The sequence below is a fragment of the Bos javanicus genome, chromosome 25 (genome assembly GCF_032452875.1).
Source record: "Bos javanicus breed banteng chromosome 25, ARS-OSU_banteng_1.0, whole genome shotgun sequence".
Taxonomy (NCBI): Eukaryota; Metazoa; Chordata; class Mammalia; order Artiodactyla; family Bovidae; genus Bos; species Bos javanicus.
Window position 1 is genome coordinate 3,375,902 of NC_083892.1, and position 250,049 is coordinate 3,625,950.

Consider the following 250,049-nt stretch of genomic DNA (forward strand, 5'->3'; position numbering starts at 1 on the left):
AGAGTCTGCCTGCAGTGTGGGAGACCTGAGTTCGATCCCTGGGTCAGAAAGATCCCCTGGAGAAGAAAATGGCAACCCACTCCAGTATTCTTGCCTGGAAAATCCCGTGGACGGAGGAGGAGCCTGGTGGGCTACAGTCCATAGTGTCACAAAGAGTCGGACACAACTGAGCAACTTTACTTTCACTTTTACTTACAGTTTACGAGGCACTGTCATGTTCATTGTTTCATCTGACCCTCCCAGGAGCCCTAGGAAGTGGGTGGGGTAAAGATTATTATCTCTACATTTTTTCTTTAGTCACTAAGTACTTTTTCTCTTACCTTGGAGGTGGGGTATCTCTTCATGGCTGCTCCAGCAAAGCACAGCTGCTGCTCCTTACCTTGGACAAGGGGTATCTCCTCAGGGCCGCCCCTCCTGACCTTGAACGTGGAGTAGCTCCTCTTGGCCCTCCTGCGCCCGCGCAACCACCACTCCTTGGACGTGGGGTTGCTCCTCTCAGCCACCGTCCAAGGTAAGAGAAACCCAAGTAAGACGGTAGGTGTTGCGAGAGGCATCAGAGGGCAGACACACTAAAACCATAATCACAGAAAACTAGTCAATCTAATCACACAGACCACAGCCTTGAGTTAGACCACAGTCTAACTCAATGAAACTAAGCCATGCCATGTGGGGCCACCCAAGATTGGCAGGTCATGGTGGAGAGGTCTGACAGAATGTGGTCCACTGGAGAAGGGAATGGCAAACCACTTCAGTATTCTTGCCTTGAGAACCCCATGAACAGTATGAAAAGGCAAAATGATAGGATACTGAAAGAGGAACTCCCCAGGTCAGTAGGTGCCCAATATGCTACTAGAGATCAGTGGAGAAATAACTCCAGAAAGAATTAAGGGATGGAGCCAAAGCAAAAACAATACCCAGGTGTGGATGTGACTGGTGATAGAAGCAAGGTCCGATGCTGTAAAGAGCAATATTGCATAGGAACCTGGAATGTTAGGTCCATGAATCAAGGCAAATTGGAAGTGGTCAAACAGAAGATGGCAAGAGTGAATGTCGACATTCTAGGAATCAGCGAACTAAAATGGACTGGAATGGGTGAATTTAACTCAGATGACCATTATATCTACTACTGTGGGCAGGAATCCCTTAGAAGAAATGGAGTAGCCATCATGGTCAACAAGAATCCGAAATGCAGTACTTGGATGCAATCTCAAAAATGACAGAATGATCTCTGTTCATTTCCAATGCAAACCATTCAAAATTATAGTAATCCAAGTCTATGCCCCAACCAGTAATGCTGAAGAAGCTGAACAGTTCTATGAAGACCTACAAGACCTTTTAGAACACCCAAAAAAGATGTCTTTTTCATTATAGGGGACTGGAATGCAAAACTAGGAAGTCAAGAAACACCTGGGGTAACAGGCAAATTTGGCCTTGGAGTACGGAATGAAGCGGGGCAAAGGCTAATAGAGTTTTGCCAAGAGAACACACTGGTCATAGCAAACACCCTCTTCCAACAACACAAGAGAAGACTCTATACATGGACATCACCAGATGGTCAACACCGAAATCAGATTATGTTCTTTACAGCCAAAGATGGAGAAGCTCTATACAGTCAGCATAAACAAGACCGGGAGCTAACTGTGGTCATGAACTCGTTATTGCCAAATTTAGACTTAAATTGAAGAAAGTAGGGAAAACCACTAGACCATTCAGGTATGACCTAAATCAAATCCCTAATGATTATACAGTGGAAGTAAGAAATAGATTTAAGGGACTAGATCTAATAGATAGAGTGCCTGATGAACTATGGACGGAGGTTCATGACATTGTACAGGAGACAGGGATCAAGACCATCCCCATGGAAAAGAAATGCAAAAAAGCAAAATGGCTGTCTGGGCAGGCCTTACAAATAGCTGTGAAAAGAAGAGAAGTGAAAAGCATAGGAGAAAAGGAAAGATATAAGCATCTGAATGCAGAGTTCCAAAGAATAGCAAGAGGAGATAAGAAAGCCTTCCTCAGCGATCAATGCAAAGAAATAGAGGAAAACAACATAATGGGAAAGACTAGAGATCTCTTCAAGAAAATTAGAGATACCAAGGGAACATTTCATGTAAAGATGGGCTCAATAAAGGACAGAAATGGTATGGACCTAACAGAAGCAGAAGATATTAAGAAGAGGTGGCAAGAATACACAGAAGTGAAGTGAAAGTCACTCAGTCATGTCCGACTCACTGCGATCCCATGGACTATACAGTCCATGGAATTCTCTAGGCCAGAATCCTAGAGTGGGTACTGTTCCCCAATACACAGAAGAACTGTACAAAGAAGATGTTCATGACCAAGATAATCACGATGGTGTGATCACTCACCTAGAGCCAGACATCCTGGAATGTGAAGTCAAGTGGGCCTTAGGAGCAGCACTACAAACAAAGCTAGTGGAAGTGATGGAATTCCAGTTGAGCTATTTCAAATCCTGAAAGATGATGCTGTGAAAGTGCTGCCCTCAATATGCCAGCAAATTTGGAAAACTCAGCAGTGGCCACAGGACTGGAAAAGGTCAAAGAAAGAAAGGCAATGCCAAAGAATGCTCAAACTACTGCACAATTGCACTCATCTCACACACTAGTAAACTAATGCTCAAAATTCTCCAAGCCAGGCTTCAGCAATATGTGAACCATGAACTTTCAGATGTGCAAGCTGGTTTTAGAAAAGGCAGAGGGGAGGCTGGTGAGAAGGGAGCCTGGGATGTGCAGAAGACAGACCCCACCATGGACCCTGCCCTGCCAGCCACACCCTTATCCTCAGCTATAAGAGCCACCCACCAAAAAAAAAAAGAGCCACCCACCACCTGCTAGCTGCCACCATACATGACTCCTGCAGCTTTTCTCACAGGAGAAGTCACCAGCCCAGCCTCTAAAGATGGCCTTTGTCCCTGCACCAGGCTACCAGCCCACCTACAACCCGACACTACCCTACCACAACCCCATCCCAGGAGGTCTCAGAGTTGGAATGTCCATTTACATGCAAGGAGTGGCTAGCGAGCACATGAAGAGGTTCTTCGTGAACTTCGAGGTGGGGCAGGGCCAAGGGGCAGACGTCGCTTTCCACTTCAATCCCCGCTTTGATGGCTGGGATAAGGTGGTCTTGAACTCGAAGCAGAACGGCTCGTGGGGCAACGAGGAGAGGAAAATGAGCATGCCCTTCCGCAAGGGTGCAGCCTTCGAGCTGGTGTTCATGGTCATGATGGAGCACTTCAAGGTGGTGGTGAATGGGACTCCCTTCCATGAGTTTAAGCACCGGATCCCGCTGCAGATGGTCACCCACCTGCATGTGGATGGCGACCTGATGCTTCAATGAATTAACTTCATTGGAGGCCAGCCCCCCTCAAACCAGATGCCCATGCCTCCTAAGGCGTACCCAAGTCCCGGACAGTACTATCAACAACAAAGCAGACTGCCTACCATGGAGGGACCCCCAGCCTTCAACCCACCCGTGCCATTTAATGGGAGACTGCAAGGGGGGGCTCATAGCTCGAAGAACCATCATTATCAAGGGCTACATACCCCCCACAGCCAAGAGCTTTGTCATCAACTTCAAGGTGGGATCCTCTGGGGACGTGGCTCTGCACATTAACCCCCGCATGACCGAGGGCGCTGTGGTTCGGAACAGCTTTCTGAATGGCTCTTGGGGATCTGAGGAGAGGAAGGTCCCCTACAACCCATTCGGTCCTGGACAGTTCTTTGATCTGTCCGTTCGTTGTGGTGCAGATTGCTTCAAGGTGTATGCCAATGGCCAGCACCTCTTCGACTTCTCCCATAGCCTCTCAGCCTTCCAGAGGGTGGACTTGGTGGAGATCCACGGTGATGTCACCTTGTCCTACGTCCAGATCTGATCTATTCCTGGGGCCATAACCCTTGGGAACACAGAGGAAGATCCTGTAGGACCCTTTCTAAGCCCCTAATAAAATGTCTGAGGGTGTCTCATGAATGAAAAAAAAAAGAAAAGGCAGAGGAACCAGAGATCAAATTGCCAACATCTGCTGGATAATCAAAAAAGCAAGAGAGTTCCAGAAAAATCATCTATTTCTGCTTTATTGACTATGCCAAAGCCTTTGGCTGTGTGGATCACAATGAACTATGGAAAATTCTGAAAGAGATGGGAATACCAGACCACCTGACTTGCCTCTTAAGAAACCTATATGCAGGTCAGGAAGCAACAGTTAGAACTGGACATGGAACAACAGACTGATTCCAAATAGGAAAAGGAATACGTCAAGGCTGTATACTGTCACCCTGCTTATTTAACTTATATGCAGAGTACATTATGAGAAATGCTGGGCTGGAAGAAGCACAAGTTGGAATCAAGATTGCCAGGAGAAATATCAATAACCTCAGATATGCAGATGACACCACCCTTATGGCAGAAAGTGAAGAGGAACTAAAAAGCCTCTTGATGAAAGTGAAAGAGGAGAGTGAAAAAGTTGGCTTAAAGCTCAACATTCAGAAAACGAAGATCATGGCATCCAGTCCCATCACTTCATGGGAAATAGATGGAGAAACAGTGGAAACAGTGTCAGACATTATTTTTGGAGGCTCCAAAATCAGTGCAGATGGTGATTGCAGCCATGAAATTAAAAGACGCTTACTCCTTGGAAGGAAAGTTACGACCAACCTAGATAGCATATTCAAAAGCAGAGACATTACTTTGCCAACAAAGGTCCATCTAGTCAAGGCTATGGTTTTTCCAATGGTCATGTATGGATGTGAGAGTTGCACTGTGAATAAAGCTGAGCACCAAAGAATTGATGCTTTTGAACTGTGGTGTTGGAGAAAGACTCTTGAGAGTCCCTTGGACTGCAAGGAGATCCAACCAGTCCATCCTACAGGAGATCAGTCCTGGGTGTTCTTTGGAAGGACTGATGCTAAAGCTGAAACTCCAGTACTTTGGCCACCTCATGCGAAGAGTTGACTCATTGGAAAAGACCCTGATGCCTGGGGGGATTGGGGGCAGGAGGAGAAGGGGACGACAGAGGATGAGATGGCTGGATGGCATCACCGACTCCATGGACATGAGTTTGAGTGAACTCCAGGAGTTGGTGATGGACAGGGAGACCTGGCGTGATGCAATTCATGGGATGGCAAAGAGTCGGACACGACTGAGCGACTGAACTGAACTGAAGTCCTTTTTCAACCCCATTGACTGTAGCCCACCAGACTCCTTTGTTCATGGGGTTTTTCAGGCAAGAGTACTGCAGTGGGTTACCATTTCTTTCTCCAGGGGATCTTCCCGACCCAGGGATTGAACCTGTGTCTCCTGCATTGCAGGTGGATTCTTTACCAACAAACCATCTCCACTTCACAGATGAGGAAACCAAGGCCCCAAGAGTTGAGGTGATTCACCCAAGGTCACCTAGTTTAGAAGCCAAAAATCCATGTTTCTTCCCTTTCTACCATCTTGTCTCTAGTCTTTGGGCCTAAATGGGAACTCAAAGGGAGACTAGCTGAGCTCTTCTCAGCTGGCCTTAGTGGCTGCTCTTTTGAGAATTTTGTTATTGAAAGAATGAAAGAAAAGTAAGGATCAAGAGTAAGAGGAAGATACAAGGATGCCTGATAGTCCAGTAACTATCAAAACTCTCCAAAACTTGAGAGCTTTCAAGGAACTCACATATTTCTTACCTCATTTGGTTCAAAGAACAATCCCATTAGGTTAATAAAGCAAGTATAATGGTGGCTCAGACGGTAAAGAATCCTCAGACACGACTGAGCGACGAACACACTGATTGATTGTAAAAAGGCTGGCTCAGAATCAACCCCTAACTCTTCTGATTCTCAAACTCTTTCCATAACCTAAGCGAGGGCATTCTTAGCACACATACCCTACTTCTGTCCCTTTGGTCTTGAGAGTCAGGACCAAGAGACAATTGGACACCCTTCTCTTGTGTGTCCATACAAGTCCAACTTATAGTGACCTTTATTTTTTATTTGTATTTTTGGCTATGCCACATGGCTTGCAGGATCTTAGTTCCAAATCAAGGACTAAGTGGAAGCATCGCATCCTAACCACTGGGACACCTTTCATTTCACTGTTCCTCTGCCGGAAGTTGCCCCAGAAGCAGGCACCTCCCCCTTCTGGTTTTAGGATTGTTGCTATTGTTCAGCCGCTAAGACAGGCCCGACTCTGCGACCCCATGGACTGCAGCATGCCAGGCTTCCCTGTCCTTCACTTATCTCCTTTGGTTTTAGGATTACTTTTACACAACTGATTTTATATAACTGATAAACCAGGGAGAATATTATCTGTCAAGCTGCTGTTTGTCCATTTAACAGCTGTTTCTGAACAGGGCTTCACTCTAGACTAGTCCCTGATGTTAAAGAAATGAACCAGACATATTCCCTGCTAACGAGATGCTCACAGTCTAGTGGAACTGAAGAAAACACAAATACCTGACAAGATACATGACATTCATGAATGCATAACAAGATGGAATAAATGTCACAACAGAGTTATAAGCAAAGGGCTATGGAGAATCAGGGACAATTCCGACTGGTGGAAGAAAAGTGTATTCCTAAAAAGAAAGCAGCCTTTGGGCTGGACCTTGACGGGTGAGTGGAGAATCTGGACTCACAGTGGAGAAGCAGGCGGGTGTGGGTCACTGACTGGTGACAGAGTGCCACTCCACTGTGTTTATTGATAGACATCCCAACCAGCAGTATGTTGTAGCTACTAGTGACCAAGGTGGGATATTGAGTATCTGGGATGTTAGACAAGTACAATGCCCATGTCTCTACTGAAGGCTCAGGAAGCTGAGATATGGGAAGTCCATCTTCACCCATCCAACTCAGATCATCTATTTACTTGGCCTGAAGATGGATCCCTCTAACACTGGAATGACTCCACAGACGTACCTGAGAAATCATCAAGTCCTTCACTGCAGAAGAAACAGCACTTTCCTGCTTGCAGCATTAGTAACCAAGCTAATGTTCACCAGTCTCTTATAAGTTCCTGGCTCAGCTCTGATCCTGCCAAAGATGGCACTTCAATCACAAGCTTGCTTTTCAACAGGGCTTTGTCTGTGAACAGTTTGGATGTTTTAGGTCCTTGTTTTGTTTGTGGAACTGATGCAGAAGCAATTTATGTTACTAGACTACTTTTAAGACTTTTTTTTTTGGCTATGCTGGGTCTTTGTTGCCGCACTCCAGCTTTCTCTAGTTGCTGCGAGTAGGGGTTACTCTTCATTGTGGTGCTCAGGCTGTAGGCGAGTGGGCTTCAGTAGTTGTGGCGCAGGAGGCTTAACTGCTCTGCAGCATGTGCACTCGGGATCGAACTGGTGTCCTTTGCATTGCAAGACAGATTCTTAACCACTGGACCACCAGGAAAGCCCACTAGGCAACTTTTTTCCACGAAGATACTAAAGATTTCAGGTAAGACATAGTTATAGCAGAAAGAGAGTGAACATTTGGGAAACAGGGATGGAGCCCCATGCGAGAACAGTGTGAAGTCTGCTCAGCCCCCATGTCACCCTGAGGCTAGGGGCTATCCAGCTCAGTCAGGCCTCCAGCTAGATCTGGGCTGGATCTTGCCCCAGCTTGAGGGAAGCCAAGAGACCCAGACCACCTGCTCCTCCTCAGGTCCTAAGGTGTCTGTGTCATGTCCCACCTGATCTTAACTGCCCTCTTAACCACTCAACTTTTCTGTTCTCTATGTCTGGTTTGCTTTCCCAGCTAGATTAAAACACCAGTCTCCTGATTCCTTGTGAACATGGCCACGGGGTGTCTGTATCCTATCCCTGCCATCATGAAGCTGGGCACAGAGCAAGTAGGTACTCAAAATCTCTGTGTGGATATCTTGCTGTTTAGTTGCTCAGTCGTGTCCTCTTTTGTGACCACATAGACTGTAGCCTACCAGGCTCCTCTGTCCATGGGATTTCCCAGGCAAGAATACTGGAGTGGGTTACTGTTTCCTTCTCCAGGGGCTCTTCCTGACCCAGGGATCAAACCTGTTTTTCCTGCATTGGCAGGTGACTTCTTTACCATCTGAGCCACCAGGGAAGCCCCTGCTGAAGTCTACAGGCCCGAGAATCACAGGATGACAGTTTCAAAGATGAGGACAGCATCCCTCATCTGGGACAACAGTGAAGGGATTAAGAGTAGACATGTACTTCTGGTTTTAGGTTTGCCTTTTATAGAACTGAGCTATATTTAAATCAAGGGGCTTGGATCATTCTGTGGGACAGCCCTGCATTTCCAGTTTTTCACCTTCTGCTCTCTCAGACCAAGGTCCCAAGTTTCCCCTAATCTGTTTTTCCAGTTCCTGCTTGTCAACATCTTCCAAGGAGACATGGGGTCTTCTCCTTCCTCTTGGGAAGAGTAACGGGAAGGATGGTAGGGTTGCCACTGCCAGTCTAGGGGCCCCAGGGTTCGAGGCCAGAGAGGAGAGCTGAATCGGGGCCCAGTGGGGGTGGGGGTGGAAAGGACCCCAAAGCAGAATACAGCTTTCTATAAGGTGGTCTCCTCCGAAGTGCTGGGTAGACAAGAATGACAAACAGGGACATCAGATAGGGTCAAAATTCAAACAAGTCCCCCTGACGGGGAGAAGGATCATGAGCTACTCCATCCTCCCAGGGAGATGGTCCATCTATGAGACCAAATAGGAACAGAGTGGGGTGCAAAAGGGGCAAGAGAGACCAAAGTCCTGGGTGGTTTAGGGATTATTTAGTCTGACCCCCTTCTCTGATCCCACAGTTGAGGTCCTCAAAAATTCCTTCCTGTCAGAGAAGAAGCCACTTCCACTCAGCATCAATCTTCATCTTTGATGCTTCCAATCCATCCTCCAAGTTGTGGTCTTTCTGCAACAGTCCATTCAAGTTGCTCCCCAACCTTCAGGTTAGAGTCCAAAATCCATATGGCCTAAAACGGCCCCTCTCTGTTAAACACGGGTAATGCTAAGTCGCTTCAGTTGTGTTCGACTCTTTGCAACCCCATGAACTGTAGCCCACCAGGCTCCTCTGTCCATGGGATTCTCCAGGCAAGAATACTGGAGTGGGTTGCCATGCCCTCCTCCAGGAGATCTTCCTGACCCAGGTAGACCTTCACATACAATATTCTGTCTTTACTCTACGCCTTTCCACATCCCACTGACCTCATTCCACTGACAACACACTGCACAACATTCTCCAAAGACGCAATAACTGTGGCGGATTCATTTTGATATTTGGCAAAACTAATACAATTATGTAAAGTTTAAAAATAAAATAAAATTGGAATAATAAAAAAAAAAAAAAAATAAGAAAAAAAAAAACAAAAAAAAACAAAGACGCAATAAATTTACTCCCATCTGCCAGGAGAATTGAAATGTCAAGGTCCAGCCCAGGTGCTACCTCCTCAGTTAAATCCCCCCTCACTTTTCCAAGGAAGGATGAGTTAGTTGATCTTCTATGTTCCAAAAATACCTCTGCAGACTTCCCTGGTTGTCCAATGGTTAAGAATCCATTTGCCAATGCAGGGGACACAGATTCGACCCCTGGTCTGGGGAGATCCCACATGCAGCAGGGCAACTAAGCCTATGCACCACAACTACGAGCCCATGTTTTAGAGCCCTGGAACCACAACTACTGAAGCCCACGTACCCTATAATTCATGCCCCACAATAAGAGAAGACACCACAATAAGAAGCTCTCATATCACAACTAGAGAAAGCTTGCATGCAGCAATGAAGACCCAGCGCAGCCATAATTAATTAATTTAAAAAATAAAGTTGGGAAAAACATATATATATATATATGCTTCTGCATAGCCTTTCTGACCCTGATTTGTACTGATTTATGGAGACTCAGACCATAGGGGTGGGGATGGGTTTTGACTTCTCACAGCCCTGGTTGCTAGCACACCAGTTGCTAGCCAGCATCCTACTAACACTCCTGTTTTTCCCCCTAGTTCCGTCATCCTACTGAGTTTTGCATGGTTCTATATATTCTTTTCCGCTGAATAGGTACTCCTGTCTGGTCTCAGCTGGTGTTCTGCATGCACTTCCGTGTCTGAAGGTGTATTCCTGATGTATCTGTAGTAAATGATCAAAAAAAGTGTTCATTTATAAAGAATGAACCCCTTTCCTTTATAAACACACAGTGAGCTCCTGGCAGAACCCAGTTAAAAATCTAGATTGTCGGATATCCAGATCAGGGGTCTCCTCCTAGGCTGCCTCTTCCATTTTCCATGCCCATCCAGTTGGATGCTCCTCACTGATCTGGACTTAGAAACTCTGGGGCAGCAACAGACATTGGCAGAAGCAGGAACGCAAGCTGCCATCTGTAAGGACAGCCTCCGTGCCCATCCTGGGGAACTGTCGTGCTGCTGAGGGGCTCTGAATCGAGCTGGAGGAGGTGGTAGAGCAGGCGAGTCATGGCAGCCCACGCTCGTTCTCTGCTCAAGGGCCCCAGCATCTGCCTGTCTTTGGTGATACAGGAAATGGGTGCTCTGAGCCGACTCTGAACCAAGGACGGACGGCTGCCATTGTGGCCAAGGTCCCCCAACCCCTGGTGATGAAAGCAGGAGTGATGGCCTCTACCCAAAGGAGCCAACCTATAGGGACTCAGGGAATGCCGGGGATGGGCTCAGAAAAGCTGCAGCCCCTGATGAAGGTCAAGGGACACAGATCATCATCCATCTGGAGAGACAGATGTGGACGGCCTTTCACCTAAGCAGCCTGTTCTCCACTGCCTGCCCTCATTGGTGTGTCTTCATTTCCCCAAATTAATTCAAAGCTTCCCTAAGGGACTTCCCTGGCAGTCTAATGGTTAAGAATCTGCATTTATACAGCTTCCCTTGTGGCTCAACTGGTAAAGAATCCACCTGCAATGTCGGAGACCTGGGTTCGATCCCTGGGTTGGGCAGATCCCCTGGAGAAGGGAAAGGCTACCCACTCCAGTATTCTGGCCTGAAGAATTCCATGGACTGTATAGTCTATGAGGTCGCAAAGAGTCAGACATGACTGAGCAACTTTCAGTTTGCGTAACTTACACTGCACAGGGCACGGGTTCGATCCCTGGTTGGAGAATTAAGATCCTTGAGAAAAACATCCTCCACCACTCATCCCTCAAATGCAACCAGGATGTTTGTTTTACAGCTGAATCTTGTTTTGAGCAAAGTGAGCATGTAAAGTTGAGAGATGAAGCTTCACTTAACTCTTTTCACCACAAAAAGCTCCCCAGATGTGGACTTCCCTGGCAGTCCAGTGGTTAAGACTCTGTGCTTCCAATGCAGGGGGTTTGGGTTGAAGAACTAAGATTTCACATGCCCCGCATGGCCAAAATTTTTTTTTAATTTTTTAAAGGAGGAAAAAGAGCTCCCCAGATGCACTCATTCACTGCTGGCTTACTGCATATAAGGTCCTCTATTAGGAACTGAAAATTCAAATCCTACTGCAATATAATCCGTCCCCAGCAAAGAAAGTAAGTTGCATCTTCACATTCATGCACAGACAGGAGTAATGTGATGTCTTCCAGGGGAGGCTCACCAAGGTGAGTTTGGGAATCTGGAGGTGAGTTTGAAAGGAGTGGTGCCTGAGCTGGGCTCTAGAGAACAGGGAACTTGCCACTCAGAAGTTGGAATGCCCTCCACATGGAAGAGACATCAGCAGCACAGGACTAGGGGAGGATCCATGGACCATGCATACATGTGAGCTAAGTCGCTTCAGTTGTGTCTGACTCTTTGCAACTTTGTGGACTGTAGCTCCCAAGTTCCTCTGCCTTAACAGCTGTATGGTCTTACTGTGTATGTGTGCGTAATCAGCCGCTTCAGCTGTGTCTTTTTGTGACAGCCCCGCCCGCCCCCCCGCCCATGGACTGTAGCCTGCCAGGATCCTCTGTCCATGGGGATTCTCCAGGCAAGGATACTGGAGTGGGTTGCTGTGCCCTCCTCCAGGGCATCCTCCCCACTTAAAGATCGAACCAGCACCTATGTTCCTGCATTGGCAGGTGAGTTCTTAACCACTAGCGCCACCTGGGAAACCCCCTCCTATGTATTATTGTTCAGTCCCTAAGTCGTGTCTGACTCTTTGCAACCTCAGGGACTGCAGCACGCCAGGCTTCCCTGTCCTTCACTATCTCCCAGAGTTTGCTCAAATTCATGTCCTTTGAGTCAGTGATGCCATCCAATCATCTCATCCTCTGTCACCCACTTCTCCTCTTGCCCTCAATCTTTCCCAGCATCAGGGTCTTTTGTATAACTAATGAGAACCTATTGTATAGCACATGGGGTGAGAAAAAAGAAGGTATAACATGCTTGTAGAACATACTAAGTTAACCTTTAAAATGTATTCCAATATACAGTAGATGCAGACAACTACTGCTTATTTCACTTGTACAAGATACATTGAATAGTCAAATTCAGAGTCAGAAAGTACACTGGTAGATGCCATGCCCAGGGGCGGCAGTGGGGGATGGAGAGTTAGTGTTTAATGGGGACAGAGTTTCAGTTTAGGAAGGTGAAAACTTCGGGAGAGGGCTGATGGTAAGAGCTGCACAACAATGTGAATATACTTATGTCATTGAATTGTACAGTTAAATATGGTTAAAACAGTGTTTTATGTGACTTTTACCACGATAAAAAAAATTTAAAAAAGAGCTGTGTGATCTTGAACACGTTACCTAACTAGAATCTTGCTTTTCTGCAAGGTCCCTCCCTGGTACTTTCTACTGAGTGGATCACTAAGAAATGAAATGCGATCGTGGCTAGGAGCATCTGGCAGCATCAGGCACATGGCACGTGATCACTGAATGTCAGGTTCCATCTCCACGTCTGAGGTGCTGGGACGATGAACAACAAATGAAAGACTTTGGGGGACCCTTGAGGAAGGAAGAGGCCAATAAAAGAGGATTCTGAAGTGGGTGGTGGTGGTGGTGAAGGAAGAGGTGCCTGGAGGAAAGAACCCAAAGCTTCTGAGTTGAGGTTCTGCTCCACGGCAGGCCACTTTATGGGTGCTGGAAAAATACTCCCCATCACATTGGTCTTTGGTTTGTCCCCCAACAACACTGTGTTCCAGGAGTGGCACAGCGATGCAATTAGCAGAATCGAGCTTGTGGGTGGAGTGTAGGAGTTAAGCAGGGATGAGAGGCAGCACCTGGGCTCCTGCCCAGACTGTGGGGGGAACCAGAAATCAGGGGACAGGGAAAGATGGCTGCAGAAAGAGAAATGCTTTTAACTCCAACACTATCCTCTACAGGAAAGGCAAAATGTACAAGGTTTTTTTGTTTTTTCAGATCTATATACCTACTCTTTTAACCTGAATAATCTGGCTTATCACCAAGCGGCAGGAGAGACACTGACAGGCATCCCCCTGTACTGCAGAAACGAGGCACAGTTATGGATCTCCAGGGCAATTCTCCAAAGAATCTGGCTTCTTATATGCTCCTCTTTCATTCTTTCACCCCACAAACATCCACAGAGGAACTATCATACACAAGATCCCAGAGAGGCAAACGTCAGCTCAGTTGTCCATACCTCCATTCCTCTTGCTGATTCACTAGTCAGTTTCCTTATCTGTCAGATGGAGAAAATGGGCTCACAGGATGATGCAATGAGATAGTGAACAGACTTGGCATAGAATAAGTGCTCCAGAAATGCAAACTATTGTTATACTGATAAAAGCAGGATTGCATGTTATGCTGGCTATCTTTCATTTGCCCCTCCCACCTCCCAGATACACTCTACACCCTTTTCCACTCTGTGCAGTGCCCTAGAATGGACTAGTCAAGACTCTCTTGCCCCTTGACTTCTCACTGGGTTTGGTCCACGGGGAGCGAGATTAAGGGAGGGAGAAATTGAAGACAAGGCTTTTATTTCCCCAGGTCCCTTCCTGAGCCCCTTGACACAAAGTCTCAGCTCTAGGAAAATGACCTTCCACACAGCCTCCTTACCTCTGGGCGCAGAAGTGGTTACAATCCCACTGTGACTAGCCCCAGAATATTTCACACTCCATAGCTGTTTCCCTATACCTTGTGTCAAATTACCCAGCTGATATGTGCCATCTGTTTTCGGGGACCCCTGACATCCAAGGTGCAGAACATAGGAACAGGCCTGGGGATCAAGAGACCTCGATTTGAGTCTCATGTCTCCTCCTCGCTGGCTCTGTGACCCTGAGCCAGGCTCTCCTTTCCAAGGTCTTAGCTTCTACATCTGTAAAAAGAACAGCTCTTTTGTCCTACAACCCCACCCCACCACACACACACATACAAACTCACACAGGGGGTTCTGTAACTTAAGCCTAGGACAGGGATGCATACAAAGGAGAGCTGCCTCAATCAGAGGGCAGGTGAGGTTGCCAGGCCTACACCATCGCATCCTTCCCCAGGAATTGCCTCACTCCTTTTAAGGACGTTCTGTGTCCTTGTTCTCTCAGGCCACCAGATTACCAGATGCCCAGAGGATCTCCCCCACCGCCAAAGCAATTGCCAAGAAAACTCAGGGAATTAAAATAAATTCCCTTATCTTTCAATAGCCAGCAACCAACCCTGCTTTAGCCACCAAGGCCCCTTCCCAAGTTCTAACGGCCTAGGGATCCAAGCAGGAAAGCCTGGTCAGTTGATGCCCCACTCCCTGGGGCTGCAGCAGGGTAGGGGGGCATCTTACAGTTGGCATCTAAGACAGAGGAATCTAAACCATCACCCTGTTGGGAGACCCCTGTGGCAGGTCACGTTTCAAGTAGAAGCTAAGGACCACTTAGGTGCTTATTACAGAGTCTCTGAAGTCCTTTTAGCTCCTAAAATTAGTGACCCAGAGGAATCTACGAGGCACAAGAAATATGTTCTAATAATTTCACTTTCCATGCCTATCCCCACAACTCCCCCTCCCCGCCCGCCGCCCCGAATCTGAAGTTTCATTTGTTCTAAGTGCTTTCCCACCCACGGTCATCCAGGAGGGTAAAGTGAGCCAGATAAGGCTGGTTTCTGTCCTAAAGACAAGAGGAGAGGGCAGCGTGGACTCCAGCTTTTCTGAGTTTCTGGAGGGGTGAGGGAGGTGCGACAAACTCCTAAAATTATCAGTTCCTGTTTTACCTGAGGACTGACCGCAGGTGAAAAACCACAACACAGTAGCTGCCAGCACCAATTTGTCTCTGACGTTCTTCACGTTCCCCAAATGCCTCCAGAAAGCTGTGGCTTCACCCCACAACTCTGAGCAAGTTCAAGACCTTTCCCCGCCCCAAATGAAAAACTTCCGAGCTCCTCAGGGCTTCCAACGATCGGGCAGCGCACGGAGCCGGCTGAGGCGGCGAGCTTGCACCGTAGCCCGGCCCCGGGGCGGCCTCAACTTTGGGGGCGGCGAGGGCCGAGAAGTGAAGCTCTTCGGCTTCGCGGGGAGGGAACCCCGCTGCCCTCCTCGCCTCAGGCGCTGAGTCACCGCCGCCCGGGTTCCGCCGAGCCCGAGTTCCCAGGAAGCGCCGCCGCGCGCCTGCGCATGCGCGGTCCCGGGCGCGTGTCTCGGGAGCGCGCGGCCCCGCAGGAGGCGGGGCAGGGCCGCGGGCACGAGCGGAGGCGCTTTGCGAGGGTTGGGATCTCACAGGCGAGGCTCTGACGGGTCCCGGTGCCGCGGCCGCCCTCCCTACCCCTCAGAGTCGGGGTGACGAGCCTCTCGGGGATAGTCATTTACGCGTTAGGAGCCGGGCTTGAGGGACCAGACCAAGTTCCACCAGGCACCCGTTCCCCTATCCTCATGACCCCGGTCCAGAATTGCTCTGCCCAGGCGCTGGTTTCACCTGCAAGGTGGCGGGGAGCGGGGGAGGCTGGGGAAAGGGAACGGGGGAATGAACCGGCCAAGGCTGAGGCCCTCCAGTCGTGACGCTGACCTCGGACCGCACCTGACCGGTGTGAGGATTCGGGCCTCAGACCCTGAGGTCCCCAGACGCGCAGGTCGCTGGTCCGGGAGACCCGTTTCCGCACCAAAAGTGGCCCCCGACCCCACCAGGAGCCCACCTCACTGGATGATCTGAGACCCCGGGGCCAGTAGCACCTCATGTCCTCGTCCTGCCCCGTCACACAGGCCTTCCTGTCCTCTTGTCCGCTGGCCCTGGTCAACTGGGCTGGAGTAACCAAAACGTCACAGGGGGCCAGAGAAGGGACACAGATTTGGGTGTAGGCACTAGTAGGGGTACAGGGCCCCACGGGGGTTCCTGAGTAGGGCAGGACTGGTGGGGTGAGCCTCTTCCTGCGGCCTCCTTAACCAGGCTCCAGCACCTGGTTCTCAGCTCCTAGGAGTGGGGCAGGGACAGGGAGGACAGAGACCCAGTATCCCCTACCCATCAGGCCATGAGTCACTGGAGGAAAGGGGCATTGCCCAAGGGATACTGAGTAGCCAAAGCAGGCTCCTGGATGCTAAGTGCTCACCTCTCCAGGCGGTGCCCATTTGCTGCCTGCAGGAAGCAACTTCCTTCTTCTTCATGGCCTTCAATATTCAGAAATGGAGTGACCTCAAACCCTGGTTCCTTGGGCTTCCATTTAATTGCCTTGTTGTTGTTGATAAGTGAAGGCCAACTCTGGGACCCCATGGACTGCAGCACACCAGGCTTCCCTGTCCTTCACTATCTCCCAGAGTTTGCTCAAACTCATGTCCATAGAGTCGGTGATGCTGTCTAGCCACGTCATCCTCTGTAGCCCCCGTTCTTGTCCTGCCCTTCATCTTTCCCAGCATCATGGTCTTTTCCAATGAGTCAGCTCTTCGCATCAGGTGGCCAAAGTATTGGAGCTTCAGCTTCCGCATCAGTCCTTCCAATGAATATTCAAGGTTGATTTCCTTTAGGATTTGTTTTGATCTCCTTGCTGTCCAAGGGACTCTCAAGAATCTTCTCCAGCACCACAATTTGAAAGTATCAGTTCTTCAGCGCTCAGCCAACTCTCATATCCGCACATGAGTACTGAAAAACCGTCACTTTGACTATACGGACCTTAGTCAGCCAAGTGCTGGTTTCCCCTAAATCGCCTCATCTCACCTTGATTCCTCACTGGACACACAGATGTCTTCCTTTCTGAGTCTGGGCCTTTGATCTCCCAGCAGGATCCAACCTCCTGGTCTCTGACCTTCCAATCCCACCCATCCCTCAACATGTACCTAGAATTCCCTTCCCAAGCTCGATAACCCCCTGGCTGTCTCAGTATTCTCAGGAGTCCTGATATGATGTAAACAGATTCTCAACAAAGGGAATCTATTCAATGCTGAAATAAATTTCACAGTCAATATGCATTGGTCAGACTTTTCAAATGATTACATTTTCAAATGGAAAAAAAAAATCCTCTGCCAGACCATGTGTCCCCATGATTTAGAAAATGTGGTCACTTCATCCCAGAGGACTTCTGTGGTCACTCAGGTTCCATGACTCTTTCCCTAATTGGCTGTTGGCTCCCCCAGGGGAAAGAATATGCCTGAATAAATATGTGAGAATTCCAAGGCTTTTGAAGTTGTGGTGGGAGAAAAATCCAGAAGTTTGGAGAAAATGGAAATAGAACCAACAAAATTTTTTTTTTTTTTTTTTGCAGTCTTCACAAATACAAAATCACTCTTCATTGTATCAGAAAAATGTACTATCACAATTTGGCCTAGGCTCCAGATTAGCACAAGTCAGTATGATAGCATATAGTCGAAAGAATAGCGGGATGGATAGAAAATTGCCTTTTAGTTTGGTTTGTCAGGTTTTAATGGGGTGAATTTGGACCTAACTTCTCTGGATATGCAGTTTCCCCAGGCTGGATTTGAATTTAAGGTCAGTAAATATACCTACCCAATCTATTAATACTTTACAAGATGATCATGGTAGAGATCCAACTGAAATGGAATTAAGGGTATGATTTTTTTTCTTATGATATTTTGCTGTTGTTCAGGAAATAATCCTCAATAATCTTTCTAATGATAGGTTTTGTTACTTACAAGCTTCAAGGTACTGACCAAACATTTTAGACAGTTTATGAAGAGGAGGGAGAGGGATTAGAAAGAACAATGTCACCAAATGTGACCCCTGGGCAAGTAACCTAGCATGAGCTGTAGGGTGAATCAGACTTCAGAAGAATTCCAGCCCTCCCAAATACACATGCCATCATCCCAATCACTCTGACCATCAGTCTCCTCCTCAGTAAAGTATGATTAATAATAGTAATAACATGTACTGAATACTTTCTGTGGGCTCTGTACTATTTCAAGCATGTTACATTAAGTCATTTAATCCTCTCAACAACCCCATGAGAGAAGAACTATTAACATCTCCATTTTATGGGTAAGGAAACTGAAGCACAGATTTAAGACATTTGCCACCAGGTGCTCAGTTAGTACGTGGTGGAGCCCAGGATGGATCCCAAGCGCTGACACCAGAAGCTGTGCTCTTGTCTGTGCCGGATGGCTCCTTCCCTGTGGGGTTATTTTGAAGATTACATGAAATGAAGCAGGGATTTCCCTGGTGGTCCAGTGCTTAGGACTCAGTGCTTTTACTGCTATAAAAGCAGTAAAAGTTGGGTTGGGGAACCAAGATCCCTCAAGCCACACAATGCAGCCCCCCCCCAAAAAAAAAGAAAAGGGGAAAAAAGGAAAAGAAATAAAGCACATAAAGCACTCAATGTGGCATGGCACACAGCTGTTAAAATTAAGGCATGATCTTAAGGTAACCTTAAGAGTGGTAATGTCTGTAGGTCTATAGCCCGGTTCCTGGCACAACGAGTGTTCTAGAAGTTGCTTCTCTTCCCCACTGACATTACGGTAAACCAGAGAAAGTCTCCACAGTGTAGGCAGACACAGAATATGTTCATTTATGTGTGTCATTTTTGTATGCTTCAGATAAGAAGTTGGCGCAAGGGATTCCTTCAGAACCTGTTCAATCCTCCTTTGCTGCATTGCTCTACTCTCGTTTTTCTGTTTCTCTTAGGCCTCTTTTTTATTGCTTTTATGGTCTTCTAAAGAAAAATTCAAGTTTCTCTGGATTAGGAGAGCTTGAGCTTATGTCACAGAAAGAGGAATTGGCTTTAAAAAGAAAGAGAGAGGGAAAGAGAAGTTCGCTTGAAATGTTGTCTCGAGGCTCAGACTTTGGGATACACATGTAAAGCTTGAAGACAGTTGCGATGTCCTCCTTGGGCCAGATCTTCCTGGTTCTCCACCCTGGGTTGGGCACCCAGTTCACCCCCCACACACATCTGCCTGCACACATGCTCCCGTGATCTGAATCCTCACACTGTTCATATAATTACTTCACCACCCCAGACCCACACGTGCATCTGCTGAGCCGCTACACCCACACAAAGACTACACACAAGTGTTTGCGTGTCTCTTATACATACAGCTACCTGCAACCCCCAAATATTCAGGGGAGGCACACACACAGCTGTAGACACCCCCTCCATTCACAGTGTCCCTCATGTCATCAGGCTGTGTTTAGAATGATCCTTGATTTTGCTTTCTGTATTTCACCCTTCTGATTTCCCTATCATCCTGACTGCAGACTTAAAGACGGTCTTAGCTCCACCTTGGATATCAGTACAGTTCCATGGTTACTCCAAATTTATTCAGTACTTTTTCCTAAACGTGACCATGAAGTTGCTCTGGCTAATCCTTATAAAAGGGACTTCAGTGCCCATTTGCTTGCCCCCTAAGCAGATTCAGAGCTGGGTGACTATGATGTGTCAATGAGGATGGTCAGCTGTACCAAATGTACTGTCGAGGGGGGCGTAGATAATGGGCAAGCCTTGTGGGGAGGGGGCATGTGGGAAACCTCTGCCTTCCTCTCAGTTTTGCTATGAACCAAAAAATGCTCTTAAAAAAGATTTGTCTTCCTTAAAATCAGTATGTGCATGCATGCTTGCAAAGTTGCTTCTGTCGTGTCCCACTCTGCAACCCCATGGACTGTAGCCCACCAGACTCCTCCATCCATGGGGATTCTCCAGGCAAGAATACTGGAGTGGATTGCCGTGCCCTTCTCCAAGGGATCTTCCTGACCCTGAGATCCAGCCCAGTTCCCTTATGTCTCCTGCATTGGCAGGCAGCTTCTTTACCACTAGGCCACCTGGGAATCCCTTCTACTGGATAAAAGGAAGAAAGAGTTTACACTGGGGATGGACCAGTGGTTAAGAGTTTGCCTTCCAATGCAGAGGGTGTGCATTTGATCCCTAATCAGGGAACTAATAACTCACATGCCACAGGGTAGAGCCAAAATTCTTTAAAAATTTTTAAAAAGAGAGAGATTACACAGGTTGGAGGCATCGAGACAGTACGAGGTGTTAAAGAGAGATGGGAACTTTATTGAGAGTTTCTCCCTGATGAACTCTGAACAGAAAGAGCATTGGAAAGATTCTGCTTTGGAGAGAAACAGCAACTGTTCAGGCACAAACGTTCACAGATACTCCTCCTAGGGGATTCCTGACTCCCCACCCAGTTCCCCACGATCCCCCACCCCCACCCAAAGAGTCAGAATTCTGCTTGAAATCCACCTCCACAGAGCAGGGCACCAAATAGCGCTCAAAGCCCTGGCTGGTAGACAAGCCTGTGGGAAGTTAGACAGAAGGAAAGTCAAAGGGTGAACAGAGGAACAGAGTAAGAAAAGGAAGCCGAATGGAGAAAAGGGGGGCAAGATCACTGATGATGTCACACGCACCCCCAGAAATATAAATACCGTATGAATGTCTTCATCTCATTCCTGCTGCTGCTCCCAAAGCAGTGCTGACCTCGGCAGCTACGACAATGCCCAGTTCTGCACTTTTTCTTCCCCTTCTGTGCTGGGAAAACAGAAATGCCCAAAGTAGCTGAGGGGACGAAGGAGCATTAAGGAGCAAGGTGGGAGAGCAGCCCCTTGAAAGCGTAAAGGATGGAGAGATGAGGCCAGGGCTAGTTTTGAACGAGAAGGAAGCAGCTCCCCGGGTGCTGGTCACCAGGTTCCTCGGATGCCCCTGCAGACTTGTCTTCTCTGGTTGACTCTGTCCTTAGAAACATGTCCTGGAGGTGGTGGGGCCTCTGGTCTTCTTGTGGGAGGTTCTAGATCCTTCAAAGGAGCCAGAAGAAGCAGCCTCTGAGGCAGCACGTGCCAGACTGCTGATAATTCCAAGAAACTCAAGGAATTCCAGACTGCAGATCTCTGTGTGAGCCTAACATGGCCACCAGTGTGCCCGTTTGCCTCCTCTGCCTGACCCTCAGGCCACTTCTCCCTCTGCCTTTGTCTTGGCTTTCCCTTGGGTCTGGGGGACTCTCTGGTGCTGGCGGGGCCTCTTGGAGAAGTCCCCCAAGACAGCTCACTCCCAGGACAGGCAGAAGGAGGCTCCGGGTTGGGGGGGAAGGGGCAGCCAGGCCGGGTCCCCTAGACTTAGACTCATCACCCACCCATCCTCCATCAAAAGGCTTGTCCCCTCCATGCCCCATCCCTCCGTCTGCTCCTGCCCTCTGAGGGGGCGCGCCAGGCAGGCAGGACTCTCACCGCTCACTCCCCCTCTGTGCCCTCGGGCATCTGTCATCTCCCTAATCTCTCTTGGACAACATAACACACACACATTCACACTCTTTGGTACTGGAAGGCCAGGCGCCCCTGCTATGCGCTCGGTGGGCATCAGCATCAAGTTCAGGTGGAAACTGACAGTCAGGCCTGGGTTGCCAGTGGCACCGAGTGGCTGGTACTGCTTCTGACTCCCCAGGAATTACGCCGAGATTCGAGTGTTGTCGCATCAGGGAATGGAGAAGCGAAAGGAAAAGCTGTGTGATGAGAACCAGGAAGGAACAACTCCTGTGCCAAGTGTCTCCACGGAGAAGCTGTGGCAACAGCAGGAGCAAGCTCTCCACTGTCCCCTCTGAAACCCAAAGCCTTTGGGGTCTGAGTTTTCCAAGACATGCAATAGACAAAGACACACTGCAAACCAATTAACCCTCTGAGCCCTGCCGGGACTCTCACTGAAGTCACTTCCAACAAGGAAATGACCGGAACACATGGAATAGTCACCCTCCTCCTGGGGCCGAGAAAGGGACCAAGCTTCCGGCTGGCTTAGAAGGTGCCAGAGAACTGGCCTGGGGAGCGCTTGTTCTCGCTCAGTGTCCTGGTATCCCAAACCGTTCCCTGCCCCTTGCAGAAACAAGGGAGAGGGCCCAGGGGTAGGCTCAACACCCAGGTTGATTCAGACAATTGTCTCCTGTGAAGCCAACCCAAGCTCAGGAGGCAGACAAGGGCTGGGGACAGACAGAAGACTGTGTGGAAGGCAGCTGCGTGCACGGAGCAGACAGCCCTGCAGAACTCAAGTCTCCTCTAGCCTCTCAGCTGATCCGGGAAAAAGGAACTTCAGCTGCTTTTAGCCTGTGTGACGCTTATTAATTCAGTTTACACTAGAGTTTAGCTGCTCTCTGCACCCCCTCCACCCCACTGCAGAGAGGGGACCCAGGAAAAGCAGGTATGGCCTGACATGTCTCAGTCAGGCCCCTACTTGAAGCAACAAGACAAGCAGGCCCTAATTCACAGTTTCCACTCCCCCCCTCAACCCACCCCTTCCCCCACCACTGGCCTCAATTAACTCCCGTCTCCAATGCACAACGGTTCCTGCCAGTGTGGCTCAAAGGGTTAATAAACCAGGACTTCTCGGACAGTCAGGACACAAGCTCATTCACCGACGACGACGGGAGCCCGAGAATGGCAACGCGGCCACCTAGGGTTTCTTATAACGGTTCTTTGGGGTCTCGCCACACCCTGTCTTGTCACAGTTGAGAGCACCTGGGTTCTTCCCCAGCCCGAGGCTGCCCAGGAGGCTGGGGAGCTCCTGGGTGATGGCCCGCTCGATCTTATCCAGAAAACAGCCTCCCATGTAGGAGCACTGCTGGGACAGGAGCTTGAAACTGGAGATGGGGTTGATCCCAAAGAAGTCCTTGTAGGCCTCGCGGTGGGGAAGGTCAAACTTGCTGACGTTGGTCTTGGCCAGGATGGTCTTGAAGATGTAGAATTTATCAGGGTCTTCCACGATGTCCTTAAAGACCAGCTCCCCGTCACTGAAGAAGGTCATCTTCTCCTTGTACGTCTGCAGGTAGCGGTCCACCAGGAGGGCGTGAATGCGGACCCGGATGGCGTGCTGGCGGATGAAGGCGATCTTGTTCTCCAGCCTGTTCTCGATCACCTGGTTCAGGTCCTCCAGGAGGGAGATCTCTTCCCTGAGAAACAGGTCCCGGTGGGTGTCGGGCTTGTAGTCGTAGGGCCAGAAGGAGCTGACGTACACCCGCGGAGGTTCTGTGACGTTGATGAGTGGGGCCAGGCTCCAGAAGAGGGCCCCATAGACCCTCATGAGCATCTGCGTGGCCAGGTTGTCAGCCTTGTTCAGGATGATCCTTATCTGGGACTCGCGCCCCTTCAACTGGCGGAAGAGCATCTCCAGCTCCAGACCCACGTCCAGCTTGGTGGGGTCGAAGACGACGAAGATGAGGTCCGCTCTGTCAATGAACCACTGGCACACATCGTTGAAGGGGTAGCCTTGGGGAGAGGGTATGAGAAGTCAGGCTGGGAAGACCTCATCCACCCCCAGGCTCCCTGCCCCTCCTTCTGGAACCAGACCATTCTGTGGCTTTGAAGGGACTGAGAACGTCAGGGATTTTCTGGATTTCTGAAGACTTAAAGAATTCATTACACGTCTCCTGCTCCTTGTCAACCCTCAGTCAAGAATAGCCTGGGGAAATGTCCTAGCGGTCCAGTGGTTAGGACTCCACAATTTCACTGCTGAGGCCTCAGGTTCAATCCCTGATTGGGGAACTAAGATCCTGCAAGCTGCATGGTACGGCCAAAAAAGAAAACGGCCTGATCCTTGTTTTAATCCACAGTGGAATTCAAGGCTCCAGGAAAACAAAACATTTCTGCCAAATGGAGATTTTCCCACTGCTTGAAAAGATCTGGGGCAGTGGCAAAAATGTTAAAGGAAATAAGTCAGGGAATTAGAAGGAATAAAAGAGAGGGTGCATCACTTAGGGGAAATAAATGTGGACCTACCATTGAGACCCGGACTAGAATTTGGGCTCCATCACTGACCAACTGAAAATTATATGCTTCTAAGCCTTACCATTTTCGTTGAAAAATGACAAGAAGAACAATACCGCCTAAAGTGATATAAAGATCATGATGTTGCTAGAAACACAGGAAAGCACTGAACTAAAACTGCTATCCAGTCACAGGGTAGGTGCTCAATACATCCTAATTCCTTTATTTCCAAAATGGGAAGAGTAGGGATACCTGTCTTGAAATGTTTCTACAATGATCAACCAATAACACATGGAAATTATCCAGTGCGTTAGAAGAGTGCAATAAAGGTTAGTTTATTACTGTAATTATTAGCAATAATATTATTATTAGCTATAAAACAGGATTTGGTTATAACAAAATGAGAGTTATAACCATAAACTGAGATTCACCATCTGTTCATATATTCTGACAAATGCCCCGTTATGACTCATCTCTGCAGATGGTGCTGCGTCATGGTGACACTCAATGGCACTCCCCTGCCACCTGAAGGCAAGCAGGGCTTTGGAAAGTCTAAGACAGGATTGTGTTGAAGCAGGTCTGGCAAAGCAGATATTGGGACCAGGACGAGTTGAAGGTCAAGTTTAACCCAGACCCATGTTAAGCCAGAGGTCAAGTGCAGGGGATCCAACCAGTCCAGGCCCTTGATCACCTGGACAGCTTGTGCATCCCAAAGACACAGCAGGGACCTCAAGGAGCTCCTGGCAAGAAGGCCAGCCCTCCCCCTGGGAAGATGCTGATGGCCTCCAAACCAGACCATTCCTCAGGGAAGTAAAAGGATGAGGTACTCACACCTAGGAGGCACCACAGTGATGACAAAGAAAGGGCTGGAAGCAAAGAATGCATCCCAAAGTCTTGGACAATGCTGGTCTCCTCCTCTGCCTTAAACAGTTTCCTAAGACAGTGCTCATGCTGTTCAGAAATGAGTGTTGAATTACCTCTTTCTTGCTGCTTGCGGTTCTCAATGATGCCTGGTGTATCCACAAATGTGACCCGCTCCAGAAGTTTGTGGGGAACCTCAATGCCGATCAGCTTCTCCAGGAAATTCTGGCCAAACTTCTCGAGGGGCGAGAAGGACCGGGCGCTGTCAGCAGCCATGACAATACCCTCGATGGTCTTCAGCTTGGGCCCGTGCATGAGGACCGTGAACTCTGAGGTGGTGGGCTCGGCACCTGCACACACAGGTTAGAAAGAACACAGTCATGTCACATCACAGCAATACAAAAGGAGGCACAGGAGAGATTACTGGGAGTGGAGAGTGGAGGAATGGAAGTTAGTGTTTATTTATTTTTACTTTTTGGCCATGGCACCTGGCTTTCAGGATCTTAGTTCCCCAGCAGGAAAAGTGCTGAGTCCTAACCACTTGACCACCAGGGAATTCCCTCTCCTGCACTTTCTGTCTCTATGAATTTGATGACTCTAGGGACCTCATATAAGTGAAATCATATGATATTTGTCATTTTATGTCTAGCTTATTTCACTTAGCATAATGTCTTCAAGATTCAGCCATGTTGTGGCATGTATCAGAAATTAATTCCTTTTCAAGGCTGAATAATACTCCCTTGTACAGATGAAATTAACACATGTCTTTTATCCATCATCAATTGATGGACATTTGGGTTGTTTCTACCTCTCAGCCGTAGCAAATAATGCTGCTGTGAACATGGGTATAACTGCTGGTTTCCTGCACATAATTTTTATTACTATATTGAAGATGTATATGAATATTTTCATTTTCTTTTTTAATCTGTCAGATTCTAATTTTTAAATTGAAGTATAAATGATTTACAACATCATGTAGATTCAGGTATACAACAGTGTGATTCAATATTTTCGTACATTAAGAAATGATCTCTACAGTAAGTCCAGTTACCATCTGTCACCATCCAAAGTTACTAGTGTTGTTTTCTATACTTCCTGTGCCATACACTGGGCTTCTCTGATAGCTCAGTTGGTAAAGAATCTGCCTGCAATGCAGGAGACCCCGGTTCAATTCCTGGGTTGGGAAGATCTGCTGGAGAGGGAATAGGCTACCCACTCCAGTATTCTTGGGCTTCCCTGTGGCTCAGCTGGTAAAGAATTTGCCTGCAATGCGGGAGACCTGGGTTCAATTTCCGGGTTGGGAAGATCCCCTGGAGAAGGGAGGGGCTGCCCACTGCATTATTCTGGCCTGGAGAATTCCATGGACTGTTTAGTCCATGGCGTCACAAAGAGTCAGATACAACTGAGTTTCACTTTCACTTACGCCATACATTTGTTGCTGTTCAGTCACTAAGTCATGTCCAACTCTGCAACCCCATGGACTGTAGCTGACCAGGATCCTCTGTCCATGGGGTTCTCCAGGCAAGAAAACTGGAGTGGCTTGCCGTTTCCTTCTCCAAAGGCTTTTTCTGGACCAGGGATTGAACCTGAATCTCCTGCATTGGCAGGCAGATTCTTTACCACTGAGCCACCAGGGAAACCCTATATTAATGCTATACCATAATTAAAAAAAAATAAAATTTCCTGTGTAGTCAAATACCCTTTTAACTTACTTCTGATTTTACATATATATATATATATTTTTTAAACAAATGTAACCCCTTTAAATCTTTGTATATTGAATCATAGATACCTCATTATCTCCAAGTTTTTCCCCATGGCATTACAGCTTAAGTTTGGTGGGTACAGGATCTCTTTCCTGGCACTTTGTGCCATACACTACAGCCCCTAAATGTTTCATTTTTTTCACAATGCTTTTTACATGTGACATTGAAACACCAACAGGCACACAAGAAAGTCATGCTGTTACCTGTGTAGAGCTGGTAGCGAGTGTTTTCCAGGCCAAGGAGGTAGTTGATCATGGTGGATTTGCCAACGCTCCATGGTCCCAGGAACAAGACCATTGGCTTGGACGTGATCTCCCCATCTGTGGGCAGCAGGGACAAGACATGGACATGAACTCAAAGCTCCTCACTGTGGAGGGACAGGGTTCTTCACGTTGTGCCCCAGACAGTTGATCAGGAGCTGTGGGTTTCTACCCTGGACCTCAGAGCATGGTATGGTCTGGAGCACGCCTTGTTCTGTGTTAGTGTGATGACCCAGTTAGCGCCCACGAGGAGATAGCATTTGGACTGTGGCACACCAGCATTTGGACCATGCACAGACCCACAGCACACCAGCCCCCGAGAGGGAGGGATCCACTGAGGTCAACAAACAGTGACCCAGAGCTCACACTGGGGGAGACCTCCAGGCTCAGATCTGGGAGCACACCATTCATAAGAGGGGCAGGAGAGAGCCGCCACCGAGGAGAGGCTAAAATGCTGCTACCTGGATTGGTTACAGAAAAACAGTCATGGAAGAGGTTTATACACCCTGGGATGGTCTGGACCAGGCACTGCCGGCCCCCTGCCTCCCTCTGCTTAGCTGCACCTCCCAACACCCCTCCTCAGGCTCAGCCTAAGCCGGTCCACAGGGCCAGTCTCAAATGTCAGCCTCCAAAGTCCAAGACACGTTTGCCAGTGTCCACCAAGCACTGACTCGGCAATTCTCGGGTTCTTGTCTCATGTTGGGAAGAACACCCTGCCTGGGCCTCTCCAGTGCAGGTCCCTGAGAAGAAAACACAGAATTTTCCAGTGCTTTCAAAACCCAGGGATGGGGAGGGGACAGTGAGAGGCTTTCCGCGTGGGAGATTCACAATCTCCTGTTGCAGACTTCCAGCCCTTAGGGCACATAGAGTCGGCCATGCACAGCTTTTTTTTTTTTTTTTTTTTTGTCCCTGCAGCAAGGCATGTGGGATCTTAGTTTCCAGATCAGGGCTCAAACCCACACCTGCTGCATTGGAATCATGGAGTCTTAACCACTGGACCACCAGGCAAGTCCCCAGCCCTGCACAGCTTAGTACCTAAAGTTGTCCAGACATCTTAGCCCTGCTGAGCCTGGCAGGCAAGGCCTCAACACAGGAGGCACTGTGGTGGGTTGTTTTTTTTTTTCCTTTTTTCTCTCTCTTTCAGTTATTTTTAAAATTTTTAATTGATTTCATTTATTGATTCAAAAATCAGAAGTATAAAAAGGTATACAGAGAAAAGTCTCCCCTCCATGTCCTCAAGCTGCTTAGGCTATGCATCCTTTCCAATATTTGAATGCGTGTGTGAGACCACGTCTGGGATTCCCATCTCTTTAAGAATTTCCCAAAGTTCGTTGTGAGATCAAACCAGTCAATCCTAAAGGAAATCAATGATGAATATTCACTGGAAGAACTGATGTTGAAGCTGAAGGTCCCTCCAGTACTCTGGCCACCTGAGGCAAAGAGCCGACTCATTGGAAAAGGGCCTGATGCTGGGAAAGACTGAGGGCAGGAGGAGACGGGATGGGTGAGGATAAGATGGTTGGGTGGCATCACCAACTCAATGGACATGAGTTTGAGCAAACTCTGGGAGATGGTGAAGGACAAGGAAGCCTGGCGTGCAGCAGTCCATGGAGTCAAAAAGAGTCAGACATGATTTAATGACTGAACAACCCCTGGCTGGGGAGCAGGAAGGAACAGGAGGGTGGGGGTGGGGTGGCAGCAATCCCCAGTCACAGCCACAGAGATCCTACAAGGAGCCTCTTCTTCCCTGGACCAGGCCCCACTAAGGGTAACCTGGCCTTCCAGCTCCCCTGCGAGACCACCTTTCCAGTTTTCCCAGCTGCTGTTTCCGCTCCCTGCAGCAGGGGGCGGCACTGGCACACGCAGGAGGCTACAGGTGTGGCACCCAGGAGGGAGGTCACAGGAGGATGACCCTGGGCTCGGAGGAGCCCAGACACTGGCAAGAGAAGAGAGGAGAGGAGGGGCGCCTGGACAGAGAGATCAGGCCCCGGGGACGCCCTCTCTGCTGAGTGCCATGCCCACGGGCCACCTGCCTGGCGTGCACATTCTGAGAAGCCTGCAAGGGAATGGTGAAACAAGGAGGAGACAAGAAGCTACCGCTCCTAATTCCAGCCATGTGGCCTGGGCAGCCCAGCATCTCTCTGAGCCTCTGGTCCGCCTTCTGTAAAGCAGAAATGAGGGAGGCCCTACAATACCCATTCCCTGCACAGCCATCAGAACAACACAGGAGACATGCAGAAACAGCCAACTAACACAGGAAGGGACGTGCAATTTCACTCCCCGTTCAAACGCAAATTAGATTCCCGCCTCAGGCTGGGTCGTATTGGGAGACTGAGATTGGCATATACACTGTTGAAGTGCGCGTGTGTGCATGTATGCACAGTTCCTCAGTCCTGTCCAACTCTGTGACCCCATGGACTAGCCCACCAGGCTCCTCTGTCCATGGGATTCTCCAGGCAAGAGTACTGGAATGGGCTACCATTTTCTCCTCCAGGGAATCTTTCTGACCCAGGAATCAAACCCATGTCTCCTGCATCCCCTACATAGGCAGGCGGATTCTTTACCACTGTGCCACCTGGGAAGCCTGTGAACTATTTTAAAATAGATAACTAATGAGAACCTACTGCATAGTATAGAGACCTCTACTCAGTGCTCTGTGGTGACCTAAATGGGAAAGCAATCCAAAAAAGAGGGAATCTATGTATACATAGAGCTGATTCACTTTGCCGTACAATAGAAACTAACACAGCATTGTAAAGCAACTATACTCCAATAAAACATTTTAAATTGAATTTTTAAAAAAGAAAGGTGACCAAAGGTGAAGGAGGAATTTTTCTGCTGCCCCTTTAAGAAACAACAACTAGAACAATAATAGCAATTAGATGTCATTGTCAACAGGTTTCCAAGACAAGCCACACTTTAAAACGGCCTTGCTGTGAGGCAACAAGAACTTTTTCCTGTTGCTGTGGTACACAGAGGACAACCTAAGGCAACTGGGCGACAACTATCAAAATGCTGAATTCCAGCATTTTTTAAAAAAAAACATATCCTACAAATGAACTTGTGTGAAATATGGAACAACTATAGTAGTGTCTGTAACACTAAAAAGGGAACGAGGCAAACGCCCAGTGGTTCATCAACAGGGTACGCTATCTAAGGTGGTGGATTCACAAAGACCAGAAAGAGCAATTGTGTGCTGTGATCCCATCTTTGTCAAACAAAAGGAGGACACCCTTGAGCATGGAAGCAGAGTGCTGTCTGGAAGCCCTGATGAGAAACCTTAGCCACGTGCGTCTCTGAGGGTGGAGTCAGAGAGCCTGGAAATCAAGACAGGGATTTTTTTTTTTTCAACTTGCACAGAAATTTTTTTGGTTGCCAGTTTATCTTATTTTTTAAAAATTATTTTGAAAATCAATTTTTAAAAGAATCCAAACCCATGGGAAGTGGACAGGAGACAGAAGACGCGATCTGTAAGTGAATGAAGAGCCCCGTGGGGGCTGGAGCACAGCAGTCAGGGAAGTTGGCATCTTTTGGAAACCCAAACTGCACTCATGGATCTCACAGAGGAAACGTAAATCCCTGTGTAGATCAAGGGGCACACCTGCAGCGAAAGGCTGGCCCTGGTCACTGAGGTCTCCGCCCCTCCCCGCCTCGAGGGCTCAGGGGAGAGATGTGGCCGGTACCTGTGATCTCGTGCTGCCGAAGCTCGTTGTATTTGTAAGACTGCTCCAGGGGCTTGATGGACGAGTGGTAGATCTTTCGAAGCCGCTGCAGCACCACTGGGGGCAGAGAAGGGTGAAGGGTTAAGGGTCAGGCAGGGGCTTAGCAGCTGTGGCACTGTCTAGAAGGCATTCCCCCTACACACACCCCTGAAAGTCACCACAGCATTTTTGTTTTTTAACTTAGCCCTCTGGTCCTTCCCCTCAACAGTTCACAGCACCACCTCGGCCTGCAGCTACCTCGAGGTGCTGGAAACTCCAGCTCCTTCTCTCTGCCCCCTACCGCTACCTGCCTTAGGATCAGAGGCAAGCAGGCATGGCCACCCCAGCCCTGCACCCTCCACTGCATCCCTGGTGCCCCTGGGAGGATTCAGACATCCCAAGTGTCTTCTTGGGAAGAATGTGGCTCCAGGGAGAAGCGGCTCCCGGGGTGAAGTGCAGAGAGGGACAAACTCGGAGCACGAGGGTCAGGCTCTCCAGCTGCCGGTCAGTGGCCCATCTCCTGCTGTTGCCAGAGCAGACCCCAGCCTCACCCTGAGCTCTCACTGGCTTATCGATTAGGAGACAGAAAGCCCTGCCGACAGCCTTGGGTTATTATGAGGGTGAAATGGAATACCAAACACGAAAGGGCTTTATAAACTGTAAAAATTGAAGCCAGTGTGATGAACAACCTTCCCCCGGCCACGACTCGGATGCTGTCAAAATGACCCTGATGCTGGGAAAGAGTGAGGGCAGGAGGAGAAGGGGGTGACAGAGGGTGATATGGTTGGATGGCATCGCCGACTCAATCAACACGAGCTTGAGCAAACTCCAGAAGTCAGTGAGGGACAGGGGACCCTGGCATGCTGCAGTCCATGGGGTCCCCAAGAGTGGGACATGACTGAGCAATTGAACAACAACAGTCCCCAGGTCGCAGCTCTGCCATGTACTTCCCCAATCAGCCCCTCTGTTCGGATTGCCTTTCCTCCTCCCCGCCAACCCAGAGCCCTCCAGCTCACAAAGCCTCCTCCATGAAGAGAAAGTGCTCCTCTCCCTTCAACTCCAGGGCTCTCCTCCTCCCCTGGCGTGTCTGCCAGCGTCAGCTACAGACTCAGAGGCTCTGCCTGGCCACTGGTCCTGGGGTTCTCCCAGCCCCACCCGGCCCCACCCAGCTCCTGCCTCTGGTTACCAGAGAAGTCATCAGCTGGCTTGTCCTCATTCAGCATCAGAGTTTTCTCGATGTGGGAGCGATCCCTCAGCGGGGCTTCCTCACTCACATCTTCCGCCTCTTCTGGGGAAAGACGCAGAAATCGGGGGTTAGGGTAGAGCGAGGAGCCATTGGCTCTGGGGTCCCTCCAGTCAGGCAAGCTGGGGAGTGGGCAGAGTGGGGCAGGATCACAAGCAAGTGCTGACTGGAGCCGGTCCAGGTTCAACTGCACGGAGTTCTGTCTCTAGGAGGGACTTTGAAAATCCAAACTCAACATCTGTGAAGCTCCACGATCCATTCTAGGTGTTCAGCAAATGTTGACTGAGCACCTACTATACACGCGCCAAGCATGGAGCATTGCACTGTGAATGCTGTGGTGCCCCAAACCGACCCAGCTCTGCCCACGTGGAGTTTTCCACAGTCTGCAGGGAGAGGGGGAGAAGTAACCTGAAAAGCAATACAATTACAGGCATCGATGTGGCTTTGGGAGGAAAGAGTCCAAAAGCTGGGAGGGCCTAAGACGTGTGCCTATGACATCTTAGGGAAAGTTGGAAAATTTCCTGAGGGGTGCCTGTGAGCTGAGATCCAGGACAGGAGAAGGAGTAGTTTATAGGAGACTGCCTTTCAGTTTCTAGGTGGACCACTGGCTTGGTCAAGTGAGCATTTCATCAGGAAGAGCCGCTACAGGCAGTCTTGGGGAGCGGAGGGGGAGGGGGAGTAGGGAGAGGGGGGAGGGAGTGGGGGTACACTGTTGCTTCTGACCCAGCCAGAGGTGCCCGTGACCACCTGAGGCTCCCAGGGAGGGGTGCTCACATTCCCAGGCCTCTTAACATCACAGCCATTTTTTTTTTTAATCCTGGGCTAATTGCACAAAGAATTTTAGGTGATGGAAGGAGGATGGACCTGGCCTGTGGGAACAAGGGGAGACCAGTTCCAGGAGGGATGGGCGCAGAGAATAATCAATGTGTCTTGACAGGGTGATCCTTTCTGCCATCAGACCCAGATCTGGGAGCTAAGGGGAAGGGTCCCCCATTGCAAATACCCTACCAGTGTGGAAATGAAGTTCTTGCAAGGAAACCTGCATTGGAAACTGAAGACTGACTCCAGTGCCTCCATCCTACAAGCCAATTCCGGGTCCAGGTCAGCGTACTCAGTGGATGAGGCCAGTGCTGGACACGCCTCTAATGCTGCCCAATAGCTTAGGTCCTGCCCACTTCCATCCCCTCACCCTGTCCCCTAGCCCGGAGAGTGGCTGCTGCAGCCACTCATCTGCCGGACAGACATCTGCTGGACGTTAGTGTCTCAGCCAGCCCAGTGTTTAAGGATCCTGACACGACCTAGTCTTCAAGTGGAGGTCCCAGGAGCTAGCCGACCAACGTGGTCCCCCAATGCCCCTCACACTCACCAGCCCGCCTTCGGCCTCAAATCCTGCCCGTGTCCCTTGTCCTTGGGGTTTAAGCACTGGTCTGTGTTAAAGGAGGGACTCTAACGGATAAGTTTCTGATGGCCTAACTCAGATGTAACCAGGTTCCTCTGGGCCCTCCAAGGTGCAGGCTCTCAGTGAATCTCTCTGAAGTGGGGATAAGTGATTAAGGAACAGCCTGGAGGCACCCAGAGGGCCGGGAACCCCCATGGGGCCTATGCCCCACGACCCCCGCGGTTGGCTAGAGGCTCTCCCGCCCGCCCTGCGGGTCCCTGTCTGCCTCTATATACAAAACCTCCGGGAGGACTGCAGCCGCCAAAATGCCCGAAGCAGCCCCCACCGTCGAGGTGCCGGGCGGGGGGAGGTGGGCAGCCTCGGGACGCCCCCCTACCCTGTGGCCCCTCCTCCTTGGGCTCCTGCGCGTCGGCACCCTCGGGCGATTCCTCCAGGGACTCCTCCTCCCCGGGGCTCGCGTTTCCCGCTGCCGCGTGGGCTCCTTCCCCAGCTTCTTTCTCGGCTTCCTCCTCCTCCGAGGCGCCCCCGGCTTCTTCCGAACTAGCCCCGTCGCCGCTGTCCTCTTCGTCGCCACTCTCCTCTTCGGATTCTTCACCCCCCTCTTCTTCAGAGGAGGCCTCGTTCGGGTGCTCCCGGGAGCCCCCCTCCTCTTCGCGAGCGGCAGCGTCTTCCGCGGCCGCGGCCGAGATGGAGCTGGGTTCCGCCTGGTCCTCCGTCCTCTGCGCGGCTTCTGCGTCCACATCCGCGGCTCCATCAGTCACTTCTGGCTCCAGACCGGGCCCTGGGCTGCCCTCCCCTCCTGTCTCGACCTCCTGGCTGGGAGAGTCCTCTGAGTTCTCAGGCTCTGGGGACCCCGCCGCTGCTTCCCCTAGCGCCTCCGCGGCTTCCTCGGGGACCTCGCCGCTCCCAGCCGGTCCCTCCGCCTCCTGTCCTGGGCCCTCTCCGGAGCTGAGCTCCCGCGCCCCTTCCTCCTCCCCGGGCTCCCCCTCCCTTCCTGGGGGAAGGGCGCTCGCTGCTCCCGGCGGGCCCGCATCTTCCGCCCCGGGCCCCGCAGGTTCCCCGGGGGCAGCAGACTCGGAGGCCGAGGCGTTGGAGAGGCTGGCTTCGGGATCGGGATCGGGATCGGAGCTCAGGCCGTCGGCCGCTGTCTTCTCCGAGCTCCCATCCTCCCCGCCTTCTGGGGGGTGAAGGAGCGGGCGCGTCTCTCCAGGGGCCGCCTCTGCCCGAAGCGCCCTTTCTTTCTCCTCTAGACTTGCGTCTCCGGCAGAGAAATGATTCTCCAACAAATTGCCAACATCTTCCGTGCCACCCGAAGCGGAAACTTGCAGTTCTAGATGATCAGAACACGAGGGGTCAGTGTCAAGGGGTTGGCACGCGCTTTGCTTCTCACAACTCTAAAAACTCAGCCTGTCTCCCAGAGGCAGAGCGGTGCGGACCTGCGGGGACGGTGGGGCTCCTCCCTCCCTCGTCTTCGGAACCGCCCCGAGTGGCCGGCAGAGCGGGCGTGCCCCCTCCTGACCCGAGCCTGGGCTCTGAGCGAGCAGCTGACCCGCCCCAGCCCCGCCCCGGCATCCCGGGGGGATGGAAGCTGGGCGCCGCCCTTCCAGTCCTTCCTCAACCGTGCGGGCGGGCACGTGCAGCCTGGCTCGCCCGGCAGATCTTTCCAAGACAGGGCCGATGGGAACTGCCACCCCTGGTCAGTTCCTAGAGTCATTAAGCAGCGTGCTTTTTATACTGCTATCGGCAAAGGAGTGAAAACAGGTGCCTGCGGGCCAGGTCCTCTTGGGTTACGGGGCACAGCACTCGGGGGATTACTTATGGCTCCCAACCTTATTAAGTCACACATCCAACTCTGTCCTCTTAAGGGCAAGCATCTTCTGGCCTCTCTACCTTAGATTAGAGGGGACGTGTGGCAGGAGGAGATACCCATGGGGGCAGGCCTGGGCTTCTCGATGGCCTTCACCAACCCCTTCCGAGGGGATCCCCTTCTAAGGGCCGAGGGCTTTAAGGGGAGAGCCAGGGGCACTAGGAGGGCAAAGCAGAGGGCAGGTAGGGTCCCAGAATGTGCCAGGAGCCTCTGTCAAGGGATGAGTGTGATGCATTTGGACAGTGGGGTCAGAACAGAGGGTGGGGTCTAGTACTTCCGAGCCCTCCCACCCAGGTGGGGACGTGTTTAAGGAGGAGCCCTGCAGAGCCGGACATTGCAGGCACATGGGGATGAGGGCAAAGTGGGGGCCCTGCCTCAGGGTCGCTGAGATGCTCCTGGGTCTCCCTCGTTTCACAGGACTCTTTCTGAGGAAGGAGCATCCTGCCTCAGTGCCAGCTCAGCTCTGCCTCCCACAAAGAAAAGCCACTTCTTGGGAGTACCCACCCCCTTGTTCCCTGAAAGTTGGGGAAGCCTCTTAAGGGCCAGGCACAAATAGTTTCTCATTAATCCCCACAGACACAATCTGCTATCAAATTCAGAAGGATGGGAAGTTTGAAGGAGCCCATATGTTGATGTAATACTCCCTCCACTCACGTTTGTGACCCCTTTCACCTCCGTTATTACTATCAACCAGATTTCAGAGCTGAAGGTCTAGAGAGAGTGTTTGATTTGCCCAAAACACCAGGTGGCTAGTGGGCAAGTGGAACCTAGAACTGCCCACTCCTTGTCCAGGCCTTCCATGCCATGCTATGTTGAGGGGAGCACATGGGAGTCCCTTCTGACTGGTACCTCTGCCCTCCCTGGATGCACCCGCTCTGGCTCCTGGATTGTAGGCTGAGAACCTGCCTGACCCACCCCCCACCCCAACCCCACAAAGTGCTGTGAAGAGGTCCATGGGGAGATTTGGGTACATTCAGAATTCCTGGTCCCTTAGTTGGGGAGCTAATGCATTAAAATTTTCTTTCATTACCACCTGAATACCTGTAAGTCCTCATTCTTCTGCCTGAATCTCTATCTGCCCTGCCCCCAACCTCTGGGGAAATAAAAATCTATGGCAGGAATTTGGTTTAACCCAAGAGATTGACATGGAGAAGGCAATGGCAACCCATTCCAATACTCTTGCCTGGAGGATCCCAGAGGACAGAGGACAGAGGAGCCTGGTGGGCTTCAGTCCATGGGGTCACAAAGGGTCCGACACGACTGAGTGACTTCACTCTCACTTTTCACTTTCATGCATTGGAGAAGGAAATGGCAACCCACTCCAGTGTTCTTGCCTGGAGAATCCCAGGGATGGGGGAGCCTGGTGGGCTGCCGTCTATGGGGTTGCAGAGAGTCGGACACGACTGAAGCGACTTAGCATCAAGAGATAGACAGGCCTTTGAGCAGCAAGATAGATATATAGATATCATATGAGATACATTTGGACAATTATTCAGGGTGCCAGGCAGTGCTTGAGCACTGGATGTATAAAACATGAACTTGATCTTACTCTATTTGCTTGCTTCTGTGAAACAAGTCTTACTCACCCCTATTTTACAGATGAGAGGACTGGAATCAGAGGCACTGAATGTCTTGCCCCCAACATCACACAGCTAGCAACTGGCTGAGGCCATTTAACTTCGGAACTGCAAAGGAGATTCTCTGATCCTGCAGCGGGGGGTTCTCCCCCGCCCCCTACCCCACCCCGCACCCCTCCCAACACTCCTCAGCCTGGTCCAGGCACCTGCAGCATCAGCAGGTGGGAGAATCAGTAGAGATGCCAACTCTCAGGCCCCAGCCCAGAACCACTGACTCAGGATTACTAGTCAACCTGAGCCTATAAAACTGCCTCTAAACCCGTGGTTCTCGCCACTGTCTGTATGTGGAAACACCTGGTTCTTGATCCCACTCCTCTCCCCCTCCTTGAAGGTTCTCATTGAATTAATTAGTCCAGGGTGTAGCCCCAGCATCAGGACTGTAACCCCCTCCAAAAAATTAGCGGGGGTGATTCTACTCAGGGGCTTCCCTCATAACTCAGTTGGTAAAGAATCTGCCTGCAATGCAGGAGACGCTGGTTCAATTCCTGGGTCGGGAAGATTGGCTGGAGAATGGATAGGCTACCCACTCCAGTATTCTTGGGCTTCCCTTGTGGCTCAGCTGGTAAAGAATCTGCCTGCAATGTGGGAGACCTGAGTTTGATCCCTGGGTTGGAAAGATCCTCTGCAGAAGGGAAATGCTACCCAGCCAAATAACCCTGACCCCAAGGCTTCTGCTCCTGGCCTCTCTCCACTCATGTGCCCACTGGAGGCTTCCAAATTAGATGGGTCACCAGGGCTTAGCAAATGACCTTGGAATAGCAGTGATCGGGGCTTCTCCTCTGGGGAGTCCACCCTCTTTCAACAGGCCCTGTCACCCTCTGCTGTTAATGCTGTTGATGCTGGTGGTGATGATAATGAAGATGGTGATGATGGCGATGTTGCTAGTAATGGTGATGCTGGTGGTGATGATGATAATGGTGATGGGGATGGTCATGATGGTGGTGGTACTGAGGATGATAATGGTGACTGTTGTCATTCAGTTGCTAAGTCGTGCCTGACTCTTTGTGACCCCATGGACTGCAGCATGCCAGGCTTCCCTGTCCTTCACTGTCTTCCTGAGTTTGCTCAAATTCATGTCCATCGAGTCGGTGATGGCATCCATCCATCTCCTCCTCTGTCATCCCCTTCTCCTCCTGCCCTCAGTCTTCCCCAGCATCAGGGTCTTTTCCATTGAGTCTGCTCTTCTCATCAAGTGGCCAAAGTAATGGTGACAGTGATAGTGATGGTGATGTGATAGTGTTGATGGTGGTGATGATACCAGGCTGAAGGGACTCTGGGTCTGACTACCTGCAGCACTTCTGCTATTCTCAGAACATCCTCTGGCCCAGTGGAGGTGGGAGGGCTGTGTCATCTGAAGGGAGATAAGGAGCCCAGACTCTCGGGATACACGTGACCTTTGCACTGCTGTGTATTTCCACACCTGGGCCCTAGACAGGAACTCAGGTGTGTGCATGTGTGTTTACTTATTTACATCCATACTCTTCCCTGGTTTTTATGACTTAGGGCCAAGCTTCGCCTGCCCTTCCAGTGACAAAGAGCGAGGGTGATGACTTCATCCCCATGATCTTCCTTCCCAGGCTAAAAATAACTTCTCTGAGAGAAAGTCTCTCAATGAAACAAGCTGTGCCATTGGGTCTCTAGAGCTCAAAGCCCAGGAAGCAGCTGTGCCATTGGGTCCAATCTCTCCTCCTGGAAGCAGCTCAGAGGCTTAAAGAGCCTCTGGTTAAACTTAGTTCAATTCTGTGACATCAAACCACCCACCCTGACTTCCTCAAATTCTTGTGGAAGCCCCCCAGTGGCCCCGGAGGAGCGGTGGGGGGCGCAGAGGACCCAGGACACCCCGGCCGGGTTGAGAGCCTGGTAAGATGGGTCTCAGGCTCTCCCAGAACATGCAGTACCACACTGTATGTGCTGCTGCCAAGGTAGCCACCCAGGCCCCAGGCAAGCCTGGGTGCTAACGTCAGCGTATGCAAATAGCAAGCCCCTGGCTCAACCCTGGAGATCAAGGAAGGCCCCTGAGCCCGACAGGTGCCCCGGGGCAGGGCACAGCATAAACTGGCTCCGTTTTCTCTCCTGACACCCTCTTTGTCATCAGCCTTTCTCTGCAGGAGTCAGCTGCTCAGCTGCTCCCCTGCCCATAGCCTCAGTGGGGGCCCCAGGCTCAGTTCCTCTCTCCACTGCCAAACACCAGATTTTTTTTCCAGCTCCTAACTGTTCCCAAATGCTTTCACAGGGACTCAGATTACTGTGGAATTGCCCAGGGCCTTGGTGAGTCCATTACAGAGGAGGAAGCTCTGGCCGGGGAGGTTTAGAGACTTGCTCAAGGTGAGGGGTAGGGTTGGGACAGAGCCCAAGGTCATGGCCCTCAGTCTAGAGTTCTTTCTGATCCCACAGACCATGTCCCATGGGGTGCTAGGGTTCCATGGAAGGGTTTAGGGGGTGAGGGGAGATGAAGGAGCTAGGGTTCAGCCACCCCCTTGGTACTTCCTGCCCAGCCAGCTCTCCTTGGGTCTGTCTGCCCTACTGCCTAAGGAGGGTGTGACAACCACTATTCTGCCTCCGCTGCCTTTTTCCTGAGAATTCCTCCTCTTGCTCATTTCCTCTAACAGCCCAAGAAGCCTCCCCAACAGCATCTTTTCACTTTGCTGATCAACATGCGCCCAGCAGGGAGCTAGAGGCCATCTGACCTTCACGCTGAATTTCAGGCTTCCCCTCAAATAGCTCTGTGTTCTTCTTCACCCCCCAGTGGTCCTCTGAAGCAGGGAAAGCAAGGATTATTAACTGATTATTCACTTCTCTGGAAAGGAGGAAGCAGACACAGGAAAGTCCAGCGTGGGCTTGACAGGCCATCCAGGGATGGGCTAGCATTCTCACCAAGAAACAACACCCGAGATCTCTTGCCTGTGGCAAGTGGCACCCAAGCCCTGCAGGGCTTTCCTGACAAAGATGCCCCGTGTCCAGGGTTGGGTCAGTGTGAATCCGGGTGTTTCACAAGGTGATTCTAACGAACACCTGCATGTGAGAAGCTCTGCTCCGGGCCACCCCCAAGTGTCAGACAATCTGTCCTGAGGTTGGGACTGGACCTCAGGAGAAAAGAGATCATCACAGGTAAGATATACCATTACTCATACACCAGAATGCACATGTGGTAAAAAAAAAAAAAAAAAAGTCCCCGGGGGCACAATTCCTTTCCACTTCTACCTCCAGACACGTCTGCCCCCGGGAGCCAAGAATACTGGTCAGGGTGCCCAGGGAGTCCCCTGTCTTTCACTAGGCTTTCCTCTGCCCAGACACTTGGGTGTCTCACCGGCGGTGCCTCAGGTACAGCAGAGAGCACTTCGGAGTTCACGTTCACGACGGCAGGCTGACACTTCTGCGTCCCTGCACGCTCCTGGACTGAGCAGATGGCAGCGGCCCCTCTGGCATCACATTTTTTCTCGACCTTATTTTACGGAGTAAATATTCGCCACTCAAGGCCCCTTGTTCCTTCGCTTCACAAATGAGACTTCAGATGGTTTACAGATGCTGATACTGGAAAGGAACTTAGGAGGGAAGTGCCTACTTCCCCCCGGGGACCCTAAAGCCCTCTCCCTCGCCATTCGGTGGACACCCTCCTCAAGGGGCCCCGGCAGGCAGCCGTTCTCAGAAGGTTCTTTGGCTTCCTGGCCAAGCTCCTAAAGTCAAGGCTAATCCCACCAGGACAGCTTGTCCCAGGCTGGACTCTAGCCCCAAAATGATTCACCCAGGGCATGGGGCAGGATGACAAGGGCAGCGGCCAGTGGGAACCATGGGATAGGGGGTCAGAGGGGACCTCCGCACAGACCAACTGGTTTGATTTCACTGGTCAGGATCCTAGAACTCTGATAAATGATTATCCCAAGACCACAGGACTAGTTAGGCTAGTCAGCAGCGGGCTGGTTCTGGGACCCATCTCTGTACCAACTCCAAGTCTCATGCGCTGTTCCTGTGCCTGGTTGCTCTCCACCAACCTCGGAATGAGAGGGGGTGAGTCAACCTCAGAAGGACAGCAACTTCTCAGCCTGCCCTCTTCTTCCTTGCTTTGAAAACCATGCTCAAGACTTTAACACAATTGTTCTTAACCCATAAAGTCCGGAGACTGACAGAATAACTCCATCCCCATTCCCCACCCCTAATTCCCAGGAATTCTCAGTTCAGGAGGTACACTGGGAAATTTGCCCAGGATTCCACAGCTGTGGTGTATACACTGATGCCCAGAGGATTCATGGATAAGGGTAAGCACTCACTTTCAAAAGGCAAGTACCTTTGGAAGAAGTAGGACATTAAGCCTTAAGCCCTGGGGGAGTGACTGGACACTCCATGGAGCACACGGCTTTCCCTGCCTCAAGGGAGCACAGATCCTCGAAGGAATCGTTGGCAATGCTTCCTCCGTTCAGAGGGGCCTAGCTGGGTGGGGGGGAAAGGCAGGGAGTAGGGACACAGGCTGCATTCTGAGATGGGCTGAGGTAGGCAGGTAGCCTCCCCCACCTCCACCTCCCCACCCAAAGAAACAACCTTCCTGGGAGCGTGAGGACCACCTCTGGGAGGACTGATGGTCTAACTCTGGGGCACCGGACAAGGGGCGACCCGCTGGGGGCTAGAGGAGAGTGGCTCCCGGAGGCCCCTGTCAGATGGACGCCTTGGGTTCAGCTCAGAGCCGTCGTCGTGGGCTTGGCAGGTTGAGGAGCAAGGGCACAGACCCACCTCCTCCCCAGGCCGGGGAAGTAGGGGGAAGTCAGCTTGGTTCTTGAGCTAAGGAACTTGATCTGACACCTTCCTGGGCCATGCCCTCATCTCAGGGCTTTCCTTTGTCACGAGACCCAGAGCCAGACTGATCCTTCTGGACTCAGTCAGAAGCCAGGAGAGCTGGGCTCTGCTCCTTGACATCTTCCTCACCGCCCATGCGGTTAGTATATAGGCTGCCCCTCACTGACTTGCACCCAGCTCCTTCCCCCCATAAAATGCAGCAGGGAACGATACCTGCTCTGCCAACCTCTTCGGAGTATTTTAAACATCAGGTGATGTTTAAAACACTCTACGGGGAATTCTTCAGCAGCCCAGTGGTTAGGACTTGGCACTTTCACTGCCGTGGGCCCAGGTTCAGGGAATTAAAAGCCCGAAAGTTGGTACAGAACCAAAAAAAAAAAAAAGCATTCTACAAATGTCAAGTATAATAATAATAATTTCCTAGACGAGCAAAGATGCCAGGTTGAATCCCAAGTTCACTGGATAGGGCAAAACAGAACTGGCTTCAGATGAGAGCCACCCTGGCTCACTTGCACCCTACTCCTCTCAACCTCGTTTCTAAGTGGTCCATCCATGGGCCAGGTGAGGTCTTTCTGCCCCGGGTCCTTCTCCCCCTTTTCCAGCCGGAAGCAGCTCAGAGAGGAGCTGTGGGTGTCCCTGCTCTCTGCGGTTCCCGCTGGCCTGGGACAGGAACAAGGCTGAGCTACTGGCACGCCTGTGCCTGGACTTTATCCTGCCGAGCCCCAGGCTAACTCCTGCGGTCACTGACTCCCACTTCCACGCAGCCCCGACTCACTCAGAAACTTCCACGACCATGCACAGCTCCCCCTCTGTCCTCTGCCTCCCAGGCCCCTCCTGTCACTCCGAGGTGGCCCTGCATTTCACCCCAACGCAAAGGTGCGTGAGGGGTCACATCAGCATGAGGACAGGTGAAGGCCTTTCCCCGCTCTGGGAAATGGCAGCACAGTGGGAGACAGGCCACTTGGGGGGCCCAAGCAGCCTCGACACCACCCCTCTGACCAGTGAGCACAGGGAGCATCAAGCCCTTCAGGAGCAACTCGGGCCTCGAGACACAGCTCTGGCTGCACCTGAGCTGATTGAGGGCGGCTCCAGCTCCCGCTCAGCGGCACTTGGCAGCTCGGGGCAGGTGCCTCGTACACTGCTCTGCCCGGCCCAACCACGGCCAGCCGGCCCTTGGCCTGGGCGCCGCCAGCAGCCCCGCCCCCTCAGCAGCCCCAGGCCCACTCCCGCCTGCTCGGGAGTGAGGCATCATCCTTAGCAGATCCCACCCTCAGGGGCCCCCCAGCCCTAGGTCCACTCAGAGGAGACTGCAGAGGAAGGTCAAGCCAATAGGAGAAGCTGGGGCAGCAGCAACACAGGGGATACTCCACCCTGTGGACCCTTCCAGCAGAGCCGCTGCCCACAGCCATGATGCCAGATCCTCTGCCTTCTCTCCCAAAGGGCTTCCCCAAATTCGAGACTGGCCGGTTCTACCTCTGAATCTTTAGGTTCATGGCCCCCGAGCTCGTCTCGTTGTTCAGCCTTAGGGTGGTTTTCCTATTACAGCCTTGTTGAACTAAAAGGAAACTTAGGAATTCTCTAACCCAGCTTTCTCATTTCACAGATGAGGAGACTGAAGCCCAGAGACCGAAAAGAACCTGCCCGTATGTTGCCAAGCCCCTTGGGGCAAAGCCAGATGTAAAGGGATGGCTCCTAGGCTTCTAGCTCTGGCCTTTCAGGGAGGCTCCAAATGGTAATGGTGTCCCTGTCAACCTGATATTTCCAACCCCTTACACCCAAGAATCACCCCATCCCTGGGGCCCGGTGTTCCTGGGATCACCCATCCATTCCCCTATAAAGTGCAGCCTCCCAGAAAGGGCCAGGGGAGGGCGCTGATATCAGGCTGGGCCCCTGAGCACAAATCTGGACACATACTTGGAGAAGACCTGGGGTCACAGAGGAAGGGCAGAAGACCACCTCCCACCCGCTGCTCCTTGAACTGCACCAACCCCCAAAGCCTCCAGAGCATTGATCAACTGGTAATGGATGGTTATCAGAGCAGGCAACCATCTGTTACCCTCAGTCATAGCTCCAGAGCTTGGACTCCATAGACAAAGATGTCTGGAACACCCAGGCTGCTCTCTGGTGGAACGGTCTGGAAATCCACATCTCCTCTGGAAGTAGACTCGTTTCCCGTTTGTAGCCTCGGACACGTGGGCCACACTTTCCCAGGAAGCCAGGGTCTGGCTCCCTCTCAGGACCTCCCCACTCCGGGGAGGAATCATGAAGGCAGTTAAACCTGAGAGCAGCTTCCTTCTCATGTGAACCCAGTGTCACCGAGGACCCAGGTACTCCTCGTCTCTTCAAACACTAAAACTCCAGACGGGGCTCTGATCGTGCAGGAACGTCTTCTTCCTCTGGTACCTGGTGGCCATGCAGAGGGCCAGGGCCAGTCACCGATTCCTTAGTTCTCGGGTCTCCCCTGGGGAGGGGAAGGTTAAGGCCAAGGGCAGGACAGAGGGCGGGGCAAGAGCGAGTGGACATTCCGCACACACTGTCCCCAGGGTGACCCTTCCTGGTCATTGCTGCCAGCCAGACTCCACCAGACTGCACTTGAGGCTCCAGCAGGCCACCTGCCCAGGGGGCCGCCCACCCCCGCCGGACAAGACTCCCAAGTCCCTGCACAAAACCTGAACCTGGTCTTGTATTCCTTTCCTGAAGCTACTGTAACAAAGTCCTGCAACCTGGTGGCTTAAAGGAACAGAAACGTATCCCCTCATGGTTCTGGGGCCAGAAGTCCAATATCAAGGGGCCCTGTTTCCCCAAGGTTCTAGGAGTGGTGCCTTCCTGCCCTCCAGCTTGGACGGCTCTCAACAGCCCTTGGCTCATCAATGGGCATCTCCAGTCTCGCCCACCTTGCCCTGTGTCAATCATGGCCTGTTCCCCCTGCCTCCATTCTTTGTCTCTCCTCCTCTTCCTCTCAGGACACCAGTCACACGAGCTTACTACATCTGCAACAAGCCTATTTCCAAAAGTGGCCGCCCTCTGAGATGCTGAGGTTAGGATTTCGGCATATCTTTTTGGGAGACACGACCTAACCTGTGATGGGTCTGCTGACAGCCAGGCTACCGCGCACCCAGAACACTTTCTGCTTCCCACAGATCTGGCTGCAGGATTTCGGGTCAGCCTCCCCAACACCAGTCGGTTCCTCTCTCCCCGCTCCCCAGTGTTGCCTGGCTAATTCCAGCTCCCGTTTCAGACCTCAGCTTCGAGGCCGAACCCCTGGGACACATCCCTAGACTTGGTACTGAGGGGCTTCTGCTCTGTGTCCCCACAGCGCCTGTCAGCCAATGTGACAGCCTTTTTTTTTTTTTTTGACTACACCAGGTGTTAACTGCAGCATAAGGGATCTTTTGTTGCAGCATGTGAATCCTTAGTGGTGGCTTGCGGAATCTAGTTCCCTGACCAGGGATCAAACCAACACACCCTGCATAGCAAGAGTGAAGTCTCGACAACGGGACTAGCAGTGAAGTCCAGAGTCTGCTTTTTTAACGAGCACCCAGGTGATTCTCACACATGCTAGAATCTGAGAACCACTGTCCTTGGGCCTTGACCTTGGCAGTCAACCTATACCCATCTTCCCAGGAACCTACTGGGTGCAAAGTGTGGACCAGGCCTGCCCCTTGTTCTGCTCCCAGCCAACAGCCCTTCTAAAATGACGCTGATGGTTGCCCATTTCTGTGAATACACTAAAAACTATTGAATTGTGCACTTAATTGGGCAAATTGTATTACACGTGAATTATTATATCTCAAGAAAGCTGTTTAAAAAATAAAGCATCTACAATTCTTTTCTTTATCCAAAACTTTAGTTGAACCTGTGGTCTACCTTCAAAATCTCTCAATCTAACTGTTTCCCTCCCACCAGCCCTGACCCCCCTGCCCCACCCACCCAGCAGCACTGCCAGCCCAGGACCCAGGCAGGCAGGCACTGTCATCTCTCACCTGGATTATGGAACAGCCCCTCCCTGAGCCCCATGCCCTCCTCTGCACACACCCTCCGAGCCCTGTTCCCCATCACCCATTTCTGTCTCTTTGTTTTGCTCTTCTGGGAGTGCCAGGCCCCCCCTTGCCTCCCTATGCTGTGTTTTCAGCTGGGGAACGCTCCCCTCACTGCCTGGCTATCTCCCATCCTCCCCTGAGTCCTGGCTCCTTGTCACCTTCTCCGTGAGGTCTCCCTGGCCACCCTGCTGAGGCTGCCTCCCAACCCTCGGTCCCCTCTTTCCATCCTAGTCTCTCTTTCTCCACTGTACCTATAAATGTCTAAGAGACTAGATAACTTGCTTATCTGACTGCCTGTCTATCAGAGATTGTATATCCTGGCATCTAGAACAGCCACTGGATGGATGGATGGATGGACAGACAGATGAATGGATGGATGCATGCATGCATGGATGGGTGGATGGGAGGAGAGGATAGGTGAATGGTGACAAAATGTAAGGCCTTTCCACAAATCAGAAAGTTCAAAGTTCCAGAAGAGAGGAATTCAGAACCAGGATTCAGAACCAGAGAAGCACCCATGGGCGGAGGCACTTAACTGGCCTATTATTTTGTGATCAAAGGGTCCTAGGAGTGGCTGCCAATGTGGATTCCTGAATATAAAGATCCTCTCCTCAAAGACAGAGCAGGTAATTGGAGGGAGTGGCAGGCAGGGAGAGAGAAATTTCGTCCTGGTAGCGGAGTCTCAGCACCAGACAGGGATGTGGACCCCAGGAGCTCATTGCAAATGAGCTACCCCTGGGGTAGGGGTAGGGCATTTGGGTATAAACTGGATTCACTGGTGAGCATTTCTGGAAAGGGGAGGGGACCCTGGAGACTTGCCCCCCACCTCTTCATCCCTCCAGACCCAGGACAAACCACAGAGCTACAGCCACCAGCTTCCAGAGCTGGCTGACACCCCAGTCTCTGGGTTGGGGACCCCTAACTCCACCCTGAGGAGCCCCAGATACATTGCAGCTGGGGGCTCTTTCCGGCGAGGGGAGCATAGGAGGCTGAGAAGTGACCCCCTCACAGATGGCAGTGGAGGGTCACCCAGACGTTCCTTCTGCATGTGATGTCTGCTGAGTATTAGGAGGGCCCCCCATCCTGCTCCTCTCTGGCCACTCCCCCGCAGGAGACAGTGCAGAGCTGGGTGCAGGCACTCCCGGGGGAGTTTGCTGGTTCTCAGTTCTCGCTGCCTCTCTCCATCACACGACGGGCCACCAGGAACCAGACCCCTGCCCTCCAGATGTGCCAATTCCAACTCACTCTGTACCTGGGCACACGTGACCGACCACAGGGAGCTGGAAAATCTTCCCCACGATCCTCCCCAGGACCACCACTAGGCGAGACACTAAAATTCCTAAAATTCCCTATCCCCGGCCAGCTGTCCATCCATTCATTCGACACACTCACCCTGGGAGTGTTCGCAGAGCTCCATATTAGCCTTTGGGGACAACTGTGTGGGCCGTGGGGCCGGAGAGGGGACCAAGGAAACAGGTGTGACAACCTGGGAGACAGACGAGAACTGCTCAGAGCCAGCAACGAGGGAACGTCTGGTGGTCCAGTGGGTAAGACTCTGTGCTCCCAATGCAAGAGGGCCTGGGTTCAATCCCTGGTCAGGAAACAAGAAGATCCTGAATGATGCAATTAAGAGTTCCCATGCCCCAATCAAAGATCCTGAGTGCTGCAGTGAAGACTGAAGACCCTGTGTGACCCAGTAAGACCTGGTGCAGCTACTAATAAATAAATAAATATCAAAAAGACAGAGTGTTCCATCTAGAATCTCAGGATATGACATTATTTGGAAATAAGGTCTATGAAGAGGTGATTAATCAAGATAAGTTCATATGGGATTAGAGTGGACCCTGAGTCCAAGACTTCTGTCCTTATAAGACGGGGAGGAGACACACAAAGAAGAGATCATGTGAGGACACAGGCAGAGATCAGAGAGACGCACCCAGTAGCCAAGGAAGGCCTAGGCCTGCTGGACCCGCCAGAAGCTGGAAGAGGCAGGAAGGAATCTCACCTGGAGCCTCTGGGGGAGCGCGTCCTGCCCACCCCTCGACTTTGGACTTCCAGCCTGCTGACTGGGAGAAAATGAATTTCTGTTTTTTGATGTACACTACTATGTGTGGAGGGGCTTCTCCGGTAGCAGCAGTAAAGGATCCACCTGCAATGCAGGAGACGCAGGAGACGTGGGTTCGATCCCTGGGCCGGGAAGATCCCCTAGAGGAGGGCATGGCAACCCATTCCAGTATTCTTGCCTGGAGAATCTCATGGACAGAGGAGCCTGGCGGGCTACAGTCCATAGGGTCACAAAGAGTTGGACACGACTGAAGCAACTTAGCGCACACATGCACATATGCACATGTGTGAAATGGATAGCCGGTGGGAATTTGTAGTATGACTCAGGAAACTCTAACCGGGACTCTGTCGCAACCTGGAGGGCTGGGATGACGTGGGAGGTGGGAGGGAGGCTCAGGAGGGAGGGGGCATATGGGTACCTGTGGCTGATTCATGTTGATGTATGGCAGAAACCAGCACAGTACTGCAAAACAATTATCCTTCAATTAAAACAAATTCTCTCTTGTTTGAAGTCACTTAGTTTGAGGTCATTTGTTACAGCAGCCCAGGAAAATAATACAGGAACCAACACCTGAGCCGGCCCTACGAAAGCCTCCCAGCCCCTCTGAGGCTATGCTGGTCGTGTTCCCCAGCACTGGGGCCCCGTCCCTGCTCCCACTTACTCTGCAAGCTCTGGCCATTTATTTTTAGCCCCGATTACACCTGCCTTATATGGCTCCCTGCTCCTATCACCAACAGGGACAGCCTGCCCTCCCGGTCTGTAAGCTCCTTGAGGACAGAATCCGAGGATATCTGCAGCGCCGAGAAGGGGCAGCTGTGCTGATGATGAGATCTTCAGAGTTGCTCGCGTTTCACGATATTCGAGGAAACCAGAGGCTCAAACTACAGGAATACTGTCCGCAGTGAGAGCCTGTAATCGCTGTCACAGCCCTTCTAACCTTAAAAAGTATCTGAGATCGAAAACCATCCTAAGCATCCGATAGCCACTTTCTTATTTTAGTCGCAAAACAACCCCATGCTGTAAATAGGGCGAGTATTATTCCACTCTACAGGCAGAGCCAACAGGTGCCGAGGTGGTAAGGGGCTCGCTGGTGAACTGTGATGATGGCAAGGCTTGCTCTGTCCTCGAGTCTCAGAGTGCATGCTGCCCCCGCCCCCGGGTACCCTCATGGGCAGCCTCAGGGGAGGGAGGTCTGGGTGGAGAGGACACCGGCCTAACTACCTACTCCAAAACAAAACTGAGGCAGGAAGAAACAGGAGAAAGAGGTGGATTCGCCGCCGGCCTTCTGTTCCTGGGACCCCTGGGACCCAGGCTTCATATTCTGGGAGCCTGAGGCCGGGTTGGGCTCCCCCAGGCCACTGCGAGAGCTGTGACCCCTCCCTGATGTTTCCAGACCCCTTCCTAGGTCCCAGGGAATGTTCCTGGTGTCTTCAACCTCCTGGGATAAGCTAGAGAAATAAATGGTCTTCTATTGCCTGACCCTTGATTAATAAAGCATAGGAGGAAGTTCGGGGAAAAGCAAATAACCAGCAATGGCTGGAAGTGTCTCTGGGGGGTGCGGTGCGGGTATACAGGGCGGGCACCCATAGAATCAGAGGCACTTTGGGGACCTAGAGATCAAGGCAATGGCTTTGTGTTAACCTGTTGCCATCTAGGGAAAACTCTATGGGAGGCAACTGCGCTGGCCGAGGTCCTAACTGAATGGCCACTTGGAGGAGAACCAGGGGCCGCAGGTTTGCCAGTGGCCTGGAGCAGGGAAGGAGGGAGGGCAGGGGCTCCAACACCCCAGGGCTCCCCCTGGCCTGGTTCTGGGCAGGGCTCCTGGTGCAACCCACTTCCCACAGGCCCCAAACTCCAGGCCAGACTTTGCCTGCACCTGTTGGAGCTCAGAATGCAGTCCCTGCTCTAGAAGGATCCAAAAATATGAGAGAGGGAAGGGAAGGGGAGGAGCTTACTGGAAGGGGAGGGGCTAGAGCATGCTGAGGGCTTAGGGAGACAGCGGCTTGGCTCAGCATTCAAGGCCCTTTCCAGTGGGCTCCAGCCCATCAGGGTGGTCTGGTCTCCCTCAACGGGAGCCCCACGTTCGAGCCAGAGCTTTTCTCATCCCGTTTCTGCCAGCACCACGGTCCGAGCTTTCCCGCTCCCGCCTCTGATCCCCAGCTCCAGATGCTCCCCCACCCTGCCCCGTCTCTGCCTACAAGAGTCACCTTTCATCATTCATCAGACATTGCTAAACACCTCCAGTGAGCCAAGCGCTGTGCTACGCATCGGCGATGGAGCGGTGAGCAAGTTAAACAAATGCTCAGCCCCGTCCTCTTGGAGCTGACCCAGTGCAAAACCCTGCCCTTCCGTGAGGCCAGACCTCCAGCCCTCCTCTGAACTCCAAACAGAGCTGCCCAGAGTGTTAGTTACATCTTTTTTTCAGTGCGTGTCATTTCCCCAAATAGAAGGCAGCACCTCAGGGCAGGGGCATAACCGGTTCCTGCCAGCACAGTGCGGCCAGCCCGGACGTCACAGTGGGCATGGCTTGGCCTCAGGGCTAGAGAGCTGGGCCTTTTGGAGAGGGACCCTGATTGCCTAATCGGTCGTGCCTCGCTCCTTGAGAACCCACCCTGTGTGATTACCCAGCCCCGCCCTTCCTTCCCTCTTCCTGCTGTACCCTGCTTCCACATTGTACCCTCATGCCTCTTGATAATCACATACTGCCCATCACCCCGAGTCACGTGTCCATCCTGATTCCCGAGGCAGGGCTGCATTGCCTGTTTCTTTAGGGAGCTGTGCTGAACCCTCCTCCCCAGGGTTGGCCACACAGTCTGCACTCGTCCTTTGCCCTTGGGCACTCTGGCTGACAGAGGACTAGAGGTCAAGGGCCCTCAAGGTTGTGGAAAACAAGGACCCTAAGGGCCAGAGGAGAAAAGCCTCTTCTCATCACTTAACATGCCATGAACATGGGGAGCCTGCCCCACTGGGCCAATGTCCCACCCGAAATCCTTCTGGGTCGCGGCTTGGGAACTGGACAGAGCAACAGCGACTGTGCCTTCCTATGGTCCTGACGATGTGGTCCCAGGAAGCACAGGCTCCTGGGATGGCACCAGGCAGGAGCTGCCCGCCAGCCCCACGGTCTCATGGGCTTCAGAACTGGGCACACCCACCACCAGCCTCAGGCTTCCCAGGCAGCTCAGCAGTAAAGAATCTGCTGGCCAGTGCAGGAGACCCAGGAGACATGGGTTCAATCCCTGAGTCTGGAAGATCTCCTAGAGGAGGAAATGGCAACTCACTCCAGTACGCTTGCCTGGGAGATCCCAAGGACAGAGGAACCGGACAGAGGAGACTGGTAGGCCACAGTCCCTGGGGTTGCAAAGAGTTGGACACGACTCAGCGACTAAACAATGATACCAGCCTTCCCTGCACACCAGCAGGGAAGAGCAGGAGGGTGGAAGAGGCAGATGCTCTAGGCCCTGCCAGGGGTGTGAACGGCGGACCTGAGAGCTCAGGCATTTTAAGAGCAGACTCCACCGCCCCAGCCCCTCACCCTGAGGACTGGCGGCTCAGGAAAGGCTGACCTGGAGGTCTCTGAGGGGACAAGGAAGTGACAGGGGCAGGCATCTGCCCACACCAGAGGGGTGCCTGGGACCTTGACCCTGAACAAATCCGTCTTCGTGGCTGGAGAGGGATGAGGCTGAAACCAAATGGGATGGGATGTCCCTGAGCCCCGAGAAAGATACATCCCAGGTAACACAGACCAGGAAACGAATGTCTCCAGAAACTCAGTGCAGATGAAAACTGACCCATCCCATTGCCGAATTACGCCACCCCCTTTACCTCCTGCTGACGACAGCAAGGCTGGGGGTGAGCAGCGGGTGAGTTTTTTAACCACAGAGCAAGTCCCACAGCTGTGGCCACCGTGGCTCCAGTCCACTGCCTGTCTCCTTCCTTCAGGGTCAGGTAGAGGAAGCCCTGCTCTACAGCTCAGGATTGGGGACTATCTATTGCCTCAACACCGTGACTAGGGACTTAGGGTAAGACCTTGCCCACCAAAGCAATGAGAAATTCCATGTTAGAGATGCATTTGTTGAGCTAAAATCTTCTGACTCCTTTCAAACAAAAAGTGACTTGGGAAAGTGACAGTTTAAGTGTTGAGCCATTAGCCCTTGCTGGAATGAGTTTCAGGGCACGTCTCATGGGGACAAAGCAAGGCCAGTGTCTGGGGAGAGAAGGGAACCTCCAAGGAGAGAAGGAAACAGACAGGGCAGAGGCAGGCGCCTGAAGCCATGTGTCTGAGTCTAGAAGGCCCTTGCGAAGGCAGGTGAGGAAGGTGCGGGGGTTTCTGAGGGCCCTGGCCACCCGGAGCAGATCCTAAATTCCCTCAGCCTGAAATGAGTCTTGCCAATGGGCCAGGGAGCTGCGGAGGGAGGCCTTGCAGCCACCTGGAAAACACCCAGAGGAAACCTGAGCCTGGTTACCTCTGGGCCCTGTGCCCTGCACCATGCCCTGCGCCAGCTTCCACCAAAGTAATGGTCCCTGCAGAGCCGAACACAGCGCTTCCTGGGAGCAGGTCGGTGCATGTCTGCGGAATGAACACCTTGGGACAGAGCTTGGGGTCGGGTTTTGCCCCCTTCTCTGCAGCATCTGAAGGCTCGAGAAGGCTGGTTCACCAACAGCGAGAGACCAGCGTTTGCTATGATGAAAATGCTGATTCACTGGTCACCTCCTGGCCTCATCTCAGCTGGACTGGAGACCAGGTTCTGGTCTGGACCCTGCTGTTCGATCCCACGCATCTCAGGACAACCGGCCTCCTTTTCTACCTCAAGGGGTTCTTGGTCAGCTCTGGCTGGTTCTTCCCCTCCATGGCCTTCTCCCCGCTCTGTAGCAATCCTGTTGTAGACCAGGATCCTCACTTCCTCGTTGAGCTCCCTGGTGGGCACAGACACTGCTCAGTGAACTCGAGTGTACAGGGGATCCCTCTGAGATCCCCCCTCAAACCCCCTCGGACCTGTCCACCTCGCTCTCAAACTCTGACATCCACCCTATGCCCCACGATCATCAGCCCTTCCTGCTCCTCTGCATCCTCCCTGTCGGCCCAGGAACACACTGCCTTCTCTGCAGACTCAGCCACCCTACCTCCTCTCACCGTCCTCTAGCTCTCGTAGACTTAATGTTGAAAGTCTCTCCCGGTGAACATGCCTCCGCATCCTCACTGAGTGACCCGTCCGCAGCCTCCTGGTGTCCAAGCCAAGGCCTCACCTTCCCTGGCCTCTCCGCAGGACTCACAGCCTCTTCAGGAAGCACCCTGTCCTCTGCTGCCAGGTCATGCCTCTGCCTGGATCTCATCCCATCTTCCTGAAATCCATTTATCTTCTTCCTCTTCCTACTCCCCAGGGACTGGTCCTGGACTCTCTTCTTTTTCTCTCTCTGCAGCAGTGTCCTCAGGGATCTCACAGCCTCGCCCTCATCTTTACCCAAACGAGCCTCATTTCTGGATCCCCAGACCCGACCTTCCTCCTAAGTTAACCATCTGCGTCCAGGCGTTCCCCCAGGATCCAGAATTCATGATGATTTCAGATGACCTTTTAAAATCAGTTCTTTTACGATCCTAGTCTTTTCTTATTTTTCTGGCAAGATGCTGCCTGCTGTGGCCTACACGAAACCCTTGGGGGCTCCTTCCTGCCCAGCTCGCTGGGCCAAGGAGTCCCGCAGATTATTCCCCAGCATCTGTGGGGCCTGCCCTCCAGTCCATCTCTCTCCCTTGCCAGAGTACACATCATCCCAGCTCGGTCTACTCCTCCCTACAAACAACTGCCAGACGCACTTTTCCAAACCACCCCCCCCCACCCCGTGGTTACCTGCCACCCACAGAGCAAAGCCCCCTCCTCAGCCCAGCACCCCTCACACTCTGGCCCCAACCCAGCCTCCCAGACTCCCCACAAACCCCACCTCACCCTTCCTCCCCATGACCCTCCTGGGTCTCGCCTGAGCCCCACCTTCCCTGCTGCATGAATGTGCTCATCCCTGCTTTTCCTCAGCATTCTCTTCTGAACCCTGTGCTTCTCAAGGCCCATCTCAGACACTCCCTCACCTGGAAGACGTTTCCTGATCCACTCAGATCCACTTCCGTCCATCCCACCTCATTTACCTGGACCTCCCTGAGGACACGCGTGTCTTCTTTGTGTGTGCACAGCCACAAGGGGGACGCCCTATCTCCCCCAGCCCCAGACTGTAAGCGTGCCAAGGACAGAATGCCTATCTGCGTTCCCTTGGCCCCACACCTGAGAACCAGCAGGTACACACTAGATCCGGGATGAATTAAGGAAGGTGTCTGAGTGAAAGCGCTTTGCATCCTCGAGCAGTATTTAAACGAAAGGGATGGTGAGTCTGGCTTTAGATTGGATTTGGAGTAGAGGGGTGCACCCCATAGTGGCAGACCCCATCCACGCGCCCCTCTTCCAGCCACATCCCTCCTTCCAGGCCAGAAGGCATTGTATCTATGCCCTATCTTGATCCCTCAGGCCATATCAACGGAGGAACGGTCGTCTTCCTCCTGAGTCCACAGGGATCAGGCTCCTTCCTGGCCACCATACCTGAGCGAGCGCCCAAAGGCCAGGTGGATGCAACCAGCCTCACCGGACCCCTCTCTGGTCCAGGATTCCAGCTCTGGCCTTTGAGCTAGCTGTGTGAGCTTCACTGCCACACCCACATGGGAGGCAAAGCCCGCATTTCCCAAACCTCGGATCCACAGGCCAGCAGGCTCAGTGCCCACATCTGGGGGCTGCATCCACTGAGCAGAACCAGACTAGCACCTCATGCGCCCGATGTGGGAAGTGGACCACCTGCTCCTCATGGCTCATCTGGCAGCACCAAGCCAGGAGCTGGGGACCTCGCTGGGGACACAGCTTGCAGTGGAGGGGGGACATGCTGGAAAGGCTTCTGGGGTCTACTCCCTCCCCAGGATCCTCCAGCTCATGACCTTCTCTCCGAGCCCTCCGCCACAGTTGGATCATGGCACCTGGGCTACCCTGCTGAGGGGCTGTGAAAACTACTTCCTTCTGAGTGGGAGAGGAAATGTCACGAAGGGGTTCCTAAGAGACCCCCATTACTCTTGGAGGGCCTTGGGAGCCCCAGCACGCACCAACCTCTTGCCATTGGGATGGCAGAGTAAGGCCAGAGCAGACGGGGTGAGTTTGCAAACCAGGGCTGGGCTGGAGGAAGCAGAGGAACAGACTCAGACCCCCTGTTGTCCCTCAATCTTTGCCTCAAACAGGTAACAGGAGGCAAGGCTGTCCTGAATTCAGCCTAACAAACACCAGCCATTTAAGCCCAAAGAAATGTTTTCCCAGCACCCCCATTCCAACATGCTCTCTGGTGAGTCAAAATTCAAAGGCATTGGTCTTGCCCTATATCCCAAGGCAGCCATGCGTGGCCCCACACCCACAGGCAGAGAAACTGGGGTGTCCAAGGAGGACTGGGGTGTCCAAGAAGGGCTGCAGAGAGAAGGGCCAAAGGAGGCCAGGAACTCCCGGGTGGGCTGAGACCGGCCCTGGCCCGGCGTGCCTGCCACGGACGCGCTGTCTGACCTTGGCCACGGTTCTTTCCTCTGGAGTTTGCTCCCTCACCTGGACCATGAGCAGACGAGTAAACCCTGTTGGGGCTGTTTTCCTCTGTCCTCGAGCAGGCTTGACCCCAGGCCAGGTCCCCAAGACAAAGAGGAGGACGCTGGTAGTTACAAAGGACTGGGGCGGACTGGTGGTCAGGGAGGCTGTGGAGCCCATCACCCTGGTGCAGAGGACCACGGGAGCAAGGACGGCAAACAAGAAGGAAGGGTGGCTCTGCAGGGTCCCCCCAGGGACGGGTGAGCAACACGCGGCTGGAAATGAGGATTCGGCACAGAGGTGGGAAGTTCAGGAGCAAAGCTGTGTCTGTGGGCATGGCGGCATTTACTAGTAGCATATTCTACAGGCAAGTCAACGGGTAGAAAGGATTGTCACTATGGGGTGGGGGAAGCCATTCATGGAATCCCCTACCCCGGATCATAGGAGGAAGCCATCTGGGGTTTACAATCTGCAATTGGGGGTTAGGTAGCCCACCACTGTGAAGAACACACAGCACAAACCATGAGCAGTGGGGAGGAGGGCGGGGACCCCACACACGAGTGGCCAGGCCGGGACCGGTGGGGGTGCTCACTGCAGAGTCCAGGAAGGAAAGGACTGCAAAGAAAGGATCTTTGCAGAAAGCACTTGCCTGCCTCCTTTCCCAATGGCAAGGTCCCCCAACAGGGCCTGTGGGACATTCCAGATGTCCAGTTCCCTTGGTGGGAGGAAAGATAAAGGATGTCCCTAAAAGGCTAAAAGTTCCTGGGGCGCCGGCGTGGAAGCTGCGGAGCTGGCAGCTGGGGCTGGGCGGTGCAGGGGAGAGGTCGGCAGTGGCTCCCGGGCTCGGGCTCCGATTACACGGCTGTTTCCATACTTAGCCGCCTGACAGCCGCTTGGAATCCTTGCCACCCCAGCCACTGCAGCCCCACGGAGCCCAAATTAAACTCAAGGGCAGACAAGGGCAGGGCCCAGTGGCACACACGAGACCGGAGCCCCCCGCCTCGGTCTCCAGCCCTCGAGGGACTGGCTTCTGCTCCTGCCTGCCACGGGCTCCCCAGTCTGGGTCTAAGAGCTCAAGAAAGAGAACCCCCAGGGCCCCACGGTCCCCAGAGCAAATGAAGCCTACAGTCGTCATGAAAAGGCAAAGCGGGACTCCTGGACTCCTGGGGGGTCCCCAGGGCACCCCTAAAGCAACTTGGAGGGGCATTCAGCCCCAAGAGTCTTGGGAACAGAGGTGGCAAAATGCTCTGGTACCCCCTCCACACCTATAAATAACCCCCATGCTGTAACCGGAGCCACCGCCTCTGCCACACAAAGTGCTGAGATGTCACACGAAAACCACGGCACGCAGGCCCCAGCCCCCTTCCAGTGAAGCCCCCGGCCAAGCCAGCTCCACTCCAGACTGGGTCCCGGCCCTCCTCTGAACTGCCCAATTTGGTTTCCAGCTCTTTGCTCCAATCCCGCCCCAAACTGAGCCCCTCTCTGTCCCATCGTTTCCAAGCCGTGCCCCCCTACCCGCCCTCACCCATGCAAAGCCAGGCACCCCTCCATCTCCACCAGGTGGGAGGATCAACTCAGTGACCTCCAGGGGTTCCCTCCACCTCCAAGACCAGGGTCCTCTGTCCGCCTAGGAGCCTCTAGTCTTGACTCTTGGGGTCTTCTTCCCCTACCATCTACCGGCCGGCCCTTCTCCCCAGCCCCCTGCTCAGGCCTTGCACCTGCCTGCACCTCTCAGGTCACGGCTTCCGCTACCTGGCCTCCTCCCCACGAGCCCCCTGACTGCTCTCAGGTCTCCGCACTCAGTGCGTTCTCAGTGAGACCAGCCGGGAGCCAAAGGGCTGCCATCAGCCTCCAGGAGTCACGGAGGCCTCGTCCTCCGTCCACCGCCCGAGCCTCCCACCCCACAGTAAACAGAAAACCTCGGGGGCGTGTGGGGTCACAGGCTGGTCCGGCCAACCGGCTGGGGGTCGTACCTGCTTGTCCTGGGAGCAGGAGTGAGGCCACAAAGCAGCAGAGCAGGACCAGCACCCTCATGGTGACTGCCAAGAGAGCCCAGCTGCTCCGGGCCTCTATTTATAGGGCGGGCGGCGGCGGGGGCGGGTGGCAGGGTCACACAGTCACCAGGGCAACTGGGCGGACGTGATGGGCCAGCGGCACGGACCCCGGAGGCCGCGGAGGCTGCTCTGCGCCTGCAGCACCAGCTGCCACGGGGAAGGCAGGGCCCGGCTGACTCCTCTCCCACGACAGCCCCAGGGTCATGTGACAGGGGTCGCAGGGTGGGCAGGGGTGAGGGGTGTACAGCAGAGAAAAAGTGGGGTGTCCTTTTGGGTCTGGTCTGGGAGTCAGGGATCGAGTCTTCTCAGCACCTGCAGTCATGTGAGCTGAAGTCCGTGTGAGCAGTGCCTTTCACACGCCTTGGCTTTGTGGACCAAGGGCCTATTAGACGACAGCCACTGACACACATCTGAGCCCCTCTCCAAAGGTCAGGAGGGTAGAGCCTTGATGGTCAGTTGAGGAAAGCCCGCGACATCTGACCTTTGAGGTCGATGATGAGGAGCCTTGGCTTCCCTCTCCCCTGGAAGAGACAGAATGCTGATGGGAGGGAAAAGGTACATCGGATGCTGTGCGGTCGGGCAGAGCCTGGACGGACCGGTCCCTGTCCAGCAGCACTTCCGCAACATGCTACTTGATGCACTCTTCCTGGGGGCACGTGACAGCCCCCTGAAAGCCAGCTCTAGAAGGGGTGGTGTCGGCTGGCCCTGCTGGGGACGGCGTCCCTGTGGGGGTGGCCGTTGGCCATGGGGGACAGGACAAAAGTCTGGTTGGCATCTTTCACACACTTTCCATTTAAAACGGTTTTATGAGACACAGTGGCCACATGCAAACAACGTATTCAAAGTGTACAATTTGATATATCTTCACACACGTACACAACCACAATCAAAATGACAAATGGATTCCCCATGCTCGAACTGTCCTCATGTTCATTACAGTCCCTCCCTCTTACCCTCTCCTACCCCTTCCCAGGGCTTCCCAGGTGACGCTGGCGGTAAAGAACACGCCTGCCAGTGCAGGAGACGTAAGGGACACAGTTTCAATCCCTGGGTCGGGAAGATCCCCTGGAGGAGGGCACAGCAACCCACGCCAGTATTCTTGCCTGAAGAATCCTACAGGACAGAGGATCCTAGCGGGCTACAGTCCACTGGGTCGCAAAGAGTCGGACGTGAATGAAGCGACTTAGCATGCATGCATGCCTACCCCTTCCCAGGCAACCACTGGTCTGCTTCCTGCCACTATACATTAGTTTGCATTTCCTAGATTTTGATATAAATGGAATCATCCCATCTGCGTTCTTTTTTATCTGGCTTCTTTCACATAGTATAATGATACTGAGACATTTTCACATTGTAGCACATATGAATAGTTGACTCCTTTTGATTCTGAGCTGTATTTCATGGCCTGGATAGATCCCAATTTGTTATCCATCACCTGTTGAGAGACTTTAGGTTTTTAAAGCTGCTATAAACATCTATATACAATTCATTACGACATACACTTTCATTTCTCTTGGGTAAATACCTAGGAGTTGGGCTTTGCTGGCAGTCCAGTGGTTAAGACTCTAGGCTTCTACCTCAGGGGTCACGGGTTCAATCCCCAGTCAGGGAGCTAAGATCCCACATGCTGCACAGCATGGCAAAAAAAAATTTTTTTTATTCTTTTCCATTATATGTTATTACAAGATATTGAGCACAGTTCTCTGTGCTGTACAGTAGGTCCTTGGTGGTTATCTATTTTATATATAGTAGTGTGTATATATTCATCTCAAACTCTTAATTCACTCCTCTTAGCCTTAACTTTTTTCTAAGATGACCATACCATTTTATAATCCCAACACCAGTTACTCCACATCCTTACCAACATTTAGTATGGCCTGTTTTTCAAATTTTAGTGATTCTTACAGGTGTGTAGTGATATCACATTGTAGTTCTAATTTGCACCTTCCTAACAACTAATGATATTAAGCATGTTCCTGTGTATGTATCTGTCATCTACTTCTTTGGTGCATCTTTGATAAAGTGCCTATTCAAATATTTCCCCATTTTTTATGTCTTCTGGAGACAATCCTGTATCAGATATACCATTAGTAAATATTCCCTATCCAGTCTGCGGCTTATCTTCTCATTTATATGTGTATTTCAAAGAGCGGAAATGCTTAATTTTTATAAAGTCCAATTGATCAATGTATTATTTTAAGAATTATACCTTTGGTGTCATACTTAAGAACTCTTTGCCTAACCCAAGGCCATAAAGATTTTTTCCTGTTTTCTCCAGAAGTAGTTTCAGATTTTACATTTAGATCTATAATCTATTTTCTGTGTTTTTTTTTTAAAATATGTTGCAAGACTGAACCAAATTTTAGATTTTAACAAATGGATATCCAGTTGTTCCAGCATTGTTTGTTAAAAGGACTCTCCTGAAGTGTGAAAGTGTTAGTGCTTACTCGTGTCCAACTCTTTGCAACCTCATGGACTGTAGCCCACCAAGCTCCTCTGTCCATGGGATTCTCCAGGCAAGAATGGGAGTAGGTTGGCATTCACTTCTCCAGGGAATCTTCCCAACCCAGGGATCAAACTCAGGTCTCCCATACTGCAGGCAGATTCTTTACTGTCTTATCGATCCTGAATTGCCTTTGCATCTTTTTTAAAAAATCAACTGACTATATATGTGGACACCTTGGTGGCCCAGTAGTTAGAACTCTACACTTTCATTTCTTTTTTTCCCCCACACTTCCATTTCGAGGGGCACAAGTTCTATCGCTGGTAAGGGAACTAGGATCTCATATGCCAAACAACTTAATTGACCATATATGTGAGAATCTATTTCCGGACTATGTCCTGTTCCATTCCATATGTCACATGTATCACATTCCGTATGTGTCTGTCCCTTCACTAATCAAGATTACCAGGAGAAATATCAATAACCTCAGATATGCAGATGACACCACTCTTATGGCAGAAAGTGAAGAGGAACTAAATAGCCTCTTGATGAAAGTGATAGAGGAGAGTGAAAAAGTTGGCTTGAAGCTCAACATTCAGAAAACTAAGATCGTGGCATCTGGTCCCATCACTTCATGGGAAATAGATGGGGAAACAGTGGAAACAGAGTCAGACTTTATTTCTTGGGGCTCCAAAATCAGTGCAGATGGTGATTGCAGCCATGAAATTAAAAGACGCTTACTCCTTGGAAGGAAAGTTATGACCAACCTAGATAGCATATTGAAAAGCAGAGATATTACTTTGCCAACAAAGGTCCGTCTAGTCAAGGCTATGGTTTTTCCAGTGGTCATGTATGGATGTGAGAGTTGGACTGTGAAGAAAGCTGAGCACCAAAGAATTGATGCTTTTGAACTGTGGTATTGGAGAAGACTCTTGAGAGTCCCTTGCACTCCAAGGAGATCCAACCAGTCCATCCTAAAGGAGATCAGCTCTGGGATTTCTTTGGAAGGGATGATGCTGAAGCTGAAACTCTAATACTTTGGCCACCTAATGTGAAGAGCTGACTCATTGGAAAAGACACTGATGCTGGGAGGGATTGGGGGCAGGAGGAGAAGGGGACGACAGAGGATGAGATGGTTGGATGGCATCAGCGACTCGATGGACAGGAGTTGGTGATAGACAGGGAAGCCTGGCGTGCTGTGATTCATGGGGTCACAGGGAGTTGGACACGACTGAGCGATTGAACTGAACTGAACTGAATATCTCACTATTTTGATCACCGTGGCTTCCTAATAAATCTTGAAAATAGGTAGTATGAATCTTCCAACTTTGATATTCTTTTTTAAAGTCATTTTAACTGTTCTACATGAATTTGGGGATCAGCCTATCAATTGTTTTTTAAAAGTCTTCTTGGAGTTTAATTGAATTATGATGAATCTGTAGATCAGTTTGAAGAGAACTGATGAGGTATCAGTTGCAACAGGTTATTTTGTGTGTCAACCTGACTGGGTCATGACACCCAGTTGCTGGTCAAACAACAGTGTAAATATTGCTGTGCAAGTGTTTTTCAGATACGCTTAACATTTGGACTTCCCACTTCCCTGGTGGTCCAATGGTTAAGAATCCGCCTGTCAAGGCAGGGGACATGGGTTCAATCCCCAGTCTGGGGAACATTCCACATGCCAAGGGGCAACTAAGCCCCTGCCCCACAGCTACTGAGCCTGCATGCCCTAGAGCCTGTGTTCCGCAACTAGAGAAGCCACTTCAATGAGAAGCCCGCTCACTGCAACTAGAGAGTTTCCCCCACTCACTGCAACTAGAGAAAGCCTGCACACAGCAATGAACACCCAACACAGCCAAAAATAAATAAATAATTTAAAAATAATTACACCCCAGCCTGAGTCAAGCAGATCACCCTCTCTAATGTGGGTGGGTCTAACCCAATCAGTTGATGGCTTTAAGCGGCAAGACTGAGGTCCTGCGATGGGGAGGGAGTTCTGCCTCCAGACTGTGATGTCCACATACCTGACTTCCAGCTGCTGTCTCCCCCTTGGATTTCTGATTTTCTGGCCCCCTCTGTAAACACAGATCCCATTGGCTGTTTCTCAGGAGACCCCAACTGACACATCAACATTAAGTCTTCCAACCCGTATTCATGGCTGGGGAGCTGGGGGATGGTGCTCCTTGTGAGGGAGGGGGCCTCATTCAGTCACGGGAGAGAAAAGGACATCTGAACCAAGGAGGCGCCCACTCCACCAGGGTCTTCGAAGGATGGGAGGCGAACGTCACCACCTCACAGAGGAGCCCAAGGCTCTGGGCTGAAGGGACTTGTTCAGGGTCACCTACTAGGAACAGAGCTGCTGGGCTTGAGCCCAGATCTGCCCGCCTCACAAACCTGGTGCTTCTCCCATCAACCAAGTGAACAGCATCCATGGTGGGGGGAAAGGAGTTAGCACGTCAGGGAAGGGGGTGGAGGGCAGGGCGAGGATGTGGGAAACAGACAGAGGGTCAGAGAAACCACAGGAACCCAAGCCAGGAAGACAGGGAGGGTGAGCCCAGCTCCATTTAAAGGGTTGACTGCATCTGATTTAAAGATGTCCTGTTTGCGGTCAAACAGGTCCTTGAACACCCAGCCAATGACTCACCACAGCCAAAAGGTGAAAAAAGCCCAAGTATCCATCAGCAGATGAATGAATAAACTGAATGTGGTCCAGCTATACAATGGGATATTATTCAGTCATTTAAAAAAAAAGAAAAAACACTAAGGTATGCTACAACAAGTGGCTAAACCTTGAAAATGCTATGCAAAGTGAAACAAAAGTCACAAAGGACAGCATGTTACTTTGCTAGGATTGCCGTAACAAAATAGCACAGACTGGGGGCTTAAACGACAGTTTATTTTCTCACGGTTCTGGTGGCTGGAAGTCCAAGATCAAGGTGTCAGCAGATTTCATTTCTTCTAGAGTAGCCCTCATCAAGAGGACCTTCCCATTTACCTCAGGAGTTAGAGACTGTCTTCCTTGGAAGGACCCAAATTCCCACCATCCTCCCTCCAATAACCCTCACAGAGACCCCTGCTTGAATACCTCCAGTGTCAGAGAGCACTACCACAGAGTACTGACTCTGCTGTTCTGCATGCCAGGTGAGGCCCACAGCCAGCCACGTGCTTCAGACCTCCTCCCCACTGCCATCCCCCCTCCTCGCAGGAAGCCAGGGACACGCACCATGAGGTCCCCCGGAGAATGGAGACCGCCGCTCCCCTGATCTCAAACAAGCAGACCCCACTAATTCTCAGTGCCTGTCCACTCCAGACAATTCCTTCTCCCTACAAGGGAACAGGCTGCTGTCAATTCTCTTTCCCTGTTTTCAGAGCATCCTCTCTATCTGCCTCAGATAGGCGAGAGGCGACGTGAGAGGGACGACTAATCTCTGGAATGTGTGCAGCACTCGCACGCAGGCTTCTCCAATCGCTGTGCGGTTTCCTCTTGAACTTGATCCTGAGGCTGCCATGGAGACAGGCCGCACCCGCGGGAACCTGTGACCTGGGCCCCCTAATTCAGGAAACCCTGCAGCTGTCACTCCTAGCTTCTTTTCAACACCAGGGGTGTGGTGAGGGGGACAGCCGGTTCGGGGAGCTCATTCCTTCCTACGGCTGCCGGATTCAGGGCCCATCCTGCCCCCAGCCCCCAGTCTTACCCTCCTGCTCTCAGCCAGCACGCGCTCGCGTCAATCAACACCAAAACCTGCAACTCAGCAGGACAAGAGGAGAGAGGGGACCAAAGCAGGGGACGCCACTGACCCCACGCCCCAGCCCAGGACTTGCAGGGCAAGGGAGGGTATGCGGAACTCCAGATGGAGGGGAAAAGACAAAGGCGACAAGGATGGCAGCCTGCAGGAGAGCAGAGAGGCAGCTGGATGAAGAAGGGATTGTGGAATGGGTCCAGGAGGGGCAGGGGCAGGCAGGGGAGAGCCAGAGACAAACCTGGGGTAAGGACAACTTGGCCGGCCAGCCCCAAGAGGTGGCTGGAGGATTTGCACGGGCTTTACGTACTGGTCTGAGGCCAGTTAACCAGCCGCTAAGGAGGCCAAGGTCACAGGGAGTCCCCTCCCTCTTTCTGCTAGATAGCCCTTCAACATCTCACAGAACTAGGGGGGGCAAATGTTCTGCTGCCAGACACCCCCAAATCAGGGCACAAGCAGCGTTTATCATAACCCACCCTGTGCCAGAAAAGCATACAAATGGCTCCCAAATATCCATAAAGTACACCAAGAAAACAAGAATGGGAAGTAACAGGAGATGAAAACCACACAAAGACAGGCACACGAAACGGAGCCATGTGTAAGGCTGATACAAAAGCAAGCGGCAGTGCATACGTAAACCCTCACGTGTGTGTAACTTGATCACTTGCCAATTCAGTATCCTTAAAATAAGAACAAACCAACTGTTCCGGAGAAGTGAAATTATTTCTGCTGCTGAGACTCGACAGGAATTTCTTCTGAGGATCTTCACAAAGAGGACATGGTGCAGTGTCACGATCCTTGAGATCAGAGCAGACATACATTTCCCAGAAGATTTAATCCCTAACGAAGACCTTAAAATAGGGTGGGGGAGGCCAGTAGGAACCAAGAATGCCTAGTCCCCTCCCAAAGAAACCACCACAAAAGAGGGTCCATGGCACAGGTTTACGATGCCTCTTCACCGTCACTCTGGTGACAGAATCCATAGGCTGGCACAATCTATTTGGGGGACAGTCTCTACTAGAATATATTCACAATGGTCGTAAATTAGAAACACCCTAAGTGTCCATTGTTAAATGCCTGGCTAAACAAATTGTGGTATATTCATACAATGCAGTATTCTTAGAAATAAAAAAGAACAAACTGCTAATATACACAAAATCAAACATGAATCTCAGAGAATTATATTGAGAAGCCAGACAAAAAGAGTATATATACTGTACGATTTGTATGACAATATAAAATACGCAAAACTAGGGACTTCCCTGACGGTCTAGTGATTAAGAATCCATGCTTCCCCTGCAAGGGGCAAGGGATCGATCCCTGGTCAAGGAGCTAAGATGCCACATGCCCCAAGATGTGGCCAAAAATATAAAAAATAGAACTGCAGTGAGATTCTACTCTACACCTACCAAGTTGGTTGGAAAAAAACCCTGAAAAATATAGTGATCTGACAATATAATATCAAGTACTGGTGAGGATGCAGAGCAACTCCAGTTCTCAAAATCGCTGTTGCAAAATGGTACAGAGCAACTGTACACACACGTATGTAAGTGAACCCATGCAAAACTGTAAACTCTGAATAAGTCCTGTGGCCTGCACCAACAACACTCACCTGGTTTCCATGGGGTACATTAGGTAGACAAGATGTTAGCACTGGGGGAGGCACGGTGCAGGTGGCCTCCTGTACATTTCTGTAACTACTTCCAACAATTTTTTGTTTGTTTAAGAAACAAACCACTTGAAGGCTTGGTAAGATGATGGCTATATGGGTGTACATTTAGTCTGTGAAAATTCACGGAGCTAAACGCTTCATTACAAGCCCTCTAAGTGTACGTAATATAGTACTTCAATACAAAAGTTTATAAGAAAGGTTTTGTTGAACTTCGCATTGGTCATGTCTCTCCTAGACTCCTTCCCTTCACAAAAAATACAGTCCAAGCTTCTTTTTTTTTTTTCCCAAGCTTCTTCTTTTCAGGTCAAGTAGCATGACCTGAAAGTCCTCTACAATCTGGTTCCTACATTATCTCCACTTCTTCCTCCTCCCAGGCCAGTGTCTGCTGTGCCCTTTGGACACCATGCCCTTTCTGAACCCTAGGCCTGGCTCCCGAGTGCCCGGATCCACGGCCTTCCCCACAAATGTGTGGCCAGAGCAAGATGCACACAGTTCAGTTCAGTTCAGTTCAGTTGCTCAGTCGTGTCCAACTCTTCACAACCCCATGGACTGCAGCATGCCAGGCCTCCCTGTCCATCAACTCCCAGAATTTACTCAAATTCATGTCCGTTGAGTCAGTGATGCCATCCAACCATCTCACCCTCTGTCGTCCCCTTCAATCTTTCCCAGCATCAGGGTCTTTTCAAATGAGTCAGTTCTTCACATTAGGTGGCCAAAGTATTGCACACAGGGCTCCCAGATTCAGCAGGAAGAATAAGCTATTTCATGTGTAGTTTGTAAACAAGAGTGAAGAGGGTAGGGCACAACCTTTGAAAGAATGATGAAACCCAAGGACATGAGGTAAACTGATTAGAACCAAATGGGTCCAAGATGGCAGACAGGTCAACTTCAACTAGACCTTCATCCTCAGTAACAGCTCAGCAAGCTAAGTGACGCACCAGAGGCTCCAAGACAGTTCCAAGAACATCAAAGACCAAAAAGTGGGTGGTGGTCCAATTCCTGGAAATCTCCACCTCTTTCCCAAAATCGTTGGAATAACTGTCTCACTCATTAGCCTATGAATTACCCAGTCCTTAAGAGCTAACTACCACATTTCGAGGCTGCACTTGGGTTCTTCCATGGTCCACTCTGTGGCATGAGTTTGTCCTGAAACTGCTCCTTCCTTCTGAAATGGCCCACATACTGTGGAGCGTTTCTCTAAATAAATCTACTTCTTACCTACCACTCTGTCTCTCACTGAATTCTTTCTGTGATGAGACATCAAGAGCTTGAGCTTCATTCGGTCCTGAAACCAGATGTATTATCTCCCAAGACAGTGAGTTTTGGCCACCTTCGAGTCCCAGCCATTTGGGTTTAAGTTCCAAGCTGGGCTTTGGCAGGGTCCAAGTTTCCGCACACGGGTTCAAGTCCCAATTTGAGGTGAATGGTTTCAGTTTCTTACATTCACTACCTGTGAGGAAATAACATCTCAAACATTGTGGGTTAAAAGGAAACAAGTTATTAACACTAAGGTCATTTGTTCCTTTTCTGACTGCGACATCGTTAAGTCACTGGAACGGCGGGGGCTCCAAACTTCTGCAGCGAAGGAGCCACCACACGCCCCTGCGGGCACAGCAGAAAGCCTGCGAGCGCCTCCGTGCGGAGGACACGCGGGAAACGCACGTTTGCCGCGTCTGCGTGCGGAGCGTGCGTGGGAGGGCGCGGGGCGGGGTCGGGCCAGAGCCAGAGAAGCGTGCTATCGGGAGCGCGCGAGAGGGCCTGAGGCACCAAGGAGCATGCGCACCGAGGGGCGGGGCGGGGCGGGGCGCGGCGAGTCCGGGAAGGGGCGGGGCCGCGGCCGCGCCCCCGATTCCCGCCGCCTGCTGGTGAGACCGCCTACGGTCGCTGGGTTCCCAAGGACAGGTCTTGGGTATTCCCTTGACTCCGCCCCCGAGCCCCGCCTCTGGCCTATAGGAACTGAGTAGTCCCGCAGACACCGGAAGGAGGCGGAGCCTCTGCCCTTGCTTGCCAGACATCCTGGTTCCACAGTGCCCTCTATTGACCCTTTTAGGCGCTGCCTGCAACCCGTAGGACGCGTCTTGCACCTGGCTAAAAGGGGTCGCTCTGCTGGTCTTGGGAAGCGGTGTTCCCGCCCAGATCCTAACTAAGCCCCTTCCCTCAAACACGCGTTTAATTTATGTAAATACACCTAGATACACCCCCCAAAAGAGAGAAACCTACAGTGATAATGCTAAGTGAAAGAATCCAGATTCAAAAAGCTAAATTTGTAATGTCATATACTATAAATGAATATATTTATAGTATGACATTTTAGATAAGACAAAACTACATAGGAATCATAGGAAAGAGCCTTGGTTGCCAGGAGCTGGGTGGATCACAAAAGGACAGGGGGAAAAAAAAAAGGACAGGGGGAAACATGGGGATGAAGAAACTAATTTCTATTTTGATTATGGTGATGGTAACTATATACATTTGTCAAAACTCCCACAACCAAAATCAAAAAAGTGAATTTTTACCTAAGATAAATTACACTTTAATTTCTTTAAATACTAAAAAACAAAAAGTAGATTGGTGGTTGTCAGGGGATCAGAGAAGAGAGGAATGGGGAGAGATTGATTAATGGATCATTTTAAAACGAAAAATGTTTTGGAACTAGATAGAGGTGATGAGTGCACAGAATAGTAATGTAGTAAATGCTGACTCACTGAAAAGACCCTAATGCTGGGAAAGATTGATGGCAGAAGGAGAAGAGGGTAACAGAGGATGGGATGGTTGGATGGTCTCACTGACTCAATGGACATGAGCTGGAGCAAACTCCAGGAGACAGTGAAGGACAGTGAGGCCTGGAGTGCTGCAGTTCATGGGATCGCAAGGAGGCAGACATGACTTAGTGTCTGAACGACAACAAAATGTCATTGAACTGTTCACTTTTAAATGCTTAATTTTAAATTCTGTTAATTTCACTTAAAAAAAAAAAGTATTAAAAGTTAAAAAAAAAATACAGGCCCCTGCCCTCCTTTCTATCCAACAAATTCACGTCTAGAAGCATTCAATGTGGGGTGAGGTGTGAATCTGCTATTCTGCTCTGACCTCAGTCCCCACGTACCTGTCACATACCTGAGGAAAAGCAGGTCAAGAGCGAGATGTTATTAAGCCATCTCTGGTCATACAAGATTAAGAAATTTAACCTTGAGCCCTTATGATTCCCAACTTTCAGAAGAGAAAACTGAGTCTCAAAGATCAAGAGATGTGGCCGAGGTGAAACTGATCAACACCAGACCGACTCCAGGACCTGAGCTTTTAAACACTGCACCTTATTGCAGTGCTCCCTTCCCTTCTGTAGATGAGGATCCTGTGGTTCAGAGACGTTACACAAGCCAGGGAAGTGGCAGTCAATTGGGAGCCCTGAACATCCTGTGTCCTTTCTCTAGCAGATAGGAACTATTGGCTTAGCTGTTCATTCTCTCCTGTCTCCCACCCAGGAGAAATTGGGAACTGCTCACCTCAATCCCAACACCATCTCCCATCTTTGCAGAATCCCCAGAGTAAAGCCAGGGAATCTCAGGACCCTGATTTCTCATCATAACACCACAATTATAAGTTGGGGGAGTAATCACGCTCATCCACATCCAGTCCCCTTCCAGCAGGCCCAAACAGTACCCCCAGGGAGCTTTCACCAGCCCCTCAGGACAGCACACACCCAGGAGACAGAGAATCTAAAAAACAAAGTACAAACTTTATTTTGTTTCTTTATAAAGGCACAGTGGCCTCTTGGTTTTTTCCCCCCCACTTTTTTAACAAAATATAATAGTTTCTCCTTGAACACAAAGACCTCAAAATTGTAAAAAAAAAAAAAAAACCAAAACCAAAAAAGAACCAACAACAAACAAAACAAAGAGAGAGACAAAGACTTTTTTGGGGTGCAAGATGGGAAACCTGGAGGGAGAGGTGGGGAGCCGGGTAGTGAGGGAGGGGAAGGGAGAAGGGCAGCAGCAAACCCCAACCGAGAAGCAATGGAGACCCCCGGACCCCCAGAGCCCCGACCCAGCCAGACCCCCAACCCATGTAAGTGCTTAAAGGAGAAAGAACACCAAAAAAAGAGGAGGGAAGGGGTAATTAAAAACTGACGGTCTCGGGCTGGCTCCGGAGAGGGCAAAAATACCTTGGGGTTTTGTTTGATTTTCTTCCCTGTTCTTAAAAACATGTTTCATTGAAAAAATGCTTTTTGGCGGAGAGAGGCCAGTCACCTCCACGTCTGCTTCCCCAGCCTCCGGGGCCGAGGCCCAGCCCCAGGTGCCCGGGTGCTGCCAGGCGCTCCTGCCGCCCCAGCCCCGGACTTCGGGTAGGGCGGCTTCACTCAAAGGACGATTTACAGTATTGAAAAAAGAGGTCATAAAAGAGACCCAAATGACGCCGTAAATTTTGTAAAAATTTCTCACTCATTCACCCTCGTCTCTCTCCCAGTTGCTGCCCCGCCCCCTCCAGCCCCCAGAAGGGAGAGGAGGGCTGGGGGGCTGGTCAGGGAAGCCCCCCGTTCCCTGCCAGCTCCTCCCGGCCCTGGTCCATGGCGTCGCTGTCTGAGGCCTCCGAATCGGAGGCGGTGTCCGAGGCGTGGGCCTCGGGGCAGCCGCGGACCGGCTTCACGATGACGGCTCGCCGCTGCTCCTCCTCCTGGCCCTGGGTGCCCTCGATGTGCTGGATCGCCTGGGTTTGAGTGGGGGAGGCTGCTGTGAGGATGCGGGGGCCGTGTGGACCGCCAGCATCTCCAGCAGTGTCTACCCTACCACCCACACCCCCCCCAGAAAGGACCAGAAGGAAGCCTGGCAAAAGGGGCAGCCCATTCAGAGTCAGGGGGAAAACAAACTTTAGAAGCTCTCTCCTGAGCTGAATCTGGCTTGGAAGAGGGACAGTGCAAGCCTGCCTGAAGTCATAAGCCTCTCTCCCTCATTTATGTATTTCAAAAGCCTGCCTGTTGGCTTTACCAAAGGTCTCTGTTATTAATTTTATTATTCAGTTTGCCGGGTGCAACTCAAGTTCCTGGGACTTCAATGAACTTTTTTTTTGCGTTTGGGCCTTTGGGTTGTTTCTTTCTTTGTAATATTATTGGGCCTCCCAAAGGGGATCTCTGCATGAGGCTGGGCATAGCAGGGACTTCAGGCTCAACCTTCAGAGTTGAGCACCTTGTTTCTTCCTCCTCCACCTCCACCCTCATCCCAAAACCCGATAGACAGATGCAAGAACTCTGAAAGCAGGAGGCTCCAGGAACAAAGGACAGCCCAAGCAAACCCCCACGAGGGAAGGAATGGGGTCTTCCCGGCCATCCGGTCCCTCCCTCTCTGCCCCTCACCCAGGATGCAGAGATGGAGACCCATCTGGCTTCCAGACCTCCTCCCCCTACTCAATGCTCAATATCCCTGTCTCTATCCCCTCCACTCCCCCACTTTCTAATCTCCGCCCAAAGGGCCTGTTCCCAGGGGGCAGCCCCCAAGTACTGCCCTCTCCCCAGGGCCAGGTACCTGCACAATGGTGTCCAGATTTTGCCGGGATGTTGAAACAGAGTTGATGACCGAGGAGGGGCCCATTGTGACGACGTTGATGTGGTGGGAGGGAGGGGGTGCCGGCGCCGGCACTATCACCGTGGGGTGGTGGGTGGGGGCCGGAGTGGGCAGGAGCTGCGAGACAAGGGGCCCTCAGTCTCTCTGCAAAGATTCTAGGAGAAGCCCCTTCCCTTCCGTCCATCACAGAGGGTGCGGGACAGTCCTCCAAACCATCTCCCTCCGCCCACCACCTGGGGAGCCTCCACCAAACACCCCAGCAGCCCATCAACCTCCTTCACTCACAGCTCGGGGATGCCCAAATCATGACCCCTCCCACCCCTCTTATTTTAAGAAATGAAGGCAAGGTGGCCTGGAGAGGGACTTCTGACCATCTGAGACTGCACGGGCCTTCCCTCTCCAGAGCCATGCCAGCAATTCACATTTAATAAATACAGTGGTGGTTGGGAGTTCAGACTGAATCTAGATGGCCAGGGTTCAAATCCCGGCCCCACTTCACTGAGAAATCTTGGGTGTGTTAGTGAACCTTTCTGTGCCTCCAGTTCATCATCAGTAAAACAGGAGTAATAACAGCTCAGGCCTCAAAGCGCTGCTATAAGGAGTCAACGTAATCATGTATGCAAGACACCTGGGAGCCAGGAATGTCTACACTACTTCGACTGAGGCCCTGGGTCAGCCCTGCTGGACGCCCGGTGGCACTGACGTTGGGTCTGAGAGCCCTGGCCCAGGTGTGGGTGGCCCCTGCAGGCCCCTCCCGCTCACCTGGGTCCGCAGGTGCTGCTGTTCCCGCTCCAGCTTCTCCTGGTGCAGCAGCCGGACCTGCTCCTGCTGCTGCTGCAGCTGCACCTGCTGTGCAATCACCTTGAGCTTTTCCGGGTACATGTGGGCCTCCAGGGAGCGGACCTGGGGGTGGAGCAGTAGGGCTCAGGGGTGGGGCCCTTCGAAACATATTCAGGATGGAGACCAAAGTCCTGCACCATAGCCGCAGGGCCCAAGCTGACTCCTCTCCCTCCCTCAGGCTGTGCTCCCTCCCTGCCTACCTCCAGCCCCAGGCCTTTGCCCATGTAGTTCCCTCTGCCTGGAGCACCTTCTCCCCTCTCTGCTCCTCCCACCCTCACAAGGAAACTGTGGGGTGGAACCAGCCCAGATCCCCCCTCGCTGATGCCCACTGATCCACTGTGGCCTTTACCACGGATGCGTGTTTACAGTGTGAGTGCCTCTGACTCATCTCCCCAGGCGCTGACAGGGACCACCCCCCCGCAGGGCAGGAACCTGTCTGGTTTGCTCCCCACTGATCACCCCACCAGACACCCAACTCCCAGCCCTGGCAGGCACAAAGCAGGAGCTCCGAGCCAACAGCATAGCCTCGTCTGCCTCACCCCGCCCGCCTCACCTGCTCCTCCAGCATCATGCGCACTGAGCGCTCCTTGTCCAGTTGCTGCCGCAGCTCGATCATCTCCCGCCGCAGATCCTCTGCCTTCTCGTCCTCCCAGATGTCCGGCGAGCCAATGCCCTCGTCTTTGTCCTCCGCCCGCCGCCGCTTGGGGGACGAGCCGCTCAGCTCCTGAGGAACCCCCAGAGGCTGATGAGTGTGCGGTGACACTGCATACATCACCACCACCACCACCAGGGCAGTGCGGAGCTCCATCGCAGCCCCCCAAAGCTGTCAAACCCAGGTGGACATGCACGAGGGAGCCCTCCTGTGCAAATCCACCAAGCGAAGGCTGGAAAGGGAGGCAGAAGGGACCTGCTTTCCCAAAGTCACTCGGTTGCTTCTAGAGCCCGCCCCACTGCACTGCACTTGCCCATGGCTAAGTCAGGACCCTGGGCAGGAAGGCAAGTGCCAGAAGTAGGCAGGTCAGTAGGAAATAAGGGACCCACAGCCACATCACAGTCCCAAGCCAGTGGTTGGGCCCGGACATGCCCACGCCAGGGAGAGGGCACCTAGAGGAGGGCAGAGTGCTACCTGGATAAAGCGCTTGAGTTGTGTGTTCTGCTGCAGGAGCCGGGTCTTCTCCTGCTCCAGGGAGAAGATGTACTCTGCCGTCTGCTGGAGAATGGCTGCCTGAGGGCAGGAGGGACGAGTCAGGGACCCCAACTATTGGTATCTCCCGAGTCTCCCCCTCCAGCCCTCCTCCTCCTCCAGGAAGTCCTCCTGGCACTCGCTCACCTTGCTGAGCTTCTCTCCATCTGTGTGGGGGATGAGGGTCTTGAGGGACTGGAAGCCCGCGTTGATGCTTTGCATGCGCCTCCGCTCGTTGCTGTTGGCGATCTCCCGCCGAATCCGCCGCTCCTGGTCCCGCTGAGTCTCAGGGGTCAGTGGAATGTTGGCCAGGCTACGGGAGAACAGGGACGGGCTCAGGCTGGGTGCCCTCCATGCCTGGTTCCCAGTGGGACCCTGTCTTCATCTCCAGAGGGCCCAAGTGTAACAGGCAAGCTGCCCCTACAGAATATACCGGCTCTGTCTCATGCCTACACCCCCCAGCAGACCAGGGAGCTGATGGAGTAGCATGTTCTGGCTGTCAACGTCAGTGTGTGGACCCCAAGTCTTGACCCCATTGTCTGGCCCACAGGCCTCTGTGGGACCGGGAAACCCACATGGCTAAGAATCCCTGTGATTGGATGTGGGTGGCCTCAGGTGATAATCAGAGACACCTGCTCTTGGGACACCTCTGAGCTCCTTGCTGTGCCCCCAGGGCCCCCTCCTTCAGGGTCGCAGGCTTGACGATGGAGGAAGATGTCCCTCCTCCCTTCCCATCTCCACAGCCACATACGCTGCTACGTAAGACCCCAGCCCAGCCCAAGACACTGTGCTAAGACTGCCAAGACAAGCCGAGTACCAGTCGCTCCAGGAAGAGGACCCAGCCAGCACCTGCTACCGACAGTTTGTCCCCAAGCCCACCCACCCTGAAAGGCAGGCCCACCCTGGGCCAGAGAAGCGAGACTCCCAGCACACAGCAAGCGATGTTATTGCGTAGTATGTGATCGCACCTCGCAGGAGAGGCAGCCAGTGGAAGGGGACGAGGCTGCAGGCTGAGAGGCGTTGGCGGGAGACAGAGCCAGCAGCGGGGCTGTGGGCCCAACGCCACTGCTCCCGAGGGGTGGGCCTGTGTGTGGCCTGGAAGAGGGAGGCTCCCCTCCCTGGCCCTCTCCTGCAACTCCCCCACCCCGGCCTGATGGCTTCCAGATGCCAGACTCCCAGAAGAGGCCACCGGCCCCACCCAAAGCCACAGCCCCAGCTTCCTCCTGAGGGGCCCTCCTGGGGTGACCTGGTCCAGGCCCGGGCCAAGACAGCTCACACCCCCAGATCTGGGGAAACGCGGGGAGACGGTTCTGAGCAGCTTTGTTCCGTCGATGGCGGAGCAGCCTGCGCTCAGAGGCAGGTGCCCTGGCCCCTCTGACCACCCCCAGGAAAAAAGGAGTTTGTTGGGAAACCGAGGAGGGGAGCGCATCTCCCGCAGCTGGAGACTAAGGTCTTCCTGGCCCCCACCCACCCCACCTGTCTCTCCTCATTCCCCTGAGCGACCCCCTGAACTTGCCCTTGCCCCTTCCTGGGTCTCTGCCTCCTGTTGCCACGTGAGGGTGGTCGGCTAGGGGTGAGCTGGGAGCAAGCTTCACATCAGCTGCTGCCAGGGGTCCATAGACCAGCCCTGTCCTCCACCAGCAGCCCCAGCGTCTCCCTGGGAGCCCCCCAACCCCACCGCCAAGATACAGTTCCCTCACAGCACTGGAAAAGGGGGCCCATGACCCCCCATTTACAAATGAGACTGAGGGCTCAGAATGGGAGGGATGTGGTTTCCTGGTTAGCCGGGCACCTGGCTCCCCCATTTCCGGGCCAGGGGCACCTCACTTCTCTCAGTTTCCCTGACCTGACAGTGGGAAGCTTCCCGGGTGGTGCTAGTGGTAAAGAACCCACCTGCCAATGCAGGAGACATAAGAGACGGGGGTTCGATCCCTGGGTGGGGAAGATCCCCTGCAGAAGGAAATGGCAACCCACTCCAGGATTCTTGCCTGGAGAATCCCATGGACAGAGGAGCCTGCCGGACTATATAGTCCATAGGGTTGCAAAGAGTAGGACATGACTGAAGTGACTTAGCATGCACCCACACAGTGGGGGTGATGGAGAAAAAGAGAAAATGAAGGTCAGAGACCTGATGCACAGTGGCTTGCCTGCCCTTTGCCGGTGGGGGGAGAAGGGAGATCAGAGCTCAGTCTGGGCCCCAGGCCTGCCAGCGCCCTGCATACCCTCTGCAGCAGGTGGATTAAAGAGATGGGGAGAGATGTCCAGGAAGCCAATGAACCTGGTGACTGACATCCATCTGGGAGTTTCCTATTCCCCCACCCGGAGAGATACAGGGAGAGACGCCCCCACTTACCCATTCCCTGGGTTCCCTCCTGGTGATGCCCAAAGACCAGAGCTGACCAGAGCATTATAGGGTCAAAAAGGAGCCCCACCTGCACCCCTGGGCCACTCTGAGTGCTGGCCCTTCCAGAAGGCCCACCTGTAGAGCCTAGCCACAGAGTTACTGTTTTCTTTAAAGTCTTGAGAATTAGGACTGGTGCTTTCACTGCTGGGGGCCCGGGTTTAACCCACCCCTGGTTGGGGAACTAAGATCCTGCAAGCCACTTGGTGTGGCCAAAAAAATTAAAAAAGTAAAAAGTCTTTTTTTTTTTTTCTTTAAAGTAAAAAGTCTTAAGTTCTTAACATAATGTGCTAAAGACTCACTTCGCTGCAATTATCTCACTGAACCATCTCAATCATCCTCTGAGTCAAGTGGCCTGATGAGATGAAGACACTGAGGCTTGGGAAGGGAACAGCTTTGGTGCATGCTGAAGCTGGGACTTGAACCCCGATCCCAGCGCCACAGATGCCCTGACAGACAGGTGATGGTCACCGCGTAGAGAGGCTGCGCACAGGTGTGCACTGTCAACGGGTCAGCTCTTACTGCCATTCACAGGACTTTTTTGTATTTTTCCTTGACCCCCATGGACACCTAGTGGCTGAGCTGCAATGAGGAATCCAGGGTTCTGGGAGGGGAACTGGTATGCCCAACCAAGGTCCGGCAGCCACAGCAGGATACAACAGGCACTTGCAGGAGCCAAAATGCATGCTCTCCTCCCCTGCCTGAGGGCAGCACCCTTTACTGAGGGCTCACATACAGCCCTGTAGCCCCCCTGCCTCCCAGCCGAGACTCACCAACTCTCCAGCCTGAAGCCAGAACCCAACAACCCACCCCCTACCCCGCCTGCACCCCACCAGCCCACTCATCTGCTCAGGAAACCTCAGCCCTGGGGAGCCAACCTCTGGCCCCTCCCTTCTCCCCAGGATGCCCACAAGGTGGGGTGACACCAAAGGAGACCACAGGACCCCAGGCCTGAAAGCCCCAAACCTCCCCAGAGGGAAGGGGGCCTGGCTCTTCCGAATGGTCCATGCTGTCCCCTTCAGCACCAAGTCCCTCAGCCCTGCCTCCTGGTTCAGGAACCAGCTGCTGGTTAAGCTCGTGCAGACTTAAGCTCAGAAAACAGACTTCACCCCAAAGCCACAGTTCCTCATAGGGATTTGGGCTGCCACCAAGACCAACTCACCTAAATAGTCCTGGAAGTTTCTTTAATAGAATGCAGACTAACCCAAAGTTCTGATGAGTGGAATCACGACTAACCAGGGGTTCTGACTGCTGGCCTGCCAGGGGTTCCTATAAAGGATGGCTAATTAGCATTTCCAGCTGCTACTGTACTAGATAAAGTGGGTTTTTCTGCAAATGCCTGGAAGTTCCTTACATATCTTTCTGAGTTTTGCAGAAGTACACCGGATTTATAGTAATTGTAAGGTCCTTCCACTCTTTCACATCAACTTCAGAATCCCCAGGTCAGCGGTGAGGCCTGGTCCACAGACACTCTCTCTCTCTCCTCTCCCTCCTTGACAGCCCTCAACCAGCCGGTCTCCTGGGGTTGGGCAGCTGGTGGCAGAGGCTCCAGTGCCAAGACCAGAGCTGCCGCTCCCACTCTCAGGGTACCCCCACAACAACCCCTCCCTCCCTCCCCACCGAATAACCCTGGCATCCCAACCAGAGGCTCAAGGGCAGGAAGCAGGCTCTTCAAGTCTAGATCCCAACCTATACCCTTCCCTTCTGCCCAGCCCAAGTGCAAATGGGTATCCCATTCCCCACACCCACCCCCCAATACCCACCCAGCTCCAGCCTCAAATTAGCCATTGAGAGCTCTCGTTTCACGCTGCCCCAAAGTCATTCACAAACCTACCACTCAATGTCTACACAGTCAGAGGTGGGAAAGCCCACTTGGAGTTTTTCCTATACCCCAAAAAGGAGGACAGGAGGAAGATGACCCTCTCACCAAGGATGCCCAAGGCCCCATCCTTCTCCTGCGGCAGCTACTGAAGCAGCCTGAGGCCCTGGCCCATGCCCGTTGCTTCCATCCATACACCCTGCCTACGGTTCCAGAACAAACCATGTCCGGACTGTCCCCATCAGAAACACCCCCTCCCCCCAGTTCCTTCAGCCTGTCAGAGGGAGGCCTGTATTGGGTTCTAGTGGAAACTCCAGTCCTGCCACTTACTAGCTGTGGAATCCCAAGCTTAGGCACTTTGTCTCTTGAAGCCTCAGTTTCCCCATTCAAAAAATGGGCACATACTGCCTCACTTCACAGGGTCATAGTGAAGTTTAAAAGAGATGGAGGAGGAGGACTTCTCTGGTGGTCCAGTGGCTAAGACTCTGAGCTCCCAGTGCAGGCGGGCCTGGGTTTGATCCCTGGTCAGGGAACTAGATTCCACATGCTGCAGCTCAATGTTCTCATGCCACAACTACAGATCCCTCATGCTGCAATGAAGATCGAAGATCCTGCATGCCACAACTAAGACCCAGCGCAGACAGGTAAACAGAAAAGTAAATAAATAAGAGAGAGATCGGGGGTATCGAGATGCTTTGCTTTTCCAGAGTCTGTACCCCAGACTCCAGAATTCATGCATCTAAGGAAACTGACAAGACTCTGTAGCACCATGAGACTTCCATCTCTTAGGAGAGGGGCAAGTTCTAGTTCATTGAGGTGTCTTCAATCCCAGCACATGGTGTGTGTATGCTTAGTCACTCAGCCATGTCCGACTCTTTGCGACCCCATGGACTGTAGCCCACCAGGCTCCTCTGTCCATGGGATTCTCCAGGCAAGGATACTAGAGTGGGTTGCCATGCCTCCTCCATGGGATCTTCCCCACCCAGGGATTGAACCTGTGTCTCTTGTGTCTCCTGCACTGGCAGGTGGAGCCTTTACCACTAGCACCACCTGGGAAGCCCCAGCACAAAGTAAGTGTCTCGTAAATACCAGACCAGGGACCCAACACACACTCCAAAGCCCCTAATTGTTCTGTAGCTCCCTCTGAGGGGAGCTGGCCTCTTTCTCCCTGGCAGCGGGCAGCTAAACTCTTTAAGACCACCACGCTCCTGATTCTAAGAATCCGAGCGCCACTTAATAGCTACCAGGCACTTTCCACACGCATAGCCAAGCTTCACAGGTGCTTCATTTTACAGACGCTGAGAGCAGTTAGGCAACGGGTCCAAAACCACACAGTGTGTGAGGGTGCCGCTGTCAGGTACGCCCATTCCATCCCACCCCCACCCCCGCCCACGGTCCAGTACGGTTCACTCCAGCAGGCAGGTCTGGGAGAAGGAGAAGAGAAGCAGGGAGCCCTGCTAGTCAACGAGGGATGGAGCAAAGTCCACCAGCCTGAGAAGCCAGTATATCCGGCCAGAAGGTCCTGCCCAACCCACACTCAATCCTACCTCATCCGGCAGCTCCGTCTGAAAATGAATAAACCCAGAGGCCCCAACTCCACACCCAGCACATAGGCTGACAACTGCCTCACAGCTGGGCAAGCCAAGCAGTCCCCGTGCCCAAGCCTGGAGCACTTGGTCCCTAAGGAACTGCTGGATTTCTCCGAAGTGGGGCTTGGAACAGAAACAGGTCAAGCTGGAGTCCTAGGGGGCCCAGAGAGGACTCAGCCAAGGCTCAGGCTTTGTGGCCAGAGGGTCCTATGTTGCCACGCCTGCCTGAGGTCGGGCCCAGGATGTCCGCTCCAGCATCTGGGGCAGCTCAACCCACCTCCTCACTACCCAGCCTTCCCTTCCCAGAGCAATCAGCAGTTCAGGGTAAGAGCAGGGATCAGAGTTCAAGTCCCAGCCCCACCACTTGCCCTACCTGTTCCTTCCCAAACCTGTGTCCTCCACCCACACAGAAATCATAAAGCCACTTAACTAACAGAGGAAGATTGTTAACAGTTTGATTAGAGAAGTCTTGCAAAACGACACCCTACAACGTATTACAAGCTCCAGAATTGTTTTCTTTTTCTTTTCGCTTATTACAGCTAAGTCCTCCAGGTGGACGGACCTTGGGGAAGGGCCAACACTCAGGACTGCTGACTGCCTACCACCTTGAACTTGAGAGTAGTTAAGGCAGGAGCCCTGTGAGGGGAGAAGGGGCGGAAACGATGTATACGTGTGCAGCAACCTCCCCCTAGCCTGGTTTCTGCAGCCCGCGGTGTCCACCAGCCTTGGCCACACCGCCTGCGACTCCTCCTCCCTCAATCCCCGCCTTGCCTGCCCGGGGCGGCAGAGCACGTGGCCCCAGCCCTGGGGAGCCATTTCTCTCCGAAAGCCGCACGGGAGGAAAGGAGCCACAGGTCCCAAACTTGGACCCGCAGAGAACAACCCACGCGGTATCGCCGTCCCGCAGTGTTCAGTATGCTGATACACAGGCCCTTCTAGCGATCGGAATTGCGGGCGTGTGCATTTTAACAAGTGTCCAGGGCGATTCCCCTAACCCATTACTCTTCTGCAAAGGATAGATCCCGGAGCAACCCGGGCCAAATTTAGGGAGCAGGTCCTGGGGACGCCTACGGATCTTGGACCACCCACCCACCCAGCCGGCTGGGCAACTGGATGCTTTCGGTTTATGACTGGGGGGAGGGGCGTGAGACACGAAAGTTTGCAGCCGAGGCCTACATGCGGCGGGCAGAGATCCGGCGAGACTAGGGGTGGCCTACGGTGCCCACTCCCCAAAAAGCCCCCTACCCGGCCTGCCTCGCCCATCCCGCCCGCGGGGGCCGAGCTTTGTGCGGGTAAAGCATGGCCTGGGCGCGCCTACAACTCCCACAATGCCGCACCGACGCGGCACGGAGAACTACAGCTCCCGCAAGGCTGCGCGCGGAGGTCCGCCTACTCCAAGAGGGCTGCAGAGTCACGTCCAGGCCTCGCTAGTAAACAGCGCCCGGGCGCGGGCGGCGAGCTAGCAAGCGGCCGCCAACGTGCCCGGGTCCGCGGCGCTCCCGGCGGGCCGCGCTGGCCTCCCGGGTCCCGCCCACTCCCTCACCCCCTCTCCAGCACCCCCCCCCGACCCCGCTGCAGCCCCGGTCCCAGCAAACACTCACAACCACCCGGCTCCCCGCACCCCCCTCCCCGCGCCCGGAGCCGCGGCATGGCTGCATTGTAGCCCCTGGCCCCTTGGCCCCACGCGCGACACGGGCCCCCCAGTCTCCCTTGGAGTGGGGGGGCCCAGAGAGAGCGATGAAGGAGGGAGAGGAAGGAAGCCGCCGCGGGAGGGGGGAGGAGGAAGCGCGGGGGGGAAGCCACCAGCACCAAGCATGGCCGGGACTGCTGCAGAACCACGTGGGTCTGTTTGCAATTTACAAACGTCGCGACTCGCCCGCCTGCAGCGGACAAAAGTGACCGGAGCCGCTCGGGGCCCCCACGTTCCGAGGGAGGAAGGTCCCCAGACGGCCCAAGCCTGGCGCGCGGGGCTGCAGCCGCCTCGGCGGATAAGAAAGGCGAGAGGGTCCGCGGCGCGGGCCATGCGTACGCACACGCGCGCCCGCCCGGGCGGACTGGCCGGGGGCTGCAATCGTGGGAAGGGGGTGAGGGGGAGGAGGAGTACACACCTACAGAGCCCTCCTATCACTTCTTTCTCTGTTTTCCTGAAATGTTGCAAAGAGGGCACCTTCTGAGTGGGCATCATGAAATACTCCATAGCGATCGGCCCCCCTCCTTTGCACGAGCCAGGTCCCGCGGTCCGCCGGAGAATGCAAGATGGAAATCCGAATCAAAGGGCAGCGCCGGACGGAGGTGCAGAATCGGCCGGTCCCAGATGCTGGCTGCGGCGGCGGCGAGGGGAGGGAGGCGGGCGGGAGGGGCGGGAGGGAGGTCTCTCCGGCCTGCCTCCCCGGGCGTGTGTATGTGTGTGTGTGTGTGTGTGTCTGTGTGTGTGTGTGTGTTTGCAGCTGATCAGATGTCTGTTTCAAGGCGGGAAACAGCTGGTGAAAACTCAGCACTCCCCCGGCCTCCTTCCGCGGAGTAAGGAATTGCATGTAAACAAAGGACTATTTGCAGCGCCCCCCGGGCGGCGCGAGGCCGGGGCGAGAGGGGCGCGGGCCCCCGGGGGCGGGTGGTGGCCCCGGTCTGCGGGCCACCCCCCACTCCAGCTCCGGGTGCGGGGGCCGCGGGCGGCCTTGGGGGCGCGGCGTGAATGGAGCGAGCTGCGGCCGAGCTACATGCGCCACTATGGGTGATGAGGTCCATCAGCTGACAGGTTGGCAAGCGTAGCAAAAAAAAAAAAAAGAAACGGCCAGCCACAGCTAGGGAGCCCAGCTTGTGCGCCCGGGGTCCGACGGGGACTGCCCGGTACAGGGTCTGCGCCCTCGAAGACCCTCGCGGGGCGGGAGCGCGCTGCTGGGCCCGGCGAAGCCGAAGGCGGCCTGGGTGCTGCTCGGGGCTTTTTTGTTTTTTTTCTTTTTTACGGTTGCAACTGCTCCAAGAGGAGCCGCTCTGGCGCTCTCCCTCCAAGCCCAGGGCCCCCTGGAAACTTGCGTCACAGCCACCGCTTCCCACATGTAACTTGGGGCCGACTTCAGAGGCCGAACGGCTCCCTCCCTCACTCCTTCCCTGCCCAGCTGCCCGCTGCTGGCCGCTCGGCCTGGGCGCCGGAACCTGGGAATCCCGGAGCTGGAGAGGGGAGGGCAAAGGGGTGGGGGTGGGGGAGCGCCGGGCGCCTCAGATCCTGGGGCTGCCTTAGGCAGCAGGGGCCCGGGCTGGGAGGGAAGGGTGGAGGCGGGCCAGCACAGCAGCAGACCCGGAGGCCGGCTGCCGGCGCGGCCCGAAGGTCCGGTGGCTGCTGCGGGTCGCCTCCTGTCCGCTTCTCTTTAGCCCTCCGCTGGGAGGCTGGACAGCGAGAGGCCCGCCGAAGCTTGGCCTGGGCAGGCGGAAGGCTGCAGCTGCCCATTCGTGGCGAAGCTAGGGCGAGACTCGCTCCCCCGGCAGGGTGCGCTCTCTACCAAGGGTGAAGGCCTGGGACTGAGGAGGAAAGGACTCCTGGCCGGCGAGCTTCCGTCCCCCGCTTCCCGCGTCCCCTCCCCCGGCTCCTGGAGGTTGGCCCCTGGCTCAGGAAGACCGCGCCTGCCTTGGAATGTCCTTTCTCCTGCCCACCGCCTTTCCCAATCCCATCCGCCTTCCAGGTTCCCGCCCAGATCGCGCCTCCCAATTGAAACCCTCGTAATAACAAGGATTACTGTTATGATTAGGAAATGTTGTTGTTTTTAGATATTCGGAGCCCCTTATAGAGGCCTGGCAGTTTTGCCTGAATGTTTTGCAATCCTTCAAGTCAGCTGTTAGGTAACATCGGGGGTCCCTGGGACGCTTCATTGCGGGAGCAGGAAGGATGACATCGGAGACAGTAGAGGATACAGGGCCACTTAACTGTGTACACTGCGCAGCGTCCACAATGCCTGGTGAATGAATGAAGGAGAGCTGGGGGAAGTGCGTCCACCCCTTGCTCTGTCTTCTTCAGAAATCCCTTGACCCAGCCGGAGCCTGGTTCCCTGGGCACACTGTCACTCCAACTGGCCTCCCCATTTCTGCCAAAGGCACCTTCTCTTCTAGGGCCCTGTCTTGTCTCCAATGCACAAAACCACACCCCCTGGCACAAACCCACACCCCTGGCTCAGCTGGACCAACACCTGAAATACCACTGCCCTCACCACCCACCCAACTCTTTTCCCGTCACCTCCTTCATGATAGTAGCATGAGAAGTCCCCAAACTCCGGGCTGGTTTTTTTCTTTTTGGGTGTGTTGGGTCTTTGTCGCAGCCAGTGGGCTTCTCTAGTTGTGGTACCTCGGCTTAGTTGCCTAACCAAGGGTCAAACCTGTATCCCTCGCATTGAAAGGCGAATTCTTTACCACTGGGCCACCAAAGAAGTTCCTCCAGGCTATTTTTCATTCCCAGGAGGCTCTGTAGACCCCCTACCTCTGACCCTTTCTTACTTCCTTCCCGACTCCTAAATTCGGGCCACTGTGCCCTCTGGAGTTCTCAGAGGCTGTTCCGCAAAATCACTTTGATCCTTGGACCTTCCCCCTCCCCTTCTTACTCTAAATTAGGCATCAGCAAACTTTCTTTAAAGGGAATGTAAAAGTTATTTGCACGTGGAATCTAAAATATGACACAAATGACCATATCTAAGAAACAGAAACACAGACAGACAGAGAGAACAGACTCACGGTTGCCAAAGAGGGAGGAGGAATGGAGTGGGAGTTCGGGATTAACAGATGAAAACTATTATATATAGGACGGATAAACAACAAGGTTCTAGTGTATAGCACAGTATTCAATATCCTGCGATAAACCATAATGGAAAAGAATATATATATATTAAAAACTCAATCACTTCGCTGTACAGCAAAAATTAATACAACGCTGTAAATCAACTACACTTCAACAAAAAAAATTTTTTTTTAATATTTGTATAAGCTTCCTATTGCTACTATAACAAATTACCACAAACTTAGTGACTTAAAACAGCACAAGGGAATTACCTGCTGGTCCAGTGGTTAGAATCTGCACATTCATGGCCATGGCCCAAGTTCAATCCCGGGTTCCTGGTCAGGGGAACTGAGATCCCACAAGCTACATGGTGCAGCCAATTAAAAAAAAAAAATTATATATATATATATACACACACATATACATACACTTTCTGGAGGTCAGACGTCCAAATGGGTTGTATTTGGCTAAAACCAAGGTGTCAGCAGGGCTGCATTCCTTCTGAAGGCTCTAGGGTAGGAAGGGGAATCCATTTCCTTACTTTTCCAGCTTCTCGCGGTTGCCCACCCCTTCTTGGCTCCCAGCCCCTTCTATCTTCAGAATGCATCACTCCAACTTCTTCAGTCATCACATCTCCTTATGCAACTCTGACTGCCCCCCCCACCACTCCCTTATTGATGACCTTGGGCCCAAGCAGATAATCAGGAATAATTTCCCCATCTCAAGATCCTTAACTTAATTATATCTTCAAAGTCCCTTTTGCCATAGAAGGTAACTTATTCACAGGTTCCACAGATTAGGACATGAACATCTTGGGGAGGTCATTTTTCCGTCTACTGTACAATCTCAGTTCATACAAAACCTGGCAGAGGTTACAGTATGCTCCATCAATTTCACTCCTAGTTACACATCCCCCAAAAAATGAAACCAGGGACTCAAACACATGATCATATACCAGTATTCACAGAAGCATTATTCACAACAGCCAAAAGGTGAAAACCATCAATGGATCAATGGATAAACAAACTGATCTATTCAAACAACTGCATATTATTCAGCCTTAAAAAGGAATGAAGTTCTGATATATGCTACAGCCTGGCTGAACCTTGAAAACACGATGCTAAGTCAGATACAAAAAGTCACACATCGTAGGACTCCACTTCTATGAATGATCTACAATAGGCAAACACACTGAGACGGAAAGTAGATTAGAGGTTACCAAGGGCGGGGGAGGGGGAGGGGAGATGAGGGGGTATTGCTTAATAATGGGTATGGAGTTTCTGTTCCGGGTGATGGAAACTTTTGGAAATAGTGGTGGTGTTTGCGCAATATCATAAATGTAATTAATGGGACTGAATCGTGCACTTTAAAACAGCAAAGTTACCATTCAGGTGAACACACAAAAATTTTAAAATGGTAAATTTTATGTTATATGCATTTTACCACAGTGTTTTAAAAAGTTAACCAAAAAAAATTAAAAAGGTCAGTGGTCTGGATTTGACTAGTGGGCTATAGTTTGCTTGACTCCATAGGTGAGGGGAGGGGGCTACCGCAAGCCCCTTGTTTTCTCCCTTTGCTCCTTCTCCAGTTTAGGTTTCACAGCCCAGCAATCTAATCATCTTGCATGCATGCTCGCTTCTGAGTCCAGCCCTCCACCTGTCCTGCCCCTGCCCCCAACCCTGGATCTGAACAGCGCTGGGAAAAGGAAATCTCACCATCTTACTTTTAAATGCTGGACCAAGATGCTCAAGTGGCTCCTTTGCATAGCTGGCCATCCCCTCGTATGGCCCTGGTCCCTCCTCCCTCCCTTCCTAAGGCTTCTCTGCCTCCCCCCTGGTACCTGAAATCTGCTAACCAGCCAGCACCTAGATGTGGGTCCATGTTCTGTTGGTGCCTGGAGAACCCCTCCAACGTGTATTCTCTCCAGCAACTGTCCCCCACTCCTGCATCCTTCCCTCCTGCCTGCTACTGGCTCATTCCCATGTGGAGAACAAACCATTTTTATTCCCATTTAAAAACGGCGGAGTCCATGGTGGTCCAGTGGTTAAGACTCCATGCTTTCACTGCCATGGGGCTGGGTTCAATCCCTGATCAGGGAACTAAGATCCCATCAGCCCCATAACTTGGCCAAAAAGGAAAAAAAAAAAATGAGACAATCATACATCCCCTTCCAGCTACACTCTTGACTGCAAAGCTCCCCAAAGTGGCTGTCTATGCCCACTTTCTCATCCTGCTCACTCCATCCGAAGCCAGGACTCCATGAAAACTGCTCTCACTGGTGACTCCAAGGAGCTCTGTTTCCTGTCTTCACTGTATCTGACTTTTTTTTTTTCAGTTCCTGTTCAGGGATCGAACCCGGGCCCCCTGCAATGGAAGCAAGGAATGCTAACTATTGAACCACCAGGGAAGTCCCTAAATGACCTTCTTGAAGCTCTTTTCTGCTTAGCATCTGAGATATCCCGGGGCCATAGTCTTCAGACCTCATCTCTGTCTACACACACTCCTCACTCTTTGGACCACAGGGTTTCCAGAAAGCACTTGAGGCCATGCAGTGTGACTCAGAATCCAGGAGGTTCTGCCCCAACCCCAGCTCCTGGTGTTATCAGGGTGACCGCAGTCAAGTTCCTTAACCTGAATCAGCTTCCTGGTCTGTAAAACAGAAGCCCTATAGTACCTAGCTTGCAGGCTGACTGTCACAAGAAGTCACTGGCACACCTGGCTTGTCATAGCATTAATAAGCGGTATTTCCTGGTATCACTGGGTTGCCATGGGTGACAGTGGCCAGAGGTAGCTGGCCAGGGAGAACAGGGGAGGGACAGAGGAGGGGCCCAGCTTTCCCCTTCCCCTGCTCCAACTTGTCATGGTAATGAGACTTCCCTGGCAGTTCAGTGGTTAAAACTCTGCACTTTCAATGCAGGGGGTACGGACTCAATCCCTGATTGGGGAACTAAGACCCCATATGCTTTGTGGCACAGCCAAAAAAAAAAAAAACTTGTCACAGTGAAAGGAAGCAAGCATGTTGCAAGTTTCTTTTCTGTTGATCATGGTGCTCACCCGCTTTATAGTAAAGACACTCACAGGTAGGATCTGATGTGAAAACTGGCCTGCAGACAGTTTGCCCTTTAAAAGGGAAGTCCCTGTGAAGACTGTCATCAAATAACTGCCAGTGGACAATTGGTGTTAGAAATGCAGAAGATCAGAAATGCAGATTACAGAGCTGACAGACAGCCGGCCCACCTGCAGCAGGGCTCTGGGGCTGGAGACCCTGGGGCAGACAATGCTTTGGAGAACAGGAGAGGGGACCGGACTGACTCAGCCTAGGGGAAAGAACCAGGGGCCACAGTGTGGCCTAGGACACCGCAGAACCCCTGCCCTCCTTCCTCTATGTTGTCAAACCCAAGCCCAATCAGCCCACATCCCCCCATTCCCCTTTGCTGCCTATCCCCCAGCCCCACTCCCAGATTCCAGGTAGGAAGAGTGATGAGCAACAGGCTCTTTTGATGACTGGATACAGAAGCCATGGTCTATTCACCCAGTGAAGAATTGCTCAGCATGTAAAGGGATGAAGTACTGATACATGGCACAAGGTGGATGAACTTTGACAACGTGACGACCAGTGAGAGAAGCCAGACATAAAAGGCTGCATATCGTAGGATTTCATTTCTATGAAGTGTCCGGAATAGGCAAATCCACAGAGGTAGAAAGTGGATTAGTGGTTGCCAGGGAATGAGGCAGAGACATTACTTTGTCAACAAAGGTCTATATAGTCAAGGCTATGGTTTTTCCAGTGGTCATGTATGGATGTGAGAGTTGGACTATAAAGAAAGCTGAGTGCCAAAGAATTGATGCTTTTGAACTGTGGTGTTGGGAAAGACTCTTGAGAGTCCCTTGGACTGCAAGGAGATCCAACCAGTCCATCCTAAAGGAAATCAGTCCTGAATATCCATAGGAAAGACTGATGTTGAAGCTGAAACTCCAAAACTTTGGCCACCTGATGTGAAGAACTGACTCATTTGAAAAGACCCTGATGCTGGGAAAGATTGAAGGCAGGAGGAGAAGGGTATGACAGAGGATGAGATGGTTGGATGTCATCGCCGACTCAAACATGAATTTGAGTTAACCCTGGGAGTTGGTGATGGACAGGGAGGCCTGGCGTGCTGCAGTCCATGGGGTCGAAAAGAGTCAGACACGACTGAGCAACTGAAGTGAACTGAACTGAACTGAACTGAAGGGAATGAGGGGGAGTCAGGGGGAAATGGAGGGTGGGTGCTAGGGTACAGAGTTTCTTTGGGGGGAGTGATAAAATCTTCTCAATCGATTGTGGTGATGGTTACAAAACTGGTTGTATTAAAAAAAACCCACTTAATTTTACACTTTAGATGGGTGAATTATATATAATAAAGCTATTAAATTAAACAGCTGTATTTCTTTAAAAAAATAGCTTTGTTGACCCTGAAGATTTCCAGAAGTCCCAGGAGCCCCAGAAACCTCAGGGATCTCCTAAAGCAAAGGGTTCCAGAGCATCTTTCTTCAGCCACAGTGGGATGTGACTGCCCTCAAGGTGCCATCAGTGCTACCCTTTCCAGAACACACTTGCCCTCCTCTGAGGCTGGTTGTAAGCTCAGGCAAGAGACGTGAGCCCTAAGACCATGGATTTAAACTGCAGCCAGGAGGGCAGGAGGGGGGACCATCAGCACAGAGGCTGTGGCAGGTTTCCACTTTACAGAGCGCCCGAGGAGCAGGGGATGGGTTTTTCTCAGTTTTAAACTTTTATCCTACATTTGCATCTAGAATACTGTTCTCCTCTTTGGAACGATGATGGACTTATTCCCTGTTGCCACATAAGATTTCCATCAATGTATTGGCTTGAAATGGAGAAGGCGATGGTACCCCACTCCAGTACTCTTGCCTGGAAAATCCCATGGATGGAGGAGCCTGGTAGGCTGCAGTCCATGGGGCCACGAAGAGTCTGACATGACTGAGCAACTTCACTTTCACTTTTCGCTTTCATGCATTGGAGAAGGAAATGGCAACCCACTCCAGTGTTCTCGCCTGGAGAATCCCAGGGACGGAGGAGCCTGGTGGGCTGCCGTCTACGGGGTCACAGAGTTGGACACGAACAGTACCATTTATCATTGCCAGACGTGGCATGGCTGGGCTCTCAGCTCAAAGTCCTGCCGAGTGAAACTGAGGCATTGGCAGGGCTACAATCTCATCAGGGCCTTGGATGGTTTTCCAAACTCACTGGTTGTCAGCAGGATTCAGTTCCTGCGGCTGTAGGACTGAGGTCCCGTCGTCGTGGGCTGTCGGCTCCTGTAGACCATCCTCAAGCCCTTATCCTGTGGTCCCTCCATCTGAGGAACAGAGAGGGTCCCACACATCAATTCCCTCTCTGGCTTTGAATCTCTCTAATCTCCTCCTCCACAAGCAGCTGGAGAAAATCTTTTTTTTTTTTTAAATGGCTTTGAGTGATTAGGTCAGGCCCACTTGGATAACCTATCTCTTAGGCAACTTATAACCTAATCACGGGAGTGATGCCAGGGTCACAGGTTCCACCCACACCCAATGTAGGGAGTTCACGAGAACAAAAGTCATTGGGGGGGTCATAGAAGAATTCTGCTGCCACAGAGGGGAGACCATGAAGGAGGTACAGAGAAAGTTAAGGAACTTCCCTCAGGAAGTACAGAGAATTGGAGATGGAGCCTGAAGCAGAAACGGGGGTCCCAACCCTAATCTGAAGCTTTATCCTCTACACAAACGTGAGAGAAGCAGCAGGTGGATGGACAAGATGGCCTTTCGGGCTCTGGCTGATGTTTCAGGCCCCAGCATGCTCACGTGCACACGGGGAATCCCGGCCTTCTTTGGGTTGAGGGGTGTAGATACCAGCTATGGGAGCAGGGATGAGACCCCATAGAAGCATAAAGCCCTTGCCTGGGAGATGATCCTAAATGCTCCCAGGAAGGCAGAATGGGGGTCAGACGCCTCTGTTGGGGTTTGGAGCAAACCGCAATACCCGCCAATGCCTTTTCCTACCCTAACCACAGGGAGAGTCCTGGGCCAACAAGACGGGGGTCCCCCAACCACTAGGGGGCGACCAGCACACACAATGTTTTTTGTCCAGGCTCACCCTGAGTACATCTGGGAAACCCAACTACACATACCAGGGTGGAAGCTCTGACCACCCAGCTTCCCACACCCCCAGGGCCTCAAACCCCCGGCCACCAGACCCCGATCTCCAGATGCCCGCTTCCTTCTAACAGGCTGATCTGATTCACTTTGCTCACAAGTGAGCCCTTGACAAGGGGGCTGGAGCCCACCTGTGACATGTCCCCTGTCCCCTCTCTCTGGTCCCACCCTCGCACTCCGTGTTTCCAGGCCCGACACTGCAGCCCATGGTGGGGAGCCTCCTGGCTTCTCTTCTCTTCCTCCAGCAGCTCGCCCTGTCCAGGCTCCCCCACTCCCCAACCCTGGGAAATGTTTCTCTGCTGCTTTGCAACATGTCGACTAGGAGGAGCCAGGTTGTCTGCTTCGATTGGGTGCATCCCCATTATAAAAACTCAGTGAATGGCCATCCTGGCTGGACTTTCCATTTTAGACAGCAATGGTTGGCTGACCACTTCCTCAGTTGGTTGTAAGCCGTCAGGGCAGTTACAACAATCCCACCAGGAGCCTGGGTCTCAGCACAGCAGTAAAGGGGACCAGGGGTGCAGGCGGAGGGGAGGACAGGGCCTCTGGGCCTCCGGTCAATATAAAGGAGGCTAAGTCGGTCAAGGCACCAAGGGAACTGTGGCCGGAGGGGACAAAGGGTCAGCAGAGGCGCCACAGGAAACCGGGAGGGAGCATTTGGGGTTCAAAAGGAAAGCAGGAAGCAGGAGAATCAGGGAGGAGGGCTAGAGGGGTGCTGCTGAGCTCAAGAGGCTGTCCAGTCTCCCTCTGGGCTGCAGGCTTTCCTCTGAAGGAGACAGGGATGGGGAGAGAAGGCAGGACGTCCAGCCCCATCTGAGGATGGGACGGGACGGGCCAGGGGAGGGACGGATGCCTGCTCTGATGAGAAAGCAGACCTGGGTGGGCTTCGAGGGGAAGCTGATGGGAAACGGGAGGAGCTCTCCCTGGGAAGGGGGGCTCAGCCTGCCAGGAGGCCCCTGTGTATATGGGCACGAGAAGTCTGGGCCGCACGTGTGCCTGACACCTGCTGCTCTGGCGGCTTTACCTGCATCCCCCATTTCATCCTCACTATGGACCCCCAATCCTGTTATTCCCCGGGGACTTGCCAGGGTCACCTGGCCAGTCTGTACCAGTGCCTGGCTCCCTTCAGGCTCCTCTCAGAGACCTGGCTGTGATCGTCTCCAGAATAGCCATCAGGCTGAGAACTCACTCACCTGGTCCCAGGGGTCCAGCCCTGCCCAGGTAAGGCCAGGTGCAAGAGGGCAGCTGAAGGATGTGTAGGGCGAGAACCCCATCTGCTGAAACAAGGCCCGGTTCATGGTGATATAGAACCCACGTGCTGTGGATGAGAGTCAGGGCCAGACAGCCAAGGGAAGGAGCAACTCAAAGGGTCAGGGAGGGCTTTGGCTTCAAGTCTGGGCGGACAGGGAGAAAGAGGGCGAGCAAGCTCCCTGGAGGGGAAGCTGGCTGGAGTGAAGGAAGGTTTCCCGGTGGCGGTCTCCTCCCTCAGCCTCTCCGGACCATGCGCCCACGTGCAGCCGCACTGCTCCCACCAGCACACTGGGGGTTAACGTCTGTCTGGTGCAGTGACCACAGCGGCAGGCTGTGATGCCAGTAATGCAGAAGCTGAAATTTGAGAAGCAGAGGGGAGAGGGGCAGGGCTGGGAAAGGCTTGGCAGCAGAGAGGAGAGAGGGTTTCCCTGGCAGGAGCTGCAGCTCCGCTCCAGCGGCCAGAAAAGACCCTCCCTCCGCCCCCATCCCCTCTCTTCATCACCGCCCCTCTGCCTTAGGCTGTGGGCTGTGGCACCCACTCAAGGTGGTCCACGGTGGGCCAGCGTCCGAGCCCTTGGGCCACGGGGCTGCAGATCCGGGCTGCGGATCTGGGGAAGGCTGGAGGGCGTGCCCAGGCGGCCAGCGGAGAATGCGTGAGGCCCTGCCCGGCACTGCCGGAAGCGCTGGGTGGGGAGCAGGCCGAGGGCAGAGTAGGGAGGAGGAGGACAGGAGGTCCCCAGGCGCCCGACCTCAGAGGCCTGGCCTTGACTCCCCACTCCTCGAACAGGACTGAGTCATGGGAGACACATGAAGCTCCCTGCCCCCTCCCCGGCCCACTGCCAGCCTGCCTCTGCCCTGAGGACCGACCTCGAGTTCTTCCCAGGCCTGTGTGAGGTGCTGGGGACAGCGCGAGCTGCTCATCTCCCTGCCCTTAGTCAGTCCCACAGAGTTTCGGCGGGTCTATTATTGTGACCCCCATCACAGATGAGCAGATGGAAGCTCAGAGAAGCTCAGGAACGTGCCCGAAGCCACACAGCCAGAGTGGCAAAGCTGACTCAAACCTGGGATATCTGACAGCAGTTACCCACCATGCCACGCTCCTGGGAAGGAGAAAGGAACAAAGCCCACCAGAAGGTGACCCAGGGCTGCATGCCAAATCCAAGAAAGCAAGAGATGTAAGGCAGCCCGGGAACCCCAAGAAAGAGGCTGCAGGTGAATGAAAAGGGCAGCAATGTTTGGGGCTTGTACTCCCCGAGGTGGTGCAAATGGCATCTGGAGGGAGCAGGGCCGGGTCTGGTCCAGCCTGGATCCATGGATGATGATGCTATGGCCACAGGGACCTCTTGTAACCCCCTAACGCACATCCCTTGGAGCCGCTGGATCACCACTGAGCAGGTGACCCACTCACCTTGACAGATCACAGAGGACTTCTGGGACTTCAGGTGTGCATGGTCCTTGTTTGAAGAGTCAGCAACATCTACTGTGCAGTAACAGTGGGCAAAGCTCTGCTAAATACAGGCAGAAACACCGGGGTCTGTTGACCAGGAGGCAGGAGGGTCCTGGCTCCATGGCTTCCAGCCGTGACGTGACCTTGGCTCACCTCTCTGAGCCTCAGCTTCCTCACCTGCCGGAGGGGGATCGTGTCAGCACTGAAACAGGGCTGCTTTGAGGATTAAATGAGGTGTTTGTCAAAAAAACACTTAGACTGGAAAAACCTCATCTTTACAAAAATGTGTACATGCATGTTCCTAGCAGCATTATTCACGAAAAGTGGAAACAACCTGAATGTCCTCTGATGGACAGATGGATAAACCGATGCTGATCCATTCAGACAGTGGAATATTATTCACCCATAAAAAAGGAATGAGGTGGATGAACCTTGAAAACACGGTGCTCAGTGAAAGAAGCTAGATACAAAGGACCACATATTATAGGACTCTGCTTATATGAAATGTCCAAAACAGGCAAATCTGTAGAGTCAGAAAGCAGACTAATGATTGCCAGTGGTTGGGGGTGGGGAAGGAGAGGAATGGGGAGTGACTGCTAATGCATTCAGGGTTCTGTTTTGTTTTAAATCAATGTAGGGGCGGGTTGTGCCATGCAGCTAGCAGGATTTTAGTTCCCAAACCAGAGACCGACCCCAGGCTCTGTGCAGTGAAAGCACAGAGCCCCAATCACTGGACCACCAGAAAATTCCCAAAATCAATAAAAAAAAAAAAACAAACAAACCAAAAAACTAGTTTTGAGTTCACAGCAGTATTGAGCAAAGATTCAGAGACTTTCCACTTACTCCCTGCCCCAACACGTGCAAAGCCTCCCCCATGATCAATCCCCACACGAATGGTACACATCTTACAGTTGATGAATCTGCTGGGCTTCCTTTGGGGGGATGATAAAAATGTTCTGGAATTAGATGCTGGAGACGGATGCACAACTCTGTGAATACATTAAAATCCACTGGATCGTAAATTTTATTTTTTATGTGTACAAACTGCTTTATTCATTTATTTCAGCTGTGCTGGGTTTTGTTGCTGTGCAGGCTTTTCTGTAGTTGCAGGGGGTGGGCTACTCTCTAATTGCAGCGTGCGGGCTTCTCATCACAGTGGCTTCTCTTATTGCGGAGCACAGGCTCTAGGTACACACGGGTTCAGTAGCTGCAACTTGCTGGCTCTTAGGGAACGAGGGCTTCAGTAGTTGCGGCCCAGTTGCTCCATGGCATGTGGAATCTTCCTGGACCAGGGATCGAATCTGTGTCCCCTGCATTAGCAGGTGGATTCTTTATCCACCGTGCCACCAGGGAAGTCCTGGATTGTCCATCTTAAAGGGGTGACTTTTAAGGTATGTGAATTATACCTCAGTTTTTAAAAAGCACTTAGTAAGAGCTCAGAAAACGTAGCTTTCGTTACTATGTCCTTCAACCTCAGAGAGTCTGTCGTCTAATGAAAGAGACAGACGAACATGTTGAAAAATCTTAGAGAAGAGAGCCAGGCAGCGTGGTCCCAACAGTCTGGGATGCCTGTCCTAGAGTCAGGCTCAGGGCACGTAGGATGTGGACAAGGGATGGATGCAGGAGCCCCTCATCGCCGAGGGGGCTGATGTGGTGATAAGCTCCACACAGGAGTACCAAGCCCACCATGTCCAGAGGAGAATAACCGTGAGTGCGGGAGGCTGGCAGGGATCTGAAGAGGTAGCATTTGGACTCAAGTCCTTAAGTCGGAGGATGTGGGTGGTTTGGTGGGGATGAGCAGACGCCCAGATGTGTTGCGTCCCAGAGGGATGCTGGGAGGCAGGGCTGGCAGGAGTGGAGGGTGCTGAACCCAGGGTGGGGTGGGGTGGGGGCACGCTCCGTGGAGCACGTCCTGTGCCCCAGCAGATTCTGGGAGGGGCTGCACTTCACAAATAGCTGCAAAAAGCTTACAGGAGGCCGGCCCTCCACCCTCCCAGAACCTCCAGGTTTCTCTTTAAGCCTCCAAGAGGTTCCGACCACTCTGGGCACCGGGTTTCCTCTTCTGAGGAGCCCCGGGCCTGGGTTCCCCTTCTGAGTCACCCCCTCCCCCAGGTCCCCGGGTTCCAGGAGAGACAGGATAGGAGACGGGTGAGCCTGGGTCCCTCCCTTCACACACACACACACACACACACACACACACACCCCACCCGGGTCAAATGACCAGGCAGGCTTATGCTGCACAGGGAGGGACAGACCGTCATTCCCAGGAGTGATCCTGGGCCCCTCCTCCAGCCCTGGTGGAGCTGAGGGCACAGGGAAGAGACTCCCAGGGGCAGGCCTGAGCCTGCAGGCCTGCAGGTGATGCCCACCCACTTTTCCCCCCAGCCCTTTCCTGTCCCTCCTGCCTCCACCCTCTGCCTGCTGTAGTCCCTAACCCAGGGAGAAGCCAGACAGTACAAAATTCCTTGGAGAACAGAAAGGAGCCTGCATGCTCACTCCCACATACACACACACATGCACACACCATTCTTTCAGCCCACAGGGCAGATCACAGAGCACCTAGATTCAGGACAGAGAAAGGCACCAAGGTCACTTAGCTCTGTGTCTTCTCCGGGCCAGACAGGTGCCAGAGGATCTGCAGGTATGGTCTCAGTCAATCCCAAAAAGAATCCCATGAGATTTCATAGATGAAGAAAATGAGCTTTTGAGAGCTTAGGGAATCTAGCCAGTGGGACACCCCAGTAGGTGAGGGTCATAAGGCCGAGTGCATTGCCTGGCAGAAGTGCCAGATGCCAGTCCTGTGGAGGCAGCTCACAGAGTGGCTTCTGCCCATCCTCTGGCACTGGCTCCTTTGGGGGACCACCCCCAAATCCCACCTTCTTTGTGTGGCTCTCGGGGTGTCAGCCATGCACTGGAGTGAGCTCCTGACCCGGACCTGTCCCATCCAAGTGTCCAACATGAGCTGGGCCCAGCTGAGCCAACGAGGGGCAAGCCGAGGGTCTCGCTGGAGCCCCAGGGAGAGGCAAGCTGGGAGTTCGCAGGCCTTGGGGAGCGACAGCCTGAGTGAAGCCACACCAGACACTGGGCCGGGAGATGCAAGCCCGTGTCCCAAGGCCACTGACAGCAGGGACGAGCTAGGCCCTCAGCCTTTGCAGTTACATCAGCTCTTAAGCAACTGGTCTTTGAAGGAGGGCCCCAGGCTGTCCTGCCCCCTTAGGGGCTCTGGTGGCTGAAGGGCTGGGACAAGGCTGGGGACGGGGCCTCACCTCTCTCCCAGAATCCTGGGTGGGGAAGCGTGGGACCCTGGCAGCCTCTTCCTCCTTGGCTCCCTTGCTCACTTTGACCTTCAAAGCTGACATCTGCCTGCAAGACTCCATCTCTCCTCCTGGAATCCAGCCTCCAGATGTCGGATCCGAGTCGGTGGCGGCGGTCGGCGGCAGCAGTGGCTGCCTGCCTCCCCCCAGAGTGAATCAGCCACATTCCAAAGGTGCGAACACAGACGCCGCGCCCTCGGCAGCCTAGGGCTGCAGACTTCCTCCCCAGGCCCGCCCGGCCCCTGCTCCCCTCCCTGCCCGCCTCTTCCCAGCCAAACCGGGCTTTGGGCTTCCTTTCCAGAGACATTCTCCTGGAACTGGAACAGAGAAAAAGCAAGCCACTGGGGCTGGGCGGCACCCCGACCCGCCCTGCTGGCTCTCTCCCCTGCAGGGAGTGTGGACCCCAGCCCGGCGCCCCGGCTGTTATCAGTACTTGCTGTTCATGCACGCAGCAGGAATTTACTGAGCACCTACTATGGGGCAAGCAAGAAGCAAGCCCCTGACTGGCCGGAACCAGACCCAGCAAGAGTCAGAATCAGCTCCACAGACAGACAACAATTCCAAGTGCAGGAAGAACTCTTAAAGAAAGAAAGAAGAGGCTGAGACAGAGGACGAGTAACAAAGGGAGGGTCTCTCTCGGGAGTCACGTGTAAGCTGAGGTCTGAAGGATAAACGGAAACCTTATCTACAGTCACTTCTCTGTGTCCCGAGAACTACAGCAAAGCAACCCCAAAGAATGTCTCTCGATTCCTCAGAAAGTTTTTGAGTTCTTGTGTTCGTGCCTTCTGTCAGCATTGATGCAGGGAAGTCTGGCTAATTATTCTGATTTCTTTTTGACCATGTTGTGTGGCATGTGGGATCTTAGTTTCCCAACCAGGGAGCAAACTTGAGTCTCTGGCACTGGAAACGCAGTGTTAACCACTGTCCCCCCAGCGAAGGCTCCTGGCTAGTATTTTTTTTTTTTTAATAAAAGCTTTATTGCAATATAAGTCACATAGTATATAACTTACCATTTTAATGTATACAATTCAGTGATTCTTCAGTATTTCAGTGTGGTACAACCCTCACCACAATCCATTTTAGAATATTTTCATCACCCTCAAAGAAACCCTGCCCTGCTTACCACTTACCCATGCCACCCTAGCCCCTGCCCCAAGCCTCTGGCAACCACTCACCTATTAACTATCTATGGATTGGCCTATTCTGAACATTTCAGAGCAAAGGAATCATACAGTATGTGGTCTTTTGTGTCTGGCTTCTTTTGCTGAAAGAAGTGATATCATTCATCCACATGGTAGCCTGTGTCAGTACTTTAGTCTTTTTCCTGGCTGAGTAATATTCCAGTTGGTTTATCCATTCATTCACTGATGGACCTTTGGGCTGTTTCTACCTTTTGACTGTTGTGAATAACGCTGCTGTGAACATCTGTGTACAGGTTTTTCGTGGACATGTGTTTTCTCTTGGGGGCACACCTGGGAGTGAAGTCGCCAGGTCAAATGTGACTCTATCCTGAGGAACTGCCAGTGGCCGCACCACCTGATACGCCCAACGTGCCCACTAGCAGTGGGAGAACATTCCAATTCCTCCCTCTCTTCCTCACCACTTGCTGTTGCCCCTCCTTTTTTGTGACCGCCATCTGCTGGGTGAAGTGGTACCTCACTGGGGTACCGAGCTGCATCCCCATTCGTGACTGCGCTGTCCCACTCCCTGAAGATTCCAGTGTTTCCAAGCCCTACAACAGGTCCTGCTGTGATCCACCTCCTCCTTCACAAGGGTCAAACCCTAATCCAGTCCAGCGCCTACAGACCTTCAGGTATGAGGAGCAGTGGAGAGGAGAGACAGGCATCCTGGTCTGTGCCTCCAAGGAAGCGAGTGTGCAAGAGGAGCCTGGGCAATTGCCTCCAGGAGTTCCTGCAGGAACTGAGGCCTTCCTCTCTGCACAGAGTGGGGTTTCACCTGTTCCTTCACGCCACAGCCCTGGATAGTAGGCACACCATAAATAACTGCTGAATGGGTGAATGAATGAACAGAAGGTGAAGAAAGAGAACCCAGAGTCAGGATTGGCGGTTAGAAGCTAAGGCTCTGGGGTGAACTGGTTTCCACTGAAGCCCACCTCTGCTGCTTTACAGCTGCGTGCTCAACTTCCTGGCTTCTTTGAGCCTCCCTCGCCATCTACAAATTGGGCCTGACAGTGACTTTCTACCTGACAGCATTTTTTTTAAGATTTATTTTTTTATTTTTGGTTGCATGGGGCTTTGCTGCAGCACAGGCTTGGCTACTCTCCAGCTGCCGCGTGTGGGTGTCTCACTGCGGCGGCTTCTCTCATTGCGGAGCACAGGTTCCAGGTGCACTCGGGCTCAGCAGTTGTGGCGCATGGGCTTAGTTGCCCTGCAGCACGTGGGATCTTCCCAGACCAAGGATTAAACCTGAGTCTCCTGCATTGGCAGGCAGACTGTTAACCACTGGACTAGCAACGAAGTCTCTGACAGCATGGTTTTGAAGATTAAATGCACCAAGCAGTGTTTAAATTAAATTAAATGTGCCAAGGAATTCTAGACACCAGGTCACATATCATCAACCCTCACAAGTGCTTTGTGAGATAAGACTGTTGTTATTAATACCTGCTTTGCCATTATAGACAAGGAAATGGGGATTTGGGGGGCTCAAGAAATCTGTCCAGGCTAAAGGCCAGGAAGGGCAAAGCCAGGATCTGAACGAAGACCCCGACTCCAGGCAGGGGCACTGACTCAGTGCCACGTGGCCCCTGACACAGATGGGGAAAAGCCAGGGAGCCTCCAAGTAGTCCAGTTCAGCTGACACCCCTGGGCTGAGTCAAGCTCTCAGAAAGTGAGGGGGCCACTGGGGAGTTCAAAGGCCCCTAACTGCAGTGGCCAGATGAAGGGACTTAAGAGATGTGTGATGGGGGTCGGGGGGCGGGAATAAAAGAAAAGGTATTAATACAAAGAGACCCCTAGCCTGGGACACCAGGACAGACACCCGTGTGGTGGGTGGAGGTGTGTGTGCACTCAGGGGTCTGGAAGGTGAGAGGGCACTATGACTTTTAACAGGGAAAGCAGAAATAAGTCAGAAGTTTCCAGCAGGAAGCCTGGCTACTGGGATGGGCACTCTTTCCTGTCAGGGGTACAGCTTGGAAGGAGGATCGAGGAATCCACGGTGGGTGGACCCCCCTCAGAGTGACAGGTGTGGCCAGACTCCCCTCAAGTCAGAGCCTGTATCGAAGAGCTCCATGGGGTTAGCCGAGGGGAGATATCAAGCTCGCCCCTGAAAACGTTGGGCTGATATACCTCAGAAGCTGGGTAGTATTGGGGGGACTCTCCTGAATAGAGATGGGGTTCCTCTCTCACTTTAAGAAAAATCCATTTATTTATTTGGCTGCGCTGGGTCTTAGTTGCAGCAAGAGAAATCTTCCTTAGGGCATATAGGATCCTTTAGTCACAGCACATGGGACCTAGTTCCCCAACCAGGGACTGAACCCCTTTAACTGGGAGCACAGAGTCTTAGCCACTGAACAGCCAGGGAAATCCCTCCCTCACTTTTGCCTCTTTACCTGAGGAAAGGCATCAGACAGAAAAGGACCAAGGAGGGAATCCTAGGGAATACCCAGTTTTAGGGGCCCACAGGCAGGCAGGCAGTGCAGACCCCGGAGGGCTTAGGGAAGGACAGCTGGGAGGAGGTCTGCCCAGGGGGAAGGCTCAGGACAGCCCGGCGGTAAGCGGCTCAGCGGTAATCGGGTGATGGGGTAGCCTGCTCTTTGGGGGAAACGGCCGGGGATGGATCAAAGCAGAGCTATCACTTGAGACGCCATCATTTATTTTATACAGGGAAGAAGCTCAGCTGATGACAGCACCCCCAACGGAGAGTGGAATGCACTTAAATCCAGTCGTGGAAAACATTAACACACACAGCAGGCTCTGGATCTGCTAGAAGGCTCCAGAAGGGGTTTCTCACGGCTGCCTGGCTGGGAGGTCCAGGACAGTGGTTTTCCAGGTTTCAGAGGACCACATGCATCTTAACTGCTTGGGAGCTTGTTAGAAATGTGTATCCCTGGGCCCCGCCCTCAGTAAGTCTCTCAGTTTGAGAACCACTGGGGCTGTAAGGCTCAGAAGCTCTCCAGCTCAGTAGGCGACAGACAACACAGAGACTGATCTGAGGGGACCACCTCTCAGCTCGTTCGGGCATTCTCTCCAGGTTCATCCCTGTGACTTGCAGGACTCAAATGTGACACCTCAGACCTCTCCCCCTCCACCCGGACATTCCCACACTCTCAGCCTACCTGGTCAGCGGCCAGAGCTCCAGCCGCCCCCTCAGTTCAAGGCCAGGGTGTACGGAAGGTTCCAGGAGCCCAGGTAGGATGAGTCATTCTCCTGGGGAAGCCCTCTGCCTGGCGGGTGCCCCCAGGGTGCCTCTGGCCCCACCTGCAGCACTCCCACCCTGAGAAGGGACTGACCTATCTGACTGTGTGGCTGAGAAGAAAGAAGAGCAGCAAGTGTCTCCATCCCCTTTGGTCATTGTCCCCTCTGCCATCCCTACAACTCCACAGAGTATATGTGGGGGGGGGCAGGCGGCGGGGGTGGGAGGGTGTCTCCAGGCCAAACACGAAATATATCTCCTCTACAGGGTGAATCAGCTCCCTGAGGGGCAGGGCTCTGGAGTCAAATGATTTGGACTAGGATCCCACCTCTGGTCCTTTAAAAAAACAAAATTATTTGGCTACATTGGGTCTTAGTTGGGGTACACGGGACCTTCAATCTTCGTTGCAGCATGCGAGATCTTTGGTTGTGGTATTTGAACTCTTAGTTGCAGCATGTGGCATCTAGTTCCCTGACCAGGATCAAACCTGGGGCCCTGGACTGGGAGCCAGGAGTCTTGGCCACTAGACCACTAAGGAAGTCCCCTCTGCTCCTTGACAGCTGTGCACGCTCAGGCCAACCACTTAACCTCTCTGAGCATCTACCAAATGGGCCTGATGGTAAGTTCCACTGTGGTCCTGCACCACCAGGACTGTGCTCCTGCACCACCAGGACTGTGCTCCAACACACAGGAATGGGGCACATGCCGAATCCTCCCAGTGCCACATTTCACACCATGGCCCAGAGGCCGAGGCTGGAGTCTGTGCCAGGCTAGAGGAGGGGCAAAGCTGAAGACTCACCCCCCTTGCCCTGTTAGAAACTCAGGATCAGAGGCATAAGCAAATCTTCACAGGAGATTGCCCCTTCCCACAGCAGAGAGCGGTCAGCGTGGCTAGCCAAGCCCAGATAGGAAGCACTGAGGCCCTTTCCCTCTGGTCTGCTGCTGCTGCTGCTAAGTCGCGTAAGTCGTGTCCGACTTTGTGCGATCCCACAGACGGCAGCCCACCAGGCTCCGCCATCCCTGGGATTCTCCAGGTAAGAACACTGGAGTGGGTTGCCATTTCCTTCTCCAATGCATGAAAGTGAAAAGTGAAAGCTAAGTCGCTCAGACGTGTCCGACCTTCAGCGACCCCATGGACTGCAGCCTTCTAGGCTCCTCCGTCCATGGGATTTTCCAAGCAAGAGTACTGGAGTGGGATGCCATTGCCTTCTCCGCCCTATGGTCTGAGCAGTGGCCAAAGAATGTGCTGCAGGTGCAGACATGGGTGGGTTTCGTTGTGTGCGTGTGTGTGTGTTAACCTCTCCAGGCTCGCAGGGATGTTTGGGGGATTCTGCTTGTTCTGCACTTGCTGGTTGCATGCACACAGAGCCTGCCTGTCTGGTTGACTCCGCCTTTGTTACTGCTCTGGAGCACTGAGGCTCACAGGGCTCTCCCCTGCCTCCCCCTGCCTCCAAGCAGCCTCTTCCAGCCTCTGGGCCTTCTGTCCTCCCTTCCCAAGCCCACTTGTACCTGCTCCAGAGCCTGGAGGGATGACAAATGCCTCCCAGGCAATAAAAGCCTCTCCTGGGTAGGCGGACATCCTCGAAGACTCCTGCTACATCCTCCTTCTGTGTAGATTTCAGGCTGGATTTCAGGGCTGGGCATGAATTACAGCAGACTGGCTTTGGGGAAGATTGTTAGCTAAAGGGCCCTGCCTGCCCGTCCTTCCCTTTGGGGAGTCAGTCACACCCTCTCCCTCCAGCACTTTGGGAGGAAATTGAGGTACAGCACAAGAACCTGACTGGGTCAAGGTCACCCTATTCTGGGTCTCCTGGGTGTATCGGGCAATGACGCCAGTCTCCTTGGGCTCCAATGCTGTGTGACCTTGGGCAAGTTATTTAGCCTGCCTGAGACTGATTTCCTCTCAGATAATGCTAGCGCCCAGGGCCGGGCTGTCCTGAGGCTTAAAAAAAATAATATACATAGAGCACCTAACACTTTGCAGGACACCTGCTCAACACTGAGCCATTATTATCATGATTCCATCCTTTCCTTCTGCCTGTCTCCATTCCAGCCACACCAGCCTCAATGGCCGGCTGCCCCCGACACCCCCAGGCACCGGCCTGTTTCCTCGCTTCCTCCGGGTCTTCGCTCAAAAGTCACCTTCTCCAGGGCCCCCCCAGCGGCCTGGGTGGTGCCCATCCCGTGCTTTGTTCTCACCCTGACACTCATCCGACATACTGGACGTTCTACTGATGCACCCGCCGGCCTCTCTCGCTCTGGAGCACAAGCCCCGTGAGGTGCAGGGCTTTTGCAGCCTTCTGTACCCGGGGAGCCCGCGCTGGAGTGAATGGGTTCCTGTCGCGCCTCCCGGGTTGCGGGCGCGACTGCGAGCCTGACTCAGGGACCAGATCGCGCCCTGGGGGCCGCCAGGCCGGGTCTGAGCTAGAGGAGCAGCGAGCACTGGGGCCTCGGGCCGGGCGGGTGGTGGAAACCCAGGCCCCGGGGGCCGGCGCCGGAGACAAAAGGCGACCCTACCTGCGCTAGGGGCGCGGGTACCTCCCCCAGGGCGGCTCCGGCGCGCGCCCCCGCGAGGTCACGTCCGGGGCGCGCCGGCCGGAAGCAGGCCCCGCGCGCTGGGCGGGAGGGGCGGGGCGTCTGCGGCAAGACCACGCCCCTCCGGCCGCGGGCCCGCGGCGAAGGCGGGGCCAGCAGGGACAGGGCTGCCTCGCACTTCCGCTCTCCTCCGCCGGCTCGTTTATATTCATGAGGCGAGGGGCGGGTCCCGGGTCCCCCATCCCCACCCCGCGGCGCCCCGCCCCGCCCCGCCTCCAGGCCGCGGATCCCGCCTCGGCGGAGGCTCCGGCCCCATTGGGGCGCCCCCGGCTTCCGCCTCTGGGAGGGAGTTTCCACTTGGTCACGACTCAAAAATGTGTCGCTCCCGCTCCTCCGCCCCCTCGTCCCTACCACGGTGGGGTCTCCTCCCTCGGAAGACAGCGGGGCGGGGTCGGGGGAGGGGCGGCTCCTCCTTCCCGGGGCAGGTCCGTAGGGATGGGGCTGACCCTACCCTCCCTCCCTCCCTCTCTCCAAGTTAGCGCCTGTAAGAATCCTCCTTTTTAAAAACGGTATTGATAATAGTTCTAATGGGTTGAACGCTTACTCCACCAAGCACTGTGTGTTATATGAACTACCTCTTTAATCCTCCCAGTAGTCCAACTCAGCTAAATAAAACACTGTCTCAATAATCAGAAGATCAGAAAGTTGAGTGATTTACCCACCACCACACAGCCGCACTCCTTAGGCTTTTTTCCGGAAAGGTTGGTACCGTTAGGCTGAAGTGGCAGGTGCTCACCCCCGCCCCTTTCAAGAAATGGGCTTATTACTTAAGGCACTCCAGGCTGGCTGGGCGTGGCTGAGGAGTGGATCTGAAAACCTCCTTCACTTGGGGAAGACTGGGGGAAAAAACAAAGCAGGGGGGCAGGACAGGCTGCACAATGGACCCGATCCAGTGCAAAAATGAAAATGCACTGGGTCTGTTCAAAATTATTAATAATCCCAAGATGGTGAAGGCAGAACATTCAGTGCAGTATGGTGGTGGTTTAGTCGCCAAGTCGTGTCTGACTCTTGCGACCCCATGGACTGTAACCTGCAAGATTCTTCTGTCCCTAGGATTTTCCAGGCAAGCATACTGGAGCGGGTTGCCATTTCCTTCTCCAGGGGATCTTCCCGACCCAGGTATTGAACCTGGAGTCTCCTGCAGCGCAGGCAGATTCTTTACCAACTAAGCTACCAGGGAAGCCCCAAATCACCCTTGGTGGTGGATGAGCCCTGATGTGTCAGGTTTGTGCGACTGAACAGGTGAATGTCCATAGAGCCCTGATGAAGGAGCTGGGGGCACTTACAGGGGCGGAAAAGCCAGCATGGACACCCCCACCTCCAGTGTCTGTCTCTCCCTGCCCAGGAACCTCACTCCAGGCTGACGTCTAGAGCTCAGCCTCCAAAACTCCAAAAGCTGAGTGCTTCAGGCCCTCTAGGGGTCAGGTGTGTCTCCAGTGGGAGAGTGTGTGTCAAACCCAAAAGACCCTGCTGGTCCGGGGGCTGTGCCTCCCGGGTGTTCTCAGTCAGGGGCCCTGCTGGCAGGTGGGCTGGGTCATACATGCTGGGCCCAGCAGGGCCCTCAGTTCTGACTCAAAGCCCTTCTTTCTCTCTGGAGCTGAAAGTGAGGAACAGTCAGGGCTGATTCCCAGAATAAACACCCCACCCATAGTTAGCCCCAGCCTTGCAGCCATGGCAAGCCAGCAGCAACGGGGAGAGAGCTCTCCAGGCTGACTGCTGAAGGTTAATAAGTCACCCTGATCTCACTTCTTGCCACAGCTCCATCCTTGTGCCTGGGCCCCACTCACAGTGGGTTGCAGGCTTCATTAATAATAATAGCGCAGCTACTATTTGCTGCGCTGTTTCTCCCTTCCAGCCCTTTGTGTTCCCTCTTAGTAGAGCCTCATATAGCCCCATAGCAGGCATGAGGATCATGGTTTCCCAGAGAGGGAAATTAGGAGAGAGTTGATGACTTGGCTGAGGTTTAGGGCTAGAGTTTGGGGTTTGATAGGTACCATTCATCTATCCTGGTTCCTATTACCTCTCCTACATCTGAAACATTCAGGCTCACATGTTGTCTTGTATTATTCAATTCCAGTCCCTTGAATAGATTAAAGGCTCTGGAAAGAGAAGAACCATATTTATACAGCTGAGTTTCTGCTGGACTGAAACTCATCATGTGTTAACCAAAGAGCCATGTACTAAGTGGGCAGGTACATGTGTGTGAATGAGTGAGCCATGTCCCCTCTGGGTACTGGGTAAGGAGCCCACCCTAGACTGAGCAATCCCCTTGGAAACCTGGATGAGTTTGCTAGCCCAGCAAGCAGCATACCCTCAATAAATGTTGTTGAATGAACATGTGATAACAGTTTAATAGGCATCTGTTGAATGAACGGGAACCTAGGAGATGTTCAATAAATGTTATTGGGAATTCCCTGGTGGTCCAGTGGTTAGGGCCTGGTGATTTCACTGCCGGGGCGGAGGTCGGGGTGGGGCGGCTTCGGTTTGATTCCTGGTTGGGGAACTAAGATCTTGCAAGCCACGCAGCATGGGGGAAAAAAATGTTCATTGATGAAGGATAAGGGACAATATTCAGCCCCCAAATATATTCAGCGATTATCTTAGTTCCAGTGGTTATAACAAAATACACAGGCTGGGTGGCTTAACCAACCATTATTTCTCACACTTCTGAAGGCTGGAAGTCCATGATCAAAGTGCTCACAGACTCAGTTCCTGGTGAGGGCTCGTATCCTTGCTTGTAGACAGCCACCTTCTTGCTGTGTCCTCACATGAGAGGAAGAAAGGGAGGGAAAGAGAGAGCTCCAACTTTCTTCCTCTTCTTATAAGGGCACCGATCACATCATGGGGACTGCATGAACTTATTTAAACCTAATTACCTTCTAAGGGCCCCATGTGCAAATATTATCACCTCAGGGTTGGGGGTAGGGCTTCAGTATATGAATACAGAGGAGGACACAAACCTTCAGTCTCTAACAGCAATGTTTATGATGATGCCAGGCCCTGGGCAGGACCCTGTAGGGGGGGGGTGACAAAGCAGATACTGTCCCCTCTTCTACTTCCTGGGGAATTTATGCTCTAACAGAAGAGACAGTACATAACACATGGGAGGGAAGCAGGTGGCAAAGGATGGGTACTCAGAGTAAGGGCTCCTGGAAGGAGGAAATCTAGTGTCTTACTAGGGAAAGAAGACATCCCTGTTCACCCGTCTTGCACTTAGAAGGAAGAAGCCACACTTGGCCTGACTACCATAACAAATGCTGCCTCCTAGAAAAGCATACCATGAAAAACCCTCTCTGAGACTGGCCCTCTGATATGTCCCACACTCCATCCCACCACTTAGCTGATGCCCCAGGGAGGCAGCAATTATAACAAATGCTTTGGACTCAGATTGATTGAGACCACAACTTGGTCTATGCCTCTTTCTATCTTCTAAGACCTTGGCCATGTCACTTAATCTCTGCCTCAGTTTCTTTCTCTGCAAAATGGGAATAATCATAGGACCCACCCTCAGGGTTATTGTGAATATAATGAAAGTAAAGCATCTCATTCAGAGAAAGAACTGGTCTGGCTGAGAATTGAGGGTTTCTGGTTGGGTCGACTCCACCAAAATTATATATAGAGTTCCTCATTCTTGTTGGGTTTGCAGGTGCCAAATTTAAGGGTTTGTTTGCAGCTAAGGGGACACCAACTGGGTCCTGGAATTGAAAAGCAGTGGGTCAGGCTTAATGCTACCTGCTGTGGGTGTACATATGTGCCAAGTTGCTTCGGTCGTGTCTGACTTCTGTGACCCTATAGATTGTAGCCTGCCAGGGCTCTGTCCATGGGATTCTCCAGGCATGAATACTGGAGTGGGTTGCTGTTCCCTCACCCTCTCCTCCCACGGATCTTCCTGACCCAGGGATCAAACCTGTGTCTCTTATGTCTCCTGCATTGGTAGGCAAGTCCTTTACCACTAATACCATCTGGGAAGCCTCTTGATTCCTAGTAGTGATTGCTAATGTGTATTGAGAATATACCTCATTTAATTTCCATAACAACCTCAGAAAGGAGATACTATTATTTACCATCCAAATGTGGGAATCCTAAGTCAGAGTTCTCACTGGGAGCAACGTGCTTGTCCATGAAAACACAGGGGAGCAGAAAAACAAATGAGAAAGTCCTCACGGGTTTAGGTTTCTTGTGGTCAGGTCCCCTCATAGTGTGGAGACCTGTGGATTTCACTTGAATCAGTTGCAGCTGAACTGTGAGACCTCGAAGGGCAAGGATGGCTGGGATTGTTCACTATCTGTCCCCACTGTCGCTGGCATCCTGTAAGCATTCCATAAGCAGTTTTAAGATTTAAAACTAGCCCCTTGTGTACCTTTTATTACCATCCACCTGCATTCCCTCGCAGCTGGAGCCTGCAGGGCCAATTGGAACGAAGTGAGGCCCCAGGCTGCAGGGCCCCCGAGGGCCAAATCCGGGAGGCCGGAAGGGGGCGCTCTGCGGCCCTCGGCCCCTGCCCCTCCCCACGCCCTGGCTGGTCAGCGGACCCAGAACCCAGAGCGTCGGCCCTTAACAGCCCCCTCCTAGGAGGTGCTAGGTCCCGAAGCTGGCCTTCCCTCGGGACCATCTGCCGGCTAATGTTTAACCCGGCCTCACTCCACATTATTCACACAGGGAAACTGGGGTGGGGTGGGGACAGGGGAGGTCACCTCCAAATGGTGCGGGCCTACTGGCCTTTCATGTATCACCCAACAGCCTCTTGTCTGTTCATGCAACAGTCATGAGTACCTATTACTTGTCCATTTATGCAACCTATTATGTATCCGTTTGCTGGAAATGTAATGAGCATTTACTACCTGCCCACATAACAGCTCACAGCACCAATTATGTGCCCATTCACCCAACAGTCGTGAGCACTACTATACCTACCTGACCACTTAAGATGGAATGAGCAACTGCTCTGTGTCCATCCGAGAAACATATCTATGTGCGGGAGCATGGGGCCAGGCACTGAGGTCGCTGAGTGATGAAGACCTGCTCCTCTCAGGTTCTGGCCGGGCACCAAGAGCAAGAATGAAGGCAAAATTACACCCAGAATCAAGACGCCTCGCTTAGAGTGCATGGTTTTCCTCTCCCGGACTCCTCAAGGCCAACTGGCAGCGCAGGCCAACACCAGGAGGGTTTGTTTTTGAACCAAGATTTGCCACCAGACAGCAAGAAGATAATTGGGCGGGGTCTCCGGGTTGACCCAAACAAAACACACTTAAAGAATTCGAGTCTGGGTTTCAATCTCAGGAGGTGGAAATCAGCTTAGCCTGCTGCAGCTGATTTCTCACTCCTTGCACTTCCTAATCGCCCGCATCGCGCTGGGCGCTGAGGGTCCAGGCGCGATCAACGACCCTCGCAGGCGCTCGCGCTGACGATGTAGGTTGTCCCCAACTGCTGGCACCAAGACCGCGGTGGGAACTCCTCCCTATTCCACCGAGAGGGAAACTGAGGCCGAGGACAAGGCGAGGACCAGCAGCCCGACGTCGGACGGGAAGGAGGGGCTGAGACCAGCCTCGAACCCTCGCTTGCGCCGCCCCAAATCCGGAGCTCGAGCCGCTGCCCGCGCGTTCCTGGAACTGGGCTGGGCGGAGAAATCAGGGCCCGCGGAGAGGCACTGCCGCCGCCCTCCCCGCAGCCCCGGGCCGCTGGGGGCCTGGCCAAGGTGACCCCGCGGGAGGCAGACGAGGGGCCCCCGCCCCCTCGGCCGCCGCGACCTCCTCCATCTTCCCGGTCTTCGGGTCTTTTCCTCTGGGCCCACACGCCCTCCCGCCGGTCCTCCTCCGCGCGCCGCCCCCTCTCCGGGCTTCCCCGAGGGCGGGACGTCCCTCCCCGCCAACCACCCCGCCCGCCCGCCCCCCCGGCCCCCCGGCCCCCCCCCCCGCCCAGGCCACCTCCCAGGCCGTGTCCTAGCGCTGCCCTCGGGCCGGGGGCGGGGCCGCGGGGGGGACCCGAGGATGGGGCAGAAGAGGACGCGCGCGCGGCCCTGCCGCGGCCCGGCGCCCCCTCCCTCCCGGTTCCCGCTCCCCGGGGCCGCGCCACCCTCCCTTCTTCCCCTCCGCCCCTCCCCCGGCTCAGCGCCGGCTCCCGGCCGCCCCCTCCCCCCGACGCGCACGCCCCGCCTGGCAGCTGGCGCCCCGGGCCTGGGGCCGCGGCGGCGAGAGGGGTTTGCTGGGAGGGAAGCAGCGGGGGAGGGAGGCGGGGGGGAGGCCGCCCCCCGCGCCCCTCCTCCTCCCCCTCCTCCGCGGCCCGCCGGTCCCTCCTCCCGGCTCCCTCCTCCCTCCCTCTCTAAGACATCCCCGCACGGCCCGGCCGCCGCGGCCACCTTCCCTGCCGGAGCTGCAGATGTGGCGGAGCGGCCGGGCGCCGGGCGGCCGTGCCAGGGGAGCCCGCGCCCCGTGAGCCTCGCGCCCCGGCCCCCGCCCGCCCGGCCCCCTCCCCCGCTCGCTCCCCCGCCGCCCCCGACCGCCGGAGCCCGCAGCCGGGAGCCCGACCGCCCCCCGCCGCCGAGGTAAGAAGCGCCCCCCCCCCGCCCCCCCGGGCATCGCGCCGTGGGGAAGGGGACCGGCGGGAGGGGCCGGCCTGTCGGCGGGGGCTGCGGGACCCGGGGGTCGCCTCCCCTGCGAGTCCGCGCCTCGCCCCGGGCCATTGTGAGCCCTAGCCGGGGCCCCAGCGCTCGCTCCCTCGCTCGCTGGCTCGCGCGCTCCCTCCCTCGCCGGCTCCCCCGGCCGCGTCCCTCTGTTGCTCTCTCCTCCCTCCTTACCTCCGTCCGTCCGGAGGCTGGGCAGAGCCGCGGCCGGGCCCCAGGAGGGAGCAAACTTCGGCAGGGAAGTTGGGCCGCCGCGACGGGGGGCGCGCTGCGGGGTGAGAGGGCCCCCCCACCCCAAGGCCGGGCACGAAGTTGTCTGGGGCAGCCGGGCAGCCGCCCCTTCCCACGGCGGGGCTGTTCCTAGGACGGGAGTTGAGAGGTGTCTCCTCCCGGGTCCAGGGAAGCCTCCCCCTGCTGCCCCTGACTCGCCCCGGCCTCCCTCGGGCCGGGGGTCAGGACTGGGAGCTGGCGTCCTGTCCAGCACTTGTTCCCCCTGCTGTCCGCGTGCTCGCAGGAGGGCCGGGCTGAGTAGGGAGGGCAGGGGTTTCCAGCCCACCTGAGGGAGGGTCCGGAGGGGGCGGGAGGAGGGGGCGAGGCAGGTGCATCCCGAAGGAGGGAGATGCCTGCGCCCTGCTTCCCCGCAGGCCCCCTGGGATGGGGCTGGAATCCAGGCTGGCACCTGGAGGCCTTGGCACACTGCCCTGCCCAGCCGGGTACTCAGGCCACAGCAGGGCAGCTTGCCGCCCGTAGGCCTGTCCAGGAGGGCCTGCCTGGCTGGCCACCCTGGGCAGGGATGGTTGCAGGGAGCTGCCCAGCCCTACCCTGGGGCCTGGGAAGCGGGAAGGGATCCTGGGAGGAGCCCTGGGCCCCCAGCCATCACAGCCCAGGATCTTGGCTCTGGAGGGAGCGCTTGACACTGAGGGGGCAGCCAGGCCAGCTGGGGACCTGGCCAAGGCCTGGGCTCCCATGGTTCTTGGTCTAGGCCAGGGAGAGGGCCTGAGCTGTGGTCCTTGGAGGCGGCCATGTGAAGATCCAGCATGCCTGGTTCTGGCATCCAGGAGGGAGAGTGGGGCTTCACGGGCAGCTTTGGAAGAAGCTCGGGGAAGGGGATTCAGTGTGTCCCGCCACATCTGTTCCAGCCCCACTCACACATCCTCTCCACGACCTCTGAGCCTCCCCTTTGCTCCTTCTCCCCTCTGGGCCCAGGCTGGGCCTCCCAGCTGGCTCTGGCCTGCACTGGGGGAAGGGCTGCACCTGGGGACCCCCCTCCTGGGGACATCCCTTTCTGAGCTCCAGCCCAGCTTGGCTTGGCCCCTTGTGCAGTCATCTGAGCTGGAGACAGTGCCAGGGGCTTGGGCACCGTTTATGGGAGTTGAGGACCCCTTGGGAGCAGCCCTGTTTTCCTTAGCTACTTCCCCTCCCCCTTCTTTCCGGAGCTGCCATTAGCGCTGACCCTCTGACCCCTATGCCTGCCCGCCCTTCCCTGTCTGTAACCTTTGACCTTTGATGTTAAATCCCTCCAGCTGGGGCTCTTTGGCCCCTAAGTGACCCTGGTGTAGGACCTCTGGGGGGGCCGTCCTCTTCCTGCTCCTGGCTCTCTACACAGGGACACCTGCCAGTCTCTCCCTCACTGGTGGGGAGGTGGTGCCCCAGGAAGCCAGACAGTGAGTCACCCCAGTTCCAGGCACCACTGCTTTTGGGGTCAGTGGCTTTGGGGGATTTCTGGAACTGGGCCACAGCCTGGAGAGTGATTGGGAAAAGCCCCTGGCCTGGGCGTCTGACATCCTGGATTTGACTTCTGGCTGCGCCACCCAACTCCCAAGGGTCCTTGGCCAAGCCAGGCTCTTCCCCTTTATGGGTCTCAGTTTCCTCATCTGTAAAACCAAAGGGTTGTACAAGGTGATCTTCCAGAACTGCAGAGTCCACGAGAAGACCTGGGGGTAGGGGGGGCTGAGAGGGGGGCTAAGGCCAACAAAAGCCAACTCTCAATTATCTGTGGGTGGAGCCAGGATGAATAACTGAATGCCACAGACATCCAGAAACCTCATTTTAAACAATCGTGTGAACTGAGTCCCGCCCCCCCCCCCGCCCCCCCAAGGCTTTTGTTGTTTCTGAAAAGCCCAACTGCAAATGGGTAGCCACAGAGATGTCTTCTCTTGCCTGGGCTCCCCGCCTTGCTGGGAGCACCCGCCCACGGAGGGTGACAGGACGACACGGTGCACCCTGGCCTGGGGAAGACAGAGCTCTGCCAGGGCCCCTCCCTGGGGCATGTCAGAGGGCCTGGACCCCTCTCAGCCCCACCCTGTGGATCCCTCTTCCCTCCTTTCCTGGCCTGGCCTTGGCCCAGGCGGTGGGAGTGTCATCGACCACCTAATCCTCCCAGGGTCTGAGCTGTGGTACAGAAGGAAGAATGTGTTTTTCCTGACAACATTTTCCCATGTGCGTTTCCATCTACCCCGGCTCGGCTCGCCAGGCATCCGAGTTTCCCACTTGGGCGAGAGGGCGGGGACGGGTGCCAGGCAGAGTTTGGGGCAATCCCAAGATGGGCGAGGGTGGCGACAGCTGTGGCCGGGGGACCAGATGTGGGACTGGGGCGTGCAGCTGAGCTCCCTGGGAGGCGTTTAGGTGGGCCCCCGCACCCCGGCGCTGAGAGGCACGCTGGTGATGGGGGCTGTCTCCAGTGCCCTACGCCTCCCCAGGTTCCATGTCCCAGGCGGTGCTGAGGAGGCCCCTTACCCAAGTGGGAAATTCGGATTGCAGTGGAGAGGCCCTGAGCTGGGCGCAATGGGGCTGGGTCTCCTTCTGTTGGGGTTATTGTTATTTTACATTTCACAGTGAGGCCAGAGGGGTGACCCCTGGAAGATGCTGGCTGGTTCTCCCTTCATCTCGATAAGCACCCTTTTCAGAGGTGGGAGGTTTCCATGGCTGGTGAGGGGGATCTCTGGGGCCAGCCAAAAGATGCTGATCTCCCCCAGCCCAAATTGCCTCCCCTCTCTGGGCTTGTGAAAGGGTCCTAGAGATGGGCCACAGCCCAGACATGAGTCTGGGGGCTGAGCTCTCTGAGAATGCCAGGGCCAGCCCTGGGTGGGAGAGATCACAGCTTTTGCAAGGACCTTCAGACACAGCTGCCCCCGAGGTTTCCCAGGTGGCTGCCTCAGCCCCTCTCTGGGGGCAGGGACCTGCACTTTCAACCAGGACACTCGTGCTTTGCTCATCAGCCACGGTTGGGGTGACCCTGACACCTGGACAGGAAAGGACTTACTTGGGTCGGGGGGTGTCTTATGTAATGGCACAGTCTGATATAGACCCAGATTTGTCTCCAGGCTCCAACTTGGCCCTACAAACCCCTGCTGTCTCTCCAACTAGTAAAAATGCCAGGGTAAGGTCCTGGGGGGGTGGGGTGAGGTGAGGGTGGGGAGGTGAAGTGGGTCAGAGGATCGAGCAGCAGTTGGGGGACGCCTCTGACAGCTCCTGAGAAAATCCGCAGGATGGCTGCCGGTGGCCATCGCAGGCGTTGACACCCATCACCTGAAGTTGCTACGTGAGCTTCTTGAGAGAGACCCACTGAGCCCTATTTGGTGGAAACAGAGGCACAGGATGGAGGAGGGCTGATGGGCATCTGGGCCTGAGTTCCTGGGTCTGCCATGGCTCTGGAGGGTGGCGGTGGGGTCTGGTGGCCACTTTCCCAGCCTGGCACAAGAGAGGAGCCCGAGCTGGCCCTAGCAGCTGTGTGCACCGGGCCCCACGCCTCCATCCTTTCCCTGGCACTGATCCTCCTGGCCTCAGCTCCAGACTTCTCCATGGGGGAGCCGAGGCCCAGCCCAGGGCTGCAGGGGACCCTGGTCCTCTTTCCCATTCCAGCTCTGGGGCTGTGGGACCCCTCCCAGGGAGCTCTGGGCAGCCCCCCTCCCTGGGGTCTGACCTACCTTCTGCCTGGGACATGTCTCTTCAAGTTTCCTCAGGCTGGGCCGAGTAGAGGCCCTGGCTCTGGGCACCTTGAGGGGCAGGGAGCTCTGGCTCTCTGCCCCCCCCCCCCCCCCACCCCCGATGCATGGAGGGTCTGGTTAACTGGTAGCCAGGCGGGGAGGGGCCTCCCGGGTACAGAGATGGGAGGTGATTCCAATGGGGGAGGGCTTCCATCTGCTCCACGTGCCCCTAGTGGGGGATGGGCGGCGGGAGCTGAGACTCTTCCAGGGACATTAACTGTTGGTGGTTGGCTGGAGCTTCCCAAGGTCCTTTGTCTTCCTGCTAGACAGCCAGGTAGTCCCCTGCACAGGGCGGGCCTGGCGTGTGACCTGCCTGTGTCCACGGAACTCCAGTCCCAGCAGATGGCTGTCTGCAGAAGGGCTCAGGCCCAGCCCCTGGCCCCCGGCCCCCGGCCCCCCTCCTCCAGTCTCGGCCAAGGGCGGGTGGGAACCTGCGGAGGCCCCAGGAGACTGCTGAGCTGCCTGACTCAGCCCTGGGAGCCTCCAGGAAGACGTTCCTGCCTGGCTGACTGAGGGTCACAGGCTAGCATTCCACTGGGACTCTGGCAGCAAGGAGGTGGGAGGCAGACACTGAGGCTTCGAGATTTGAGGGCCTGGCCCAAGGTCACTTGGGGTCGGGGAGGGCCAGAGGGGAGCCAGAGCCTTGGACTGCGTGGCTCTGGCCCCTGAAATGGCAGTTCAGTCCAGAGCCCCTCCTGCTTCTCTGCTGCCCCCCCGTCCCCTGCACAGTGTGGGGGCAGCTGTGTCCAGAGGAAGCCTCTCTCCCTTCCCCCCACAGTCCACCTGGGTCTGCCTGGCAAGTCCCAGCCTGCCTGAGCCATTTCTCCCCAGGGCCACTCCTTCCTGTGTCCAGGACCCCCCACCCCTGACCCAACCCCTATCACCACACTCCTAAGCTGACTGACCCAGAGCTGTGATGTCCCTCTTGTCACAAGGCTGTGGGGCCCCTCATTGTCCGGCCTGCTCCAAAGTGCTCCCCACTCCAGTGCTGCTGGCTATCTCCTCCTCCAGGCCGAGCCGCTAAATCCCCAGTTCAGGACACCTAGTGGATACCCTGAGTGATTCTGTGGGCCCTGGGCCCCAAGAGCCTGAAACAGGCCAGGCCTGGTACGGCCCCACCCAGTGGGTGTTTCCTTTGGGTTTAGAGACAGCCCCTGGCTTCTGGACTTGCTTTCCTGCCCAGAGTGGGAGCAGGGGCGGGGCAGGGTGGCTGGGAAGAGGGCGCAGGGGGTGGAGTCCAGAGTTCATGCTGGAGCCCCTGCTGGGCCTGGTCTAAGCCAGCTGTTCTGGGGAGGCTCTGTGCCAAGGCTAGGGGGATAGGGGGGCGGTGGCAGGAGATGAAGCTGGGGAACTGGACCCTTCTGGTCATCTTAACCCACCAGGGTTACGCCTTACCCTCACCACCCAGATCTGCTCCTGGGTCCCTCGCCCCAAACCTCTGTGGGTAAGCCACTTCCCTCTTTGGGCCTTAAGCCCTTCCACACCTCACCCGGCTGGTAGGTGCCACCAATGGATTCATCCCCTCAGCAAACTCTCAGTACCAGGTGTTCGAGAAAAGTGAAGGGCAGATATGATGGTGCCCTTAGAGGGATGGTTTGGAAGTTCAAGCTCTGGTCCTACTCTCGGCCAGCCCCCACCTTTCATTGATGGGGGAACAGGAGCCCAGAGCCCTGTCCACGTCAAATTAGGAGCAGGCCTGGTTCTCTGGGTCTGAGTCCCCAGCAGCACTTCAACTGCTGCCCAGCTCCCTCTGGTTGAAGGAGTGGCGTTAGTGAGGACTTGGACCAGGGCACCTGTGCCAGGCATCACAAGGCACTGCAGGCCAGGGAGGCTACCCTCAGCATTGTGGGGACAGAGGCAGGCTCCTTGCTTAACTCTGAGGCACCTGGAAGAACAGCCCACGTGTGGCTGCAGAAGGCAAAGATCAGAGAGGGTGAATCTGGGGAGACTTTCTGGAGGTCAGAGGAGGGTAACAGCTGGAGGAGGAATACGGAAGTGTGGAAGGTTGTGGGGTAGGAGCTAGCACCCGAGGGGGGAGCATCAGGCTGGCAAGAGGCAGGGAATCCTGAGAAAGGAGGTGCTGAAGGGGAGAGTCTGGGGACAGAAGATGGGCTGGAAAGGAAGACAGCAGTCTTCTGTATAGAGTACTCTGTGGCTCCCCTGTGCCCTCCAGGTCACTGCCCACTGGCCTGGCCTTTCTCTTGGGCTTCCTCCTTTGCTGAATGACAGGGAGACTTGCTGTGGGTCAGTTGGGGCCACACCTCCAGGCCTCTGCTGTGTTGGGTGCAGACTGTGGGCTTTGGAGCCTGGAGGTAAATCCCAGTTGTACTATTGATAAGCTCTGTGATTTTGGCAGATAGTGGAACCACTCTGAGCCTTGGTCTCCCCATCTGGAAAGTGGAGAGGACAGCACCTAACTCCCAGGGTCCCGAGGATGGACAAAGATGGCGCACAGGAGGCACGCTGGCCATTCCTGGCCTGCCGCATGCCTGAGGCCCCCAGCCTGTCCCCCCCTGTCCATGTGGCCGACGTGGATCTTAGCAGCCCACTCCTGACACTGTTCGCATCTGTGCAGGCTGGGTGACCTTCATTCTCATTCATTTGTGGGCCCCCAGGACCGAGTGGAGGGCCTGGTGTTGGAATGCATAACTGAGTAGTTGGTAAATGAGGCGCAGGGAAGGGCCGAAGTCCAGAACCTGCTGACTGCCTCCTGCCCTGTGAGTTGGCGGGTGCTGTTCCCAGTGGGCCTGATCCCTATCCTGGGGCTGTTGGGGGGGGAGGGTGGGCCTTCCCAGGACGCGGGAGGCACTCCTGGGCTCGTCCTGCAGCCAGGGTCGGTGTGGGAAGCACAGTGTTTCCTCCTCAGTGGGGACTGGACCTCACCCCTGCTCCCACCCACAAGCCCCAGAGTCCTGGGTCCAGGACCCTGACGCTGGTTACCTGCTGTGTCCCGCGTGCACAGGTGTGACACATATGCGTGTGCCTCTATGTCTGGGGGTGCCCATCCATGTCCTGTGGGATGCTGGCCAACGCCTCTACAGGCCCTCGAGAGCACTGGCCAAGCGCCCAGCGCTGCCTGCCTACTGTGAGCGGTGCTGCCTGGCAGGGTCCAGGGCCGTGCCTGAGCCTTGCCTCCGGGTGTGTGTCTCCGTCTGGCTCCCCTGCTGCTGGCCCCTCCCTGGGATCTGGGCGGTCCAGGGCCCAGCCCTTCCCTCTCCACCCGCCCCCGCCCCTCCTCCCCGGCCCCAGCCCTGGGCGTAGGGGCTGCTTGGCGGGCTCCCCTCTGGCCCAGGCCCAGGTGCGGGCAGTGCTCACAGCCCCACGCACCACCTCCCCCCAAGCTGGGCAGACAGGAAAATACCAGACATAGTTGTGCAAAGGTGGCTGCAGGCGGGCAGGCAGCAGGGGGCGGGGGCCCGCCTTGATGGGTCTGGAGCCACCGGGCAGGGGAGGCCTCTGTGCCAGGCTGGGCCCTGCAGCTGGACGGGTGTGTGTGTCTGAGCTGCACCCCCCACCCCATCCTGGAGTCACCCTGCTGGCGCTGGGGAGGGAAGTGTGGATCCTAGGGAGCTGGAGCTGGGGGGACGTGGGTGAGCCAGCTGCTGGCCTTCCAGCAGCTGTGCTGCCTGACCCATCGGGGTGACCCTGGAGTGACTGTGTGGCCCCCCCCCCAGCCCGGGGTTGGGAACAAGAATCCTCAGGGCTACCAGTTGCTGGCACCGCCTGTGTGCCAGGTGCCAGGCAAGCTTGCCCCGTGAGCTGGCACCTTATCCATGGCGCCTGTGTTCCTGATGAGGAAACCAAGTTGCAGAGGGGTGGCTGGGAGACTGGGACCTGATATCCAGACTCTGGGTCCCTAGGGTCCATAAGCCACTAGCAAGAACCACAGGGGCATGCAAGGGTGTGTGTGTGTCTGACTCTGGGACCCCATGGACAGTAACCTGCCAGGCTCCTCTGTCCATGGAATCCTCCAGGTAGGAATACTGGAGTGGGTTGCTGTGCCCTGCTCCAGCTGACTCTGGGTACGCTCCCAAGTTGGGGCTGCCAGCCTGCACCCTTGCTCAGGTGCTGCCCAGCTGGGAGCTTTCCCGTTTATGGCTGAGCAGAGAGCTTGGCCCTGGCTGTGTCACCTGGGGGCCGTTGGTTCCCACCTGGGCAGGGTCTAGCCTCCAGGGGACCTGGAGAAGCTGTCCCCCCTCCAATCTGTGTGCTGGCTGAGCGCCCATCTTGGGGTGAGGGCAGGGTCTGCTTTCCCATCTGGAGGTTCCCGGGAAAGGCGAAACCCCACACTTCCAGGAAGTAATGTCCGCCCCACACTGGGCCCTCTCCTGGGACCTGCACGGGCAAGCCCTCAGGATAAGCCCCTCCCTGGGTCCTGGGAGGAGGCCCGTTTCTTCCAGGCTGCTCAGAGACTGTCCGGGACCTCCCAGCGCTCTCTCTTTGATGCAGTCAGGTTCTGGAAGCAGTCTGGGGCCAGCTGGGGCCACCCTGTGGGACAGCAGGGCCTGCAGCCCTCCCTCTCCAGGGCGCAAGCTTGTTTGGTTGTGTCCTCAGCTGAAGCAGGGGTGGTCCCAGGTGAGGTCGAGGCTCTAGGTCTGTGGGTACAGCAGGAGGGCCGGCCCCCTCTGTCCTCACAGCCCCCCAACTGGCCAAAGACTTGGGGGACTCAAGTGCCGGTGACACTTTATTTACAAGTTTAATTACACACCTACTATGCACCCGGCACTGTTCTAGGTGCTGAACACTATATAACAGGGGGAAACACTAGAGTAATCATTGGATGGGCATCATCATATTGATTTCTCCCCAAAATCCAAAGGAGGGGGGCATCTTACACTATTGTGTGTGTGTTTAGTCGCTCAGTCATGTTCGACTCTTTGCAACCCCCATGGACTGTATGTAGCACACAAGGCTCCTCTGTCCATGGGATTTCCCAGGCAGGAACACTGGAGTGGGGTGCCATTCCCTGCAGTATTATCATCATCTTAATTTAGAGATAAGGACAATGAGACCCAGACTGGGAGGTGACTTGCCCTGACTCATGTGGGCAGGACGTGGCAGAGCCAAATTGGAGACTGGGTGGTCTGACCCATACTGGAGCCCTGCTCTGCAGCCTGCTCAGGAAGCGGGTCGGAGGAGATGAGGCCTGCGCCTGTCTCTGGCTCCCGCCGCTGGGCGCCTGAGGAGGGCGGAGCCCTTGGCTGGAGCAGGGTGCAGCAGCGGTTCCCAGGAATGCGGGGCTGTGCGGCCCTTTGCTTTGGCAGCACGTCTGCCCTCAGCTCTCCAAGCCTCCCTGTGGGCCCCCCAACAGTCGGCCCCTCCAGCGCCCACTCACTGCCTGCTGCCCCTCTGGGGTTTGGCACGCAGCTCCCACAAACCCCTGGGCAGGGCAGGGGTGGGAAGCCAGAGCCCCTTTGCCTGCCCCTTCCCACATCCAGGGGCCCCAGGGGTACCGATGGGTGAACATGGCTTCTGGGTTCACCTGGGCTTGAAACTCAGCTCTGCCAGAGACGAGCTGTGTGACCTGGGACAGTTCACTTCGTTTCCCTGAGCTTCAGTTTTTGCATCTGTAAAATGGGGATGAAACAGCACCTGACTTAAACAGGTGCTGGTACATTGCCCGACTATCAACAGCTGGTGGATGGTGGTGATATTTGTCCTCGGCTTCCAGTCCCAGGCTTGCCACCCACTGTGCAATGTGGGCGAGCGGTGTCCCTTCCCGGCCCTCAGCTTCCCCCCATAGGACCCGTGTACTGATGGTTTTGGTCCCTGTGCCAGACGCAAGGGGCATCCTCTGAGCAGGTGGGAGCTGATGGGCACAGGGGAAGCCAGGGACTTGCTTCTGCTTTCATGTCATAGCAAGAAAGCCACGTGGACTTTTGAGAAGTGCCTCCTGGGCCCTTGTCCCCAAGTCCTAGGCTGGACAGGTCATGGCTGACCAAAGGGCAGAGTCAGGACTACGCCCCCACACCTTACACCCCCATCACCTGGGAATAAGGGGTGTGCCTTTTGTTGCCTGACAACACTGCTATCTTGGCTTCCACTCACCTGGCTCCTCGCAGCTGTGGGGTGGGTGGGACGGTGGGGGGCCATCTTACAGTGGGCCCTGTCCTCTATTTTTGCCAAGGAGACCCCGAGTGCCTCTCAGTGAGGTGTACCGAGCTCGACGCCTCCATCCACACCCGCACTTCTCCCGGCTCAGGGCCAGCCAGCGGGCCTCTCCCCAACAGTGACGAGGGGCTTTCTCCAGGACAGATTCCTGCCAGCGCCTCCTATTAGCCTGGTGACCTTGAGCCTCAGTTTCCTCATCTGTGCTCAGCAGAAGCGGCTTTAGAGGGTTCGGGGCGCACAGATGGCTCCCGGCACATGGTGGGAACGTGGTACATAAAGACACCGCCCACCGACCCCCTTTAGGGTCCGCGCTCCGCCCCTCGCCGCGAGACCTGGCGGAGGCGGGGCCTCCTCCGGGTCTCAGTTTCCCAGGGGGCCGGCCCCGCCGCGCGCTCGCCCCGCCCCTCCGCCGGGGGCCGGCAGAGCCGCCAGGTAGGGCCGGCCGGCCGCTGCGGGAGCTGCAGCTGGGGGCCGTCTGCGCGCGGCGGGCGGGCGCACAATAGCGGCCATTGTCTGCGCCAGGCGGGCGGGCGCGGTGGGGCGGGGGCCGGCCCCCTGAGGGCCAGCGCGGCCCACCCTCGGGGTGACCCCGCCCCGCCCCCGCCTCCCCGGTGGTCCCCGCGCGCTCCCGATCCCTCCGCCCTAATTAGTTCCTTTCGCAGCTGGAGCAGCGGCGCCCGGCCGCGCGGCCACCTCGGCGCCGCCTCCCTAACCGCCCCCTCCTGCGATCGGGGAATCGCACAACCCCGCGGTAGCAGGGCGCTCGTGGGGTCACCTCGCGACTAGCGGGAAACTGGGCCGGGGCTTCTGCAGCCAGGCTCCGCCCGGCACCCGCTGGGCACCGGCCCTCTCTGGGCTCCGCGCTGCCTAAGAAACTTGCCTCTGCTCTCGGCGAGGCGGGTCCCTGTCCTTATCCCGAAAACAAACACCGAATGTCCACCCGCCCACCCCCGAAAATCAATCCAGTGATGGCTGGCTAGCCGGCCTCCAGGGGGGTGATTGCCGCGCCAGTCCCGGGGTTCTGGCGCGGGTGCTCCGGCTCAGGGCCTCTGAGGCCCCAGAGAAGTGACACTGGCTCTCGCCTGCCCCTCTTCATCCAACCCGGGAACAAAGAGCAGAGCCCGAGCCCAGAACTGGCCACCTCCCTGCCTGTGGGGAGTGAAAGGGGACACTTCCAGGTTGACCACAGTCAAAGCAGGAAGGAGGGTCACAGGCGTCTTACCCTTGGATGGATGGGGACAGCCTGGGGTGGGGGAGTGCTGGGAGCTGTGGGTTTTGGTGGCTGATCCTTCCTTCTTTTCTAGGAGTGACCAGTTTTGGTCTCCTGGCTTTACTCTGGCTCCATCAGAATGAACCCGTGTTCCCAGGGCAGGACCAGTGGCAGGAAGTAGGGGGCTTAGGGTGGGGTCTCTGGGGACTGGGTCTGCTGATTGAGGAGGTGCTGGAGTCCCAGCTTCACCCTGGGAGACTAGCTCCTTTTGGGGTCCTTCCTCTTTCTGAGCTGAGGCAGTGTCTCCTGCAAGTCTCCAAACCAGGTGACCCATGGTTCCTCCCTGATTCCCCTCTGGCGGGGACCTGGGGTGGGGTGGGGTGCAGTAGGCAGGTGCCAAAGGACGTTACTTGAGCAGTGTTGCTGTTAAGTCAATGTCAGTCTGAATTCCCAGTTCCCAAACCATCCTGCCCTTGTGGTCTCCTCCAAGAGATCGGGTAGGGGGCGGGGGACAGGCTGTGGGGAGGCCTGTGGCCCTAGGCCAGCTGAAGGACCAGGCCACCAGCCCTTCCTGGCTCCTGAATTCTTAATCAGCATAAATATTTACTTCCTTCCTCCCCTTCCAGGCTCCCAGCACAGAGGAGCTTCAGGGAGGTTGGACTGGGCCTGTGTCTAAAAATAAACAGGTGGAGGGACAGGCAGACACACAGACAGACAGACATCACTGGGGGGTGGGTCAGGCAGAGGGCAGCTCCCTGCCCAGACAGAGGGAGAGTGGAGGGGGCCCAGGTCCATTTATCACTCTCACCCACCCACCTGCCTGTCTAGGGCTGGAGCTCCTAAAGGGACAAGGTGGCAGTGTGGTCCCAGCCCCTGGCGTCACTGAGAACTCCCGACCTATGCATGCCCTGCGTGCGGGTTCATCCAGACGGATCTGCCAGCTCCCACCTGATGTAGGAACAAGTCAAGTCACAGATTTCGGTCCCATGGCCAAGTGCAACCACCAGTACCATGATAATGCAGCCCCCTCCCCAGGCTCAGAGACTCCAGCGTCATTTTGCCATGTACTGGGGTCTTGGGATGTGTCCTCAGAAGCAGAGGGCCCTAAGTGAGGACTTTGTGACCTGTGTGCACTCAGGGTCTTATCTGGGAGATGGATGAGAGGAGACTTGGAGCTGGGGCAAGGCGGCTTGTCCTGGAGAAGATGACTGGGAACATGGGTCCCCACCCTCCATGGAAAGCTCCAGGCAGCTCAGCAAGCACACACACTAGTGAAATATACAAAGTCTTTTTACCACGTGGTGGTCTTGGGGATGTTCTGTATAAAATTGTGAAGAGCTGGAGTCGGTGAACGGCAGGGATTATCTTCTTTGGCAGATAGATTGTCAGAATGCAATCATCTCAATGAACAAACACAAGGAAACAGCGTTTCCCAGCATGTGAAGTTTGCTGCCGTGAAAAATGATGTTTGAATTTGGAATGAATAGTTGATCTTGCTCTTGGGTTTTTTTACATGTGAAGAATGTTATGCCGTTGAGAAATTCTAAGGAAGTGGTGAAAATGTACCACTCAAAATAAGAGTATCATCACTATTTAAAAAATTATGTATGTATGTGTTTTAACTAACCACTAGACAGCTGATCACTTTCCCCTACGCTGGTCTTGGCTGGGCCGTAGTCCCCAGCTGCCCCCTGGTGGTGGCCCAGAGCCTCTGGCTCCCCAGCCGGTGGGGCCCTCCGTCCTGGAACGCAAGGCCACCCGTCTCTCCGCCCAACCCTTGGAAGCAGGCCGTGCTTTGCAAGGCTTGCCTGGGACAGGCTCTGGGCCTCATTCGCTTGGAGTTTTGGGGGCTGCCTAGAGGGGTTGGCTCATTGGTCAGTAGCTAGGCCCTTTGAGGGCTATCTGGGAAGACACTCATTGCCCTTCTGGCCTGGTTCTGGGTCTTCTGGCTCAAATCAGGCATGTGTCCCAGGCATGACCTCCCACCCAGTCAGAAATGACCTTTGGGACTTGCCTGGCCAGTTCCAGGGAGAAGATCTGGCCTTGGATCTGAAGGCTGTGCTACTGCCTAGCTCTGCAGCTTGAGGCCGTCGCTAAGGCTCGGTTTGTGGCAGGCTTGGACCCTGTGAGCTTTGCTTCCCAGAAAGCCTTGCGGGAGATGAATGCGTTAGATCCGGGTCAGTGGTTGGCTCTCTCTGATATACCTGCTGTCTGGGGCCACCGAGAGGGTCTCTGTGCCCAGGAGACAGCCTTCACACTGCCCTGCACACACTGCCTCTCTGCTCCTTTGGGCTTTAGTGGGGGCAGCCTGAGGATGAGTCTGGGGTCCCAGTGTCACAGCACAGCTCCTGCTTGCTCTCAGGTTCCTGCCTGAATACCAGCTCCGGAGCCCTTCGCTGCCTGCCGCTGCCGCCGCCCCCCCCCCCCGGCCCCCACCACCATGCACTCCTTGGACGAGCCGCTCGACCTGAAGCTGAGCATCACCAAGCTCCGGGCGGCGAGAGAGAAGCGGGAGAGGACGCTGAGCGCAGCCCGGCACCGAGCCCTGCACAGGGAGCTTGGTCTTGCGGACGACAGCCCCACGCCCGGCTCCCCGGGCTCCCCACCGTCAGGTACTGCATGCCTGGGGCAGAGCAGCGATCTCGGAGCCCTGGCGATAGGAAAAACGTCCCCCGATGGGCTCACCTGGACGCAGTCGCAGCCCCTCACAGCCTCACTTAGGGTGCCCCGCCCCTGACACTGTCTACCCACCCTCGCAGCAGTTCATCTCTGCATGTTCATCACTGTCCCTGGGAGGAGACGACTGACCAGCCCAGCTCCTGAAGCTGGCTCGGCAGAGCTAGTATTCAGACTGAGGCCTCTGGCTGGATTTGGGGGAGCTTTAAGGGGCAGCAGGGAATGCACAGGTAGTAACAGAAGGCCTTGTGGCCCTGTGTCTGCGCTCTGAGGCAGTGTGATCGGCCAGCCAGGCAGACGGGGGATCAAGCCCAGCAGGTGCTTCTCTGGGTGGCGGGGGTTACTTGAGGCCCAGGTCTTCTGCTCCATTTCTGAATGTGGACCCTGAAAACTGGATCTACCATATCTGAGCTGGGCCACCCAGCCCAAACCTTTCATGTTACAGAAGTGGGCACTGAAGCAGAAAGGGACTTGGGGGGAAAGTGAGTAAAGTCCTTAACCTGACATTGTGACGGGAGCCACGGGCCCTGGATTCAAGTTCCTGTTCAGTTACTTACCCTGTGTGCCAGCCCACCCCCATCTGAAGAATGAGTACTTCCTGTCTTAACCAATGGCCAGGCTCCCACCTTGGCAGACGCCACACCTGTTGGCTGTGGAGGCTTCAATTCCTGGGTTCCGGGGTGGCCGGGGATGGGGGCGCCATGGCTAGCGTCTGCTCCGAGTCACAGCGGAGGAGTCATGGGCGGGAGGGCCTGGCCCGCCGGGACTCCTGGCTCCAGTACCCCCAAATCCTGCCTTTGCCCTAGGCTTCCTGCTGAACCCCAAGTTCCCCGAGAAGGTGGAGGGACGCTTTTCGGCAGCCCCCCTGGTGGACCTCAGCTTGTCGCCACCGTCTGGGCTGGATTCCCCCAACGGCAGCAGCTCGCTGTCCCCGGAGCGCCAGGGCAACGGGGACCTGCCCACAGCGCCCGCCGGCCCGGTAAGGGGGAGACACGCGTTCTCTAGATGGTGCACTTACCTCCTGGGACCACTGTTACAAAGGACGACAAACTGTGTGGTTTAAAGTGGCAGAAGTGTATTCTGGAACCTGAAGTCCAGAATCACCGTGCTGATGGGGCTGTGTGCCCTCTCGAGGCTCTGGAGGGCTCTTTCCTGGCCGCTTCTGGCCCCTTGCCTTGTGGCCACGTCACTCCAGTCTCTCTGCCTGTCATCACATGGCCTCCTCCCCTCTGTGTGTGTCTCCAAATCTCCCTCTTTCTCTTGTGGAGACACTGTTCACTGGGTTTAGGGTCCCCAGGCAGCCTGACCTTCTCTAAACTTACATCTGCATGGACTCTCCACAGAGGTCCTGTGCACAGGTACCAGAAGTTGGGGTTGGGACATGTCCTGTGTGGGGCACCGCTCAGCTCCTGGACAGAGGGAGATGGGCCAGATGGGCAGCTGCTGACCCACTCTGCCCCCTGCTTCCCCCAGGACCTCCAGCCTCTGCGCTACCTGGACGGTGTCCCCAGCTCCTTCCAGTTCTTCCTGCCGCTGGGCTCTGGGGGGGCCCTGCATCTGCCTGCTTCCTCCTTCCTCACCCCTCCCAAGGACAAGTGCCTCTCGCCAGAGCTGCCCCTGCCCAAGCAGCTGGTGTGTCGCTGGGCCAAGGTGAGCGGGGAGCCGGGCGGGGCAGGGTCTGGGGCGGGCGGCCCCCTCGCGGGCTCAGCACGCTCCTGGCCTCGCAGTGTAACCAGCCCTTCGAGCTCCTCCAAGACCTGGTAGACCACGTCAACGACTACCACGTGAAGCCTGAGAAGGACGCGGGCTACTGCTGCCACTGGGAGGGCTGCGCCCGCCACGGCCGCGGCTTCAACGCCAGGTGAGGGGGGGCGAGGGGGCGCGAAGGGGGGCCTGAGTGTCCAGCGGCTGAGCCGTGCTCCCCACCCCCCTTCCCCCCTGCCTCCCCCCTCGGAGCAGGTACAAGATGCTTATCCACATTCGCACTCACACCAACGAGAAGCCACACCGCTGCCCCACCTGCAGCAAGAGCTTCTCCCGCCTGGAGAACCTGAAGATCCACAACCGGTCACACACAGGTGAGGACCCCCGGCAGCCAGGGGATGGGCGCGCACCCCACTGTGTGGCCATCCCTTCCTGAGCACCACATGCTGTGGGGGGTGGGCCTGTCCTGTGGGGGGGAGACCCGCCCCACCTGCTCTCGGGGCACAGACGTGTCTTCCTGTGTCGCGCTCAGCACTGTGTTCGTGTGATTGTCGACTCGTTCCCCCTCTGACTGTGGCTGGTCCGCTCACCCCTCATGGACCCTGGCGTGCACAGTAGGGCCAGCACTGGCCAGCAGAGCCACATGCCTAATTTTAAATTTCCTAATCACCCTCACTGCAAAAAAAAAAAAAAAGTACAAAGAAATACATGGTGAGATGAGTTATTAATACAATGATACATTTTCTTGAGCCCAGTATATTCAAAATGCAATCATTTTAATATTAAAACATCAACGGGACACTGAAATTCTTCTTTTCCCACAAAGTCTGCGGACTCCAGGATGTGTTTTATTTATTTATTTGACTATCTCGGGTCTTAGTTACATCGTGAGAGATCGTTCGTTGCCGGCGCACAGACTTTGTAGCCATGGCACGCAGGCTTAGTTGCTCTGAGACATGTGGGAATCTTAGTTCCCCAACCAGGGATCGAAACCATGTCCCCTGCATTGCAAGGTTGGTTCTTAACCACTGGACCACCAGGGAAGTCCCTCTGGTGTATATTTCATACTCGAGGCACTTTTAAAAGCTCACAGCCTTGTGGGGTTCTGGCCAGCCCTGGTCGGCGGGGACAGCCCTTTAGTAAATCTGGAGCCACTGGTTAAAATGAAGTGAAAGTGTTAGTCACTCAGTCGTGGCCAACTCTGGGACCCCCATGGGGACTGTGGGACTGTAGCCCACCAGCCTCCTCTGTCCATGGGATTTTCCAGACAAGAATACTGGAGTGGGTTGCCATGCCCTTCACTGAGGGATCTTCCTCACCCAGGGATTGAACCCCCAGTCTCCTGCATTGCAGGCGGATTCTTTTCTGTCTGAGCCACCAGGGAAGCCCTGGTGTAAGCCTGGAGCCACTGCTAAGTCAGGGTCAAGGGCACCCCTGTGCGCTCACTGTGAGCTAGGCACCAGCAGGGTCTGTGTGTCATTACTTGTGAAAGGGGTCGCTGTCATCACAGCCTGAAGCATAGGCCCAAGGCCGAGGGTACATACAGCCAGGCCACTGGAGTCAGAGCTCGTGTAGGTGCTGGGGACACGGCCGCCCCAAATCAAACAGGTCTCTGTCGGAGTTGAGTGGGTGGGCGGGGCTGGCCTGGGCCGGCGGAAGCCCCTCACGCAGGCCCCGCCCCGCCCCGCCCCGCAGGCGAGAAGCCGTACGTGTGCCCCTACGAGGGCTGCAACAAGCGCTACTCCAACTCCAGCGACCGCTTCAAGCACACGCGCACCCACTACGTGGACAAACCCTACTACTGCAAGATGCCCGGCTGCCACAAGCGCTACACGGACCCCAGCTCGCTGCGCAAGCACATCAAGGCCCACGGCCACTTTGTGTCCCACGAGCAGCACGAGCTCCTGCAGCTCCGCCCGCCCCCCAAGCCCCCGCTGCCCGCCCCCGACGGCAGCCCCTACGTCAGCGGGGCGCAGATCATCATCCCCAACCCCGCCGCCCTCTTTGGCGGCCCTGGCTTGCCCGGTCTGCCCCTGCCCCTGGCCCCCGGCCCCCTGGACCTCAGCGCCCTGGCCTGTGGCAACGGCGGGGGCGCCGGGGGTGCGGGGGGCATGGGCCCTGGGCTGCCCGGCCCCGTCTTGCCCCTCAACCTGGCCAAGAACCCGCTGCTGCCCTCGCCCTTTGGGGCCGGCGGACTGGGCCTGCCCGTGGTCTCCCTCCTCGCTGGCTCCGCTGGCGGCAAGGCTGAGGGGGAGAAGGGGCGTGGGGCCATGCCGGCCAGGGCCCTGAGCTCAGAAGGCCGCAAGACCCCCCTCGAGAGGACTGAGGGCAGCCGCTCCCGGCCGAGCCCCGACGGCCTGCCCTTGCTGCCGGGCACCGTGCTGGACCTGTCCACGGGTGTCAACTCTGCCGCCAGCAGCCCAGAGGCGCTCGCCCCTGGCTGGGTGGTCATCCCGCCAGGCTCCGTACTGCTCAAACCAGCCGTGGTGAACTGAACCCGCTCGGTGGACGCTGACCACCTGCAGCCCAGCCGGCAGCTCCCAGCTCTGCCTGCCTGCCTGCCTGCCTGCCCCTGACGACGAACGGAAACTCTTCTGCGAAATAGCAATAATGTCCTCCTGCCCCGGGGACGCCCCTGGGCAGCAAGGATGGTGCTAGAAGGGCATGGCGGGCGCCCGGGCTCCTGAACGGGGTAACCGGGTCTGCCGGCTGGGGGAGAGCATGCCCCTGGGAGCTGAGGCCTGGCTCACCTCCAGCCCACGCCTGCCCGGCCCCCACCCACTCTGGTTGTCTCCCTCATCCCGTGGCCAGCTGGGCAGGTCACCCTTTCTCCCTTGCCCACTTGCCAGCCCTCACCCAGCAGTGGGGGTGGGGCTGGGGGTGACTTCGGCCCTCCCATCCCCTTCAGTGGTGAGCTGGGAGGAGCCCCTTGGGATCGAGGTCCCACCCCATCCTGCTTACTCATCGGGCCCCTGCTCTGGAGGCTCCTGACCCCTCTCCCTCTGGTCCACCCTCCAGAGGGAGAGCAAGACAGACGCAGGCCGCGGCTAAGCCACAGCAAGAAGCCACCTCCCCCCATGACAAGGTGCCTCCCGGCTGAGGGAGGGAGGCCCGCTCGACCAGCTGCCCCCCACTGCCTGCCGTCTGCGGTGGCCAGCACGCTGCCCGAGGTGGAGGTCCCTGCTCTGGGCTGGCTGGCCACTCGTCTGCCCCCGCGTCCCTCTGCTTTCAGGGAGCCCTGAGTCGGGAGAGGTGCCCAGCTCAGGGAACATACGGGGCTGGGCCTGGCCTGGGACCCTGCACCCGGGGATGGGGGAGGCCTGCAGGGCAGTTAGAGCGTGGAGGCTGGCTAGGGACAACCCCAGGCCGAGACACAGCTTCTGTTCTTTGGGCGCCAAGGCAGAGCTGGTGCAGGGGAGGGGGCTCTAGGCCGGTGCTGGGCATGGGAGCGTCCCAGTGGCCCCGGACAGATGGATGAAGGACCTGGGCTTGACAAGGGATGAGGGGCAGCGAGGCAGCCACGGAGGCCGTGGGGGCAGGGGAAGCCAGAGGGGAGAGCTGGCCCTGTGGCCGGCTTCCTTTGGCTTCTCTGAACTGAGCTCCTGCCCTCCAGGGACCAGGGGACCTCAGGGTGCAGGGTCTCCACATGCCCCTGCAGCCCATGCTGCTGACCAGCCCAGGGGCCGGGCTCTCCCTACCAGGCCCTGAAGGGGCAGCAGCTCGTCTCGTGCCCCACCCTGGGCCCTCATGCTCCCTCCTGTCAGGGGCCCAGCTTCAGTCTGGGGGGTCCTGGCCTTGGCCTTGCCCTGGGCTGCACCCTCCACATCCCAGCTGCAGGACAGGGGAGCTGTGGGACTGCAGGGGGACCCTTGGCCCCCGTGCAGTTCTGGGGTCTCCCTGCTGCTTCTCTGCTCACCCGCCCTTTCCTGGACCGCCCTTCTATCCCAGAGGGGTTACCCTGACCCGGCCCGCTGACGGGCCCGCAGCGCTGGCTCTACCCCTTGAAGGGGCCACAAGCAGAGCAGGAGGGAGCTGGTCTCCTTCCCTCGCGCCCCACCCCGGACCCAGGCCCCTCACCCCTACAAGGGCCCCAGGCCTTAAGTCCCCTTTGGGGCGAGGGGTTGGACTCAAGCCCCAGGAGCAGAGGAACAGGGCATAGGAAGGCGACATTAGCTCAGCATGTGACTCGGTGATAGACCAGGCCCGAGGGGGCCGGTGTACGTGTCGTTGTTGTCGGTCTGTTGTTGCACATTCCAGGATATCAGTATTCTAACAGGTTCTAAGTGCCTTTCTATCGTAGCTTGTTTTTCCTCCTCTTGGCTCCATTGCTGTTAGCATAGAGTTTAAAAAAAGAAAAGAGAGATAAGCTAATGACTATAACAATATATTCCTCCATGTGAGAGGAAGTTTATAAAGAAATGAAATAAAAGTGCGTTACAAACATGCTTTGTCTTAGATGTGCCAGGAGCTGGCCATGCACAGGAGACCACCTCTGGCCGCCCATGCCTGGCTCTGGGGTCCCCCACCCAGGCCAAGGCCCTGTTCCGGGGCTTCCTCCCAACCCTGTGGGCGCCACAAGCTCTCCGTCTGCTGCTGGGAGCTGGATGGGACACGCGGTGCTGAGATGGAAGGTTCTGGACCACACGTCGTGGGTTCAGCTGCACCTGCCACGAGCACCTTGGCTCTGGGAGGGGCCGGGCTCCCTGGCCTCCTCGGGGCTGTCAGGCTGGAAAGGTTCCTCTTCTTCCACTGTATCCTGGAGCTGACTCCCCACATTACTGAGGGGCTACCGCCCAACCCAGCTCAGCAAAGGGAGGCCTGTGGCAGAGCCGGGGCCCCGTCCACAGAGGGGCGGGCAGGGCTGACCTGAGGGCGGCGCGGGAGTGGCTCGTCTGTCTGGTGCGTGACGGCACGACCAGCAACCCTTGCCTGCCTTGGCCCCGCTGGGTGTCAGAGGCCAGACCATGGGCGGGTGAACACCACCGCCTCCCCTCCGTGCACAGCCCCACAGCTGGCAGGAAGAGCGGCCTGCCTCTGGAATCTGGACATGCATACTCAAGAAATGCGGAAAAGACATTTATTACTGAGCTATAAATTAGAGGCGGGCGGGTGGGCGGGAGGAACCAAGCGGTCACGTTTTGGGCGGCTGCTGTCTCTCCCTGTCCTCCTGGGCCTGGATTCTGAGTTCCTCCTCAAGACGCTCCTTCGCTCGGACCACCTGGGGAGGGGATCACAAACAGTTAGGCTGGGCGCCCCCTCCCTTCCCAGGTCCTGCTTTGGCTTCCTGGAGGGCTGTGGGCAGGTCAGGGAGCTGGTTCCAGCACCCCGCCAGCTAGCAGTCCGGGCTCTTCGAGGCCATGGCTGCTGGGGGCCACCATCCAGGGTGACACAGGGCCCAGGCAGTTCAGGGGGCCCCCTGAGCCCTGGGCACCCTTCTCCTGCCAAGCTCTGAACCGCCCAGGAGTGAGGGATGCCCCGGCCCACCCTGCCCGCGCTCACCTTTGACTGCAGGTAGAAGGAGCCACCCACGGATTTATCGTTCACCTTGAATAGGTGTTCGTAGTTCTGCAGAGGAGGGGAGACGGTGAGTCCCTGGTTACAGAAGCGGGGGAAGCTAGGAGATGACAAAGAAGGAAAGCGAAAGGGCTCGCCCCTCAGAGCGCTCCAACGCTGGGAGCCACTAAGGGGCGGAGAAGCGGACAGGCGCCCATGAGACAAGGCCTGTGCCTCCGCCTCTGCGGCCTGCACACCGACAAACGACGGCGGCCTCCTCGAGTCCCAGCCGGCCATGCTCAGGGCCCCAACTCCTGCCCCCTCCCCTCCCCCGACCAGCTGGCAGCCTGCCACCCTCTCCCCATTTATGGGCGGCTTATCTCCGAGCCGGCCTGGGGGGGGGGGGGCTTACCTTCTGGATCTCCTCGGGGCTCAGCTTGGAGACGTTGAGAATCTGCTGTGCCTCCTGGAGGCTGAGGCCTGAGAGGTTGGAGGCGGCCGCAGACTGGTGTCCTGCGCGTCCCCGGGCGTCCGCCGCTGCTCGGCTGGCTGTGTGAATACGTGGGTGAGTGCCCAGCTCCCAGCGGCCCAGGGCTGCCCTGGGGAGCAGCTCATCCCCGCCAGGGGGTGCGGGAGATGAGCAGGGCCAGGGGGCATGTCCTCCAGGAGGGGATTTTGGGGGGCCAGGGGTGGGTAGGCAAGTGAGGACAGGTTTTCCCCACCAGAGGACGGGGCAGGGGCTGGTCAAACCCAGCATCAGGTCTCCAGCCTAGACCAGGAGATGACCCTGTCCCTCGTCTTCCCCACCCTCTCACCCCGGGCACGCAGCAAGTCGGGGAGCTTAGGCTGCTAGGGGAGCAGAGTGAGGCTGCGGGCAGGGGTGGCAGCCCAGATGAGACCCGGCTGCCCTGTGGTCACCGAGGCCACTGAAGCAGGCTGCCTTGGGTGACCTCTCGATTCAGGAGCCAGTACACTTTTCCTTAAAGCATCAGTGAATATGTTTTAGATTCTGCAGGTCAATTAGTCTGTGTTGCAATTACTGGATGCTGGCTGACTGTTCCAATAAAACTTTGTTTGCAAAAACAGGCAGGCAGGCCGGCCAGTGTGCCCACTTCTGGCCGGATGATCGTGTCAATCAGGTCTCCCTTCTCTGGGAATGTCCCAAGATCAAGCACTGCCCCCGAGAAGAAGTGTCCCAGGCTACCCAAGCTGCCAGAACCCAGCCCACAAGGGGTCCCTGCATTCACAGGTGGCCTAGCGTGAGGAAGGGGCCCACAGCTACAGGGAAAATCTGACCCAAGCAGGATCTCCCAGCACAGGGAGAAGGAACCCAAGCTTACCTGCAAACTCCTGCCGCAGGGCCCGGGCAAAGGCCCTGCCCACCACCTGCGCGCCCATCACAATGATCTGGGCCAGGTACTTGGCCTGTGGGCAAAGAAGGCACCTGGTAAGTGGACTGCATTCTCAGGGCCCTGGAGATGAGTCCTGGAGGTGCTGGCCAAGTGGCAAGGCTGTTGGAAGGCTGAGGCGAGGGACCCCAGCGCGGCGGCCACAGGCCACTTCCTCCCAGCGCCTGATATAAGATTCTGCTCTGGGAGGCATCGGAGGCTCACAGGAGAGCAGTCTTGAGTTTTGGGGGGCAGGTACCCGAAAGAGTCCCCCAGAGGGAGATGGGGCTCTCTCTCAGCCTTCAGACAAGGCGGACAGGAGTGAAGGCAATGTGGCCTGGGAGCCAGAACTTGGGGTTGGTCCCGGACTCACCGCCAGCTCTGCATCTGAGCTTGGCGGGTCCAGCCTTCATCTGCTGGTGGTGAGATGCAGGGCCATTCTGATTCTCCCCACGTTATTCAAGTCCATTCCATTCAACACAAGAGAGCAAAATGCCCTCCACCCTAGGCCCCCGTTCCTCCACTGGCTCACCGCTTCACTCAAACCCCGCCTGAGTCAGCACCAGGGCATCAGACACACAGGACCCAGCCCTGCGGGAATCCCCCCACTGCCTCCGTGGGGCATCAAGCAGGACCAGACGTGTACATGGTCAACGGAGGGAGGGGAGCCCTCAGGAAGGACGTGGGGACTCTGGGGGGTGAGGGCACTTCTCCCGGGCAAGTAGGATCATGATGGTTACACGGGGGCTTTTTCAGGCAGAGGGACCGGGGGAAGCCCAGACTAAGAGAGTATAAGGGATGACTGGGAGCAGCCAAGAGCCTGGGGGACTTGGGAGGCGAGACGAGTACGGTGGCTGAGACGGGAAACCTACAGACCTTACTATGACTAGGGATAACAGACAGCATGTGTGTGAAATGGTACACACATGTGCATGAAGGATTCTGGCGAATGCTTGCTGCAGGTCACCACAGATCACGTGGCACCTCCAAGTGTTGGTGTCCAACAAGAACTTAGCCAGGGTGTCGAGCGCTGTGACGGACACATTTTATTGTGCCATCTGATCCCGACAGCTTGAGACACGCAAACACAGAGTTTAGTGACCAACCTGAGGACATATAGCTGGCACCCAGGAGAAGATGGGCAGAAAACCCACAGCCTGTGCTCTCAGCTGTGGTGTTCCCAGGCTGCCCACTTCACGTAGGGTCGGCAGGGAGCGCAACCGAACAAAAGGGCAGGACCCAACTCAGAGGCTCAAGACGGGCTTGTCAGATTCCAACGGAACCCGGATTCCAGAATTGGCCTTGCTGGGCCTCCCTGATGGGCGAGGTGGGTGTGGTTCCGGGCCAAAGGAGAGGTGAGTTTGGATTTCACAAGCCCCATATTTCACACCAGAAGGCAAAGCTCTGTGAAGACTCGCCAGTGGTCAGAGTGGGGGGCGAGGCTGCAAGTGCTGAGGTGAAAAGGCCCAGGAGGATGCGCTTCCGGTGGGAGAGTCTCACCTGGCTTCCCCCCACTCCGGCTTGCCTGAAGCCTCTCCCACGTGGGGCAGGAGGCTCTGAGATGGACAGCTGGTCCTGCCTGAGGGACAGAGAGGCTAACAGGCCTGCCAGTGGTTCCGAGGGTTCCCTTGGCCAGGAACTCCCATCAGGCCTCGGACCTCCCCTCCTGCTGCCACACTTGAGAGCCTGCATCACCACACGCCTGCACTGCCCTGTCTGGGGAACAACACAGCCCAATGTGGGACCAGAGCCCTGCAGCTGGCAAAGGACCGCAGGTGGCGTTGGGGGTGGGGGAGCACTTGGGAACATGCTTTGTCCCACGTCAAGTGCATCAAGAAGGGAACCTGGACCCGGACAGACTGATGTGCAAAGCTCCCTTCACGGCACAGTTCCTTGGGCTGGTGAGCCGAGCCAGCATGGACCCACCCTCTTGTCAAGGACACACCGGGATAGAAAGGAGGCTGTCTTTGCCCAGGGCGCCTGCAAACAGCTGCGGGCATCACAACCAGGCAGGAGGAGGTCAGGACCAAGACCATCACATCTTCCAGGGCACATCCAGGGTCTGGGCTATGGTGGGCACCAGTGGGTGCCCAATACATATTTGAATGAATGCGACCCTTGACAGGGCTTCCCAATGCCTCCCTCTGCTGAAGGAGGGCTCTGGCCTTCCCACAACAGACACACACACACACACAACTCCCCACTTCTGTTGCTGCTGCAGCCAATACACTCCACTCCCCAGCTCCATCTGGTTACAAAGGACTTTTCTGGTTTTATCTTCCCTGACCACTCTCCACCCCACACACTACAGCCACGCCCTTTACTCCCTGACTCCAAGATCAGTTCCCCTACTTCCTTACTCCACAGTCTCGGTAACTCTGAATTCATACACCTCGGGTCACTGTTCTCAAGTGCACAGTTCAGCACTTTTTAGGATATTCACTGAGCTGCACATAGCATTTTCATTATCCTACCCCCAACAAACTCCATACCTACTAACCCACTGAATACCCTCCTTCCTATGCCAATATTGTCAAACCCCAACATCCTTCAAGATTTGGCTTGGACACAGCTGGTTGTCCAGTGGTTAAGACACCATGCTTCCAATGCAGGGGGTTACAGGTTCAATCCCTGGTCAGGGAACTGAGATCCCACGTGCCACCACCAAAAATAAAGACAAAACTCACATCACCCCCATTTCCTGGAGTGAAACCTTCCCAGGCTCCCCCCATTTCTACCAACCCATCCTGCACTGTCTTTCTTTTCCCATTAATATATTGTCCTATTTTATGGATTCGCTGGCTTTCTCTTTTAAGGTACAAACTCCTTGGGGGCCACGTTTTACTCGGTCCCTCAAGGCTGACTGAGTCACGTGCAGGAACATCTGTGAGGGACCCAGTTGGGGGGGTAGTGGGGAGTGGTCCTCAGAAAATGGCAGTGACTATTACAAGACAAGAACAACCACTAAGTGTGTAGTATCAGTTAAAACCAGGACGAGAGACCCTGGAGAAGTCAGACTCTCTGAGCTCCAGGTTGTTTACCTGGAAGACGGGGACAATGAGGGCATATGCTTAAGAATTAAATGAGAATCTACATAAGCCCCAGGGCTCCAGGCCTGGCACTAGAAAGCTCTCACCATCAATTAATAAGTGCTTCCTCAAACCCACTGCCTCAATAACTTGGGGAACAATTCTCTAACAGGGGACAGATCTCAGGACTCTGCACTGTTAAAGGTCCCCAGGTGACCTGACTCTGCTAGGGTGGCCCAGATCTGTGGGCTGGCTCGGGATGATACCGCAGATACGCTCAATTATCGGTGTCGCAGGGTCAAGTCCCACTTCTGCCACTTGCTCGTGAAAAGTCCCGGAGCCCGATTAACCAGCTTTCAAATGGGAATAATGGGGCAACACCATCAACTAGCTCGGGAATCGAGCAAGGACCCCTACACAAGGCTGGTGCACGCGGCGACCGCATCTGCTTGGTATTCCCTGGCCCGCCGCGCTCTCCAGACAGATGGCTCTTCCTCGGGCCCCGAGGTCGCCAGCGCCCGCAGCAGGGCGCCCGGTGCCGACCCCCGCCTAGTCCCGGCTTCCCCCCGGGCATACAGCGGGGCGAGCGGCGCCCGCAGCGCGGCCGGAGCTCCTAGACCCGGCCCCCGCCCCCGGACTCGAAACGGCCTCTTGCCCCCTCCTCCGGGCTCACCATGGCGACCACTCAGGTTCGGGGGTCCGACTTCCTGGCCCCGCGGCCCCGGCTCAAGGGCGGCCGGCAGGTCAAAGGTCAAGGGAGCCTGAGAAGAGCGCATGCGCCGGGCATGCGCGTTGCTCCATAGGCGCGCGGGGCGTAGGCGGAGACCTAAGGTCTGTGGGCGGAGACCTAAGGCCTGTAGGTGGGGCCGTGGGCGGGGCCTGCCTCAGCCTCAGACGCTGGGGAAACCTCCTGAGGCTTAGGACACAGGACACCGGACACCGTAGGCCCCGTGACTACCCTGGGGTTCTAGGAACAAAGAATAACGCCTGTTCTATCCGGGGCGGAGGGGCAGATACTTCTTCCCTACATTTTGCCAAAGTATTTGGGACTTAAAGACATAGAATAAACATACATTTCACAAACGTGATAAGGAGTAAGATGCTAAATTCTCACCAATATTTAAGACAGGAAAACTTCAAAAAAGGCTTCAGGGACATCCCTGGTGGTCCAATGGTTAGGAATCCACCTTGCAGCACAGTGGACACGGGTTTGATCCCCCAGTCCAGGACCTAAGATCCCACATGCCACAGGGGCAACTAGGCCCAGGCAACAACTGCTGAACCCTCATGACAACAAAGATCCCACGTGCTGCAACTAAGACCCAACACAGCCAAATAAATAAATTAATAAATTATAAAAAAAAATAGTCGTTAAAAAAAAAGAAAAATTGGTTTCATTCCAGGTTCCTTCTGTCTAGGAAGGAGGGCTCTTCTCACTCCTCCAAGTCTGTTCCAATGTCACCTTCTCAGCGAGGCCACCTTGACCCCCTACGAGGGCTGCAACTTGTACTCCATTCCTTTGCTTTTTCAAAAATTTTCGGTTGCATCACACAGCCTAGGGGACCTTAGTTCCCCACCAGGGATTGAACCCATGGCCTTGGCAGTGTAAACGGTGGAGTGAAAGTTCCTCTTTGTTTTTCTACTACCAGCTTTATTGGGAGATAATTCACATCCCACACAATTCGCCCCTTCGAAATTCACAATTCAATGCTTTTTAGTATACTCACAGTTTGCAACCATCTCCACTAGTTCCAGAACATTTTCATTCCCTGCTTAAAACTCCACACTCATGAGCAGTCACTACCTATTTCCCCCTCCCCTAGTCCCTGGTAACCACTCACTGCCTCCTCTGTCTATGAAGGTCTCTTCTGGGTGTTTTACAGAAATGGAATCATACTATATGGGTTTCCCAGGTGGTGCTAGTGGTAAAGGACCCACCTGCCAATGCAGGAGATGTAAGCAAGGTGGCTTTGATCCCTGGGTGGGAATATCCTCTGGAGAAGGAAATAGTAACCTGCTCTAGTATTCTTACCTGGAGAATCCCATGGACAGAGGAGTCTGGTGGGCTACAGTCTATAGGGTTGCAAAGAGTTGGACACGACTGAAGCGACTCAACATGCACGCATGTGTCTGGTTTAAACCTCCGTTCTTGATCCCTATTTTTTTTTTTCCCTGAAACTCCTATCACATTCTATCAAATTATACCATTTATCTGTTCCCTCCCACTAGAATGTGGATTCCTGGTGGGCAAGACCTCTTTTCTCCTTTTCTCTACTCTTGGACATCAACACCTGGAAGAGTGGCTTTTTAAAAAAAATTTTATTTTCGACTGTACTGGGTCTTTCGTGCCGCACGCAGGTTTTCTCTAGTTTGGGTGAGCAGAGCTACTCTCCTGCTGCAGAGCATGGGCTCTGGAGCGTGGGCTCAGCAGTTGTGATGCATGGGCTTAGTTGCTCCACGGCACGTGGAATCTTCTCAACCAGGGATGGAACCCATGTCCCCTGCATTGACAGATGGATTTCTAACCACTGGGCCAGCAGGGAAGTCCTTCATTCCCTGTTGAATGAACAAGAGTCCGGCTGCCTCCTACCGTGTTCTGGACCACCACCCTTCTTTCTTTTCCTCTGTGTCTCCAAATGCAGTCTTTTCTCAGCGCCCTTCCTTTCATCTGAAACGTTCTTCTCAGGGCTCTCTCCAGGGCTCTGTGACCCTTAGGTCTTATCTCTTAGCTTCATCACTTCTCAGACCCTGACCACGGTCTCCCCCTGCATCCCAGGGGCTCCCTTTCATGAAGTTTATCTACTTCACAGTTCTCTGCACACTGTCTATCTGCAAACTTGAGCATAGTCCGGCTCCCCTCTGCCTACTAAAACTGTGCCAAGTGCCTTGAAAAGCCTTGTCTCTCCGGTTCATGACCGGAGCTGCCATCCAGAGAGAACCTGGCCAGGTACCCGTGTATCGGATGAATGAATGAACTCCCAGCAGGAGCAGAATGAGGCCTGGGACCAGGTGGAGCCCAGGGCCAGACTACCGTCACCCTTACCGCTGTCCCCTTCCCCTTCCAGCCGGCTCAGAGACCACAGTGGCACCAGGGTGGCCAGCTTAGAAAAGTTTAATTGTTGAAAACATCCAGGACACGTGCAGGCCAGTCCCTGCGGGGCTCACACCCCCTTTAATTGGGCTATTAGCTCTGTGACACCCATTTCTCCTGGCTTCAAGTTTGGGGAGCAGGGTGACTGATCCCAGGCCCCTGAGGCTGGAGCTGCTCCAAATGGCCAGGTGGGGGCCAGCCCCCTAGACCCTTGACCGGAACTGGGGCAGCAGGCAAGATGGGACGGCATGTGATAACTGAAGGTGCTGAACGAAGCCAGCCCAAGCTGGGACCAGCCCAGGTCAGAGGAAGGGGGAACAGGGAGCCTAGCGCCTGCCCAGGGACATGCCCCTGAGCCCTCACTCCACCCCACCCCTATGCCCCTGGCTCCGCATGCTAGCAGGCAATGAGGAGAAGCGCCCAGTCCCAGAAAGAGCAGAGATGCGGACAATCCATGGAGACTGCAGCAGGGCCCAGAGGCTGTGGAAATGCCCAACACTCAAAGGAAGTTTGAGTCAACTGACAGATGGGGCTTCTGGAATGAGGTGTGCCAGGGCCAGGAGGTGGCTTCCAATTTGAGGGAGAGACGTGAGGTGCGCGGGGGCACCAGGCTTTCCTGGAGGCGGCAGTGGAGGGCGAGGCTAGAGGCGGCTGGTGTGCAGGCTGGTGCGCAGGCTAGTCCTGGGGAAATGAACCAAGAAGCAGGGTGGAGTTGGGAGGGCCCGGGAGGCGGGGGTGGGCGAGCAGGCTGCAGGCGTGAGTCGGGGAGGGATGGGAGAGGATGCTGGCCCCCAACCGGTCCACTCACCCACTCGTCCTCGTCCACGCCTTCGAAGGAGTCCTGTGGGAGCGGGTCCTCCCGGTTCCCCAGCTTCGCCACCATGGCACTCAGCAGCTGGGGATGGGGTGGAGGTGGGAAGTGAATGATGGTCTCTGCATACGGAGGTCCCAAGTGCACTTGGGTCTGGTTGGGTTGGGCTGGGCCAGGCCAGGCCAGGGTAGGGCCTCTCCCTGCCCTTCCCTGGCTTCCTGAGCCCCACCCCGCTACGACGGTCAGTTTCAGAATTTTGGAAGACCTCCCCATCAAGCTGTCCAACTAACAGATGGGCGACACCAGCTCCTGGCCCACTCGGGGTTGGACTAGAGAGCTGAAAGGCTGCGCCATGTGCAGCCAGGACCCCTTCCCCCCCTGCAGCCAGCCCTCTCCCTGCCTACCTCTTCTTTCTTCTGCTGGTCTGACTTCTCCTCCAGGTAGACTGAGGAGGGGGCCCGCCGGGCAGGGGCTTCACGGGGGGCCTGGCTCACTGGGGCGGGACCAGGGACAAGCATCAGGCAGGAGAGAGGCCCCTTGGGACCAGGCTTCCTGGTTCAACCCCTGGGTTCCAGCCCGTAGGATTCCGTGGCACAGAATCCAGAGGTGGCACTTACAGCTACTCAACCCTCGGTTCACGTGGCCTGCCCTCGGCACCAGGCTGTGTGCATGTGCTCATGCATATGTGGGGTGGGGGGCTTCTGACAGAAACACAGACCCTGGGCCCTACCCTCTAGGGGCTCAGAGACCAAGTCCAAAGTATAACCACCTGTCCCCAGGAACGCTAGAGCTTCCTGAGTGCCAGCAGGGGTGGAGGGTCAGACTTGGACCTTCTGCCCCTTTCTCCAACCCCCACCTGCTTCCCTTCGTCCTCCCCTCCCCCATCGCCCAGGCCCTCTTCCTACCTGGGGTCATGCCGGGGGGCTGCAGGCTGAGAAGCCGAGGCGTCCCATTAGCACCTCCCAGCCAGGCCTCAGCACTGAGTGCCGGCTCCCAGCTCACGGCGGTGTCGGGGAACACGTCGTCCTGGAAGAATTCTTTCTGCAGCGACAGAGGAAGGGGATGCTCTGAGGCACTGAGCAGAGGCCCAGAGCACACAGGCCTCCACTGGGCAGGCGGGCATGGCGAGACCCAGGACCCCAATCTGAGGTTTCTACGGGGCTCAGAATGTCAGCAGAGTAAGGCGCGCAGATGCCCCACAGAGCAGTGGGTGGGGCAGTCTGGTGACAAGACCAGCCAGGCCCCAAAGCCCCTAACAGGGGCCGGGGAGGGCTGGGCGTTACCATGCTGCATCCCCAACTCACCCTGACTCGGGGCAGCCGGAAGGCGACAGGCTCCAGGGAGGTCTGGCGAAGTCGCAGGCATCGGGCGAACTCCACCTCCCGCACGTCACACTCTGTCTTAGGCAGGAGGATGAATCCCTGGGGTGGCAGGGGAGTGTGAGAAAGTCACTCAGTCGTGTCCGACTCTTTGCGACCCCATGGACTGTAGAGTTCATGGAATTCTCCAGTCCAGAATACTGGAGTGGGTAGCCTTTCCGTCTCCAGGGGATCTTTCCAACCCAGGGATTGAACCCAGGTCTCCCACACTGCAGGCAGATTGATTACCAGCTGAGCCACAGCTGACGCTAGAGTCCAGAGTTCGCTGACACGCGGACCCCCAGCACCCCTCACTTAGGACCTCCAGGAGAAGGCCTAGCCCTGGATGGTGGTGTAATGTTTAAAAACTAGCTCTTGGGAGGAACAATGTCCTGGTTTGTAGCATTTGCCTAGTTCTATGGTGTAAAAACTGCCCGCCTGGCCAACTTCACGCCAACAATGTGACTGGGGGAATGCAGATACAGGAAGAGAAGTGCTGTAACAGCTCGTGGTAGATCCCTGGCAGACAAGGGCCCACAGATTAAGTAACCTCGACAGCACAAATAACAGTGAAGTCAAATAAAATAACTGCAAAGTGATAAATTAAGTATCTATTGCCTTGGTCTTTAATGCAACTTATTTGTGGGTTCATAAAACTTAACCTTACGTAGTTTAATTTTCAGTAATGGGTGAGTTTAACAACCAGGTCCTGAGGCTGCCGGGCACACCCTGCCAGCCGGTGCCCGGCGACCCGCGGGTCCCATGGGCCTGTGCAGTTTGCCCACAAGGCCACTAGAGGGCGGAGAGCCCGCGGTCCTACCTGGGGACGACCCGGAGTCCGCGCGCCGGCTCACCTTGTGGGGATCGGGCGATGTGAAGCTGTTGCACTCCAGGAAGAAGGGGGCCTCGGGGAGCAGCTCGTACAGGAACACACGGGTATCGCCCTAGGGGTATGGCAGCAGTGAAGCGGCTAGCTTCAGGTGCCTTTCCCCCCATACCTGCCCAAAGCCCCCGCCTGTGCGCCCCGGCCCACCTTGCCGGTGAGCAGCACCAGGCCGGTGTCTGGGTCATAGCTGGGCAGCAGGGTTGAGGGAGCCACGTCCAGCCCGAGCACTGCGGAGGGGCCACCAGCCAGGGCCTTGGCTGAGTACAGGAGGAGCTGGCGCTCGCTTCGGCTGCAAGGGAACAGAAGCAGGTCCTCAGAGCAGGAGGGGCCTGGGGCAGGCATGATAAGGACTCCACAGCATGTCTGGGCTTTTTTCCCCAACATCCTGCTCTAGGGCCCTTGCTCCAGCCAGGCTGACACCCTCTGGGCCGTTCCAGCCAGAGTCCACTGCCCTCTCCTCCGGATCTGTGGTTACCGGTTCCTTTGTGACCCAGGTCAGAGATACCTCTCTTAGGAGGGCCCCCACCCGCCGATCTTCCCCCCAGAGCACAAAATGCCCCTCCCCTGGACCTCTCCAGGAGGCTTGTTTCTGTTTTGTGGTCCCCACCAGGAATGGGCTCCTCGCACCTGGGACAGATCTCATCCTTCTGGGCCCCCAGTTGATTCCTCCCCATCTCTCTCCCTCTCATCCACACGTCCATTCACCCATCCATCCACCCCACCATCCATCCAACCATCCATCTATCCATCTACCCATCCATCTATCCATCTACCCATCCATCCACTCAACCATCCATCCACTCAACCATCCATCCATCCACCTACCCATCCATCCATCCATCCACCCACCCACCCACCCACCCATCCATTCATCCTCCCAACCATCCATCCATCCATCCACCTACCTATCCATCCATCCATCCATCCATCCATCCACCCAACCATCTATCTACCCCACCATCCATCCACTGACCTACCTATCCATCCAACCATCCATCTATCTATCCACCCAACCACCCATCTATCCATCCATCCACCCAACCATCTATTCATCCTCCCAACCATCCATTCACCCATCCATCTATCCATCTATCCATCCATCCATCCATCCATCCATCCATCCACCCAACTATCCATCCAGTAAGTGAGGGTGGGGACAGCTTCTGCACACCTAACAGGTGTATGTGTATCTTGGGGACGGGGCACGGTGGATGCTGAGGTCTGGGGATGGGAATGGTGATCCCAGAGTCCTCACCTGTCAAAGCCTGACACCAAGAGATAGTGACCGTCACACACCCACACAACGCGGGCTCCACGGGCCCCCTCGGGCCCTGGGCCTTCCTGTTAGGATACAGCATATGAGGCCCAGCCGGGACCCCCACGGGGTCTGAGGGCTGCCCCCAGCCCATCCTGCTCACCTGCAGGGGCTCAGGGCTACCCCGGGGCTCGTAGATCCGCAAGCGCCCGTCTTTGCAGACAGTGGCCAGCTGCTGCCCATCGGGGCTCCAGGCCAGGCCAAAGATCTGGGGGCAGGTGGAAAGGTTGAGAAGCAGCCTCTTGCCCCATGGCTGGGCACCTGCCCTCCAGAACTATCCTACCTGATCCCGGTGGCCCTGTAGCCTCAGCCGCTCGGCTCCAACCTTGAGGTCCCAAATCCGAACAGTGAGGTCGTAGGAGGAGGAGGCCAGTACGTCGGCCGCCAGAGGGTGGAAGCGCAGAGAATAGATCTTCTCCGTGTGGCCTGGGGTTGAGGTGTGGGGTGACACTGAGCCCCCCGGGAGCCTCTACCCACCCCCCAGCCCCCACCCAGGCCCCCCTCACCTGTGAGTACAGCCTCAGGCATAGTGAGCACCTCCTGCAGGCCATCAGGGGGCACCCGCCACAGCCGGATCCTGGCGTCCTCCCCGGCTGCGGGGTGAGCAGGCTCGTCACTGCTGGCCCAAGGCCCCCAGGCTTCCCTTGAGCCCATCTGGGGCCCCGGGACCCTCCCTCAAGCCCAGCACCCAGCCCAGCCTCTTTACCCACGGCGAGGCGGTGGGGGTCAAAGGGGTCCCAGGCCAGATCGGTCACAGCCACCCCATTCTGCAGCGTGGGCAGTGCAGTGTCGGGCAGACGGCCAGGCTTCCGCAGCTGTGGGAGGTGCCCCCACCCCGAGGCCCATCAGTAACAGGCAGGAGAGCCCAGTCCCAGTGGCTGCAGGGCAAGTGGCACGTCTGGGCCTTACTGTCTGCAGCCGACGACCCCCCAGGGTGATGCCCAAGCTCTCTGCTCAGCCACCTTGTGCTCTGAGCCCCAAGTGCAGACCGTGAGGCCCCCAGGAAGTGAGGGGGCGGCTGGAGTGGTGGGAGGAGCTCAGGCTCGGGGCTCAGGGGGCCTGGGTTTGATTCCCAGCTCCACACTTACACGGCATGTGACCCCATGGGTCACTTATCTTCTCTGTGCCTCATCACTCTCATCTGTAAGACGAGGATAAGAATGGCACCCCCAGCATGGGATACTGGGCGGGGTGCCTGGCACACGGTTTGAGCCTAGAGAAGGTGAGCTGGCGTGGGCACTCAACGCCTTCAGCATCCTGCAGGGGGACATGGGGACTGAGTGGGGGGGCTGGCCCTCACCTCCAGCACGGCCACCTGCCCCCCGCTGCTGAGCAGGGGCACAGCCACACGCAGCTGGTTGGCGCAGAAGCCGTCGCTCTCGCCGGGCGTCGTGAGGTTGAGCCCCTTGAGGTTGGTGATGTGGCTGTCTCGGTGCAGGACGCTGCCCTGAGCGTGCCGGAACTTGGAACTGGGGCCTGGGTGCAGGGGGCAGCAGGGACATGGAGCCACGTGAGGTGAGGGTCCCTGGCCTGCCCACCCTGGGAAGTCCTGCAGGGGCGCCTGGGCAAGCCCTGAATCTGGGCCTCCTGCTCCCCTCGGCAAAGGACCCCAGCCTCTGCTGGTCTGGCCAACACAACTGCCCAGATCTCAGAAAGTACAGGCCATCGAGACTCACTTCACCCCACAAGGAAGTAACTGGTACTGGAAGGGAGTCAGGACTGGGGTGCAGAGGAGGGTGGCTGGGGTGGGGGATAGCCCAGGGCGCCCGTGCTAGGGGCTCACGCTCACCCAGCAGGCTCTGCAGGGACCGCTGGCTGGGGCTGGTGCCGATGCCGCTGGTGCTGGTGAGCGAGGGCCCCAGGCTGGAGGGCGTGGAGGGCGAGGTCAGAGAGCTGGGTGTGGAGGAGAAGCCCTCCTAGGGGAGAAGCATCCGGTCAGCCAGCGGGCCCCCTGTGGGTGGGTGGTCGGCCAGGGTCTGGGGTCATCACCCTGGGACACTGGGGTGGGCGGGAATCCCCACTGCAGGATGTGGGGTTGGGGACGCAATCACTGGTGGGGCAGGGGGTAACACGGGGGTGAGCCGAGCTTTAGCGCACGGGGCAGCGGGTGGCAGCTGCCGGCTCCTGACTTTGTGGAAAAGCGGGCCCGGAGTGGTCAGGATTGTTCAAGAGAGGCTAGAAATTTAGATTTTTTTTGTGTGTGTGAAAGTCTCACTTCCTAGGCGTTTTGCACGATTTTGAAAACGCTGGGGTTCTTCACTTCTGCTTCTCGAGTTTCTCACACCTGTGGGGCAGGCCACACGCTGCGGCCCGCCTGGACCCCTGCCCCCTGCCCCCTGCTGATACTCACGCTGGGGTCTGCGTCACCCACAGGCGTCCCCGCGGGCTGGGCCGTGGCAGGGGTGAGCTCTGCAGGGGGTGCCAGGCAGGAAGTGAAGCTGGGGTGGGCCCGGCGGGCGGGGTGCAGGCTGACCCTCTGCACCTGTGGGGAGAAGTCCACAGTGGAGGCAGAAGAGGCAGGGCCCCAGGGAGTGGGGGGACACTGGGCCGCTGAATGCCAGTCACGGCTGGAGGGGCTGTCAGCCAGGTCCCGGCCTTACCTGCTGGTCGCTCCCCGCCCACCAGGCATGGGGGTCAGAGGCGGGCACACAGCCTGCGGTGTCCGGGAACAGGTCTTCGTGGAACTCCACGGTCTGGCGGCAGACAGGGGCAGGCTGGTGAGCTCGAGGTCCCCCACCCCAGGCCCTCCCGGCCCCTCCCGCAGGACCCCTCACCTTGCGGGGTACGTGGTAGCTGATGGGCACGATGGCCGTGTCGCTCAGCTGCAGGACTCGCAGCACCTCGCAGCCCATGACGGCCAGCGCCCGCCGGGGCACGAGGGCCGCCCCCCGCAGTGCACTCTCCAGGAGGCACTGGGTCACTGGTGGGGACATGGCGGGCGGAGGACTGTCAGGGCAGGCCGGGGAAGGGGGTGATGGTGCAGGGTGGGGGAGGCAAGCAGAGCTTACCCGGGCTCAGTGCTGGCTGCTGGGGGGCCGCCTCATAGCAGTAGAGCTGGTTCTCTCCCTGTAACGAAGCCCACCCACGTGCCATGCTGACCGTGCTGGCGGTCTGGGCTGCCTGGCTCCACTCTGGCGGCCCCATCCCTCCCCGAGGACTGAGTCACAGCACCACCATGGCAGACGCCTACTAAGTGCCAAGCCAAGCTGGGGTGCCACCCCCCGGCGATCAGTATCACAAGTGCCTGCTGGGTATTCGTCTGCTCCATTCCCAGCCTCGTCCTTGGGCAGCTCACACTCTAGGCTGTGACCCTGACTGTGTGCCCGCAGCCCCTGGCAGGGGCTGGAGCCCAGGCAGCACTGTCCCAGCTCCCCCTCCGTGTGGGGGTGGTGAGCATCCTACATCTCTACTTTGCCAGTCAGGACCAGCTCTGGCCTGACGTGGGTGGGTTCTCCTCACCTTTCCTGCCAGGACCAGCAGCCCCGAGTCTGGGTCCAGCAGGGGCACCAGAGACCTGGGGGAGGGAGACAGCAGGTTGTGGGGATGCAGCCAAGTCCCCATGACCAAGGGGCGGCAGCAGGGCTGAGTGTCACAACCCTAGATAGGGGCTCAGGCCAAAGTCAACCGTGGCCCAGAGGGGTGCAGTGGCGTCCACGCTGGTGTCCGGGGACCCTCCACCCACCCACTCTCCCCGTGCTCCCGACATGCCCCCGCTTCCCAGCCTTTCTTTTCTGGGGTCCATCTGCCCAGGGCTTCCCTAGTGGCTCAGTAAAGAACCCATCTGTAAGGCAGGAGACCAGAGTTCGACCCCTGGGTGGGAAGGAAATGGCAACCCACTTCAGTATTCTTGGCTGGAGAAATCCATGGGCAGATGAGCCTGGTGTGTTGCAGTCCACGGGGTCACGGAGTCGGACCCTGCTGAGTGACTAACACCATTTCCATCTGCCCAGCTGCTTCCTCCCAGGACTGTGCCAGGCCCTGGCACAAGGGAGCTGCTCCCCCCCGTTTCTGTACCTCAGCCCTGATCTCCTCCCAAGCTCAGTAGTGCCAGGAAACCACCCCACCCCCCACCAACCCCCAATGTAGGTTTTGTCTGTAGTCTCACTCCAACAGCCTAGACACCAGTCCAGGGAAGGTGGGGGGTGGTTGGAACCGAGGACTGCCTCCATCCCTCCATCCCTACCCAGTACAGCCCGGACCGCACTAGGGCTTGGGGCTGTAGCCTTGGTCACCCGGCTCCTGGGCCTCGATGGCCTCGTAGAGGCCCAGCACCCGCCTCAGCAGCACTTCTGAGCCCCTGTGCCCGAGCCTGAGCCAGGGGCCGAGGGCAAGGGCTCCTTCCTGCCCTGCTTCCCGGCCTCTGTGCTCTCCATCCCCCCATTCCCCAGGTGGGCCCTGGGGCAGGGCAGAGGCTGGGGTCAGAGGGGCCAGGCTGGAAGCCCCTGGCGTCCCTGCCGCTCTCGGCCAATGGCCTGTCACGGCCCAGGGGTTTACTCCCCTTTCTCCCCTGGGCCCTGCAGGGCCCCCGGCAGCCCACCAGCCCTGTGAGTGCTGCCTTCCAGGCCCTGAGTTGGGGGGAGGAAGGCGGGGAGACACCCAGGAGCACTCGGACAGGCGGCTTCATCTGTTTCCTGCTCCTGGTCTGGTGTCACGTCCCTGGGGACCCCCGGGCCTGGGCCCCCACCTCGACACGGACACACTCATCCTCAGATGCAACCCCGCCGCCCTCGTGGTGGTCCCAGCGGTCAGAGGTCGCCCAGCTGTGGCAGCTGCCTTCGGCCCTCACCCAGGCAACAAAGGGCCCAGCCTACCCGGTCCCCTGCCAGCCAGCTGCCCACCCGCCCCCGCCCTCACTGGAAGGGAGCCAGGGAGGACTGGGAAGCTGGGTGGGGCCCTGGGTGTCTCCAACAGCTTCCTTGAGCGCCTGGGGCCGGTCACCTGTGAGCGACACAGCGTCTAATTACCTCGGGCTCTGCAGGGTGAACTGGGCTCAGAACTGCCATTCCTGGCCTGATCTGACCACTGCCCGCTGTTAGGGGGGAGGGGGAGCAGGGGAACAAAGTGGTCGTGTGATCTCCGACGTCTCCTGCCCTAACACCAGCTCCAGTGGGGGCAGAGGCAGGTCCCTTTGGCAGCTCTAACTGGACTTTCACTCACGTCATTCATTCCTGGTTGAGCTGGTTGGTGCCCAGACCTTAGCTGGGCTGTCAGCTGTGACCAAAGGTGAGTGTAACAGGCCCCCACCTCTGTCCTCAAAAGCTCACAGCCTGGGTGATAGGCAGATACAATTCCACAGGCAAACACATGAAGGAAGGGTTTTCTGAGGACACATGGCAAGAGGGCACAAGGGCCTGACTCCGGCTGGCTACAGAGGAGGGGGTGTTTCGTATGACCCAAAGGTTAAGGAGGGAGTTCCAGGCAGGAAGGGAACTTCACACGTGCGAAGGCCCTGTGGCAGGCAGGTGCACGGCCTTGTTTGAGGAACAGGAAGTAGGACAACCTGGCTGGTGGCCTGGGCAGTGAGGGAGGGTCTGAGGCCAAGGGTAGGGTGGCAGAGGCCACCCAGAGCAAGGCCTGGGGCATCAGGAAGGGAGTTCAGCCTCCTCCCGTCAGGTGAGCAACAAAGAACAAATGACACATCTCGAGAAAGGTAGGATTAGATTTGTGCAGAGCAGAGATCACAGTGTAGAGACGGGCAGGAGGAATGAAAACAAGAGTCTGAGAGCAAGTGGGCTGGGCAGGGAGTCTTGCCATCCTGCTGCTGCCATGGCGAGAAATGGGGGAGCGGCTTGCCGGTTCCACCCTGGCATTGGTGGCTCACTGGTGCTCTAAACGAACCTCCTGTAGAGGCGTGACCTGGCACCCCACCCCCCCACCCCGGCCCCGTCGGCCCTGGCTGGCTGGCCCACTGACTCAGGTGCTAGGGGCGCGGGGGCAGGAAGTCATGGAGGGCAGGGCTGGCTTCTCTGACAGGTCAGGCCAGTCTTCCTCACCTCGGGCGGAGCTACCTGAGCAGCTCCGCCAGGCAGGAGCATCCTGCCTCTGCTGTCGCACAGGCCATGAAACGGGGTCATGGCACCCGGCCCCGAGGGTTGGCCAACAGCTGGCACGGGCCTGACCCCAGGTCTTGTAAAGACAGCCAAGCCAGGTCTGGATCTGGAATGCAGAACCAAGCCCCAGCCTGGCACGGGGCCAGAGGGCATGAAAGCTGGCGAGGGCATCTCTCCTGCTGCCATGGCACTGGGGGAAGGGCTGGCATCTGGGCCTGCCACTAGGAATGGGTTTGACCTGGGTCTGGGGGTCTGCTCTGGACTCAAAGCCATGGAAAGTCTAAAGCCTGGATCTGCCCCCGACCTCTGAGCCCAGGTCCCAGAAGATGGGAGAACAAGGGTGGTGTCAAGTGGGTCCTGTGGGGGAGGGCTTGCTGTTCACTCGCAAAGTCGTGTCCCAGTCTTTGTGACCCCATGGACTGCAGCACTCCAGGCTTCCCTGTCCTTCACCATCTCCCGGAACTTGCTCCAACGTCCATTGAGTCGGGAGGGGTCAGCCTTTGATAATCCCACCAGCTTTCCCAACGCTGCTGCAAATAACACAGGAAGGACTGCAGGGAGCCTGTCAGGAAAAGCAGCTTTAAGAACCCTCCCCTAGTTCTCTCCGCTAGCCCATCACTCTACTCAGACCCACCACCTAGACATCCGGGCACTGCCACTGGTCCAAAGCAGTCCAGCTCCCTTGGTTCTGTTCTTATCACCCAGGCTGGCCACTGGGGTCTGCCCGAATCAAGCCCTGACCCCCACCCCCACTCCCTTGCTCCCTTAGAACGAGGGCCTAAGACAGGGTAGTGCCTTGACACCGAAAGAGGACAGGATAGAGAAACTGGGGGGTGGTGTCTCCTGGAACCTCCTTCAATTTCTGGGTGGACGGGAGCATGGCCAGTGTGAGCCTAGGCTTGGGATCAGGGCGGGGTCTGGATGCTTTAAGCAGGGGGTATCTCACTACCAGCAAGAACAGGTCACAGAGGCGAGATGCCCCGGACCTGTCAGCTAGTCCTGTTCCTTTAGGAGCGTCGGGCTGGACTTCCCTGAGAGCCTTAGGGGGGACACAGGGCCCAAGGGCAGAGGCATAGGGACAGTCTGAGCAGAGCCACACGGTACTGACCGCAGACTCAAACCCTGAAGGGAGCGGGGGGAGTGCAGCAGTCTGGGGTGAGGTGACTGGGCACAGCGGGGACGGGGGTGACCTGTGAGTCTGGGCCTCGGTCACAGGGAGCAGCAGCCACCCAGCCTCAGCTGACAGTTTCCGCTCAAGGCAAGCCGGGAAGTTCCATTCTAATGTGAAAGCATTGGACTTTTCAGCGTTGCCAGTAGCTTCCAACTTTGAAAAAGTCCCGTGTGAGTCAAATGAAATACACCTGAGGGCCTGCACACTGACCTAGGAGCGGACATTCAGGGGTTTGCAAGGCACACCCCACATCCATATAAAACAACAAAAACGAGGGGTGCAGACCTCTGCCCATCCTGGAAGGCGGCCCTGTGGGGGGAGAGGTCCTGAGGAGGAGCAGAGCTGAAAAGGAAAGTCTGGGAGGTCACTGTTGTGGCTGAATCCCGCTTAGCCCTGCTACAGACTAGACATGGAGGCTGTCCTGCCTTCTGGGGGCCATCAAGTTCTTCAAAAGCCACTCAAACTGCCCCCCCTCCCGAACTGGTGTGGCCGTCTGCTGGGATAAGCCATCAGGCCCCCCGAGATTTGAGCTGGCCCAGCCAAAGGCGCTGGCTGCAGGCTGGGCTGGATGGGGTGGTGGGTGTCCTGGAGCCTGGCTGCAAGTCAGGAGCTGAGCTGGTCCCCAAAGGCTCCAAGGCACAATTCTGACCACAAGTGCCGAGGGGGTGGGGTGGGGGGGAGGGCAGAGCAGAGTGTTTTCCTGGAAGCCTCCAAGGCAGGGGATTTTTCTGGACTAGTCCAGCCCCTGGCACCCTCCCCTTCTGCCCCATCAAAGGGCCACTGTCAGCGGCACTCAGGCCCCACCTACCGACAGTGAGGCCCAACCTGGCGCTTCAATCCAGCATCCCCCAGCACATCTGGCCTTGACGCTGCCAGAATCTGTGGCTGGTGTGTCACATTCCCTTCCTGTGTCTCAGCCCCTCCATCTAAGACACAGGGAAAGCGGTCCAGAGCAAAGGTCGGGCAAAAGGACCCCAGGACTCAGATTTGGCATATCGAGGTTGTGCCTATGAGGCTCGGAGAAGGGCTGTGTGTGTGTGGCCTCCCAGAAGTTCTTGAAATTGGGATTAGCAACCAACAACAGCACACTTAAAGAGATTTCACCTAAAAATGCAGATTTCCAGTTTTCCCTGAAAAATCGCAAGTTCTGGCAGGCTGGGACAGGTCATCGGGGCTGCCCTCCCTAGGTCTCGAGAGGCTCTGGGCAGGTTGGGGGGCATTCCTTGAGTTTAAATCACCTGCCTGGTGTGTCCTACCCCATCTAGGTTTGGAACGCTTGGTCTCAGTCGATATTCGCTCTTTTTTTTTTTTTTTTTTCACAAAACACAGGGATCTGCAAACTGGACCGGGCTGGACCGCGGGACTCCTATGACTCTCTCCCGGTCGCCTGGTCGGGAGGGCGGCCGGGTGAGGACCAGCCTGCCGGGCCTGAAGACCCTTTCGGCCAGGAGAGGAGGCGGGTCTCCGCCGGCTCCGCCCCGGCCAATTGGGGGGCGGCCCCGCCCCCGGCAGCGGCGGCCCCGCCCCCCGGCTCTTAAGGCGGGACCCGCCTCGGGCCAGGCGACTCCGCAGCCCGAGCCCGGGGCAGGGAGAGACGGACGCCGACTGCCTCAGGATCTCGCGATTCGGGACCCCGGTAGCCGGGCTGGGAAGCACTGAGGCCGCGGCACGTCCCGCCCGGCTCCCGCCGCCGCCGCCGCCCGGTGAGTGTTTGCTGGGCTTGGGGGCTGCGGGGTGGGAACGCAGGGCGCCCCGGGCGGGCTGTGCACACGCGCCGATCACGCGCGCGGACCTCCCACCACCGCCTCCCCCCACCACCACCCCCGTCCGCTGCGCGCACACGCACCCAGGGCGGGCACGCGGGCCCCCAAGTCCTTGCAAGATCACCTGGGCCAACTCGCCGTGCGCCCCAGCCCGTCCCCCTATCTGGTAGTCCTCGGGCGCCGACAGCTCCACAGCCCGGGGTGAGGGCGCGCGCGCGCCCGCGCGCGCGCGTACGCGGCTCACCGGCCTGCGGGGCTGCGAGCAGACGAAATAAACACCCCCTCCCTCGCTTCCTCCTCCCACGGCTGGGCCCTCCGGCATGACCAGTTTTATGAATCAAACCCCTTTGAGGGGCTGGCTAGGACAGTCTTAGGTTACTTTTACCTCCTGGAGTGACACAGTCTGGTTCTGGTCACAGATAACCCCCAACCCCGATCCCCGCCCCCCTGTGCAGATCCACGGCCTGGGCTCGGCGCTGAGGGCCCCTGTCACTCAGGGCAGAGCATGGGGGCCACAGGCATGCAGCCCCATTGGAGCCGGGTATGGACCTTGCCTGGCCGGCCGGGGTCGTACTCCAGGTATTAGGCTGGCCCATCTCTGCCTCTTCCAGGGAAGGGGCTTTGCTCAGGCTGAGAACCCAGTGGCCTGGAGCCAGCCTAATCTATTGTGTCCCTGGGCTGGCAGCCCTGGGGCCTGAAGGCTGCGAGGTCCCCTGTGGTCACTGGCAGGCCAGCTGATTGGTGCCAAGCATTCTGCCTCACCCTCATTCGTTAACGATTACCACACCAGGGTCGCTGACTACCCCTCCCATTGGGGTTGAGGGGTGGAGTGTGAAAGGTGGGAAGGAGGAAGTGGCCCTGAGGGTCACTCTGCTCAACTTCTGCACCAAGGGCAGGTGAGGCTCCGGACAGAGTGTGGCACCAAGACCCAGAGCGCCCCCTCTCCAGGCCGAGCCTCCAGGGCCGGGGGCGGGGGGCGGGGACTCAGCTAAATCTCGAGGTCCCATCCCACTAGGCTAGACTTTGGGCATTGGGGACACAGAGGGGTGGCTGGGCAGGTGACCTCCGAGTGGGGTCAGTAGGTTCAGCGGGCCATGATGTCCAGTACGGGCCCAGCTGTTGGCAAGGCCCAAGAGGGCTGAGGCAGGCAGGCGCAGGGGGATGGGAGAGCAGTCTCCTGAGTTTGCGGTCTTCTCCCAAGGGAATCAGCCCCCAGAGCTTCTGTAAACAGAGTGTCAGAGGCAGGAAGAGGGCTCTGGTAATGAGCAGCCCAGCTGGATTTCCTCCAGACCATTATCTGCCCCTCCACCCCCCGGTCCAGGGAGGATGAGCACACGCGTGCCAGGCTGGGGGCCCGGGCACTGACTGTCCCTACCTCCCCTGGCCTCCTGCAGCTGCAGACTGGGACCTGAGGGTCCAGAGAGTCAGCTTGGGTGGGTGGCCCAGGGCAATAGCTGGTATGGCACCACGTTCTCCAGACCCTGGACGTGGAGGAGGAGGGGTTCGACATGATAAAGTCCCTCAGACAGTGCCCACACCTGTGCTTGCCCCAGGCAGATGTCCCCAGGGAGATACCCTGGGCAGGAGAGGGGTCCTGACCACCTCCACTGGTTGGGGAGCTAGGTCAAGTCCCAGGTAAAGAGAGCTGAGTCCTTGTGGGGACTTTTAAGTGGACGCCACCCCTGGGCCAGGCAGCTCCTGAGATCAGGGGGGCAGGGTCTCAGCTGGGCCCTGGAGGCAGCTCCCACCTCAGCAGGCCAGCCAGCCAGTTCTTCTAAGTGACCGGAGGGAAGGCTGGGTGAGCCCTCTGCCCACAGAAGCAACCCTGACACTGGCAGGCCCTGAGCTCATGGGAGGGACAGCAGTGCCACTTTACGGGGTTAATGATCCCTCCTGGAGCCCCCCTCAAGTCCCCTCCCTGGGCCAGGGAGCCCAAGGCTCTGCACTGCCAAGAAAACCAGCTCCCCTCACTGCTGTGGAATTTGAGAGTTCTTGGAGAAGGGGGAGGGCGTGTGTGTATGTGTGTCTCAAAGCACAGCCCAGTGGGCGTGTGTCTGGCGTGGGCATGTGTCTGCGCGCGCGCGTGACCGGAGCACGGCTGTGTTTAGGGGCAGGCAGGGGTGCCCTGAGGGGGGGCGGGGGCTCGGCCTCCTTCCTTTTATCGGTTTCCACATTCCAGAGGCAGCCGGACTGCTTTCTCTCAGCTGGCTGGGCCGCCTGGCCGGCCAGGCCCGTGGGCCTCCCCCGCGTTTCCTCATTCCAGCCTCCCCGGGTATGAGGAGGCTGGAGCGGGTACCCCACACAGGCACCAGGCCACCTTAGGACTGGAAGTGGGGGCAGGCGAGGGGCCAGTTTTTTCCTAAGGTGGGAGACAGCCCCCACCAGTCTCCTCCCGGGGAACGCAATAAGGCTCTGACATTCCTTGGAGGCTGCCTGAGAGATTTAATTAAGAAGGAAGGAGGGAGCTGGCCTGCGCTGAGAAGAGGCTGCGGTGGCCCTGGGGCCCACATGGGCAGCAGTGAGAGGTGAGAGGCAGGGTCGTGGCCCGCCCCTCGACCGACGCCACCTGCCAACCGATCAGCTCACAGACCCTGCAGAGGGCCTCCTCTGCGGCAGGGTGACCAAGAGCCCCAGGCATGAGGGCATCAGAAGAGCAAGCATCCCTCTGGGGGAGGGGCTTCTACCTCCTTCTCACACCCCGTCTAGGCTGCACACAGCCTGGGCCCAGCTCACTTGGGGCTGGTGGCCTCCCTTGGTGACTAAGGTCTGTCTTCCCCTGGCAAATTCAGGGTTAATTGCAGGGTTAGGGCCCTACCTGATGGGTGTCTTGGCCCTGGGTGGTGACAGGGCGGTGAGGAGGCCCCGTCTCTGAGCCCAGCCCCGGTGGCATCATACTGGCACGTGCCGATGGTGGCATCTGGACCAGCCCATTCTGAGTTGGGCCGCAGGTGTCCTGCAGGGTGGCACCTGCACTGACCAAGAAGGCGCGTCCTGCTGCCCCGAGGGCTCCCTGGAGCTGGCAACTGGCCTTAGTCACTGGTTTCCCTCCCCTGGGCTGACAGGTCCGGCGGCTGCCAAGTCACCCACAGTGCCCCAGACGGCACCCACCCAGAGCCAGCAGCTCCTGCCGTGGAGTGGGGCGGGGAGGGGGCCCGGCCCGGCTCTTCCGGTGCTGCCAGCTCAGGGATCAAGGCTTCCGGGGACAGGGAGACAGGCTGCCATACAGACTGCCTGCCTCGGCGACCCTCTGCCCGAGGATCTGTGAGGCCAGGCCAGGCTAGGCAAGGAGACCCACCCACCCAAAGAGCTTCTCTGAAACACAACTCTGCCCGGTGTTCACCCCAGAAAATCTTACTAAATTGCCTGCGGGAGGGCTGGGTCTGAGCACTAGAACTTTTCTAAAGCTTCCTGGTGATTTTCAATATGCAGCTGGAATTGAGAAGCCCTACAGGTGGGAGATGGAAGGGAAAGGAAGGGAAGGCACCCGGATGAAGTCGTGGTGTGGTGTGTCGGGCCCTATCCACAGCAAGAATAGAACCAGCTGGAGGTGGTGACACCAAGAGTGGTGGGCCCACCCCCCCACTGGCTTAATCACAGGGCAGGGCGAGGACCCCCCCACCCTCACCCCAAGGGCTATCTCTGGGGAACCTGAGGCTCAGTCCCCTTGGCTCCATCCACCAGGGCCCAGGATCGAGACCCCTGCCTGCTGGGCCAGGGGCTGCTGCCCGCTAGGGATGGGGAGGCGGGTGGACCCAACCCGGACCTGGAGCCTCCTCAGACACGTCAGCGAAACCGGAGCCAGCCGTCCTGGCTGCCGGCACAGTCTCGCCTGCCTGGGGGGTTGGCAGACTCCTGGGCTGGGCTACTGCCAGGCCCGGCCGGCCGGCGTTGGGAGCTGCGGGGTCAGAGCCACAGCCCAGACCCTGGGTACCCACTCTGAAGCGTCGGGTGCAGGAAGGGCGTGTGCCCACTGATGTCTGCCTGTACCCACCCCTGCCCACTGAATAGGCACGGAAGATGCTCCAGCCTCAGGTCTGGAGCCTGGGTCCGCCCACTCGCCAGTCCTGCCTGACCCAGGGCCTGTTGTGTGAGTAGGTGCCCGCAGGTGTGTCCCATGCTAAGGGGTGGGTGGGGACACTCTGGGTCCCTGAGAGCTGAGATGACCACATTCTTACTCACAGAGTCCCTCCTCCTGCTCCCCACCCCCCATCACATGCTGAAGTGCCGGCCAAAGGACAGCTCACTTCCCCCCACCCCCCTGTAGAACGAAAGACGCCCCCAGCACCGCCCCAGCCTGCTTGCTCCAGCTTCTCCCACTTTTCCATGCCCAAGCACGGTGGGCAGCCCGTGTGTGGAGGCCCCACCCTGGGCCCACAGGAGCCTTGTCTGTGCTGAAATGTATGCATCATGGCTCCCCCACCCCACGCGTGCAGGGTTTCACGGGTGACACCCTCAGTAGGTAATGTTTACTGACCCACTTATTTAGAAACCACTCAGAATGTTCTCCAAATACAAACTAAACAGCCCTGAGACACAGGGGCTGTACCCACCCCACACCCCCTGCTTTACAGATGGGAACTGAGGCGAAGGGCTGGGGCCAGGCGGCCAGTACAGGCAGTTGGACCCCAAAGCCCCACCCCGGCTCGGTCCCCTGGTGGGCCCCGTAGTGGGGCCAGGCCAAGGCAAGTCCATGAGGAGTGGGCAGGCCCTGGACACTCTGCCCCCAACCCCAGGGCTGTCGCCAGCACCCCCACACACCCTCTGCAGAGGGCGAGGTCCCACCGCCCTGTTGGGAGTCAGCAGATCAGATATCAAAGCCCAGGCCCCTGGTCCTTCAGAGCTGCTGAAATTGCAAGGGCCAGGGCAGCCGTGACCCCGGGGAGACGCTCCCGCCCCCAACGCACACACACACACACCAGCACGCGCCCAGACAGGCGGAATCGCTCCCAGAACTTGTTAAAGGAACTTCCCCATTTCAAACAAACAGGAGGACATGGAACCACAACCCCGGGTGCTCAGAGCCAAGTCCAGGTGAAGCAGGGCTGGGGAGACACAGTCCACAGGTGAGGAGGGAGCTCAGAACGTGTGTAGGGGCGGAACTGGCCTTAGGCTGCCCCACCACCACCCCTCCATGGTCAGCCTTTACCCTCTGGGGCCCTCTCATTGGTTCCTGGTGGCAGAGCCCCCAGAGCTGACTGCCCTGAGATGTCACCTTCCCAAGCCTCAGTGCCAGCCGCTCTCTGGATGGGGGAAGTGGGGTTCAGGTGAAAACACTAAGCCCTGCACCTCAGGGCTGGGAGGCAGGGTGGCTGCTGCCTGTGGGGTCTCCCCACCAGAGAATGCCACCCCCTACCCTCCGCCAGCTCGGCCAGACAGACCCCCAGCATCCCTGCCTCCCCCCGCCCAGGAGGACTTCACTGATTAAAGGGCCAGCAGACTATAGAGGGAAGCTCAGAGTCTATGCCGGGCCTCTCCTCAATGCAGAACGGGAAACACACCCAATATGCATCTCAGGCCCCCAGAGACCATGCCTGGCCTCTCGGTGCCAAGCACCCCAGCCCTGGGAGGTGTCCTTTCTGAAATGCCCGGATGGACAGACGGGGAAACTGGGGTGCTGAGAGGAGCCTGCTGTTTGTGACCTCACACCTCGAATGCCCCTGACCCAGGGCTGCCAGACTGGAGTGTGGGGCTTTTAGCTGTGACCTTGTGTAAGGCCCAGGGGGAGCTGAAGCTGTAGGGGTGGCCGGGCTGGCTGTGGGTAGGGACTCCCCTGTCCCCGAGCCTGCCTACTCCCGTCCTGACCCTGCTTGCCCCCTGCCAGGAAGGCGACTTCAAGGGGAGGTGGCTCACCCCAGACGCGGGTGAGGGGGCGGGGGTCGCTCCCAGCACATCTGGTGGCCAGGCTGTACCCGCCCCTCTGAGTCAGTACGGGTGGAGCGGGCCCAGGCGGGGGAGGAGGCTGGGTGCGGCCCAGAGCCCCCTGGGGACGGCGCCAGCGGGGCCGCGGCACGCCGGGCCTCTGGGTTCTGGCCGAGCTTCCCCCAGTTCACTCAGCAGAGATACTCTCTGGGATGCGGGGAAGCAAAAGCCGACGCGGCCACCCCTCTGGGAGAGGACTGCAGGACCTAGAGAGCACAGACCAGGGCACAGGCCAGGGTCAGGCCTCCGGAGGGTGGTCATCAGCGTTAACGACCGAGGGGCAGAGGGGACCCCGCAGGTGGGCGGCTCTAGGCAGGCCCAACCTGGTTACGGGCTTTTACCCAGAGCTGGCCCGACACCATCGCGGCCTCTGGGGGACAACCTGCCCCTCCTGGACTCAGGTCCAGGAGCCCACGACCCCAGAGAAGGCAGCCTGATGCATGGCAGTGGGCAGCATGCCGGCCGGGGGGGCCCTGTTACCTGCGTGGCTGGAAGGCTGGCCAGTGTGCGGGAGGGGAGGCTGAGCCTCAGCACAAAAGGCCCTTGTGTGAGCTGGAGACACCTGGAGGGGACGTGTGCCGGCCTCTCAGGAGGTCTAGGGGCCCACAGGGCGGGGGGACTGCTGCTAGGGTGGCCCCCGGCTCCCCGCAGAAGCCTAAGTGAAGGGGGCCCGTGCTGTGGCCCCATCCTGTCTCAGGCAGTTCCGGCTACGAGTGGCAGCTGGAGCCGCTAGGAGAGCTACCCCCACAAGGGCAGGACTGGGCCCCGCGTCAGGAGGGCAGGCCCAGCCGCACCTGGACGTGGTTAAGGAGCTGGGCTCCAGCTCAGATTTCCTGGCGGCGTGAAGGCAGCAAGTGCCTGTGCCTCCAGGAGCCCCTCTTCTGTCATCTGGGAGCACGGAGAACAGCTCCCACCTGGAGGAGCTGCTGGGCGACGCTCAGTGCCGCTGGTGCGTGGGGACGGCGGCTGCCGCTCCCGTGCCACACTTGGCCCAGAGTGCATCCTGAGAAATGGCGGGGGATCCACTCTGGAGCATCTCCAGGCTTGGTGTTCTCTCTGGGGACACCACGCAAACCTTATCCCCCAGCCTGCACCCTGGGCCACTCCAGGGAGGCCAGAGCCCCCCACCTTTAGTTCTGTCATCACGGCTCAGAGATGGGGGGGCCTGGAGGCCGAGGTTCCCTGCCTCCCCCTCCCCAGGAACTCTCCTGCTGGCTGCGTCCTGGGCAGGTCTGACTTCGCAAGTGGAAAAACACCGATCCCATAGTTTCCACATGAGGTCTTCCTGCTGTGGTCTCTCCTCACTTGCAGGATGCGGAGCGTGGCGGCGGCGGCCGGGGGCAGCCAGCTTCTCTACTTACGCGCTCGGCCACCTGCCCGCCCGTCTCTCCCGGATGCTGCGGGAGGGGCTGCCGCTCCAGGACCTGCATTCTCCCTCCTTTCCCGTCTGCCTCCGCAGAGATTTTTGTTGGGGGGGTGTTTCGGGGGAGGGCACAGAGCCTGATGCTTTTTGACCAACACGTATTCTCTCTGAGCCGCAGAGAGGCTGGAGGGCTGGAGCTAAGGGGAAGGGGGGCAGCTGTTCGTGGTCTCTGAGCGTTTGGGGGCTGGGCCCCCTCTGTGTGCGTCAGTCAGCCCACCGAACCCTGGTGTCAGCGCAGGAAATGGCAACTGATACCATGACGAGGCCACGTGACCACTCAGAGTCACATAGCAAGGGAGTGACGGGGCAGCGCCAGGAGCCCGGCCCCGGCTCAGGGGACCTGACTCACAGCTCCTGTGTGCTGTCGGGTCTGAGGGTGGGGAGAGGACGGGGGCTGGGAATTCCCCTCCTGACCCTTCCTGGAGTGGCTGTCCCCTGTGGCCCCTGACTCACGGTCTCCCGCTTCCCTCTCTGCTCCCAGGGACCAGAGATGCACTCCAGGGCCCCCCTGCGCCTGCTGCTGCCGCTGCTGCTGCTGCCGGCCCTGGGGCCTGGGGTGCAAGGCTGCCCATCTGGCTGCCAGTGCAACCAGCCACGGACCGTCTTCTGCACCGCCCGCCGGGGGACCACCGTGCCTCTGGACGTGCCGCCCGACACCGTGGGCCTGTACGTCTTTGAGAACGGCATCACCACGCTTGACGTGGGCAGCTTTGCTGGCCTGCCGGGGCTGCAGCTCCTGGACCTGTCGCAAAACCAGATCGCCAGCCTGCCTGGGGGGGTCTTCCAGCCACTGGCCAACCTCAGCAACCTGGACCTGACTGCCAACAGGCTCCGGGAAATCACCAACGAGACCTTCCGCGGCCTGCGCCGCCTTGAGCGCCTCTACCTGGGCAAGAACCGCATCCGCCACATCCAGCCTGGTGCCTTTGATGTGTTCAACCGCCTCCTGGAGCTCAAGCTGCAGGATAACGAGTTGCGGGCACTGCCCCCGCTGCGCCTGCCCCGCCTGCTGCTGCTGGACCTCAGCCACAACGGCCTCTCGGCCCTGGAGCCCGGTGTCCTGGACACTGCCAACGTGGAGACACTGCGGCTGGCCGGCCTGGGGCTGCGCCACCTGGATGAGGGGCTCTTTGGCCGCCTGCGCAACCTCCACAACCTGGACGTGGCCGACAACCAGCTGGAGCGCGTGCCCCCTGCTGTCCGGGGCCTACGGGGCCTGACACGCCTGCGGCTGGCTGGCAACACCCGCATCGCCCAGCTGTGGCTGGAGGACCTGGCCGGCCTGGTGGCCCTGCAGGAGCTGGACCTGAGCAACCTGAGCCTGCAGGCCCTGCCGCACGAGCTCTCCACCCTCTTCCCCCGCCTGAGGCTCCTGGAGGCTGCCCGCAACCCCTTCAACTGCGTGTGCCCCCTCAGCTGGTTCGGCCCCTGGGTCCGGGAGAGCCGCCTGACCCTGGCCAGCCCTGAGGAGACACGCTGCCACTTCCCGCCCAAGAATGCCGGCCGGCTGCTCCTGGACCTTGACTACTCAGACTTTGGCTGCCCGGCCACCACCACCACGGCCACAGCACCCACCACGAGAGCCCCTGTGCAGGAGCCCACGCTCCCGCCTTCCAGCCTGGCTCCCACCCAGCTCCGCCCCACGGAGCTGGCCACTGAGGCCCCGAGCCAGCCACCCCCCGCGCCCCCCACTGCGGGGCCTGTGCCCCCGCCCCGGGACTGCCCGGCGTCCATCTGCCTCAATGGGGGCACCTGCCACCTGGGGGCGCGGGGCCACCTGGAGTGCCTGTGTCCTCAGGGCTTCACGGGGCTGTACTGTGAGGGCCGGGTGAGGCCGGGACCCAGGCCCAGCCCCGCCCCGGCCACACAGCGGCCCCTGCCCCTGGGCATTGAGCCCGCCAGCCCCACGTCCCTGCGGGTGGGGCTCCAGCGCTTCCAGCAGGGCAGCGCCGTGCAGCTGAAGAGCCTCCGCCTCACCTATCGCAACCTCTCGGGCCCTGACAAGCGGCCAGTGACGCTGCGGCTGCCCGCCTCGCTCGCCGAGTACACCGTCACCCAGCTGCGGCCCAACGCCACCTACTCCATCTGCGTCCGGGCCCTGGGGGCTGGGAGGGTGCCTGAGGGCGAGGAGGCCTGCGGGGAGGCCCGCACACCACCGGCCATCCGTTCCAACCATGCCCCGGTCACCCAGGCCCGCGAGGGCAACCTGCCGCTCCTGATCGCGCCCGCCCTGGCCGCTGTGCTCCTGGCCGTGCTGGCTGCCGTCGGGGCAGCCTTCTGTGTGCGGCGGGGGCGGGCCGCTGCAGCTGTGGTGCAGGGCAAAGGGCAAGTGGGACCCGGGGCTGGCCCCCTGGAGCTGGAGGGGGTCAAAGCCCCCCTGGAGCCAGACCCCAAGGCATTGGAGGGTGGTGGGGAGGCCCCACCTGGCGGGCTGGAGTGTGAGGTGCCGCTCATGGGCTACTCGGGGCCTGGCCCACAGGGGCCCCTCCCAGCCAAGCCCTACATCTAAGCCTGGGAGGGACGGACCGCCAGGGCCGGGCCCTCGGCCCCGCTGGAACCAGCCAGGGGGTCTGGTTCCTGCTGCCACATCAAGGAGCTTCTCAGATCCAGACCATGAGGACACGTCAGGACCCGGGCTGGGTGACCACAGCACATCCCGTCTGTCTCTGGACCTTGGTCTCCTCTTCTGTGAGACCTGGAACCCAGGGGATGACCCTCTAAGGGTCCCCCTGCCCGAGTGTCCGGAGAATGGTGTCACCTCGTCCTCTGCAATGTGCAGCCCCTGGGGTGGGGCCGGCCCGGCTGTGTGCTGGTAACACAGGCCTGGGGCTGCCAAGCCCCACACCCCAAGGAGACTCTGGGGGGCCCGTGAAGAAAGCCCCCGGAAAAGAGAGCAGAGGGAGAATGGGACTGGGGATGGGGGCGGGTGATCCTGCCTCGGCCCTGGGGAGCGAAGGAGCAAAAGAAACTGGAAAGAAAGATGCTTTAGGAACAAGTTTCGCTTTTGTTTTTTTTTTTTAATGTATTTATAAAAGATCTTTTCCCATTTATTCTGGGAAAATGTTTTTCAAACTCAGAGACAAGGACTTTGGTTTTTTTTTAAAGACAAATGATGATATGAAGGCCTTTTGTAAGAAAAATAAAAGATGAAAAGAAGCAGCACGTGTGTTTCTCGGCACGGCCCCAGGGTACCTGCACGGAGGCGGGGTGAGGGCTTGCAGGGTCGGCCTAAAGCGGGGAGCTGGGAGCCGGGACCCCGCTTCCCAGCAGGTGCAGGGCCCCAGTCGGCATGCCCTGGGCTGTCCAGCTCATCTGAGGTGCCCTGTCTAGCCTCCCGGGGAGACGGGACCAGGTGGGAGCAGGGAAGGGAGAGGGGCCACTTCAGCCTCGGGGCAGGGGAACGCTGAAGGCAGCCTTCCCCTCCCCAGGCCCAGTTTTCTCCCAGCAGGAGCTGCCAGGCTCCTGGGAGAGGCTCGCAGCAGACACAGACCCCCAGGGGTCCCTCCTCAGGGACTGGTGTGACCAGCAGTGCACCGCCTGCCCTCCTCTGGGGAGGGGTGCCTTGAGCTATGTCCCCCAGGCCCACGACGGCCCTGGACCAGGTGGGGTCAGCCCTGCCTATGGCCCCCTGGCCCCTCCACGTGGGCTCAGGCAGGGAGGCCCCAGCCCAGCTTTCTGCTCCAGCCACAGAGACGAGGCCGTGGTGGAGAGAGCGAGGTCCTGAGCGGCAGGAACCCCGTGGGCAAGCAGGTGGGGTCCCAGCCAGGGCTGCGAGGGGCGGCACCCACAGGCAGGAGGTCTGCTGACCCGAGACTCCCCTCTACTCTCTGCACTGGGGGGGTACCCAGGTTTCCCAGAAACCCTGGACTTTGAGTGTTTTCCTGGAAGCCACCGGCCGAGGCAGGGCAGGACCAGGGAGGCTGTGCACAGCCCTGGCTGGACCAGGCGCTAGGAGCTTGGGGAGAGGAACCAACACAGACACAGAAACACGCCGCCACCTTTTCCAGTCACCCTCTGGCGAGAAGGGAGGTGGCCCTGGGGCCACGGAGGTCCTGCAGAGGCCCGCGCGAGCTTCCCCCAGGCCCCTGCCCACCGCCCTACACAGGTTGTGGCCCCCTGGCCCCTGGGCTCACCCTGGCGGGAAGGAGGCAGCCCGGCCAGGCCTGCGGAGCAGGCCCTGTGGCTCTGGGCGTTGATGTCAGCGCTGGCCACGCGAGGCTCTGGATTCAATTATCGGCTGCAGAGGGTTCTGGCGTGAGCAAGGCGGAGGCAGGCGGGGGGCCGCGGTGGGCAGAGGGACTGGGGTGGGGCCCTCCCCCTGAGGCGGCGGCGGCGGCCCAGGTGGGTTTCCTGTAGGCCTGGGTCCCATTAGCGGAACGGCTCTGGCGAGGCCGGCCCTCCCCTCTGGCGGCCCCGTCAAAGGGGCCATTGTGGGCCTGTGGGGTGCTGCTCAGCGCAGTGGCTGCTGAGGGAATGTTTTCGCTGCAAAGCTAAACCTGGCGAGTGGGGCGGCAAGGGGGGTGGGTGGCAGGGCCTGCAGGAGGCAGGCGGGGCACTCATGCCAGCCCCCCCAGAAAAGGTTTTCGGGCCTCCCATCAGAGGAGGGGCTGGGAGAGGAAGGGGGGACTGGGGACCGAGTAGGGTACGCAGCCAGGAGGCAGCCGCGACCCAGGGTGACCCTGGGTGGGGAAACACCAGCCCCCGACCGGGTCCTCGAGACCCCGGGGCTACGCGCCCTTCAATCCTTCTAAGGAGGGGCTCCCGGGCTGCCCACTGCAGAGCCGACACCTGCTCCCTGGCCCTCAAGGGGCGGTCAGCCTCCTGCCTCCAGGAGCTGGGAGGGGCCGCAGAAGCTCCGGGCCTCCAGGGAACACGCTGGGATGTGGGGTGGGTGCCTCTGGCCAGAGCATGCTCCCAGCCTCCACCCTTATGCTGGCTCCCGGGGTGACCTCAACAGAGAATTGATTTCTCTGGCTTCAGCTTTTATGCCCTGGTAACATCTGGAGAAAAACCTCCATTAGCCTTCAGCCGGGGCCGGTAACTGCTGACTGTTCACCCAGCCTAGGGGCAGGGCACCCGGGACAGGTGGTGTTTCTGCCTCTCCAGGGCCGGAGTGTGAGCTGCTAGGTCAGCCCCAACGGTAACCCCCGCCTCCACCCTGCACAGGAAGTGTGGGGTGGCCGTCTGCCTGGGCCCAGCCTTAGGGATAGGACCTGCCGCCCCCGGGGAAGGGCACAGGTGGGAGCAGAGACAGAGACCCCTGGGAGGGTGGGGCCCTGGGTCCTCCCTGGGAGGGGGCAGGCAGGGGCATGTGCCTGACCCCTCCCTGGCCTCCTGTGGCTCTTACTGTTCTACCCAAATGAAGGTGGAAAATCTGTAAGATAAAGACAACGAGCGGGTGTGGTGGAGGCCTAGGTGATGCCCGCAGCTGACACCCTGCACGATTCCCACCTTCAGCCCAGTCAGCAGCCCCCGATGTCCCAGGGGGTCCCTGTGGGGTTCTGGCTTCTGGGGAGCCTGGGGGTAGGGGGCCCACCAGCTCTCAGGCCGGCCTGGAGGCTGGCATGCAGCCTTGGCGTCCACCAGCTTTGCAGAGAGCTGGAGAGTCCCAGCTCCTCTGCCAAGGGCGTGGGCCCAGTGGGGCAGCGGCCAGGACTGGGGGATGAAAGGGGCGGGACACTGGCCTGGCCGCCCATCTGGGAGTGATTTGAGAAATTCCAGGCCTCGCTGGCCCTGCGAGGCTATTCTTAACTGCTATAATTACAGGGTCAGCCTTGGCCAGTGGCACCATGGGGTCTGGGCATCGTTAACTCCCCCAGGGGCCACGCTGGGGCTGGGCGGGGGCCGCTCCTACGGGGTGGGGGTGGGTAACCAGCAGAGATCAGGGGCAGAGTCTAGAAGGCAGGAAGTGGTGGGGTGATGAGCCCTTGATGGTCAGCACGGACTGGGCCAGTCCCCTCCCTCTGCTGGGGGGCCCACAGAGAAGGGGGTGTCTGGCCTGGGGAGGCCTGGGGGATGAGATACCAGTGCAGCATCAGGGCTGAGGGAGGGGCTGCTGGACACGAAGCCAGGAGGCCTGAGAGCCCTAAGTCCTCTCGTGCAGGGAGGAGGTCCTGGTAGTACCCCCTGGGATCCCCATGGCCAAGAGCAGGCAGAGGCCTCATGCCCACTGTGCACTTAAAAGGAAGGTGGGGGGCCTCACTCACCCTCGCCCCCCTCATCTGCAAAACGGGCCTTTCCAGCTCCCCGTCCTCTCCCTGTGTCGTGAGAGAGGACGTGAGTGGAGGGTCTCTGCCCCCCAACCGTTTCCCCTTCCCTGGGGCTCTCAGCAGGGCCACCCTGGCAGGAGCTCCTTGGGCACTCAGCCTGCCCCCTCACGGTCCGCCCTGCTCCTGGAGCTTGGGCGGAGTGCCGCGCCACCTGTGACTCAGTTTCCCCAGGTGTAAAATGGGAGAGGAAGGGGCTGGATGGACATCCAAGGACCAAGGCCCTGTCCTGGCTCTGACCTCTGCGGGTCCCTGCCTGGGCAGGGGGTTCAGCAAGCCACCCCGAGTCAGAGCTCGGGGACCAGGTTCCGCCTCCTCCTCCCCCAGCCCCCTGTACCTGATCCCCTGAGCCGGCCTCCTCAGGCCCGGGCAGTCTCGGCACCGAGCTGGCTTGGCCAGGACCCCGTGGATGCCACCGTAAACCCTCCTGTATGCACCTTCAGGAGGGTGAGAGGATGAAGTGACTGCCCGCACCCTCGACCCGGCCAGGACTACCAGTGACAGCCTGGGGCCTGGGTTGGGGTCTCACTGAGCCTGCGGGTCCAAGGCCTGCCTCCAGACTCCACGTTACCCCACATCACCCCATGTCCACCTCTTGATCGGAGCCTCGGTGTCCCAGTCCTCAGCCCCACCAGAGCACTCACAGAAAATCAAGCGCATCCCCATGTACCTTGTCCCCCACCTGCCAAATCACAGTCTTCTTCCCAAAGGCCAAAACACACTGGCACAAGCCCCCATGCAGAAGCCTGCCCCTGACCAGCGGCGCGCATTTATACACATCACAGGGCCCTCGACAACCGCCAGCCGACCCGACGCTCCGGCCACTCCTACCTGGGAGAGGTGTCCAGGGTGAGCGAGGTGAGGGCAGCGGAGAAGAGCCGGGTGTCCCAGAGCTTGACTTCACGCTCTCGCATCTGCAAGGAGGGGCAGAGAGGGTCTCAGAAGGGCCCGTGCAGGAACCCCGGGGCCAAGGACACGGGCTGGCACGGGGGCACTTGCCCCAGAGCAGAGCTTGGAGGGTAGTCACGAGAGTTGGGGGCGGGGAGGCGGGGAGGCATGCCAGGGAGGGAGGATTTGGATTTTCATGTCCTGCCCCTTTAAGAACCCATAGGTGACAAGGGGGCGGGGCCCTCCGTGGACTCTGGTCCCTGGGGGTGTCCACCACAGTTCCCAGGGTCAGGCTTAGCTATTGCAAATGGAATCTGCCAGTTCTCAGCGGCCGTCGGTCCCCTGGGGCTCTGAGACCCAGCTGCACACGGGGTAGGGCCGTATATGGACAGGCCTGGAGCCGGCTGCGGCCCCTGCCTTCCAGAGGGGCTTGTCCCGCCCTCGTGGTGTGTATGTCCAGTTTGGCCACGAGGAGCCCTACCTGGTTGAAGCCAGTGGACACAAGGTACTCCTGGGTGCCCGTCCACACCAGCCGGCCGTCCCTGCTGTTCTCATGGGCTGGTGTGCTCTGGGAGAAGAAAGATGGCACTGAGTTCCAGGGCCCTCCTCAGGGGTCCACTCGCCCGAGGGCCCCTTGGAGGGCAGGAGCGGCCAGCTGGGGCCAGCTCTGCACCCAGAGGGCCGACCTGGCCACCAAGCTTGGGCTTAGTCTCTGTCCGGCTGCTCTGTGCACTGCCAAGGCCCTCTTGACGCGGCCATGGGGCTCAGGATGGTGGCACATCCCTGCCCCTGTGGGTGCCCCAGAGGGGGCGCTTGGTTGCTGGTCACCGACCTCTGCCGGTCACCGTCCTCAGGCTCTGGGACCCAGTGCCCTCCTAGAACTTCATTTTCCCGGCTCATGGCCCAAGCCGCCTGCTTCCCAGAGCTGTCGCGAGGATCAACTGAGACCACATGTGATAGGAACAGGCCTGCCACAAAGCGGCGTGCAAATCGGGGGATTACGAGAATTACTGCTGCCTCCTGACACTGCCAGGGGGCCGGGGAGAGGGCCTGGTGCCCAGCGCAGGGAACAGTCACTGGAGGGGGCAGAGCACGGCCCTCCTGTGGTGCTGGGGCTGCCAGTAGGAAGGCTTCCCGGGCCCAGGGAGGGGAGGCGAGTTCACACCGCGGGCGGCCCTGTCCCTGGGGCCCAGGCGGTGGGGGGGAGCCAAGGGGGCCAGAGGAAATGCAAACAGCTCCCTCCCAGTCACCCTGGCCCCTGGAGCCTGAGACGAAAGACCCTGTTACCAAAAATAGCTCACCCCAAACCGTGGCCAGCTTCCTCCAGGCTTCCCACGATCTCCTTGGGAATGAATGAGGGAGGGAGGCGGCTGAGGAGAGCTGGCCCAGCGCCCCCTCCTCAGCCTGCGGAGGCCGACCCCGGCGTGGGAGCCCGTCGGAAATGGCTCCGTGTCGTTCGAGTAGCTTTTCTCACTGCTCCCTTCCCACCCGGCTGGAGTCGGCACAGGAAGTCAGGCTGGAGCCTGAGAACTGGGGCCCGACATCCCTCGCTTCACGCAAGATGGGCTGAGGGGTCGGGGCGAGAGTCAGTTCCGGAACCGGCACCCAGGGTCAGTCATCAGCGTCACTTGGGCTCTCTCGCCCTCTCATCAGTGTGCAAACATCCCGTGTAAGGAGTGCCAGACGGCTCGCACAGCTTTCACACACCCTTCGTTCATTCCACAGCCCTCTCCCTGGCCAGGCACCGCGCTGGGTGCTGGCGGTGGGGCTGGACACTTCTCAGATGGACGGTCACGTCCTGGGTGAGGCAGGACTGCACACTCATCTGCTCTTTTGTAATGTGAATATCCAAGCTGCACGTGACACTGGGCACTGGGGACACAGTGAAACAGAAAAGGGTCCCCACACTCGGAACACGCAGGCTGAAGGGCCCACGTGAACCAAAGAGAAGCAACGACGTGAGCAGGTTAGGGCACAAGCTTCGGGTCAGACTGGCTAGGGGAAAGCCCTGCTGCCAACAGCGTGTGCCTGACAGCCGCATCGTGACGGAGGAGGCGCAGGTGGGTGATGGGGGTGTCTCACCTGACTGTGTCAGGTCAGTTTTCTGACCTGAGCACCGTAACGGACTTGCTACTGCAGAAGTGTTTGGGGGTGAGTCCAGCACACGGCAATGTGCGCTTTCAGAAGCATGGTCATGGGGCACACGAAGTACAGTTGAGGAAAGGGCTAGGGTTTGGGGTGAGTCCAGCACACGGCAATGTGCGCTTTTCAGAAGCATGGTCATGGGGCACACGAAGTACAGTTGAGGAAAGGGCTAGGGTTTGAAAGACATGAAAGATCGACGGGCGCGAGCCAGTGTGGGGACCGGCATCTGCGAAGGATGGGGCCTCGGAGACTCAGGAGGCCGGCACGGGGGTCTCAGGGGAGGGGGTCTCAGGGGAGGCGGTGGCACCCAGGGTCTGCAGAGGTTGTGGGCAGTGGGGGAGCCTTTCCCTCTAGAGGCACAGGTTTGGACAGAACGTTCCTTGGCCTGTGTCTCCCACCTTCCTATTCCAGGCCTGGAGAAACCAAAGGCACAGAGAGGGGAAGCCATCTGCCCCCAGTGACCCAGCAGGGCAGTCGCCCGCCCACCACCTTTCCTGTTCTCAGTAGACGGAGCTGACGGAGGACCGGCGAGGGGACAGGCTCGACCAAAGGCAACAGCACCCAGACCAGAAGCTGCCCGGCAAGCCGGCTACCCCCACCAGGCAGCTCGGGTGTCCAGCTGTCACCCTGGGGAAGCAGGCGGCGACAGGCAGGGCGGTGTGGACAGGCCCATCCAGCTCGCCCCGCGGCTCTCTATCCCCGCCTCGGGCCTCAGAGAGCACAGCACTCAGGAAGCAGAGGCCAGGTCGGAGCTTAGCCTGGGCCCAGCGCGCCTGCTGTGGGTACACCCAACTCAGTCTGCCCAGGGACCACGAGAAGCCCCAGCAACTAGGAGAGGCCTCTATCCCAGAGGTCTGAAGTGACTTTCATTTTCAAACCTGGCAAGTTCTCTGCTGACCTCAGTGGGACTTGGGAGGAGGAGCCTCCCCTAGGGATCCCCAGGTTCTCCTACTCCCGGGGCAGAGGGCAGGCGGCAGCATGGACCCAGCCTTGTCACACGGAGCCCCTGACCGTGAGCCAAGCCTGCGGGCCAGGCCCTGCGGTTCCCCTCTCACAGATGGCTGGGTGTCCTGCAGTCGGAGGAGTCCCCCCTCCTCCGTCCATGTCTCCCCCACACCTGGCCCCAAGGAGAGAACAGGAGGGCTGCGGCCAGGCAGTGCCTGCCCAGCTCCGGCGCATACCCGGCATTCCAGCTGCTGCAGTGCCGCCAAACCCCCTCTCTGTCGCCACGGCAACGCTTCCTGTGAGGGGCAGGGCGGCTGGAGGAGCAGCCCTGAGCTGGTCTGGGCTGAGGGGACCTCCTCCAGTGGTAAGATCCCCCCATCACCCACCCGTGCCCCTCCTCAGTCACGATGCCAGCCCCCAGACCTGCCTCTGTCCGTACCAGGGGTCCTCTGGTTGCTCCTGCCCAGACCGGCCAGCCCAAGCCTCCCCATCCCTGGGCACCCCCTCACCATAGCAGCTACCTTCCCTGGCATGGCCGTGGCTTCAGGGCCTCAGCCACCCCCTCTCCCCAGCCCCTGGGGCCCTGGCACAGTGAAGGGGCTCTGAAGCCCCGGGGCTCCAGAGTCAGATGGACCAAACCTGCCTCTGCCGTGAGCTGTTGTAACCCTGGGGACAAAAGTGACCAAAGGGCTGACTTGACAGGATGTTCAGGAGAGTGGAAGGAGGTTGTGCACACCAAGGGCCTGGGACACAGTAATCCATCATCAATGGACCCAAAACACAAAGCAGGGGGCGTGAGCAGGAGGGAGCCGCCCAAGCATCTCCTGCTCCAAGCTCCGGTTGCCAGGGGCCAGGCCCAGAAAAGACAGTAGGGGGAGGAGCCCCCAGGTCCCAGCCCACAGGGATGGCCCGGGGGGCAGGAGGGGCAGAGGCCGGAGGGAGGGCAGTGCCCACTCTGGTGGGCAAGGAGGGTCCTGGGAGGAGGTGCTCCCAGAAGGCTTCTCCCCCAAGCTGGCCCCTCGGCTCACGCCAACCCGGCCGCCAGCAGCGGTTTTCCTAATGGAAGCCAGGTGCGGGCCAGATGCCCCGGCGGAAGCGGGGGGCAGGGCTGGGCGGAGGGCGGCATTCCAGGCCCCGCTGCCCCCACGCCCGCAGGCTGAGGGGCCGAGCACAGGCACCGGCTCAGGAGCGGCGAGGGGGTGGCAGCCACCCACGCTCTTCCCAGGTCTCCTCGGCCCAGAAACCCCCTTCAGGGGGGCTCCCCCCGCCTCACTGAACTTGCAGCCCTTGGACGGCGGCCACTGCATCTCCACCTCAGTGCCGGTTGCCGCCTCCCCCTCACTGGGGGGGACGGAGGGGAGGAAAGCGCTCAGCTGGGGGACGGGCCAGGGGCGCTGCCTGGCTGGGGCTGGGATGGAGGTGCCCTGCACCGGGGCCTGCACAGACCCTGGCAAGGAGAGGGTGACTGGAGAAAGCTGAGCGGACAGTGTCCTGTCTCCTCGAGCCGAGCCGGGTCCTTCTCTTCGGGCAAACACTGGAGGTGTGCCGCAGAAAGCTGCAGGGAGGCTAGCTGCTCAGGCTGCCCTGAGGCTCAAACGGCTGGCCCACTGGTCACAGGGCGATGAGGCCAAAGGACCAGGGGCCAGCCTTGTGGGTGGAAGCACGGCCAGGGTGGGGCCAAAGCCACTTCTGCTGGGCCTGGCTCACCTGCCAGGACGGGGCCTCCTTTAGGTGGCTGTCCAGTTGGAGGTGGAGCTGACCACCCTGTCCTAGGCAAAGAGCTGCAGCTGGCTGTGTGAAGGGGTATGTGTGCGTGTGCGCCTCGGGGAACTGTGTGTGTGTGTGTGTGTGTGTGTGTGTGTGTGTGTGCGTGCGCGTACTGGGTCGGGGGCATGTACCCCCTGGCTACTGCTGCTTGGGTTTAGACTGGTGGATGTGTGTGTGTGTGTCTGTGTGTTGTGTGTGTGTGTTTCAGGGAATACAGCCCCCTGGCTACTGCTGCTTGGAGTTAGACTGGTGGTTCAGCCTTGACCTCGGGCGGGGAACAGGCCCTAGATACGGATCTGAGGCATCTGTGCTGGGCCTGGGGCCTCGCTGGGGAGCTCTTCCCACCAGCTGGTGCCAGGACCCTGAACTGCACTGCACCTTCCTTGGGAAAGATAGCACCTCAGCTTCTAGAAAAACTTTGAAAAATGTAAACCCATCCACCTCACTGCTGCCTTATAACCCCAACGGCTCCCCCAATACAGGTGACAGGCCCCTCGCTCGGGCTCCTGGGCCAGCCTGTCCTGCCCCAGGCTGTCCGCAGCATCACCCCAGCCTCTGCCCCGAGCCAGCTCCCCAGGGAAGCGTCAAAGCACTCCCACAAGAGAAGCCCCCAGCAACTGCCCTGTGTTGTTCACTGCAGAACATTCCGTGCCTGGCAGCGGGCTGCCCTCGAATGACTGAACAAGTCCCCAGTGGCTCGGTGCCTGCAGCATGAACCCGCAGCCCGGCCTCCCTCTTGGAACTTGAGGGGCCACATGCACATGTGCACAGCCAGACACAGACCAAACATGCTCAGGGCCCACAGCCTATGGGTCGGGCAGGCCCCCTAGCACTGCCTGGGACACTGGACCAAACACACTCAGGGCCCGGGACCTGGAGGGGTGCAGAGAGCAGGGGCTGGGTCTCTTTGCTCCTCTGTGGCCAACCTCCGCTGACAGTACCAGGAAAGCTGGGTGGGGATGAGGGTCTCAAAGAAGAGGAACTTGGCCTCTCAAATTAGCTTCCTGAAGCCACAGGATGGCTCCACTGAAGGCCTGTGGGCAGCCTGGCTGCGCCCCACCCTGTGGTCAAAGCTGGACCTTCCCTTCCCAAGGTCCAACACGCTTCCCAGAAACAGCCTGAGCAGCAGGAACCACCACCCAGGTGACCCTCACGTGCCCGCCGGGCCTGGGCCAGGGCATGGGCATGGCAGAACCTGTGTGCCAGAGGCCGGCTGCCCTGCCCACACTGCTGCAGCCTCAACCCAGCCCTGCTGCCCACACGACTCACCTGGGCGGCCTCGGGCTTTGCTCTGGGGTCAAAGATACGCAGCTGCTTGTCCTGGAAAAGCCGAGAAGAGAAAACAGCACAGTTAGGGCAGGGAGGGTCTCTGGGGGCCGGTAGGCCAGCCTCCCCCAACCCCAGGCTCTGATGGTCCTCCCGTAGTACACAGGGTGAGGCATTACCCAGCAGACAACCCCTCTCCAGCCCGGGTTCCTCCTCCTCACAGCAAGGGGCAGGCCCCCTTGCCAGCCCCAAGCACCCACGACAGAGAACCCAGTGACAAGGGTTCACATTTCCCGAGCACCTCCTATGCATACGACCTCACCCCATCTTTCTAACCACCTTGCGGAGCTGTGCTATTCCACGACCCTGTCACAGACAGAGAAACCAAAGCCCAGAACCCAACTCGAGGTTCCCAGCTGCCACCCGTGTCTGGGACTGTCCAGGCTAGAGGGGCTCATGGGACAACATCACTTCTGCACTGAACCTGGCGTCTAACCAGGACGGCAAGCTTACACATCTGTCCACTCAGCATGCAGTTACTGGTTCAGAATACCCAAGGGTGGGGATGGGAACAGATAGAAAAAGAAAAAAAAAAAAATACCAAAATAAAATGCCCATGCTTTAAACAGCTTTATTTCTGTGGAACAATCTCTCTGCGTGTGTGAGTGTGTGAACGTGTACACAAACACACATGCATAAAGAACTGGGGGAGGGGGACAGAATCTATATCCACTGACTGTTTACAGGCTTGGCCGTGATGAATTGTTAAATGCAAAAGGGAAGATGCCCAGTAATTCGTGGTGGTGTCATTCTACTGTGGTTAAAAATAAACAAAACCTCCATTTGCCTGACCACATTCCTGTATGTTTTGCAAGAGTGCTGAGTAAGGAGAAAGGTCTTGACAGGCACGGGACGTGTGTTAACACTGGGAACCAGGGCTGAGGCAGGTGAGGGGCGGTTAGCTTTTCCGTTTTACATCTTAGCATGGCTCCCCTTTGTTTCAATCAGCATAGTTCATATTTTCTTATTTCAAACAACAATCAACCAGCAATGAACAATTGGAATTCGAAATGAAAAACAATACTGCTTGTATCAGCACCCCCCCAAAAAAAACCCAGAAATATTTAGCTATACATCTAACAAAATATGTATAAGATGTACACAAGGAACACTATCAAACTCTGATGAAAGAAATCACAGAATTAAACAGAGAGCTAATCCGTGTTCACAGTCAGGAACACTCAGTATTGTCAAGATATCAGTTCTTCCCGACTTGACATACAGATTCAATACGATCCCAATGAAAATCCTGACAAGTTACTTTGTGAATATCAACCCACTGATTCTGAACTTTATGTGGACAGGGAAGAGACTCAGAATGTCGACACAGCAGAAAAGGAGGAGAACAATGGTGGAGGATGGCTGCTCTGGAGTATATCCTAGAGCTCTGGGAGTCAGGACAGTGTGGGTCCACACAAGACAGACAAACAGACCAACGGAACAGAACATAGCAGAGAGAGAGACCCCCTTAGCCACAGCCAGCTGGTCTTCAACACAGGAGCAAAAAGACAGTCTTTGCAACAAATGGCACTGGAACTGGGTGTCCACAGACACGGGTGTGGGACTGGGTGTCAATCTAGGCACGGACTTTACGTCTTTCACAGACATCAACTAAGACTGGGTCACAGACTTAAACGTTAACACGCAAACCTTTATTAGAAAACCTCTAGAAAACAGCATATGAGAAAACCTCGGTGACCTTGCGTTTGACAATATAAAGAACTCATACAACAACAAAAAACCCCCAAATAATCCAATTAAAAATGGGCACAGGACTTCAATAGACATTTCTCCAAAGATACACAAATGGCCAACAAGCATGTGAAAAGATGTTGAACGATTAATCCCCAGAGAAACAGAAATTAAAATCATGGTTAAGATTTTGCATCTCACATCAACGGAATGGCTGCTGTCAAAAAACCCCAGAATAGGACTTCCCTTGTGGTCGGGAGTTTAAGACTCTACCCTTCCGATACAGGGAGCATGGGTTTGACTCCTAGTTGGGCCAGTTCCACATGCCATTGGGTGTGACCAAAAATAAATGAATTAATTAAAAAAAAAAAACAACAGAATATAACAAGTGTTGGTGAGGATGTGGAAAGTTGGAACCCTTATGCGCTGTTTGTGGGAATATAAAACGGTACCGATGATACGGAAAACAGTCAAGCAGTTCCTCAAAAAATTAAAAATAGAATTACCATATGATCCAGCAATTCCACTTCTGTGTATAAACCCAAAAGAACTGGGAACAAGGTCACAAAGAAATACTTGCACACCCATGTTCATAGCAGCATTATTCACAAAATCCAAGATCCAGAGGCAATCCAAGGGTCCACTGACTGATGAATGGATAAACAAAACGCATTCAGTGAAACATTATTCAGAATGAAAAAAGGAAATTACGTCACATGCTATAATACAGATGAAGCTTAAGGACATTATGGGCTTCCCTGGTGGCTCAGAGTAAAGAATCTATCTGCAATGCAGGAGACCTGGGTTCAATCCCTGGGTCAGGAAGATCCCCTGGAGAAGGAAATGGCAACCCACTCCAGTATTCTTGCCTAAAGAATTCCATGGACAGAGGAGCCTGGTGGGCTACAGTCCATGGGGTCACAAAGAGTCAGACACGACTGAGCGACTAACACTACTGAGGGACATTATGCTAAATAAAGTAAGTCAGTTACAGGAAGACAAACAGTGTATGATTCTACTTATATGAGGTATTTAAAGTAGTCAAATTCCTAGGTGTGGAAAGTAAAATGATTACAAGGGCCTGGAAAAGGGGGCAAAGAGAAGTTGTTCAATGGGTGCAGAGTTCCAACTTCAGAACAATGTAAAATACTTAATATGATAACTGTACACTTAGAATGGTTACAGTAGTAAATTTTATATGTTTTTACGCCAAAATTTATAAAATAGCTATCAGTCCACAAAAAGGTAGGGAAAACCCATACATAAATGTGTATTACTAAGTAAATGAAAGAATTCAATCTGGAAAGGCTACACATTCCATGATTCCACCTATGTGACACTCAACATCCAAGATCAGTGGTTGCTGGGGGTCTGGGAAGAGGCAGGCAGGCCTGAACGGGTTAAGCACGGGCCACTTTCTTAGAGGAGCAGAACTATCCTGTGTGATGCTGTGATGAGGGACACATGATGTCGTGCACTTGTGGGAACCCACAGGAAGTACGTGGAGTGAACCCTAATGTAAACTGTGGGCTTTAGTTACTGTAGCAACACTGGTTTAACTGTAACAACCGTACCTCACTGATGCAAGATGGAGCGGGGATGGAAGGGGATATACGACTCCCGGCCCTGACTGCCTGGTCCCTCCCGGGTGCCTGGGATGCAGACAGTGCTGGTGTCTGCCACTCAGAGGTGGTCACAGGTAACTCTGGGTAGGAACCAGACCTGACTTGAGCCCAAAGGACAAGTGGAGCTTGGGCTGGAAAGGTAAAGGCATTCAAGGAAGAGGACAGAGCATGATCGAACATGAGGAGATGGGAGTCTGCTGGCACGTGATGTGTAGGGAAGACAAAGTCATGTGGGGAGGGCATGGCATAAATGAGGGGGACTGGGCAAGCACACAGATGGACAAGGCAGGGGTCCAGCCTGGAAAGTCCTTGAAAGCCACGTCTTCCTGACACCCGGCAGGGTCCCAGGGTTCTTGGGTCTCGCCCAGCACGGCCTTGCGGCTGTAGTTTACTGAGCCCTTGCTATGTGCCAGGTGGGCACCAGGCACAGTCCAGGGATTAACCCTGAGGCACTGTCCACTCCACAATCTCAGGTTCGGGACGAGTTTGCTTAGAGACAGAGATCAGACAGATGGGGCCAGTGAGGGACACAGGACAGGGGCAGAAAGAACAGTGAGAGAGAGAATAGGGAAAAACAGAGACACAGAGAGAGACAGCAATAGACTCAGAAAAGACAGCGGGGGCCAGGAAAGAACCACCGGAGGTTGAGGATAGAGACAGCAGCAGGAGCCAGACAGGGCGGGTCAAGCAGTGGCAGGGACTGGATCTCGAGGTGACAGCCAAGAGAGAAGGCCTCCTGGCAGCAAAGGGCACTCCCCCCACCATGGCGACCAAAGGGCCAGGGTTAGGACTCCAGCTCCACCACTCACGTGCTCCATGACCTGGGAAAAGCCAGGGTGGGCTGGGCGTGACGGCAGCAATTCTCAGAGGTCAGAGGCACCTGGGGAGCTGGGCCATGGAGTGTAGAATCCCAGTGTTAGGTCCAGACCAGGGTTCAGACAGGGCACTGGGGGCTGGCGCAGCGCTGGTGGGGGCTGCAGGGCTGGGCAGCGGGGTCAGCACAGCACTGGGCTCACGGGTTCAGCCCACCCTGCCGAGGGGGCCTAGCTGGACACGTCCACCATCTGTGGGGGCAGTGTGCCCCCTAGCGGCCACTTTTTCTTTCCCACAGTGGCAGCAGCTGGGAGGAGAGCAGGAAGGGGCTTGCGGGGTCCAGCCCCACAGGCAGAGCAACTGAGGGGGCGGGGGGGCCTCCACCGGGCACCACCCCAGCGATGCCCTTGGGCAATCTCTGCTTCTTGTCCCTGCGCCTTTGGGCTCTGGGTGCAGAGGGCCAGAGTTCCACCAGACTCGGAGCTGGATGGCCCCACCAATCCTCCCCATGAAGACACCAAGTAGGCAAGGATCTGAGTCACCGCCTTGGGACCCGATGGGGAAGTGGGGCTCTATGACTAGATGGATCTTCTCTCTCCACTTGCCCCAGTTCGCACCCAATTTTGATGCTAAATGGAGCTCAGACGGCTGGGGAGAAGGGGCTGGACAACACCCCCCTACCTCCACCCCGGCAAAGCAGGAGGCCAGTCTGGAGCTTGGGAGCCCCTGGGGGTGGTACCTCGGGGGTAGCCTGGCCGCAGGCTGGGTAGTGAGAGCCTTCAGCCCTGGATGCTGAGGGCCCACAGTGGTCACCCCTCCCGCATCGCCACCCACAGCCACACACACGGTCAGCGTGGGGACAGTGTGAGCCCCTTGTCTCAATAGGGACAGTTCCCATGCAGCCCCAAGCCCTCCATACACAAGCCCCAGACCGGAGGCTCTCATTCCACCCGGGGTTCTCTAGGTTCTCCTGGGCTCTGGCAGTCCCTCCCAAGGGAGTCACTCCTCACTGTCCTGCCCTCTCGCAGGCCGCCGTGCTCCTCGCCATCATCCCACCCCCACAGCGCCATCTGATCAGGTCACCCCGTATGCTAGGCCCCCAGCCAGGGTGTCTAATGCCTTTCAAAACACATCCTCGCTTGCCCTCAGCCCACCCTCCCCTCCCCGTGGCCGCACGCCTTCACTGGCCGCCTCTGAACACGGCAGGACCCCCGGGAGACACGCCTGCCTCCCGATTAATCCCTCTGCAGCCTCATTTGTGACCCCTCTGGGGGCTCCAACCACACTGCGGTCCGGTTCACACCAGGCCCAGCTGGGCCATGAGCTCCGGGGACGGCTGGCACCTCTGGCTGCTCCACAGGAAATGACCCATGTCCAGCCCCTGGACACCTGCTCCCCAGACATCCTGCCTGGGGCTGGGGTGGGGGCCTGGAGCCGAGGGGACGTGGGGCAGAGGCCACAGGCTGGACTGGCCACGAGGCTGCAGCTGTCACGTCACACATGTACTGTCCACGGCTGCCGCGTTATTACCAGGCAGCACTGAGGGAGACAGTCTGGCCTGCAGAACCTGGAGTCTCTACCACCAGGCTCTTCATAGAAAAAGTCTGCCCCTGCTCCAAGCTAAGGAAGTCACAGAGAACACAGGGAAACAACCCTTTATAGAGATACATCCAAATGTTATAGTCTGTAACACGGTGGGGCCAAGTAGAAGCGATCCACACTTGTGAGAGCAGGCGCTCCACTAAGCAAACTGAATCTATGTGATAAAATGTTTCCTGTGACATGCCTTAAATTTTTGATAAGCTGAAAGAAAAAATGAGTATTATGCTGGACAAAAAGAAGTACAGGGTAGAGTAATGTGGATACTATGTACAGAGGGACTTTCCTGGTGGTCTGGTGGCTAAGACTGCACTCCCACGGCAGGGGGCCTGGGTTCGATCCCTGGTCAGGGAACTAGATTCCACAGCCCCCAACTAAAAATCCCACATGCCACAACTAAGACCCAGCCCAGCCAAACAAATAAATAAATATTAAGGGGAAAAAAAAAGAGAAAAGATGCTATGGAAAAACCCAGATATAACGTTTCGGTCAACCCAACACTATACTTGGGCTTCCCGGGTGGCGCTAGTGGTAAAGAACCTGCCTGCCAATGCAGGTTTGATCCCTGCCTGGGTCAGGAAGATCCCCTGGAGAAGGGAATGGCAACCCACTCCAGCATTGTTGCCTGGAGAATCCCATGGACAGAGGATCCTGGCGGCCTACAGTCCATGGGGTCATAAAGAGTCAGACACGACTGAAGTGACAGCAAAATACTGTACTTGGGTGATCCAAAGGAAACACTTGGTGACAATCCCCTTCCCTCCTTGTCTCCATGTCTCCTCCCCCCGTCTCTTTCGGTGTCTGTGAGGACTGTGTCTAGGTCAGTCCCTCTGCCTGGGACACCTGTCCCCTCCTCAGCTGGGTAGCCCCGACCTCTGTCCCCGGGAAGCCTGAGCCACACTTCCCATAAGAGCCTGTGTAGGCTCCTTCCTTCACGGGCGGCTTCAGGCAGAAGACACCCCACAGGCTCCTGCAAGACTCGAGTCCCGGGTACGCTGTCAGCTGCTTCCATGCAGACTCCGCCCCGGATGCGTCCTCCCCCAACCAGGGGCTCCCTGTCTCCTTGCGGGTTCTGTCCCTCCTCGCTCCCTCTCCCTCCTCTCACCCCTTCCCTCCCACTCGGGGCTCCAGTCCCTCTGCGGGTGCCACATGAACATAGGCCCCCACCTTCAGCTCAGACCGCTGCCCAAAGCCCAGTCCCTGGACTCAACGGACATCACTGGGACGTCCCAGGGGCCTCCGACCCCAGTCTTGGGGGCAGGCCCTCCTCCAGCCTGCAACCGGGGAGCCAGCCTCGTGACCCTCCCAGCCCTCACGGGTATTCTGTCTTGCCTGCATCGCCCCCCGCCCAGAAGGCTCCTCCTTCCCTCCCTCGAAGGTCGTTCCACCTCTGCTTTGGACACCCCTCCTTCCTTCCCCTGTCCACACTGTGGCCGGGGAGCCTCACGGTGCAGACCTGCTCCCCTCACACCCCACCCTGTCTGGCTTTAAACACTCCGCTGCTTTCCAGCTGCTTCTACAGTAACAAGCGTGACGGTGTGCTCACGGTTCTGCCCTCCGCCACAGCCTGCTCCCCCGGCCCCGCACCAGGAGCCCTCCCCTCCCAGCCCCCAGTCGGAGGCCGGGCCTCCCTGGCCTCTCCAACCACTCACAGCACCTCTGATCCCTCTTTAAACAGCCTGGGTCACCGTCAGGGGTCACGACTGTCTTTTCATCTATGATCCCCGGACCTACATTGGCCGCCCCCACCAGCACAGGACCTGACGTCACCGAGGATCCTAAGGCCTGCTGACTGCCTGGGGGAGGGGGGCAGGCACAGTGCCCCACTGTGGATGCTGCCTGACACAACCCTCCGCCACAGTCACAAAGTAGCCAGCAGCCAGGAGGCGCTGGCTGAGGGTGATGACGGGAGCCCCCAAGGGCCAGTGCAGGGCTTTCCTTAGTGGGTCGGGGGCTTCGAGAGACAAGTATGAGCCCGAGGAGTGAGGGTAGCAGAGAGGAACAGCCATCCTGGCTTGAGTTCTCTGCTGCCCCCCAAGTACCGCGGAGCCTCACAGGTACTGCTGGGGTCCTAGGCTCTGCGACGTGACGGCCCTGGCAGAGCCGGGCATGCCTCAGGCCCTGGCAGGCACATTCTCGCGTCTCACCGCCCACCCTTACCTTGCATGTCGTGCCCAGCAGGGCTCCGTCCCGGCTCCAGGCGGCACCCTGCACCAGGTCCCCGTGGGTCGCCAGCTCTGCAGAGAAGCAGCCAAGGTCAGGAGGGGTCCAGGGTCCCCCCGACTCTGTCCCGGGCAGTGAAGGTCTCAGGGAAGCGGGTGCAGGTGGGCCTGGCTTGGGGGTATCTCTGGGGAAGGGGCAGCCGCTGGGAGGGTGCCTTCTGTGCAGGAGCCAGGGCAGCAGGGCCTCCAGGTTGAGGGTGAGGCTTCATTCAGCCCCACCCTTCTCAGGCCACATCCCCAGCCAGCTCCCTGATCCTGGGTCACCTCGCTCACTCCGCTACCAACATGCCTCCCCATCCCCTTGCAGTGGGCCACACAGCCCATGGAAGTGTCACACACACCCCTGCCCTGGGCACCTGCTTGGGCCCTCCTCACTCTCTCCCCGAATAGCATGACAGTTTTAAAATGTGTCCACAAATTCTTTGACACCTCTCCAGTTACAGGCTGAATCGTGTCTCCCCCCAAAAGATGTGAAAGTCCTAATCCTCAGCACCGGTGAATGCGACTTTATTTGGAAATAGGGTCTTCGCAGATGATCAAGTTAAGCTGATAATGCTAGGACGGACTCTGATCCAGTATGAATGGTGCCCTTGTGAAATCAGACCGAGAGACAAACACGCACAGAGAGAAGACGTGAACAGAGGAAGACGGCCATCGACAGGCCACGGAGCACAGGGACCATGGGAGCACCGGAAGCCACGGAGCACGGGAGCTGTGGGAGCACCGGAAGCTTTGAAGCTCAGGAGCCACGGGAGTACCAGAAGCCACAGAGCCCGGGAGCCACAGGGCACCAGAAGCCACAGAGCACGGGAGCCATGGGAGCACTGGAAGCTGAGAAGTTCAGGAGCTACAGGAGCGCCAGAAGCCACAGAGCCTGGGAGCCACGGGGCACCGGAAGCCATGGAGCCTGGGGCCATGGGAGCACCAGAAGCCATGGAGCCTGGGGCCATGGGAGCACCAGAAGCCATGGAGCACGGGAGCCATGGGAGCACTAGAAGCCACGGAGCATGGGAGCCATGGGAGCACTGGGCGGGGAACCTGGTCCAGAGTCTCCTGTGCAGCCTCAGAAGGAATTAACCTTACCAACACTTTGATTCCAGACTCTGGTCTCCAGAGTTGCGAGATAATAAATGTTATGTTTAGGTTCCTCAATTTGTGGTATTCTATTATGGCAACCCTAGGAAACTAACACCTTCTCCTTTCAAAATGTGCAGCCCAGCGACGTCCATGGTGGTCCAGTGACTAAAACTGGGCACTCCTAATGCAGGGGGCCTGGGTTCGATCGCTGGTCAAGGAACTAGATCCCACACGCCACAACTAAGCCCTGGTGCAGCCAAACAAATGTAAAATATACATGAACAAAATGTGCAGCCCAAGTCCTTTCCTCTTGAGTGTGAGCAGGACTTGGTGACTGGCTTTTCGCAGAGGGCATGCATCTCCCAAAGCTGCAGCATAAACCGCACCGTGGCCTCCTCCTTGCTGCTTCTCTGGGACTGTCCCCTGGAGAAGCAGCTGCCATGTGGTGAGGGTGATCAAGCAGCCCACGGGGAGGCCGACAGGGGAGAACTGAGGCCTCCTACCCATAGCCTGCACCGCAAGAGTGAACCACCTAAAACACGGATCCTCCTGGCCCAGTCCAGCCTTCAGGTGACGGCAGCCCCGGCTGACAGTGGGACCCCTGACCTCATGAGAAACCCTGAGCCAGAGCCACCCAGCTAAGCTGCTCCCAAATCCCTGGCGCTGATAAATGTTTTCAGTTCTCTTAAGCCTCTGGGTTTGGGGGTAACTCTTTCTGCAGCCCAAGGTAACTACCATGCCAAGGTCTATCCCCAAGTTAATCCTAGCCCTGTCACCCGCTTGCACTGCGGCCTCAGTCACGTTACTTAACCATAGCTACTACACGGGAATGCCAACAGCCCCCTGTGTGAAGCCATCGGCACAGTGCTGGGCAGACGAGAAGGACCTGAGATGGAAGTTACAGCTGCGGTGACTCCCTGATGACACACCGCCTGGTGGCCTTCACCTCCACTGCAAGGTCGGGCTGGTCTCAACTGCACCAGGAGCATGCTGGGGGCGAGGAGCACCTTGAATTTCAGGTCCCTTGGGGCACAAGACAGCTCCATGGTGAACACTGAGTGACTTCTCAGGAACTGATGCTGTCAGAAGGCAGGTCCCTCAGACACCCCATTATGCTGTTGGCCCTTTGTCCCTGCCCCAGAGGAGGGGACACCACCACGGTGACCCTGCACAACCCTGGACAGTCTGCACAGCCCTGCAGGGCAAGTCTGTCCTTCAGTTCTCTGAGCTTCATGTCTTTCCCCTAAAAAGGGGATGAGCTTGTCCAGGAGGACTCCACAGAAAGGATTTGGTGACGCTGTCACAGAAAACGCCTAGGCTCCGTGGTGGGTCATGCTGATGGGTCAAAACCACTCAAACATTAAAGAATCTGACCCACAGCTGTCGCTACTTATTCGTGGTCTAAATGTTGGTGTGCCCCCAAATTCACAGGTTGAAACCTAACTCCCACTGGGATGGAATCTGGAAGCAGGGCCTCTGGGAGATGATGAGGTCACACTCATGAAAGGGCTCGGTGCTCTTATAAGAGAGACCCCCGAGAGCTCCCTCACTCCTGCCTCCGTGTGAAGAGACGGCCACCTGCGAACCAGGAACCAGGTCCTCTCCAGTGCCTGGATCTCAGACCTGCAGACTCCGAAACTGAGAAATCAATGTTGTTTACAACCCAGTTATAATCCCAGTCTGTGGGATTCTGTTGTAGCAGTCCAATGGACCAGGACACTACACTGGGGGAAATGAAGAAGCAGCTCTGTAGAGGGGAGGGGCAAGCAGTGGAGACAGCAAAATTCTTATCTCCTACAGGAGAAATTAGCAGTCGGCTTTCAAAACTGAAATGACACACAATTCAAGAAATAACAGTATAAGGAAGTTATTTAGACATATGAAAGAGAGAGCAGAAAAAACAGCCAAATGAGGTGAAAACAGACGTCTATGGAAAGTGGGGAGGGTCAGGGTGCTTGTTAACAAGTCTTGTAAATTATATACACGTGCACAGGTGAACAAATACACAGATACATACACACACATATACACGTAGCTACATACACATATATATCACACACGTGTGAAACCCAACACATGTCTTGAAACTCACGTTACCAAAATTGCAAACAGACAGAAAGTGCTGCCAGACGGGGCTGCCCGGGGAGGGGCCGTCTCGGCGGCCCTACCTGTGAGGGGCTGCTGCTTGGTGGCGTCCCAGACCTTCGCAATCCTGCCCGCCGCGCTCAGCAGGACGCCGTCGGCGGTGGGGTGGAACTGCAGCACCTCCACCTGGGCGTCCTCGGGGCCCAGCAGCAGCCCGGGCCCCGAGGGCAGTGCCTGGCCAGACAACGGCAGTCGCCACAGTTTCACCTGCAGAAAAGAGTCAGTCTCTAAGCCCAGGGCTGGCGGGGGGCAGGAGGGGGTCTCGCTGCCTCCATCCAGCCTTGTCCTGGGTGCCCCCACCCCAGGGGAAGGGAGGGGGAGGGCTCAGGGGCCGAGGGGAAGATGTGGGAGTGGGGGAGCCAGGTGCTCTGCTCTGTTCCCTTCAGGCCTCCCACCACCTGGGCCCTCCTGTCTGCAGGAGCCGAGCAGCAGGGCATGGGTCACGGCCCTGGCTCAGAGCAAGTTCCCGGAGGCACACGAAAGCTGATGTTGGGCGGGGGCGGGACTTAGCAGGAGGGGTTGGACTGGGAACCAGCAGGGCCCTGGGCCTCATAAGGCCTCAAACAGGTCTTCCAGCCGCTCTACTCACCGTCCTGTCGGCTGAGGCCGTGGCCAGGAGGAAGTCATCGAAGGGAGAGAAGTCCAAGTCCGTGACCAGGTCTGTGGGAGAGAAACAGCTGACACGGCCAGACGAGGACGAATGTCCTGTTCCAATCCACTGTGCCCTCTCCCAAGGCCGAACCACAGCCCAGGGCCTCCGGGCTGACCCCTCTGCCCACACGATGGCAGGCTGGAAATCCTCAAGGGGAGTGCACTCTAGAGATGGTGGGCGAACACCACAGTACCCACCTGCCAGACACAGGCCCAGAGCCCTGTTGCCCCCAGTGGCCAAGGGCCCAGCAGCAGGAGACTGGTAGGATGGGTAGGAAGCTCCCCACGTCACCAGGCACCTGCATTCGCCCGAAATCCAGAGCCCAGTTCAGGTGAACGGACACAAGTGTCAGCCCCCAAGGGAATCACAAACAGGACAGACCACAGGCCACTCAGCGCTCATGGACCCTCCCCACCTCCACAGGGACATGCACTTCTCTGCGGATGCAGCCAGAGGAGGGCTGAGCATGGAGGGGGGCTTCCTGGAGGGGCACAGTGGGCCCGGAAGAACACTGAGGGTGGCACAGGTCAGGGCACCGGGCAGGAGGGGGCTGGGGTGGCACTGCCGACCTAGGAGCTCACTCGCCCCAAGCCCAGGTGCCAGCTTCTCTCTGAAGGCAACAAGACCGGGAACAGGAGGCCGAATGGCAGGGCACCTTAGGGACTGGCCTGGGTGGAGAGCAGCCAGCCGGGAGGCAGCAGTCAGCTCTGAGCAGGACCCTCCCAAGGCCTGTGTGTCCAGTTGCTCCTTCAGTTCTGGAAGCTTCCCAAGAGTCTCCCAATAAACCCCTCTGTGGCTTATGAAAGCTGGAGTTGGTCTCAGATCCTTGCAACTGAAAAACCTGAACTGCTGAGCTCTAGGGGGATGAGAAGGGGGGATGGAGCACACGGAATGAGCCAGAGCCCAGAAGGGAAGTGAGACTGGGGGCTTCAGCGGGGTAGAGCTGGTTGAGATGTGAGCAGGACAGCCAGGCCCGAGTCACCAAGGCAAGGAGCACAGCGACCACCCTCCTGTCAACCTCCCTGGCAGGGCCAAGCAGATACACTGTCGTCCCAGGCCAGCGGACCCTGGAGACAAGGAAGAGAAGGGGTGGACAGGGACAGGCACTTCTGGGACAACCCCAATCTGGACTCCTGATCACAGAATCCCTGCCACCCAACCCTGTGGGCTCCTGACAGGACGGGGCAGGGCCCAGGCTGGGTGTAGACTCTGGCCTCCGCAAGGGAATGAGCAGCAGTCGATCTGGGCACCCAGCTGTGCTAGGCTGTAGGACCGTGGCCTGACCATGGTCCTACATCTCACCAAATCCTCACCATCTCACCAAATCCTCACAACGACCCTCAGGATGGCAGTGTGACCTCATCCCCAAGTGGAGGATGAAAACACGAGGACAGAGAGGTTAAGTAACTTGCCCAGAGCTGCACAGCTAAGAAGGGGCCAGGCTGAGGGTCAGGCAGTCAGCCCAGCTTCAGAACCTACAACCTCAACACAACAGCTTGCGGCCTTTCCCACATCAGAGCAGGCTGCTGGCCACTGCTTCCCAGCCCAGTCCAGCAGAAACGGTCTCCAGATACTGCCCAGCCTTCTGCTCCCTGGACCAAAGCGCCACCTGAGAGCTGAGAGGCAGAAGGTGTCCCAGAAGGCAGGGCACCCCAAAGTCAGAGAAACAGCCAAAACCCCTGTCACTGCAGTCCCCCCCTACCCTCAACCAGCACCCAAAGGGGAGAGGAGTGCCTGTGCCCCGAGGGTAGATTCTGAGGAGCTGGAGTGAAGCGCCCCCAGGAGCAGTTTCCAGGCAAGGCTGCTCCCTTGGGCAGAGGTGCTGAAAAGCTGGAGCCACAGAGATGCTATGATCCACCAACAAAGCCCAGTCCGGCTTCCAGTAACAGGGCCCTCACCACCCTACATGCAGCTCCAACTTGGGGCTGCCTCCCTGTGAAGAAGAATCACAAAGCCAACAGCGCTGTACCTAAAATATCTGGGTTCTGACTCCGGCTCTGCCAGCAGCAATGCCAAAATCGCTAAGTTCCTAATAATCCCTTTGAGCCTTGGTTTTCTTAGCTGAAAAATCGGTTATTTAAAAACCTACTTCTTGGGAATTCACTGGTGGTCCAGTGGTTAGGACCTGGTGTTTTCATTGCCATGGTTCCAGGTTCAATCCCTGGTCGGGGAACTAAGATTCTGCAAACTGTATGGCGCAGTCAGATAAAAAATAAAAATAGAAACCTACTTCAGAAAAGTATGAGAAAGCAGAACTCATCTATGGGCCACATTAGATGGATCGCAAAGACATAACGCCGAATGAAACAGACCAGATTTGAAAGGCTACATATAACGTGAATCCATTTATGTGAAACATCCAGAGAAGGCCAGTCCACAGAGCAGAAATCAACCAACGTTTTCTGTGAAGGCCGGGACAGAAAACATTTCAGACTTCGAGGGACATACGGTACCCATCTCCTTAGCTCTGCAGTTGTTGGGAAAAGCAGCCACAGACCGTAAGTCAATGAAGAGGCGTGGCCGTGTTCCAATAAAACTATTTACAAAGACAGGCAGCGGGCCAGTTCTGGCCACACAGTAGCTCACAGCCCCTCCTGCAGAGGCAGAAAGGTCCATGAATGCCTGAGGCTTCAGCGCCCGAGGCAAACACATTAACTGCCAAGGGACATGAGGGGGGTCTTTTCAGGATAATGGAAATGCTCTAAAACTCAATGGTGGGATACCCGACCCTGTTACTTTAACAAAAGTCATCAAATGCGTCATATAAAACAAGCAACGTTTATAAGTGTGTAAACAATACCTTGACAAAGTTTTAAGTTTTAAACAAGGATGGGGTAAGAAAATGAAGACAGCACTGAGTGCCCACGGAAAGCTCCATCATTCTTCACTACCATCATCTTATTAACCGCCACCCTCTGCATCAGGACCGAGACACTGAGCTGCACACCCAGACTGGGGATGAAGGATCAGCGCCCTTCTCTCACCCCAGGCCACCCAACAGGCGGCCAGGAACACAGGCCAGAGGGTCTGGGCCCGTGGCCACTGCAGCTGGACGGGGAAAGAAGAGGCGCTGCTGCAGCCTGAGAAGACCAAACTGTTCCCTCGATGCGGGCAGACTGCCAGGCGGACTGCTGGGCGCCCCCAGAGCAGCTGCAGGGGTGGACAAAAGCTCTCTTTGTGAGGGCCCATCTCTGGCTCTGCAGCCCAACCCGCCCCCTCCTTGGAGGGCCCTCAGCAGCCTGCCTGACTGGGAGGATGCCTGCTGTGAGAGGTGATCTGCTGGGCTCTAGACGAGCACACAGGGCTAAGAACCACACGGGCTTGAGTCTTCCACGGTGACAGGGAGCCATCATCAGCCTGGACCACAGGCCAGTGCATACCCCTCCTCCTTCCAGCCTGACCACCTGGAGCACCAGCTTCCCTCCTCTCTGCCCAGGCTGGAGTTCTCAACCAGCAACAGCTTTCCCACAGAGAGGATGACAGGAGGGGCCCAGCCAACCACGGGGGTGCAGGACCAGGTGAGTAGGAATCCCTGGCCCCAGGGCAGGAGGGGTGAGTTGCAGGCTTCCTGGGTCCAGTCTCTACTCACCTGAATGGCAGCCCAGGTGGGTCACCTGTCTCTTGTCCTCTCCCTGGCTTTCCAGAGGCACGATGCCCAGTACACCTATCAAACAAACACAGGGGCTCTGACTTCAGGCCTAATGGGGGATCTACTGCCCAGGGCTCCCAGAGGACACGAGACCCAAAAGCTTGGCCTCGGACCTTCCCGGAGCCTCCACCAACAGTAAGACCATGTCCTTCTGGATGGAGTGGTTGGTCCGGGTTCGGTTCCTGCCCCACACAAGACTCCTCTGTGACATCGACTATGCAAAGACACAGTTGTCTCTCTACGGCGCTGTTTGGCCTTAGTAGTCGGCTCGGGGCCACCAGCTGCCACCTTCCCAATTCTACTTGAGAAAGAAGCCGTCACCCAAGAGCAGCAGAGCTGAGGGACAGGATACAGTGAGATACAGCTTTGCCTGAACCCCCTGAAATTTAGTTATATAAACCAAATTGTATCTGTTTTATGCGTTTCTTGCTTAAGTCAATTTGAGGTCTGAGTCATCACTAGCAACCTTCAGAGTCCCAACTAACACAGGGAGCTTTTACCTCCCTATTGATCTCAGCTGCCCCGACATGAGGAGTGGGCTGCATATCGGGACTGCTGAAAACAAAAGCAACAGCCCCCACCCCCACCCCAGACCACAGCCAACACGTTTATACAACGTGTGCTGTCAAACGCCCAACTGAAGTCCATCTGCTTACTGCACATTGACCGCTTTGCAGGCGTCTAAGGCCCTTCATGGTGCTGACTTCTGAACCCCGAGAGGTCCCTCCAAGCCTCTGGCCTACAACGAGGCTGTCCTTCTGCCCTTGGTAGGGTGACAACGTCTGACTCTCCACATCCACGTTCACCTCCCTACCTGGATGGTCAGAGTTGAATGCAATTAAGCTGCAGCTGGCTTTGATATGGTTCCCACATGAGGGGGCAGCACCTGCTCGAATGTCACCGATCCAGGCCTGAAAATAGAGAACAACAGAAAAAAAGGGTTGGCTAGGGCTCTGCCTAAAGCAGGGAGTAGGGCATAATGGAGAGAGACTCTACCTTAAAGCTGCACCATTAGAGATGCAGCTTTTGGATCAAACCCTGTCCCCACGCACAGTCCCTTAGAAAATACAAAAAATGTCCTTGAAACAACAACCTGTCATAAGGGGGTCAATTTTGAGTATTAAGTAAGTTCTCTAATAAGGGGCAGGAAAATGTCAGAAGGAAGCTCAGGCTGAACGAAGTTAAGGGGCTAACTGGGCAGTGTGTGTGTTGGCTGGGGGTGGGTACTGACTCTGTTAAAAGGGAGAGAGAAGAGAAAGGAGAAGTGAGCATCTAAGATAGATGGACTCAACTTCCTCAACGGCATTACTGAAGGTCTCCACCAAGTACGAGTCTCCTCCAAGCCCCGGAGGGAGAAAATACACAAGCTCAGAAAGGGGACAGTCAAGGCCTTTCCACGAAGTCCTATAGTCAGGTGAACGATGCACCCCCACGAATAGACAATAATGTTAACACCCCCAGGAGAAGAACAGAGCAACTCTTTTTCTAAGACTGAGCTCAGCGAGGTCCCAATGTTTCTTCTATCAGCACCTCACAGGATCCCTGACGATCATCGAGCACCCACATGTCCCAGCCCACCCATTGACAGTGTCCCGGAAACCACCTCCACCACCCTAGTTTCTATTTCAATGTTCACCTGCTGGGGTAGGATGTTATCATCCACTATTATTCTTCCCTCTGGACTCGTGTTTACTGTACAAATACAGTGACAGGAAATACAATAGTTCTGACAAAGAGAACAGACCACCTGTCTTCCCATCTCCCTAACATGTAAACCGTGTTAAGCTCTCTCTGCTATCTCTAGTTCCACACCTGCCTGCTTGCCTTTCTGGATTGAAGTCCACCAGGAACAAGTCCACTTGAGTCCCTCAAGTCCACTCTAGACCTCTCCAAGCATACTGACTACACCGAGCGACGGTCTTAAATGCAAATGTGAGAACCTCTCCGCCACCACCCCTTCAACCCTTTGATGGCTCCCGCTGCACTCAAAAGAAAACCCAGCTTCTTCCTGGGGCTCTCGGGCTCTGCAGGCCCACTCTGCACTAATCTGACATCATGCTTCCCTCTCACTGCCCTCCAACCACCCTGCCCCACTTTCCTTCCTCCACCTGGCTCCTTCTAACCCCACTCTTCCCGAGTGCCCAGCTGCTTCTTCACCCTTCCTGCCTTAGCTTAAATGTCACCTCCTCCCAGCTGACGTCCTGGACTACCCTACCGAGGTTAATTCCACCTCTAGGTCCATCTCCATCTTAATCCCAGCGCCACCGTGTGTGTTCTCCAGTGCACTTATTAAAACTTACACTGCCCTTGCCTGCCTGCATGCTTGCTGTCTGTCTCTCTCCTGAGCCTGTAAGCACCAGAGAGGGAGGAAATTGCTGTTGTGTTCACCACTGTGGTTCCAGCAGCTGCACACGGCACGTGGGACGTGCCCCGGAAACACTGTCCGGAAGATCAGAACCAGGCTTCTGCTTCAGGTTGTCCTGAGGTGAGATGGCCTCTGATGGGGTCACCAGAGGTCAGTTTCTCCTCTTCATTATTGGAAGACACTCCCAGGCCTTCCAAATAATGTTTCACTGCAGACCGGGGCTGGCATCGACTCTGAAGCACATCCCTCATCAGGCCTCCTGCCTTTCCGGGGGGCCCTGGGGACGCCCCCGCCACCTGATTCAGCTCTTTCTCTGGCCTCCACCTGCTTCGGCTTCCCACGCCCCACCCAGGCTTTGGCAGCATCACCCTGAGTAGGGGAAGAGCTCAAGCCAGCCGCGAGAGGAAACGCCGGCGGAAACCCAAGGGAGGCGCGCGTCTCTGGTCGAGGAGCTCCCCCTCTCCAGTGACACACCCGGACTCTCCAAGGCCAGGACAGAGAGGAGCATCTCTCTCGCACCCCAGCCCCGGGCAGGGGCGGTCGAGGAGGCGGGGAGGAGGCGCTGTGGCTCCCAGGCGAGGCCGACCGGAAGCCGGGAAGGCAGGCAGCCTCGTAGGCCTCAGGCCTCGGCCCCACCGGGCGGGCGGCGCCGCCTCGGGGGTCCCGTTGCGAGGCAGGACCTCGGTGCTCAACGAGAGCCCAGTGTCCCAGGAGCTCCAGGCTCTGACCGCCGCGCGGCCACAGGGCGGCCTGGACGCCTGACCCGGGCCTTAAGGGGGCGCCCCTGGGGCAGGCGGGCTCGGGGTGGGGGGGTCCCCGCGCTGGGCCAGGGGCGGGGGAAGGGTTGCCGCCGGGCAAGGGGCTACGGAAGCCGGGCTTACCTCGCGGCGGGGCTGCCGAGCCTCCGTGTGCCGGAACTTGGACACCTTGAAGCGGTTCATGGCGGCGGGGACAGCGGCGGGTGCAGCTTCGGGGACACGGGCGTCGGCTCTCAGGTGCACGGCTCGCAGCCGGGACTCCCGCCGCCTCCGGCCCCACCCGCCGCCTGCCGCCCGTGGCCACTCCCCCAAGCCAATCGCAGCCCTCTCCGGCCTGTCGGGCCACACCCCCACCCCCCTCTCCCTCCGCGCGCACGGCGCAGGCCCCACCTCCCGGCCAATCGCCGCTCGACCGCCCCTCGAGGCCACGCCCCAATGCCGGAGGGTTGGAGTCGCGGACCTAGAGGTCACGTGCGGCGAGCTGTCCGCCCCCGGCCGGGTTGGGCGTGCAGGACCCTGGACCACGGCTGCGATTTCGTGGGCAGGGTTTGTCCCCGGGAGGCTTTCCAGGGTTCGGGGCACGCCCTTCTCCGGGAGGAGGGAAAGCAGAAATGAACTAGCTCCATTTCGGAGACAGGGAACGCTCTCAGGCGCCGCTGGCACCGAGTCACAGGGATAATGAATGGCAGCAGAGGAGAGCCCGTATCTGATGCAAATCCCTGCCGGTGGGACCTAAAGGCTCCGCTTCTCACCCACCCTGCTTAGGTCAGGTGGGCTCCGTAGGAGGGGGTAATGGAGCCTTCAGCGTCCCTTATAAGGGCAAGTCTTGGCAGCAGGCCTTGGGCGCTGTGGGCCAAGACTCCTGGTAGGCAATCAATCAATTACAGATAAGCTGAAACGGCAGTAGATAAGAGCTATGGAGAATCCCTTGAATGGCCAATTTGCCCAACCAGCGCTTCTTGTTTAGTTACCGAACAAACCTGGGGTCATTCATTCCACAAGCCTTTCTCTTCGCTTTGAAAATTGACTCTGTAATTCCAGAATAGGCTTTCTGCTTGATACCAGACAGAACACCTGCTCAGGCGTGTCTGGAAAGGGGACTTTGATCTGAGGAAGACGAATGATCAGTCGCAGTGGCCAGCTGCTGTGAAAACTCGCTTTCCGCAGCTGGCTGCAGACAACAGCTTCAGCTGAGGCAGGATGCCTAGAGGGTCATTCTGAAAGCTCCGCCTGGCGACGAGCATGCATGGATCCCTAAAATGCAAGTTCTTTTTTTCAGTTCTCACAGGTAAACTGTGACTACTCAGAGGCCATTACTGAGTTACGAGGGAACTTTGATCTCCATAGACTGTCAGGTTAAGTTGACTGAGCTGGGATTTTGAATTTTGAGCAGGCTGGCAGCCACTGAAGTGTAGCTTTCCCACGACATACTCTTCAGACAGTGGAATTCCAGCAGCTTTGCAAAAGGAACCATTAGTGCAATCTTCAGTTGGTTGGTTGTGGTGTTCAATTATTGCAGACATCGCTTGTGCTTTTTATAAAAAATTGTGGCAAAAAAAAAATATAACATTTTTACCTATACAGTTCAGGAGTGTTCAACTTTTTCATGCAACACTGGAACTATAGCCATTAGACAACAGCTCCCCATTTCCCCAACCCCTAGTAACCATCATTCTGCTTCCTGTTTCTATGAATTTGACTACTTTAGATACCAAATCTAAGTGAATACTACACCATTTATCCTTCTGTGACTGGCTTATTTCCTTTGGTGTAAGGTCCCCATATCTGCAGACCAAATTTAGCCCATGGAATGTCCATTTGATGCTTTCAAACTGTGATGCTAGGGAAGACTCTTGAGAGCCCACTGGACAGCAAGGAGATCTAACCAGTCAATCCTAAAGGAAATCAATCCTGAATATTCATTGGAAGGACTGATGCTGAAGCTGACACTCCAATACTCTGGCCACCTGATGCAAAGAGCCAACTCACTGGAAAAGACCCTGATGCTGGGAGAGATTGAGGACAGGAGGAGAAGAGGGCAAAAGAGGATGAGATGGTTGGATGGCATCACCGACTCAATGGATATGAGTTTGAGCAACTCCAGGAAATAGTAAAGGACAGGGAAACTTGGTGTGCTGCAGTCCATGGGGTGGCAAAGAGTCAGACACAGCAGAGTGACTAATCATGTCCATTTGTTACCTCTAGGGGTTAAAGTTCTGACCCTGGCTGTGCTGGGTCATGTAACTCTTGCTACAAACTAGGGGCTGGTGGAAAAAACTAGAAGAATGTCAACTTTTCGATTGCCATAGTGACCAACTTGAGTGCCATAGCAGGGGAGAGGGAAGGGCCAGAGGGACATCATCAAGGCCCAGAGAGTGACCATCCCACATGTAGCCAGGTCCATTCTGGCTGGAGAGAGTGATTCTAGTAGAGAGTTCAGACCTGGAAGACTGCTGCAGACTTGAGCAGAATACATTTCTTCATGGATTGCAAAACTCAACTCACAGCCTGCAGGATTCTTTCTAGCCCCCTAGGGCTAGAATTACTAGCTTTGTCTCTGCAATCCTAGAATCCCAACCTCTCTGTTTGCTTATAAGGACACTGGAAGACACCTCTCCACCCTCAAAGGCAGTCTATCAAAATATGGATCAAATTTCAACAAAGGGAGGATGTCTGGTTAGCTAGGTGCATGGCAAGATGATGTCGATTTCACAGGTCCTATTTCCAAGAGTAATAATGAACAAGAATTTGGGAGTCCAGTTGTAGTGATTTTGGAAAAATCAGAAGTGCTTCATGTAACCACAGGAAGAGACATCAGCAGAAAGAAAAGGGACAAGCAAAAAGAAACCACACACACACACAAAAGCATTAAAGAGCCTTAGGATGCATCTTTATTTTATACTATGATGCTAAAGAAAAGAAGTATCTGACATGGTGTTCCCTTAATCTTCAGCAAGGTCAATGGTTTCCGTAAAGTAGAATTTTTGCGAGAGAGAGAGAGATGAGGCCAGCTGCAGTGCCAACAGCAAATTATTTAGATCTAGTTATCTGCCCCTGAAATGACTGTTTATTAAAATATACATTGAAAACATTTTTTTATGCATAAGCCATGTTCATTTCAGGAGCTGGCATAGAAAGGCATGTGTAGTTATGTCAACACAGGAAAAGAACTATTAAGCAAGAAAATACATTTCAAAAATGGAGAAAAACATGACAGTGTAGCTTGTGTTATTTTCTTGTTTATGGAGGTGTACCCACGTAGTCTTGGGGTTCAGGAGTCTTACTACATCTAGTGATTTGTTCTGATTTTTTGCAAGTTATGTATATTTATTTTTGGCCACACCATGCAGCACGGGGGAATCTTAGTTCCATGACCAGGGATCGAAACCATGCCCCCTGCAATGGAAGCCCACAGTCTTAACCACTGGACCACCAGGGAAGTCCCCGAATATTTGAATAGAAACACACACTTTAACTTTTGTGGTGATAATTCACAACTAAAGGACATTTCCATAGAAAAGTCTGTCATGTTCTAAGGTGATGTTTTGCACTTTGGAGTCTGCTAATCACTGGGGGATCCAGAGTTCTCAGCATCTGTGATCCCCCCCACCTCACCTTTTTATTCCATTTAAGAGTTCCTTTCAGGGACTCCCCTGGTGGTCCAATGGTTAAAAATCCACCTTGCAGGGCTTCCCTGGTGGCTCAGACCATATAGAATCTGGCCACAATGTGGGAGACCCAGGTTCCATCTCTTGGTTGAGAAGATCCCCTGGAGAAGGGAATGGCAACCCACTCCAGTATTCTTGCCTGGAGAGTTCCATTGACAGAGGAGCACGGCGGGCTACACGGCATAGGGAACCACCCCCCTATAATTAAAAGAAAATGATAAATAAAAATCCACCTTGCAATGCAGGGGGACATGGGATCAATCCCTGGTTGGGGAACGAAGATCCCACATACCACGGGACAACTAAGCCCACAGGTCACAACTAGAGAGTCCATGAGCCACAACAAAAGAAGCTCCGTGACATGAAGAAGATCCCTGGTGCTGCAGCTAAGACCCCACAGAGCCAAATTAAATAAGTATTAAAAAAAAAAAAAAAGTTCCTTTCATTTTTCAGGTTTGTAAAACACTGCTGAAGTTTAAGCCTAGTTTGGGCAGAAGGGTATTCAGCTGGGAGCTGGAGTCACTTGTGGTTTAAAGGGCTTTTAAGGAAATCATTACCACGAAAGTCCCATTGGAAGTACCTGGGTGAGCCAGGCAAGGACACAGTTCATCTCCTGCTGCAGGGAACAACACCCATTGCAGAGGTCAGGCCTGGGAATATCTGGGCCCGACACTCCACACTTCCTTGGAATTGTCCCATACTCTCTTGGGCTCCCCTGGTAGCTTAGATGGTTAAAGAATCTGCCTGCAATGCAGGAGACCCGGGTTCAATTTCTGGGTCTGGAAGATACCCTGGAGAAGGGATTGGTACCCCATTCCAGTATGTTTGCCTGGAGAATCCTCACAGACAGAGGAACCTGGTGGGCTACAGTCCACGGGATCATAAAGTCAGACATGACAGAGCAACTAACACACACACACTCTTGGGGAGGAAAGAAAACACTACTAGAGAAATGGTGAGCTGGCTTGTATTGCCCTTGAAGGCTTAGGCCCTTCTGCCCTCCCTGGAAGGGCTCCTCACTCACAGTGGAGAAGGACCAGCCACTCCATCACAGAGCCAAGGACTTGGGAGGTCCCTTGTACCTCAGGTGGCCAGTGTCCACTGGAAATCATAGGGTAGACCCTCTGGTCTCCCTTGGCCTTCAGTCCGGCATGTCCTGGTGGACCATGCTTCAATTCCCTGCTAGCGCTCACAGACCTCCTCAACTTGGGGGAGCCGGAGAGGGCCCAGTGGAATAGTAAAATGAGAAGTGAAGATGGGGAGAGGCTTGCGCAACTTGTCTGCCTCTTGCAAAACGTTTGTTTCTCCTTAAAGCTCAAGTTTTTGGCTTTAGACTGGAAAGGGGGGCAGCGGGAGTTGGGGGGAAGTGGTGGAGGAAGCAGACCCAGGACATATTCTGCCCGACAGTGTGGGTAGCTGTGTCCTGTGTGCTCATCCCAGTTTTTTAATCACAAGCCTGGGGAGGATCTGTTTGCGTTTCATCACAGCTGAAAGACTTGTATGGCACTGAAATAGTCTGTAGGTGAGGGTGGTAGTAAATATTAGCCCTGCTTCCTTTCGCTGTGAAAAGCAAATGAAATTCTGCATGAGGAAGTGCTCTGTAAGCCATCCAGAGCTGTATGACTGGGAACTATTGATCATAATCTATGAAGGCACATGGTTTAAAGGAAAGAGCTCTGGTTTGACTGTTAGAAGATCTTGGTTCACTGACCCACAAGCTGTGTGTCGTTGGAGAAGTCTTTCCACTTTTCAGGGCTTAGTTTGGTGTTGTTTTGCAGGACGCTGGGGAGAGGGTCCATTCATAAAAATGGGGCTAGCCTCTGCCCTACTTAACCTAGAGGGCTGTGATTGTATCAGGAGGGAAAACATGAGGAAGTTCTTTGTGAACCGGAAAGAGACTGCCTGAAGTTGGTCCCGTAGATATCTCAAGGTGGTTACGTCCAAATAAAGATAATTCATTATCAGACTTCGCTGGTGGCACAGGGGATGGGAACCTGCCTGCCAATGCAGGAGACAGGGGTTTGATCCCTGGTCCGGGAAGATTCCACCTGCTGCGGAGCCACTAAGCCAGTGCATCACAACTACTGAAGCCTGTATGCTCCAGGGCCCAAGAGCCACAACTAATGAGCCCTTGTGCCGCAACTACTGAAGCCCGCACACCCTACAGCCAGCAAGCCAAAACCACTGAGCTCACGTGCCTAACGCCTGTGCTCTGCACCAACAAAACCCAAGCACTGCAGTGAAGACCCAGCGTAGCCAAAAGAAAAAAAAAAACAAAAACCACTTCATTATCTTTTTCCCCCAAACCGCTCCTTTCCCAGGATTTTTAGTTTGGCATGACCACTGCTTAAAGAACATAAAAAGAGCATATTCATTGTCTCCAAACAACCATGACTCAGGCTGATTCAGGAAGCACAAACCAAGGACCACTTCTGTGGAGACTTCCCAAGCTTTGTACCATACTCACATTTAGTAATTGTATCATCTCCTGTTTTTCTATGGTGATCAGCAGTGAGAGAAACCAGGAGCAGGCCTAGGCTATTCTCTCCAGGGAGTCTTTTTTTTTTTTTCCAGCTGTGTCTCTAGTTGAGGCATGCAGGTATAGTTGCCCCTAGTTGAGGTATGCGGGTATAGCTGCCCCGTGGCGTCTGGGATCTTAGTTCCCGACCAGGGATTGAACCCATGTCCCCTGCATTGGCAGGTGGAGTCTTAACCACTGGACCACAGGGAAGTCCCCTCACCAGGGAATTTTGCCAGAGGCTTTCTGTGTTGTGTTGAGGGCCTTTCTTCCCTCCTTTAGTATCCACCCTCACCCACTCCACTACCCTGGGGCTCTCTGCTTCATAAGAGGAGATATAGGCTCTCTGACAAATAGCCTTCCAGCTACCCACTAAAACAAGAATACGTACCCACTTTCTGTATGGAGGATCTTCGCTGTTAATCACTACGGGGAAATAGATGGAGGAGGGGGACTAAAATACCAAAAAATGAGGGTTACAAGGCTGACAAAGTTTTCATACTAGTGAGCCCTCATTCCTAACTTACTCTGAGGTGGTAAATGAAAATCTCTTTGGCTCTTGTTCTCAACTTTTATTCCTCAAAGCTGTACTTCTCTCAACCAGCACCCTCCCGCCTCCCCTTAGGTTTTGGAATCCCTGTGGGCAAGTAACTATCAGCGTTTTCTCTGGTGTCCCAGTGCTTAGCACAGAGCCTCAGCACATACTGAGCACCTACTACATGCCAAATACAGTATGAAGGCTTCACACGGATTATCTCACTCTCTCCTCAGATGATCCCTTGAGGTATCACTACGCCCTGGTACTACTATGCCCATTTTAATAAAAAGGAAACGGGCACAGAGAGGTAAAGTAAATTGTCAAGGATACACAACTGTTAACTGGCAGAGCTGGGATTCGGTCCCAGGCAGTCTGACTCCAGAGCCCACACTCTTAAAGCACTATGCTGTGCTGTGCTTAGTCGCTCAGTCGTGTCTGACTCTTTGCAACCCCAAGGACTGTAGCCTGCCAGGCTTCTCTGCCCATGGGAAGTCTCCAGACGAGAATACTAGAATGGGTTGCCGCACCATTCTCCAGGGGATCTTCCCAACCAAGGGATTGAACCCAGGTCTCCCCAATTGCAGACGCATTCTTTATCACCTGGGCCACCAGGGAACCCCAAAAGCACTATGCTGGAGACATTTAAATATTTGTTGAATATATCAAACAAACTTATACCCACTTCCCATCCCATGTCAATCTTTTCCTGTTTCTCTATGATAACCCTTGCTCACCTCAGTTCTCTTAATTCCCTAGCCCAAACTCTCAAGTATTCCTTGCAGTTTACAGCAGCCTCCTAACCGTTCTTCACTGGACCAGTGGTTTTTAACCTTCTTTCAATCTTAGAGCCTGTGGAGAATTTGACTGATGAAAGCTATGGATATTTCCCCAGATTAATAACCACATACACAAAAATCATGTGTAATGGGAGAGGGGCAAGGAGCACACATCACCTTAGATCCATCCAGGAGTCCTCAGGTTCCTTTCTATTGTTAGGGGTGGTGGTGGTGGGAGTGTGAAAGTGGAAACCCCTCTGCAGGACTAACCAGGCCAGGTTCTTTCTAGACTCATCTCCAGTCATATATCCCAAGTTTAGCTAGCGCGTACAGGGCAAGTACTTTCGCATCTGCTTTTGAAGTTCTTGCTACTTAGAACACTCTTCCCCTCCACTCCAACCTGGCGCAGTTTTCACCAAAGTCCAACTCAAATGTTGCCTCTTAGATGCCTTCCCTGACACCAATCTGTCGGAGAAACCCCCTCGCCTGTGTGCCTGTAACACTGTTTATACCTTCGATAGCACCGACCACGTTATCTCAGTGGTTAAGATGCCTCTCGCCTCACTGTGTGCTCCTCCAAAGCAGGGATGGTGTGTCAGTCATCATTGTATCCTCGACGTTCTAGAACGCGCGTGGCACCGTGTAGGTACCCGCAACGTTTATTAAACTCCTTTTTGGGTAGCTCGGCTCACAGTCCGCGATCGGCAAGTTTACCACAGGTTTGGAGAAGACAAATAACGCTTAGCAGAAAGCCGAGCGATCTGTCCTTTTCGTGGTGAATCAGCCAGAGGAAGAGTGAGCGTGGAGCCTGGCTCTGGGAAATAGGTTAACCAAGGTAACCGCTTGCGCACACGAGTGAATAAGCCTCAGCTAGAAAACCTGAGACACAGGGTCAAGAAAAAGGAAGCCGCACGGCATGCTGGGATCTGTGGGATGTAAGGCCGCATTGCACGCCGGGACTTGTAGTCCGGTTCCCCCCCCCCCCCCCCCCGCCACGCCCTTCAGACCCGTTACATTCGGCTACATTCAACCACGTCTTTACACAGATAAGGTGAAGTATTGATCGTCCAGCACAGAATGAAGGGTCTTCTTAAGCCAAGTTACCAGTTAGCACGTTTTAGAGTAAATACCTTTTCGGCGTCGGCAACCGAGAAAGCGCACTGGGTGCGGAAGCGCACGCGCAACGCTAGTAGTTTTTTTTTTTTTTTCCCCTCCCCCTCCCCGCTAGAGTGCCCGCAGCAGGCCCCGCCCCCGGGAGCGCCGGCTCCGCGCGCGTGCGTCGTCCTCGTGAGGCCGCCTTGAGCCGGGTGGCGCAGGCGCAGTGTCCCCGGGCCAAGATGGCGGCGCGGCGCTCCACACGCTGGTTGCTGGTGGCTGTGGGGACCCCGCGGCTGCCGGCTGCAGCGGGGAGAGGGGCCCGGCCGCCCATGGGGGGCGTGGTGGGGGCGTCGCTGGGCCGCAATTTGAGCGTCACCGCCTTCCCGCCTTCCCTGGGAGGTCGCGGTCCCGGGGCGCTGCTGACATTGAGACCCGGTGTCAGCTTCACAGGTGAGGGTAGGCTCTAGCGCCCAAGGCCTGTAAAGGAGTGACTCTCTTCGCTCCAGCCACGAGGGTAGCGGGATGGAGTGTGTCTTCTGACCTACTTGCGGAACCGCTTTGGGGAGGTGGGCCGGCAGGAGGCAGAGAGGCCCAAATGGCTGCTCAGAAGCGGCGAAGGAGGAAGAGCTGCGTGGAGCCTCGAGCGGAGGGGACGAAACGCTCCGAGGCCGTGAACCTTCACCTCTCTGGCAATATTTCTGGAGGCCTCTTTCCCGCCATCTAGTGCTCCCCTGCCCAATTCCTTTCTCATCCCTCTACTTCCTAGCCTGTAGCGGCGGGGCAGAGGTAACTGCCATTCGGTGAGCACCGGCTCTTTGGCTCCGTGGGCACTGTGTACCTGGTCTCTCTTGATGGTAACAGCCCTACAAGGTGGGGATAATCATCCCCATTTTAAAGAATGGGAAACTGAGGTTCTAGCAGAGTTGACCCGCCCAAGGTCATAAAGTTAGATAAGGAGAGTTGTCTCGAACCTAGAATTGTTCTTTCAGAGCTTAGTCTCTTCTGCCACATGGTGTAGATCGAAGGGCACACTGTTTTTTAGAGGTCTTTATGTTGGTTATTGGGCTTCCCTGGTGGCTCAGTGCGGAAGATGCAGGTTCTATCCCTGGGTCGGGGAGATCCCATGGAGAAGGAAATGGCACCCCACTCCATTATTGGTACCTGGGAAATTCCATGGGCAGAGCCTTGCGGGCTACAGTCCTTGGAGTCAGGAAGAGTCGGACACTTTAGGGACTGAGCACAGTGTGTTGCTTATTACAATAAAAATGCAAACTAATATTTACTAAGCACTTTCTATGTATGAGGCATGGATTGCTTCCATGAGGTAAACACTTACTATTATTTGGCCAAGCTGGTGGTCTTGTGGGATATTAGTCCCCCAACCAGGAGTGGAGCTGGGCCCCTGCAGTGAAAGTGAGAACTCCTAACCACTGGACTGCCAGGGAATTCCTACTGTTACTCTGTTTTATAGGTTAAGTAACCGAGTCTTAGATGTTAACCTTAGAATGTCACAAAACTAGAAAGGGATTGCTCCTTGCCTGCTGCTTCTGTAATTGATGGGGGTGATCTTGAATTAGCATATATTAAGCTTTTTAGCTTAGCCATGGTGGTTTCTTATGCTGTGTGTTTGGGCAATGTCCTTTATAGTGAGATAAGGAAGGAGGAAACTGAACCACTAATTATGTGCCTGAATTGTGCTTGATGTTTGTGTCCCCTAGAATTTGTGCAAATGCTATTTATCTATAAACTTACAGAGATGATTAATTAGAGGGGCCTGACAAGGTAATTTACTTAAGATAATGTCCTAATAAGATCCAGTTTTGTAATGCTTACATAAAAGCCAGTCATTATGTATCAGTAATTGTGATTGCCTTGTACAGTGAACACTGGTTCCAGTTGTGTGTGTGTGTGAGAGAGAGAGAGAGACAGAGAGAAACCTGGGTGGATTATTTAAATCCTTTTGTGCTGCTCATTCCTTAATTGAAAATATTTTAGTTTACAGGTATTTATTGAGGACTTGTCATATGCCAGGTTCTGTTCTAGGTACTGGAGATACAGCAGAGAACAAAGAGATGGGATGTGATTTTGGTCAGGTGATCCCATTTGTTTATTGTGTTCCTGCTACCTATATTTCCTCACAGTAGTCTGCCCTGGTTTCCTCAGGATTTGGAAGTGATGTCATGCTGTATTTCTCAGTATGAGCAAAAGTGGTCATTTTTAGGTTTTGCCAACAGTTTCTAATATCAGGGTTGTTGTGAATAGCATTTGCCTGCATCTTTATGCTGAAATATAATTCCTTAGATATCTGTGAAGGTAAATTTGTTCATATCACATATGTACACATTTGGAGAACATTTTTTGGTGATTGTGTATGTGTGAAAGGAGACAGACAAGCGCTAAATGGGAGCCTGGCATGGGGTCATTACTGAGGAGCTATGCGGTCAGCTGTCCTTTTCCTCAAGTGAGCCCAGTGCCCACAGTGGGCATGTTTTGTATCAGGTGTTGAACATGTGTGAGAGGTAGTGTCCTTCATGGTGCTCTGTTACCTATCACATCTTAGGGCATCAACTCAGCTCCCAAACGTTGGTCTGCGATCTCATCGCAAATCCAGTAGTACAATTAGATGATGTTAAAACAACACTTTATATCTGACTTGTTCTCCCAGAGTGGAAGGTAGTTTCCTCACACCTTCTCCCAGAGTGGAAGGTTGGCTATTCTTGGAATGACTTTGGAGGCTTATCCTATTCTGGCTTGTTCTGAAATTGTCCAGACATTTATTGGTCATATCTTGGGTGGTGGGGAATGTATCTATTAAGTGAACTCTTGCTGTATCATTGCTAATCTTTGATGCTTTGGGGATGGTGTCAGAAGCCATCAAACTTCTAGTTCAGTGTGACTTGTCTTTATATTCAGTTTTACACATTACTGTCTTCCTGTTCTTAACCCAAGCCCAAGTGGTCTCCTCATGATGTTGAACCTGCAGCTTCCAGAACCTTTGCCACTACCGACCTCTGCCTTCTGGATTAAAGGGGGATGGGGGGAAGAGGCAGGGTGGGTCAAGGTAACCCCTCACCCCTGCAGTGAAGCGAAGCGCTCAGACACTAGCTCTGCTGTTTTTTCTCAAATATGACCAAAGAAAGTGGTACCTGCTGCTCCCTCACTATCTGCTTTTCATATTTTAGGAAATCTAGGGTGAGTCGGGGGATGGGGATCCAGAAAATATGGATCTGCTTCCTGCTTCTGATTTGTAATGGCAAACCAGTATTCTTGCCTTGAGAACCCCATGAACAGTATGAAAAGGCAAAAAGGTAGGACACTGAAAGATGAACTCCCCAGGTCAGTAGGTGCCCAATATGCTACTGGAGATCAGTGGAGAACTAACTTCAGAAAGAATGAGATGGAGCCAAAGCAACACCAGTTGTGGTTGTGACTGGTGATGGAAGTAAAGTCCAATGCTGTAAAGAGCAATGTTGCATAGGAACCCGGAATGTTAGGTCCACGCTGCTGCTGCTGCTGCTGCTAAGTCGCTTCAATTGTGTCTGACTTTGTGTGACCCCATAGACCGCAGCCCACCAGGCTCCTCCATCCCTGGGATTCTCCAGGCAAGAGTACTGGAGTGGGTTGCCATTGCCTTCTCCATAAATCAAGGCGAATTGGAAATGGTCAAACAGGAGATGGAACATCAATATTTTAGGAGTCAGCAAACTAAAATGAACTGAAATAGTGAATTTAACTCAGATGACCATTATATCTACTACTGTGGGCAAGAATCCCTTAGAAGAAATGGAGTAGCCATCATGGTCAAAAAAAAGAGTCTGAAATGCAGTACTTGGATGCAATCTCAAAAACAATAGAATGATCTCTGTTTGTTTCCAAGGAAAACCATTCAGTATCACAGTAATCCAAGTCTATGCCCCAACCAGTAATGCTGAAGAAGCTGAAGTTGAACAGTTCTATGAAGACCTACAAGACCTTCTAGAACTAACACCCAAAAAAAGATGTCCTTTTCATTATAGAGGACTAGAATGCAAAAGTAGGAAGTCAAGAAATACCTGGAGTAACGGGCAAATTTGGCCTTGGAGTACAGAATGAAGCAGGGCAAAGGCTAGTGGAGTTTTGCCAAGAGAACGGACTGGTCATAGCAGACACCCTCTTCCAACCACACGAGAGATGACTCAACACATGGACATCACCAGATGGTCAACACCGAAATCACATTGATTATATTCTTTGCAGCCAAAGTTGGAGAGGCTCTATACAGTCAGCAAAACAAGACCAGGAGCTGAGTGTGGCTCAGATCATGAACTCATTGCCAAATTCAGACTTAAATTGAAGAAAGTAGAGAAAACCATTAGACCTTTCAGGTATGACCTAAGTCAAATCCCTTATGACTATACAATGTAAATAAGAAATAGATTCAAGGGATCAGATCTGATAGAGTGCCTGAAGAACTATGGACGGAGGTCCATGACGTTGTACAGGAGGCAGGGATCAAGACCATCCCCAGGAAAAAGAAATGCAAGAAGACAAAATGGTTGTCTGAGGAGGCCTTACAAATAGCTGTGAAAAGAAGAGAAGTGAAAGGCAAAGGAGTAAAGGAAAGATACATCCATTTGAATGCAGAGTTCCAAAGAATAGCAAGGAGATATTTAAGAAAGCCTTCTTCAGTGATCAATGCAAAGAAATAGAGGAAAACAGTAGAATGGGAAAGACTAGAGATTTCTTCAAGAAAATTAGAGATACCAAGGGAACATTTCATGCAAAGATGGGCTTAATAAAAGACAGAAATTGTATGGACCTAATAGAAGCAGAAGATACTAAGAAGAGGTGGCAAGAATACACGTAACTATACAAAAAAGATCTTCATGACCCAGATAATCATGATGGTGTGATCACTCACCTAGAGCCAGACATCCTGGAATATGAAGTCAAGTGGGCCTTAGGAAGCATCACTACGAACAAAGCTAGTGTAGGTGATGGAATTCCAGTTGGGCTATTTCAAGTCCTAAAAGATGATGCTGTGAAAGTGCTGCACTCAATATGCCAGCAAATGTGGAAAACTCCGCAGTGGCCACAGGACCGGAAAGGTCAGTTTTCATTCCAATCTCTAAGAAGGGCAATGCCAAAGAATGCTCAAACTACCACACAATTGCACTCATCTCACACACTAGCAAAGTAATGCTCAAAATTCTCCAAGCCAGGCTTCGACAGTATGTGAACCGTGAACTTCCAGATGTTCAAGCTGGATTTAGAAAAGGCAGAGGAACCAGGGGTCAAATTGCCAACATCCGTTGGATCATTGAAAAAGTGAGAGAGTTCCAGAGAAACATCTGCTTTATTGACTATGCCAAAGCCTTTGACTGTGTGGATCACAGCAAACTGGAAAATTCTTAAAAGAGATGGGAATACCAGACCACCTGACCTGCCTCCTGAGAGATCTGTATGCAGGTCAGGAAGCAACAGTTAGAACTGGACATGGAACAACAGACTGGTTCCAAATCTGGAAAGGAGTATGTCAAGGCTGTATATTGTCACCTGCTTATTTAACTTATATGCAGAGTACGTCATGAGAAATGCTGGACTGGATGAAGCACTAGCTGTAATCAGGATTGCTGGGAGAAATATCAATAACATCAGATATGCAGATGACACCACCCTTGTGGCAGAATGTGAAGAATAACTAAAGAGCCTCTTGATGAAAGTGAAACAGGAGGGTGAAAAAGTTGGCTTGAAACTCAACATTCAGAAAACGAAGATCATGGCATCTGGTCCCATTACTTCATGGCAAATAGATGGGGAAACAGTGGAAACAGTGACAGACTTTATTTTCTTGGGCTCCAAAATCACTGTCAATGGTGACTGCAGCCATGAAATTAAAAGATGCTTGCTCCTTGGAAGAAAAGTTATGACCAACCTAGACAGCATATTAAAAAGCAGAAACATTACTGTGCCAACAGAGATCCGTCTAGTCAAAACTATGGTTTTTCCGGTGGTCATGTATGGATGTGAGAGTTGGACTGTGAAGAAAGCTGAGCACCAAAGAATTGATGCTTTTGAACTGTGGTGTTGGAGAAGACTCTTGAGAGTCCCTGGACTGCAAGAAATTCCAACCAGTCCATCCTAAAGGAAATTGGTCCTGAATATTCATTGGAAGGACTGATGCTGAAACTCCAATATTTTGGCCACCTGATGCAAAGAGCTGACTCATTGGAAAAGACCCTGATGCTGGGAAAGATAAGGCAGGAGGAGAAGGGGATGACAGAGGATAAGATAGTTGGATGACATCACCAACTCAATGGACATGAGTTTGAGGAAACTCTGGGAGTTGGTGATGCACAGGAAGGCCTGGTGTGCTGCAGTCCATGGGGTCGCAAAGAGTCAGACATGACTGAGCGACTGAACTGACCGTTTCCTACTCGTTCTCTTGTCTGATTATCCTTAATCTTGGCACCCTTCCTGGATATGCTCATACCCTTGGCTGTCTTTTGTGCCTACACAGATTTTAAGTAGTTTCCCAGTCCTTGTTGTTAATGGTTTGAGAGTTCTTTTTCATGCAAATCTGATCAAGTCTCTGTTTAAGACTTGCAGTAGCTCCCTGTTGTCCTCACGATAAAATCCAAACTTTAGCATCACTGACTCGATGGATGTGAGTTTGAGCAAATTTGGGGAGATAGTGAAGGATAGGGAAGACTGGTGTACTGCAGTCCATGGGGTCACAAAAAGTCAGACACGATTTAGCCATTGAACAACAGCAACAACTAACATACTCAGAGGCCCTTCTGTTTATTCCCAGCACCTATCATTATATCTCTAACCACCCCTCTACCCCACCCCACCTCCACACACACTTACTTGAGTCTCCAGTCATGTCGTAGCACCTGCAGTTGCACAACGACTTTCTCCCTCCAGACCAAAGGGAGAACTTTTGAAAGCGAATGAGAATGCTATTGCAAACAACGCCAGGACTGCAGGCATAAATCTGGACGGATTCCGGCCCTCCTTAGCCAAATTAATTTCTGCAGCTTAACAGCAGCTGCCTTAGAATACCTTCATTGAAACTTCTGAGACTGGGTTGTGCTGGTTTTCAGCTGCGGGTGATTCTGCCCTCCAGGGGGCAACTGGCAGTGTCTGGAGTTTTAGTTACCTGTTTGAGACTGGGAGGTGCTCCTGGTAACTAGGTAGCTGAGGATCCTGCTAACACATCTTCCAATAAGCACATAGGTATGTTAGGATAAAAGTAAATACACAGAGCAGCAATAAGAAAGTACCAGAGAATAAGTGGCTGAAAAAGGTTACTTTTTTCACAGTTCTGAAGGCTGTAGTTCGAGATTTTTGTTAGGGTCCTCTTTAAAGATCCCCGTTTCCAAATACAGTCACTTTCTGAGGTGCTGAGGGTTAGGACTTCAGCATATAAATTTGGGCGGGGGACAGAATTCAGCCCTTAACAGCACCCCCACCCCCCAGCAGGGAATCTGATCCTCCCATCTTCAACAGTGTGGAGGTTGAGAGGCCCTGGTTAGGGGATACTGTTGTGAGTTCTCACTCTGCGTCCCTGTGCACTAACATCCCTTCTCACACTGCTTCCCACATGCCCCTGCTGGGTTGGAAGCTCCTTAAGGGCACTGGCTTTGAGTCTTTCACTCAGTCTGTGTCCTCAATGCCTAGTCCAGTGTTGAGATCATGAATGAATGCAAGCTCCCAGAGGGCAGGGCCTTTGGCGTGATTTGCTGCTTTCTGCTTGCAAGGAGCCCAGTGCCTGGCAGGCATGTTTGCTGAATGAGTGCTGAATCTCTGGCAGGGGAACCTTTGACTTAAAAACCTGGAGCTGCCTCCTGGTCCTCGTTCTCTTTCTTGGCCCTCCCCTCTGCTTTAACTTGGCCTGTTCTGCACCACCCCAGCCCCGCCTTCCCTATCTTCAGTTGTCACAGGATGGGTTGGGGGTTAGGAGGCAGGTTGTAGAGCGGCTCCCCCACCTTCACTTGGTGACAGGTCGGTAGAGTAGAGGGAGGTTGAGTAGCTGTGTCCCATCAGCCTCCTCCCTGCTGCTGATGCAAGAGGCCTGAAAGGAAGGCAGGGCGTGGAGGCAGGGCTGCCATATGCTCTGACGTGCTCTGGGGTCAACAGAGGTTCTGGCACAAGGTTGTTTAAGCTTGTGCGTCTGTATATATGTATTGATTGTTTCTAGGGGAGGGGTCAGTGCTTTTATCACATGCTCCTAAAGAGATCTGTGACGCTGAAGACCAACAATCATTTCTTTAGCCCAGCAGTTCTCAAACAGTGTGCAGCAGAATCATCCCCTGGAGGGCTTGTTAGACACGGCTTGTTGGACCCTACCTCCAGAGTTTTGAATTCAGGTTTGGGTGGCACCTGAAAAATGTACATCAGGAGGCCGATGATGCTGCTAGTTCAGGGACCACACTCTGAAAACCACCCCGTAAGCAGATGTTCAGGGTCGCATGGTGGCGGGAGAGAACCTGGGGAGCTGTTGAGCTTTAAGTGAGGTGAGTCTCTGCCAGCACCTGGGATGTGGCAAGTGCTCTGCCAGCTGTGTAACAGGAGAGTGAAATCGATTTTCAGTCATCGCCAGGTGCAGCCCCATCTCTGGAGAGGTAATGAGGCTGCAGCCCTTGTGTAGTCCAGGAGGACTAGCCACACCCCGCACTCTGATTTTTGTATTTTCCGTATACTCTGGATTTAGCCGTTTTTGGTTTTGTTTTTGGCTGCGCCGGCTCTCTGTTGCTGCACTCAGGCTTCTCCTTGCAGTGGCTTCTTGTTATGGAGCACAGACCCTAGAGCACGTGGGCTCAGTAGCTGTGGCTCACGGGCTTAGTTGCCCCACGGCGTGTGGGATCTTCCTGGACCAGGTATCAAACCTATGTCCCCTGCATTGGCAGGCAGATTCTTACCCACTGGACCACCAGGGAAGTCCCTTTAGCTGTTTCTGAGGTGCAGTGAGTTTGGTCTCCAGAAGGCTTGGAGGAGAACAGCCTCCAAAAGCTGTGACCTACCTCAGCTCCTTCATAGGTGTGGCCTGGCTGGTTGCTTACTCGCAATTTCCATTTGTTGAGTACATTCCCAGAGTGATTTTCTTTCCTTTTTTCTTTTTCAGGAGTAAAACGGTACCCTTTTGTTTGTACTGCCTCCTTCCACACGAGCACCCATTTGGCTAAAGAAGATTATTACCAGATACTAGGAGTGCCCCGGAATGCCAGCCAGAAGGAGATCAAGAAAGCCTATTACCAGGTCTGTGTAGAAGCCAGATTTTAGAGCCGAGACTGTGGAAACGATGGTGTGGATCTGGGTGACCTTGAGCCGTGCAGTGCACGCGCCCATACATGTAGGTTGTGTGCTGGCTGATAAAGCTGGCTTTGCTAGACCATGTTTCTCAGTGCCTGTGGCCATGCTGGTTAATGCTTCAGGAAATGGAGACTCAACCAGAGATTTTCTTTTAATCTTTTTCCATGGCTGTTTTTGTATTTAAGTCTATTCTGTGTCTTCTGAATTGGTAGATGTGGTGGTCTTAAGTTTTAGATACTCATTCTTTGCATTCAAATACAAGTTTATGAATTTAGAATTATTATTATTTTTTTAACTCAATAAATGTGAAACTCCCATCATCATATCCCAGAATGTGTTGGACTGATTGGTGAAGTGGCCTGTGAGTTATCTCAATCTGTGGTTTCCAGACTTTTGCTCTGATCAATAAACACAATAAAACACAACACAATAAAACACAACACAATAAAAATTTAAAAAAACTAAAGAGCAAGGGTGCCAATGTAGGAATGCTATCTTTTGTATTTTGCCTAATACAGATGTTAAAAATAATTAGGTACAATCTGTTAATATCATTTGATGGAAGAAAGCACCTTAATACCATAAAATCTAGGGAAGCCATAATGTCAGAATAAAGAAGATTAGTTTAATAAGGTTAATAAATACAATTTAAATTTTAAAAGTTACTTGGAGTTCCTGGTGGTCTGGTGGTTGGGATTCCAAGCTTTCACTGCCGTGGCCTGGGTTCAATCCCTGCTTGGGGATCTGAGATTCCACAAGCTGTGCACAGTGTGGCCAGAAAGAAGAGAAGTTTTTAAAATTATTTTTGTGCAAATTTGCTATGAGTCTTGATTTTTTTTTTTTTTTCTTTCTTTTTAAAATTTTTTTGGTGGGGAAATAAAAACTTTGGCTAAGCCTAATATTTGTGAACCAGTACTGATCAAGACCAAACCTAACAGCTTATGGCTTGAGTAGCTGTTCTCTCCACTCTCTCTCTCCCTCTTTCTCTTTTTTTAATGGGTAGAACTCACTGGTCTTTAGTTTATTCGAAGAGTTGTATAAGCAGCACTGCAATCAATTTGAGAACACTTTCAGCACCTCAAAAAGAAACCTCACGCTATAAGCCCTTATTCCCCGTTCTCCTCTCTCTTCTGCCTTTGAAATCGCTAGCCTACTTTCTGTCTCTAGGGATTTGCCTATTCTGGACACTTCATAGAAATGAAATCATGTAATATGTAGACTTTTGTGACTTTTTTTTTTTTAACTTCAGAATAATATTTACCAGGTTCCTCCACGTTGTAACAGATAGTAGTACTTCATTCCTTTTAGTGGTCAAATATTCTGTTGCATGGGTATACTACATTTTATTTATCTGTTCATCAGTTGATGGATATTGATTTTCCATACCCTCTCAAACATTTATTTGTAAAATTTTTGATGATGGCCATGCTGACCAGTGTGTCATACCTTACTATAGTTTTTTTGTTGTTTTTATTTTAAAGCCAGAACATTTATTGCATGACTAATCGTTGAAATCCTTAAGATGAACTGGATGCTGAACAGCTGCTCCCTTGGGTTTAGGTGCAGTTCTGTCACGGAATCCATGCCTGAATCTGGGGTATACAAGTTTTAGGTGCCTCATTCGACCAGTCCTGGTGGTATTTGGTCTTTTAGCTTTAGCACTGCAATTATACTTTCTCTTTGCTTGGCAGGGTAGCCACACTTGCCACAAGTTGACTTCTGAAGGTGGTAGGCCTTGGAGCCACAGCGGTGGCACAGCCTGTGCGTCTTACTCCGTCGCTTTCCAAACGATGATGTTCCCTTTGTCATCTTGCTTCTGCTGCTGAGACCAAAGCCCTTTTGTAGTTTTGATTTACATTTCTGTAATAATTAGCCGTGTTGAGCATCTTTTCATGTGCCCTTTGGCCATCTGTTTGTCTTCTTTGGAGAAATGTTTATTTGGGTCTTTTGCCCATTTTTTTTATTGGATTTTTTTTTCTTGCTAATATTGAGCTAGCTATATAAGCTGTTTGTATATTTTGGAAATTAATCTCTTTCCCCCATTCTGTAGGTTGTCTTTTCATTTTGTTTAGCTTCCTTTACTGTGCAAAACCTTTTAAGTATAATTTGGTCCCATTAATGTATTTTGTTCTTATTTCCATTACTCTGGGATATGGATCCAATATGATACTGCTGTGATTAATGTCAAAAGTGTTCTGCTTATGTTTTCCTCTAGGAGTTTTATAGTATCCAGTCTTATATTTAGGTCTTTAATCTATTTTGAGTTTATTTTTATATATGGTGTTAGAGGGAGAAGGAAATGGCAGCCCACTCCAGTGTTCTTGCCTGGAGAATTCCACGGACAGGGGAGCCTGGCGGGCTGTAGTTGATGAGGTTTCAAAGAGTCGGACATGATGGAGGGGCTATCACTCATGGTGTTAGAAAGTGTTCTAATTTTATTCTTTTATATACAGTTGTCCAGTTTTCCCAGCACCACTTATTGAAGAGGCTGTCTTTTCTCCATTGTATAGTCTTGCCTCCTTTGTTGTAGGTTAATTGACCATTGATGTATGGACTTGTTTCTGGTGCCAGACTGTTTTAGACTGGCTGCACCATTCTGGATTTTCACCATAGTGTGTGAGGGTTCTGATTTTTCTGCATCCTCGCCAATACTTATCTTTTTTTTTTTTTTTTTTAAACAACTGATTATCAGTTTATTAAAAAGGTTGTAATAGGCATCGGCAGTGGTGATTTCCACCTTGACTCCTGGCTCAATGCTGATGAAAATGATCTGCTTGACAATTTCAGAAGGGCTGTGCAGGTCAATGAGTCGCTTGTGGGTCCTCATCTGGAATCTATCCCAAGTCTTAGAACCTTCACTGCAAGGAGTTTTCCTTGTAGTTATTCTCAGAGTCTTGGTAGGCATCCGAACAGGTCCTTTCACTTAGAGATTCTTTTCCTTCGTGCCTCTGATCAGATCAGCACACAACCTTCTCCAGAGACTTCACGTTGCAGCTGGTGAGGGTGATCCTAATCTGGTGAATGGCCACCACTGGCTCCACGGGAGTCTTGCCGGTATCTTTAAAGGCCATGGTGCGGTGCGGCTTCCTGACTGCCTTGTTCCTCGGCCAGAGCGAACAGCAGTGAGTCAGGAGCAGGAGAAGGTGGCATCGAGCTCCGCTGCAGAGGCAACTGCGTCTTCCTCAAAGAGCCTGTCTTTTTGATCCAAGCCACCTTAGCAGGTGTGAAGTGATATCTCACTGTGGTTTTGATTAGCTTGTCCGTCTTGGGAGAGTAAATAGCTTGTCTCTCCTTTTGAGCTGGAAGGTCAGGTACCTGGCGGCAAAGGCAGGTGAAGATTGGCGAGATGGAGACTGGGACCAACTTATTGGGGCATGTGAGGCCCTTAGCACGTACTAGAGATTTCATTTAAGAGAGAGTAGAAACCATCCAAGTTTTTAGGTGTGAAAATAAAAAAATTGGGTAAAGTTGTGTAATTTGAAACCGAAAATTTAGAAAGTAGGCTTTACGGAGCAATTGCTGGGGTTGGACCTTGATGAAAACTTTTCACGTTTACATCATTTAATCCTCAAGGCAGAAGACTTGGTTAGGTTATGATGTGCTGCCGAGGCCACACAGCCGATCAGTGGCATTTAGGAGACTAAAATGCAGGTCTTTCTGAGTGCAAAGGGCCTTTCTTTGATCTCACAAGTGCATCGGCATTTCTTACCTTGGCCTGGAACCAGCCTTGCGACCCACCGTGATCTACTTTTTGCCTTGAGAGCTCCCTTCCGGCCGAGCCTCTGCCGTGCTTCCATCACATGCTGGTGTGAGGACCAGTGTCTCTGGTGCAGAGTGAGCAGCCAGCTGCGGGCAGAGATGGGACCGGCCGTCCCCACAGTTCCTTTCAGCTTCAGGACTCTGAGCCCTCCTTGCCCTCACACCAGGGAAACCCAGACTGGGAAGGCATCAGTAAGCTGCAGCAGACAGTCAGCACCTGCAAAGGTGTTGCACAGCACTGCTCAGCGTGGCCAGGAGGAAACCTTTGTGTTAGAGCTGCTCAGGTCTCCTGTGTACGCGGGACAGCCAAGTGAGGATAGTGTTTGAATTTTTAATATTTAAATCTGTGTTTTGAGTAGGTAATGCATTCCCCTTGTTCTGAATTCAGATAGTACAGAGGAGCGTGCAGTGAGAAGACCTCTCTTTCCCATCCATCCCCTCCCCGCTGTAGCAGTCAGCCTTTCCAGCTTAGTGTCTGCTCTTCCAAAACTAATTTATACAGCAGATATATCTACTTATTTATCCAGTTATTTCCCTCTTTTTGCATAGATGATAGTCTAATCAGATTTACTCTTTGGCATCTCTCACAAAGGACCCCAAGTTCTAAAGAATTAGTTGTTATTTCTGTTGAGAGATTTGTTGCAGTTGAAAAACATATACACACCTCAGAGTTGAAGAGATAGTTTTCTTTCTTTCCCTTTCCCAAAACTCAGTTTGCCATTTTGTAATAAACTTTTGATCAGAATTGAAAACTGAGCACAGTTCATGGAGTGTATGTTCTTAGTCCTGGCTGTGTGTGTTTTGCTTTTAGTGTGTTTTTATTGAGGTATAGGTGATATATTAGTATCAGGTGTACAACATAATGATTCAACATTCGTATACACTATGACATGATCATCATAATAAGTCTAGTTAGGGATGATTTAGTCTTAAATCTTGTCTTAAGAATTGCTGTTGTGAAGTCTGACAACTGCTACAAAGGAGGTGAGGTGTGACTGGTGTCTGGGGTTCAGTTTCAGTGATCATCTTGTGTCCATACTAATTGACCATTTCCTCCCTTAGCTTGCCAAGAAATATCACCCAGACACGAATAAGGATGATCCCAAAGCCAAGGAGAAGTTCTCCCAGCTGGCAGAGGCCTATGAGGTAACACGGCCCACCAGTGTGTGCAGTCCCTGTCTTTCAGCTGTGTGCGTGGGTCAGAGCGTGTTGCACTGGCAACCTGATGCGTGAGAAGGTTCAGTGGGAAGGCCATGTCCCCCTCCAGATCACCTTGTTGAAGGGGAAAAAAAAAACAAACTTCGCAATTCCAAAATGCTCACGTGAGCTCTCACTAGGAATCTCAACAAAGAACAGAACCCAATAATCTGTTTTCCCAGTCCCAGTCACTGGGACTTTAGCTGGGTCTGGGACCTTCTTGTCAGATTAAACAGTTCCATGCCTGTTTGGTGACTTCCCCCTTGTAGGGATGGTGGATGTTGTAAAAGAAGAAACCACCACTGCCCTGGAGGAGTGTAAAATGTCATCTGAGAGCGAAGAGGGTGTGAAACAGTTGCTGAACAAGTGCAGAGTTAAATGAGAGCGGACCTGCTTCTCAGACTCGGCCGTGCTGAAGGGGTTGGGGATATGTAGGGTGTCGTATATCAGCTGTGTATGTGTGTCTGTGTGTGTGCACGCATGCGTGTGCATCCCCCGCCCTGCCTCCGACCATTGGAGGGTGAGTCACAGATGTGTTCTCTCTCTGTTCCTGAGTGCTTCTGTGTGTGTTCTCTAAGGGCAGGCTATTTGCATAGCCTCAGTACAGTTGACAGGATCAGGACGTTTAATGTTGATAGGCCGCCACCACCGTCTGTACTTGGTGTCCGTGCCCTGGGCCCCGGGAGCCTCGGGGGCACTGACTGCTGGGCTTTTCTCGGCAGGTCCTGAGTGATGAAGTGAAGAGGAAGCAGTATGACACCTATGGCTCCGCTGGCTTCGATCCTGGGGCCGGCAGCTCTGGGCAGAGCTACTGGAAAGGAGGTCCCACGGTTGACCCAGAGGAGCTCTTCAGGAAGATCTTTGGGGAGTTCTCATCCTCCTCTTTTGGCGATTTCCAGAGTGTGTTCAATCAGCCTCAGGAGGTAAGCCCCTCATTTTGAAGAATTGTTCAAATTTCAGCTGCTAAGTGTGATGCAAACAGATTTTTTAGCAGTTTCTGTTTCTCAAAGAAAAAGATAAAGCAGCTTAAATGGAGTGATTGGGAGGCAGCCATCTTTGTAGGAAGTGGTTCCAGTATTTGAAAAACCATTAATAATGTGTACATTCAGTTCTACTGTATTCTTAGTTGCTTAATCAGAGCAGGCCCGTGGCTCTGAGAGTCCGTAGTTAGAGTGATTATTTTATGTAAAGCCTGTCTCGTTATTCTGGGAGGCGTAGTCCATAGGGAGGCACTGCCAGTCCTGCCTCTTCCGTGTTTATATCTTGTTTCAGGCATTATCAGAAGAGAACCCAAGGGTCGGGGAAAGTGTTTTACGATGTAAGTTATGACTATGGATCGTTTGAACTGTTAGGACCATGTGCAAATATTATCTGTGAACATTTTCAGTTTGTTGAAAAGCACATTTTCATTTACACAACAGGTATTATCTGTTGAAAATCGTGAGGAGTAGAGCAGAATCAGTTGAGTCCCATCTGTTCTTAACTTGACAGAGTACAAGTTAGAAAGTAAAAAGTGACTAGGGGAACAGATGAATTGGTGGAGCCATGAATAGGATTTTTAGGACAGTGAAAATACTTTGCATGATTCTATGAGGAGGATGTGTGTTGTTATACACTTGTTCAGACCCATAGAATATCCAGCACCAAGAGTGAACCCTAATGTAAACTGTGGGCTTTGGATGGTCATGCTGTGTCAATGTAGGTTCATCCTTGATAAAAAAAAAATGTATCATTCTGGTGAGTGATGTTGATGACAGGGTAGGCAGGCTGTGCACCTGTGGAGGCAAAGGTATGAGAGAAATCTCTACCTCCCTCACTGTTTTTTCAACTTAAAACTGCTTTAAAAAATAGAGTCTTTAAAAGAAACAGTAATTGTGAACTCCTAGCCAGCGCTCTCCCTTACTTTCAGAGCGGTAACAGTGGTCCCTTGATTTCTCTAGTACATCATGGACTTGACGTTCAATCAAGCTGCCAAGGGCGTCAACAAGGAGTTCACCGTGAACATCACTGACACCTGTGAGCGGTGTGATGGCAAAGGGAACGAGCCCGGCACCAAGGTTCAGCACTGCCACTACTGCGGCGGCTCCGGCATGGTGAGCCTGGTGCACCCTGCCTCCCCCGGGCTCCTGCCTCTGCCGCCTGCCTGTGCTTCCCCACCTCTACTACTGCGGCGGCTCCGGCCCGGTGAGCCTGGTGTGCCCTGCCTCCCCCGGGCTCCTGCCTCTGCCACCTGCCTGTGCTTCCCCACCTCCACTACTGCGGTGGCTCTGGCACGGTGAGCCTGGTGCGCCCTGCCTTCCCCGGGCTCCTGCCTCTGCCGCCTGCCTGTGCTTCCCCACCTCTCCTCTCCTCTGTGTGCCAGTGTACATGGGGCTTTGAGAGCTCTTTAGTGGGTGGGACTCTGTGATCTAGAACCTTCCACATTGTCCCAGGAGAGCTCTGTACAGAAGGAGCAAGGAAATTCTGCTGTCTTCTCTGAAAATACATTTCGGGGTATGTTGGTAATTGAAAATTGGGGGAGGGGAACTTAAATTTTGCTTGAAGTGTAATCTTTTTTTCTTTTTCTTTTTGGTAACTTTTAGATGTAATTCACACTTGTAAGACTAGTATGAATAACCACTCCCTTATTCCTTTTACCAAGCCTCAGCAGTTGTTAACATTTTGCCCCATTTGGTTTGTCATTTATAGTGTATATTTTCTAAGAGCAAGAACATTCTTTTATGTAACCACAGTATGTTCTCAAGATCAGGAAATTTAATGTCCAAACAATATTGTTATCTGTACTTACTCAGAGTTTTTCATTTGTCCTTATAATGTTCTTTTTACCCCAGACTCAGGATGCCGGTCTAGGACCTTGCGTCATGTTTGGTTGTCATATCTTTAGTCTCCTTTAATCAGTAACGATTTCTCAGTCTTTCTTTTATGACCTTGACCTTTTTTAGGATTGCAGACTAACTGCTTTGTAGGATGTCCCTCAGTTGGGTCATCTGATATTTCCTCATGATAAGATTCAGATTATGCATTTTTGGCAGAAACAGCACAGACATATAGTGCCCTTTGCGTGGATCATGTCAGGAGTCATGAGGTGTCAGTTTGTCCCATTAGCGATGATAATTACATTTGAACCCAGTCACTTAGTTAAGGAACTGTCCACCGGGTTTCTTCATTATAAAGTTATTATTTTTCCCTTTGAAATTAACAAGGAATTTGTGACTTACCTTGACACTATATGGATCTTCCCTGGTGGCTCAGATGGTAAAGCGTCTGCCTACAATGCCTACCATGTGGGAGACCCGGGTTCAGTCCCTGGGTCGGGAGGATCTCCTGGAGAAGGAAATGGCAACCCACTCCAGTATTCTTGCCTGGAAAATCCCATGGATGGTGGAACCTGGTAGGCTACAGTCCATGGGGTCTGTAAAATCCCCTGGATGGTGGAACCTGGTAGGCTACAGTCCAAAGAGTCCGAAATGACTGAGTGACTTCACTTTCACATTCTTCTTTGACACTATGTAAGTGTCCTGTCCCATCAAACTTATCCCAGTACTTACAGCATCCGTTAATCAGTCTTGCTTAAATCAGTTATTACTGTTACTTGCAAAATGGTGATTTTTCTGATTCTAATGTCCCTTCTCTGTTTTTGTTTTTGTTTTTTTTCTAATTTATTTATTTATTTGGCTGTGCTGAGTTTTAGTTGCAACATGTGGAATCTAGTTCCCTGGCAGGGATTGATCCCATGCCCCTCCATTGGGAGCACAGAGTCTTAGCCACTGGACCACTAGAGAAATCCCCTTTCTCCGTTTAGTAGTTGGCATTCTACTAAAAGGAAGAGCTCTCTTTTCTTCTCCATTTATGTATTCTTTCATTTGTATCAGTATGAACTCACGGATTCCTATTTCATTCACTGAACCATCATCACTATTACTTTGATGCATAAGCTGTCCCTGACTGTGCCTGTAGAAGTCTCTTCTGGCTGGCTCCTGTATTCTTTCGGTGTGTCCCATCATTCTTTCAGCACTTCTTTACTTTGTGTCCCAGCTTGCATACACTTTCCTAGCCAAATCCTGGAACCAGCCATTTCTCCAGGGAGTCCTGATTCCTTTTAACTGTCTAGTAGGATTTAGGAACCAAGATCTGTGCTCTCGGTGTACTCATTGTATCTGGAGTGTCACTGCTTCCAAGTCCTCTCAGCTGACTGAGACAGGAAATAAGTGTGTATGTGTGTGTGTGTGAGCGCACATTCCTGGGTCAGGAAGATCCCCTGGAGGAGGGCATGGCAACCTGCTCCAGTATTCTTGCCTGGAGAATCCCCATGGACAGAGGAGCCTGGCAGGCTACAGTCCATAGGGTTGCCGAATCAGACATGACTGAAGCGACTTAGCACATGCACACATGTGCACTTATAGACATATGTTCGATACCTATCTGTCTTTCTGTGTTTTTCATGTGATAGAGTATATATATACATATATGTGTACACTGATCCATCCATTTAACAAACCAGTGAGTTCAAACTGATAGTTCCACTTTCAGCCCAACACCGCAAGGCTTGTCTAGTCTTCTGCCTGTCCATATTTGAAACTAAATAATAAAGAGAGATTATTAATTTCTAACAAAGAGAAATCTGGCTCAGTTACCCTGTATATTTACTCATTTGCTCAGTCCTATAACATACAAAAAGTAATTTGAGAACTGTCATTCATACCACTGCAAAAAGCAATCCTGCTTTACTGGCATTTGGGTATATGGCCAAAGTACTGTGCTCAGCTTACTCAGATCACTTCTTTTTCTCCCCTTTCACTGTGATTATATTATCTGCTTAAAATGCAGGTAGGTTTCCACTGACTATGTTTGTATTCCATTTATATGGTTTCTTTTTTTAAGGGGGTTGGGAGATTCTCTACTGCCCACCTTTAAAATAAAATCCTTGTCTACCTGCAATGCAGGAGACCTGGGTTCAATTCCTGGGTCAGGAAGATCCTCTGGAGAAGGAAATGGCAACCCGCTCCAGTATTCTTGCCTGGAGAATCTCATGGACAGAGGAGCCTGGCAGGCTACAGTCCATGGGGTCACAAGAGTTGGATACTACCAAGTGACTAAACCACCGCCAAGTGTGTAGGGGGCACAGAAGTTGTCCTTGAGTGCATAGAAGAAAAGCATAAAAAAGGAAACAAGTCCTTGATAATCCCACAACTGTTAGTGTTTTGATGTGTCTCCTGCCAGTTGTTGATGAGGAATATCATTTTTGTCTTATATTAACTAGTTTTTGAACAGGTTGTATATGCTAATCATTGAAATTCAGTGGGTACAAATTGAAAACTGTGTACGATGAATCTCCCTTTCATTCTTGACTTTTACCCATTGAATTCTACTCTCCAAAAGCATCCTGTCTGTCTTTCTAGATGCAAGCCTGTGTAGACATGTATGTCTGTGTGTGCCTTGTTTTCATACCAAAGATAGAATACAACTGTTAGCCCCATCTGTACCTTGGTGGTTTTGTTTTGTTTCTAGTTCTCACTGTGTTTGGGAAATAGTCTACGTGTGGCCATGGTATTCCTCCATACAGATACATCCCCTTTTGTTCAGCCAGACCCCTGTTGCTGGATGCCTGGGTTCTCATCTTTTCGTTTTTTTGGCTAAGCTTAACAGCTTGCAGGATCTTAGTTCCCAGATCAGGGATTGAACCCGAACCCTTGGCAGTGAGAGCAGAGCCCTAACCACTGGATCACCAGTGTTTGTCATTGATTTTAGTTGTATTTGTCTTTTGACTTTGGATGTGTTTTCGCCTATTTGTATGTAGATTTCATCAGTTGAGAATCATAGTGAAATTTTTCCTATTTTTCATTTATTATAATGAAGGCATTTTTCCGTGTCTTTGAGTACTTTTAAACATTCTCTTTGTTGGCTGAATAATAGTCCACTGATGGGGGCTTCCCTGGTGGTCCAGTGATTGCGACTCAGAGCTCCCAATGCGGGGGGCCTGGGTTCGATCCCTGGTCAGGGAACTAGATCCCACATGCATCCACTAAAAATCCCACGTGCTGCAACTAAGACTGGGAGCAGCCAAATAAATAAATAAAAATAAGTTTTTAAAAAAAAAAAAAAATAATCCACTGATGGGAGTCCGCAGTACCTGTACACAATCTTATAGCTTAGTCTGAAAAAGTAAAATTGTGCCTGCTTTCCTCTAGAGGGCGCGCTTGGAGAGGATGAAGATTGTTGTGGCTACCATTTTACCATCGGAGTCACTGCCTCTTGTTACAGATACTTTTTATTGATCCCAGTTCCTCTCACATCTGAGGTCCTTTCTCCAAGGTCCTGAATTGTTGTGACTTTCTTTTTTCATATTTCTTTGGTGAACATTGAAATAATACGGTAAAACTGAAGGGTGTCTATGTGCAGAGATATTTTTTCTTTAGCATTGAAACAAAAATATTAAAATGGAAATTGAGGTCTGTGTCCATTGGTCATGATGCATCATGAAGGTGAGAGGGAAAGGCATGTTGCAGAGTGAGAATGCAATACACTCTTCTTGTAAAATTTTTACTTAAAAACTTCTTTATGGTGAGAAGGAGAGTGAGTGAGTCATGGGAAGAACACCTCAAAACTGAGCTCTTATGAGCAGGTCACCCTGGGAGTCAAGGTGAGGGGGAGATTAATTTTTTATATATCTCTGTATCTGATTTGCTACAACAGCGTGTTGATAATTTACCCTCACCCCCTAAAAAATCCCAAGGATGTTGAGTTAAAGAAAATGGTAACTGAGTTCCATTGTCCAGTGAAGAGCTGATGAGAGTGGCCACAGACCATAAGGCCCCACTTGTGCAAGGGGCTGGGAGCCGAGGAGGCTCCTGGAGGACTGGGGTGAGGGTGGCTGCAAGAGGAGCCACTTGCCTCCTTGCTTATGGGCATCTGTGATGAGGTGGGGCTATTGGGGGCTGTGGGGGACAGAGGCCTGTGCTGCTCCTCCCTTGGGGCAGGCAGGGGCAGCTCTGGGTGGGAGTTGCTTCCAGTTGTCACTTCCCTCTTTCTTTCCCAGCTGTCCCTTTTGTAAAGGGAAGAGAGGGTTCTCTTTAAAGTGATTTGCTCAGCTCTGGGGGCTTGGGGACCTTCTGTAGAGAGGCACTGTCTCATTTTTCTGTCTCATATAATCAGGTTTGGTTCGGAATTCAGGAGGCAGTGTGCTCTAGGTCAGTTTGAGCTCCTGCAGCTTGTCCTCAGGCAGTGTGTTGTAGCACAGGCTCACACCACACATACGGGTCTTCGGTGAGACGTTTCTCATGCTCATTGTGGTCCTAGGGCCTTGCTGTCAGGGTGCACTGGTATCTAAGGGTCCCATTTTTTTTGTCTTTGTAGGAAACCATAAACACAGGCCCTTTTGTGATGCGCTCCACGTGTCGGAGGTGTGGTGGCCGGGGCTCCATCATCACGTCTCCCTGTGTGGTGTGCAGAGGAGCAGGACAGGCTAAGCAGAAGAAGAAGGTGGTGATCCCCGTGCCTGCCGGTGGGTCTGGGCTCCTCCACGCACGGGGGCTGGGAGCCGAGGCCACCTGCCCTTGTTTCTGGAGCCGAAACTCGAGGAGAAACCACAGTCTCCTGCGTTTTCGTCTGCACCAGTTACCCTTAAGATCTGCGCGTGTCATAGGGAAACGGCACCTCGCGTGCCTGTCCTGCTCCTGTGAGAAGCAGCTCCTCCACCTCTTTCTGTCCCAAGGCCAACGTTGTACCCACTGCCCGCCCAGCTGGCCAAGCCACCCTCTCTGCGCCCAGGGCCAGCCTATGACCCCCACCCCCCACCCCAAACCAATCCTGTTCCTGGAGTGGTCTTTGCACAGGGTGGTATGATCACGTCTCACACTGTTGAAGACTCTGTGGCGATTCTCAGGGGCCAAACACTGGCCTCCTCTTCTAGCCCTTCCTGGTCTCAGCCTCCTATCTTCTTAGGCTCCCCCTTGTTGCCTTGCTGCCTGCAGCTTCCTCATCCCCAGGGGAGCCTTCTGGAAGCATTTCCTTAGATGTTCCTTTGGAGCTGTGATCTTTTCCTTCTAAGCACTTATCTCTGTTTGTAGTGATACGTGGTGTTGTTATTCAGCTAATAACTGTCTCCCCTGTGGGTGTGCTCAGTGTCATCCAACTCATTGCAGGGACCGTAGCCCGCCAGGCTCCTCTGTCCGTAGGCTCTCCAGGCAAGAATACTGCAGTGGGTTGCCATTTCCTTCTCCAAGGGACCTTCCCGACCCAGGGAGTGAACCTGCTTCTCCTGCATCTCCTGCACTGGCAGGCGGATTCTTTAGTGCTGTGCCCCACTAGACTCTAAACTCACTGGGGTACTAGGTGGACCTGCTGGTAAACTTGAATAAGTGTCATTTGGTTATTGAGTACTATATGCCGCACCTTTGAAAAGTGACACTTGTTTTACTTGTTGCCGTATTGGGTGACTGTGTTGTTCCTTGTTAACAGGAAACAGGAATGAGTAAGTGGGTGGGTTGTAAATAGATCCAGTATAGAAAATGCCTTCACACATCCCCAAATAATTGTTCTCTTGCTTACAGGAGTTGAGGATGGCCAGACTGTGAGGATGCCTGTAGGAAAACGAGAAATTTTCATCACATTCAGGGTAGGTGCTCTGTTTGCACGGCCTCTTTTGGGCCCTTGCTCTCGTGGAGAGGGTGCAGACCAGGCTTTTTATGGGTGAGATGGGAGCTTCATGGAATACGCCTGGCTGTTCAAGTTTCTAAGGCAAGTGGTGGCCACCTCAGCAGGGTGATCAAACACGTGTTACATCAAGCTTTTGTGCTAAATGTGGAGAGAACAAAGTTACCCCAAGGTGTTTACAAGTTGGCAACAAAGCACTCATAAAAATACAGAAAACATCTTTTATTTTTTATTGATGTATTGAATTGTTCATGGGGACAGTAGGTGCCAGAGCTACAGATTTACATGTGACGTGCAGGCAAAGTTTTCTGAGGCAAGGCTAACAGAGGAAGTGGCACCTCTGCCACTGATTCCACCAGGCATGTCCCTGAGGCGGTGCGGCAGGCGGAGGCAAGGTGTGTGCCAGCCTCGTCTACAACTGTGAGCACTGCCAGTGGCCTGCTGCCTTCGGGAGGAGATGGCGAGGGGGCTGCACTGTGGGCACCTAGGAGCAGAAGCTGGAGACACACATGTTGGCGTGAGACGCCCTGGTAGCTCTCGGTTACAGACAGGGAGTGAGCGGGCTGCAGGCCGAGGAATGAGGTCATCTGTGTAGTTTCAAACCACGCGAGGTGGTGTCATGTATTGTTTAGGGACATGTAGAAAAGGTAAACAGACGCTCCTAGGAAAGATAAAGACTAAATGTAGCAGCTACTGTGGAGGGGTGAGCAGGAGGGGGAGAAGTCACCTGTGTCCTGGTCTTCTGTGACCTAAGCAGGGTTGTGTGTACAGCGTGTGCTAATTACTTGTGCTGATTTACATATGTGTGAAATATTTCATAGTTTAAAACAAAGACAAAAATAATGTAAAGGGTGAATCTTTAAGACTGAGAAATTGAAGAGAAAGGTCTCAGTCTGGAAGCCAGTCTATGAAGAAGGTTTGATAGAGAATTCAGATTGTTCCCAGCTGATAGTAGAGAAGAAAAGAAGAAATCACTGGAAGACAAAGAATGTCTTTGAGATAAAAAAAACAGTGCTTATAAAATCAGAATCATTCCAGTGCTGCTAGTCTGACTTGAAGGTAGCTTGTACCAAAGACTCTGGAAAGTAAACCCTTTCTTCCTTTGTAGACTGTATTAATCTGTGTCTCTAGTAAAGTAAGATTTTTATATTTTTTTTAATTTTCAAAATTTAGTTTTATTTCCCTCAAGACTTGAATAGCTTCATCTGAGAGGACACTGTGGCATTGCAGTGAAGGAAGAAGCTGCCCTGTAACTCCCGGAGCCTGGGGGAGGTGGGCGCTTTGGTGAAAGTACCCTGTCTCCCTGGATGCTGCACGCTGAGCCGCGGCTGTGGTCTGCTCTCCAGAAGGACTTCTCTGAGCGTTGGTAACCCTCCCGTGCTTGGTCGTAGGTGCAGAAAAGCCCTGTGTTCCGGAGGGACGGTGCAGACATCCACTCGGACCTCTTTATCTCCATAGCTCAGGCCATCCTCGGGGGCACCGCCAGAACGCAGGGCCTGTACGAGACCATCAATGTGACGGTAAGAGTGCAAGCACATTCTCACTGCTCTTTTCTTTCTAAAACGGGAAATGGCTGAAACCTGGGAACAACCTGGCGGAAGGCAGGAGGAGTGTGGGCCACGCCTTGGGTGTGACTTGGCCGGGAAGCAGCTCCTGGGCCGTGTCCATCCTGGCGGGCTTGGCAGCAGCTTCAGTGGCGCCCCAGGTTGGCTCTGCTTCCTCCCAGGTCCTACTCCCTGAGCTCCTTTCCTCCTGCTGTGGGCTCGCCACCCCAGACTCCTGGCCCCCAAGCCCATCACAGGCTCTGCTCAGGGTGGACCCAGCCTAGCCAGTTTCTGTGTGGTGTTTGGTGGGTTTTATCTAGAAACCTGAATGGAGTTCTTTTCGGGAGTAAGATTGTCTTCATGTCGTGAGATGTTTTCATTTGGGTGGAGGTGGAGGAAAACCTGAGGTTCCTTTCTTTATAGATCCCCCCTGGGACTCAGTCAGATCAGAAGATTCGGATGAGTGGGAAGGGCATCCCGCGGATTAACAGTTATGGCTATGGAGACCACTACATTCACATCAAGATCAGAGTTCCAAAGTAAGTGCCTCCTGGTGTGATGAGGTCCACCCACTCTCTGCAGCTTCCAGCACCAGCAGGAGCCGGTCAAGGACTTCTCACCTGCCAGGCAGGTGCTGAGCCCGACCGCCCGGCCTGTGTGGCACTTCTGCTGTAAGCACTGAGGCTTAGGCAGGTTACTTCTCCCGCTAAGTCTGTCCTGCCCAGGTGCTCCTTCTGAAAGCGGACATGATAAAAAAGTTCGACCTCGCTGAGTTGCTGGGAGATGAAATGAATAACCCATAGGGAGCAGTTAGCTATTATTGCTGCTGTTGGTTTTATTATTATCACTCTCGGGTCGCCCTCTATCTGAGAGATGATCTAGAACCAGCTGGCGGCAGGTATCGTGTCTGGCCTTCAGGAGAAAAGTCCTAGGGGGAGCTGTAGACATCTGGAGCAGGGCTTGCCAACTCCTCTCAGTGGGCTGGATTTCCAGCACTCTCTTTAATTAGATAATTTCTGACACACACACTTGTAACAGCTTTTCATCCCTCTGGTAAACTGTTTACCATGGCCACAGTGGCAGTTGTTTAGAACAACTCAGGGTAGTTGAAGAGGTTTACTTTACAGAAGCTTTAAGGGTGTGGGCTCTTGGGTTCAGGGTGTGCCCAGTGCCTGGGTCGAGGGTCCTGCCTTTCCCACATGCTGCATGGGGACCGGCCACGTCCACATCCTTTTGAAGAGCTGCCCAGGGGAGCCGCTTGGATACTGACTGCGCTCGGTCCACAGGAGACTGACAAGCCGGCAGCAGAGCCTGATCCTGAGCTACGCCGAGGACGAGACCAACGTGGAGGGGACGGTGAACGGCGTCACCAACACAAGCACTGGTGAGACAGCCCTGCGGCCCGTGGGAGCCCCTCAGTACCTGGGAGGGCAGATGGTTTGGAAACATGTTGGGGTTTCCACTGGGGAATCCTCCTGGAGTCTCCAGAGGGCCCAGCAGTAAGAGAGGGGCTGAGTGTTGGGCAGAGTGGCGCGGGACCGCCACACTCGGGAAAGCTGGCCCCCCGCTCTGGCCCTCATCCTCTGTGCACGTGCTGCTGGCCGAGGTCAGTGAGTTCTGTGACGCTTCCCTCCAGGGAGCATCTCTGTGTCTTAGGACTGCTCTCCTGAGTTCTAGCCTTGGTTCTGCCACTTGCCCTGTGACCTTGGGCTCATTCCTGCATGAGATCTTCCACCAGCTAGATTCTTCCATCTCATTCCTGCATGAGATCTTTCACTAGCTAGATTCTTCCAGCTCTAGCTTGTAGCCACTAAAGGAGAAGATGCATGTCTTCCTCACCCAGGTGGCTTTCCCTGGATTTCAGAGTGTCCTGTAAACAGCAGCTGCTACAGGCTTAACAACCCCAGATCTGCCTGTGTGCAGCAGGTCTAAACTCTGAGCTTCTAGGGCCGTGAACAAACAAAATGCCTTGTTTACTCTGAGCTTAAACATCTATAGAGTGCAGTTAAATATTGGTGATTGGTGAGTAGCCATGTTCCCCCAACTCTGACCACAGGCAGAAGCTTTAGCTACAGGCACTGTGACTATAGCCCTCGTCCCTCAGGATGGGGGTGCTTTGCCCAGATGAGGTGCTCTGCTGGGATGGGGTGCTCTGCTAGGATGGGGTGCTCTGCTGGGATGGGGTGTTATGCCGAGGAAACGCTGTTCCCTGTCGGTTGGGCCTCCTCCTGGGCTGGGACAGGCCATGCTGAGGGTGAGTTGGCTTCTGTTGCCCAACGTGTTGGCTCCTGGTTGCATCACTTTGTTTTTGTCTGGGTCCTGAATTTTCTCTCACCTTCTTGGAACTTGAATGGTATTAGATTAGTGTACAGTCAGAGCAGGTGATCAGAGCTGAGGGTGGGGTCTTGGTCTGGGAGCCCTGGGACAGGCCTGGGGGTCCTAGTGGCAACAGCCTTTGCTTGGAGTTGGCCAAGCTCCCCTAAATCCAGGGGACCAAGTCCTCTGTGAAAAAACAGCTGCCACAGATTCTATCTGTGGCCAACTGGGCATAAAGTGAGCACTTACTGTAGTGGTTTGGTTCATAGACTTTTTCATATTTTCTTATTACTATCCCTTGGACTAAAAAGAAGTGGGGATGATTCTTCCACATAACTCTACTTATGCACCTCTAGGTTTTTTTCCTGGGTCCCAAACATTGCCACAGTCACAGAGCATGCGAGATTTGCTCTGCAACCAGCTTTCAGCCATGTGCCCCTCCCCCAGGGGAACTCAAGGTCTTCCTGACTGAGCTCTGAGTGAGACCCTGGGCCTTGTTCACTGTTTGCATGTCGGGTATTATCCACCAGTTGTTATCAAGCCCCTTCCTGAGAGCTCAGATTGGGAGTTGATCCTGCAATCGGCTTCTGAGTAACGTCCATGGTTCTTATCCTGTTAGCTCATTCCCTCTCCCCGCGTTCAGCTGAGATTTATTGGGAGGCTCTTATGTGCCAAACACTTTGCCAGTTCTTTGTTTTAAATTTCTATTGACATAATTTTGCTGAATATATCATAATGTTAACATATGTGTTGCATGTGTTTGTGAAGAGTTCATAAAGTGAAATGAGTGTCCTGAATTATTTTTTTTTTCCACTCACTTCCATTGTCATTTCAGAATTGTATTCAGTGGGAAATTTGGCTCCCAGATATAATTCTTTAAATGGCTTTTAAGAATCTTAGCACTGGAATGCAATGTCGGTCAGTCCGCAGCCTGGGTGTGGTTAAGCCTCTTGTTACTGTGAAGAAAGTTCTTTTTGCCGTCCATGTGTGAGGACACACCGGTGCACACAACAACCTTTCCCGACGTCTGTACTAAGGTGCATCCTGCTTACTCAGTAGAGCCTGAATCTCTGCTGTTAAAGTTACACTGGAAGCAGTTGCCTGCAGTCATCAGTGGTTCTTGGGCTAGCGTATCACTTAATAGCCCCCAAGTGCCCGTGGAGATAGTCACTGCAGATGCAGACTGATTCCTGGGTGTCTTTGCTTTCACCACGGGAAAGGTATCGGGAAGGCATTTGGAAAAGTTACCACTATGTAGGAAAACAACCTAAACGTTTTTGGTGGGTTTAGTATCGCTTGTTTATTTTTGTTCTCTGTAGCCCCTGCTGAAAACCTTAATAATGGCTGACCCTGGCTTTGTTCCCAGCCTGAGAAGCAGAAACACCGCAGCGAGCCGGGGGCCTGGGGCACTCTGAGGTTACCAAGTGGCCTTTTGGGTGTAGAGACAGCATGGCTCGTTGTTTGTGCTTGTGGGCCGTCGGTAACTCCTGCGACGACCCCTTACGTCCATTTAGCTGTCGTGCAGGAACCTCTTCCAGAGCTTGGATCCACCTGCGGTCTCTTCTCTGATGAGCTGATGCCATTGACTGTTGAGCCCCTTTATTTAGGCAGGGTGGAGGCAAGAGGAAGATGAGGAAAAAGACATTTTAGTGGAACAAGAGGCGCTCTGCTGGCTCTGAGCGTGTAGTCAGCTCAGGTAGTCAGACTGTGCGTGTAGACCCCGCACCTCTGCCTGTAGGGTGGGTCCGGTCCTCAGATGTCACCCTGGAGTCCTGTTGGCTTCTGTTTCTCGCACTGATGGTCACCAAGCATTTGCCATGTGCTCAGAAGTGATGACCAGAGAGACGGGGTCCCTGCCCTGCCCAGCTTACAGTGTGAGCGGGGAGGCCAGCAGGCACTGAACCCCCAAGTAAGTGCCAGGCTTGCTTATGACACTAGGAGCTTGTGCCTGTGGAGGAAAAGGTGGTGCAGATTCGTGGAATGCGCGTTACCTGGCTATTCATCACCTTGTAAAGAGCCATGGATTACCTTCCCCACCTCTTCCGGAGGCCTGCTGCCCAAAGCTGTGGGCCTCTCACCGACAAAGACGTCTGAGACTGAGATCTTGGGGACATGGGCATTTTGTCCCCTCTACACACTGTCCTTGACATACATCCCCCTGCACGTCGACGTGCACTAATTCTCTTGGTCCTCTTGCCTTGTGACGTGTTTGTGCAGAGGGGCTCTCACGGCCCCTCTGGAAACTGAAGGGCGGCCACCCCATCTTGGGGCATTTGGAGCCAGGTGTTTGCCCGGTGACACGCGGGGCCCTTGGCTGCCCCGTCCCAGATGAGCAGTGCACATGTCCTGGGGTCCCGGGTGCCCTGGAGATGGTCCGTGCGCACTGGCCGGGTGTGGAAGCTGGTTGGTGGCTCTCGGCACATGCTCTTCACCTTTTCAGAGCCTGGGCTTTGGTGTCTGACTGCTTGGGTCTGAACTCAGACCTCCTGCTCGTTTATTTGCTCTGTGACCTTAGTCATGCCACCTAACCCCTTTGTGCCTCTGGTTTTTGTTTCTTTTATCTGGAATTTACCTGTAAGGTTATCGTAAGGATTGAATGAGGTATGGACGCCATGTAGCCTGGCCTGGAAGGCATTGGCACTGGCTGTTTTTCTGTTATGGTTCTTAAGGTGGGACAGCTGCCTGTTGTCCTTTTCTGTTCCTTGTTTTCCTCTCGAGGGCCAGTGACTTGGGGAGCAGTTGGGATGCTCTAAGTGCTGAGTCATCTGATGAATGGGACAACCCTGGACAGCCTGATACAGCCACCTCTCCTCTCGGGGTGGCGCTTGGTGGCTCTTGGAGTGCAAGCCCTGGGTGGCCAGACGGGGCCTGGGGTGGGCTGCGAGGAGATCTGCACCCTTGACCCCAGTTCTCTCCGCTGTTTATGCCCAGGTGGCAGCACCATGGATAGCTCCGCGGGAGGCAAGGCTAGGCCTGAGGCTGGGGAGGACAAGGAGGGATTCCTTTCCAAACTTAAGAGAATGTTTACCTCCTGATATCCCAGCCGAGGTAGGAAAATCCCTGAGGTTCCTCCCCTTCATGCCCCTCTGAACTAATGAATCCCTGTTTTCCCTCATTTTAGCCAGTATCATCCCCCCACCCCCAGAGGTGAAGAGGTTCCCATCTCAGGCATGGTGTGAGCCCAGCCTCAGCCCAAGGGGAGCTAGCCGGTAGTGCAGGGCTGAACCACTCCTGGAGCCCCCCAGCCCTCCTTCCACCAGCTCCCGGGGGCACTGCATCCCACCGTGGTGGGAACCAGGTTGCCCGTAGTCACAGAGGGCAGGTCACAGCAGGGCCAGGCCTAGAACTCAGATCTCTCCAGCCCCGCCCCGTCCTGCCTGGGACGTCTAGGCAGTGTCAGCTTTAGTGTGGGGCGGGGCGGGGCGGTGACGGGAGTCCTGCTTGCTCAGCATGGTGTCTCGGGACTCACCTTTCACTTGTGCTGGTCCCGGATGTTGGGGCTCCTTCCTGGGGACCACGGAGGTTCACCAGCAGGGCGTGTCCTTCCTGCGAGGCCAGTGAACTGTACCCGTTTGTGTCTTGGCTCAGGAAAACGGTCCACTGGGAACTAGGCAGGGAGCAGCAGCACCTCCTCGTGGCCAGGCACCTTGGACGCAGGAGGATTCCCCATGGCAGCACTGAGCCCCTGCCTGCAGAGGCCTCCGGACCGCCTTGGCAACAGCAAACTCACGTGACCACGCAGCTCTTCATGGAAGGTCACTGCGGACGGGACAGACCCTGGGCAGTCAGGCATGGCCGGCCTCAGGGCTGGTAGTTTCCTGTCTGTGGGTAGGTAACTTGGCCTCTTCAGGCTCTGGCAAAGTCAGACGGCTGGACACTTCCTGCAAAGCTGAAACTCTTAATTTGGAACTGAATGTGGTTAAAGAATTAAAGGCCATGCTTACAGCTTGAAAATGAAGCCTTAAGCTGCACCAAGTTGTGACGTGATTGATTTCCCTCTCAGCAAACCTCCGGGACGTTCCAGAATGAGTCTTTCCTGACAGGTTGTCCTTTCCGGGAACCTGGGGCACACGCCCCACTGGTGTCACCCACCCTTCAGCTGGAGTTGGTTTTAATTCCCAAAGGTACTGAGCAGCTGGAACCTGGGGGCCTGGGGCCTGGGGTGACACCTAGAGGACAGTCCCTGCAGAGGCCACTCTTGATCACATGGGCTGTGATCTCCGTCAGGACGGACGGGGTGGCCCTGTCCCCAACAGCTGAGTTGTGTTGTTCTAAGGCACGCGTAAGCGGGGCTCCTGCCCTTCTGCTGGACCGCAGCCGGCGTGGCCTGGGGCTGACTGAGGGCCTCTCAACCCCAGCCCTGCCCCGCTGCTATCAGGGCCTTGGTCTCACCACTCACCACTGACTTGTTTTCAGACGTGTGTTTAAATTATTCAATGCTGAGAATCATTGTCTTTTCCCGTACGAGTGTTTGTTCAGAGGAGAGCGTGGTCTCGGCAATCGAAGGTTCTCCAGCATCCAATCAGACCAAGCACCATTTCCCAGCCTTGGCTCCTGGGACGTGCAGGTTCCCCTGTGTTTCCAGATCCCCCCGCTGTGGCAAGACAGGCTAATGGAGAATCCTTCTGATTAGTGTGCTTTCTGTTTCCCCCCCATAATTTACTAAAATAAAGCATCTGCTAGTGTCTGCTCTAAGAATGTAAAATGATTCTGTATCAATGTAAATAAGATTATCTACTGCAAAGAGATATTTAAAACCTGAATTGTGGTCATCTCTTCTTTGAAAGAGTTTGGACAGCTCTCTGCAGGTGGCCCAGCAGCGGGTGCTCACCTGCCTGTCAGGCCACCCCACGTCTGCTGGCCTTCCTGGGGGTGGCTGGAGGTGGCTTTCCTCAGCATCAACCCCACCGAGGGACAGGTGTCGCTCTGACAGGCACCGACCCTCCTAACCTGGAGCAGGGAGCTTATCCTGCAGTGATGTGCTGATCTGAACGAACGTTCTAGGATCCAGCATGTCGCTTTTACTCTGGGAGCCCACTCCTCAAAACACCTGCGGTGTGGCCTCCTTAGGTCCCTGAGCGTCACCACTGCCATCACTAGATACTTTTGTTTTCTCCGTTGTTTTCAGAGGAATATTAAGGTATTTTGTGTGTATTGCAGTCTTCGTCTGGGCTATGGTGGCTGGAGTGGGCCCCAAGCACATGACTCTGCCCTGCCCCGGGGTTCTGGGCTGAGCAGGCTGTAGTGGAGGCGGGGGTGGGCACTTGCTGGATTGGGTGAAGAGGCTGGGAAGACTTGGTGGGCAAGAATGAGGCTCAGCGACTTCCTGCCAGTCTCTAGTCTCTTCCTCCGTTGAACAGAAGTTTGCCAAGCACCTGCTGTGGACTCAGTGTGGGCTGGGCAGGATCTGAGACCCCAGGGTACGGTGGTGGAGGGCTCGATCACGTCTCTCTTGGCAGCTCAGGTCTTCTTCCTAGAGAAGTCAACCAAAGCCATGTTTTTTGAAACTAGCAGTCTAGACTTGGAAAGGGGAAAGTGGATTTTCTTTCCAGTGAGACATCTTCACGGCTGTGCCAAGGCATTCTTCCCTCCGATGGTCAGAAGGTGGCGGGGCAGCATTTGTAGGTTCGGGTCCCCCTCGAGGCCTGGATGGACTGGGTTTGGCTCATTCCCACAGCTGGCTCCTGAGATCTGTCTCCCGACCCCTCTGCAGCCTGAGGTGGGGCTGGAGCATGAGCTGAGCCATTTAGAAACACAAGAGAGTGTCCCTAGGCCGCTGGGCCTTTGTGGCTGGGAGGTGAGCACTTGCTGAAGTGCTGGGAGGAGGGCGGACAGGGGAAGGCACTGGAGGCTTGCGAGGCCTGACCACAAGGGGCCCGGGGAGTTAGACGCTGCTTCTCCCCAGTTCCCCCATATAGTCTTCACAGCAGCCCAGCCAGGGGGCACCAAGTGAGCAACCCACCCCAAGAGGCCTGGTAAAACGGCCAGCACCAGCTGGAGCCTGCCCTCAGCTCCCTGCAGCTCACCCTGGAGCCGGCGTGGTGGGCTCTCCCCAGGCTTCGTGCCGACCAAGGGCCACTCCTGGATCCCGATATCATGAGTCAGGGTTCCAGCAGGTAAGTCTCCCCTCCAGAGGGCCTGGGGTACTTGGGCATCACAGGGCTGGACACGGATGACTTGTTGGGTTCTCCTGCTGATACGGGTGGGCTTGGAAGCCCATGTCATCACGTCTGCTCCTTCCTACCCTCCTGGGAGGCTGCTCCCTCAGGCTGTCCCTGTGCCCCTAAAGTGGGCCCTCCAGTGTTCATCACCCCCTGCTCTCTGCAGCCTGATGTCGGTCTGCAGTCGTCCTGCACACTGATATGTGGCTCTCCTGCTAAACCAGACTCAAGACACAGTGCATAACTTTCCTGGTTAACACTGTATTTAGGGTCCAGCACGCTGGATAAGTTGTTGAAGAAGTGCTTATGAATCAACAGGTCGAATGAATTTGGCAGCCCTGCTATCCTTTCAGTGCCTCTGCAGGTCCCAAGGCCAGAGCAGGGTAGAGACCGCAGTGGACGTCCTGCAAGCCCACAGAGACACCAGTCTCCCCGCCGGCTGTGTCCTCCGGGCCTTCGCTTCTCTTCTCTATAGTGAGCAGGAGAGGGAAGCCGTCCAGATGCCTGGGGGGCTCTGCCCACCGAGCAGGGCTGGGTGGTCACGTCCCTGGTTTCCCCTCCCTGCCTGTGCTGTGGACAGCATCACCTCTTCTCCATAGGGCTAAGTTCTCGTGCCCTGGGGTCCACAGCTCTCTCACGTCCCTTCAGGGGTTTCTTTCTTACCAGCATGTTTTGAGATCACCACATCTCGAGGCTGCTGCACCCAGGGGCCCAGGAGGCAGGTGAAGGGAGAGGAAGAAGGGGCTGGTCTTCCCACCCTGAAACTCAGAAGGAACACGGAGATGACCGGATGTTCTGGGGTGGAATAGTGTGCGTACAGGGGTGTCAGACGTCCCTGGCTGCAGGGCCGGGGGCAGGGGGTGCTCTTGGCCCCCCACACTTGGCTGGGCACTTGACGCTTCCTATTGGAATTTTCATGGCCTTGGTGCCCTAGCATCTGCCACCCCAACCCCAAACCATGAAACAAAGCGCTTTTCTTTTGGAAGCCATCTGTGAGAACAATGGGCTTTATTTAAAAAATAAACTTTCTTGTAACACGAGAGAGGGTCACTGTGACCGCACCCCCAGCCCCCGAGACGGGGTTGAGAGGTGGGCAGGGTCACAGCCCTGCGAAGTCCTCTTTGTACTGCTCTAGCCACTGGTCCAGCCTCCTGGCCTTGGGGTTGAGCCTCAGGGTCAGTTCGATGTTGCGGTCGGGTTTCAGGGCATAGAAACGGAACATGTTGGCCAGATCCCGGGCACCAGGGAAGCCAAGCTTCTCGTAGTCCTCAGGGCTTGTCTGCAAGCAGAGGGGCGTCGTACCTCAGTCCCTACTCTGTCCCCCTGAATTCATCTGAAGACTGTTGATGCTAAAAAGATGAAACTTCAAAAACCACTGTTGCAGGGCAATGTATATCCAGTTCTTCCAAGATCACGAGGTGCAGACATCTCAGTCCCTTCCATATCAGAACTCTGCTTCTGTCACTTTGTTGCTCAAAACACCAAAGCTGTTGTTCCCCTTTCTTGACCAAACTGAACCTTAACTCCTTGGCTCCCAAACCCTCCATGGCTGCCTCAGGCTTTCGTTGTTTAGATAGTAATACACAGCCCTTTAGTGCACGTTTTGTAGAACGTTCATTGTGCCAAGGGAGCGTCTACATCATTATTCCGTTCATTCTTCACAGTAGCCTGAGGACAGGATACCCTCCGTATACCCACTTTACAGATGAAGAAACCGAGGCAGAGAGGGGCCAGGGGCTGGGCCTCTGGTCATACACAGGTGGGTGTTAAGGGCTGGGAGCAAAATGTGAGCCCAAAACGTGTCCTGCCCTGGTCTCTCCCCTCTTTACTGCTCTGCTTGCGTCTAGGGGGCTCTGTGGGAGGTTTCTGTCATTTAATGACTCTGAGTATCCCAGACTCTCAAAATGATTAGAAACAACAAACCCAGGGGTCTGGACAGGACAGGGTAGGTGAGGGAAGGGGCCGGATGGGGCCTACTGCAGCCTCCATCCCCTCCGCCAAGCAGTCCAAGACACCCCGTGCTCTCCCTCCTTGCTTTGGCCCCTGCTGGGCCCTCTTCCTGGAGCCCTTTCTTGCCACTTGGCCCTCTGCCAGAGCCAGACATCTCACTCGGCAGCCACACTTCACTCCTGAGGACAGCACGTCAGCATTCTCTGAGGATGAACTTGGCTTTGTGATGCTCAGAGCGTGGGGCAGCCCAGGATGCCACTCCCCTGCTACCCGCAAAGCCCCTCGGATGGGGCTACCGCGTTCCCGCCAGGCCTCTCACCTTGGCGTCGCGCACTGCCTTGCCAGTGTGCTTGGTGAGCAGGGCGGCGTACTCCTCCACCGTGTGCCTGCAGGTGCTGAGCCCGATGTTCCTGCCGACGTACTCCTCTGGTGTCTTTAGCAAGCTGAGCACCACGGGACCCAGGTCGGCCACGGACATGCCGTCTATGGGCACGTCACCCATGGGCAAGCCTGGGAGGGGGAGAGGGATGTGCTGGCCTGTGTCTCTTGAGGGGTCGGTCTCCACCAGCTGGTTGGCGCACAGGTCAGCACCTGGCCTAACTCAGACACCTCAGGGTCAGCAGCAGAACTGAGTCAGGAAACAGGACATGACGGAGCTCTGCCACTGGCAGGCTGTTCAAATCCTGGGAGCCTGGCCGGGGAGAACTCCAGGCCTGCCACCCGTCGGGCCTGGGACAGGAACAAGCAGAAGGAGAGCAAGGGGCTTTGAAAGGCGCTCTGCCCAAGAATGGGTGCAAACCCCAGTTCCTGACGTGGACGCCCACGGAGGATGTAAATGCCAGCAAGAAAGCTCGGGTGGCCAAGGCCAGGGCCGAGCCCAGAGCAACATGGTGGGTGGGTGCTGATAAACGTGTTAATGAGTGACTCTACCGGCCGCGGTGTGGCTTTCAGGAGGAAGAAGCAGAGCTCTGTCTAGATGAGGCACCTAGAGCTCTCAGGCCCTGCCTGTAAAGTTTCCACGGCTGCCCATTCAGACCACCCAGGAGCCTGTGGGGATGAACTCCAGCTCAGTGATGGAACACAGGTGACTTGACGATGGCTCTGCAAACTGTAAAGGGTGGTGTTGGGGTGCCAGGCCCAGGGAGGGTGAGCAGGGATCGTGCAGAGGTGAGGAGCCAGGGGAGGGTGCTGACCCCTCCTGCTCTGCCTGCCGAGCCTCCTGCACTGCCCCGCCGGCGGCAGGACACAGGTTGGACACGGTGCCCTCCAAGCTGCTTAGAGATTTGGAGATAGGCACTGAGAAGAAAGTGCTTTCCTACCCCTGGGAAGTCTACAACTGGACCTAGCCCTCCAAACCCTCTCCTCACTGATGAAGCAGAAACAAGAACCACGCTTGTTTCTGCAAAGCTCTCCGAAAGACACAGCACAGTATCCCCGCACTGGGCAGATCTTCCCTGGGGAAGTCTGGGCCATGCCCGTCTCATGGGACAGGACACGGACGCCCAACAGGGTCATGGGTCTATTGTGAGAGGGCTGGGGCTCAGACCTGGAGCCCTCGGAGGACAAGCCCGCTCTCTGGGCCACCGTGGCTCTGCATGGTGCCAGCAGACGCCCGAGGGAACACACTCACTCAGCAAGTAGCTCCTTCCATCCGGGGCTTTCTGGGGCAGGAAGTAGGAAAGGAGGTTCTCAAAATAGCAGGGCAGCCGCACACTGGTCATGGGGACGCCGATGTCCCGGAAATACTCTTCCACCTCCCCTTTGCCGTCAAAGTGTCCCGCTGTCAGTCTCCCCGCCGTTAGCTTCTTGATGTTCTCCAGGCCGCTGTAGACCACGTAGCGCAGGCCCAGGCGCTTGGCCAGATCAGCCAGCAGCTTTCCCTGGCGGGCGAGTGGGCAGGAAAGGAGAAACCACAAAGCTCAGAGGAAGGGTGTGTGTCCCCATCGTGGCCCTGGCTCTCCCCCCAGAGGCCACTGTGCCAAGAGCCACAGGCCACTAACCCCTCTGATAAGGTTCCCCCTTTCCTGTGCAGCTCCCACAGCATCACATCCTCTACCCCAGGATTATAAGCCTCCCACCAGCCAACAGCCTTAGCACCCCTTCTCCAGATCATCCAGGTTGTCCCACCTTCCAGGGTACTGGGCCGAAGTCCACCGTGTGCCACCTGGGAGGGGGCGCACAGAGGCTTCCCGTCTCTGCCTGTGCTCAGACAGCATCTTGTCCCCATGCTGTGCTGTCTTCCTTGCAGAGCCCCAGCCGTCCCCTAGGGAAGCGCTATGGCTCAGCTGTTGAGCACACAAAACACGCCACCTGGGATCCGGACTGGCTCTGCAGCGCCCTGGCTGTGCCTTCCAGGACAAAGGGTCTAACTGCTCTGCCTCCTCGGTTAAATGGGGACAGACCACCTGGTGCATAAGGCTGTGTAGGGCGCTGGATGGTGGCCTCCCAAGAGATATGTCCACCTCCCATCCGCCAGAACCTGGGAATGTCACATCGTTTGGGAAAGGGTCTCCAAAGATATTTTTTAAGTTAAAAAACTTGAGATCATCCTGGATTACCCTGGTGGGCCCTCAACCCAATGACAAGTTGTCCTTATGAGAGATGGAAGAGGAGACAGGGAGAAGAGGAAAGGCTGCGTGAAGACAGAGGCAGAGCCCAGAGTGACGTGACCACATGGAGAGCCAACACCACCAGACTGGAAGAGGCAAGCCTCCAGACAGGGCAGGGCCAACACCTTGCTGTTGGACTCCTGGACTTCAGAGCTGGGAGAGAATGAATTCCTGTTGTTTTAAGCCACCTGGCTTGTGGTCATTTGTCATGGTGCAGGCGGTCAGGTTGACGGGATCTGCATGAACCAGAAAAGCTGTCTTTGTCCACTCTCTGAGATGGGCTTCCAGGTACGACAGCAACTGAAGGCTCAAGGTTAAAAACAAAGAGACCAGGGGTCCAGTCCAGCTTCCCTTTATGGACCAAAGTGGTCCAATAAAGCTCCCCTTTCCATGGGAGGAAACACAGACCAGCTCAGGGAAGTCACGTCCACAGCCAAGGCGGTGGGAGCTGTGGACGAGGCAGGACTGAAAGCCGATGGCCAGCGGTCTCAGCCCTGGAACCCTGGCTGCACCAGTCATACCTTCTACAAACACCCAAGCGCCTGCTATGTGACAGGCCCGCTGCAAGTGTCTCCACCTTCCAGGGGATTTTTAAAAAGATGCATGTTTGTCTCACATCCCTCCCACAGCAGCCTGGGCTCAACGCCACCGACCAAAGAGAAGCTGGGTGGAAAACAGAATAAAGAGAAACGTGAAACATCTAAAAGGGACCTGGCAGATTTGGGGAATGATGGTGATGTGTTATGCTTTGATTGTTGTTGTTCAGTCGCCAAGCTGTGTCGGACTCTTGCGACCCCATGAACTGCAGCACGCCAGGCTTCCCTGTCCCTCACCATATTTTGATTAGAACGTTAGTTCCATGCGTATGTGTGCTGTGTGTGTGCTAAGTGGCTTCAACTGGGTCCCACTCTTTGCGACCCTGTAGACTGTAGCCCTCCAGTCTCTTCTGTCCGTGGGATTCTCCAGGCAAGAATACTGGAGTGGGTTGCCATGCCCTCCTCCAGAGGATCTTCCTAACTCAGGGACTGAACCCATGTCTCTTATGTGTCCTGCACTGGCAGGTGGGTTCTCTACCACTAGCGCCACCCGGGAAGTCAGTTATATGGGTATATTTATCTTCAAATTTCATCAAACTGTACAATTAAAATGTGTACCTTTTAAGAAAATTATGGGTCAGCACAGTTGTTAAGAAAAATGTGAAGTCACTGGATGACATAAAGCAGATTGTGGTTGCCTCGGCCTGGGGAGGGGAGAATGGGGAAGGGCTGCCACCAGCTATGGTGTTTTCCTTTGGGGGTGATTAAATGTTCTGGAATTAGTAGTGGTGATGGCGGCACAACTTTACAAACGTGTGAAAAAACACTGAACTGTTCACTTCAAAAGGGTGAACAGTATGGTGATATCTTAAGTCATTGGATGAAGAAGCCACCTCCTGCCCTTATCAAAGTCTAGGAGGGCTGCATGGAAGAGGGGAAAGGCTGCAGTGTCCGTCGTCACAGGCAGGGGGCAGCCCCTCTCTGACAAGTCAGAGCTGCCCTGCAAGGGCCAGCAGAGAGACCTGGGAGCTCTTTGAAGATGCCTGGCTCCTGCCCTGGCCTCCTGACGCCCAGCGGCCTGGCCTCACCTGCTTGACCTCCTGCTCCTGGCTGCAGTTCTCCCAGTAGTTGGTCACAATGAAGGTGGCGTGAGCCCCGCTCAGGGCCAGCTCCATGCTGGCCTCGTCATCCTGGTCTCCCTGCACTACCTCTGCACCTTGCAGCCTCAGCTGCTTCGCTGCCCTCTGCCCAGGGTCCCGGGTCACCACTCGGACCCTAAATGTCCCATCTTCCAGGAGTGTCCGGGCCACTGAGCCTCCCTGGGCACCTGCGGAGAATCAGAAAGACCTGCAGGGTGGAACCTGCATGGGAGGCCTGCGCAGGGTGGCGCCCCTAGCGCTGGGGGGCGGGGCCGGCCGGACCCCCGGGCTGTCCTGGGTAAGGGGTCCAGCGCCTCCTTTTGGGGTTTCGCTTACCTGTGGCTCCAAACACCACCACCAGCTTCTTGTCCGCCATGTGAGCGGGAGCGGAAGGTGTGGTCCCGAGAAGTCTAGGGGCAGTGAGAGGCGTAGAGTGGGCGAAAGGGCGCGCGCGTCGCGTAGGCCCCAGGGGGCGGTTCGGCCGGGAAATAGAGGGACTCCGCCACCCCCGTCCCCTAGGACTGGCTCCGGGTCCTACCCGCAACCCTTTCCCGGGCCCTCCAGACCAGCTGTACCTCCCAGTGGAGGCCTAGGTGTGAAACGGTCCGGGAACTGGGGACCCGTGAGGCTGCAGCCGAGTCCACGGCGGAGGGGGGATGCAACCCTACATGTGGCGCCGACCCTCGCCCTCAGCTCCAGTGGCAACCTGGCAAAGCCATGCTTTCCCAGACACCCTGCATGAAGGGACCCCAGGCTGGGTTGCTTCCGAATCCTCGCCGTCCGGGCCCTCACTGCGCGAAGCGGACACGCCACCCCCCTCCGCAGGCACAGATGGTTCGTCCCGACTCGGGCGAACTCGGCCGAAGGTCTGGAGCCGCCGGCCCGAAGCCTACGTAAACCGAATTTGCGTAAATCAGGTCTGACCGAAATGCACTGCATAGGCGAATGCTGGTGGTGACGGCTGCGCCAAGCAAAAATGAGTAACTAAATAATCTTTATTTTGCATGAACATCTGATCTTTGAGATATGGGTGTCGCCCAAAGACAAATCTATATTCGTGACTCTTTTTTTTTTAATTTTATTTTATTTTTAAACTTTACAAATTGTATTAGTTTTGCCAAATATCAAAATGAATCCGCCACAGGTATACATGTGTTCCCCATCCTGAACCCTCCTCCCTCCCGCCTCCCCTTACCATCCCTCTGGGTCGTCCCAGTGCACTAGCCCCAAGCATCCAGTATCGTGCATCGAACCTGGACTGGCAACTTGTTTCATACATGATATTATACATGTTTCAATGCCATTCTCCCAAATTTTCCCACCCTCTCCCTCTGCAACAGAGTCCATAAGACTGTTTTATACATCAGTGTCTCTTTTGCTGTCTCGTACACAGGGTTATTGTTAGCATCTTTCTAAATTTCATATATATGCGTCAGTATACTGTATTGGTGTTTTTCTTTCTGGCTTACTTCACTCTGTATAATAGGCTCCAGTTTCATCCACCTCATTAGAACTGATTCAAATGTATTCTTTTTAATGGCTGAGTAATACTCCATTGTGTATATGTACCACAGCTTTCTTATCCATTCATCTGCTGATGGACATCTAGGTTGCTTCCATGTCCTGGCTATTATAAACAGTGCTGCGATGAACATTGGGGTACACGTGTCTCTTTCCCTTCTGGTTTCCTCAGTGTGTATGCCCAGCAGTGGGATTGCTGGATCATAAGGCAGTTCTATTTCCAGTTTTTTTAAGGAATCTCCACACTGTTCTCCACAGTGGCTGTACTAGTTTGCATTCCCACCAGCAGTGTAAGAGGGTTCCCTTTTCTCCACACCCTCTCCAGCAGTGCTCTTAACACCCAAGGCTCTGTCTCAGTTCTTGTATGCCTGACTCATACTTGAGGTTGCTGCTACTCCTTGCCTGAGCTTGAATTCTTTTCAACAGAAAAGATCTCTCTCTCTCTCCTCTCTTTTTTTTTTTTTTGGCCATGCCCCAAGGCATGTGGGATAGTTCCCCGACCAAGAGTGGAACAGGTGTCCCCCTGCAGTGGAAGCAAGGAGTCCTAACTACTGGACAACCAGGGAATTCTGCAAATTATATATATATATATATATATATATATATATATATATATATATATATTTCTTTGTTGTTCAACTAAAACTCAAAAATGACCCTCTCACTCCTCTTCTGAAATTGTATTGCTGACTCAGATAAAAGCATTATTCCCCCCTCCCTTAATTCCAAAATGTGTACTAACTGCTCCGGAATGTCAGTTTCATGATGGTAGGCACTTGTCTCCATTCATGGCTGAATTTCCCAGCACCTAAAATAGTACCTGGCACAAGTAGTCACTGAATAAATATTTGCTGATTGACTGGTTGTCTAAACATTTACTAGGCACTGGAGTTACAGGGAAATCAAACTAAAACTGGTGTTATTTTCCCGAATTCATTGGAGGAAATAACCCACGAAGTAATGTGTATTTTATATATGTAAAATAGTGGTCATTATGTATTGTAAGATGTATGTATTTATTTTAATAAATACACCTTTGTGTCTATAAGTGAAGGTGTCATCTAAATAGAATGTTGATCTTGCATAAACCTTGCATTGCCTCCTCAACAGGCTATTACGTTATTCTCAGAGCTCAGATTGTATACCTACCTCCCACCGCCTTCAGTTCAGTTCAGTCACTCAGTCGTGTCTGACTCTCTTCGACCCCACGAATCACAGCATGCCAGGCCTCCCTGTCCATCACCAACTCCTGGAGTTCACTCAAATTCACGTCCATTGAGTCAGTGATGCCATCCAGCCATCTCATCCTCTGTCATCCCCTTCTCCTCCTGCCCCCAATCCCTCCCAGCATCAGAGTCTTTTCCAATGAGTCAACTCTTCACATGAGGTGGCCAAAGTACTGGAGTTTCAGCTTTAGCATCATTCCTTCCAAAGAAATCCCAGGGCTGATCTCCTTCAGAATGGACTGGTTGGATCTCCTTGCAGTCCAAGGGACTCTCAAGAGTCTTCTCCAACACCACAGTTCGAAAGCATCAATTCTTTGGCGCTCAGCTTTCTTCACAGTCCAACTCTCACATCCATACGTGACCACTGGAAAAACCATAGCCTTGACTAGACGGGCCTTTGTTGGCAAAGTAATGTTTCTGCTTTGAAATATGCTGTCTAGGTTGGTCATAACTTTACTTCCAAGGAGTAAGTGTCTTTTAATTTCATGGCTGCAATCACCATCTGCAGTGATTTTGGAGCCCAAAAAATAAAGTCTGACTCTGTTTCCACTGTTTCCCCATCTATTTCCCATGAGGTGGTGGGACCAGATGCCATGATATTCCTTTTCTGAATGCTGAGTCAACTTTTTCACTCTCCTCTTTTACTTTCATCAAGAGGCTTTTTAGTTCCTCTTCACTTTCTGCCATAAGGGTTGTGTTATCTGTATATCTGAGGTTATTGATATTTCTCCCGGCAATCTTGATTCCAGCTTGTGTTTCTTCCAGTCCAGCGTTTCTCATGATGTACTCTGCATATAAGGTAAATAAGCAGGGTGACAATATATATACAGCCCTGACGTACTCCTTTCCAGATTTGGAACCAGTCTGTTGTTCCATGTCCAGTTCTAACTGTTGCTTCCTGACCTGCATACAGATTTCTCAAGAGGCAGATCAGGTGCTCTGGTATTCCCATCTCTTTCAGAATTTTCCACACTTTATTGTGATCCACACAGTCAAAGGCTTTGGCATAGTCAATAATGCAGAAATAGATGTTTTTCTGGAACTCTCTTGCTTTTTCCATGATCCAGCGGATGTTGGCAATTTGATCTCTGGTTCCTCTGCCTTTTCTAAAACCAGCTTGAACATCAGGAAGTTCACGGTTCACATATTTCTGAAGCCTGGCTTGGAGAATTTTGAGCATTACTTTACTAGCGTGTGAGATGAGTACAATTGTGCGGTAGTTTGAGCATTCTTTGGCATTGCCTTTCTTTGGGATTGGAATGAAAACTGACCTTTTCCAGTCCTGTGGCCACTGCTGCGTTTTCCAAATGTGCTGGTATATTGAGTGCAGAACTTTCACAGCATCATCTTTCAGGATTTGAAATAGCTCAACTGGAATTCCTTCACCTCCTCTAGCTTTGTTTGTAGTGATGCTTTCTAAGGCCCACTTGACTTCACATTCCAGGATGTCTGGCTCTAGGTGAGTGATCACACCATTGTGATTATCTGGGTCGTGAACATCTTTTTTGTACAGTTCTTCCATGTATTCTTGCCAGCTCTTCTTAATATCTTCTGCTTCTGTTAGGTCCATACCATTTCTGTCCTTTATCGAGCCCATCTTTGTACAAAATGTTCCCTTGGTATCTCTGATTTTCTTGAAGAGATCTCTAGTCTTTCCCATTCTGTTGTTTTCCTCTATTTCTTTGCATTGATTGCTGAGGAAGGCTTTCTTATCTCTTCTTGGTATTCTTTGGAACTCTGCCTTCAGATGCTTATATCTTTCCTTTTCTCCTCTGCTTTTCGCTTCTCTTCTTTTCACAGCTATTTGTAAGGCCTCCCCAGACAGCCATTTTGCTTTTTTGCATTTCTTTTCCATAGGGATGGTCTTGATCCCTGTCTCCTGTACAATGTCACAAACCTCTGTCCATAGTTCATCAGGCACTCTATCAGATCTAGTCCCTTAAATCTATTTCTCACTTCTACTGTATAATCATAAGGGATGTGATTTAGGTCATACCTGAATGATCTAGTGGTTTTCCCTACTTTCTTCAATTTATAGGGCTAACTCCTACTCATTCCATAATGCATCATATAACCATCACTTCCTCCAGGAAGCCCTCTCTGACTCCTAGGCTAAGATAGCTACTATTTCATTCCCATCTCTATTCCACTGGCAACATGGTCTCTATCATTTTAGACTGTGGGCTTCTTAAGAGTTGGTCCCATGTCTTTTTATCTCTCTCTCTCTCCTTCCTGGCACAATGTCCAGCATTTAGTAGGAACTCAATAACTTACTGAATGGAACCCAAGTGCATATTATTCTGTGAAAAGATGGGACTTTTCTGCAACTGTGTGGGTTAAGCCACAAACTCGATATTCTGAGGTCTCCACTTTAAGGAAATAAATCCAAACAAGAAGATCCTCAATGGGACCAACTGCAGAAATCTTTTTTTTTTTTTTTTCCAGCTTCACCCCACAGTATCTGGAATCTTAATTTCCCAGACCAGGGATCAAACCCATTTCACATGCAGTGGAAGGGTGTGTCTTAATCACTGTACCATCAGGAAAGTCTCAGAACCAGATGCATATTGTGTAAGGCGCAGTGCAAAAAGAAGATGCAGGACCCATTTTTTAGAAATTACCGAGAATTTCAAGACTGTGGTAGCCGAACCTAAACCAAGCCCAAGATCCTTCTGAGCCTGGGGACCCAGTATAACTGCTCTAGTTACAAGCCCATGAAGCTGATCAGCCCTGGTCGCTGGGTTTGAGAGGAGCCTCCCACACTGGGACTTGAGTAACTCCAATGCCCTTTGGCATCATTGAACCCAAAGCTTGGAAATCAGTGCAGATAGTGAGTGGCAGAGAAGAGCATCTTTGCCCTCGGCTTCTGGTCGATGGTGCTGGTACTAGGGAGCTGTCCCGAAGTGGTTGGGCAGACAGGCAGCCTGGACAAAGGTCTTGTTTCTTGAAGCCCCAGCTACCCACCTCAGGAGGTTCCCTAGGCCTAAGGGAAAAGATTTGGCAACTGATTGGCATTAGCTCAGCCATGACTCAGCACCTCCTGTGGGACCTTATATCTGACAAGGGACTTCCTGCAAAGCAGTTATCAGTCCAGCCAGCCCATGTACTAATGATGATAACAGTGAGAACTCTTCTCTGGGGTTCTCCTATGTGTCAGACACAGACTTAGGACCTCGTTATCTCACTGGAACCTTGAGGCAACCCCTCGTCCAATCACTGCCACTTGATTTAGTTCAATTTTATGTATGCGTGTTTCAGACAGAAGGCAGCCTTAAAATTCATTCTTTTACTTATCTATTTAAAAATAGTTGTTTGGCTGTGTCAGGTCTTAGTTGCAGCATATAGGATCTTTCGCAAGGACTCTCTAGTTGCGGCATGCAGGTTCAGGAGTTGCGTATGCAGGCTTAGTTGCTCCACTGCATGTGGGATCTTGGTTCCCCAACCAGGGATTGAACCCACATCCCCTGCAGTGGAAGCTCAGAGTCTCAATCACTGGACTACCAGTGAAGTCTCAAGATTCATCCTTTTAAATTTGATTTTGCATGACTCAATTATTCATTCTCATAAAAAATTTAAATGGTACAGATACATAGCACAAATGAGCTTTCCCATCCCTGTGTCATTCTAGTGTGTAAACCTTCCCTCTTTTGGATGCATTTACACACCTAAACACAAATGTGTAGAAAGATAACATTTGTTTGTTTGTTTTTAAAGAACGTTATTTAGCTGCACAGGGTCTTAGCATGTAGGATCTAGTTCCCTGATTAGGGATCTAACCTGGGCCCTCTGCATTGGGAGGGTGGAGTCTTAGCCATTGGATCACCAAGAAGCCCCAAAGATAATGTTTTGTAGTTGAAAAAATAAAACAGAAAAAATGTTAAATATATTAAAAAAAAAGGGATTATTGACTAAAAAAATTAAACAATGGCCAATCTAAGAAAGAAATGGAAAATTTTATTCCAGTCAACCTGAGCTCTGAGAACTGTTGTGAAGAGATGAGGGTGTGATTTTGAGAAAAGGTTACAGGTTACAGGCTTCCTACACAGCCCTAGTGGTAAAGAACCCACCTGCCAATGCAGGAGACATAAGAGAAGCAGGTTCAATCCCTGGGTTGGCATCCCCTGGAGGAGGGCATGGCAACCCACTCCAGTATTCTTGCCTGGAGAATCCCATGGACAGAGGAGCCTGATGGGCTGCAGTCCATGGGGTCACAAAGGGTCAGACACAACTGAAGGGACTTAGCACACACGCACAGGCAACCAAACACACGTCTTGGGAGAAAGTTACTGCTCTTCCTGAGGAACGAATATCTTAGTTAATGGTTTTAGTGCATTTCCAAGTATGGGAAGATAAAAAAAACTGGGTTCATAAAAATTTCTCCTGAAAATATCTACCTGAGGGCCATTTCTGCCAGTGTTCCTAGAGCACAAAGTGCCTCCTCCCAATCTTCACCATTTCAGGGTGTGTTGTAGGTCAGTGACTATTGTGACTAATGACTCAATTCCTGTAGAACTGGATGGTGGGCAACATTCTTTATTTTACAATTCCTTCCCTTTTGATTTCAACTTCAACCACAGTTCAGGAGGCATTTCATGAATAGTTTGTCCCCTGGTACTAGGAATGCTCATTCTCAGGTCAGAATTTCGTTGATAGGCCATTCAATGAGCTATTACTGGACTAGGCCCTGTTGGTGTTGTTTATTTGCCAGGTTGTGTCCAACTCTTTGTGACCCCACGGATCGTAGCACACTAGTCCTCCCAGTCCTTCACCATCTCCCAAAGTTTGCCCAAGTTCATGTCCATTGCATCGGTGATGCCATCCAACCATCTCATCCTTACACGCCCTCTTCTCCTTCTGTCCTCAATCTTTCCTAATTTCAGGGACTTTTCCAATGAGCTGGCTGTTCGAATCAAGTGACTAAAATTCTGGAACTTCAGCTTTGGCATCAGTCCTTCCAATGAGTATTCAGGGTTGATTTCCCTTAAGATTAACTAGTTTGATCTCCTTGCTGTCCAAGGGACTCTTAGGAGTCTTCTACGGCACCACAGTTTGAAGGCATCAATTCTTTAGTGCTCTGCCTTCTTTACAGTCCAGCGTGCACAACTGCATGTGGCCACTGGGAAGACCATAGCCTCGACTATATGGACCTTTGGCCACTCTTATCAGGGAGATACCCCACGTCCAAGGTAAGAGAAACCCAAGTAAGACAGTAAGTGTTGCAAGAGGGCATCAGAGGGCAGACACAATGAAACCATACTCACAGACAACTAGGCAATCTAATCACACTAGGACCACAGCCTTGTCTAATCAATGAAACTAAGCCATGCCCTGTGGGGCCACCCAAGACGGGAGGCTCATGGTGGAGAGGTCTGACAGAATGTGGTCCACTGGAGAAGGGAATGGCAAACCACTTCAGTATTCTTGCCTTGAGAACCCCATGAACAGTATGAAAAGGCAAAATGATAGGATACTGAAAGAGGAATTCCCCAAGTTGGTAGCTGCCCAATATGCTACTGGAGATCAGTGGAGAAATAACTCCAGAAAGAATGAAGGGATGGAGCCACAGCAAAAACAATACCCAGTTGTGGATGTGACTGGTGATAGAAGCAAGGTCCGATGCTGTAAAGAGCAATATTGCATAGGAACCTGGAATGTCAGGTCCATGAATCAAGGCAAATTGGAAGTGGTCAAGTAGGAGATGGCAAGAGTGAACGTTGACATTCTAGGAATCGGTGAACTAAAATGGACTGGAATGGGTGAGTTTAACTCAGATGACTATTATATCTACTACTGCAGGCAGGAATCCCTTAGAAGAAATGGAGTAGCCATCATGGTCAACAAAAGAGTCTGAAATGCAGTACTTGGATGCAATCTCAAAAATGACAGAATGATCTCTGTTCATTTCCAAGGCAAACCATTCAATATCACAGTAATCCAAGTCTATGCCCCAACCAATAACCTGAAGAAGCTGAAGTTGAATGGTTCTATGAAGACCTACAAGACCTTTTAGAACTAACACCCAAAAAAGATGTCCTTTTCATTATAGGGGACTGGAATGCAAAAGTAGGAAGTCAAGAAACACCTGGAGTAACAGGCAAATTTGGCCTTGGAATACAGAATGAAGCAGGGCAAAGGCTAATAGAGTTTTGCCAAGAGAACACACTGGTCATAGCAAACACCGTCTTCCAACAACACAAGAGAAGACTCTACACATGGACATCATGAGATGGTCAACACCGAAATCAGATTGATTATATTCTTTGCAGCCAAAGATGGAGAAGCTCTTTACAGTCAACAAAAATAAGACCGGGAGCTGACTGTGGCTCAGATCATGAGCTCCTTATTGCCAAATTCAGACTTAAATTGAAGAAAGTAGGGAAAACCACTAGACCATTTAGGTATGACCTAAATCAAATCCCTTATGATTATACAGTGGAAGTGAGAAATAGATTTAAGGGACTAGATCTGATAGATAGAGTGCCTGATGAACTATGGACAGAGGTTTGTGACATTGTACAGGAGACAGGGATCAAGACCATCCCTATGGAAAAGAAATGCAAAAAAGCAAAATGGCTGTCTGGGGAGGCCTTACAAATAGCTGTGAAAAGAAGAGAAGCGAAAAGCAGAGGAGAAAAGGAAAGATATAAGCATCTGAAGGCAGAGTTCCAAAGAATACCAAGAAGAGATAAGAAAGCCTTCCTCAGCGATCAGTGCAAAGAAATAGAGGAAAACAACAGAATGGGAAAGACTAGAGATCTCTTCAAGAAAATCAGAGATACCAAGGGAACATTTCATGCAAAGATGGGCTCGATAAAGGACAGAAATGGTATGGACCTAACAGAAGCAGAAGATATTAAGAAGAGCTGGCAAGAATACACAGAACTGTACAAAAAAGATCTTCATGACCCAGATAATCATGATGATGTGATCACTGACCTAGAGCCAGACATCCTGGAATATGAAGTCAAGTGGGCCTTAGGAAGCATCACTATGAACAAAGCTATTGGAGGTGACAGAATTCCAGTTGAGCTATTTCAAATCCTGAAAGATGATGCTGTGAAAATGCTGCACTCAATATGCCAGCACATTTGGAAAACTCAGCAGTGGCCACAGGACTGGAAAAGGTCAGTTTTCATTCCAATCCCAAAGAAAGGCAATGCCAAAGAATGCTCAAACTACCGCACAATTGCACTCATCTCACACGCTAGTAAAGTAATGCTCAAAATTCTCCAAGCCAGGGTTCAGCAATACATGAACCATGAACTTCCTGATGTTCAAGCTGGTTTTAGAAAAGGCAGAGGAACCAGAGATCAAATTACCAACATCCTCTGGATCATGGAAAAAGCAAGAGAGTTCCAGAAAAACATCTATTTCTGCATTATTGACTATGCCAAAGCCTTTGACTGTGTGGATCATAATAAACTGTGGAAAATTCTGAAAGAGATGGGAATACCAGACCACCTGACCTGCCTCTTGAGAAATCTGTATGCAGGTTAGAAAACAACAGTTAGAACTGGACATGGAACAACAGACTGGTTCCAAATAGGAAAAGGAGTACATCAAGGCTGTATATTGTCACCCTGCTTATTTACCTTATATGCAGAGTACATCATGAGAAACGCTGGACTGGAAGAAACACAAGCTGGAATCAAGATTGCTGGGACAAATATCAATAACCTCAGATATGCAGATGACACCACCCTTATGGCAGAAAGTGAAGAGGAACTAAAAAGCTTCTTGATGAAAGTGAAAGAGGAGAATGAAAAAGTTGGCTTAAAGCTCAACGTTCAGAAAATGAAGATCATGGCACCTGGTCCCACCACTTCATGGGAAATAGATGGAGAAATAGTGTCAGACTTTATTTTTTTGGGCTCCAAAATCACTGCAGATGGTGACTGCAGCCATGAAATTAAAAGACGCTTACTTCTTGGAAGGAAAGTAATGACCAACCTAGACAGCATATTAAAAGGCAGAGACATTACTTTGCCAATAAAGGTCCGTCTAGTCAAGGGTATGGTTTTTCCAGTGGTCATGTATGGATGTGAAAGTTGGACTGTGAAGAAAGCTGAGCACCAAAGAATTGATGCTTTTGAACTGTGGTTTGGAGAATACTCTTGAGAGTCCCTTGGACTGCAAGGAGATTCAACCATTTCATTCTAAAGGAGATCAGTCCTGGGTGTTCTTTAGAAGGAATGATGCGAAAGCTGAAACTCCAGTACTTTGGCCACCTCATGCGAAGAGTTGACTCACTGGAAAAGACTCTGATACTGGGAGGGATTGGGGGCAGGAGGAGAAGGGAACAACAGAGGATGAGAAGGCTGGATGGCATCACCGACTCGATGGATGTGAGTTTGAGTGAACTCCAGCAGTTGGTGATGGACAGGGAGGCCTGGCGTGCTGCAGTCCACAGGGTCGCAGACTGAGCGACTTCACTTTCACTTTTCACTTTCATGCACTGGAGAAGGAAATGGCAACCCACTCCAGTGTTCTTGCCTGGAGAATCCCAGGGATGGGGGAGCCTGGTGGCTGCCGTCTATGGGGTTGCACAGAGTCAGACACAACTGAAGCGACTTAGCACCAGCTGACAAAGGGCCCTGTTAAGAATAGCCATAAGCCTCTGTACCACCTGTCTTACCGTTGGTCATGGTCAGGGAAATGGCTCTTGCTTGCTGCTTCTTCCCATATCTAGAGTTACACTGTTATAATCATCTTATAGATGATCTTATAGAATCATCTATAAGGTCAATTGTTTCAAGTTGTTTAATTGTCATTAATTTTATCTGAGGCTCAGTCACACATCTGGTAATGCAAGAAACCTCAAGCTGTTTAATTGTCATTAATTTTATCGGAGGCTCAGTCACAGGTCTGGTAATGCAAGAAACCTCAATCTCATAAAATAGGCAGAATACAAGTAATATATCTAGTAACATTAATAAGGTGCAGCCCAATACCGCCCTAAGATATCTACATCCTGACTCCTTACAGGATTGAGAAAGGAATGTTATTATCTCAGGAGTTTCATGGCCAGTGGCAGGAGAAGAATTGATCTTTATGGTTGAGCAGGTATTTCTGCCCCTGGGGAGGTCTGGTTAATGCATAATGCAGATACATAATGCATACTAGAGGACCAGGGAAGTCGTCTGAATGTATTTTTATAATCTCCTACAACTTGTTTTTCTAATTCCCTTCTACTTGATTGCCTCCCTTAAGGGGGTGTCTGCCCTCCCCCCCA

General features: G+C 54.5%; 8 protein-coding genes, 1 long non-coding RNA gene and 3 pseudogenes across 24 annotated transcripts; 4 read left to right on the forward strand and 8 right to left on the reverse strand.

Annotated features, from left to right (window-relative positions):
• Positions 1-2,844: 2,844 nt before the first annotated feature.
• LOC133238191 (galectin-4-like) lies at positions 2,845-3,952 on the forward strand (annotated as a pseudogene).
• Positions 3,953-20,239: 16,287 nt separating this feature from the next.
• On the reverse strand, positions 20,240-57,230 carry SRL (sarcalumenin). 2 transcript variants are annotated; one of them, XM_061401029.1, is made up of 7 exons: positions 57,130-57,227; positions 33,553-34,506; positions 31,721-31,822; positions 30,517-30,612; positions 26,777-26,893; positions 24,924-25,157; positions 20,240-23,448 (listed from the first exon to the last, which is right to left on the reverse strand). In XM_061401029.1, exons 1-7 carry the CDS (start codon positions 57,188-57,190, stop codon positions 22,637-22,639), a joined length of 2,376 nt encoding a protein of 791 aa, XP_061257013.1. In that variant the 5' UTR covers positions 57,191-57,227; the 3' UTR covers positions 20,240-22,636. The 2 variants fall into 2 exon arrangements, with proteins under 2 accessions (XP_061257013.1, XP_061257014.1); XM_061401030.1 differs by lacking the exon at positions 33,553-34,506 and having other exon boundaries at positions 57,130-57,230.
• An 11,550-nt stretch (positions 57,231-68,780) lies between these two features.
• On the reverse strand, positions 68,781-81,037 carry TFAP4 (transcription factor AP-4). 2 transcript variants are annotated; one of them, XM_061401032.1, is made up of 7 exons: positions 80,620-81,037; positions 72,791-72,956; positions 72,587-72,685; positions 72,014-72,184; positions 71,383-71,523; positions 70,582-70,737; positions 68,781-69,769 (listed from the first exon to the last, which is right to left on the reverse strand). In XM_061401032.1, exons 2-7 carry the CDS (start codon positions 72,863-72,865, stop codon positions 69,584-69,586), a joined length of 828 nt encoding a protein of 275 aa, XP_061257016.1. In that variant the 5' UTR covers positions 72,866-72,956; positions 80,620-81,037; the 3' UTR covers positions 68,781-69,583. The 2 variants fall into 2 exon arrangements, with proteins under 2 accessions (XP_061257016.1, XP_061257015.1); XM_061401031.1 differs by having other exon boundaries at positions 80,561-81,031.
• Positions 81,038-84,166: 3,129 nt separating this feature from the next.
• Positions 84,167-108,249, reverse strand: LOC133238194 (uncharacterized). 5 transcript variants are annotated; one of them, XR_009733458.1, is made up of 5 exons: positions 107,290-108,249; positions 93,005-106,683; positions 92,057-92,272; positions 90,591-91,002; positions 84,167-88,565 (listed from the first exon to the last, which is right to left on the reverse strand). It is a non-coding gene; the product is annotated as an uncharacterized LOC133238194 (long non-coding RNA). The 5 variants fall into 5 exon arrangements; XR_009733459.1 differs by having other exon boundaries at positions 93,005-93,584; positions 95,362-108,249; XR_009733457.1 differs by having other exon boundaries at positions 93,005-93,084; positions 95,362-108,248.
• A 290-nt stretch (positions 108,250-108,539) lies between these two features.
• On the forward strand, positions 108,540-129,124 carry GLIS2 (GLIS family zinc finger 2). The gene is made up of 7 exons (XM_061402469.1): positions 108,540-108,916; positions 122,664-122,913; positions 123,784-123,956; positions 124,451-124,627; positions 124,705-124,838; positions 124,937-125,055; positions 126,377-129,124. Exons 2-7 carry the CDS (start codon positions 122,742-122,744, stop codon positions 127,174-127,176), a joined length of 1,575 nt encoding a protein of 524 aa, XP_061258453.1. The 5' UTR covers positions 108,540-108,916; positions 122,664-122,741; the 3' UTR covers positions 127,177-129,124.
• On the reverse strand, positions 129,053-135,371 carry PAM16 (presequence translocase associated motor 16). 4 transcript variants are annotated; one of them, XM_061402476.1, is made up of 6 exons: positions 135,009-135,232; positions 133,063-133,278; positions 131,515-131,599; positions 130,587-130,723; positions 130,181-130,246; positions 129,053-129,899 (listed from the first exon to the last, which is right to left on the reverse strand). In XM_061402476.1, the coding sequence occupies exons 2-6, from the start codon at positions 133,252-133,254 to the stop codon at positions 129,813-129,815; spliced, it is 567 nt and encodes a 188-aa protein (XP_061258460.1). In that variant the 5' UTR covers positions 133,255-133,278; positions 135,009-135,232; the 3' UTR covers positions 129,053-129,812. The 4 variants fall into 4 exon arrangements, 3 of the variants coding, with proteins under 3 accessions (XP_061258460.1, XP_061258461.1, XP_061258462.1); XR_009733663.1 differs by having other exon boundaries at positions 129,866-129,899; positions 130,181-130,295; positions 135,009-135,234; XM_061402477.1 differs by lacking the exons at positions 133,063-133,278; positions 135,009-135,232 and adding an exon at positions 135,265-135,371.
• Positions 135,372-137,685: 2,314 nt separating this feature from the next.
• CORO7 (coronin 7) lies at positions 137,686-190,623 on the reverse strand. Of its 3 annotated transcripts, XM_061402464.1 has the most exons (30): positions 190,436-190,623; positions 188,004-188,100; positions 187,130-187,204; positions 183,478-183,548; positions 182,912-183,095; positions 179,605-179,681; positions 171,659-171,709; positions 166,014-166,100; positions 165,476-165,558; positions 152,412-152,517; positions 152,100-152,257; positions 145,512-145,566; positions 145,061-145,118; positions 144,827-144,972; positions 144,653-144,745; positions 144,403-144,534; positions 143,842-143,968; positions 143,353-143,528; positions 142,759-142,867; positions 142,559-142,645; positions 142,336-142,478; positions 142,156-142,260; positions 141,993-142,078; positions 140,885-141,026; positions 140,706-140,795; positions 139,798-139,914; positions 139,399-139,534; positions 138,898-138,986; positions 138,491-138,577; positions 137,686-138,363 (listed from the first exon to the last, which is right to left on the reverse strand). In XM_061402464.1, the coding sequence occupies exons 1-30, from the start codon at positions 190,493-190,495 to the stop codon at positions 138,358-138,360; spliced, it is 3,033 nt and encodes a 1,010-aa protein (XP_061258448.1). In that variant the 5' UTR covers positions 190,496-190,623; the 3' UTR covers positions 137,686-138,357. The 3 variants fall into 3 exon arrangements, with proteins under 3 accessions (XP_061258448.1, XP_061258450.1, XP_061258451.1); XM_061402466.1 differs by lacking the exons at positions 152,100-152,257; positions 152,412-152,517 and having other exon boundaries at positions 190,436-190,613; XM_061402467.1 differs by lacking the exons at positions 179,605-179,681; positions 182,912-183,095; positions 183,478-183,548; ... (1 more) ...; positions 188,004-188,100; positions 190,436-190,623 and adding an exon at positions 173,914-174,235.
• VASN (vasorin) lies at positions 150,888-161,534 on the forward strand. The gene is made up of 2 exons (XM_061402468.1): positions 150,888-150,976; positions 158,860-161,534. The coding sequence occupies exon 2, from the start codon at positions 158,869-158,871 to the stop codon at positions 160,885-160,887; it is 2,019 nt and encodes a 672-aa protein (XP_061258452.1). The 5' UTR covers positions 150,888-150,976; positions 158,860-158,868; the 3' UTR covers positions 160,888-161,534.
• Positions 190,624-199,111: 8,488 nt separating the features above from the next.
• Positions 199,112-230,438, forward strand: DNAJA3 (DnaJ heat shock protein family (Hsp40) member A3). 3 transcript variants are annotated; one of them, XM_061402470.1, is made up of 12 exons: positions 199,121-199,360; positions 208,020-208,153; positions 213,029-213,112; positions 213,886-214,086; positions 215,104-215,256; positions 220,517-220,664; positions 221,713-221,777; positions 223,207-223,335; positions 223,783-223,898; positions 224,646-224,743; positions 228,607-228,723; positions 229,264-229,353. In XM_061402470.1, the coding sequence occupies exons 1-11, from the start codon at positions 199,150-199,152 to the stop codon at positions 228,708-228,710; spliced, it is 1,443 nt and encodes a 480-aa protein (XP_061258454.1). In that variant the 5' UTR covers positions 199,121-199,149; the 3' UTR covers positions 228,711-228,723; positions 229,264-229,353. The 3 variants fall into 3 exon arrangements, with proteins under 3 accessions (XP_061258456.1, XP_061258454.1, XP_061258455.1); XM_061402472.1 differs by lacking the exon at positions 228,607-228,723 and having other exon boundaries at positions 199,112-199,360; positions 229,264-230,438; XM_061402471.1 differs by lacking the exon at positions 229,264-229,353 and having other exon boundaries at positions 228,607-228,724.
• LOC133238878 (large ribosomal subunit protein eL37-like) lies at positions 209,513-210,022 on the reverse strand (annotated as a pseudogene).
• On the reverse strand, positions 210,200-211,366 carry LOC133238870 (small ribosomal subunit protein uS10-like; annotated as a pseudogene).
• Positions 230,439-232,827: 2,389 nt separating the features above from the next.
• Positions 232,828-239,024, reverse strand: NMRAL1 (NmrA like redox sensor 1). 3 transcript variants are annotated; one of them, XM_061402473.1, is made up of 6 exons: positions 238,609-238,857; positions 238,407-238,480; positions 238,020-238,258; positions 235,417-235,666; positions 234,106-234,296; positions 232,828-233,115 (listed from the first exon to the last, which is right to left on the reverse strand). In XM_061402473.1, the coding sequence occupies exons 2-6, from the start codon at positions 238,444-238,446 to the stop codon at positions 232,936-232,938; spliced, it is 900 nt and encodes a 299-aa protein (XP_061258457.1). In that variant the 5' UTR covers positions 238,447-238,480; positions 238,609-238,857; the 3' UTR covers positions 232,828-232,935. The 3 variants fall into 3 exon arrangements, with proteins under 3 accessions (XP_061258457.1, XP_061258459.1, XP_061258458.1); XM_061402475.1 differs by having other exon boundaries at positions 238,646-238,737; XM_061402474.1 differs by lacking the exon at positions 238,020-238,258 and having other exon boundaries at positions 238,646-239,024.
• Positions 239,025-250,049: the final 11,025 nt, after the last annotated feature.

What these genes read in the sequence shown, in the direction of transcription:
- SRL (XM_061401029.1), bottom strand. Translation starts at nt 57,190, where the DNA reads ATGAGGGTGCTGGTCCTGCTCTGCTGCTTTGTGGCCTCACTCCTGCTC. An exon ending in CCTGCTCCCAGGACAAGCAG is followed by an intron (nt 34,507 to 57,129) that starts GTACGACCCCCA and finishes CTGATCATCTAG; the next exon opens with AACTGCAAGTTTCCGCTTCG. An exon ending in TCGGCAGCACGAGATCACAG is followed by an intron (nt 26,894 to 30,516) that starts GTACCGGCCACA and finishes TGCTGCCCACAG; the next exon opens with ATGGGGAGATCACGTCCAAG.
- TFAP4 (XM_061401031.1), bottom strand. Translation starts at nt 80,649, where the DNA reads ATGGAGTATTTCATGATGCCCACTCAGAAGGTGCCCTCTTTGCAACAT. An exon ending in AACTCAAGCGCTTTATCCAG is followed by an intron (nt 72,185 to 72,586) that starts GTAGCACTCTGC and finishes GGGGTTCCTCAG; the next exon opens with GAGCTGAGCGGCTCGTCCCC. An exon ending in GCATGATGCTGGAGGAGCAG is followed by an intron (nt 71,524 to 72,013) that starts GTGAGGCGGGCG and finishes CTCCACCCCCAG; the next exon opens with GTCCGCTCCCTGGAGGCCCA.
- GLIS2 (XM_061402469.1), top strand. Translation starts at nt 122,742, where the DNA reads ATGCACTCCTTGGACGAGCCGCTCGACCTGAAGCTGAGCATCACCAAG. An exon ending in GGCCGCGGCTTCAACGCCAG is followed by an intron (nt 124,839 to 124,936) that starts GTGAGGGGGGGC and finishes CCCTCGGAGCAG; the next exon opens with GTACAAGATGCTTATCCACA. An exon ending in CCACAACCGGTCACACACAG is followed by an intron (nt 125,056 to 126,376) that starts GTGAGGACCCCC and finishes CCCGCCCCGCAG; the next exon opens with GCGAGAAGCCGTACGTGTGC.
- PAM16 (XM_061402476.1), bottom strand. Translation starts at nt 133,254, where the DNA reads ATGCAGGCTCTCAAGTGTGGCAGCAGGAGGGGAGGTCCGAGGCCTGAT. An exon ending in CCGGAGTGGGGGGAAGCCAG is followed by an intron (nt 131,600 to 133,062) that starts GTGAGACTCTCC and finishes CTTTGCCCACAG; the next exon opens with GCCAAGTACCTGGCCCAGAT. An exon ending in GCCCCGAGGAGATCCAGAAG is followed by an intron (nt 130,247 to 130,586) that starts GTAAGCCCCCCC and finishes CCTCCTCTGCAG; the next exon opens with AACTACGAACACCTATTCAA.
- VASN (XM_061402468.1), top strand. Translation starts at nt 158,869, where the DNA reads ATGCACTCCAGGGCCCCCCTGCGCCTGCTGCTGCCGCTGCTGCTGCTG.
- CORO7 (XM_061402464.1), bottom strand. Translation starts at nt 190,495, where the DNA reads ATGAACCGCTTCAAGGTGTCCAAGTTCCGGCACACGGAGGCTCGGCAG. An exon ending in GCAGCCAGCACTGAGCCCGG is followed by an intron (nt 144,973 to 145,060) that starts GTAAGCTCTGCT and finishes TGTCCCCACCAG; the next exon opens with TGACCCAGTGCCTCCTGGAG. An exon ending in GCTACCACGTACCCCGCAAG is followed by an intron (nt 144,746 to 144,826) that starts GTGAGGGGTCCT and finishes GTCTGCCGCCAG; the next exon opens with ACCGTGGAGTTCCACGAAGA.
- DNAJA3 (XM_061402470.1), top strand. Translation starts at nt 199,150, where the DNA reads ATGGCGGCGCGGCGCTCCACACGCTGGTTGCTGGTGGCTGTGGGGACC. An exon ending in TGTTCAATCAGCCTCAGGAG is followed by an intron (nt 214,087 to 215,103) that starts GTAAGCCCCTCA and finishes TGATTTCTCTAG; the next exon opens with TACATCATGGACTTGACGTT. An exon ending in GGTGATCCCCGTGCCTGCCG is followed by an intron (nt 220,665 to 221,712) that starts GTGGGTCTGGGC and finishes TCTTGCTTACAG; the next exon opens with GAGTTGAGGATGGCCAGACT.
- NMRAL1 (XM_061402474.1), bottom strand. Translation starts at nt 239,009, where the DNA reads ATGCAGTGCATTTCGGTCAGACCTGATTTACGCAAATTCGGTTTACGT. An exon ending in TGGAAGGAGCTACTTGCTGA is followed by an intron (nt 234,297 to 235,416) that starts GTGAGTGTGTTC and finishes TCCCCCTCCCAG; the next exon opens with GCTTGCCCATGGGTGACGTG. An exon ending in AGGCAGTGCGCGACGCCAAG is followed by an intron (nt 233,116 to 234,105) that starts GTGAGAGGCCTG and finishes CTCTGCTTGCAG; the next exon opens with ACAAGCCCTGAGGACTACGA.